Here is a 245,724-nt window from a genome sequence, read left to right as displayed (position 1 = left end):
GAGGCACTCAGTGGTGATGCCCACAATGCTCTTTCTTTGCCTAGGAAGGGCTCCAGGATCCTAGGAAATCCCAAAGGGCTGCTGCTGGGTTCAAAAGCAGATGAATGGAGACAACTGTGAGCATAGAGTGGGCTCCTGTTGCACACACCTGGAATCCCAGCAGGAGGCAGGAAGATCAGGAGTTCGAGGTCATGCTTTGCTAAGTAGCAAGCTGAGGCCAGACTTGAACTATAGCGAACTTGTGTCAAAACATGGGAAGGCTTAGGTGACAGTCCTATAGGTAAAGCCTTCTGCAAGCATGAGGGCTGTAGTTGGGCTCTCCAGAACAACACATGTGAGTGGGTACAGCCAGACTGGGACAGGCAGTGGCTGGGGCTAGACTGGCCAGGCAGGCAGCTCTGGAGACAGTGGTGGGGAACAAGAGAGGTCACTAGCCATGGACCTCACACCTCCACACTCATGCACGCACACATGAACCTGCACACGTGACCAAAAGTACAGTGATGAACGTGCTCACAGAAAACCCGATTCCTGTGAGGCGGGGCTCCTGGTGAACTGCTGAAGCTTTCTGGAAGCTGTGTTAACACTGCAGTTTTCTTGGGCTTTCTTCTTGGGGAGGGGCTCTAGGAGGGTGGGGCACCTGTGAGCTGCAGACAATCCTACAGGGGGTCTAGGCCCGCTGTGCCTTGCCCCTGGAGCTATAGTGAGGCAGCTAGATGCTAACTGGCTGGGCCATCCTGCTGGTGACTGTCAGGTGCTGTTTTGGCTACTGTGCACCAGGGTGTTTCCCTGGGTTGTGGCCACCCTGAGAGGAATAGAGGGCCAGGCTTCCGGTGCTGGAGAACGCCAAGAGCTCAGTGCAGAGAGAACAAAACAAGTGAATGACAATAACAAATGTAAAAAACAAACCAACAAAAGCCAGCCCCTTTGCTATGTGATGGACTGGAGGAAAAAGAATGAAGACAGGCCCACTGTAATGGAATCTCAAAGAACTTTCCACACACCAAGAACATGTGGAAGCCAAAGAAGAGACGGAAGTCCAGGGTGGTGGACAGCACAAAAAGCCACAGTTGAAATCCTGAAGGTGCCATGAGGGAATGGGGAGTGGGCTGGCAAGGAAGCCTGGGCCTGAGACAGCTCAGGCAGGCAGGGGAAATCTTGGGGACATGAGAAGTTCTTGGCTCTGGAATCAGAGAAGGTTTTTGCAGAGAGAAGCTAGAATTTCAGCATAATTAACAACCACTTGTTAATTCTCCCCTCCCAGGCAGGAGCCTAGTCACCAGCAATGTCAGCAGAAATCCCATCTAGAGGAATTCTAGCCCCCCACCCCCCACCCTGCCAGCGCGCACACACACACACACACACACAGACACACACACTCACCTAGTGGCTCCTGGTTTCAGCTTATCAGACTATGACTTCATCCATGGCATCTCTGGAGACAGCTCTTACATGGCTCCTACCCAGGTTTCTTAGCAACCTTTTGAGATATCTTAGGAGTCTCCAAAAGGCTATATATGCTGTAAAGACAACAGTGTACCCTCAGAGAAGCCATCCAGTGAGTCCCTCTGACATTTCCTATGTTCTTGGGAGCAGGCCCCTCCTACTTGGGTGTGCCTTTCCTCTGAACAAATGCTGCTTTTCTTAACCCTATTTAAAATGTCTTTAATGAAACCACTAACCCTGTTGACTAAATTGGCTAATACTCTTTTTAGGGTCAAAGCTCTGAGCCCCTATTGGTCTGAGTCAAAGTCTCTTAAGTCTTCAGGCACTCCTCAGGCCAGAGGGTGGGAGCATGGAACTGTCTCACCCACTGTCCACTAAGAAGCCTAGGCCCTTAGAGGGCTGTTCCAACAGTGTCCAGTGTCTGAAGACAGAAGGAGCAGACACTGGAAGACCCAGACCTGGTCAGTAAGGACATCTAAATTAATAAGAAGGCTCTCACGCAGAGATCCTCCAAGGTTCTTCTTTACCTATGCTCCTCAGCTCTTCCTTCCTTCACTGACCACCCAGGAAGCCCTGCCCACATCCAGGGTTACCTCACTGTGGGACAGATGGGAGCCTGCACACTAGATAGTCCTGTGATGAGGGCAGACTCGGCAGTTAGGGCGCACTGGGGAAGACAGGGGGCTTCTGTTACCTTAGAAATGCCTACTACAACCCCCCCACATCTGTCAAGCCTGCCAGGACCCAGCTGTGCCTGCAGAGAAGTTTTGCTCAAATGAGAGAACTTCACTATCTGCACCACAAATATTAGTTTCCTCCCAGAAAAGAGGCAGAGTTGCTCTCTCACCTACAAATAAAAGGCAATTTTCTCCGAGAGGGAAAAACAAAAACAAAACAAAAACAAACAAAACACCAGGGAAACAAGGCAAGGCAAAGGTGTCTGGCTTTACTGTAAGGTAAACAATAGCGTTCAATAGCAGGTGTTGAATACCTAATAGCCTGAGGACGGCAAGAGTGCCATAAGCACACAGAACACACACACGCACACACACTCACACACAAGCACACTAAGGACCAGGTCCACCACGCGGTAGGTACTCAGCGGAGGCTTACTGACTTCAGGAAGGGTGAGTGTGGGTGAAAAGACTGTAATGGCTCAGAAGCATGCATCACACAAAAGAGGCAAAGAGTTAGGAATGTGCTGTTTATAAACTTTTTATTTAAAAAATAAAATTATAAACAAAATACAGAAAAATATTGACACCTGTGTAACATTAAAATGACTTTTCATCTTTAGGGTAATTTGCTGTTTTGAGAGAATAAAATCCTATGTTTTATAAGGACATTTTGTTGGGCAAAGGAGGAATTTGCTATCTATCTCATTAGTAGTGGGCACTTGGCATAGGTAAGACTTAATACATACATTCAACACTTCACAGCATAGTCTACACCAACAGTGCACCTCACCAATCCCTAAGATTATTGAGTGCAATCTATCATTAGAAAATAATCCTGTTCTTCCTAGGTCAACTGTATTTTCACTACTTAAATGCATTCCACAGCACTCTCTCCCCAGTTGGAGCCAAGCCTCGTCTAGACAATTAAATATGAAGCAACGGCCGGTCGTGAGGTGCCCCTCCCTCCTTCATGAGGACAGCCAGTCCTGAGGCATCCTCCACTCCTGGGTGCGGACACCTCCGAGGGAGTTCCTGAGAGCACTCAGGCAATTCTGCAGACCCACACCACAGAATCTTCCTTTTAAAAGATGTTAGTTGAAACACATTACCCATCCAGCTAACAGAGTCCTCATTTCAAGCAAAAGACGCTGAGAAATCTGCACAGTAATTTTCTGAAAACACACAGAAGTTCCCTCCATTTTCAAATCAACTATGGACTCCTTAGCAATTTGGATTCCTGCTTGGTTTTCAAAGCCACGGGAGCTTCCTACCCTAGACTCTTGATAAGCGTCCATTTCATTTTTAATTATAATTTTATTAAAAATCAACACAAATTACAAATAACTCCCATAACTGAAGGTACCAGAATCCATGGGGCCTGTCTGTGTAGACTGGACAAACAAACTGTCAAGATGAGAAATTCTCAAGTCTCCCAGATGCGCACACAAACTAAGCAGCCGCACCCCTGCCCCTCAGTACCCCACCCCACGCGGGCCTTCTGGGCTGAGCAGACGGTGACACACAATGGAGACACACGAATTTCACTCGGTTGAGCCAGTTGAGCCGCTGTCTTCAAGTTGTAACTTCTCCGGTACATGAGGGCTGGCAGTTGGCAGCAGGCTGCTGAGATGACATGACCTCTAAGTCGGAGTCACGAACAAACACCACCGCGTCCCCACTGACATTTATGAGACACTGTGCCTGTGGAAACAGCAGACAGAAGCTCAGACGCATGCAACTGAGGGGACCACATGCCTGCTGTACACAGCTCTGGGAGAAAAGCGAATCCTACAGAGCCAGTCAAGCACAGGGTTAAAAACGATCTAGCAAGAGTGGAGAAAAGAAATCCAGAAAGCCCAGGCATCCATGACAAAATAGTTAAGCCTGCTATTAATCAGAGACCTATAAGGTGACAATAAGAGGCCATGTCTTATGATTGGAAGGTGGTGAAAGCTGGATATTACTAAAGCAACAAATCCCATGTTCTGGAGAAGAGCGATCTGTCAGTGTCTTTCAGAGCAGAGTCTGCACTCCGCAATCACCAGAAAGTCTGCACTTCCCCTAGAGAAAAGTGGACATGATTTTTTACTGCATCATATTTATAAAAGAAAAATACCCAAAACAATAGAAATACTATCTAGAAGAAAGGGAAAATATAGATTAGTTACGCTTGAAATACTAAACAGAAGTGAACATTATATAAAATCCTGGCAATATGACTGTGCCAGGCAGGCTCCATGCTGGAGACAGAAGTGTGGCGTGGAGAAGCAGGAGCACAAGGGCTTCCCTGACACAAAGCAAGGCAGAGCTGAGTCATCTCAGGAAACGCGCACTTTCCACAGCGTAAGACCCTGAGACACTGCAACCCTTAGAGGACAGGGCCTCCCATCTCTGTAACTCTGTCAGTTTCCCTGTAGTATTTTGGTAGAATTAAATAAGTGGTCTGTCCTGTGGTATGTTCTCCACCATCGGGGCAGGTCAAAAATGCTTAACTAGGGGCGACAACTGGTCAACCTGAGTGTGGTTATTGAAGCAGTCAGTAAGCATGCTGGAAGCATCCTCACTCAAAGCCCTAACAAGCCGCTTCTGTGGAAAGGAACAGAGGTGGGTGGCCAGAGGCATCCTCAGACGTCCTCACAGTGGCGGGCTGTTGTCTCACCTGGTTCTTACTGGGGTTCTCCATGAAGACACACTGCTTCATGATGTAGGACACAACAGCATTCCCGCCCAGCGCTGCCACGTGAGCTCGGACCATGGCAAACACTTCAGCAATGAAAGCGTGGAGAAAACCACTGACTCCGCCTTCCTGCAGACAACGTCACACAGGACACACAGAAATGTCAGAGGACACAGCGGATGGACATTCCAGGTTACCTCAATGTAAAGACAGCCATTTACATTTTCTTCAGAGTGAAGGTTTGTCTTTTTCATTAACAAGCACACTTTTACTAAACACATCTGGGTACGGACTTTGAAGGACTTTCATTAGAGCTCAGGGCATTGTGATTTGCCTTTGACTAGCTCTTATCACACAACTGCGTTTTATGAACACAGACCTCATGCTGCTGGCAAGTGCACTGTACGAATCTGCACACTGCTGCTGCTTCAGCACCAGCACCATCATCCTGATTTTGCACAGGGCCAAACGTGAACCTCAGGACTCCGCTGAGCCGGGCCTACACGTGTGTACTACCATGCAGCTCACTGGTGGTACTTGCTGCACCCGTCTTCCACATTACATGCTAATAATAATTCAGCATTGCAGAAAGAAGCATCGCATACATTGCTAAGAAACAGAGGAGTTCTGTGGGGTAACGACTTGAATTCACAAATGAACAAAACAGAAACGAAAAGCCAGTCAATAGCTTAAATGCTTTTCAGTTTAACTTTCCTATCCATTCTACTAGAGGTTAAGGATGACCAAAATGGAAATTTCTGAATTAAACTGAAGTAAGAGAACTTGAAGTCTACTGGTAGACTTCTACTGGTAGAAGCAAAGTTATTTTCTTAAGAACATCTTTAAAAAAAACAAGTTTATGTGCATGGGTGTTCTGTCTGCATTTCTGTCTGTGTACCACATACATGTTTGGTGCCCAGAGAGGAGAGAAGGCGGCACTGGATCCCCTGGAAATGGAATTGTGGATGGCAGTGAGCTGTGGTCTCCCTTCCCCCAGCCTGGAACCTGCTGGCTCAAGGGTGGAGTTTCCTGCTCATTCGTTCTGCCACGCCCACTGCTGGACCCTGTCGCTTTGCTGCTTGGAGCCACACACGTGTTCATCCTGCTACTGGACCCCAAGTTACTTTGTGGGAAATCGGGTTCCCTCCCCCTTCCTTTATAACTGGATGTCGAAACTAGTAAAAGGGGGGCTTTGAACATGAATTCGTCTTGGCCTCGTTCTTTCTCCCTCCCCATCTAGCTTCCTCTCTTTTCAGCTCGAGCCACCATCCTCAGTTGAACCGTTCACGTTGCGGACTGCCGGTCGGGCCGCAACAGTGAGCCACCATGTAGGTGCTAGAAACTGAGCCTGGGTCCCGTGAAGAGCAGCCAGTGCTCTAACTGCTGAGCTACCTTCCCATCTCCAGGACATCTGTTTATAAATCTAAGCAGAACTCCCAGATAGTGATCCTGTGAACTATCTCTGTTGAAACGGGAATGAGATCAGCCATCTCAGCTCCACGGCACAGTGCAGCTCTGTGCGCACCACAGTCACCCTCTGCTGATGAAGTCAGAGACTGGAGTATGGTATATGCAGAGGGAGGGTTCTAGGAGGCATAACTGACTGTAAGAAGGATCTCCCAGCCAATGACACACATGGACACTGCGCCTTAAGTTAACAGTGCAGGTCTCTGTTGCGGTGAAATCAACCACGGAGCAACACGGCAGCAGTGAATGATGCAACAGCATCGAAGAGTAAGGAAAGAAATGGTGGACGCAGTGTGGCCCGCAGCTTGTGTACAGACCCCACTGTCAAGGAGGCTGAGAAGACAGGATCCTGTGTATGAGACCGGCCTAAGCAACACAGCACCGCCATCCCACAGCAGGAACTTAAAGGAGTACTACTAGGAGCAACTAGAGAACAACAGAAAGACAATGCACATTTGAAACAAACCCATTCTATCAACCTGAAGCGGACTCTAATTCTCCCTTAGAGGCTCCGAGACATCCTCCACATAAACACAGAGTACAGATAAAATAGATTATCTTAGGAGGAAGAACCCACCTAAGTAATTGTCCTGTCAGACCTCATCATGCATTTGCACAAAGACAGCCGGGCCTGCACTGTGCCAGGCAGGCTCCATGCTGGAGACAGAAGTGTGGTGTGGAGAAGCAGGAGCACAGGGGCTTCCTTCCCTGACACAAAGCAAGGCAGAGCTGAGTCATCTCAGGAAACGCACACTTTCCACAGCGTAAGGCCCTGAGACACTGCAAGCCTTAGAGGCCATCTCTGTAACTCTGTGGGAACACTAAAGTGTTCAGTAGCCGTGACTCAGGGGTACAACACCATTTCCTTTCTACTTAGGTTAAATTCCCATGTTACAAATGGCACAAGAGAGTGGCCCTGATTTTGAAATGTAATCACAATCCTATAAATGTCATACCCACTGTGTGACAACGTCCGATGTACAGTAAGAAGCAGCAGGACAGTTCCTGTGCACTGTCGAGAGGGAGAACAGGAAACCTCATTCTTCTCCCAAAGGGAAGAAACCATAAAGCCAAAACAAGGTTACATCTAGACCATATACCTACTATAAAAATCATTATTTCTATTAAAAACCGCTACTCAAACATATCTCAAAAGGACCCAAACCAGCAAGGCGTTGGTGGCGCACGCCTTTAATCCCAGCACTGGGGAGGCAGAGGCAGGAGGATTTCTGAGTTCGAGGCCAGTCTGGTCTACAAAGTGAGTTCCAGGACAGCCAGGGCTACACAGAGAAACCCTGTCTTGAGACCCCCCTCCCCCCCCCAAAAAAAAAAACCCAAACCACCTTCTTGGAAACCTGCGAGTGTCCTGGTAGTGTTTTTACACTAAAGTTAAGTGTTTTACAACAAGGATCTACAACTTCTACAAACAAATGGGCTTAAATCAGATACAACTCTTGTAAAGTGCGTTACTGTATGAAATTTGGTAAGTTTACAAAAATCTACCCAGGTAAGTTACAAATCTGAAAGTAAATCATGAGCGTCCATGGCATTCCGAGGAACACATAACTGAAACCTTGCTTCTGGCATTAATTCTTTCAAAAACAACCTTCCGTTTCGTAAGTTACCTCGCGGAGAGAAGTGGTTTCTCTAATGAAAAACATGTTAATGATGCCAAGGTACTTGGTTATCTTTGCTCCAGGGATGAAAGAAAGCGGCGTCATCTTAACAACCCCAACTGTGGGACTTGCACAAGGTGGAGCAGAGCGATTCCGGAAATTTCCATCACCCATGGGACTTGCTTTTTCAACAGTCACAGCTAAAATTGGAGAAAGAGAAGGACACATTAAGAACAGACACTGCAAACTGATAATCCCTTAAGGCTTCCAAACAGAGGTGATAACATTCAGCTGTCTGTGAGGCTAAGCCATGTCATGAGAGAAAAGAAATTATCATGCATCACATGCAATCGAGAGAGAGAGAGAGAGAGAGAGAGAGAGACATGAGGAGGTGCTGGAATGGAATCTTTGGGAAGGAAAATGGCATTCCTGCAAAGGAAGATGTCGATGCGGTGCAGCGAGACACACAATGATGGCACAGAGTGAGACAGGAGAGCGCCAGAGCAGGAGGAGCTGCTGTAGGAACAAGTTATCCAGGAGAGTGTCAAAGTTGTGACATTCCAGTACAGTTCCACCTTGGTCGGAACACTCCAGCACTGTAGGCTTGCAGGCAGCCTAGGTAACATCAGATGTAATACAGTCCTGTTTGTCTTTCCCAAACTTTTTTGATTAAACAGCCATGTAACTTAAAGCTTAGCAGTCGATCGTGGCTGTCTAAAAGATGCTTTGGGAAGCTAACAGTAAAATAGTTCCCACCAGTTATGAAGTAACTGCAATCAGCCAGAAACACAAACCTGTGTTTCTAACCTCACAACAGCCACATGGTCACACCCTCCCTGCCACCTCAGGAGGAAACCAAGGTCACCTGCTTATTAATTTAGCACCTCTAGGACTAAAAAAAAAAAAAAAAAATGATTCTGATGTAACTCCTGCATTCTTTCCTTTAAAATGTGGTTTTTTTCCTTTTTAATATGAACTCACTCAAATATGGTTTCCTCAAAATCTGCCGTAACACAGGTTATAAAACATCTCTCTCTGGCTTAGCAGTAAGACAGATACACTGTCTACTTTTTCCCTGTACATACTTGGTCCCTGTCCCTCAGAATTCAGAAGCTGACAGCCTTGCTGTCAGCAGTTCACTGGGTCCTGAAGAGTGTCTCTTCAACAAGAAAGCTGGCCGAGTCCTCCTAGACAGGGATGTAATATGCATCTGTGTACTTTCATAAAAAGTAAAATTTAAAAGACCATTCTACAGCTAAAAGTAGCCACCGAAAGGCTCTGTGACAGCTCCTCACACATGACCAAGCACCTGCAGCTCCCACACTCAAACACAGGACTGATCAGCAGTGTCGTTACTAGGCAGTAAGGTCTAGCCTTCAGCACTGCGAAGTCAGGGTAACGATTTTCAGGTCATCAGAACGTGGTAGAAACATCCGCCTACTTGTCTTAATTGATCCGCGCCTTATGGTCTGAGCTTTCAGTTTAATGAGCTCTATCCAGCTGCTGCATCTGTCTGCAAAGGAACTGTAATCAACTGACGTTGCTGGAAACACAGACAGAAAACAAAAGAAAACAAAGAAAAAATATGGATGATGTGTCGTACTCGCCACAATGCTGCTCTGATGACGTAACTTAACTTCACTGTAGCTCACAGACAGGAGGTGGTGCACAGTCAAGCTTTAGACAGCCAAGTGATCAAACCCAGTGAGGGTTGGCAGAGCGCTGGGCACGGAGTCTGGGACAAGTACAGCCCAGCTGATGCAGAGCAGAGGACTCAGCCTGCTCAGTTGTTCCCACTCTCCTCACTATAAGAATTTAGTTACTTCTATTTGATTTTAATTTATTTAATTTATATTAATTTATTTATTTAATTTTCAATTCATAATCAACCCATTATGAGCAAACCCATTCCCTACTTTTAGCTGAAATTCAAAACTGAAAAATAATAAAGTATTGAAAGTGTTTGAAGGGGAAAAACCAAAGAGAAAAAAAAAGAAAGAGAACCCCCCCCCCCCGACCTGTCTCTTACTAAAGTGTCCATCAATAACCCAACTCGGGAAACAGCAAGAAACCCGAGGGGCACTGCCGTCTACGGTCCGCTTCCAGGTCTGACTCCTGGTCGCAAGGCCTCTGACAAGAAGGAGGGGGGCAGCTAGCACCCCTTCTGCCAACAGTAACATTTACATTGCTGCTGATGGTAAAAGGCTAAAGAACAAAACCTTTAGAAACTCAAACACGTTTACATAGTAAAAAGTAGCAATAACAAAGTAATACCTTTGAATTTGTAAAACATTCTAAATACAACAAAGCCTTCCCTGGGCTCTACTCCGCTGTCCAGTGCATCCCTACACTCTAACGGCATGTCTCCTCATCTAGAACCTCACACCTTACAGTGACTGTGTGCTTAGGCAGACAAACTCACCTCTCTGTGCAGCTGGGATACCTGAGTTAGAGTTCGCACTCTCCAGGTGTTCTAATAAGACAATACAGACAACATTAGCTCGGATGCGAGGACAAGCCAGCACCTCTTCTCTGCTGCTTGTTAATATCTTCCGTAAACCAGAAGAATAGAACAAGTAAGTCTTTATGGCTTCATTACAAAAGCAAACCAAGCACAAGTATTAGGATATAAACTGGCAGTTCCTTTATATGAAAACAGCCCCGTTAATAAATACTATGCCAAGATGATTGCTTGTTACAACACAAAGTGAGTTTCTGGAGAAATTACAAACAGTAGCATGCTAATAGAGCCCTGGCGCGAGGTAAGAAGACAGCGTCCGCGTGCTGGGGAGGGCAATGTTTTCAGGGAGGAGTGAGAGCTTGTACCTGGGAACATCGCACAGCAGGAAACCAGCCACACACACCAACACCACTGCCTAGCTGCGACCCTCCTCCCCTCCAACTTAAGGTCACCCTCGGACTTATCAACAACTCCCTCTAGTGGTAGCAAACCTTTGTGACACTTAAATGATTGGCATCTCCAGAGAGATGGCTAGGAATCCCACCCTTCCGAGCAGCCTTGGGGGTAGCACCCAGAGGTTGTCCTGGGGTCTTAGGTATTTGCTGTGTATATGTAAAATATTGTGAAAAGGTGAAAGAAAGTACTGCTAAAGCTTATCTACTTTTGTTCTTCACGCTCAGCCGGGCGTGGTGGCGCACGCCTTTAATCCCAGCACTTGGGAGGCAGAGGCAGGCAGATTTCTGAGTTCGAGGCCAGCCTGGTTTACAGAGTGAGTTCCAGGACAGCCAGGGCTATACAGAGAAACCTTGTCTCGAAAAACCAAACAAGCAAACAAACAAACTGCAGTGTTCTTCACGCTCTCTCTGTACGAGCATATTTGTATTTTTGTTTCAAGGAATTATAAAACTGAAAGAAAAAGAATAGCTCATTAGAAACACTGAAAATATTTGGGGCATCCAATTTTTTTAAAAGTATCAATTAAGCAAATACATTGTCCATCTCTAATGTATTGGTCGTTTGGTAATATTTTCAAATTTATAAAATTTAATTACTCAAAATATGACTTGTTCAGAACATTCTCATCAGTGGGGCAGCCCTTGCATGTGGCAGCTAACATGGAGAGTGTGCAGCAGTTGCAGTCCTCCGAATGTGGAGTTGCTTAAGGACTGCAGGCCATAGGATGACTGGGACGGTCACAAACATGTAAACATTGATCATAATGTCCACGGACGGCATATCTAACAGGGTGCGGTCTTCCTGATTCAGCAGACTGAGGGATATAGCAAGTCTAGAAGGAGGTGGGAATCCAGGAAGAAGCCAGACCGCTCCTGACATACATTCAGCAGCTTAAAAGTCTCTAGAGACTGCACAGGACAGGAAGTGGCTCAACACATACATGAACAACCGGCCTACTTGAGACTTAGAGGTCCCCATGTTTCTCTGGAGTCCTTGCTGAGGAGGGCAAACTCCATGAGTATTCATTACAGAGCGTATACTTGAGCTGGGTGTCATGACAAACATCTGTAACTCAGAATGTACAGATGGTTCAAGGCTGACTGAAATAACCAAGAGGCAGGGAACGATAGCTTCGTGGTAGGCTGCCTGCCTAGTGTGCACAGGCTCTAAGACTTGAGCTCCACTCAGAGGAACAAAAGAGAGAATGTAGAATTCAGATTAGGCCTCTTGTGAACGCCTCCCATCCCCCAAGGATCAAGAAGGAATGACTCAAATTTTAAAAACCACTAAAAAGAAATTCTCTTCTGTAACTCTGTAATGTTGTATCTGATTTAATGGCAACTGTGCCATTATACCCTAAACTGTGCCAAATGGAAAAGACATGGTACAAAGCAATATAAAAATGTTTGTGTTCATAAAGAAGACAATTAGGAGCCAAGCACTGAGGTTCACACTGTAAACCCAGCCTTTGGAAGAAGGCAGAAGGAGGGTCAGGAATTTAAAGTCATCCTCAGCTATGCAGTGAGTCTGTTCAGTCTGGGCTACATAAGATCCTGTCTCAACAAAGGGAACGGGAAGAGTTACAGCAGTGCTGAGAGCCCATGGTGGGATGGAACTGGTAGGAGATGAAGCTATAATGTACATCAGAGCTTAAATTTACAAGGTGTTAAGGCATTAGAACGTTGAAGAACTAAACAGTCGTTTGGCCAATGATGCTATGAATGTACAAAATGAGTTAATTTTAAGAAAATGTTTCTAACCATTAAAAAAAAAAAAGATCCTGTCTCAAAAAACCATAAACAAACAAATAAATAAAAAATTAATAAATATTCCATTTTTTTCTATGTAGCTAGTAAGAATATGTGCTCTTTTTTTTAAAAAGATTTATTTATTTATTTATTTATTTAATGTAATACACTGTAGCTGTCTTCAGAAGTACCAGAAGAGGGCATCAGATCTTATTATGGGTGGTTGTGAGCCACTATGTGGTTGCTGGGAGGGTGCTCTTCCCCACTGAGCCAAGTGTGTGCTCTTGAGAAGGGAGATGAAGGAAGAAGGAAGAAGGAGACTCTATTTTAGACTACATGATCTTTATACTGTGTGAATTTCTCTCTTTCCCCCTATTTTTTTTTATAAAGGGGGAGGAGTTCTTTGTTCCCTGACTTCGATAGCTTTGAATCACAGCCATTCTTCAGCGTTCACAGAGCCTCTTGAATGCACTGTTATCACTCACACTTGCTCTGATCTGAACTCTTCTCTTGCAGAGATGCTCAAGGTCAGCTGGTATGGAACAAGTGAACTCTGCCACTTCAGTCCAGTTTGTACACCTTAGACACAGAAGTCCTCAGACTTCCTGGCTCCTTCTCAACATAGTTTGGTTTCCCAGGTAACAGACCCTCAAACAAGAAGGCACTACAACTGTATGCAGTCTGGCTTGTTGACACACTGGTAACTCTAACAGTAAAGCAATCAGCAATCCCCAGGTCAATAGTAACCCAACACAACAGCTTTCATTACTTCTTACAAGCACCGTCCAAGGTCTGCTGGGGAGCTAGTGCTGAATTCTACGCCATGCGCACGTCTATGTGCAGGAGTGAGACAAACACTGCCCATGCAGATGAGAGCCCCACTCCATCTGCAAAGGGCTGTTATCAAGACACACAGCAGTCCACGCTTTTACAGTTTCTGTGTATGTGTGTGTACGTGTGTGTGTGTACGTGTGCATGTGCCCACATGAGCAGTTAAAGGTCAGCCTACACAGAGCAAGCTTCCTTCTTCCGTCATAGGAGACTAGGAATCTAACTGGACAAAGCTAGTAAGCTTACAGTTAGTTAGCTGACTCTAGCAACACTTAGCAAACAAGCCGCACATCCCCAAGTGTGGAGACTAAAACAAACGCAGGTTAAGAACGGGCTAGCAGCATGAGTATGTTAGTGACCAACACAGCAGCAGCACAGTGGCAACAAGTCTCCCCCTCCTTTCATGTGCTTCTACAGTTCTTCTCAAGCGTCTGATAGCCAATGAGATACACCTGTCAGCTGTAGCTATAACCTGGATGCTTAGCTCCTCCGAGGTACATACTAACATACTCCAGGGAAATTGGTACCACTGTAAAGGGTCAGTTTGGTTTCCCACACATTACAACCCAGAAAGGCCCTTCCAAGTTGATAGATCTTCAGTGTAGGTCTACCTTCCCAGCCTCCAGAACTCTGAGGCATTAAGTTTCTATTCTTTCTAAATCACCATTTTCTGGTGAGTATGACACACTAGACAAAGGCTGCTGTAACACAAATCACTAACTCCTGTGACTTTTTACTTCTATCATTACAAGTTATCAATCATCTTTGCTTATTTATCAATCATCTTTGCTCTAATTTTTTTTTTTTTTTTTTTTTGGCTTTTTCAAGACAGGGTTTCTCTGTATAGCCCTGGCTGTCCTGGAACTCACTCTGTAAACCAGGCCAGCCTCGAACTCAGAAATCTGCCTACCTCTGCCTCCCAAGTGCTGAGATTAAAGGCATGCGCCATCACCGCCCGGCTTGCTCTAAATTTCTTAAAGTGAATGTATTTTTAAAGTTATTGTCTTAAAAATTCCTACAAATAATATTCTTTTGTAGAATAAAAAGAATGGCTGGGCGTGGTGGCGCATGCCTTTGGTCCCAGCACTTGGGAGGCAGAGGCAGGCGGATTTCCACAGAGTGAGTTCCAGGACAGCCAGGGCTACACAGAGAAACCCTGTCTCAAAAACCAAAAGAAAAACAAAAACAAAAACAAAACAAACAAAAAAATCCAGAGTCTTTAATTTTTATTATTTTACTATTTAAATACTCAAAGTTTTAAGTTACTATTATCACAACTGAGTTTCACTGTCTTTCAGGCATTTTTATCAACATAATAAATGATTGAATATACCTATATCTATAAAAAGTGGCTTACTGACGAAGTTAATGATGAATCTAAAGATGATAGAAACCTCCTCAGATGTGGATGAGCTGATGAAGAAATCGCCATAGGAGCTGTAAATTATGAAGGTATAAAGACAGAAGGAGAAGCTTCCATGTGAAGAGCTTTTTATCATGGGAAATTAAAAGTAAGGCATCGGCACTGTAGAGCTCGATCCGCTTCCTCCTCCCAGAGCCTGTACAGCCTAGGTCTTTTTCCTTGCTTTGCACTCTGCCTTTTCAGCAGCTCACGGACCTCAAGCTGCCCTGAGGACAGAGGGAAGGAAAACCTCCCCACCTCTGCTTCTCCGCTGACTACAGCCCTCCCTTCCACCCATCTCTTGGATGAGCTACAGACACCTGGACCTCTCTTTACATTTGTTTCATTCCTTCATTCGTTTGCTTGTTTTGGAGAGAGGGTCTCACACTAAGGAGTTCTGGGATCACAGCTCGCACACCTCTCTCTAGTCTCTCATTCTCATTCTCTGCCCGACAGCACCCTCCCCTGCCAGCACTCTGACCATCCAAACTACGTGAAGCCTACCCACAAGCCTACTGTACTGCTGTCACCACTGGGGTCACAATGTGAATGAACACGTACAATGTGTAAAGAGCAAACACAGCAGACGTCTGAGAGACTGTTACTATATAAAGTATCTATAGCATATAAGAGCTACTACATACAGTAAGAATTCAGAAACATGCCTCATTTGTTGGAAAAATAAAAGCTAATGCTTACAGATTTTCATGCTGCCTGCCGTAGTCAGTGGCTGGTTAAATCGAGTGCCCCTGCCAGGGTCAGCAACTGCACTGAGCAGGTGACTGAGGGAGAACCAAGCAGCATGAAGCCGGGAGCAGGAGGGAATGGAAGGGCCCTGGTCCATCCTTACAACCAGTAAGACTATGTCGTCCTATGAACTTACTGACAGTATTAAACAGTCAAGATCAGAATAAAACTGCCACTCTGTAATAGATTAGACTTTACCATATGTGAGATATATTTAAAGTAGCATGTGGTTCATAATTGTTTAAGTCCATCACCTCACCATAACTAATATTCCAGATATATATCTTCAGATTTCTAAAGCGGTATTAAGCTTTTACAAACATTAAAGCAGAAAATTATTGATTTCATCTACATTCTATGAGAAAATTTTCATTTAAAACTTTTTACCCCAAATATCTTCACTTAGACTGTATATTTTTACTATATTTAATCTCTGCATTTTTTATATGCATCATTTAAAAAAGTATATTAAAAACAACAACAACAAATATAGTACTAGCCATAAACATGAGGCTAAACCATTATGAAAGTAGTGTAAAACCTGTGCTACTACCCATGCCTTCTTACAGCACAGCCTAGGAAACACGTCATGGTGATTCCACATCATGTATGTTCCTCCTAAGGCCTGTGTGCAAATCCTGACAACCTTTAAGAAGTAACTTAAATCAACAGCTAGTAATACTTCAAAGCAAACAAATCATGGTAACTATCTAGGTGACACTGAGTGAATCAGAAATCTAAGACAAACCAATAAACGTGTTCCCTTGAAAAACGGGGAACTAGGATAGACGCATGTAATGAAAGCAGTACATGACACTGACCCTTGTTGGTAATAACCAGTCAGTCAGTCAATAGGTAAATAACAACAAAAGGTTAATCTAAAAGCAAAGTGCAACTGTTTATAAACACGTTATGCCTGGCTCTTCAGACTATTCTTTTTTTTTTTTTTTTTTGAGTACATGACTGTTAATTAGAAGTCAATGCTTGCCAGGCGTGGTGGCGCACGCCTTTAATCCCAGCACTTGGGAGGCAGGCGGATTTCTGAGTTCGAGGCCAGCCTGGTCTACAAAGTGAGTGCCAGGACAGCCAGGGCTACACAGAGAAACCCAGTCTCGAAAAACCAAAAAAAAAAAAAAAAAAAAAAAGAAGTCAATGCTTACAACAGTCTGCCTGCTCAGCTGGTCACCTCAGCAAAACCACACAAGTGAGACCCCCACCCAGAAGTCCTCCCAACCCTCCTGGCTTCCTCTCCCAAACTCCTCTTCACTGCTAACCTTAGATTTTCACACCCTTTCTAAACACTCCAATCACGTTATAAGAGCACTGCTCTAGTCTTCAAACCTTTCACAACCCACCTTACCCTCAATCCTTGCAAGTTACCTTAAAATAACTTTAAAGCCCGTGTCCTCCTGAAAGGATGAGAGAAGTAAAGACAATGTACGCACACAACACAAGCCAGAACTTGGACAACTACGGGTGAGAGGCACAAGTACAGTGTGCACTGCTGGTTTTCTCGTAACAGGCAAGCACAGTTTTTGCGTGGATCACTGGGTGGCACACATTTTAGTATGTTTTATATATTAGTAGACACGATGGTTCGGATTTTAGGACGGCAGTGAAGGTGGTATGGTGTCAATGTTTCTCTAACTCTGGAAACGCTTTCTTAAGTAAGACCTAGAGCCAAGGCTTTAACCTACAGAGTGAACCCCTCACTCCGCACCCTTTGTCAGCCACTCCCATGCTGGGGTTGCTCGAAAGGACTCAGAACTTAGAGAGGAATCTGACTGGCTGCTTTACCTCACTGGAGGGTTCTTGGAAAACCTGGTAATTATGAAAGCTCTCTGAACTGGACAAGAGTTCAACCTTTCATTTACATTTTAACTACTACAAACATGTTCACAATCACAAAACATAGAAACACGCAAATGTTTAAAACTTAAAGACTAAGAGGAAGAGTAAAACTCGAGACTGTAGACCTGTGAAGCCAGGGCTGACAGAGGTCTGTCGTCAGCCAGCAGGCTTTCCTCCACCTCAGGCCTCTCTGCTGCCTGACATCAGCAGGAAGCACTTGAAGCAGGACACATGTAAGGCTCCCAGCCAGATGCTCCTCCTCCTCTTGCTCTTCAGTTCACACAATGCACAGTGCATTTCACACAGGGACCGATCGACCACACAAGCAGTAGTTGTAACTGGCTTCAACATTTGGAAGTGTCACGATGGATAAGGCAAACTTACAAATGTCATGCTAATCTTCTGCAAGTCCAATTAGTAGAGACTATGTGGCTAAAATCCAGCTAAAATACATCCCGATTCCAAACATATTCTGTTAAGTTAGCAGCAGACTTTAACCCTTTGCTGGCCAGGTTTCACAGATGGTTCCTCATGCAGAGGGAAGACAAATGATCCCTGAAAATCTGGGGGATCTAAGGAACTCAGCGAAGTTTTTTTTTTTTAAAGACTTACTTTTATTTTGTGTGTACAAGTGTTCTGCATGCACATATTTCTGTTCAGAGTATGTGTGCCTGATAACTAAAGAGGCCAGGTCCCCTGAGACTGACTATAGACAGTTGTGAGCTGCCATGTGGGTGCTGGGAACTAAAGGCGATCCAACTGGCAAGTGTTAGCCTCTGAGCCAGCGTCAAGGGACGCTAAGGTTTCCTGTACCACTCTAAATTGGATTGAAGTTGGTGACACAAGAAAAGATATGCAGTTACCAGTTGAGAATTCCAACATGGCTTATCTCTTCAAATCTATGGACTCTGAGATAAACATACATCCCTGAATGGACAGATAGACCGTGCAATGGCTGAGTTAGTGAACACACACACACATACATTCTGCTTTACATATAATTTGTTACCAAATAAAAATACTTATAGAACAATTTCAATTGTTATGAAATATAATGATTATAGTAACTAATTTGATATTAAATAACAAATGAATTATTTCTCAATTAAAAACTTTAGAAAAAATACAAACTATATTTACTGAATAGGTAATGTAAGATTAGACAGAATAGTTTTAAGAAATCAAAATAAAATTTATACTAAAACAAAGAGAAACAGAAAAAAGCAGTCCTCCCATTCTTTTCTGTAGATTGTAGAACTTAAAGAGTTTTCTCATTAGGGGGAGATTATTTTGTATTTTAAAAGCTATCTGTTACTTATAAAAGCACTGCCCTTCACTGCAGCCACTGTGTACAGGATGTAAGCACCAGTGGCCAGTGGCGTCCCAAGCCTTTAACCCAGCACTCGGGAGGCAGAGGCAGTTCAAATCCAACCTGGTCTTCAGAGGGGCTCTAGGAACCCCAGGGCTGCACAGAGAAACTCTGTCTCAGGGGTTAAAAGGATGGAAGCACATTCCTGTCTAATCTCTGCATCCCCCTGGAGACTCTATGAAAATCTAAATAAAAACCTCTACTAGAAGAAAATTTACCAGATAAAACACCAAATACACTATACATAAATATATACACTGGGAAATTAAAGGTAAAACTTTTGTTAAAACTGAAATATAAGAATGGAACATAAGAAAAATGAACCGTCACTGTTTGCAAAGTAAAGTAAGAACAACACACAATGATGGGATGAAGGGCAGACTTCTCAGACTGACTGAAGAAACAGGGGAGAGACCGCCATGCCACCCAGACTCCCAGGGGACCAACCTTTAGCTGCTGGGAAAGGATGAGGAGGCAGTGAGTCTGAGCAGAGCTCCAGCGGGAACTGCAGCAGTTCTTCATTATCTGTGGAGGCTAAGAGGCAGATGCACAGCAGTTACCTAGCAACCACCTCTGGTCCAGCTTTAACCCTAGCCTATTGCTGGGCCAGTGCTGGAGAATGCCTTTAATCCCAGCACTTGGGAGAGACAAAGGCAGGCAAATTTTTGAGTTCGAGTCCAGCCTGGTCTACAGAGTGTGTTCCAGGACACCCAGGACTACACAGAGAAGTCCTATCTCAAACAAACAAAACAAAACAAACAAACAAACAAAAAACCATACCCTAGCCTACCATAGGTGAAGCTGTAACAGGCAAATGGGAACTTTACTTGCTAGACTTCAAAGTTTACCTCTTTGTAGTGACTTTTCAATGTGGGGTTTTGTGGTCTGTAAGGCCTGGTTTTTATCAAAAGTTATTGCAACCGCTGTGACTGTAACCTACAATTAGGAAAACAATTATGATTAGCAAAATAATCAGTGATAAAATTCAATTTCTTACAATCTTCTTTTAGCACCAAGGGACGACCTGTATCAACTGACTGGCTCTTCCTTCCTGATTAAGATTCTCAACCAGAATTCTATGTAAATTCAGACATGCAACATGTACATCAAATCTAGACTTTTCTGAATGTGCCTTCTCTAAAAGACCAGGTCTGTAAAGGGGACTGGTAAAGTCATGCACACTGGGCCCCATTCTGTGTACAATGTGCTCACTTGGAGCACCCCTGCAGATTACCAGCAGCAAGACAAATGAAATACAGAGCCTGATGCAAGCTAAGATACACCTTCAGCTAGTCTGCGTTAAGACACTGTGTGAAGTTACTGACTATGGAAACATTAAGCTAAAACAGATCCCAAAGGGCTAGACCCCTCTTCTACAAATCAGTGGCACCTTCATTACCTGGATTAACTCATCTTCAGGCAGAGACACTGTAAAGTTCACATGGCAGAGGCAGCAGGGGGTCATGGAGCGAAGTTTGAAGTACAGGCTCTGCAGAGAGGAGAGGAGAGGACTGATGACGTCACTCTTCACTGCACACTAATGAACTCGTGGTTAGCTGTCCAGAGACAGTACACCAAAAGAAGGTAAAACCCAAGAATGGAGAGCTAAACCGCCCCACCCCTTCAGAGTGCAGTGTCAGCAACTGGGTGACAGTAAGGTTTAGGTGTTTATAGAATATGGTCACATAAACACAGAGGACATGAAGTAAGAGGTGGGACAATCTTGGAAGACAAGTGACCGAGGGATCCCAGTCACTGCATACCACCGCAATTAGCTAATACAACTTTATACAACCCACCACTCTGAGCAAAACACACACACCAATAAAAGTTTAAAGTCTGTCAACAACTCAGGCTCTTAAAAACATTCTACAGATGTACTAGATTTTTATGAAAGTTAAGCTACTAAGTTAAACAGCTTCTTTCCTAATGCTGTCTTAGAAGAGCAAGAGTAAGCGAGTGCCCCGTGTGGCACAGGTGGCGGCAGGCCCCTACCTTGAGCAAGCTCTCACACAGGCCGTTGAAGCTCTTGTTGAGAGCTTGGTTGGTCAAGTTGAGGCTGCTTAGTCTGGTCACTCTTACTGACGTGAACATCTAAGTGCAGGAGAAAGAGCAACACCACAGCTTATTGTTTTTTCCCCCAAAGTCTAATAATTGATAGAACTGGCAAATAATGAATAACTTTTCTTTTTTCTTTTTGGTTTTTTGAGACAGGGTTTCTCTGTGTAGCCCTGGCTGTCCTGGAACTCACTCTGTAGACCAGGCTGGCCTTGAACTCAGAAATCGCCTGCCTCTGCTTCCCAAGTGCTGGGATTAAAAGGTGTTCGCCGCCACCCCCCCCCCCCAAATAATGAATAAGTACGGAAATTAAAAAGAACAGTGTTTGTAATTGCTATTGGGGGTCAAAAAGAATTGGTATTTAAGTAAAACTTATAATGTATATGCATTTGCTTCAATCTGATAAAAGTTTACCTGTATTTCTGATGTCCAATTATTTATGCCAGGCATAATTTCTGTATTACAACTATAAAAACCTGCCAAAACAAATTATAATTAAGATAAGATAATTTACTGATTTTGAATTTTTGAAATAATATTTCTCAACTATAAAGTTTAAATATAAAATTTTCATTTCTTTTGACTACATACTGAGTTCAACACAGCTGAGATCCATGAGACCCCATTTCCAAAACATAAATGAAATAACTAACTAACGAGAAAGCTAGTCCCCTGACAATAGGAACCAGAACACCGACGCACACTATCTCAAAGCCAGCTTGCTGCATACCTGAAGGGGGCGGGGCATCAGTAAGAAGGGAGTGCACGTCTTCCATGGCATCCGTGTCATCGATCTAGAGACAGAAAGATAAGACTACTGTGTAACCATCAATCCAAATGCGGAAGCTGTCCTGATACCTAAAAATTATTTTCATTCTCTGAAAAGCTCAAGGTTTAAGAACTAGAAAATGCAGAGCCATTTCCCCTGCTAATGCATTTAACATGGGGGCTGGAGTGGTGTCTCAGGGCTAAGAGTGCTCTGCTGCTCTTCTGAGGACCAGAGTTTGGTTCACAGCCCCCAAACTGAGACTCACAATGCTTTGAAACTGCAGCCTGAATGGATACAGTGCCCCGGGTGGCGGCTGGAGTAAGATCAGCCCCGTAGGATCATGGATCCTACACCTGATCTCCAGGTGGAAGAACTGTTTGCAAAGGATCTGGAGGCACTGCCTTGTCTGAGGAGCTGTGTCATTTGGCGTAGGCTTGGAGGTTTCTAGCTCTTTCTCTCTGCCTCCTACCTACAGATGAGGGTGAAAGCTCTCACCTACTACATCAGCACACCTACCTGCCTGCTCTCACGTTCCCTGTCAGGATGCTCATGGACTCTACCCCTCTGCAATTGTAAGCATCAATAAACTCTTTTCTTCTACAAGTTGCCTTGGTCATGATACCTCTTCATAACAAAAGTAGCTGAGATACCCTCTTCTTGATTCTGCAGACACCCGCACACATATGCTCATATATACACAGAGACACACACATATAAACAAATAAAAATGTAAAACAAAAATTCTAGCATCAGCAAATTTCACCATAGTAACAACTTCAAATACCGCTAGGTAAAACCTTTTATACATTAAAGTATACTGACACAATTATGCAGACTTTTCAAAAATGTTTATAAAAATACTCTACATATAATATAAACAAGCCTAAACAAAGCCAGGGTTCGTACATACAGCATCCTACAGCCATGCTTACCTGCATTTCAGCTTTGCTGCCCAGTCATGGCCGCACCTCAAGCCACCACTCCCCAAACACGACACAAGCAGAGTCACCGGTGTTCCCCATTTGTCTCCTCTCTCACTGAATCTGTCCCCTGCCCCCATCTTCTGCCCTCAATGGAAGTACTTTTCTTTTGTGTTTCTACCCAGTCAGGATCCCATCACCTAATTTATCAGTTATACTCTGGATCAAACTCCAGGGATGATCAGCCACCTGGAGAGCTTGTTAAGACACTTTTAGGGCCCAGCTTGACATTGCCTTCCCTAGATGTGAAGTGGAGTCCTAACAAGCCCAATTCTTACAGGCTCCAGGAAGCACTGATGTTACTGCTAGCTGTGCTAGCCACACAGCCCAGAGCCAACTGCCTGCCTGAAGCACACTGCTTCTCCACTGACCTCCCTTTTCTCCCATCCTACAGTGTAAAGCAATGGAAAACAGGCCCTCGTCTGGGGTTCTGCACATGAAAACCCATCTCAGGAGGCAGAGGGAGCTCAGCAGTGCAGAGCACACACTGCTCTGGCAGAGGACCCAGCTGAGAGCTCCCAGTGCCCACACTCGGTGGCTCGACAAATGCCTGTAACCCCAGCAGTGGGGATCTGGATCTCTCTGGCCACATGGACAACCTGCATAAACTCACACATGTATACAAACATATGAGTAAATCTTTAAATAAAAAAAACAAACACATAAAACTAAAAATCCCTCTCGTCCCACTCAACTGCATGTCTGATGGGCGATTCCCTTAGCAGTTACCCACGTTTCAGACTTTCCTCTAGAATCCCATTCCAACACAATTCTACTACCAGCTTCTAGAGTCACTGGGTTCAAAGCCGCAGATCTCCTCAACAACGTTCTTCTCACAATGTGCCTGTATCATTCCCTTGTCTCTCAGGGGTGGGTGGAGGACACTGTTCCTCTCCTAAGCTACTCTTAGGGGTCGGTGGGGGACACTGCTCTGAGAACAGTGAGCTGCTGGGCACCATGCCACAGAGACTCCTCAGGAAAGGAGTTTAACTGTTCAAGACTGTCAACACCATCTCATGCATGCAGCAAGGACACACTGTACTCAGCACTCAGTGGGATTATTACAAAGTGCATACAGCAATATCTATCAAATGCAGTCATAAAAAAGTAAAGACAATTATACTGTGTTAAAAACAGTACATTAGTCTGGGCATTGTGTCACATAGCTATAATCCCTGCTTGAACCACACTGTTTAAGATCTCAGTGGGTTCAAGGCCAGCCTGGTCTACAAAGCAAGTTCCACAGAGAAACTCTGTCTTGAAAAACCAAATAGATAGGTATGTATGTATGTATGTAGGTAGGTAGGTAGTAGGTAGGTGGGTGGGTGGGTAGGTAGGTAGGTAGATAGAGAAAGAAAGAAAGAAAGAAAGAAAGAAAGAAAGAAAGAAAGAAAGAAAGAAAGAAAGAAAGAAAGAGAGAGAGAAAGAGAGAAAGAGAGAAAGAGAGAAAGAGAGAAAGAGAGAAAGAGAGAGAGAAAGAAAGAAAGAAAGAAAGAAAGAAAGAAAGAAAGAAAGAAAGAAAGAAAGAAAGAGATAAAATAAAACCAGTACATTTTATATTTAAAGTCACCTAGGCTTACAAAAAGAACTCCAAATGGTAAACTACTGCAGGCTGAGTGTCTTGTCCCTGGAGTGCTTCAGACTCTGATGTCTACAAAGCTGTTAGAAGCTGAGCACTCCTACTCCTTAACTCCTACTCCTAAAATGCTTCAAAACCACAACTTTAAAAGTGAGCTTTCTAATGTTCTTTAGGGGTCTCTTAGAGTCCAAGCTGGCCTTGAACTCAGCATACAGTGAGGAATACTTCCTCTGGAGCACCAGGATCAAAGGCTTAAACACCTTGTCCAGTTGACACGGTGCTGGGATCCTGTACAAGGCTTCATGAACATTAGGTAAGCACTTTACCAAATGAGCTACAGTCTCAGCCCCCAAATTTGTCATTTCTGGGCAATTCAGATTTTACACTTTTGATGAGTGTCAGGGCTTCATTGCTATTATGAGACACTATGGCCAAGGCAACTCTTATAAAGGCAAACATTTAATTAGGATGGCTTATAGTTTCAGAGGTTCATGACTACCATCATGGTGGGAAGCATGGCAGTCCTAGTGCTGGAAGAGCCAAGAGTTCTACATTTTGATCCAAAGGCAGCCATGAGTAGACTCTCTTCCCCACTGGGCGGAGCTTGAGTATAGAGACTTCAAAGTCCACAGTGGCAACACTTCCTCCAACAAGGCTATCTTCCTATTAGTGCCACTCTCTATGGGCTAAACATTCAAACACAAGAGTCTACAGAAGCCAAGCCTATTCACACCATCACAGTGAAGGTTGCTCAGCTTGCATATTAACGATTATTTTATCCAGGTGGCTTCAGGACTACTTACATCACAGCAACAGTTACCAAGTGCCGCTATGGTCAAACACGTGAATGTCTACGATTTCCCTGGTAGCTCTAACACAGTACAAGTTGTCACATCAGTTTAGAACCCAATTATAAGATATTTACTGCCGGGCGTGGTGGCGCACGCCTTTAAATCCCAGCACTCGGGAGGCAGAGGCAGGCGGATTTCTGAGTTCGAGGCCAGCCTGGTCTACAAAGTGAGTTCCAGGACAGCCAGAGCTATACAGAGAAACCCTGTCTCGAAAAAAAAAAAAAAAAAAAAAAAAAGATATTTACCTTCTCAGACATTTAGAACATGATTTCAATGCAGTATTACCTCTAAAACAAAAGCATCTTTTTTCCCATGTGAAAGATCTAACTCTGTAACTTCATCAGAACTTTCCGATTGTGATCTTAAAAGTCTGGAGCGCTGTCTGGGCTCTGGGATGGGTGATCCTATCATCTCTTCAGATACCTCCTGAAAGAAATGCAATTACAGACACTGAATTCTTCAGTTTGCTTTTAAGGTTTTATATTAACATGCAGCTTCCTGGTGAGAAAAAAAAAATCCACGAGATACATTCACTGAACTCTAAAGTTTCATTTTTCAGGTCACAGAAGATACAGATGTTTTCTTTTATCTACAAAAGCAGGCTAACTGCCCAGGGTGTAACAAGGTCAAGGTGATATGTAGTGCACAGACAGGGAGCTACAGTGAGGTGGGAACCTCCCCACCCAGGCACATGTACGCCTACACACTATCTAGATGTGTGCCTCTAAAGCACCTTAAAGTACGATTGGCTACAAAGATGGAAAGCGCCTCCAGAAGAGGGCACTAGTCTTTCAGATCCTTGCTTTTCCAGTAGCAACCCTTCAAGGCTCTATGATAGTTAAATGTGAAGAGTAAGAAATGTGTGTGCATATGACAAGATAATACATACATTTAAAAATGCATGTACAGGCTGTACAATTCACTTGCTAAATAATCTTCAACAGCAACCAAACTGATCTTCTACAAACAGTGTCCAGATGTGTGTGTTTTAAACAGTTAGCCTGGGCCACGGTGTGAGCACAACAGGCAGAGCCTGCTGCTGTTCCAGAAACCTCCTTTACAAGGTTCTAAGAGAGGTTTTCCAAAATGGTGTTAAATGCTCACTGCTAGCATGTGCCTAAGAAGAAAAGACACCTGTAGAGTTCTTTCTAGAACAAGAAACATGGCTGTAATAGAGCTTTTCTCTACAGGTTGCAATGAGCAAGAGAAAAAAAATTCTGAGTGTGTAATATCCCACAAAAGTCAAGCATGTGAACACATGCGCATGCGCACACACACACACACACACACACACACACACACACACACACACACACACAGACACATGCACATGTGAGAAGTTAAGACCTGAAAGGAGACCTGCCCTGTGTACACTGGAAGAGAGGAGGCCTCATCAAAAAGGAGACATTTAAGCAAGGACAGTAAGGAGGTGAAGAATGCCCATGTCCAGAGGAAGACACCCTCCAAGTCCCTCCCTGCAGCCAGCTGCCGGTGCCTTCACTGTGCAGGCCTCAGTCACTCACCGGGGGGTTGATCTCATACAGTTCTTTGTTTTTTGCAATGGTGTCATTTATTTTCTTCTGCATGTGGGAGATGTGCTGTTCATAGGAGCCATCATTAGGGGTCTTCCCAGCAATCTGGATTCCACCGGGTGTTGGTAAGGCTGCTAAGTAGACTCCTGTGGCCGACTTGTAAAAATAACAGGGCTATCATCAGACAAAATACCAAACAACAATGGCTTTAAGTTCTATGTCTAGGAATGTGCACTTGCTTTGCACAAGAGACACATGGCTAGGCCATGTCTGCAAGAACATACAAAACCACTCTGCTAACAGGGTTGATGTACTCGGGGAGGCTCCTGAGTAGATGGTGACAGCTCTGAAGGTGACAGCTCTGTGACAGCTCTGAAGGGGGCTCTCTAACTACATAACTACATAACTGCATAACCAGCTATGCCTTTTAAATCTTTACCTCATACTTATCCAGGAAATAAAAGAAGAAAGATAAAGGCTGAATTCTGAGCGACTTGCCCAGGAGACTGTGACCTTCCAGGCGGGCCAAGCCTCAGCGCGAGCGCCAGGCCTGTCTGGGTCACAGTATGAGACCGTGTTTCAGAATGCCTAGAATCCATATATAAACCAACTTGGAATCAGACTCTCTTAACAACAGGAAAGTTACTACAGCAGCTTTGCCACCAATGAGCAGGCAGTCTGCCTATAGAAGGGCTACCTCGGAGAACAGCTGCGATCAAGTATGGAAAGGGCGTGGTAAGGAACCACGAGGCAGTCTGCTCTGTACATCTAATTCACCCACCTCACTCCATGGCCACCCACACAAACAACTTACTTTACACACTTATTTTACCATTTAACCCAGTAACAATTTCTCATTTTAAATCAGTCAGTATACACTATCAATATTGGAAAATTATGGGAAAGATAAAACAAGACAAAATCTGTGTGTGTGTGCGTGTGTGTAAGCTACCACAAGCAGAACAAACTGTAAGAAACCTAAGCATAAAGGTGAGGTGGCAGCACATGCCTGTAATCCAGCTCTCCCAGAGCTAGAACCAGGAGGGTCAGAAATGCAAGACCAGCCTCGGTCACATAACAAGCTCAAGACTAGCCTGGGCTACACGAAACTCTATCTCAAAAAGAGCAAAAACAGGGCTGGCAAAATGGCAAGTAAAGGCCCCTCTGCAAAGCTTGATGAGTTGGGTTCCATCCATGAGACCCTACATGGAGAAAGGAGAGAAGTGACTCCCACAGCTGGTCTTTGGTCCCAACATGTGCACAACAGTATGTGCACCATGGTTTGTGCATGTCTACAAATAAATGCGAAACAATAATAAGAGAAAAAAGAAGCAGCATTCAAGTGGAGCTACGGGAATCAAGGGGCAGTAGTGCTTTCCATCTTGGATGTGAAACCCATCAACTGTCAAGTTTTTGACATTCTAAAATGACATCTGCACAATGGCTAAAACTGGCTCTTGGTAGCACTCTCCCAGAACTTCACTAGCAGAGCCACAATGTAGCTCCTCATGTCAACTACTGAGAAGCCCTGACAAGCCTTAGCATCAGCTAACACTTTGCTAACCACTGGCTGATGACTCACCAGCCTTGAACTGCAGAACCAGATGGACCTGGATTTGAAACCACTCTCAGCATATATGAGCCCATCTCTCTGGAATTACCCCATGGCAGCACTGTCTTCTGTCAGCTATCACAGAACCTAGCCTTCAGATTCTGAAATTCTGGTGTTCACAGAGCAGTGGCCCAGATAATGGCATCACTACGGGAGCATGAAACATGGAGCAGGCCTGAGGTTACATCAATGCCATGAACTAAGCAGCTCACCACTGTCAGCTAATTACCTCCTACATACAAAAATGTACAGCTGAGCATGGGGGTGCAGACTGCAAATCCAGTACACAGCAGGCGAAGGCAGAAGGATCATGACTTCAAGGCATGCACTCATTAGGAACAACCTTGCCTCAAAATCTAAAAAACTAAATAAAATTTACATACTTAGTCTAATAAAAAAGAAGAGATGAAACAGAAAACAATTTTGCATTTTAACTATAAATTTATATAGAGAAAAAGACTACAATGTCCATAGATTTTATAAATTAAATATCTCCTTAGGTGATAAAAAGATGACATAAGAAATACAAGTTGGCCGGGCGTGGTGGCACACGCCTTTAATCCCAGCACTTGGGAGGCAGAGGCAGGCGGATTTCTGAGTTCAAGGCCAGCCTGGTCTACAAAGTGAGTTCCAGGACAGCCAGGACTATACAGAGAAACCCTGTCTGGAAAAACCAAAAAAAAAAAAAAAAAAAGAAATACAATTTGAAATCTGCCAACACAGAGATGAAAATCGTGTAACTGTCAACAGCCCAATATATAATAATAGAGCCCAGATCAGTGGTCTCAGCTCTAGAAATGATAGACTGATTCTTTAAAACTACAGAAAGGCAAACCACTGGACTTATTTCCTAAAACTTCTCCAACTGTTAAAGTCTTGATGTCTGTTTCTTTAGCTAAGTCTTCTAGTTTTGTTAGCTTACTCTCTTGAGACAGGGTCTTGCTGTATAGCCCAGGCAGGCCTTGATCTCTGATCACTGCTTCAGAGCCTGGTGCAGGACGCTGAGGATGCACTACCACATCTGTTTATCGTCTCTTAACTAACCCTCTGAGTCCCACATAACACTCCCCAGCCTCGGAGTTGACAAAAGTCTCACCACTCACCGCTAAGCCCATCAGCATGGTCTCACCCACTGTTATCTGAATTCTCAGTCCAAACAAAGCATTCATTCCTTTGAGTTTGAGCTTGTTCATCAGTTGAGTGTGTACTTCATATTCCATAAACGGCAAGAGATTACTGATAGCTGTGGCATTGGCTTCGGCCTGTGCTTTCTTTTTTAATCGACATAACCTATAAAGGAGAATAATTCTGTAAGTGCACTGCATTCTTGGTACTGTCCTAAGAAATGTCCAGATTTGGATCTGGTTTACTGGGAGGGCTCTCATTAGGATGTTTGAGGTCTGATCTCCCAAGGGTCTGATCTCCAGCACTATTAAGAACAGACTCCCTCAAAGCATGCTTAGAAACACACAAGTCTCAGATTTGTTAGACTACAACCTGTTGCTCTGCCATTTCTGTCCCTCAGTGTATCTTTACTGGAAGTTCAAATAAGTAGAAACCAAAAACCTGAGAATCTCTAGAAATGCATTAATTGGTCAGAATCACTACACAATTAAAAATCTTTGGTTCCAGGGCTGGAGATGGCTCAGCAGTTAAGAGCATTGGCTGTTTTTCCAGAAACCAGAGTTCAAGTCAGAGTCCACACACGGCAGCTTACAATCACCTCTAACTCCAGTTCTAAGGGATCTGATGCCCTCTTTTGGACTCTGCAGGCATCAGTATGAACATGGTATACCTACATGCATACATACATACATGTAGGCAAAACACCACAGACATAACTATAGGATGGATGAACAGCAGAGAGACATGTTAGCTTAAGCACACAAATTATATGAGCACTGTTATGCAAGTGAAAGCTTTCAAAGAGAGCACAGATCAGCACAGCACACATACAACAGCCAGAAAGGCAGTGGTAAAGGCTGTCTTTACTGTGCACACAAAAAATACCTGCAGATAAAATGTTCCCAACATAAAAATAAATACATTTTCAGACAAACAAAAACAAATACTCATCACCAACAGATCATCAAAAAATTCTCAAGGATATATACTTCAGGGGAGGGGGAGGAGACCCCAAATGGAAGCAGAAGACAGAAGAAGAAAAACATTAAATAGAATAAAGTGTATTTCAGAACAAAGCTCAATGTAATAACTTTGGACTTAATCTGATGTGTACAAGAGGACAGTATCAACAATTCCCAAACAGGACATGAACAGGTGAGGGGAGCTATTGACATACAAAGACATGATCAGGAAGTGGGGGACTGCTGGTACAACTGGAACAACGTGAGGCCTATTGCTCATCATATTAGGGTGTGAAGCAGAGAGGTCTGCAACTCTGAAGCTCAGGAACAGGTTGTTACACAGATTTAGAAACATGAGACCCACAGGCATAAGCTCAGCACATACACCATGGGTTGACAGAGGGTCCAAACCCATGGCTCCCATTAAGATGACTCAACAAACTGAAGGGCATTAACTATGTTAAGATAAAGACTCAGGGTGCTGGAGAGACGGCTCATCCGTTAAGAGCACTAGTTGCTCTTCCAGAGGACCCAAGTTCAATTCCCTACATGGCACGCTGTCTGTAACTTCAATTCCAGAAGCTGACTCTCTCTTACAAACAGACATTCAGGCAAAATACCAAAGGCAGGTGAAAACAAAACAAGAGAGCTGGAAGGTGGAGGCAGCTGCCTTTAATCCCAGGACTCCGGAGGCAGAGGCAAACTACACAGAGAAACTTTGTCTTGAAAAAACAAAAACAAAAACAGACTGTGTGATACTAAAATCAAAAGAGTCTTAGGAGAAATGGACCAAGCGTGTCACTACTGATGAAGTTTCAAGGTGAAGACAGAAACATCCAAGGGGGGGGGCTGATGAGATGGTTCAGCGGGTAAGAGCACTGACTACTCTTCCAAAGGTCCTGAGTTCAAATCCCAGCAACCACATGGTGGCTCACAACCACCCATAATGAGATCTAACACCCTCTTCAGATAGTAGTGTCTGAAGACAGCTACAGTGTACTTACATATAATAAATAAATAAATTTAAAAAAAAGAAACATCCAAGGGACCAGGAAACCTGGCCGCTGTTGGTGAGCTAGACACTTCACGCTGTCTGCTGTATGCGTCACATCCAGGATGTCCTATCTAATGATAAACAGCTGAGTTTTGCATGGACGAAGCACTCTTCTTTAAAAGAAAACAAACCCGGGTGTGGTGGCGCACGTTTTTAGTCCCAGCAGAGACAGAGGCAGGTGGATTTCTGAGTTCGAGGCCAGCCTGGTCTACAAAGTGAGTTCCAGGACAGCCAGGGCTACACAGAGAAACCGTGTCTCAAAAAATCAAAAAAAAAAAAAAAAAAAAAAAAAAGAAAACAAAAACACAAAACCCACCCTGTTCCAGAATATTTTAGAGGTCTCTAAAGCAGATATTTAGCCATACTCCTAACTAGAAGACAAACTAAGTCATAAATAAACACATATACAACAGACTTGAAATGTTAAAACGATTCTGTGCATACAAACTTGAGTGTTATAGAGTGTGTTTTTACTGACAGCTATAGATGAGATAAATACAAGATAGAGTTGCCAAGTTGGTTCAGGATCAAACAAATAAGAAACAGTGTATATTGTTCAAGTCTATGTCTCGATACCTCATGGTTTCTCAAGGACACCAACTCAGCTGTCACAAACATACCTTGCCTGAATAAGACAACCTTTGCCAACCACCACTGCGTCTGTGGGCAAATCGATAGTTGTGAAGAGAACATCAGGGACTTTTTGCTTCCTGCAGTTATAGCAATATGTGAGATGAGCGGGAAACGGCATGTTCAGTTCATCATATGGTATATGGCAGAATCCGCAGCCCACCGGTAAATTCTCTTCAATCCTATATAAATATATTTTAAAAGTAAGAAGGCACTCTGATCAGGGTCCGATACCTAGTCAGGCTCAAGAAAAGATAAATAGCAAACAAAGTCATAGGGCATCTCTAAAATACTTAAGTCATTTAAAGAACATCTATTCCATATAGTGTATCTGTGCATAAACAATACACCTTATACCAGAGCAGTGTGCACTGACTGATAAATTACTAGCAACCATGAAATCAGTATCATTCCTCCTCTAAGGATCATCCGCCATTACACTGACAGAGCTGACTTCTGAGACAAAAATGGGGTTGGGAGGGGGTAATCATAGAAACAGATGGAGAGACAGCAAAGGTAACCTTTTCCTAATGGTTAATAAATACAAACACATACACACAGAAACAAAGAAACAAATCAACTCTTGGTTGTCCATAGGAACCAAACGGTAAGACAAGAAATGCTTTGGCTGCAAACCTCCCGACTCCCAACCAGCTTACGCAGTGCTAAGTGACATACAGGCTTCTGGAGGAGAAGGGGTTCCCAGTAAGAGCCCAGGTGAGCTGCAATAGCAAACTACCAGGCAAAACATGCGCACTGGTAAAATAGTGGACTGTCAGTCACCATCTGTTTTCTGGCTGGATTGCAGGCCCACTCCACAGCAGAGACCTCATACCTAGTGCTGTAAACTTGGTCTTTGCCTGCGCTGATCATAGGCCCTATTAGGAAACTTCCACTGTTGCTTGCTAAATAGTGTCAAGTTGGCTTCTAAATGCTTACATTTATAGCTACCCGTGGACTAATGCTGCTCTTAGCCTTTGTCAGAGAAGTTCCTCCCTGCAGTGGATGACGGTTAATGCACAGTCTCATGTGTGGTCACAGTGCAAAGAATAAGTAGCTGGACACTGAGTGTGAGCCCTAAATGAACATGTGTACCACCCCTCCTATGATCAAGGGACACTGCACAGTAAGGGTTGGTAAGAATGCTGAGGATGGGAGCCGGGCGTGGTGGCGCATGCCTTTAATCCCAGCACTCGGGAGGCAGAGGCAGGCGGATTTCTGAGTTCAAGGCCAGCCTGGACTACAAAGTGAGTTCCAGGACAGCCAGGGCTACACAGAGAAACCCTGTCTCGAAAAACCCAAAAAAAAAAAAAAAAAAAAAAGAATGCTGAGGATGGGAGCCTTGTCTTCTGTGAATGACACACACCCATGGACACACAAGATCCACACAGAGTAAGGACTACTGATATGCCACTGTGCCCAAGGGAAGAGCTCCCGACCCAGTCCTCCAGAGGCTACTGACACACTGACAACTAATGGCTCCTGAGGGAGGGAGAATAAATCTAGCCACTGATATGTCATCTTGCCCCAGCAGGTAACTTCCACTCCATGTTCACAGATGCAACCCTAATTAAATTCAGGATTTTGTTTCCCAAAAAGCCATAAAGCAGAAGGAAGAGCTGTTAGAGAAGAGCTTCAGTGGGAGCGAGAGGGTGAAGAGACAGTAGTGACAGGCAAAGTGACCAACATACATTAAACATATGTGTGGGATCACCAAAGAATCAAAAATAAGGAACTGGAAGAAAGTTGTAACATAAGATTAAAAAAAAAAAAAGTAAGTTAGAAGAAGGTATACATTGAAATTCCTTATCTCTAGTAACAATATTCCTGCAGGGCCTAAAAAACTTCTTCGTATGACATGGGTATTACAAATAAAGCAACAGTGAGCACCAACAACCACCCGTTCACTGCAAAGTGTTAGACTTGTTCAACAATGTGAACCCACACTAGGTACCTGACCTATCACAGCCTCTTCTATAAAACTGCAGTGACCATTTAGAAACGTCTGGCTTATGAGTGTTTTTGAAGATTAAGAAAACTAACTACAAGTAAATCTAGCCACCTTACAAATGTACTATCTACCTGACAGATGCAAATGCAGTCCCACTCAGCCTGCACCAGCCTGGAGAAGCACAGTAGCCACTGTGTAAATGAACCTCATTTTCTGTATCCATTCTTTTCTCATGGGACATCCAGGTTGTTTCCAGCTTCTGGCTATCACAAGTAAGGCCACTATGAACATAGTGGAACAGATGTCCCTGGGGCATGGTGGGGCATCTTTTGGGTATATTCTCAACAGTGGTATAGCTGGGTCTTCAGGTAGATCTATTTCCAATTTTCTGAGGAAACTCTTAGGTTGATTTCCAGAGTGGTTGTACCAGTTTGTAATCCCACCAGCAATGGAGGAGTGTTCCTCTTTCTCCACATCCTCTCCTGTGGCCTCCCTTCCCCCAGCCTGGAACCTGCTTGCTCAAGGGTGGAGCTACCTGCTCATTCGTCCTGCCACGCCTACTGCTGGACCCTGCCTTTGCTGCCTGGAGGCACACACGTGTTCGTCCTGCTACTGGACCCTGAGTTACTTGGCGGGAAATTGGGTTCCCTCCCCCTTCCTTTATAACTGAGTGTCTGAAAATAGTAAAATTGAGCTTTGATCAGAATGTTGTCTTAGCTCCATTCTTTCTTCCGCCCCGTCTAGATTCCTCTCTTTTCAGCTCGAACTGCCATTCTCAGTTGAACCGTTCGTGTTGTGGACTGCGGGCAGGCCGCAACACTCTCCAACATGTGTTGTCACCTGAGGTTTTGATCTTAGCCATTCTGACTCGCGTAAGGTGGAATCTCAGGGTCGTTTTGATTTGCATTTCTCCCATCACTAAGGACTTTGAACATTTCTTTAGGTGCTTCTCAGCCATTTGAGATTCCTCAGTTGTGAATTCTCAGATTAGTTCTACACCCCATTTTTTGATTGGGTTGTTTGGCTTTTTAGTGATTAACTTCTTTATATAACCTGGATATTAGCCCTCTATCGGATGTGGGGTTAGTAAAGATTTTTTCCCCCAATCTGTAGATTGCTGATTTGTCTTATTGACTACGTCCTTTGCCTTACAGAAGCTTTCCAGTTTCATGAGGTCCCATTTATCAATTGTTGATCTTAGAGCATGAGCCACTGGAGTTCTGTTTAGGAAATTTCCCCCTGTGCCAATGAGTTCAAGGCTCTTCCCACTTTCTCTTCTATTAGATTCAGTGTATCTGGTTTTATGTTGAGGTCTTTGATCCACTTGGACTTGAGCTTTGTACGAGGTGACAAATATGGATCTATTTTCATTCTTTTACATACAAACAGACAATTAGGCCAACACCATTTATTGAAGATGCTTTCTTTTTTCCATTGTATATTTTTGGCGTCTTTGTCAAAGATCAAGTGACTGTAAGTGTGTGGTTTTATTTCTGGGTTTTTAATTCTATTCCATTGATCAAAGTGTCTATCTCTGTACCAATACCATGCAGTTTTATCACTATTGCTCTATAGTAAAGCTTGAGGTCAGGGATGGTGGTTCCCCCAGCTATTCTTTTATTGTTATAATTGTTTTCGCAATTCTGCATTTTTTGCCTTTCCAGATGAATTTGAGAATTGCTCTTTGCATGTCTTTGAAGAATTGTGTTGGATTTTGATGGGGATTGCATTGAATCTATAGATTGCCTTTGGTAGGATGGCCATTTTTACTATGTTAATTCTGCCAATCCATGAGCATGGGAGTTCTCTCCATTTTAAGAGATCTTCTTCTATTTCTTTCTTGAAAGACTTGAAGTTATTGTCATACAGATCTTTCACTTGTTTAGTTAGAGTTACCCCAAGATATTTTATATTATTTGTGGCTATTATGAAGGGAGTTGTTTCCCTAATTTCTTTCTCAGCCTGTTTATCCTTTGTATAAAGGAAGGCTACTGATTTATTTGAGTTAATTTTATATCCAGCCACTTTGCTGAAGTTGTTTATCAGCTGGAGAAGTTCTGTGGTAGAATTTTTGGGGTCAATTATGTATAATATCATATCATCTGCAAATAGTGATACCTTTATTTTTTCCTTTACTAATTTGTATCCCCCTTGATATCTTTTTGTATGTACTCACTAATAAGTGGATATTACCCCCCCCCAAAGTACATAATACCCAAGATACAGTCCACAGAACTCAGAAAGGTCAACAAGTTGAAGTGCCCAAGTGAGGACGCCTCAGTCCCACTTGGGAGAGAAAAGAAAATCACAGGTGGGGAGGGAGGGAGGGAGGGAGGGAGGGAGGGAGGGAGGGAGGGAGGGAGGGATCTGGGAGGGAAAGGGAATGGGTTGGGGGAATTGGGTGAGGAAAAAGAGCTGAAGCCCTGAGGGCCAGCAGAAAGAATGGAAGCAGGCAACCTTGGGAGACAGGAGGTTGGGGGACCCTCTAGAATGCACCAGAGACCTGGGAGGTGACTCTCAGGACGCAAAGGGACCTTAGATGAAATGTCGGACAGTAGGGAGAGAGAATTTATAGAGGCCACCTCCAGCAGGAAGACAGGACATCAGTGAGGGGTGGGGTTGCCATCCCACAGTCACAACTCTGACTCATAAGTGTTCCTGTCTGAAAGAATTACAGGGATGGAAATGGAGAGGAGCCTGAGGAAAAGAAGGTCCAGCTCAAGGGGTGTCCCAAGGCCTGACACTATTACTGAGGCTATGGAGCACTCACAAAAAAGGATCATGACTGCCCTCTGAAAGAGCCAAGGAGCAGCTGAAAAAGTCAGATGTAGATATTTGTACCCAACCAATGGACAAAGCAGCTGACCCCTGTTGTTGAATTAGGAAAGACTGAAAGGAGCTGAGGAGAAGGGCGACCCTGCAGGACCATTAGTCTCACTTAATCTGGACCCCCAAGATCTCTCAAACACTGGACCATCTTTCAGGCAGCATACACCAGTTGATATGAGGCCCCCAACACACACAGAGTAGAGGACTTCCAGGCTGTGTTCATTCAGAGATGATGCACCTAACCCTCAAGAGAGTGGAGGCCCCAGGGAGTTTAGAGGTCAGGTGGGGTGGGGGTGGAGAGGAGGTATGGGATGTGGAACAGTCGGAGGGACCAGGGTGGGGTCAGGGGTGGGACTAAAATATGGAGTGTTAAAAAATTAATTAAAAACAAAAAAAGGGGGAGATTTGTGGTCAACTTAAGAGAGAGTAAAAGGCTGGGCAGTGGTGGCGCACGCCTTTAATCCCAGCACTTGGGAGGCAGAGGCAGGCGGATTTCTGAGTTTGATGCCAGCCTGGTCTACAAAGTGAGTTCCAGGACAGCCAGGGCTATACAGAGAAACCCAGTCTCGAAAAACCAAAAAAAAAAAAAAACAAAAAAAGAGAGAGAGAGAGAGAAGAAAAAGATAAATTAACAACAACAACAAAATACCCCACCAATGTATCTTAAATAAAAACAAATCATAGTTTTAAAAAAAGAAAATAAAAATATGTGTGTCTAAGATAAAGGGTCCAGGTTGATACAAATGAGCAAACTGTATTGGTTAGAGAAATGAGGTTATAACTGAGAGTAAAAGAAACTAGGTCCATTTTATGACAATTTATGACACTTACAAAAGGGAAAGGTATACCTGCAATTCTCCCGCTGTTAGTCCTGCCTGGGACTTGATGCTGTGTAGGACAGAGTCCCGCACGGCAGTCAGCGCAGGCCAGCTGACAGGAAGCAGGCATATAACCTTGCACTGCCAGGACAGTAGCCCACTCTCACCAACCGTACAGAAAACTACCTGACTCTGAGACTTCAGAAAGCCAGTCTCTCCCTCCTCAGTTTACAATAGCAAGCCATGACAACCTTTGTTCCAAACAGCCCTCCACAGTGCCTTCCTGCAGAAACCGAGGGTTCAGCACAGCTGCCGTGCCAGACGCTGATAAAATACAGACTTCTTCACTAGAAAAACAAAATAGCAACAACAACAAAACAAACAGGTTAGCATTCCCAACAATAAACCTTCAGGAAACACTAAATATCAAGAGTGATAAACTGAGTCCAAGTCAGACTATCCTACATGTTCGTTAGTATGCAAACACTACCCCTAAGCCTAGGCAGTAAACACAAGCTATGTGGGCATCAAATGCGGAGGCGAGAGCCGCTGCAAACTAGGACCTGAAAGAGAGAAACTGAACAGTAAGAGCTCCCGGAAATGTTAGGGTTCCAACTATAAATCTAGTAACAAGCTACCAAACTATTACTCTAAATATCTATAAAGTGTTACTAAAATTATTCTAAAAGCACAACTATGTAAGTAATCTATAGCGCTTTAGCATAATCTGCATTAGAATTACAAACATACCTAAAATAGTACCCAAAATATACTAAACAAAACTTAAAATGTATCACTCGCATGTGTGTGTATGAATCTTATTTTTAAAGGAATTCTTTAAAATTTTTCATGTCCGATTGCCTGTCTTGAAAGCAACAGTAATTAGGCAATCGATACAGCTGCTGGGCCTCACCCATAGCAACTGAGACAAGTGCAGCGGAGGAGAGAAGGGAGAACAAAAGGAGTAAGTGGACAGAAGCCAGACAGCAAGACACGATCAGCCATGTGACATTTGAACACAGGGCGCCAGGTTCAGGGCAGATGGGCTGTGGGCGCCTGAGGACCAAGCAGAGTTCAGGGCAGCATGTGCTTCAGAAACCTCTGTCAGTAACACTAGGAAGGACAGGCTGGAACAGGAAAACATTAGTGAAGACTTAAACGCAAACATGTTTGGAGTGCAGTAGCTTCTGCACATAAATCCAGACTACAGTAAATTCAATGGACTTAGAGGTCTTGTGCCCGTGATTCAGCTTTAAGTTCTCCAGGCTCGGTCCTTCCAGCACTCTCCACACGTGCACGCGCTCTCCGGGCTCCACACACGCATCTTCTCTGCACTGCTGTCATTCTCATCTACTCTCCATGATGCAAGCAAGCATCAGTCAGTCCATCACTGCACTTCTGAATGACAGTTCACTCACACTCCATTTCCACTAACATTCCCATCCTACTTCAGACTTCTGGTCCTCTGGGATCCTGAAGCATCCTAGAATATCTCAACAATAAAACTTACTATACATGTCACAGTTTTCCAACACAATATAAATTTCTCGGCAAGAATCATGTCTTAAACATCAAAGCCTTCAGACATAAAAGCCTGTGGCACTAACCCACTCACCAGGCAGGACTACCTGCCAGAGAATAAGGTAGAGCAGTTGTTAGTAGATGGTGTTTAATAAAAGGGGAAAGCTTACTATGGGGGCTGGAGAGATGGTTCAGTAGCTAAGAGCACTTTTTGCTCTTGCAGAGGACCCAGCTTCGATTCCCAGGACCCTCATGGTGGCTCACAAGCATCTATAATCCCAGCTCCAGGCCACCCAACAGGCACACGTGTTATATGTGTATGCATGCAGCTAAAACACGCCTTTACATAAATTATAAAAAAGTAACCTAAGCAAAACAAAAAGTCTATTTATTCTACAGTATGAGAATGGTTCAAATGTGTAACTCATGGTCTGGAACAATAAAAAGCACAAAACGATAAATAGCATAGCTCAGTGATTCTCATATTTCCTGTATGTTAATGACCTCTCTCTGACAGAATGAGCAGAGAGTCAGGTAGCATGCATTCTACTGTGCAAAGGTAGACAGCACAGGGTCTAATAGCCTCTGCATTCTAACAATTATCACCTTTCCAGAAGGGGATAGAGATGGGGTTCCAGGAAGATAAGATAACAAAACAAACCAAGAAAAACATATGGAGCTGGAGAGATGGCTCAGCCGTTAAGAGCACTGACTGCTCTTCCAAAAGACCTGAGTTCAGTTCCCAGCTCCCACATGGCAGCTCACAACTGTTTATAACTCCAGCTCCAGGGGATCCAGCCTCACAGACATAGAAGCATGCAAATCACCAATGCACATAAAATAAATAAATCTTAATTTTAAAAAAGAGAAAAATATATCTGCCTAAAATAATAGGGTCAAAACTGACATAAAGGAGCAAACTATGTTGGTAGGAAAGCAGTACGTCATACGTAATCTAAAAGTAAAATTTCATAGTGTCACATTTTTTTAAGTGAGTTCAATGGATCTACAAGTCTAAAATGTACTCAAAAGCTGTGTGGCAATAGAGGGCTTCATAACTACAAGGCCTTACTTATCCCAGAGGCTATAAGGAAGACAACAGACAAGGGTCTGTGGCAGAAGGATGACTGGGGGTGGGAAACCCTTGCAAAGAGCACAGTTCTGGGCACACAGGAGAGATGGTTCAGATGAAAGGTAGAAGGAATGAACCCTTTCGAAGGCTCTCCCTAACTTAGCTATTAGGAGGAGTATTGTTAGCAAAAGTAGTTCCATCCCAGCTTATAAATGTAGTGAGTATAGTGGCTTTGTGGCTAGGCCTGCTTGCTTCCTCCCTCCCTCCCTCTCTGCTGCTTCTTCTTTTCTTTTTAATACAGGGTCTATGTAGCTCTTGGCTGGCCGGGAATTCACTATGTTGACTAGGCTGGCCTGAACTCAGAGAAAGCTCTGCCCCCACAAGTGCTGGGATTAAGGATGGCTGAAGACAAACATTCGAGATATTTGGCAATTCATTTATAGAACACCAAGCACTCCATCTGAATATCCCACTGGAATGAGTCCCCAGACTCAACAACTGAAGTGCTACAAGCAAGGACTAGTAAGTGGGCATGATGACTATTACACACTCATCTGACCCTCCAAGCCCATAGCACAGCCTGTACAAATCATCCTGTTCACAGCTAGCCTGAGGCTCTCAAGTGGGCGGAGGTATCCTGAACTTGGTCTGATTTGCCCAACCCCCGTCTTGGCTTCCCTCTGTGCCTCTCTCCGTGGATCAGTATTGTATTGCTCCAGCTCACACAATCAGCCAAAGCAGTGTCAAGTGGAGAAATCCAAGTGGTCATTTACCAGATGCTGGTTGACTCGCTGTAGCCCACTACAGCATGGCAGCCTAAGGCTTTAGCATGTGACTTTATCTCTTGTCTGATTTCTGCCCACCATGCATCTCGAGTTTCTGGTTCATCTGAAAAATAAAGTTTAAGTCAGTTGACTACTTGACAGCATGTTACACATTAGTAGGAAATGTCTGCAGGAAGCTTGCCTCTGGGAGCTGAAGTGCTGCCCCACACTGTACACTTCCTGCTTTATTAGAGTGCTGATTTCATACAAGAATCAGGGCTCAGTACTGAAACTGTATTGCTAGGACAGACCACGCTGCTATACTAGCTCTACCACGTCAAGGGAAGTGCACACATTTAGCATAATGGCTTATGTTTTAGTCACTATAACCTAAAATGGAAACCTCAACTTCCCAGATTCCTACCATGTTTATTTGTTTGACTAATCTTGGGGACAGGATTTCCTCGAGCTGAGTCTATGTGGCTAAGGATGACTGTGACCTGATCCTTCTGCCTTCAGTTCTGAATGCTAGTTTACTGAAGAGTGAGATGTCGTTGCACCGTGGTCACATTCAAAACAGAGAGGACAAACTACGTTTCATCTCAAAGACTGAATACATTATGTATCCTATCCATAAATTGAATTTAAATACTGATTTTGTATTCTGTCACCTATCTTTATAATCTACTACATTCTGAGTTTTTCCCAAGGTAAGGATCCATCAATATTTATTATGACATTAAAACCTTTGTCATACTTTAATAAATATATAAGTTCTAGGGCATAGTAACAGGGTATAAAAGGACTAGCCAATCTAAAAAGAGGAAAAAATGGGAGAGGCAGAAAAAGAAAAAAATATATTTAAAGGGTTAACACAAATAATTTGGTTAATATAGAAGAGCAAATTTCAAACACAAAATTATAAACTCTATACATGGCCTATATCTTCAAAGGGTGGCTTATGGGCATGGTAACCCATGCCTGAAGTCCTGGGTACGTGTAAAACTGGCCCATGAGTTTTTAAACAGAGCCTGGTCATCAACAAACGTGGGTTCCTGTCTCACCTAACAAAGACTGTTTAGGGGCTAGATCTGAGCTAAGTGGCACGGCCACACTTAGAGGCACTGGGTTCATCCCATTGTTTGGCAATAACAGTGCTCAGGACTGCAGACCCGTATGGGGTCATGAGCAACTCGAGCATCCTTGTAAGGGGGCAGCATGAATGCAGGAGTGACCACACACCTCTCAATCACCTGCACTGAGCGAGGGAACAGCACTGCAAGCGAGACTACCTCCTCACGGGCAAAGGTGTTAGAAGCAAGACTGGTCTGTTACTTGCTTCCTTTGTGCTCAGTGTGGTTCGGGAGGACTCTGAATGCTGCATGTTTCCACACAAAAGGCACAGAAAGCCAAGCAAACACCACCTTCTATAGTTACACAGCAGTTATAGCCGAGTCAGCATCCTTCTGCAAAGTAAAGGAAGGAGAAGTCTACTCCCTAGGGGAGCAGTGAGGAGAGACAGTAAAGAAAGGCTAGGAAGCCTGCTAGAGCTCACACTGCTGTGATGGGCGTCTCCTCGTCGAGGAGGAGATGCCAAGGGGCAAGGAGCAGGTAAATGCCAGCCAGCCTGGGATCGGAGAAAGAGCTACCCTAGACCAGCTTCCTGCCGAGGAAAAGAAAGACCCACAGACTGATAGGAACTGAGGAAAGATGAAAACACAGGATCAAGAAGAAAGAACAGAAAAGGCTACATCCCATACTATGAGCATGCTAGTGGTCATTTGCACCTACAGCGAGCCCGAAGCTTGTTCGGATATTCCTGGCTGAAATGCCTAATTAAGAGCACAGACATACTTCAGAGCCCATAGACACTTTTGCTAATAAGACAGATGTGCCTTTTTTGTTATTTTCTTTGTTTGAGATAGGGTTTTGCCCGACTGGCCTCAAGCTCACTATGTAGATCAGGCTGCTGGAACTTGCAGCCTCCCCAGTGCTAATATTACAAGTGTGAGCCACCATGCCTGGCTGGACGTGCATGCTTATATGCCAGTTTAAACATCCAGGTAAATTCATCCTTTCCCAAAAGGAAATTGTAGGAAAGAACAAACTATTGCTTATGTAGTAAGCTTGTCTATTAAATTACAGTTCTACAAAACTAAGAATCACAAACAGAAATAACTTTCAGTCTAGACAGAAACTGTTGTACTGGACACTGTTTCAAATAAGTCTAACTTTTCGTAAAGTGATTAATGACTTTGCTATTTACTTTGTGAACTCTTTCCTAAAGCAATCACTGTGTGCCACGTTGAAAGTTTTCTCACAGTAGACTCACCTCACCTGTACCACAAGTAACATGTGGTAGATGCCCTGTTTTTAAAAATGGGTTTCATCGGCAGCAATCCACAACACCATTTTAAAAAATAATGAAGAAATGGAGGGAGCTACTGATTTTAAGCTTGAAATGTATTGATTTAGAAATGCCGAGCATACTCAAATGGAGAAACGTCATTCCCTTGAGGTACGTGTAACCACATAGAATACAGTTACTCCACATCAGACTTACCTTGATATAACATAAAACAACAGAGTTAAACCAAAGCCATGAAAGAATATGTGGCTGATTAAACCTTAGCGAGAGCAAGAGCGAGCTGACTGAGCACAGGTGCAGCATTCATACCCCTCAGGCAAGCTCACAAGCAGCCTTCATTCTGACACAGCCACACAAGTGCATGAGATGCCAGTAGTACTTAGCAAGGTATTGACGAGTGTAAGAAGCTAGTTACATGACATGGGCACCGAGGAAGCAGATGGCATGTGTCCACACTCTGGAAATGTTAAATTTGGTTTTGGCTAAAGCAAAAGCTAAGGAACAAAAGGTTTGCAAAGCAGATTTGGCAGACAGGAGCTAGGAACAGTGATGTTTTGGCGCATGCTCGGATCAGGTGACAGCACAGACTGAAAACTATGGCAGCTCACTGAAATGGTCACAGAAAGGAATGGCCCTAGAGTCTAGGTGAGAGCAAGGCAAGCGTACAGGAGGAACACTTCATCACTAGTCACTTCGGCAACCATGGCCACTAGACTGTAAGCAGGAGCAAGGGATCAAAGTTATTTAACTACAGAAAAATTCAGACTAATCAGTTTATTTAGTATTAAGAAAGATTCTATTTATTTTCAAAGCTACACTACAACATGCCAGAGATGGGCCACAGACTCAAAGAGTACTTATAATTAGCATGATCTTATTATCAATAAAAAAAAACCAGCAATATCACATTATTTAATCCCTAGGGTAGAACCTTTTAAAGTTTAAAAATTGCTAACTACATTTTAAAAGGAAACACATTACTGAACCTATTTATTTTATTTAAGGTACCAAAGCATAAATTTGAAGTTCTACCATACATTTACAAAAAGTAAAACAGAGGTTAGCTGAAAAATGAATAGAATTACCCATGTAATACATGGGTGCTATTAATCATTTTTGGAAAATACAGCTGAGATGTGTGCTCATTTAACAAGCACTCCAAAGGTGGTAAGAAAATGATTTCCACATTAAATACCGTGTTCTGATCATCTATACAATTATTTCTAATTTAAAAAAATATTTTAGAAAAAATTAAATTTTAATTATTATACAAATTATATTTCACACTATTTTAAAGCTTTTTTTCCCTATGGGTCAAACTTTTTATAGGTTACAGATCTCTGAACTTCTTTCTCCTTTTTGTAGTTAACATACACTGGGCTTTGCATTCAACACACCACTGGTGCTTAGCAATGTCCCCACTGTGGCTGTCACAAGACTCCACTTTTCTATTGTGGCTGTTTTAGAGCATGGTCACAGCTTGATATCTTGCCATCTTTTTGCTTCAGAAGTGTGGGTGAAACTACTACAGATTTTTAAATGCCAACGTATATCTCAGGAAGTAAAACATGATCATGGCAACACAAAATGCCTCTATTAGACTCTACCCTTAGGTGATTTGAGACAATTGCATGTTTGTAACTAAGACATACCCACCTACCCGAAGTGCTCAAAACTCAGTTCTGTTTTTGTTTACCCAACATAATTATTCTGTTTTTTGCTTGAATGGGGTTCAGCATGCAGCTCAAACTAACCCCAAACTCACAATCCTCCTGCCTCAGCTTCGAATGAGTCATGATTATGAGTACGAGCCATCAAATCCAGCTCAACCTAACTTAGAAATGGACAAGAAGAGAGAAAGGTGTTGGGCTGGGCCCCCGCAATCCTTTTGGATATGCTAATCTATCTGCTGAGGACACGGGAAGCTGCATTCGGGAACTCTGGAGAGTGACTCCCCTGGAGTAACAGAAATTGAAGAGTCCAGGTTCTACAGAGTCCACAGCCTCCACTGAGCAGGGATGAGAGCAGACCGAGAAAAAGTCCTCACGTGGAGGGAGGGACAGCAAGGACATCAAAGCCTGGATGTCAGGATGGCAGCTGGCTTACAAGTTATTCTGCATCTAACGGAATGCTGCTACTCTTCCAGACATATAATCCACTCTGTAACTCGACTTTCCTTATCCAGACGCCACACATGCCGCTGCTAGGACCACTGGCCTCATCACTTCCTGAAAACTTCCTGAAAAGAATCAAAAGCTATCTACATCCACGGTAATTCTCACCTGAGCATCAGTATCCCCCAGAAAAGAACAGCTGAGACCCTTGGCAGAAGTCACATTCCCAGGGAGCCTGCCTTCTGTGACTGACTAACAGAGTGTGAACAGGATGCCCACCTGGCTTCACAGTGCTCCTGGTGCCAGGGCAGTGTTCAACTCACATGAGTGTGCCAAAACCGTCACTGACAGATCAAGAGTGTTTTAGGGTTGTTACAACAAAATAAACAAAAGAGAATGAATAAAGTCAGATGTTATTTCCTGACACATCAGCTAGCTCACATTTTCTTTTCTTGGTTTTGATTTTAGACTGGGTCTCTCTACATAACCCTGGCTGTCCTGACCTTACTCTGTAGACCAGGCCTGCCTCTGCCTCCCAGTGCTGGAATTAAAGGCATGTGACCACTGCCCAGTTCTTCACATTTTCTTACAATTAAATATTTTGTAAAGTAATAATTTTATTTGTCAAGGTCTTAACTGAGTTTTTGCTCCCAAAATGAGCTTTCTAAAAAGCATAATAGTGATTAACAAAACCCAACATTTTCTAACTTCAAACCACTACAGGTTGCCTTATAACTCAAGTCTATTTATTATGATTTAAGAAGAAAAAGTATATGCCATAAAATTCAAGATTCATCTAAAATATTCTTAACACTTCAAAAATTCTCAAAACCAAAAACCAACAATCTAACTAATTTGGTTTTCCTTATTCTGGACATGACATTAAATCAAAAATCACCTGCCCTTTGCCTGAAAGTTGACAGGCAGCTGACAGGCCTGCTACATTCACCAGCAAACTCAGGTCTATCATCCACGGTTAAGTGTAAGTCCCAAAGCCAGGTCATGTAGGTTTTGATTGTGGTTTGGTTGTGTTTTCCTGACACCTTAAGGAAACCACTGGTTTGTTTTGTTCACTCACACAATAGGATTGGAGTCTCTCTCAAAGATCTGAGACTCAAATGACCTGCTTGCTACTGGAAAGCATCCAGATACGTTCAAGCCTCTTCAGCTTATCTCCAGCTCTGCGGAGAGGCAGTGTCTGCCAGGAAGACCCAAGGCATATTGTCACGATCTCATCACAGCCCTGGGTGTCACACAAAGAACAGTAACACTTCAGGCTCCTTTACAGATGCTCCTGATTTTCTCAAATTTTGTTCTCAGAACAGAAAAATGAGGAAACAAAAAGTAACATCACAATCAATTCTCAGATTCATGGGACGGATTCGCTTCTTCCTAGTGCATAAAAATGTCCCATCACTGTGGTTAACAGGGGACCAGATGGCTAAAACAAAAGCAATGGGCAGGAGGACTCAGTCACGGAACACTGTGGTCTATAAAGTAGCTATCCAACTAGCAGAGAAGCACTGTCTCAGACTACCTCACAAATACTAAAGGTTTGGGACGCACTAGAATATGCATTCATACAGCGTTAAGTGTTTTACTGAAAGATTAGAAACCTATGAAAATCTGATATACAGAGCCTTCAAACATTAGCTTAAGAATCAGAACAGACACCAACATGGTTGGTTAATCATGCCTGCTTCCACACTGTATACCATACAACATAGTAAAACATTTAATACTTTTTTACGGAAGTCTAGCACCTAACAAGTGTTTCTCATTCTGAATTCTGTGTGTGTGTGTGCGCGCGCGCATATGTTCCTAGATAACTATTATCAAATTGACTAAGGCTACATATTACTCACGGTGTCACAGAACACAAGAAATGAAGTATGTGCTAAACATAATATTAATGATTATTTTTCTTACTAATAAGGGTCAAATCTTTGTTTGCCTAGGTTCTTTTTTTTTTTTTAACTTTTGTGTTTAGGTGTTTGCCTGTATTTCTGGCTACCATGTGCATGCAGTACCTGTGAAGGCCAGCAGGCAGCACTGGATCCCCTGGAGTTGGAGTTAGAGACAGCTCTGAGCTGCCATGTGGGTGCTGGGAATTGAGCATGGGGCCTGTGGCAGAGCAGTCAGTGCTCATAACCACTGACTCATTCTCCAGCTCAAAGCACGGTCAATTCTTGACATTTTGATGTTATGGGACAGCAATGGCAGGATACTTCCAAATTCAGAGGATATGTAAAAATTATTTGAATATATTCACCAAACATATCGCATTTTCTTCAGAATTTTCGAGTCCGCCTTATTTCAGTCACAGGATGGCACTATGAGCACGTGCCACCCTCATCCTCTAGCTGTCCTGTAGCGTGTCGGGTTCACTGCTAACCCAGCCTCTGCCATCAGTCTCACTCCTCCTCCTCCCTCATCCTCAGCACATGGCTCCCTACCCACTTCTCTTCTGCACACTTCCCATCTGACATTACTTTCAGTGATGGCAAGATATACTGCTTCCTCAACCATGTCTATCCTGGCCAAACTGCTTGCCTGGGACAGTGCTCTTGTGTCTGGGGAATTGAACTTCTGCACTTTCCTTTTATAAAACATTTCTGTCACCTGGCCAACTACCACATCTACAAGTGGCTGATCTACAAGATTTTACTTCCTTAAGTTGTTAGTGACCAATCATTTTATGCACAACCTATTTTTCTACTTGCACCAAGCTAACCATGTACTGGAATACAGTCTTACTTTATAAAACAAATCTAATAGGGTATGTTTCATTTTTTACCAAAAAAAAAAAAAAAAAAAGCAGTACCTGGAACCCAATCCTTTTCACTTTAACAAATGTCAGCACAGTGGTAAGGCCCTGTCTTGAATACAAAGGCAGTTCCCCTAAAGACTCTGGAACTGAGACACTGACAAAGCCTCATCAGGAACACGACTCCCTCAGAGTCGGTCAAGGGACACCAGAGCTCAGAACTCTGACCGATGCTTACACACACTGTGAGCATTACTGAAAATGCTGAACCCTTTGGTGCTTTTGTTTTGCTATAAGATGTGCTGAGACAAGGGACTAAAAAAAAATCCTTTAAATATCCACTTTAGTGTTTAATTAAAATAGAAGTTTTAATTCCAAAAATAATTTTAGATATGTATATTAGTAGAAATATGCTTTTCAAAACAAGCTAACTGGCTTTACTAAAACACATCATCAGCTGTAAAGTTTTGGTTTGTTTCATGTTAATGGATAAAGACTATATTCAAGTTACTTATAAAGAAAAACTGGAAATCTCACGTGGAAAGAGGAAAGCTTATAGATATAGTTAATTGTCCTGAAAAAAAAACTGTCCTGCTATGAAATTTTGGAACATTTCTAGCATTATATATGAGAATGCTAGGAGTCCCGTTTCCTGGTCATTTATAAGACAGTAAATACTATTAAGTCTGACCGAGCAGTTTAAACGTGCTTTAAGGTTTATCAGGCTGGTTGTTTAATGTATTTAACAAATGCTGCTTAATGATAAAGCTAATGCCTGTATCACTTACCAGATATGAAAACACTGGCCAAATGCATAAATAGAATTTAATTATATTCTGAAAGTTAGTCACATAAGCGAAGTCATTCATAATTTATGGTATGGTTTTGATTCATTTAGCGCATGCATTTCCATGCAAATTACAAGCTGTGACATAACTATCACAGAATGATCTAGTTAATCTATAATGTCTCTAAAACCTCACTGAGCTGCCATAATTTCTGTCAGCATATGTAATACTGAATGACCATTAAAATACCTGAATTGAAACTATTCCAGTCTAGCAGTTTGTAAGATCTTGTGTTACCCATAATTCCGACAAAGGCTGAGTTCAAAACAGCAAATTAGTTGATCAGTTTTAGGTGCAGAATAGTAGGAATCAAACAAACAAACAAAAGAAAACTACAGACAAGAACACAATTGACACCAGCACTTGACAGGAACTGGAAGACAGAGACAGCAGAGTTAATAAGGAATAGAGACAGAGGCAGGAAGAGCAGCTACAGTAGCCTCGCATTAACTCCTCTGGCTATTTGGTCATTATATGCTTGAACCACTCCTGTCTCTCCCTGTTCATGCTTCTGTTGTCCTGGGATTTAGCAAAGAAAGAAGTGCTAAGAACTCTGAAATAATCACCAGTAGTTAGAACTAGTGGCAATGGTTTGAAAGTAAGAATGTCTCTTTTTTCTGCTGAAAACAAAATTAAAATGTTTCATATTCACTAGTCGAGAGATAGCTGCTGGGAACCAGGGCCATGTATGTATTCTGAGCATCGTCAAGTCTCTCTCAGCACAGCAGCAGTGCTGGCTCCCAGTGCTCTGAGGTTGTCCAGGTACTCCTAGCGGTAATATCCAGCTTTGTTCACCAGGAAAAGTACTCAAGGGACTTGGAGAAGCTGTTAAGCATTTTAGTGCCTAATTTATACACAAAAGAATCCAAAAAGCACTTATTTAAATCAAAATAAGATATTAGAGCCACCGAATGTCCACTTGGTAAGTATTTGACTGAAAATAAGGCAAACTAAAAGTGCAACTCCACAGCATTTCTAAGTGTTTACATATAAACTACTGTACGCTCGCCCTGGGGAAGATACAGTAACAGCAACTGAGGCTCGCTCGCTCTGCAGGACAGACAGCGCCTCTGAAAGGGAGGAGGACCTGGCGAGCTGCTGCTTACAGCACACAACCCATTCTGTGAGCTCCCTCTGTCTGGGCTCTTAGGTTGTTGTATGGCTGGAATGAACTGGGAAGTAGAAGAAACTCTCCAAGGGAAGAGTTTGTAAAAATTAAGAACATTTTTAGATATTTATCCCCATTTAAAGCTAATTTAAACATGTTTATTTGTCTGCCCAGGCTCTAAGGTTTATCTATTTGGAAGTACCAAAAAGAAAGAGGACATCCCTTAAATACATTTCTAGAACTACTTCGTACAGTGTCCTATCAGCAGGCGCCCTCAGAACTTGAGTCACTCATCCATAGAAAGCACGGGGCCTCAGGCTTCGCTGACCAGTCTCCCTTACCCAGCTCCTACAGGAATTGAATGAGCTACCCAGCAGCACTCAAACTGCGCTGTAAGTGCGACAGAGTGTACAAATACAATAAGGAAAATGAGAGCTTAAACTAACCATAAAAATAAAGGAATGGGGAAAATAAACCAAATCAAAACAAAATACTGGAGCTGAAATTATCTATTTGCTCACTGTAGAGCTAAATAAACATGACTAGCATGGACTTTCTCAAGTCTCATTTGCAGTCACAAGAACTCCATTCTGATTCTCAAGTCAAATCGAGTCACAGAGCACTGATGAAACTTGAATGTGAAAATGAGTAATACTCTGGTATACTTAAAAGCACTGTTGGCAACGTTTTCCATGCAATATTCCAGAGCAGCCTTTTCTTCTTTTCCTGCATGTCACAAAGAAGCTGCTGGAAGTGATGAATTAAAGTCTTCCAAAATATACAAAAGTACAAATGTCAGTATCGCTTCAGGTTCATGGTGCTTCAGCAAACATCACGAGAGATGACTCCAAAGGGAGCTACCACTACTGAGCATGCTTGCTATAGACTGAAAAACTCACCCAAGAATTTCTTCCACTTTTCTTCAAATGTATTTGTTTGCATGCATTCTATGTACCGGTGTTAGCCTGCATGTGTTTTTTTGGAGATATTGGAGATACTGGAGATACAGACAGTTGTGAGCTGCCATGTGGGTGCTGGGAACTGAACCCAGGCCCTCTGGAAGAACCGTCAGTGTTCTTAACCACTAAGCTATCTCTTCAGCTCCCACATCTAAGTATTTGTAATCCAAGACCCAAAAAGTGCCAGGACTCAGCTGCCTGCCTTCTATGTCACTCTGTGCTTTAAAGACACACGCTAGCTCTCCCTTTTTTGGTCATATGAACAAGCAAAAAACATTAATGGCCTAATACAATGTCCATGATTTTACACACAGTAAAATCCCTCATCTCCCTAAACAAATATAACAGCTAACTCAAACATTAATGATCCCCTCAAAAGAACAGCTCAATCAAAATAAATCAAATGCGTTCATTTGTTGTACATTAAAAATTAACTAACGTGTACTTTAGTTTACCTCTAATTGTGATTACTGAAAATATCTCAGAGTAACTTATCTCAGTTTATAATCTATTTTTATCTCTCTTTTCCAGTTAAATTTGTTTTCAATATTAATAAAATAAATCAACTTTTACAATCATACCTTAAATAAAGGCAGTAAAATAAAACTTTTTAAAGAACATACCAGGGTTGTGGATCCGATCTAAAAGCTTCACAGAGCGTGCACTGACAACACCACCGACGTGCACAAGAAGTCCAGGGGGGAAGGCCGTCAAGGTGAGGAAGGGGAACTCCTGGTGAAGACAAGAGACAGCACAGAGATGGCCAGGTGCACAGTAGAAGGCTCTGCTCATGCAGATCCCATCTTAGGAAATACATGGCCTGAAATACATACACTAGACCTGCAGTTTCATTCAAATTTCTCAGACATTCACAGATCTGAATCTGTTTCCGTACATGCTCAGTGGAATTCAAAATCAGCTGCTTTATCTGTTCTGACTGAGGAACATATTGAAGAGTTCCCAGCTGAGATATTTAGAACACACTCCTCTCTTCTCAAATTCCTATTCAACACCATTTCCCAGTAAGGTACACAATTGGACAACCTAGCAACCCATTTGCATTTCTCAGTATAGTTGCCTCTCACACATACAGGCAATACAGGTTACTGGTATATATTCCCGAGGTCAGCATGTAACAAGAGACCTAAAGAAATGGAGCACAGGCCATGGAGTGAAAAGATAGGCAGTGTGGCGGGGTAAGAACGAGAAAAGGAAACATCTAGGTGAAGTGTGAGCCAATGACTGTGTGGAGAGAGGCAAAAAGCAGCATATCTGTGCGTGAAGCAAGAGAGAGACGTGCATGGTCAGAGTGAGGGACGCAGCGTGACCCTGCAGGTTCTTCCAAGCTGTGGCCCCTTCTGCCATGGAATGACACAAAGAACCCAAAAGAAAACTTAAGATAGGAACTCACTGGAAACACCAGGAGGAGTGGGGAATGTCTATAGTTGCCCTAACACCGGCCATTTGCAGTGGACAACGTGGATGCAGGAAGGAGTGACTGCTAGCTGACCTGCCTGGCTGTGAGATAAATGGAACTCTCCTAACCGGAAGTCACTCACCAATGGCCCCAGCTACTTTCACCATAAGGAGAGCTCTCTGAGGATGGCAAGTGCTATGGCTCATGTACTGCATCCCAAGCATCTCCACAGGGGATGCTCACACAGGGGTAAGATAGTTACACATACTAAAATGCTTGTCATTTTAAGAATTTGTCATTATTGCATTTTCTAGGCTATAGCAGCTTAAATGAAACAAATAAAAGGAAAGAGCTATTGCTAAAAGCAGGCACATAAAGAAGCAGCAAGACCACTGGCTGGCTGCTTAAAGCAGGGATACACACACAGCTGAAGCACAGTTGTAAGGCAGATCAATTTGCAGTCACCAGCACAGAGGAGAGGCCTGCATCCTCAGGAAGCATGAAGTTAAAGTTCACATGGTGTGTGCATATGCGTCCATACATTAAACCTGGTCAGAACTCAGAAGTGACCTTTACCTTAATAAAGGCAAGAACAGATAAACTGTTTAAGAAGAGTCAAAAGCCTGTCCACAGAAACTGTTTCTATGTGACCTAGACTAAACATGGATGGAAATCAACAGCATCACAGCAGCCAGAGGTGACCTACAGCACTACTGTGCTGCTGCTTCTAAACACAGGGAAACTAACTGCATGGAAGAGTGGCACAGACGTGAAACCATGACAGCCACACAGTAGGTTTTACATTAGTATACACAAACCTGTAGTTCTCAACACCTTTGCTGCTGATCCTATGAAGATCTTCTAGTAACGTATCTCCAATGTAGTAACATGTCCAAGATTTAAACTGTTTAAAAGCACGTTAGAGACCAGCAGGAGGGCCTTGCAGGTGAAGGTGCCTGCTGCCAAGCCTGACAACCTGAATGAATTCCACTGACCTGCACAGTGGAAGAAGAGCCACTCCTTTGAGTCATCCTCTGGCCTCCATACGCACACCAAAAAATCCCTACATGTTCTCATCTAGCTGACACCCCTAGCCTCAAATCCTCAGATAATATTATGTGAAGATACAACAAAGAGTAACCACAAAAACAAAGAAAGAATAAAGACCATAGGTGTGAGCAGAGGGGTGGAGATAATAGGAAGTGAGAAATGGAAAAACCAGGGAACTGACTCCAACTGTAAAAGAATGAAGGTCAGAACACATGCAGAAGGAAAGAGGAAAATCACACCAGGCTACCAGGGCTGGCTGACAGACCTACACGGAGTCATAGTCTATACTTAAAGTTAAAAGTAATACAGATAAGTGTATATATGTATACATACACACAGTTTAAAGATGTTAAAGCATTTGGCCTGACAGTGCTCCCCTACGAGAAGCATAGACTAACAAAACCCCCAGTACCAGACATGAAAAACCTTTCGCATGGTTGGCCAGGGCAGTCCAAGTGACTCCAAAAGCAATCTAAACTATTGATGTAGACCTTGGTTGCCTCTCAACGAAGGGCCTCTATTACTGAGGACCCCACACACTTACAACTCCACATTCGGATGATTTGAGCTGCAATCTGAAAGCCTCTTTTTTTCCTGCAATCTAATCTCCACAGTACCAGAAAACATTATGCAAGATGCAAAGAGGGATGAAATTAAACAGTCTTACTTAGCTGTGACACCTATGACCCATAACAATGAACAGCACACAAGATATCCTAAAGGCCCTCCATGTGACACTCACATGGCTGTGGTAACCAACAGCTGTCTAAATGGGCTTAAAGCCCACTCACAGGAGGAAATCATATCTGAATCAACACTTCCCACGCAGTGAGGCCACATTATTAGCCAGCACAGTTCCTCAATTACAAATGAATCCATATACACACAGGTAAGTGCAGCTACCACTCCTCGGCAACGAAGCCTCTCTTTACAGCCAATGGAGCCCATCCCAGAAAACCACAACTGGACATGGAGGGATCATGGGGAGCCCAACCCCAAAAGAAACATCTACATCACAGCTCCTGCATCTATGACACAGAGAACCTCTAAGGAAAGGAGACAGAAAACCTGTAAGAGCCCAACAAGTCTGCTGAAACATTCTCTCCTAGAAATGGCAACATAAACAAGCCAGAACAATAGCAACATCAGTGGACAAGCCAACACAGAAGGGGTAAGATTTTATGGGGTCCTGCTCCTAGACAAAGAATTACAAGCAACTACAAAGACTTAGCTTCTCTCAGGAATAAGCCAACTTATTGGTTGTCCAACCCAGAGTAGTCAACCCTGAAACCATATGCATACAAATAACAAAAACAAACCTAGCAGGTTGTACTTACATATTATTCCATATATGTACATGGACTAATAACTTTTAAAAAGAGGCTATCACCTTGAGTGTGGGTAGACATGGTAAGAGCTGGGAGAAGGAAGGAAGGGAGTAAAAGTGATGACATTCTATTTCAATTTAAAACATATTTAACACACACAACTTTTACATGGGCATTGTAATCCCAGCATTTGTAAGGCTGAGGCAATATGATCATGAGATCAGGGCTAGCCTGAACTACATAGTGATCTATGTTAGCCCGGTTTCAAATTAGATACCATCTCAAAGAAAAAACCAAAAACAAACAAAACAAAATAAAATCCACCAATTTTATCAAACCCAATCCAAAATAAGTTTACTATTTTCTCTATGAAATGGCTGTAAAGGTCTGTAGCACACAGAAAAGTCCCAGCACTGAACAGAGCCACATTTCCAGTACACACTCAATTCATCAATCAATCAGATTAAAAGTGTGAAAAGACAAAGAGAAAACTATTCTGGCCCAAAACGTGGTAAATAGACACCCGCACCCTACTCAGACCCTCTTCTCCATAGCTCTAATCTTTGGCTCTGTCTGCTTTTCATCCATGAAGACTGGTGCTGTCAGAAAGGTAAGTGTAGCTGAAACCCAGGTATAAAATAAAGAATGGGGCAGAGCATGGGGCTGGGGCCCAGCTCAGTGGGAAGATGGTTTCCTAGCAACAAGACCTAACAAGACTTTTGGGTCAATCCCACACACTTGGGGAAAACAAGGCCTGGGTAGAGCTCAACTTATTCCTCTGCTTCAGCTCTGCTTGCTCTACCCTTGTCCCAAAGGGGCGTGTGTGTGTGTGTGTGTGTGTGTGTGTGTGTGTGTGTGTATACATATCTACTTGCAGCGTAAGAAAACAATCTTCCTGTCTGCAGTCACAGAATCAAACAAGCTGCAGAAGGAGGCGAACCTTTGATGGGGTTCACTGTGTCTCACCTTTGTTCTCTCCCAAGTGCTGGTGCAAAATGAACACACAAAATAAAACTCTCTAAGTGCTTAAAGCTTCCAAAGCAGACATAAAAAAGCTTGGAGCTCTGTCTGAAGCCCAGGACAGGACACATGGAACCATGCACAGCGTCAGCAGGAAAGAGCATGACTCTCAAAGTACAAGGTCAGAAAATGCCAGCAACAGTTGTTAAAAGCTTAAATAAAACTCAAGAGAACAAGATAGAAAAGCTTCTAGCACAGACCAGGCTCTTGCACGTTTAGAAACATACCCGCCTTCTACAGAACCTATGAGGCGATCCTCCCTTTGCAAGGACGGTTATAAAGAGAGAGAGAGAAATCATCCAAAAACCAGACTCAGTTTCCCACCAACAAATTAAATAAACATTATACATGATCATTAAATAAACATATTATAGTCGGGCAGTGGTGGCGCACAGCTTTAATCCCAGCACTTGGGAGGCAGAGGCAGGTGGATTTCTGAGTTCAAGGCCAGTCTGGTCTACAGAGTGAGTTCCAGGACAGCCAGGGCTACACAGAGAAACCCTGCCTCGAAAAACCAAAAACAAAAGAAAACCAAAACCAAAAACCATATTATGCTAGACAGTCACGCTTAACTTTAATCTACTAAGAACGGAATCTGGGTCTGATATCTAATAAACAGGCCAGAGACAAAAGTGACGTCAAAAGTCAGTGTCGCCGGGCGGTGGTGGCGCACGCCTTTAATCCCAGCACTCGGGAGGCAGAGGCAGGCGGATTTCTGAGTTCGAGGCCAGCCTGGTCTACAGAGTGAGTTCCAGGACAGCCAGGGCTACACAGAGAAACCCTGTCTCGAAAAAACCAAAAAAAAAAAAAAAAAAGTCAGTGTCAGCGCACTACAGCGCCGGTTTAAGAGAGCATCACTGAGATGATTTTCTGCAAAAAGACTAATCGTTTTCTTCTCTATATTGTACCTTCAATGAGAACGAGAGATGATTTCAGTATTCAATGGATATTCTCAGGAGAAATATTTTAAATCAAAGATTGGAGAAATTAAAATTCAATCTAAGGCCGGGCGTGGTGGCGCACGCCTTTAATCCCAGCACTCGGGAGGCAGAGGCAGGCGGATTTCTGAGTTCGAGGCCAGCCTGGTCTACAAAGTGAGTTCCAGGACAGCCAGGACTATACAGAGAAACCCTGTCTCAAAAAAAAAAACAAAAAACAAAAAACAAAAAAAAAAAAAATTCAATCTAAGTATTTTAAATTAAGAACCTCCACAAAACAGAAAAGTTAAGAAATTTTCCTAAGTAAAAAAGTAAATATTGGTGAATAAACGACTCTGATATCTTAAATACATTTGAACTTTAAAACTGCAACATTATAGATAATGATCAAAAACCCCTTTCAGAAGCTTTTAAGCAGCCAGGAAGGAGCTCAGGCATACAAAACCACAGAGACAGAAAAGAATGGAAAGTGGACTCTTACCCGCTGTTCCAACGCCGACTGGGTCTGTTGCCGTAAAAGAGCTTTAAAGGGCCCCCCTTCTTTTCCAGCACTCCCACTGCCCATTCCTACAGGACATCAGCACGTAAGTAACAAGCATGTGAGTAGAAACCGACAAGCTCAACTGCACTCATCTTCACAGACAGTGTCAAATACAAAAAATCAGCCACATATTGAACATATTTTGATATGGTAAGTAGCACATGCATTTTATTCTACTATATTAAAACTTTCTTTAAAGTAAGATATCAAAGTTATGGTCACAGCTAGTTTTACAATCAATTTATTCTAATAAGAATATTAAAATAAGGCAACAATTCTTTGACAATATTCAATATTTATAAGTTGATAATTTTAATAAAAATAACCAAAAGAATAACTGACTATGCTAACAATTTAAACACAGCAAAATATCTGGTAAAATATGGGAAGAAACACACTAACTGCTCATGTCAAAACTACAGGAAAGCTAACGAGCAAATCAGCCTTCAGAAAGAAGCTTACTCTCTGCTGATGCCCGCCCGCCCGCCCGCCCGCCCTCCTCTGAACATGGAGTGTGCTCATTAACAAAAGCCAACACACATGTGTCAGCACACCACAGACGTACATAGTCATGGATGAAAGAATTCTATGTCCTCACTCTTAGATGTATTTTAAGGCTAATACTACATTTTCCCTAGCATTTGTTGTCGTTGTTGTTTTGATCACAAGTATGGCCCACGATCTATGGAGATGGGATGGCTCACACTAGCTCTCAAAGCTAAAGATGCATCCAGTCAAGTTCACTGCAGTGCCTTAGCAAGGAGTTAATCCATGTTTACAGTTTTAGCTGTTCTCCTCGGATAAGGAAACAAGGGTTAGCATGTGTGGAGTCCCATTCTGTTCTCTGAAAACAAGTTTTTCTTACAGTAATCTTAAGGGTTTTAGAGACTACACAATGCTAACTGGAAATAAAACTAAGATCTTTATATGAAGCGTATTAAAAATCACAAAATAAAAGGTAAGTTTGCAGTGATAAATAAAGTACCAGAAAACATAGCAGAATAACTTGATTAATGGAACGGAAAGAAAATAAATGTGTAATAAAAGAATAGCACCAAAATGAGACTTAAACTGGTTCAAACAGAGTAATTTTCTCATGTAGTCTTCTGGTTTAGCAACAGGATGGCACAGGTCTGACGTGGATGGAGCAGGTATGGAGAGAGGGGAGCAGAGCATCTACAGGGACACTGAGGGAGACCTCGGTCCTGAGAGTTACAGCAAACATCCACAGCCCCATCCTGACACATAATCTTTGTTAAACAGAAAACTCGGTGACTACTGATAATAGCCATCAAGTAAGCTCCAGTGACTTATGTGTGGTTCTGACTAACTGCCAGTGAAATCACTCACAGACACACAAAGCACACAGTCATTCTCTATGGCATAAAATAACATGTTTTCAGAGATGATTTAAAACAAAGGGATTATTCAAAAAAAAAGCTGACATAATGTGATCCTACCAGAAGCAGCCAGGAACAGCTCTTCACTGAAAGAAACACTTTTCCTCAGAACGGGGCTGACAAGGCTAGAGTGATGAGGGGTAAGGCTAGATTCCGAGAGGAGGCGGGACTTAAGGTGAAAGGAACCACAAGAGAGGGGGGTGGAGCTGGGACACAGGTAGATCCCAGGCCCCTGTGGGTAAGGTGCTGTGGAGGAAAGTAGCAAAGATGTAGATTCAGAAGATGATCAGAAATGCAGGAGAAGGAATGCAGTGAGAGCAAACATAACAATCAAATGGATTCAAATGCAGACAAACCCACACTGAGCGAGCCAGAGCTCAGGTACCCACCCGCCAGAGCCCTAGCCAACATGCAAACCAAGGACACCTTCCAAATGAACAAAGCCCTTCAAACTCTGCAGGCACTGAAAAACTTTAAATTATTAGCAAGACTTTATGCATTCCATCACTTTTGACTGACTTCTTCAAATACTTAAATTGCCCACCAATTGATTTTGGTTGGTTGGTTGGCTGACTGTATTTAAGAACATGTATGGCTGAAAACCACCACTTTCCATATGGTAAGAAACTTGTGGCTTCAATCCAAAACACTGATTTAAAGTAGTAAGTTTTGGTACCTTAAAATGTTACTAGCTATGATACTGCATATCTCTGTGCTGATGGGATACTCATTTAAAAAATAATCATAGAGTAATGTATTATGAATTCCAAATAGCTAGGTTTTTACTCTCCAGTTTTGATGTATACATTAATCCTTTCACCTTATCTCTAAAATGTCTCATACTTTAATGTGCTCATAGCACTATTTACAGATATTTGCACATAAAGGTCAAATACCCTGTGTATTGTAAGAAATATATACAGTTACCCTGCCTAAGAAAGTAAAATCTACCCATATCAAGTGTGTAAATCTCTGCTACACACCTATTACAGCATTCAAAAATTCCACTCCTATTAGTTGAGAAATTGGGGAAAATATTTTTAAAATCTCATTTTTTAAAATGTTATAAATTAGATTCTAATAAAGTAAAAAAAAAAAAAATTAAGAAAACTAGCCAAAAAAATCCATTATAAACAGAAAAAGAACTTTCTGAGGCCACCCTTTATTCTGCTCTATTTCTGACTTCTCAGTTTATAAATAGTAAGCCAATCGTAATCAACTTCTACTATTTCTCAGAAGCCTGACAGAGACAGAAAAGGATGCTCACTGAATCTCAGCTCACACAACATAACTGAGAGGTGGCAAGCCCCTCCTGACCATGCAAGGGTGGCGAGGGTCTCAACAAGTTACTAAGGTGGGAAAACAAAACAAAACAAAACAAAGCAATCAGAGTCAGCTTACAGGTACGTAAATGAGGTTTTAAGAACCAGTACTACAGAAATCCTTGCTAGCACAGCTGATGCCAGTCAGAAAGCTTCCATTGCTTATGATTGTACAATCTTTAGGTTTGTCCTTTTGTAAGAATTAAGAAACAAAAAAGCCAAAAAAAAAAAAAAGCCAAAAAACCCCCACTTTCTAAACGTTATCTGTGGTATGACAAGAACATAATCAGTGAGCATTATTGAAAAGCAGCTTAGAACCCAGTGAGCAGACCAAAGCCTCACAGCTCCGGTCACATCTCCTTGTTTATAGGAGCACACCCAGAGTCCCAGCTATACTGGGACTGAGCCTGCTCCGGCTCACAAAGCAGAGACCAGCCTCAGCAACTTAATAAGATCTGGTCTCTAAGTACCCAGGAGCTGAGGAGAAGGCTGGCTGAGGTGGAGTGCTTGTCCAGTAAGCACCATGAGCTGGGTTTCATCTCCAGCCTACAGAAAAGAGCAGAGGAGAAGATCCCACCCCAAGCCTATCTTGTTCTCGGTGGCATGAACATTAAGGCTAGTCTCTTACTCCTTTTTTTTAGGTTTTTTTTTTTTAATTTCATCGCAATTTCAATGGTTCAATTTTTATGGCACAAAGACAGTTAAAATGCCACATTCCAAAGCATCCATTACTATAAAATGCTTTTTTTTTTTTTTTTTTTTTTTTTTTGGTTTTTCAAGACAGGGTTTCTCTGGCTGTCCTGGAACTCACTTTGTAGACCAGGCTGGCCTCGAACTCAGAAATCCACCTGCCTCTGCCTGGGATTAAAGGCGTGCACCACCAACCCGGCTTTCATATTTTTAATTGTTACTCATAATTATATACAGTACAGCTTCAGCATCTGTAGGGAATGGTGCTGAGGCCACCATGACCAGCACCGCAGGAACAAAATTCACAAATACAGAATGCAGTGTGCTCTGCAAATAGCCTTTGCATATCCTCCTCCTATTTTAAATCGTCTTTGTACTGCTTATAAGAGCTAACACAACGCACATGCTAACCCCAAAGCATCTCTCATGCGTTGTCATCTAGGCAAAATGGAAGCAGGCAAGTCTGCCTGCACTGGGGACAGAGACAACGCTTTCCCAAGGGTTTCTGGTCTGCAGTTGGCTTCTTAGGTTAAGACTGAGCACATACTTAAAAAATAAAGTAGCTGTCAGAATAAATTATGTTAGAGAGGTATGACAGGGATGGTAATAAAAAGCACAGAAATGGGTGTTTATAGTGTTTATTCTGTGATCAAATTTATTTTTAAAAAAGGAAGAAATTAAGTTTATAATAAATAAGATTTTGTTTTGATTGTTTTCAAAAAATCTGGATCCATTTTATAAATTCTTCTAACACTAAAATAAAACATTAAAGGTTATTAAAGATGATAAATTCAAAATAATACAAATAAAAACAGTTTTAGTCAATCTGACAGGAAAACTATTTCTAGTACTTAAAGTACTAAAAATAGTAAATCTTTACATTTTCAATCTTTCTTTAAAATTTTATTTAAGAGCTGGAGAGATGGCTCAGCGGTTAAGAACACTGACTGCTCTTCTGAATGTCCTGAGTTCAAATCCCAGCAACCACATGGTGACTCACAACCATACATAATGAGAGCTGATGCCCTTTTCTGGGGTGTCTGAAGACAGCTACCGTGTACTTACATATAATAAATAAATAAATCGTAAAAAAATTTTTTGTTTAAATAAATTGAATTCTCTCATAGAAGCCAATTTAATATTTTATCAACTTCTTATCAAAAAACATTAACAAAAACCCAGAAACCATTCACAATGCAAAAAGAAAGGGATAGTTATAAATTTAATAAATTGAAAAATATTCACAGATGAGAAAATTTAAACTGCAGTTTCAACCTGGAGAGCAAAAGTAAAGAGCAAAGCCAAGCAGACTGATCCCACAAACTTCATATCAAGAATGACAGTTAAAATGTCACTCTCCAAGTAAAATAATTCTTCTATAAAAAATCATTCTAATAACTGAAATGATCAGTATTATATTACCTTTTAAGTTAGCATGTAAACAACAAATGTAACAAATAGATATGACCAATATCATTTCCTCTTTGATTTTTTTTTCTGTTTTCTAGTTAAATTCACTAACTAACTAACACTGAACTAACCTTCAGCCAAAAAGCAGATGAGCAGAAGCCTACACTACTACATAGCCACTCCAGTGCTGAACTATCCCATAATAAAGAACTAAAGGCTGAAATGGAAATGAATAAGAAAGAAATTAGTCATATGCTTAAGAGAAATTATGGTTCAAAACTGCAATTTGGTTGCAGACTTCTAGAGTTACTATGCAAATGTTTTATTTTAAAATGGCATTCCTCTTTACTTCAACATGAAATGAAGAATGTCACTGTCCAAACAAAACTCTCAACTTAATATTGACAATAATTAAATCAATTAAAATGTCACTCTCCAAACAAAATAGTGTCTCTACAAAAAAAATTAACTTTAGTAACTGAAATGATCAGCGTTCACATTAAATGCAGAAACAGGAGGAAAGGTTTGGATGTGCGGCTAACAAGGAACAGAAACAAGTTCTTACGAGGAAACACAAAAGGTGGGTGGGAGCGCCTTACCAGTCTTGGGTGTCAAACTCAAATCTGTGTCAGAAGAAGAGGACTGCCGACTGTAGGACTTGGAAGGTGAAAAGGAATAAGTTTGGTTTTTCAGAGGGGTTGAGGGTCCTGATGAGTGAGTATTGGGGTTGGGATCCTCATTGAAGGGAATCCTGCCAGAAGAAGGTGGAGACATATTAAGCAATCATGTGCCACAGGGCTTGACAATTGGCAGCATGACCCAAACATCAGGAAGAACTGGGGTGGGGCCAGCAGTCATCTCTTAAGTGTGGAGCTGGGAACCAGGCCAACGACAAAGAATGCTGTCTAACCATTCATCATTCTCCGGATAAATGTTATCTGCGTTGAAACAGTTCATAAGCCAAGTGGGAGAGCAAAGAAGCATGAAATGGTAGACTAATGGGGATTAAAAATATATATATATATTAAAAGGAGAAACAAAACAAATAAATAATGACAAAATATTTCAAATAAATGTTTTTGTAAGTTACAAATGAAAATGATGGCCACAAATGGTGTGTGGAAATATCTGTAACTATCTCCATATTTACACACACATAAGTATCTCTGAAAGAAAAACTGTTTCCTTATCCTATAGCATCAGCGTGCTACAGCTAAAAACACAGCGAAGAGAACAATAAGTAGAACTTTGGAAACACTGCATTTGATGCAAACAGTTGCTTACCTGTTTTTCCCATAGCCCTCTTCCACAGAATCAAACAGACCCTATCATCTCAAAACCCTGCAGACTTGGTACATAAAAGAAAATAAACAAACCAAAGTGGTGGTGTCTACTTCACTTTGAAGTGTATTAATTTCTATTCTAAACACCACAGAACTGTTCATAAGAATACAGTTGGAGGGCTCTCTGAATGCAATACACAATCGTGGGGCTCTGACAGGATCTGTAGAGAGACTCTAGAAGCTGAAAAACACCTTCACATGCACAATCAGAGCCTTTTTGTCAGCTTAACAGAAGTCCGTCATTGGAGCTGGATTAGAAGTAAGAAGGGAAGAAGGCAAAGACTAAGGTGCCTGCCTACACTACCTGCCTGCCTGCCTCTGCAGCCACTGAGCCTGTGGCCTGCCTCTCCCCAGCTCTGGCGTCTGAGCAGTCTCGTACCAGTATAGATGAGAGTGGGAACAGACACAGAGAAGTTCTGAGTGAGTCGTGAGCCAGTAGCAGTGTGAATTGGGCTGTTGTGAGTCGAGCGGCATCCATGGCTTGGAGGATGAACCAGCGGAGACCTGAAGGAATTTGTGGTCAAAGTGGAAGAAAAGAAAACAATACATACAACAGATTGCAAAAAGCTATGTTAAAATTATTTCAAAGGAGCTTTTTGTTAAGGAAGAAAACTTATTTTTTAATCCCTAGCATGCAAAAAGTTGAAATTAAGAGAACAGAACAGCTAATAATTAATGTATTAAGATATATAATTTTAAAGAATCAAATTAGTAAATCAACAACTGTCAATAAGAAAAACAGCAAGCATAATTGTCAATGGAGCTAAGAAAGACGACTAAGACTTGATGTTTAAGGGTTTTTTGGGTTTTTTTAACATACTTGCTTTCATTTTCAGCAGAACAGGACTTCCTCCTGTATTTATGGAGGGGTCACCCACAAGAGTGCAAGCTCAAGTACAGAGTTGCCGTGGTCTTTGAAACCAAGATGCAAGCTGCTTACACCATCCATGTCTGCTATCTCTCTAAGAAGCAAGTTTAGTAGTTTCTTAGGTAATTAGAAACATGAGAACTCTAAGCAGGAAGAGAAAATGAGGGATGTGAGTGTGTAGGACCAGGTATAGCTCAGCCTCTAACAGACGGCAGAGACTGCATCCATGCAGGCTAATGTAGCACCAGACTGCAAGAGAACACAGCTTCAAACTCAGGCAGGACAGATGCTCTGCTGCTGTGGGTAACATAAATCTAAAACGTGCTTAGGATGAACTGACACATTAAATCTCTTAGGGTAGTCTGCTTTTATACAGACAGTTGAGTGAATGGCGTTCTTCTCTCTGCTAAAGTGAGGAAGGGGCTTCGAATTCCTCAACTTGGTTGTTCTGTGCACACAAGAGCTCACACTTTCGTCCTTTAGAAAGCACCTTGTGTCCAGAGCAGTGAGAAATCACATGAAATGCAAGTTTCCATTGAGAGCTCATGAGGAAAATCAAAGGGATTTGTTTTGCTACACAACAGCTAAGAAAGAGAGAGAAGAAACTTACAGAGCGCATACATGTCACTAATGCAGGTAAAATATTACAAACACTGCAAAATTTCCAAATAGGATATCAAATAAAAGTTCAAATATACTGGACCACTACCATGATGTATTCTAAGTTCAACCAGTCTCCTTGTATGAAAGTTTGTCTCAAAATAACACATTTCCAGTGTTTAATCCATCCTAATCATTTATTCATTGAGATAACCTACTAAATCCAAGCTGTTTCCTTTTGCCAAATTCGAACCTAAATGCAATAACCAACGATGACATCAGTTATAATAAGATAAATCATAATTAATGTTAAAATGCCTCATAAACTGATTCCTTTGTAACAAATACAGGACAGCCAGTTGAAACAGAGCAGCCTACAACCGTAAGGGTTCCCTACAATAGCCTACATTGTAAGATGGCTTCCCAATACCCTAATAATGCAAGGTAGACAGTTCGCTCTACAATTTACAATTTAAAGTAAATGTCTGTGATGGAAAAGAAGAAACACACTCCCACCAGGGCTTACTAAAGGTTCCTCGTGAATGCACATGAGACAACTATTGTTCCTGTCTTCCTAAGGTCTGTGAAGTAAACCACTTTCTTTTCACTCAAAACCTCAGTGTACAGATTACTTCAGACATGAACCTGCAAAAGCCCAGGTTCCTGATGTACAGGTAAAACCAGATAGTGGCAATCGATAGACTCAGGCCATGTGTGCCTGTGTGGGGGTGTGTGTGTGCATGTGAGAGAGGGAGGGAGAGGGAGGCAAGGAGGGAGGGGGAGGGGGAGAGAGAGGGGGGGAGAGAGAGAGAGAGAGAGAGAGAGAGAGAGAGAGAGAGTGTAAATGTGCGTGTGGAGTGTATTTAGAGGCAGAATCTTACCAAGTAGCCCCGACTGGCCTCCAACTTAAAAGCATCCTGCCTCTCAGCCTCCCAAATATTGAGACCACAGGCATGTACTGTGGTAGTTGACTTCAAGAAAAAAGTCTTTAATAAAATTTGCCATGGAAAAGGGGGTAGTATCTGAATCTATATGCAACCTAATTCTATAAGTATGAGCTAAAAGTTTATGTTTTTAGGACAAATTTTATATTTATGCATTTTATTACAGTATTATGATATTTTATTATAGGATTGTGATATACATCTAGAACCTCATGTATGTTAGGCAAATATTTTACACATCCCATCTAGGACACATTTTTAATGGAACATAAAGCAAACAGAGGATACAACTTTTTAATTAATTTCACTTGTAAGTACATTACCCTATAAAACTGGCTACTACTATGCTAAATTTTTTGAGCAGAATTTGATCTAAATAACTAAAGACCACCGAAGGAGGCTGAACAAATATATGTTCAAGATAAGGAAAATTTCCTTTTGCAATAAGATAATAGAAAAAAACCTTTCTTGAGATTTGCAATTGTTTCCATTTCCTTTACCCTGACTACTGCTGAACCAGGAAATGGGTTAGAATCTACAGAATTCTGACCCCCTGATAATCTAAACTAGGAAAAAGCCAACAGATGGCAGGCTGAGGCTGAGGCTGAGCCCGCACCATCTGCTCTATAAATGAAGCACTCCCTAGTCTGTGTACTGCAGATGCTATGACGGCAGAGCTCCATGGCAGCAGCATCAAAGGTTACAGCATCTATCTGGCCTACCCGAGCACATAACTCCCCAAGCCTCAACCTACGACCACTTCTACATCACTGGTCCTTACGGAAGAACTAATCACGGCTAGCCTGGAACCTCACTTGCACAGAGTTCCAATTACATAGAGCAGTCAGCATCTCGGATCCCCGACAAGACTTTCAACACAGTTATTGCAACAGGAACAAACCATCGTCCCACCACCCTCCAGTGACAGTTCAAAAGAGCACTTAGCTGAATCCTTGAGAACAGGGGCATCTCCCACCTCAGACTTCAGAGGATTTCAGTAGACTTCACTAGCTGAGCACTTCTAACCTAACAACCCCAACATCTAAATGCTCTGAAGCCCAAGGCTCTTGAGACCTGGTACTGTTTTTCCAGTTTTAGAGTAATCCAGACTTAGTATTTTCTGATTAGGCATGGACAAGCTGTCCCCTACCAACCACACTCTGAACCTTCCTTTGAAACAAGTGGAAACCACAGGCCAGGTCCATCACAGAGACAAGCCTAACTAGGTATACTGGCTACTTTTATGTCAACTTGACACATGCTATTCAGAAAAATGCCTCCTCCATAAGATCTGGCTGTAGGCAAGCCTATAGGACTTTTTATTAATCAGTGAGGATGGAAAAGCCATTTTGGGTGGTGCCATCCATCCCTGGGCTGATAAGACTGGGTTCTATAAGAAAGCACGATGAGCAGGCCATGAGGAGCAGGCCAGGAGGCAGCACCCCTCCATGGCCTCTGCATCAGCTCCTGCCCTGAGGTTCCTACTCTGCTAGAGTTCCTGTCCTGACTTCCTTCAATGATGAACAGTGATGCAGAAGTGTAAGTCAAATCACCCTTTCTGCCCCGAGTTCCTTTGGTCATGGTGTTTCACAGCCATAGTAACCTCGACTAGTTGTACTGAGCACACAGCCTTCACACAATCTATAATTCTAAATGTCCTTAGGTCATGGACTGGGAACTCTTTTGAAGGTATTTCTTACACTTGTTGTTGTTGTTTTGGTTTTGGGGTTTGTTTGGGGGTTTTTTTGGTCTGGTACTAGGTGGGAAGGGGCTTTCTGGATTTTGTTTTGTTTTGTTTAGGGTGTGTGTGTGTGTGTGTGTGAGAGAGAGAGAGAGAGAGAGACAGAGACAGAGACAGAGACAGAGACAGAGACTAAACGCCAGTGTCTAAAATTTACTACCTAGTCTTTCAGAGAAAAGTTTGTTTAAATGTGCACAGTGCTGAGCACCTCCGTCCCAGCTCTTGTAAAGCTAAAGATAGTTTAGAGCCAAGAATTCTGGATCAAGGTTTTATTTTTATGAACTGCCTGCACGTGGCAGACCCTGGAGCCTGAGAACCGTATACAGGGCAACCTGCAGTCCTCTTTACACATCGCCAAGAGTAAATATAGTGACAGTTAGGTGTCTCCTAGAGAGGAAGGCAAGTTCCACACCGGACATAAATATTCATTTTTATGCTTTAGATAGATGACGTCTAAAGACCTGAAATATTTAAGAAAGATCACACAAGTAAAACTGTATGTTGAACACTGCTACCAGAAGGTGAGAGCAAACGGAGCTTGAGGTAAAAGACAGAAAGCTCCTGGGAAGCTGCTCACTGCCGCTCATGGACTCATACTTACTCCTTCAGTTCTCTGGATGGGGAGCTGCATGCAGGAAGGAATGCTGCTGGGCTACTCAGTTTATCCAGAGTGCATGCCGTTCCTATGGCTCGGACCACTAACCCAGACTCGCCCTCCAGATCAAAGCACTGCAAGTACCCAACAACTGCATTTCCTCTCATCTCGAGGACTTTCAAGCCAATCTTTCTCTGTAATTCACCTACAGAAAGAAGGGGACTCATTAGTAACTTCATACCTCTGTATTAGATACAGAAAAGGAAGGATATAATAGCAATATAAAAACAAGAGTTTAAAAATCACAGCTTCTCGGGATTTGATGAGGCTCCTCGCTGGGGAGGTAAGATGATACTGGCTACAAGCTGAAGCATGGTGAGTAAACGCTCACTCATCCAGCCATCCATGCGCCTCAGTGAGAAACAGTGTGAGTTCTGCACTGTATGCCAGCACTCTTCACGTCAAAGGTGTTAGACAGCTGGATGAACAAGGAAGACATGCTCCACATTCAGGGAATGGAGAGACAATTCAATGACCCAAGTTCTGCTGTGCAAGCATGAGGACCTGATTTCAGTGTGTGTGTGTGTGTGTGTGTGTGTGTGTGTGTGTGTGTGTATACAAACTCCCAGCAGCAGAGTCCTCTGGCCAATTGATGAGCTCCAGGTTCAGTGAGAGACTCTGCCTCTAAAACATGAAGTGGAAGGTGATCAAGAAAACAAAGGAACAGATGTTAAGCTCTGGCCCACACATACCACAGGTGCACATATACACTCGCACAAACAGAGCAAGTTCCACATCTTCTGGCACATATCTACTGCTAGTCAGGCAAGTGGCAGAGAAGGTCAGAAGGCTACATAGTCAGTTCTCAAGAAAGGGCTCTGCACAGGGAACATGTGAGCAAAGATACACGGCTTGCCTAAGCTGCGATTCCAAACGATGCGAAGGGGGAAACTACAACTGCTGCTCTGAGCTCCTTCCAATCTACACAATTCACCCCTTACATTAGACCACCTAGAACACAATGTGCTTTTGCTATCCAGTTAAGAGACATTTCAAGGGGCCAGGCGAACAGCTCAGTCAGAAAAGTGTCTACAGTACAATGAAGACCTGACACGTGCTCAATTACCAGAAACGACGGTTTTGGTTTTGTTTTGTTTTTTTTTTGTTTTTTGTTTTTTTTTAAGATTTATTTATTTATTATATGTAAGTACACTGTAGCTGTCCTCAGACACTCCAGAAGAGGGCGTCATATCTTGTTACAGATGGTTGTGAGCCACCATGTGGTTGCTGGGATTTGAACTCCGGACCTTCGGAAGAGCAGTCGGGTGCTCTTACCCACTGAGCCATCTCACCAGCCCGGTTTTGGTTTTTTTCACAAGTGGCTCACATTTGTAATCAGAACACTGAGGAATGGATTCCTGGAGATCAACTAGCCGGTCAAACTACTCTGGTGAGTTCCAGACCAGAGCAAAACCATGTTTTAAAAAGGGAAAAAAAAAGGGATTTTCCTTTTTTGTTTTTCTTTTAACAGACAGTGATTGAGGAACACCTGAGGTTGTTCTCTGGCCTCCACAACAACACACACACCTATGTGCTCACCTGTTCACACACACAGACACACACATCTGATTTAGATCTCTACGTGTTAAAAGTGTTCAACAGCTTAATGGGAGAGTGCTGGGGTAAGGAATCAACACTTAAAATTCGCAAGCTTTGTTGCAAATGCCAAGGACCATGTGAAAGGAAAGTGAAGAGTTTAAGACTGAATCAATCAGCAGTACAGGTGCCTTACTGGAATACCTGACATTAAGGAGATGAGTCTCTGCCTGGCTTCATTCGATGCCCTTGGTGTGCGGATGCGATCAATCCACTGATACTCGGGATCCTCATTGACCACAAGTTCTTCTACAAATCCATGGATTACCACAGCTCTGTAGCACTTTGGAATAGATGTTGCTGTTAAAATAAATTAGTTATTATCCATTAATAAATCACAAAGCCAAACTTAAATCTTTAAAACATATACATATAAACAAATGAAGAAAAAGTATCCATCCAGCTTTTATTTTTTAATTTTTTTAATGCAAAAAATATCTACTACAAAACCTCAATGCAATTATGAGTTCTCAGAGAACCTGTTAGATCTGTTTTATCCTAAAAATAATTTCCTGTCATCAGACCTCTCACTTTTCTCACATAAGAATAACAAATGTAAACTGTACTTTCATGATTCAGAGAATAGCTAGACATTAAATAGAAAATCAAAATATCACAGTATCACATGAATCTATACAAGTTAAAAATAAATTTAACCCCCAGAACTCATGTCTCTAGCTGCATATGTAGCAGAACATGGCCTAGTCAGCCATCATTGGGAAGAGAGGCCCCCTGGTCTTGCAAACTTTATATGCCCCAGTACAAGGGAACGCCAGGGCCAAGAAGTAGGAGTGGGTAGGTAGGGGAGCAGGGGGCGGAGGAGAGAAGTATAGGGCATTTTCAGGATAGCATTTGAAATGTAAATGAAGAAAATACCTAATAAAAAATTGGAAAAAGAAAAAAAAAAAAAAAAAGAAAAGAAATATCAGGAAGTGCCTCACTTGGGTTGGAGGCTCTTCATTTTAAAATGCCCGTAGTAAAAAAGAGAAAAACAGTAAAAAATAAATTTAAGTCTATGGAAACAAAATGAACATTTGCTAGCCAATGCAAACACAAAGGCAGAGTGTCTTTCCATCTCACCCTGCAGTCCCTCCGTGAACATGCTGACGAGTCCCTCAGACCTGCTGTTCCTCGAAGCATCCCTAGCCAGACAGCCAACTAGTAGAGTAGTTACAGTACTCAGTAGTGTAGACAGTACACAGATGCACTTGAGAATCACTGAAATTCATCCCAGGCTCTCGGGAAATGTATTCGCACGCTGATGATGACTGCTTGGGAAAGCTCCACCCACTAACAGAGCAGAGCTACACACACTACTGTCTGGGGTCTCACGGGTGTAGGTGCACTGGTCCACAGTGCTGTCCCTCACTCAGCATTCTATACGACAGCAAAATGCCTCAGGGGGTTCCTAACAAAAATTTCTAAGAACCTGTAAAAACTAGACAAAATAAACAGTCATAGCTACAGAAATTTAACATTTTTTCTCTTATATCAAAACCAAACTTTTTCAACTAATCCTTCTATTAGTTTTCCATATTTAAAAATGACTAATTTTTTCTGTTAAACAAGGCAATGTATTTACTTACTGCAAAAGAATTTAACTCCACATGAAGACTGTCTGAACCTGTTTGAATCATTGAAGAGGTCTACTTTAACCACAACATTGATTTCTCCACGGATACCTTCAGATTCAAAAGAAAATCAAGTTTCTAAGTTGAGAAAATGTACAATGAAATCGTGACACAAACAGATACAACTACTGCTCCTCAGGTAACGTCCAGTCATAAATGCACGGTTCGCTGTGTTCCTGGGTAGTCTCACTCCCAGTAGGTCCCTCGGTACACTAACTAAGGTTGAGTGTGAGGCAGCCGAGAGAAGCACTGTGTCCACAATTACCTACTGGCTCATCTATGAGAGCCACGACTACCTGAGGCACGAAGTCCCACTTTAAGGGACTGCAGTGGTGGAAGGACTTGGTGAGCCCCAGGACATGACCCAGTGAGCTAATTCCTACAGTAGCACCGTCCTCATTTTAAAGAAGAAATCAGTATGTAAATAAGGTTTACGAACTTACATAGCACTGGTAACTAACAAAAGGAAGGGCAAGAATAAAAGTCAGCTCTCAGTGTCACCAAGGATACACTGCTTGCCCGCCACGTGGACTCTGATTTCACATGAGAGGTTTATCCATGGACTTTCAGAACACACTGCAATAAAAACAAACAGCCCAGCCCTGCTGCTGAACATTCACTGACTGCCTTTACTCGACTGTCTCAACTGTCTTCATTTCTTAACAATGTTTTTTTTTTTTTGGTTTTCGAGACAGGGTTTCTCTGTGTAGCTCTGGCTGTCCTGGAACTCACTTTGTAGACCAGGCTGGCCTCGAACTCAGAAATCCACCTGCCTCTGCCTCCAGAGTGCTGGGTTTAAAGGCGTGCACCACCCCACCCTGCTTTCTTAACAATTTCTAAGGAAAGCCTCTAGATTTACTAAAAGAAGAAGAGAGATTTCAAACACAGAGCCCCTACTAAGCCAATTATAATCAACCTTTAATGTTAAATGTTGGGAAACTATTTCATGCACATAGCTGTTCACTGCTTCATCTGGGTCCATGACTAGTTCCTTAGCATCACTGACTGGCTAATAAATTCCAGGCGTTTCCTGTGTCCACCTCTCCAGCTCTGGTATCACAGAAGATGCCATGTTCACACACGGCTGCTAGGGATCAGAATTCACACGTTTTCCACTTAGATTAGCAAGTATCAGAGTTTTTTGGTCATAGAACCCCTTTACATTCAAAAGATTACTGAGAATTTCAAGGAATTTTTATAGATTTTTATAAATTTTACCAATATGTATCATAATAAAATTAAGGTTGCCAATTTTAAAAAATTTAATCATTGCTTTCTTTACTCATAAAAAATGAGCTTGAACTTTTTATAAAAATAGCTATTTTCTAAAACAATTTTTGTAAATCTCTGTCTCACTTCTGCTCTACATGTTGTAACTCCTCTAAACTCGTGAGGAACTGAATAGAACCATGAATAACATGAACACTATTAAGAAAATAGCTCTCAACTCACAAAACCCACAACAGCAGTGCAGGGATTCACGTGTTCCTAGACTACAGGCTAGCCTCCAACTCACAGTCTTTCTACTTAGCCTCCCAAATATTGGGACTAAAAGCACATTCCATCATCTCTGGATAAGGATCTAGCTTTAAATAACAAAATTAGAAAACAAATTTTAAAAATATAGCCTACCAATACATCGTTATTCTGCCTTTACTTTTTCTTTTCTTCCTTTCGTCAGTGCTAGAAACCATCCCAGAGTATAATGCTGGCTAGGAAATGCTCCAACAGAGCCACCCCACCTCGAGACAGCTTTTAAATGACACATCGCCTTTGTCTGCCACATGGGAGTCAGCAGGCAGTTTAACTGCTCAGAGAGATGGTGATTCTCTCAGCAACATTTGGTTACTTGTCTATTTTTCAAGATGTGTTTTAGAAATATGATGTTAAAAAGAACAGTGCAGGACAAATGTCCTTCAGGTAAACAGCGAAGACCAAGCTGCACTTCATTTCCTTCCAGCATCGCTTCTTACCATGTATGGTGTCATAAATTGGGAACCACCCTGAGATGACTGTGGCAGCTTCACTATACAGTAAAGGGTCGATGTCAATGTACACCTTGCCGATAGCATCGTTTGCACTGTAAGTATCGTGGTCAAGAACTGTGATCTGCAGAGGTTCATCCTGTAAATCTTCATCATCCACCTAAAAGCACACCTCAAGTTAAATCTTCACCCTTTGAAACCTGAAGCATCACAAAGCTATGCACTACCAAACCATGAGGGGTTAGGGATGGTCTTTAAGGGCAGAGGGAAGATTAGCAAACACAAGCGTGGTAACTGGGCCAAGCACAAAAGTCAGTGGCAGAGCACGTGTAGCACACAGCAAGCACAAGGATGCAATTCCAGAATGGCAAGAAGAACTTCCTCAGAAATGTGTGTGTGTGTGAGTGTGTGCAGCTGTGTGTGTGTGTGTGCAGCTGTGTGTGTGTGTGTGTGTGTGTGTGCAGCTGTGTGTGTGTGTGCAGCTGTGTGTGAGTGTGCAGCTGTGGTGAGTGTGTGCAGCTGTGTGTGTGTGTGTGTGCAGCTGTGTGTGAGTGTGTGCAGCTGTGTGTGTGTGTGTGTGTGTGCAGCTGTGTGTGTGTGCAGCTGTGTGTGTGTGTGTGCAGCTGTGTGTGTGTGTATGTGCAGCTGTGTGTGTGAGTGTGTGCAGCTGTGAGAGAGAGAGAGAGAGAGAGAGAGAGAGAGTACGCGCACCTGTGCCCATGTGTAAAAGAAACTGGGGAAGGGGCGGATAGGGTCTTTCTGTGAAGCCTAGGCCGTCCTGGTACTCAATAGGTAGACCAAGATGGGCTCTAGCTCAGCTTCCCCTGTGGTAGGATTAAAGACGTGCCAACATGCTTAGCTTCTGAGAAATAGTTTAAACGTTTAGATATTATCAACTGCATAACAATATGCCCCATTAAAAAGATTACACCTCCCAGGCTCTCTTGCAAGTAGTAAGTTATAAGTGCAACTAGTACCAGAGCTTGGTAACGAGGGGACCTCTTAAAGGGACCCATCCCACGGGAACCTTGGAGAGAAGGAAGAGCAGCTTCTACGACGGAGTCCCTTTGTAGAAAGCTCAGACCAGCGAAGCTACTCAGAAGTGGTTCTTTGGAGACACATGGGCACATCCCACAAGGAGATCATTAGGAATGGTAGCTACTGTCTGCCATGCCAATGTCACAAGTGGATCCTTTATTGGCTGTGAGCTGAGCCACAAATATAGTAGCAGCTTGTTTTATTCTATTATTTGAAACAGGGTTTCATTGTAGTTCTGGCTGCGCTAGAACTTGTCTGCAGATCAGGCTGGCCTCGAACTCACAGAGATCCTCTTGTCTCTGCCTCCCAAGCACTGGGATTAAAGGCATGTGCTAGAACTGCCCAGCTTAGCAGCTTTTCAACTTGCAGTTTTGTTTCCTTAGTATATGTGGTGTTTGAATAAGGATGGCACTGCTTCTCCGGCCTTTTGGCTAAGATCAAGCTTTGAATAAGGATGGCTCCCATATATTTGAATGCTTAGTCATCAGGGGAAGGCACTATTGAAAAGGATTAAGAGGTGTGGCCATTTTAGAGGAAGTGGGAGTGTATCATGGGGAGGGGGTGGTAGTGGGGGGGGTTGGGTTCTGAGATTTCAAAAGTCCATGCCAGGTGCAGTCTGGCTGAGCCTGCCCCTCCCCTACCCCTCTCTCTGCTTGTGGATCTGGATGTAGCTCTCCACTACTTTTCCAGAATCATGGCTGCTATGATAATAATGGACTAAGACTCTGAAACTGTAAGCAAGCCCCCAGTTAAATGCTTCTTTTTAATAAGTTTTGCCTTGGTCATAGTGTCCCTTCACAGAAATAGAACAGTGACTAAGACAGAAGTTGGTACCAGGGGAAGGGTATTGCTGTGATGGGCCTGACCATGCTGCTTATTGGAAGAATGTAGACTTTGAGGCTTTGGATTAGGAAAGCAGCTGAACACTTTAAGTGGAATGGGCCATGCTAGTATGAGCAAGGAAGACAGAGGTTCTGAGAGCAATGTAAATTATGATGGCCTAGCTCAAGAGGTTTCAGAGAAAAATATTAGTAAGTAATCTAGAGACCACTCTTGCGATATTTTGGCAAAGAATGTGGCTGCTTTCTGCCCTTGTTGGAAAAAATCTGTCGGGGCTAAATTGAGGATCAATAGCATTGGCAGAAGAGATTTCAAGACAGTCTAGTACTGACTCTGTCCTGTGGTTCTTAGAGATCATTCTTATACATATCTATAATAAAAGGAGCAAGCTAAACAAGGAAAAAAGTTATGGCTTGAGGAGGAAAGGAGCACCAGGACGTGTAATGGTGCCAAATTCACTGCACAGAGAAATAAAAAGTTTAAACAAAGCCAGACAGTGGTAGTGCATGTCTTTAATCTCTACACCAGGAGGCAGAGGCAGGCAGATCTAGACTAAGCCAGTCTAGTCTACAGAGTAAATTCCAGGACTGCCAAGACTACACAGAGAAACTCTTTTAGGGGTTGGGAGGAGTGAAAGGAAGACTGATGCTAAATGGAGTAATGAGTGGTGACCTCAACTCAGCTTCCAATGTGTGAAAAGTAATTCAGACAAGCTTAAGGAGTGAAGGTAAGCTGACGAGGATGCATTTGAAGGAGGGAACCGTGTTCTAGCCCTAGCAAGCAGAACTTGGTAGCTTTGACCATGTGATTCAGGTTTTAAAGTCAGGGAAACAAGAGGTGCTAAGGCCAGGTATATATGGGGTGTCCTCCCATGAAGGCCTAGAGAGGCCAGAACATGAAGTTGCATAGGTGAAGCCTAGATTATGGTAAAGACCCCTAAGATGTTAGAGGTGCCAAAGTCTGTTAAGGTTTGGTCTTTGTTTTTATTGTAATGCTAAATATTGGCCCCCAAGGCCTGCTTGCCTCCATGGACAAGAAAGTCTGAACATACACAAGTAATGCTATATAAACTTGTCCCCCAAGCTATTCCTGATTGGTGAATGATGATGCCTACAGCCTATAGCTGGGCAGAAGGGAGATGGGGGCTGGGAGGTGGGGGTGGTTAAGGTCCTTAGGTTCCCAGACTTGAGGTCTGAGGAGACCACAAGAAGAGGGAAGAAGGTGAAGAAGAAAGAAGAAAGAAGCTGCCATGGGGTAAGAATCTTCAAGTGCTAGCCATGTGGGCTTGCTGAGTGGAGTTAAGAGCAGCCCAGATGAAACACGGCAGGTTATATAAAAGGATTACTGGCTGGGAAAGAGACACAGTAGCACAGAGTATAACTAGCTGCCCAGCTCTTGTGATTAAAGCTTATTGTAAATATACAGGTTGTGTGTGTCTTTTATCTGGGAACTGAATGGTCAAAGACGGGGTAAAAACCCTGAATTAGGATTAAAAATATTCAACAACAAGAGTTGTGGGATACCTGCCTAGGAGAGCTATAGACGAGGTGTGGACCCAGCAGTCAACAAAGCTGCGAGCTGAGATCACATGGAGATGTAGAGTTTGGAGTGTGCCCAGCTGGTTTTGGTACTGCGTTAGTCCAGTATTTGCTCACAGTGTGCCCTTTCCACACTCTTGGAATGACGATGCATAATCTGTGCATTGTAAGTTAGAGTATATGATATGCCTTTTGATTTTACCAGGTAACAGTTAATAGACTGCCATGAGTTCCAAAAGAGACTTCGAACTCTGAACTCTGCATGTTTAAAGAGTGTTAAGGCTGTAACTTTTGAGACTGGACTGAATACATTTTTGCATTGATATGGCTACAAGCCTATGGGGGCTCAGGAGTAGAAGGTGGTATTTTGAATAAGAATGGCCCCCAGTGTCCCATATATTTGAATACTTAATCACTAGGGAGTGGTACTGTTTGTATTGATCACCAAAGTTAGGAAATATAAGCTTGCTGAAGGGAGTATGTCACTGGGGTTGGGCTTTAAGGTTTCAAGCCCATGCCAGGTGTGGTTCATCTCTCTCTGCTTGTGGAAAGAGATGTAGTCCCAGCACCATATCTGCTCCTATCATGATGATAATAGACTAAACCTCTGAAACTGTAAGTTAACCCTGAATTAAATGCTTTAAGTGTTGCCTTAGTCAGGGTATCTTTTCACAGCAACAACACAGTGACTAAGACAGCATGCCTATACCACTCATGCCTGTATATTACCTGAAGAACACAAGTGTCTCAAAATGCCAACATTCAAACCAATCTAATGCCTAACTGATTTAAGAGTAACACCCAGCTTCGCTACTGCCACACAAGACTTTCCTGTATGAAAACAGAATTACAGCTACCCCGATGTGCCTCTGAAAAGATACACACTGAGGAAAATGAAGCTCAAAATATGTAGCATGAGTGCAGACATGGGTAAATTAGCAAGTACCAGGAATAGGACTTCCATTTTCTCCAATCAGACCTTGGCATTTCACAGCATCCTGACTCTTGCAAATACATTCTCAGGCACCAAAGGAGAGATCATAATCCTGCCACTGACCAGGAGCAAAGCAGTGGGATTTCCTTCCTTCTGTGGCTGCTCGGAAGGCTCTCAGCAAAACCACAGTGCCTTTCAGACCAGCCAACCGTCTGCTGCCCTTCATTCTCTTTCCTTCAGGGACAAAGGCGCCACCCACCCTTTACCCAGTCTACACCCTGACTGCAAAGGCAGGCTCAGATGAGGAAGACAGGGGGTCATTCTCTGCACTACGTAAGGACCACGACAAAACCGTGTGTAAGTAAGAGCTTCACCAACCTGTCCCCAAATCTTACAATAGCAGAGCTGGACATGTCAGAGACTGAGACAATCCATTTAAATGTAAACAGGTACACAAAGAAAAAAGGCAGACACTACCAGGAGAGAGCTAGGCACAAGAAGAAACTAACGTTTTTACAGCAAGCTAGAAGAACTCACCAAAGGCATAAAAGAGAGAATGGCTTAAGATAGAGAGTACTCCACACAGCCATGCAACACCCATGCTGCCTCAAAAGCATCCCCACTGGACAGGAGACAAAGTGCAGATGGAGAAAGAAGGCAGACAGCAGACATGGATAAGAGAGTAAGAAGCGCCTCCTCTGAGCCTTGGAGAAGATCAACCCCTCTCAACTCCTCTCAACCCTGTCTACCTTCTCCTTCCATCTCGGAACCTGACACTGAGCCAGACTCTTCTCTACCAGAGCCTTAACTCCTGCCCCACCTTCACTCACCCTTAACCCTCTATCAGCCAGACACCACCAGAGACTCACATCTACTCACAATAATCCACAGCAACCACAGCTAATGAGAACCAATCCCTAGTCCTGGTGCATATCTCACATACAGCCTCTTCTTTTCACTTTTAAAAGATTTTGTGAGGATGTGACATGTGGGTGTAGGCATGGGCATGTGTGTATATGTGTGTTCATGTGTGTGTGTTTGTGTGTATGTGAGATGTCTTGTGTGTGAAATGTGTGTTTGTATGGTATATGTGTGTTTGTGTTGTATATGTGTTTATATACACATGCATATATGAATACATGTACCCATAGAGGCCAGAAAATTACACTGGATCCTCAGAAATTCTCTAAGCAGTTGTGAGCTGCTGCCCACATGAAAGTCAGATACCGAATGCTTCTCTGAAAAATCAGCCAGTTATCCTAACCACTGAGCCATCTCTCTAGCACCTGGTTGACTTGTAAACTAAAAAGAGAGTCTTAGCTCTCATCAATGGAGAAATAAGTCTCTTAACAAATGAAAAGTAAACACCTAAGTTACTACATGCACAAGAAAGAAATTAGCCAGCCTCTTATATCATAGCATTAAAGAATCTGATTCAAAATTAATCAATGACCTATAGATTAGAGCTAAACCATGATATTCTCAGAAGAAAACACAGGAAGGGGATTTGTAATACCAAAAGCATAAACAACAACATAAATCTGTATATACCAAAATTCATTAAAAAAAAAAAAATCTGCCAGGCGTGGTGGCGCACGCCTTTAATCCCAGCACTTGGGAGGCAGAGGCAGGTGGATTTCTGAGTTTGAGGCCAGCCTGGTCTACAGAGTGAGTTCCAGGACAGCCAGGGCTACACAGAGAAACCCTGGCTCAGCGGTTAAGAGCCCTGACTGCTGACTTCTTTTCCAGAGGTTCTAAGTTCAAATCTCAGCAACCACATGGTGACTCACAACCATCTGTAATAGGATCTGATGCACTCTTCCAGTGTGTCTGAAGACAGCAACAGTGTACTCATATAAAATAAATAAATAAACAAATCTTTTAAGAAAGAAAGAAAGAAAGAAAGAAAGAAAGAAAGAAAGAAAGAAAGAAAGAAACCAGTCAGTGATGGCACATGGCTTTAGTCCCAGTACTCAGAAGGGCAGATCTTCAAGTTCAATGGCAGTCTGATCTAGAGAGTGAATTTCAGGACAGCCAGGGCTATACAAAGAAATCCAGTCTTGACAAAAAAATAAATAAAATAAAATAAAGAAAGTAAAACCTACTGAGGATCATAAAGTATCTACAAGTGGTATATGATAAGAATAAATATTAAAAATACATATAAAGACCTAAGCTCAATCCCTAGCAAAATATGAACATATATGTAAATATATATACACACATAAATAATTTCTATAATTCAACAACAAAAAGATAAATAATTAAATTTAAAAATAAAGTCCAGGGGCTGGAGAGAGGCTCAGTGATTAAGAGCACTGGCTGCCTTTCCAGAGGACACAGACTTAGCTCTCAAGCCACCATGCACATACATGGTGCTCATACACACAGGCAGGCAAAACACCCATATACATAAAAAAATGAATGAATGAATGAATGAATGGATGGATGAGTAAAATTTAAAGACAAGAAGTCTATCATCTCCGAACAGAAGTTCAAGGCCATCCTCGGATGCATGGTGAGTTACAGCCTATGTAAATTCAGAGAAACAAAGATCAAAAGCTACCACGGTCAATACAAAGAAGGGGATGGAAATTATGGCTCAACGAATAGTTTCTGTTTAGGGTAATAAAGTTTTGGAAATAGTAGTAATGTTTGCAAAACACTGTAAATGTACCTAATGCTACAGAGGTGTACCTGAAATGAAACTGCAAGAATGAACGAGCGGCAAGGGAGGCTGAGGCAGAAGGGTCTTAACTCAAGGCCTGCATGGAATTGAAAATGCACAAGTGGTGGGAAGCAGGCCTGGGATCAGATGCCTATAACCCAGCACTTGCAAAGCAGGAACAGGAGGACCAAGAGTTCAGGGTCAACTTCAGCTCCACTATAGCCACAAAGTAGTTTAAAAAGACAACACTGTGTTTGTTTCCAAGTCTGTGCATTGTGCTTCAGGTCTGGTATATGCTAGAGCCCAAAGAAAACGGGAACCTAATGTCTATGAGGACACCATTTTTCATCAGCATCAGCATAGATTTTAACTATGATGTAATGCTTCAAAACCAATCCGCCCACACGACCAGAGGAGGAAATGGCTCCCAGGCATACAAACTAGCTCCTTATCCTTCTCAGGAAAAGGGGTCACCCCCAAACCAACAGCTTACCTCAAATTTAAACCACTCCGAGTTCCACTGAGGATTCAGTGACTTGAGATACACATCTGTCTTAAAGGTTGTATTACCAAATTTTACCTGAAAAAAAAAAAAATAGAAGAAACTATTCAAATATATCAAAAATAGTTAAAAATGCTAGGCTGGGAGCGGTGGCTCACGCCTTTAATTCTAGCACTCAGAAGAGAAGTCAGATCTCTAAATTTGAAGCCAGTCTGGTCTGCATAGCAAGAGATTACCTAAAAAGGGGGGGTGAGGTGGAAGGATAGGTACTGGGCTAATAAATGCTAATGGCAGCTAAGCAAAGTGAGGATTAATAAAATAAGGGGAAAAGACAAATATCCTAAAAGAAGGAAGAAGGGTTGATCTGCCCAGGTAAGCAAGTAGGATACGAGGCACAGGGATGACCTACTGGTCTACCTGAGCAACTCCATAGGGAACAGAGAGCATGCATCATTACATCAGCACTGAGGGAGGAGTCGGTATGTCCGCTTGAAGGAGAACAGCTACAACAAAATCAGAAGGTAAAGACGGCATAGGCTGCTCATCTAAGCAATCATGATAAATAGGACACTGAGAAAGGCATTTGCCAAATAAAGAACTCATGTCCCAATCTGTCACAATTAGTCAGGTCGGAGAGGTAGCATGGGCCTATGATTCCAGTACTTAGAAGGCTGAGGCAGGAGGGTTGCCAAGAGTTTGAAGCCAGCCTGCCCTACAGAGTAAATTCCAGGTTCACCCAAAAAAAAAAAAAATTCTATCAACACAGTGGTCATGATTTTCACCTAGGTCTGCCACCTTTACCAACAGTACAGAACACAAAGTCAAGGCTGCTTTACACAAAATGGCAAGGCTACTTTAAGTGAAGAGTCAGCAACTTTCAAGAAAAGAAAGTAATTCTAGCCGGGCAGTAGTGGTGCACGCCTTTAATCCCAGCACTTGGGAGGCAGAGGCAGGCGGATTTCTGAGTTCGAGGCCAGCCTGGTCTACAGAGTGAGTTCCAGGACAGCCAGGGCTACGCAGAGAAACCCTGTCTCAAAAAACCAAAAAAAAGAAATTAATTCTAAATAAAACCAAACATATTACTAACTAATAAATTTCATTAAAAGAAACATCTTGAATCTACAATCTTATATAATACCAAATATAAACCTGAAATTTCTTCAACCAAGGTGGTTACAGGTGTTGATGCAACAAGCTATCAAATGAAATTAGCATATTTCAAGAAAGAAAAAGCCTAGCAAACAAACATGAATTTTAAAAGTTGGCATTTTCTATAACCACTAGTATCCTGGCACTTCAACGCACTTCTAAGAAAAGCTTAAAAGAGCATTAACACACCCAAGCTCAAAGACTTCTTAATTCTTATTTACAGCTATGAAGAGGCAACTTCTATTTAACTTAAGTAACAAAATACATTTTAACAGCATAAATAGTTCATCTGACAATCTTTAATACTGGTTAAAAGCATTCAAGTGTTTTCTAACTAATGGAAGCATTTTAAAACCATGTGTATAAAAGTCAGGCTGGAGAGATGGTTCATCAGTTAAGAGCACTGACTGCTCTTCCAGAGGTCCCGAGTTCCATTCCCAGCCCTATGGCCATCTATAAAGAAATGGGATGTCCTCTTCTGCCATGTAGGTGTACTCCTACATTTTAAAAGAATTAATAAATTAAAACTTAAATATTAAAAAAGAATACAGCCCATGGCTTTTCTTTGTGGCTAGGACTGCAGGTGCAGCTGCCACTCAGCTTCAAGGGCACCTTCAGTTTTCTGCTCACCACAGGGTACAAAGGCCTGGTCCAATCAGGACACCTTAGAAATCAAGGAACAGAAGTTCTTCTAAGTATTTTACATACATTGTTGTTTAATTTACCTAAAATTTTACATATATTTGAGGTAAAATGTTTATTAGAATTACAAAACTACTCAAAAGCCAAATATATTGAAGGGTTCTGACTCAGGGCAAAGAGAGCTCACAGTGTATTAATTTTAAGTTATGCTCACAGCCCTCTTTTTTCCACAACAGTAGTGAATGACATGGGCACAGTAAAGAAACCAAAATAGTCACTCCGGGCGGAAAGGGCAAAGTTTATTCCAACCGTCAAGGCTGTGTGTCTGTCTCTAGGGAAGCAGAGAGAGGCAGTGCAGAAAACATTGCCAGAGCGTTAAGGGATCAAGCACCTGGAAGAAGGGGACTCTGTAACCTGGGGACTTGCTGAATAGACCTCCTGGGGACTTGCTGAATAGACCCTGAAGGGATCTAGAAGCCAGCAAAGCCCTTGATAAGATAGACACCAAATCAAAGGCTGACGGTCAAACCAGAGGGCCCTTTGCCACAGATAAGAACGCTTCCTTATAGCAGGTAAGAGCTATTTCCCCGTCCCTGAGTGGCTGCTGGCTTTTATCTAAATGCCACACTTGGGGGAAAAGGGATTTCTTGGGACTAGACAAGTGGTAGTGCTGATAATTTATCTTTTCTCTTTGTCAACTGTCAACTCAAGATAACTTAAAGATTTAAAATCCCCACATTTCAATAAACAGACCAAAGTGGAAAAATATTGGACCACACATGGCCACTATGTGTGACCCCCTCTAGTGAAAACCACAGTTCCTTAAGTCTTGTTTACTTCAAAGAAGATTTTATTACTCAGCCATTAAATGAACATCTTACAACTTCCTTTAGAGCAGCAGGATTTTAACTGAAAGTCCCACAGTGAGGTAGAGCATTTTCTACTCAAGTTACTTAACTTGTTCAAATCTGCTTTTTCCTCTAAAAACAAGTTTATCAGGACATTTCATGATTATGCATTATCCATGAAAATACCTGGTATGATAAAAAATACTGATTAAATATTTATTTGCTCTCCTTGTTCCCTCAGACTCGTGGATACACAGAAAAGGACAGCACAGTTTAGCCAATTTGTAGCATGAACACTAATATGAAGATCTATTTATTAAAACTCCTTGTCTTATTCATCCTAGAGATTCCTGCAGAAAGAACATTTTGGTTTTGTCTGTACTGGTGTTTAGGCCAAGGGCCTTGCACACTTCACAAGAGTAACCATCCTTACAACCTGGTCTTCACATCATAGAAGAGAAATTCCTTCAGCAACACAGCGTGGACCTTGATCTGTTAGTCAAGCAAATGTGGTTAGATCACAGAATCACTGTAAAATCTTAAGTGCAGTGTGGAAAATGAATCACAAGTCTGACTACATGAGATTCCTCCTCAGAGCCACAGTGACAGAAGAAAGTCCTCCTGACCTCCACGTGTGTACCATGGCACACATATACCTGCACAAGCAAACAATCTTTCTAATTATAAATTAAATGCATTTTACAATGAAATAACTATGAATAAACTACACTGATATGATCCGTAACCTGGTTTATATTTATGTGGTAGCATGATTTAAAGCCAGTTGTAATATTTTTTAATTTTAATTTACATTTTAATGTAAACAAGGTATTCTATTTTTTAAATCTTTTCTCCTAATTCAAGAGCAATTATCAGTGACTATTTTTTTTGAGCAGTGGGAATCAAATCTTTATTTTAAAATTTCTTAGTGTTCTGATATATTTTATTAATCATTTTATTCATTTACATTTTCAATGCTACCCCCTTCACAGCCCCCCCCCCCAATCCCATTCCCTGTCTCTTTTGCCTCTATGAGGGTACTCCTCCACCCAATCATCCACTCCCGCCCACTGCTCTAGCATCCCCCTATGCTGGGCAGTGACTACTTCTATAAGTCTTTATATATAGCACTGACTAACTTTTAAAACTCATGTTATCAATGTACATGAGATTTAAATAATAAAGACAGTTGGCAACCCTCTCTGGGAATAGACATAAATGCCTCTGAGTGCACTCTATTAGACAAGTGATGGGAAACTCCAGGCACGCCGGACAGCAGTCTAGAGTACAGGAGCACACAGACCACTACAAACTATAGCTCAGGGGGCTGACAAAGGAACAAGCTGAGAAGGCTGCTAAAAAGACCCTTGCCCCAAGTTCCAGACTGCTCAACAACCTGAACCCTTTTACCAAGCGGGATTCACTTCCTAAACATTTTAACACCAACCCTCCTTTCAATAACATATGCTCTATCCCTGGCTTTGCCATCACCAAGGTGGTCCTACTCTTGTGAAAAAGACTTTTTCTATGTCCCTGTAGCCATTTAACTATCCTCCAGCGACAGCATCACGAGTTCTCATAACCTGCCAGGCATGACAGTGCACTTTGTCACTGTCACTGGCAAGGCTGGAGGGTGTGGCGGGAAGGAGGTAGGTTTCTCATTAGGAGCTGGAGGCCTAGGCTCCCTGAGGCCCCTCTCCCAGCAGCTTCTGTTACTTACAGTCCACATCACAGAGCTTATCTCTTTAATGTAATCCTTCATTAGCCTCCGTTTCCTGCTAATTTCCGCCCTCCTGCAGGATTATTCTTATTAGACTATTCTATGTCCTAGAATCGCATTTCCTTAATTGCTAAAAGCTATGTGACAAGGACCACAGACTCTCTCCTCTCTCCCGGCACCTTGGCCGCTTAGCTTAGGCCACTTTCTCACTCAAGCATCCCAATCCTCTCTAAGTCCCTAAGTGAGACTTCAACTTCACAAACAAGCTCAGTGACACTTTCCATGCTGACCCAGCCAGTCACTTCCATGTCTTCATTTCTTCCCTCTCAGGGCTACTTGAACACTTGAGGGTTGGGGCTGGAGAGATGGCTCTGGTTAAAAACCCCAGTTCTTGCAGAGGACCTGAGTTTGCTCCCTAGGACCTACACGGCAGCTAACAGCTACCCTCAATTCCAGGTCCAGAGGGCTCCATGCTAAACAGCTACCCTCAGTTCCAGGTCCAGAGGGCTCCATGTTCACTTCTTAGCCCCTTGGGCACCAGTCGAGCACGTGGTGCACATGTATACATGCAGGCAAAGCACTGTACACATCAAATAAGACAAATTATTTTCAAAGACTGAGGGTTTCCTCTTTGTAGAAGCTTCCTCTCCAACCTACTAAGACATTTGATATTTTCCTTATTTTTCGCATACCCATAACAGTTTCCTTCCCCTTATCCTCCTACTCAAATAACTTTTTTTGAGACAAGAGTCTGACTATGAAACTCTAGCTGGCACAGGATTCCCTACATCCACCTGGCTCTGCTTCTGGGGAGTAAAGATGTGCATCGCCACACCCCATCTTTGAATGTCCTCTTTTTTTTGTTTTTTGTTTTTTGTTTTTCGAGACAAGGTTTCTCTGTATAGCCCTGGCTGTCCTGGAACTCACTTTGTAGACCAGGCTGGCCTCGAACTCAGAAATCCGCCTGCCTCTGCCTCCCGAGTGCTGGGATTAAAGACGTGAGCCACCACGCCCAGCCCGAATGTCCTCTTAATGTCAAGTTTTTTCAAGGATATATCCCACTGTACTAACAATTTAGAGAACAGAGTCAGCCCCTAACTGAGTGTTAGAAATGTCTCTCTCGGCCCATTGGACTTGCCAACTTTATATGCCCCAGTACAGGGGAATGCCAGGGCCAAGGGGTGGGGGTGGGTGGGTGGGGGACTGGGGGGGGGGAGTGTATTGGGGACTTTTTGGATAGCATTGGAAATGTAATTGAGGAAAATACCTAATAAAAATAAATAAATAAATCCTTTTTTTAAAAAAAAAAAAAAGAACACTAAATGCACCAGGCACTCGGGAGGCAGAGGCAGGAGGATTTCTGAGTTCAAGGCCAGCCTGGTCTACAGAGTGAGTTCCAGGACACCCAGGGCTACACAGAGAAACCTTGTCTCAAAAAAAAAAAAAAAAAAAAAAAAAAAAAGAGAACACTAAATGCTGTTGCAGAGGATTTGGATTGGATTCCTACACATACAGACAAGAAAACACCTATGCATATACAAAATAATAAAATAGAAATAAGCTTTTAAAATTAAAAAAAAAAAAGAAATGTCTCTCTCTATTTCAAACACTAGTTAACTGACTTCTTTCTTTATATGTATGCCTGTGTGTGTGCCTGGCCCCTATGAAGGTCAGAGGATACTTTTGGAAGCCAATCCTCTCCTTCAACCATACGAGACTAGGGACTGAACTCAGGTTGCCTGGCAACAAGCATCTTTACCTACTGAACCATCTCACCAGCCGTGAGTTTGAGAAGTTTCTAGCCATGTTTGGAGGCTGTACATAAGAAGATCCAGAAATACTAGGTAGCCTGCAATTCGAAATTCCCAACACTGATTCCCACCTTGTCATGGCTTTTGAATAGACAATAGTGACATGACTGATGAGGCAACACAAGTCTGTAAATCCCACCACTTAGAGATTAGGAGAATTCAAAGCCAGCCTGGGCTACATAGCAAGACTCTGTCTCAAAGGAAATATACCTAGACTCTAAGACAGTTTTACAGATAAAAGTTTTGTAATAAGGTGTATATGTGAGTGTGCGTGTGTGCATGCGTGTGTGCATGTGTGTGCACACACACATGGATATCTGCATACCTCATGCAATGTCTAGTGTCTGTGGAGACCAAAGAAGGTGTCGATTCCCTGGAACTGGACTTACAGACCATGGTGAATGGACTTATTAGTGCCAGGAATTGACCCAGGGTCGTCTGGAAGATCATTCACTGCTCTTAACCACTGAGCCACTTCTCCAGCCCTTGTGATAGGTTTTAACAGCCTTATAATTTTCACAATCCACAGCTATTGCCAGGCATGATTGGATGGTTTGGAAGAGAATGACCATAATAGGCTTCTATATTTGAATGCTTAGTCCCAGCTGTTAGAACTGTTTTGGAAGGAGTTAGAAGAGTATGTCACTGGGTGTGTCATCACTGTAGTCAGTCTCTCTCTGCCTGGTGCTTGCAGATCAGATGGGAGCTCTCAGCAAATGCTCCATTACCATGTCTTCCTACCTGCTGCCAGCTTCCCTACCACGATGACCATGGACTCACCCTCTGAAAATGGAAGTCACAATAAACAGTTTCTGCTATAAGTTGCCTTGGTCATGGTATATCTTCACAGCAACAGAAAAGTAACTTAGACACACAGGCAGACATCTATAATCCCGACCCTTCAGAGACAGAAACAGGAAAGCCTCAAATTTGAGGCACAGGACTACACAGTGACAGACTATCTAAAACAACAACAACAAACTACAACCATCACGGTAACTGAGCTGAGCACTGCCTTTGCTTGCTCCAGGGAGCAGCAAGATGCTGAGCGTTGGTCTTTTGCTGTGTACTGTAACGCTAAATACTGGTCTCCAAGCCTGATGCCCACAGGGAAGAAGGAATCCCCACAGACAATGTGGCCTTGCTCCTTAATTTAAGAATATTTATTAAATAAGATGTTCACAGCCTATAGCTGGGCAGGAGACAGGCAGGGGTTTTGGCTCCTGGGCTTGGAGTCTGAGGACAGACTACAAGGAGAGGGTGAGGAAGAAAAAGATGGAGAGAGAATATTTCCATGCCATGGGGTAAGAATCTTGAATCATGGCCATGAGGGCTGGCCAGTTTTAATTAAAAACAGCCCAAATGAAACATAGCAAGTCATATCGTGGAGTTATTTGGCAGGGAAGTAGACATAACAGCTTAGAGGGTAGGTATGGTTTAAAGTGCTGATTAAGGCTTATTATAAATATAAAGGTTGTAGGTCTTATCTGAGAACTGAACGATCAATGGTGGGATAAAAAGCCCCAAGTGAGATTAAATATTTTCTACAACAGCTTATTTTAGAAAAGCAGATGGCCAGTAGCACTGAAGATCTGCAATGACAAAACTCAGAACTACACAACTGTCTTCCCATGGGAAATTCTTACCCACAGGAGACGTCCCATTCCACACCAATCTTCTCACCGTCTACCTCACTCGATCATTGCCCCAAATGTGGTTCAGACTACTCTCCCTTCCCTTCACTAAAAGACATCCACCTGCCTGCTCCTACACTCCTGTGACACACACACCAGTCTCCTCCAGCTTCCCTTCTGCCTCCTCAGCCTTTTACACAGACACAGGCTATAGGCTCTCAGTAGCTAATGCCTCTCATCCAACAGGTGTTTGCTTGACACTGACCTCACAACCTAAAAGTGATGATACATTTTCTAGTGTATTCTTTCATGGCACCCATAACAATTTTTTCCTAATTTGCATTATATACTTCGTAAGTTCTGTACTTTTAAAATGTCTTAGTCACCAAAATAAAAGTTCCTTAAAATCAGAAACCAAATTCATCTTGTTCATCATCATACATACATCAACTAAACCAGAATAGCACAGGGCCTAGCAAACAACCATCATTCAAACATAACATTCAGCACCCTGTCTAGAGAGGCGGGAATGCTGTAATAGAAGAGACTGCTGCTAAGCTGTGGAGATTTACAAGGTAGATCATCGTAGGCACCTTATTTCTGCCCCTAGGACTCCACTGCCTAACCTGTAAGATGGGGATATGGCTCCTAGCAGCTTTGCTGTAAAGACTAAGGATTCAGAAGTACAAAACACAAATATCTCAATAACGAAGCTCAATACATATTAGCTATTAATATCAGCTGTGTGCATTACTCTCCAGGCTGCCTGAAAGGCAGTACAACTTCAGTTATCCTCAGATCTCTGTTGACATCTGGCCCAAGAGCAAACTGTTTTGGTTTGGTTGTTGTTTTTTTTTTTTTTTTTTTTTTGGGGGGGGGGTGTTTGTTTGTTTTTTCAATAAAAGATGAAGTTGAACTCAACAAATGCCATAAAAATAAATAAAATAAAAAACAGAGTGGGGCTGGAGAGATGGCTCAGTGGTTAAGAGCACCGACTGCTCTTCCGAAGGTCCTGAGTTCAAATCCCAGCAACCACATGGTGGCTCACAACCATCCGTAATGAGATCGGATGCCCTCTTCTGGTGCATCTGAAGACAGCTACAGTGTACTTAGATATAATAATAAATCTTTTTAAAAAAAAATAGAGTGAATTGCAGTTAATTAGGTTCTAGAACGTTTAAGAATATATTGAGTAGAAATATACCGTCATATGTCTTTGAACCCTCAGCATTAATAGCCCAAATGATTATTGCTCTAATGGTCTGCTTCATTATGTCAACTTTTATTACCATTTCTCCTTGGCTTCTTTCAGGTTGTGAGTTATTAACTTCCGGACAGTAGGCCTGTGCTAATTTGCATGACTTTTAAACTAATCATTAGACTTAAAAAGCAATTTTGCAATTGAAACCCATGGCACTTAATTGACTTCCTACCTCGAGGCAATAAATTACCCTGAAACAACAGCTCACCTCCCTACCAGTCTACACAAGGGCAGCTTTAGTGCTGCTGTTGTGTGTGACTTGCACTGATGATTCAGACGGTGTTGGGGTACGGGTTGGATGTAGTCGCACCGTGGGGCTGTGGGTGTCCCCAGAGGGCTGGCTGCGTGGACTTGCTGCAGCAATGGCCCTTAACCTCCTAACCGCAAACGAGGTCGTGGCGAGCGTCTCCGCTGCCACGCCTCGGACCGGCAGGTGGTCGGACCGACGCCCTGACCACGCGAGCTTGGCAGCGGGACGTGTCCGGGACCGATGGCCACATCTCACGGGCTGGGGGCGGGCGGGCATCCCTCCATGGAGCCGGGGACCGCGGGAAGGGCAGGGCTCGGCGCCCCGTGCTCTGGGGGGCAGGACCAGGAACCAACCTCCACGAAGGCATCCGTCAGGTCACTGGCACGGTCCATCACCGGCAAATGGCGACCGGCCACAATTTTCACCTTCAGCTTCCCCGGCATCACGGCGGCTTCGGCCTCTCCTAGGATTCCTGCAGAAACAAACAAGCGAGTCTGCGCCGAGCGAGCAAGCGAGCGAGCGAGCGAGCGAGCGCGCGCCCCGGGGGGTGGGGGGAGCCGCGGGGACGCGCGCGGAGGGACGTCGGGGGCGCGCGCCAACTGACAGCGGAGGGCGCGCGCGCCGCACTCACGCTCTGAGCAGGAACCGAGTCGTCCCGCGCGGCCGCCGAGGCCTCATTCCGGAGAAGCAGCCGGAGGAAGGGCGCCGGCCAGCCGTGCTGCCCTACCCCTGACGTGCGGCAGAGAGCCGCCAAGTCCAGTCAGCATCCCGCAGAGCAGGCACCGCGCCCACCCGCCTTTCTCCTCCCACCTTCCAAAAATGGCGGCTCGAGGGGCGGGAGCGATCGATCTCTCGGTGCTCTGCCCTTCGGCGGGGCCGATTTGAATTCGCCGGGCCAGGAGAGAGGGGCGGGGCTGAGCTGGAGAGCAGGGGAACCGGTCGAGCCCTGCATCATCCACCAGCCTCAGGTCGGATAGGTGCAGGAGGACACGCTCCAGCGCTCTGGGCACCCTGCGCTGGTGACAACCCAGCCGCGCTTCATTTTGCTGGCCCTTGGACAGACTGCTGCTGCTAAGCATGCTAGAGGAGTCTACTTTTAGTGTTTCCTGAGACGGCCACCAGGAAGGGGTACTGATGCGAGTAGTGGTTTTCTATGAATTTCAGTAAGAATCCTCTGGTTAGAGCCAGGTGTGGGGACGCACACCTGTCAACCCAGAACTTGGAAAGTGGAGGCAGGAGGATTGCCTCGAGTTCTTAGGCAGCCTGGACAACAGACGAAAAGTATGGCTCAAAAAAGAAAGAAAGCCGGGCGTGGTGGCGCATGCCTTTAATCCCAGCACTTGGGAGGCAGAGGCAAGCGGATTTCTGAGTTCGAGGCCAGCCTGGTCTACAAAGTGAGTTCCAGGACAGCCAGGGCTACACAGAGAAACCCTGTCTTGAACCCCCCCCAAAAAAAAAAAGAAAGAAAAAGAAAAAAGGAAAAGAGACAAAAAATTACACACACCTCAGTGAAAATAAGTATTATTTCTTCAAAGACTTATTTCAGTCACAGGCAATTGTACTGTGTACTGGGTTATAGATGGCACTTCACACTTCCTTATGTCAGTGTGAACTTTGTGTGTCAGTGTGAACTTTGTTTTTTGAGGCAACATCTTGCCTGCTGGCCTCTCTCCTTGGTATGCAGCCCAGTCTGGCTTTGAATGTGGCAGTCTACCTGGTGCATTGTCACAAGTGCTAGGGTGATGGGTTTGTGCCTGCACATCCAGCTCTCTGAGTATTAAGCATTCCCAAGCCTAAAGGAAAGGTCTACAGTGCTGGCTAAAAGTCAGCAAATAACGACCCTCCAGCGGGACATGTAGTCAGTGTGAGAAGTGAGTCTCACTAGGTCTCTGTAAATTGACCCCACTCTAGATACATCATGAGCCTGCCAAAGTGGGGTATTAGATACTGCTTCAGACTATCAGAAAATGATTGGGGTTGAAGCACACACACAGGATAGAACAAGAGCACTTCCTACACTATGGTAAACCCAGCATTACCAATACACTCCGTAGCAAATACTGAAATCAACACTGAAAATGCCAGTGGAAAAAAAAATCACAGCACTGAATTTATCAGGAATGGAAAATTCCTAAATGAAGATATCAGCATGATCTTTTTAACTTCAAAAATACTAAAACCGGATAGAAAAATTACTTGAAGCAATAATGAACCAGAAACGCATTTTCAAAAAGAATCCTCCTGAGAAAGGAATTTTGCCCATGGGCAAAACTGAATTCTTCCAAAGAAAATGGCCTGCTCAAAAGAAGAAAAAGAATAAATAAAAGATACATTGTTGCATACTGTTTGGACTAGAGAAATTTCCATCCTTGTTTTTTATTTATTTATTGATTGATTTTATTTAATTATTGATTGATTTTATTTATTTATTTATTATTTATTTATTTAATGAACCATTTTTTAAATGAAATCTATATGTAAGATTGCTCTTTCTACACCTTCTCAACTGTTTCCTCATCCTGTAGTCTTTGGCAGTAGTCTTTGCAGTTTTTGGTCTGATGATAAACTCCTTGATGAAGTAAATGCCCACACAGACATGTGGGCCGCTGGCCTTTTCTGCTGTCAATTGTGGATGACATTTCCTGTAAACCTGGACTGTCTTGCCAATTAGCTGACCTTTTAAATGTCCTCACACAACCTGAACTTCATCCTTTTGGATACACAGAGATCAAGCCCCTGCCTCAGATCTTTGGAAAGTAGGCTAGGGACGTTGAAATCCCTTTCCTGTCGCTCCAGTTAGAAAATGGTGACATGTGTCTTTAATTCCCAGCCCCAGAAAGTCAGAGGAAGGTAGATCTCTGAGTTCAAAGCCACTCTTGTCTACATTGCAAGTTCCATTTAGGTCAGAGTTACACAGTGAGAAACAGTCTGTCCCTGCAGCTCCCTCCCCACCAGAAAAGAAATTTACAAAAGTCCTTCAGTTTGACAGTCACCCACTAGCAATGGTGCCCAAAGACCAGAGGTGCCTTATTATTTGGATGGCGGGATTGAGATAGTTTTTCTAAGGAAAATTATTGCCTTGTTACCAATTCCTCTTTTAAAATATAAATGCAAAGACTGGAAGAGGGACTGCTGAAACTTCAGGCCCAACCTGGGCTACAGAGTGAGACTCTGTCTCAGAAAAGAAGAAAGCAAGAGTCTGGGGATGTAGCTCAATGACCAAGCACTTGCTTAGCACAGGAGCCTTTGGGTTCAATCTGGAGAACCACAAACAACAACAACAAACCAAAAAGAGATACAGGAAAATGCAAGAAAACTGAGGCTGAGCAGTAATTTTTAATGGGACATAATTCACAGAGTTACAAGGGGTTGTGATGTAGAAAATATTTGCAAATTGTACAATTAGAGGTTAGCAGGCTCAGCCTCCTAATTAGTGGACCTCCTAATGAAGCGCTTGTGCATACCTGCTGCCCGAGGCATCAGCAACAGGAGATTATAATTAAGATGCTTCCTGAAGACTTTCAGTGGAGTTAAGCCTGGCTTCAGCTTAACCGGTTCCTAGTAATTGGACTCGTTTGTTTTAATTAATGCTGGGAACCGTGCTTACTTTCCTGACAAATAAATCATGAGATGACCCCCGATTAGCATCTTCGGCTTCATAGGCTGCCTTTCTTCTTGCAGATTAGTTTTGAAATAAGAGCTAGTATGTACTGCCTGTTTCCTGCATGCTAGACACCACATTCAGAACTGGATCGCTTTTCCTGTTTCACTAAAATCCCGTGAGGAAAGCCAGCCCTGCTGAGCTTTGCTTTTATTGTTGGTTTCTTTGTTTCTGTTGTCTTAACTTTGTTTTGTGATAATAAGGAATCCATATGCATTCAATCGACATCATACCTCAGATTATGAATTTTGCTCCTTTCCAGGGTAAGAAGTTCCTCTAGACAGGACCGATGGCATGCATCTGTGATCCCAGCACTCGAGAAGTGGAGGCTGGAAGAGGCTAGGTCATCCTTAGCTACACAGGGAGTTTGAAGCCAATCTGAGCTACATGAGACCCTGTCTCAAAACACAAGGAGCATTCCTCTTCTCCCAGCTTTGTCTGGGATGCCCAGAACGTCTTCCTGCTCTTTCCACCTGTCTCTAGTTAAGTGATTCCCATCCATGCCTCAGATTCCAACCAAGACATCGGTTCCTAAAGTCTGTGAACCCCCAAAGTAGACTGCTTTGCCTTGTGGTATAGCGCAATAAGTAGCCAAAGTGATCCCTTCTGCTGCTATGTGCCTCCTCGTGGCCAAATACAGTTGGCGGGTGTTTCTTCCCACCTGCTAATAATACAAGCTCCATGACGTCAGCGTTGTCTGCCTCCACATACTACTACTGCACCCCTGGCTCATGATACAAGCAGGTATTTTATCACACATTTATTATGAGGGGAAAATGGCATGCCCTGCACATGGCCTTGTGATGGAGATAGGCATAATGACACATTCCTGTCATCGTGACACTCAGAACAAGAAAGCAGAAAGATTACAGCTAGGCTAAGGACAGCTTTGGCTACACAGTAAACACCAAGCTAGCCAGGTCTACATACCCCAACACCCAGCCTTAAAAAGAAGGGGGTGGGATTTGGATATGTATGTATCCAATAATTCTAGGGATTAACAAATAGACAATCCACTGCATTAAAATCTTGACTCTGTCATTTAGTAACCATGAAACGGGTGAGTCCCTTACCCCTTTCTGTAGGATAGGACTGGGGTTAAGAGCACTTGCTCTTCCTGCAGAGGACCTGGGTTGGGTTCCCCCTGCACCCATATTGTGGCTTGCAGCCATCTAGCACTCTAATCCCAGGTGTTGTGTCGCCCTCTTCTGGCCTCTATGAGTATTTCATACACGAGGTGCACACAAATATCTGCAGACAAAATGCTCAAACACATAAAATAGACCTAAAAAAATATATTTTTTAACTTAAAAACAACCCTTGAGAGCTAGAGTGGGGAAAAAATGGGTAATGCAAAGCTAGGGAGAAAAGAGAGGTGTAAGAAGTGACTTCCAGTTGTGGTCTCAATAGGAAATGCTCCACAGGCTCGGGTAGTCATAGCAACCCAGGTGTCAACTGTGTCATCCTCAGATGGCAATGCTCTGCCAGGCAGCAGCAGCTTTACAATGGGAGGAAGAAGGGACAGGGACATGCTTTTGAAGAATGTGTGTGGTCCCCTTCCTTTCTTCCCTGGCCCGCGCTCGCTCGCCCCTGTCTACGATGAGGTAATGGGCCTCCTCCACCACGGGGTCTCCTGGCAGGGTATTCAAGCCAAGCAGATGAGTGAGGCCCAGAGACCATGCTCCGAAGCCATGAACTAAGTTTTTCTGCTCAAGTTGTTTGTGTTCGATGTTTGTCACAGTGTCACCAAAAACTGACATACTTCATAGTAACGTACCACAGCTGTGGATTTACATATTCACTCCCATATGTTTATTATTTGTAGGTATTACTCTGTTACTCAGAGCCCACATAAACAAAATAGCTGTAGCTTCCTGAAACAGATTTTTTGTTGTTGTTATAAAGTAACCGATCGATTTTTTAAAAAAGATTTTTTAAATGTTTTTCTCTATATTCAAGGTTTGATTTTTATTCACTTGTTTATTTATTTATTTGGACAGGTCTCTCTCTGTGTAGTCCTTGTGTCCTGGAACTCACTATGTAGAGCAGCCTGGCGTTGAACTTACAGAGATCCAATTGCCTTCTCCTCCAAACTGCTGAGACTACAGGCATGTGACACCATGCCTGGCCCTTCTTTGTTTATTTTTAATTATGTATATGTGTGCATGCCTGTGTGGGAATATGTGCACGTGAGGTGCTGACAGAGGCCAAAAGACAGTGCTGGATGCTTGTCACTGGGGCCTCACCTGGTTCTGAGCCATTACATGGGTGTTAGGAAAAAAACTCCAATCCTCTCCAAGAGCAGAAAGTGCTCATAAGCACTGAGCCGTTTCCCTAGCCCCTGAAATCTATTTCCTCCATAGTAAGAAAGCTTAGGCCAAGTTCTATTTTTTTTTTTTTTTTTTTACGATTTATTTATTATTATGTCTAAGTAGCTGCACCAGAAGAGGGCGTGAGATCTAATTACAGGTGGGTTTGTATAAGCCATCATGTGGTTGCTGGGATTTGAACTCGGGACCTTCGGAAGAGCAGTAAGTGCTCTTACCTGTTGAGCCATCTCGCCAGCCCCAAGTTCTATTTTCTAATGACATATTTCTATTAGTAAAATTTGATGTTTACAAGTTCTGTCTATTATGAGCAGCGTCATCGAATGAATGAATTTGAAAATGAAAGAGAGGCTTCATCCAGATGGATATTTTTCAGTGTGTTGTTTGACCAACCTTTGACCCCTTCAAATATACTCACTTCATCTTGTTTTTATGTTTTTTTTTTAAGACAGGATTTCAATATGTAGTTCATGGTGGCTCTACATTCATGATATGACCCAAATTAGTCTAGACTCATGATCTTTGTGCCTCAGCCTCACAAGAGCTGAGATCACTGGTGCGCACTAATATGCCCAGGTGAGTCGTCACTTTTCAAGACCTTTTAGGACTTTCTGGTCTTAGGACTCCACCTTCCCAGAGCACTGCTGGGTGTGCTGAGATGTCTCCTCCCTCCTGACCACAAGGCAGATCGAGCAGAAGGCTTGTGAGTTTAAAAATAGGCCCCTCGGTTTTATATTTTAAGAAACTAGGTTAACATGGAAATTTGTCTGTTTTGTGAATACTCCCCCTCTTTCCTTCCTGTAATATATAAACAATATCTAATTTTAACATTCTATTTCAGTTGTCATATTTTCTGCAAGTACAAAAATCTGGAGGCAAAAAAGATGAGTGTAATTGTATCTTGAAGGAAAACACACACAAGAGAAAAACTGGTGATCGGTATTGCTACTGTTCTTACTGCTGCCAGAGATTTAAGTGGGCTCAGGGTTTGATATCTTTCTCTAGGAAAAAACAAAACTAGGCACAATTAGTTCACTGTTGATCTTGTTTCCCCTACGTTAAGGTAACCCTATTCAAAGTTGACCCAAAATCTTACTGCCCCTGTTATGCTTGGCCCAGAGAATGGAACTATTTGGAGGTGTGGCCTTGTTGGAGTAGGTGTGTCACTGTGGGCATGGGCTTAAGACCCTTGTCCTAGCTCCCTGGTTTGTCAGTTGCACAGCCTCCTGTCCCTTTGTTTTGCTGCCTGATGCTGAAGGTGTCTTCAAACAGAACTTGCTTTCTCATTGTTGACCCAGAATCTGCACAGAGTCACTCCTTGCCTATGGGAAAACTCTGCTCATCGAAGTCCATTATGACCACATAGCCTCTGGGTGGGGGGGTGGGGGGGGGAGGAGGGATTCAAGACAGAATCTAAGAAGGCAGTGGGGGTAGGGGACCTCTAGTAAGGTCGCTGTGTTTTACGGTGACCGTCATGTGAGCTTTCAGGATAAACTGGAAACTGAAAACAAAAAGCAAAGTTAGTGCAAACGCAACTGGGAAGGCTGAGAAGAAATCACGGAGCTATCTTGTCCTCCGTGAAAATCAAACGGAGTTAAGCAGCGGCGGAGTGGTAAGAATGAGACAGTCGGAAAGCCAAGATGACTAGCCCAAGGCTGGCAACGTGGTTCAGTGGGCAGAGCGCTTGCCTGGCATATACGAAGCTCTGGAATTGGTCCCTGGTGCCACATAAACTGGATGCGTTGGTGCGCACCGGTAATTGCCACCCTCAGGAGGTACTGGCAGGAGGATCTGGAGTTCAAGGTAATCCTGTCTACACAGGAATCTCAAGGCCAAACTGAGCTACAGGCGGTCCTATTGACCCGCAGAAAGACAACAGAGCAGGGAGGCCTGCTTTGAACGCTTTGAACACATAGGGTTCCCTGAAGTTATCCAACCCTTCTGACTTGTCCTGACCACTTCAACACATAGAAGGTGAAACTCCGTGATGATGCTTCTGTGGGCTGGTTTGTCAGTTGCACAGCCTCCTGTCCCTTTGTTTTGCTGCCTGATGCTGAAGGTGTCTTCAAACAGAACTTGCTTTCTCATTGTTGACCCAGAATCTGCACAGAGTCACTCCTTGCCTATGGGAAAACTCTGCTCATCGAAGTCCACTATGACCACATAGCCTCTGGGCTCAGTGCAATATGGGAGACTCCCTTCTCTGGCAGGGTTTCTCCTTCTCAGACCTTCTCTTGGTTCTAAGCCTCCATACTCCCCTCTGCCCCAGCAAGTAGCCTCAATTAGTTTATAAGTGAAAAGGTCAGCTCAGGAACTTTGGGAAGGTCAAGGAACACTCGCCCCTCCGGAAGGGAGAGGCTAATTAGCATTTTTCAGACAACAGGGCAGGAACCGACCTGCGGGTGGGAACACATTCCGCAGGACCGACTGTTGCCCACCTTCAGACAAGGGAAGTCCTTGTCGCCTCATTCCCTAAAGACCAATCAGTTTAAAGGGTGCACTGTTCCGCCAATCATTGTGCTTAGTTGCCAATGCTCTAGTCTGCCCCTGGAAACCACATAAAAACTTGCATATGAAAACCCCAGTGCCTGGGAACCATAAGTTCCTCTTGCTTTTTGCATCAATTCCGGGCTCCGCGTGGTTCACTCTGGGGTTTCCCTGATAAGCAAAGGGATCAATTTCCTTTCTCCTGACAAAACCTTTTCAGTCAGCACCTGAGATTCCAGAAATGCTTCCCCATGCTAATGAGGTACGCCAGGTACCCTTAGCCCCCAGCCAATGCTCTTTGCCCATCCAGGATGTTCCTGCCCTCTGTCCCCCCCAAACTTTATAAGCCTTCAATCATCTAAGTTAAGTTATCTGCTTAAGGCAGATAACTGAATTGCTGATGATCCACGAGAGCAGGGAGACCCACTCGTGCCTTGCAAGGTTACCTTCTCCAACCATGGGGCCTAAAAGGGTATCCAGTAGAGTTCTTCCTTTGCAATTTATTCAGGGTCTAGACTAAAACAAAATAACAAAAACACCTCCTCACCCCCTCAGTTCTTGTTATAATACGGTTTAGATTTATTCTTATGTGTATGTTTTGCCTGCCTGTATGTATGTGCATCGTGTGTGTGCAATGCCCACAGAGGCCAGAGAACATCAGGTCCCCTGGAACTGTAGTTCTAGGTACTTGTGAGCCACCACGTGGGGATTGGAAACAAAACCCAGGTTTTCCACAACAAGAGTAGAATGCACTTTTCTTTGATATTTAAAAGAGGGTTTGTAGTTTAGGCGAACCTGACCTTGAGCTCCTGATCCCGGTTTTTTTTTGTTTTGTTTTTGTTTTTCCTTCCAAGTCCTAGGACTACAGGTGTACACCATAATAATTATTTTTAATGTGTTGGTTGTTTTGTTTTGTTTTTCCGCAGAGAAGGGGATTAAATCCAAACCCTGACAGGCTGGGTAGGTGCTCTGTCTACCCTGTCCCGAGATGGCTTGCATTTTCTCTCTCCCTCTTCTTCCTTCCTTCCTTCCTTCCTTCCTTCCTTCCTTCCTTCCTTCCTTCCATTTCTGATTAAAAAAATGGGTTTTACTGTGATATTTTCATACACACACACACACACACACACACACCTACATGGATATCAGTCACTATACTTCATCTTGCCTTCTCCCCAGCCCTTCACCCATATCCCATTCCCCCACGTTCATGGTGTCCTCTCTTCCTCTAAAGAGTTTCCTGTCACCTACATCCATCACTCTACCTATTCTCTCCCATGCCACTCTTTAAACCTCCTCCTCGTTCATATTCCCTTCAATATCTTCACATATGCATAATTTAAAATATTCCACATATGAGAAAAATATGCAACATTCGTCTGGCTGGCTGGCTTTTACTTTTTCTTTTGGCATCGCTGTGGATAAAACCCAGGTCCTTGCACACGCTGGACAAACCCTCTGCCACTGAGCTACATTACTGTCCTGAGCGCTTCTCACAGCAGAAACGCAATGGAACCAAGGACTTACCACAGCACTCTCGCCACCCTGCCCAGGGCCTACTCAGCCCAAGAGAAGAGCAGCACGGTGGCTTTCATAGTCACACGGCAGTGGCCGGAGTCACAGAAATCCTGTCTAAAGGAAATAGGCATCTTGCTCCTTGGGCTATTTTTGCAATCAGTCGCTTTTTAGTGGTTACAAAAGTCACACTGTTGATGCTTAAAATATTTACTCTCTGCCTAATCTGATGGAAAGTTTGAAAAGAAAAAAAAAAGCTTAGCATTTCCATTCTGAATCAGGCACAAATCCCAAAATAGGAATAAGCAGCTGACCTGCTAGGTGAAGCGCCAGCACTGCCCCACGCGCTGAGCGGAGCTGGCTAGGGCTTCCTCGCCTCCCATAGCACGATTATGAGATTCCTCACCCAAGAATCTCTCAGCTCCTCAAGTTTCCAATTTTATTCTGTCTCCAATTTGTGCTTTTTTTTTCTAATAAGAAAGAAATGTATATATTTTGCCATAGTCAGACTACAGCTCTGACCCCACATTATTTCTTAGTAGAAAACTACTAGGTCTCTGACATGTAACATCAATATGTAATGTGCCTCCAACACTTGGATGTCTTAATATTTATCTATTTATTTATATGTGTATGGGTTGCTACACATACTTATGTCTGTACACCATGCACACACAGTGCCCGTGAGGACCAGAAGACAGCATCAGACTCCCTGGAACTGGAACAACAAACGCTTGTGAACTACCATGGAACTCAGGCTGGTACAGCAGAAGCTGTGCCTGGTAAGCCTTGTCCCACAGCTGTAACATTGTAACAACTGCACCTTCCTCGTTTGCTTCTCTTATGGCCTAACCGAATAGTTTTTCTTTCTTTTTTTTTTTTTGCTTTTTGTTGTTGCTGCTTGTTTTTTGATTGTTTGGTTTTGTTTTTTGAGACAGACTTTTTGTGCGTACATGTGTAGCCCCGGCTGTCCTAGAACTCACTCTGTAAACCAGGTTAGCCTTGAACCCAGAGATCTGCCTGCCCCTCCAGAGTGCTGGGATTAAAGGCGTGCTCCACCACCACCTGGCTACTGAATGTTTTCCAAATCATTCCACTCTGCTTTTGGTTTCTGATTTCCACTGCAAACTCATCTAAACGGAGCCAACATAGTCCCTACTAAAGCCTAAATGCTATGCGGTCTTGTAATTTCTTCTGCCAAATTAATTGCTCTGTCACTTTAAAATTCAATGCCAACGAAGTCTTAGGACATGAACAAAATGCAGACAATCTTGTTTCCGCAGGTGCCGTGAGCATCCTCTAGTCCATTTCCTGATGGAGTCCGATGGAGTCCCTGTTCCTGTCTGACATTTGTGAGCCTGGCTTTCATTGTACCCCACTGGCATTCGGGCACCCCTGGAATCACTCAGTAAGATGATCTGAAAACGTTATAGGGTATCTCTAGTTTATAGCGAGAAACATTTTCAAATCCTTCTCACAAGCCAGTCCCAAGGACCTAAAAGGCACGAGTTCAGGTTTAGTCTGGCCATTTCTTTTTTTTTGTTTTGTTTTGTTTTGTTTTTGCTTTTTATTTAATTTTTTTTCTTTTTAGTCTGGCCATTTCTCAATGCTGATGAAGTTTTCTTCATGATGGCCCAATTCCCAAGAAAAACAAGAGAAAAGGCACTTGACATCTGGCTCTGTTCTCCATACACACACACACACATATACACCTGTGCACACACACTTGTATGCATGTGCACCTATACACACCTGTGCATATACACCTATACACACACGTGTGCATATCTAGCTATATACACACCTGTGCATATGCACCTACACACATACAACACCATACAGACACAGAACGTAAATCGTTCTTGAAGAATGCATACAGATACTGTAGTGCCAAACAGAAGGTCTGGGGGAAAGAAGTCCCAGAAGAAAGTGCAAGGCCTGTCTGATTTTGTAGTTTTGTTGTTGTTGTTGTTTATTTTGGCTTTTGAGACAGGGTTTCTCCATGTAGCCCTGACTGTCCTAGAACTCACTCTATAGACAAGGCTGGTTTCAAACTCCGACATGCCTACCTCTGTCTCCCAAGTAATGAGATTAACTATAACAGTTTTCAGCCTGTGGGTCTTATATCTACAGATATCCTGTCACACGTCAGATATTCTGCTTATTAGATATTTACATTATGACTCCTATCAATAGCAAAATTACAGGTATAAAGGAGCAATGAAATATTTTATGGTGGGGGGTCACAACAACATGAGGAACTGTATTAAAGGGTCATAATGTCTGGCAATGGTGGCACACGCCTTTAATCCCAGCACTTAGGAGGCAGGAGCAGGAGGATTTCTGAGTTCGAGGCCAGCCTGGTCTACAGAGTGAGTTCCAGGACAGCCAGGGCTACACAGAGAAACCCTGTCTCAAAAAAAAAAAAAAAAAGACAGGTGAGAATCTCAGCATTAGGGAGGTTGTCTAGTGAATTAGAGGCATAAACTATCACCACCTGGCTCCAACAGTCTATTGTAAACCTGCCCCAGCCTTTGAGACAAAAATCTTACTTTTCTTTATCAATGGCTGTCAGATCAATTGTGGAGTTGGAGCAGTCTCCAAAGAGTTAGTGAGAAAACTGCAGTGGTGTCTGGGTAACTGGCTCCTAGTGGGCAACACGCCCTTTGTAGGTAAATGGCCTAGAGGCTGCAGACAGGCTGTTCCCGATAGATCAAAAAAGCCAAAAGAGCAGAGAGTTTCCCACACACGCATGCCCTCACAAAGGACCTGTATTGTAAGAGGACTCAGCTTTCTCTAGAATATAATATGATCAACATTTGGGTTTTGATTTCTGTTCTGAAGACTGTGTACTGCTCTTGCAGAGGACTGATGCTCAAGCACCCACATCTGGTGCCTCGCAACAGCCAGTAACTCCAGTGCCCTCCTCGGGCACTGGATACTGCGCTCATAGCGACACAAAGACATATGCATATATATATATATATTTAAAATAAAAATAAATCTTTTATATACATATAAATTATCTATAATATATTATCTATAACATGTGTATGTATATACACACATACACACATATATATACATACATATATATATATATATATATATATGTGGGCAGTCCACTCTAATCTCACTTTGGGGTGCTTTGCTTTGTTTTGCTAAATACGCTTCTGCTTAAACTGTCCTTAAACCTCTCCTCTGAATTCTTTCCTTTGAGAAGACAAGAGCAACGTAACCACTGCATCAGAAACATCAATGACCCAAGAGACCAACGACCTCCTCATGTGTGTCTCGAGCCTCTAGCACAGGATAAGTGCGTGCGGGCCTCCCAGATGCCGTCACTAAAAGTGTGGAGTTGGCGCCCAAGTTCACATTCCATCCACGCAGCAGCTGGAAGAGACAGAAGCCCTCCTTCCTATTTGCCTTTCAACTACACTTTGAAAAGCTTTTCAACATTGCTCTCATCATGACATTCCTGTTATCTTCAAATCCCTGATGGGAGAGCATCTTGCAAAATGATAGTACATACATCTTTACTTCATAGTTTTAGGTTTAAAGGAATTTTTTTTTTTTTTTTTTTTGCTATTGCGTACCTGCTGATTAGTTAACTAGGTGACTTCGTCAGCAAGTAGGGCAATCTGCCCAGGGATACATAACTTGGATTCGTTGTTTTAATCACGTGCAGAACTCCAGAGTTATGAGCTTATAGAGGCTTGTACCAGGGTTCAGAGAAAAGCCACTGGTCCTTGGCAGTGTGTTGTAGCAAGGAAGGAAGATACCCACATCCCTGGAACACAGATAGGACTACTGAGACCAACGCATGGAGCTGTAAGGCAAAGCCCACAGCTTTGTGGAGACACCAAAACACTGGACATGCCAGGAACATGGGAAGTCTGCTGGGAAAAGCTACAAATACAAAATGAACCCAGCCTAGAAGAGGCCATTATTCACACTGTGCTATGGTCATACGCAACATGCATGTAGGCTGTTTTTTACTTCAAGGAAATGACAGCAACGAGTTTGCCTTGATTCTCAGAAGATGCTTAGGCTCTTGAACAGTCTTGAGCCTAAGACTGTGGGGGAAACTTCCAAAATTGAGCTGTTAATGTTTAACTGTGAAGTGTCCTGCTCATCTATTTATATATTTAGACAATATGTCGTCTGAATGTCCACACTCACCTCTTTGAATACTTGGTTTCCAGCAGGGAGTGGCCGCTCTCCAAGCCCACTACTATATCTACTCTGCTATTGAGGACTGTTTTTTTTTTTTTTTTTTTTGGTTTTTTCGAGACAGGGTTTCTCTGTATAGCTCTGGCTGTCCTGAAACTCACTTTGTAGACCAGGCTGACCTCGAATTCAGAAATCCGCCTGCCTCTGCCTCCCAAGTGCTGGGATTAAAGGCGTGCGCCACCACGCCCGGCAAGGACTGTTCTTAATAAACTGTGTGACAAAAACCTTCCTCCATCTTCCTTCCTTCCTTCCTTCTTTCCTTCCTTCCATCCTTCTCCTTCCTTCCTTCCATCCTTCCTTCCATCTTTCTTCCATCCTTCTCCTTCCTTCTCCCATCCTTCTTCCTTCCTCCCTCCCTCCCTCCCTCTCTCCCTTCCTTTCCTCTGGCCTTTTGTCAGCTCTTTGGTCACAGCAATGCAATCAGTTCAGACAAACAAGCAAGATTAGCAGGGCGTGGTGGCACACGCCTTTAATCCCAGCACTTGGGAGGCAGAGGCAGGCGGATTTCTGAGTTCGAGGCCAGCCTGGTCTACAAAGTGAGTTCCAGGACAGCCAGGGCTATACAGAGAAACCCTGTCTCAAAAAACAAAAAAAAAAAACAAAAAAAAAACCAAGCAAGATTAAAGGAATGTAGAGAAAAGACATGTCCTGGGAACAAGACAGGGAACAAAGTAAAGTAAGGTGGACATTGAAGACTGTGACACTAACAGCTTAAGTTAGCCATGGTGATGAATATTGCAGAAAGAAAACTAAGACTAAGAAAGAGGCTAATATAGGAAACAGAATAGATAGATAGATAGATAGATAGATAGATAGACACACATATAAGTGTGTATAGATATATATGTATATATATTTGTGTTTGTATATAATTTATATTTTATATATATATATGTAATTTATTCTTATATCATTTCATTGGAGACTTGCTGACACTTTCAGAGGTTTAGTGCTTTCATCATGGTGGGAACATGCCATCACCCATGACTCATGGCACTAGAGCCTGTGCTGAGAGCTACATGGGATCCACAGGCCAAAAGAGAAAGAACTGGGCCTAGCATGGGCTGTTGAAACCTTAAAGCTCACCCCAGTGACTTACTTCCTCCAACAAAACCACACTTTCTTTTCTTTCTTTTTTTTTTTTTTTCGAGACAGGGTTTCTCTGTGTAGCGCTGGCTGTCCTGGAACTCACTTTGTAGACCAGGCTAGCCTTGAACTCAGAAATCCACCTGCCTCTGCCTCCCAAGTGCTGGGATTAAAGGCCCCGCTAAGACCACATTTTCTAATCCTTCTCAATAGTAGTGCCACTTCTGATAACTCAGCATTCAAAGATATGAACCTATGGGGGTGGGGGGCTATTCTTATTAAAACTAGCACACTGATTCCCAGAGAACCCAGACTTAGTCCCATGACACCATCTTCCGGACTCCAAGGGCAAATGAACTCACTTGAGCACTTGTGCACTCACACACACACACACACACACACACACCAAAACAAAATCTTTTTGTAAAGAATCAGAAAGAAGAGGAGGAAGGGAAATGTCTCCCCCATGCACAACCCCAGCTTTCGTGTTCCTCCTTCCTTTTCCTCTTTAGTCTCCCACTTCCTTGACAGAAGGAAAAGGGACCTTAAAGGACCTAAATCCTAAGGGCATCGGAGTATAACTTGAGAACTGGTGTTCAAAAGGGAAGTAGTGTGGTTTGACTTTGAAATGACTGCAGGAGGTTCCCACGTTTAAGCACTTGATCTCCAGCTGGTGGCACTGTATTGAATCTCTGCAGGAAGTAACTCATGGAGGCAGGCCTTGAGGTGTCACAGCCTGATCCCCACTTCCTTTCATCCCTACCCAGCTCTCTGAGGGCAGATGCAATACCAGCAGCCAGCCTCCCCCTCCTGCTGTGATGTCTCCCTCAAGTTGGAAGGACAATACACCAAATTAAACCCTTTCCCCCTTAAATGTCTTCTCTCAGACATTCAGACACTGGAAGAAGAAAAGTGAAGAGGGAGGCAGCGAAAGCTAACAAACGCCGTCCATCCATCCATCCATCTATCCATCCATCCATCTGTGTGAGACATTGCTGGATCTCTCTCCTGTGTCCTGGACCATCCACAGGCTCTCTGCTTCCGTGCTCAGTGTTCTAATCTGGTTCACGCCTCAAACTCTAACCTCATCTCTATCGCTGACAGCCTGGTTCCTTTTTTTCTTGGCAAAGACTTTGACCTGTACATAAACTGCACGAGGCATCTCATACCGGAAACGCTTTGTTGCTGTCTGAAGTTCATGCCCTCCAAGTCAGGGCTTTCATCTCCCTGGCCTGGCTGAAGTCACTCCCAGCACAACAGTTCTCTGAACTCAGTAGGGCTCTGTGGCCCTCAGCCCTCTTCAGGAAGCTTATCAGTCACTCTGGCCTTCCCTGCCACCCTGCCTAGACTGTGTCACAAGGACACACCACTTCCGCCACAGCTTGCCATTGCTCCCTTTCCACCTCTGTTCCATTATCACTTTATCTATTTGTGTGTGTGTGTGGCAAGAGCACAACTCAGAGCTCAGAGTACAGTTTTCTCTTTCAAACATGGGTTCAGGGAGTGGACCCAGGCTCTCAGGTTTCTCCGCAAGCCTTTTCTTTCTGAATCATCCAACGGGTCCTTCTGTTGCACATCATCTGACACATCCCTAGCTCTATGGTGACTACCACAAACACAGTGCTTTGGCTTTTTGTCTTAGGCTCCGCCCTACAGTTACCTGACACTGCTTGCCTCTCCCACTCTCATCTCTTCTTTTGCTCCCTTCCCCCCTTTCCCCTCAGTCTCTTCTCCTTTTCTCTCCTCCCCTCTCCCCAAGTGCTCAGGCCAGCCTCTAATCCGTTTTTCTCTGTCTCTCTGTCTGTCTGTCTCTGTCTCTACTACCCCTTCAACTCCCCTCCCCCTGTCCTAAATAAACTCTATTTTATACTATGCCACAGTGTGGCTGCTACCCCAGGAGGAAGGGATGCCTTAGTGTGGTCCAGCAAAGGCTCCCCCTTCCCCCACACCTTATGGGTCCACCACCAAACATATCCCTGTCTGTCGCCTCCTATTCTGACCAGCAGAAAAGAGCGACAACACTACGTTCTTCTCAAAGCAGTTTATTCAGGAACCTTTCAATATCATGCATGAATCTCTCTCCAGGAATAGTCTCTTGTGTATCTCTCCGCCCCCAATCACAATCCCTTATATAACCCCTCCACCACGCCCCATCAGCCCAGTCCATTGGCCAGAATCATCATCATGGTGCACCTGCGCAGTTCTCACGATGGGCGTGGCTTATTTTCAGGTGCATGAGGACGTCAGGTGCAAGTCATAAGACTTGGCTGCAGTCCCGGGCGCCATCTTGGGACTGCTGCCACACCCGCTCCTCACACCTGTCTTCTTTTTCTTTTCTTTTCTTTTCTTTTTTTGGTTTTTCGAGACAGGGTTTCTCTGTATAGCCCTGGCTGTCCTGGCACTCACTTTGTAGACCAGGCTGGCCTCGAACTCAGAAATCCGCCTGCCTCTGCCTCCCGAGTGCTGGGATTAAAGGCGTGCGCCACCACGCCCGGCCGACACCTTCTCTTCTAATCTGCCACATAACCTGGGCTAGAGGTCCCCAAACTATGAGGCACACTAGCGAAATTTACCCTCTACCTATTTTTGTATAATCCACAAGACAAGAATTGTTTTGATATTTTCTTTTGCTGTTGTTTGTTTGAGACCTGGTTTCACTGTGTAGCCCTGGCTGTCCTGGAACTCACTGTGTAAACCAGACAGGCCTCGAACCCACAGAGATTCTCTCGTTTCTGCCTCCTGAGTGCTGGGATTAGAGGTGTGCACTCTCATGCCTTGCAGTTTTGGTGTTTTTCAAACAATAAAAGGAAAAGATATTTTGTGAAAAATGAAAATTACATTGGCCGGGCGTGGTGGCGCACGCTTCAGAAATGGGGATCATGACGTCTGGGGCAGGGAGCTACTCAGCCTCACACAGGAAGTAACCAACGGAGGAGCTTGGAGTTGTCTTGGCAGTGGAAACCCAGAAGATTCTACAAGATACCAAGGAAGGGGATGGTGGAACTTTAACACTTGGTATTTTGGCGGTGAAATGAAAGGTTATTGGGGGCTGGAGATCTGATTCAGAGGGGAAACATTGGCCTCGCATCAGATGCAAAACCATGGGTTCCATCTCTAGCCAGCCTCTTTCCTGATTGCCTAGTGTTTAAGATCCAATGCTCTCAACCCCAGAAAAACATGCGCATGCACACACACACACACACACACACACACGCACAGTCTCAACATCAGGGGCAAAAGGGAGGAAATCATAGCATCTGTATGAGTTTATCACATAGGATGAAACAATATTCATGACGGTCTAAGGGTGTGTGCTTACTCTTCATGAGTGTTACTAAAATTGGGTCAGAGAAAAGCCAGTGTCTGAGAGATGAGTGTCGGAGAAAGCAGTAGACTGGCAACCTGGGAAGGAAACCATTGTCTCCGCTGCCACCCTCGCCTTTGGGAATGTAAGTATTTACGTGAGGATAATGTCAAATGCCACAAGGAGGTCAGAGTTTTCCAAAAGTTTGAGTGAGGCTGTCTGGTCTTGACATATGGCCTCAATGTGTAGCAAATTTATCACGATGGTGTTCTCCTGACTTCAGGGCAGCACATCTTAGGTCATGTTTATGATCCATAGTTTGCTTCTAGAATCATCTCAGAAAAACAAGCCCATAGGAATTCGGGCTAAAGGCCATGCCCTCCCTGGGACTGTTGAGAAGGTGAAGTGTCTCCTGGGGGCTTTGTCTGAACTTCAGGTGTCCAGCTGCGGGCACGGTGCTGAGACGTTGAGGACCATTTAGGAGATGGAGCCTAGCTGGAGGAAGTGTGAAAGCAAGCTTTCAGGGTTTTATCTTGCTTTGCTTTGAGCCAGAAGCTTCTGTGCTCCCTGGTCATCACTATGCGTGAAGAAATTGCTGCCTGCTCCCATTGCCTTGTTCTGAACTCTCTGTCGTGCCTCCCCACCACAACCTGCTGCTCCCTGTAAAGTCTAAGCAGCACAAAAAGAAAAAAAAAAAGAAAAAGAAATGATGGAAAAAAGGGAGGGAGGAAGGAAGAAAGGGAGGGAGGGAGGAAGGAAGGAAGGGGAGGGAGGGAGAAACGAATAAAGGGAGGGAGGAAAAGAAGGAGGGAAGGAAGAAGGAAGGAAGGGAGGGAGGAAGGAAGGAAGGGAGGGAGGGAGGGAGGAAGGAAGGAAGGAAGGAAGGAAGGAAGGAAGGAAGGAAGGAAGGAAGGGGAAGAAAGAGAGAGGGAGGAGGGGAGGGAGGAGGGAAGGGGAGGAGAGGAAGGAAACAGTAAAAGACCCCCCCCCCCCAAGTTGGTTTTGTGGGAAGGTATGTCTTTTGTCACAGTAATGGAAATGACTGCGAAGGTGGATTCAGCTACAACCTCCCAGCCACACGCATCTGAGAATAGTTATAAACACAGCCCAACACACACACACAAAAAATCTTAATTCACTTAGAGCACTGAATTTTTTGCAAGTTTTCCTCGTAGGTCAACTGCATGGTGCTAGAACACGAATGATATGGAAGCTGTTACGTTTCTGTGTCAAAAAAAAACTGGACACACTGGCTTGCAGATCTTCAGCTATAAACTGTCTGATGGAGCGATGGCACAAGCAGCTACTCCCAGCTCTCAAGAGGCTGAGGTAAGGATCCCAGGGAGTTAGAGGCATGCCTGGTCTACACCATAAGCAAGCTCTTGTCTTAAAAAATGTTTGTAAGGCACAATATGAACTATCTAGCTCATAACAGAAATAAATGCCTGTGTTTCTGTGCCTTCTCTGTACCAACCCCTGAATCAGTTAACATCTGCCGAAGAGAAGCCCATCAGTTATGTGGACTGGTACTTGGTTCATGGAAAGTCGCCATGACCAGGAAAGCTCTAATTTCCCTGGCCCCTGCCCTCAGCCTCCCACGGTTTCACTCCCTGAGCCTCTGCATGCCTCACCTCCTCCCCACCTCCCCAGATGCCTCCCTCCTACTTCAAAGTGAAAATAGAAGCTGAGAGTTGCTGAGAGATTGGCATGCCCTAAGTTTCCTGCGGCTGTGCCCACCTCCACACCTGCCTACCATTGCCTTCTTTCCTTCTTTAATATCCATTGCTTCTGAGCTGGGGATTCTTCTGCCTGGGAAGCCAGACCTTTGGCCTCTGCCGTGATGGTTAATTTTGTGTGCCAATGCGTCTGGGTTGAGGGAAGCCCAGATAGCAAATACAGGATGATTTGAGGGTGTTTTTGAGAAGGTGCTCTGGGAGCCATTAGCATGAACATCAGTAGACTGAGCAAAGAAGACCCACCCTTGCCAACGTGGGCAGGTGCCAGCCAATTCTCTGAGGGCAAAGGAGGAACTCAAAAGCAGAGGGAAGCAAGGTGACTAACTGCCTCCTCTGAAACAGGGCATCCCCTTCTCCCCTGGAAGGTCAAAGCCTGGTTGGACCCTTCAGATCGCCACTAACTTGTTGATTGGTGAAGTAGCAATGAAAGTGGCTCAATAGAGTCAGGCTCTGCTCAGAGGGGCCTGAACCAGCCTGAGGACCTGAGTCTGATTCAGAACCCACAAAGGCAGAAAGGAGAGAACTGACCCCACAGAGTTACCCACTGACCACACATGCGCACTGTGGCACACGCATACCCCTCCCCCCCACAACGATAGGAGTGGAGTGTGGGCTTTTATTCTAAGCTAGACAGAAAGGTGAGATGTCTATGTGTGTTCAAAATTAGCACACCCTACAGAATTCCGAATATTATGGTCTTCTCTAAACGTGCCACTTCTTCTATCTTTACCACCTCATCTAAGGTGCTCATCATCTTCCTACTTCAGAAAACAAGACAAAACAAAAGCCCTCTAAGCCATTCTTTCGTTTAAAAAAATATTATTTGTGTGTGTGTGCATATCTGTGTGTGTGTGCATGTGCGTGTGTGTTTGTGTGTGTGTGTTCTTCTAGTCCCTTTCATCTTGTCTCACAGGCTCCTCTGAACATATGTCATTGTGTTGGATGACTGGCTGTGGATGTGACAAATATCTGAGGGAACAATGTAGGACATGTTGGTAAACCAAGAGCCATCCACATTCTATAAGCAGGTGCTCCCCAGTCAGTCCTCAGTGACTCAGCACCAGCTACCAAAGCGACACATTTCCACTGCTGTCATGAGCTGTATATTATGTTATAATATGTATATAACATATTTATAACATGTTATAAATAATATGTATACTATGTTATAGAAAGCTCACACCTTCACAACTGTCTTAGTTAGGGTTTTACTGCTGTGAACAGATACCATGACCAAGGCAACTCTTCTAAGGACAACATTAAATTAGGGATGGCAGGTTCAGTCCATTATAATCAAGATGGGAACATGGTAGCATCCAGGCAGGCATGGTACTGGAGGAGCTGAGAGTTCAATATCTTGTTCTGAAGGCAAACAGGGGAAGACTGGCTTCCAGGCAGCTAGGACAAAGGTCTTAAAGCCCATGCCCACATTGACTCACTTCCTCCAACAAGGCCACACCAAATAGTGCCACTTCCTGGGCCAAACCACCACAACAGGCCTACCCTCTTTTTCCATACTCACAGAGAGATGGCCTTTTGTATACCCACCCCCACCAATAAATATTTGGCATGGGGTCTGTTGCATGGTGCGATCATTGCTTGGCTCTCTGATAAATGAAAAAAAAAAATCTAATAATGGTGCCATGCTACTCTGTCAGATATCCTGGTGCCTTTGTCCCCCTTTCAGGGTCTGAGCTGCACTGGGACCCTACTGTTTATCTCCAGTTTACCTGCAGCAGAGTCTCTGGTAACCTTGGAGGTGGAGATACCCACTCCACTGCAGACCCTTTCCCTTTGGCAAGGCTTTATTTTTTTGAGCTTCGATTTTTATCTTTTGGTTGCAAACATCCTATTACTGAGCACCAAGATTCCCTGACCCCCATGAAGTGTGGTAGAAACTCACTGAACGGCTTGTGTCTTCCTTGTTTGGTCCTTTTTGAGTCCTGAGAACATCCTGATAGGAACAGTTTCATCCATAGCTTCAGCTACACACACACACACACACACACACACACACACACACACACACACACCATGCCTCTTCTAAAATCTCCAGCCTTTCCACCTGGCACTTGACCTGAAGGGCCCCCAGTTAATTTTCTTTTACACTAAAATCTGGCCTCAATGTCCCTTTGATAATGTGGCCAACTAGCAGCAGCCTAGATTCCAACAGTCTTCGGGACATTTATAAATACTGCGAGTAACTGAGGGGAAAAGAGGAGATTCTCCATTTCCTATTTCTATTTCCTCTGCTCCAAGCTCTGTTTGTTTTGTCCGGTCTCCCCTACACGCTGTACAAATGTCCCATCTCTAAGTTACAGTTGTCAGGTCTGAAAGTTTGTTACAAGGTGAGAGCCAGGAGCTGGACCTAGCAGGAGGTTGGAGAAAGCAAACCAGCGCAGACCAGCAGCAGCTGGCACTGGAGCCCAGGCCCTTCCTGACTGTTGGTGAATCTCTCCGTCCCTGCAGCATCCACTCCCAACCAAGCCACTCATCTGACTCTTTTTTTTTTTTGGAGGACAATTTTTTTTTTTTTTTTTTTTTTTTGGTTTTTCGAGACAGGGTTTCTCTGTATAGCCCTGGCTGTCCTGGAACTCACTTTGTAGACCAGGCTGGCCTCGAACTCAGAAATCCGCCCGCCTCTGCCTCCCGAGTGCTGGGATTAAAGGCGTGCGCCACCACGCCCGGCTGACAGTTTTTTTTAAAATTAGGTATTTTCTTCATTTACATTTCAAATGCTATCCCAAAAGTCCCCCTTACCCTCCCCCCCCCACTCCCCTACCCACCCACTTCCCACTCCCACTTCTTGGCCCTGGCGTTCCCCTCTACTGAGGCATATAAAGTTTGCAAGACCAAGGGGCCTCTCTTCCCAATGATGGCCGACTAGTCCATCTTCTTTAACCCTAACCCCAACCCTGACCCTGATCCTGACTCTCTCTTTTTTTTTTTTTTTTTTTTTTTAGATTTATTTATTTATTATATGTAAGTACACTGTAGCTGTCTTCAGACACTCCAGAAGAGGGCGCCAGATCTCATTACGGATGGTTGTTAGCCACCATGTGGTTGCTGGGATTTGAACTCTGGACCTTTGGAAGAGCAGTCGGGTGCTCTTACCCACTGAGCCATCTCTCCAGCCCCCCTGACTCTCTTAAAGTATGTACAGATCATCAGTTTCTGCTGGCTTCTGCCACCCACAACATACGAGTCCAGATTCTGGAGCCGACTCTAGAATTCTCCAGCTGCAGCCTCCCTCCACCTGCTTTCTAACAGAGTACCATAGTCAGGAGGCAGCTGAACATATGCCTTCGTCTCTTGTCAGGCCTTATGGGGTATTGACTTTGGCTACATGAGTGTCATAGAGTTACTTCACTGCCTGTTTGATCTGGTGCTTGCTGGCCCTGACATTCACAGTGAGCACAAGGGTGCTGTTGTCTGCTGTCTTCTTTACAGTTGACTTGGTGGTCATTGGGAATTTGATGACAGCATAGTGGTCAAGCTTGTTTCTCCTGGGTGCACTCTTTTAAGAGTACTTGGGATGCCTCTGGAGCGGCAGGATCTTGGGCTGCCTGAACGTGGGTGACTATGTGGATCTTCTTTTTGTGTCTGTGGACATTCAAGCACTGCCTTCCTCTCTTCCTATCAAGGCCTTCACTTTGGCTTTGGTTTGGGGACGAGGCTGGAGCTTCCTTCTTTGCTTTCAGCGCCATCTTTTCTACCTTCTACTCTTAAAAATCTTTTATTGCAGGCTGGAGAGATGGCTCAGTGGTTAAGAGCTCTGACTGCTCTTTCAGAGGTACTGATTTCAAATCCCGCAACCACATGGTGACTCACAGCCATCTGTAATGAGATCTGATGACCTCTTCTGGTGTGTCTGAAGACAGCTACAGTGTAGTTACATATAATAAATGAATAAATCTTTGGACTGGAGCAAACAGGGCCAGAGGAAGAGCTGGAGAGATGGCTCAGTGGTTAAGATCACTGACTGTTCTTCCAGAGGTCCTGAGTTCAAATCCCAGCAAAACCACATGGTGACTTACAACCATCTGTAATGAGATCAGATGTCCTGTTTTTTTTTTTTTTTTTTTGAAAAAAAAAAAGTGTTTTATTGTCTTTATTTCTCTGTACTCTTCTCTCAAAAAAAAATCTCTTGATATTATACTACAAATTCTATCTGAAGACTTGTAAATTCATTGGATATGGTTTAAAATCTATAAAATCTGTAACAAAAATTGGCTTTAAACTTGTACCTAAAGGCTAATAATTAATAACCTATACACAGGTCATTTTAATTTGCTGTAGCATATTATATATGATTCAACTCTTGTTTAGGATATATGTACATGTGTTTACAGCTTGGATTCAACTCTATATGTTTATGTATGTAACTGGAGTTCAACTCTGTGTGTATGTGTAACTTGGATTCAACTTTATATGTGTGTATGTGTGTATATGACTTGGATTCAACTCTCATTTAAAAAATAACTAGACATACTAGGAAAACAGATGTTTTTAAATAGCAACCATGTGCTTCTCCTCCATCTTGGCTAATGACCTCATCAAGATGTAAGCAGCACAGGGCTGGCAGCCATTTTTACTAAGATGAAAGGGCACATGCCATGTGACTTAACCAACCATGTGGCACAGAACAACAATTGTAAAAGTTCTGAGTCCTAATGAGATCTCGATGTATAATTGTAATTCTTTTATAGACTAAGGAAACAAGTCTCCAAAATATTTGGACTGGTATGGATTTTTCATGATGATAAGAATTTAAGGTAATATTTGCTTAGACATACTCTACATATGGTTCAATTCTGGCTTAGAATACATTGCATATGATGATGAAACTGTAAGGTTATAATAATCTACTCAGATTAACAAAAGCTGGTTTAAGATGGATGTCTAACTATGTCTTCGCTGTTAGAAAATTTAGGTAAGTAACAGCACAGAGTTGATAAATAGGGTGTATTTCATAAATAAGGGTTATAAATTTCAACTCAGTTCACAGTAATATTTGTCTGGCTTCTTTCTTTCTGCTCACTTTGTTAAAATTTAGCTCTTTGGATAAACTGAGTCATACAAGAAAGTGTAATATTCTGTAATGGTGTATTATAAAAGGAAAGCTTACTGCACTTATGGTTTATTTTTTATGATAAAGGATATTCAATTAAATCTTCAACTCAAACTTTAAAACTCAAACTTAACAGGGATAAATCTGTAAAAAAAAAAAAAAAATCCCAATCTTATAAAAACACTAACTTACTGTAAACCATTAAAGATAACTAAGACATACAAGTTAATGGTCATGTTATAAATTGCCAAATTCTTATGTGTTCAGAACTATACTTGGTAGTTTTGCTAAATCTAATGTAGTTAATTACAGGAATAAGCTTTATTTGATCTTCTGTTTTCAAAGATAAGCCTAAAACGAGTAGCCAGAAACTTTAGATATAACAGATGATGGTCTCCTCAGAGACCTACTGAGTATGGCATGTAAAATGTTTAGTGGAAGCCGGGCGTGGTGGCACTCGCCTTTAATCCCAGCACTTGGGAGGCAGAGGCAGGCAGATTTCTGAGTTCGAGGCCAGCCTGGTCTACAGAGTGAGTTCCAGGACAGCCAGGGCTATACAGAGAAACCCTGTCTCGAAAAAAAAACAAAGAAAAAAACAAACAAAACAAACAAACAAACAAACAAAGATATATAAATGCAAGTTATAAAGGTCTAAGAAAGTGTTTTAAGGTATGTGGATGCAATTTGTAAAGGATAAGAATGTGATTTAAAGTGTATGTAAAGATGAAAATTGTTTCAGATTTCTTTCCCTCTCTATGCAATTATTATATTAAGACTTCAAAGGTTCAGAATTTCAACATTAATCAATAGAGTTCTGATGAGCTATACGTCTAGCTCTGGCAAGCGGTGACTACGTTCCTCATAGTCATGAGCTCCAGGTTTTACATTTGTTTAGGTTGTCTTCTAAGAATAGACTTAAAAATGTTCTCACTGTGCCGTCCAATCTATATACCCAGCCCTCTGGAAAAAGTGTTCATGTTTTAACCCAGAATCGTTGTCGGGTTCCCAAGCTTCTACTGTCACTCAAAGATACGACGAGTCTACTGGCTTTTCTACAATGTGGATTTCGGTACAGATTACAGTGGTAATGCTAACAGATCTAAAACTAATCTCTTTTTGTAAACTTAAACATTTTTCTTGTAAGCTTCAGAAAATCAACTTGGATATACCTCTCACAGGTCAAACAGACTCCAGAAAAGTACCCCTGTCAACCAGCAGCCTTTTCCCTGCCGCCTGCCTATTCCTGAGGGTAGGAGCTCTCCCTCTACCCTGGTCTTCTGACTCCCCTCACACAACTGTCAGGACTATGGGCCAGGAAATTTCAAATGTGCACCCAAGATAAAACCTTTACTCTGAACCCCTTAACTTATCCTTCTTCCAGTAACTCAGCAGGTCCAGGTGTTTCCTCAAAACTTCTATCCAGGACAGCTTCAGAGCAGTAAGCCTCAAGCAGTCTAAAGGCCACGGCGTCCCCACTCTTGCCTCACCAGTTACCCTTCCTGTTTCCTCGCCTTATATAATAAATAAGAGGTAGAAAGGTTGGTAAACCAAAGCCACCCACATTCTAGAACCAAGTGCTCCCCTCGATTGTCTTCAGTGACTCGGCACCAAGGCATTACCAGCGGCCACTGTCACCACAAGTCACATACACTTTAAAAAGCTCATGTCTTTGCAGCCTGCCCCTGAGCAGTACTCCATGAAAGCCACTGACCCACAAAAGCCGTCAAAGCCGCAGCAGGCTCCTCCTTCCTACCTCAGCCTATAGCAGCCACAGTAAAATGTCCCTCAGGCCTGCTCAAAATGGCGGCCCCTGTCAAACTGGTAGCACCACAAAGTCTCCTCAGCCTTTGACCCCTACAGGAGCTGTCCATGGTGGCACACCACCTTTCCTACCTCACCCTACAGCTTTCGTAAAACACCACTGCAGGAGTTGTCCCACAGGAGCTGTCCACAGTGGCAGCACCTCCTCTCCAGCCCTCCCTACACCTCAGCAGCCCCACAGAGATGGTGCCTCAGCATGAGCCTGATGAGAAAAAAATCAGTCCCTGAGCTTCCCATAAAAAACCACCAATACCAATCCCTGAGCAGGGAACTTCCCACCAATCCCTGAGCTTCCCCGAGCTTGAGATCGCACAAATCTTCACTGGAAATCTCTGCCCTACAAAGCTCTGCCCCCTCAAAGGCCCTATATGAGTTCTGTCCCTTTGTCCAGTTCCCCACTGTCCACTCCCAGCCCTAGCTTCTCCCCTCTTTTCTTCTGGATTCTTCCCTTAATAAATCTCCTTTATGAGATTTACCGCTTGCAGTGACTCTCTCATTGGAGAAGCTGAGAGGAAGCAAAGAAGGGAAGAGGGGGTGGGGCTGAGGCTTCTGCTCCTCAGCTCAGCTTCGGGTTGCCTCCCCTGGGAGCTGCAACACCTCTGCTGAGGAGGCTTCCTCTCAGAGCTTTGTGGTTCTTTGGCTCTCTTATTTTAGGATGCCCTTCCTTTGGGACACTGTCCCACCTCAGAGCTGTGTGGTTCCTGGGTGCCCAAGTCCCAGGATACCCTTCAGTCTACGCAGAAGCACTTATACTGCCCCCACCCCCAATAAGCTGTGTCAGGTCTCTGATTTGATCTTTGCTGTATTCCTTGATTGCAGGGCAAAACTCTAACAGGGAGAGGAACTATATATCTCAGCCCATGACTTCAGAAGTTTTCCCATCGTCACAGGAAGGTGTGACAGCTCATATCACTCGGACAGGGTACAGGCAGAGAAGAAGCTGTAACGTCTGACTTCCTCTTTTGTAAACGTGACTTTTATTCACCCAGATGTAATTGTAGTCTTGGAAGCTTACAGCTGAATAAGCTCACTCTTTCTAAATCCTTTGAACTCTGGCTGGCTGGTTCACCTCAGCTATTCTGGTTCAAACTCTTTACTAAGCTGACTGCATCAAACCGGCTTCTCTCAGCTTCTGACTGAATTGCTCTGCTTGGCCTTAAGCTAACTGGCAATTCATTCTAATCTTCTGGTTCCTTTTTATTCTCTGGCTTCAACTGCCTTTGCTGACCTGCACTTCATAAACTGCACAAACTGAATGGAACTCAGGAATAAAATGAACCAAACACCGAGTCTCTCTCTCTCTCTCTCTCTCTCTCTCTCTCTCTCTCTCTCTGTGTGTGTGTGTGTGTGTGTGTGTGTGTGCTGTTCTTTTAAGCTGCCTCTCTTTCTGCACTGTTCTCATGAGAGTTGAGTGTATCCTACAACTGACTCACTCTGTCAAATCTCTCTCTGATTCATCACTTTGTCTGCCCCTCAATTAGATGTCACTGTCAAACATGGCTGCTTCCTTCTAAGTTTACCTTCATCATTTAGGATTAAAGCTGTGTCTGTATTCTAGCAGAACTCACAGACCTAGGAGGTGTTTGTGTTGTAATTATAAAAAGAGAAAGAGGTATAAGAATCTGTTCTATGGGGCTGTGGTGAGGTATAGGGGGAGGGGGCGCCTTGGTGGGTCCATGCCAAGGCATCCCTTCCCCCTAAGGGACCAGCCACATGACAGTAGAGTATAGAATAGAGTTTATTCAGGACATGGGGAGGGGAGTTAAGAGGGTGGTAGAGGCAGAGAGAGGGAGGGAGAGGGAGAGAGTAGAGAAATAGAGGCCAGCCATGATCATGTGGAGAGAGGGTGGAAGGGAATGGGGAAAGAAGGGGAACAAGGAGGGAAGAGGCAAGAGAGAGAGGGAGAGAGAGAGAGGGGGAGAGAGAGAGAGAGAGAGAGAGGAGGGGCCAAGCAGCTCCTTTTATAGTGGGCCAGGTAACTGTGGGGGTGGAGTCCAGACAGAATACCAACAGTTTGGATGTGATCACTTTCCAGAGCAGCCACATTGCTAGATTAGAGTCCCTCTACACCCTTGTTATTCCATCCAGGCCCCTCACTTCACAGGGAGTGCTACATTTCAGATGGAACTTCATCTCCTCTTTAATCATCGCTAGGTATGCGCTTAGCAACCTCCTAGGCCTACTCAAGTCACCCATCGATACTAACCATCACATCAACTTCCAAAATATCAACACATCATTATAGATTCAGAGCCCAGACTGGGACCATATCCTATTATCTGCCTTTAAAGTGGTCTAAGAAACAGCATGTTGTAGCTAGCTCACTGCAAGATCTTCCTAATGGATCGCCTGAACATTCCTTGGCTCTCTTGCTCTTGTTTTCCAGTGCAGCAATCAAAGCGATGGTTTTGAAAGGTCAGATCATGTCACTTCTTGGCACACAACTTCCTTTTCTGCTTCCTGTTTTCTTTCATAACCTTTCCATCTCACTTAGGATAAAAGCCAAAATTCATATCATAGTATGTTAATTATATATTGCTATATAAAAATCAAACTTCACAGAACACTGCTTTCAGACAGCATCTCTGTTATTTATTCATAATTCCACGAATCAGGGAGTCTGGGTTGAGCTCAGTTTTGAGATTCATGTACTTTTCTTGCCTGGAGCTACACATGTGCCTGAAGTCCCGGTGGCTTAACTGGAGCTAAGCTGTCTGACGGCTCACTTGTTTGGTGGTTAGATCTGGAGTTGGCTGAGCCACATAGCTACAGGATATGCAAACTAGCTTAGGCTTCCCTTGGCCTTCTCAAAAACAAAAACAGCACAATGGGCTCGGGAGATGATTCAGCAGTTAGGAACACTGCAGAGACAGTGTTCAGCACCTGCTCTAAGTAGCTTATAATTGCCTATAACTCCAGTGACAGATGCAACGCCCTCCATGGGTCTCTGCACTCATTCACGCACACCACACACACACACACACACACAAATAAAAAATAAAACATTTGTTTTAAATGACAAAGTAAATCACAGGCCAAGCCAGGAGTCAATGTGGGAGAGTCCTTTACACAAATATGGATCAGTGGTGCCCCAAGAGCAGAGCCCTTCCCATCCTGGCAGCATGCACTCAGAGGATATGCCAGTCACTGAGAAATTTGAGACAATACTAAAAACTCTTAAGAGATGACAAGATTTTTCATTAGCAATGTGATGATAAATTCTGAATACTTCTGAATAAAGGCACTGACGACATACGACTTCCTAAACGTTTCCTTATAAACTTGTTGGCTCGAGTTCTAACAAGTGCTATAGGTGCAGGTACCTTTTAATAATATCATACCTAGAAAAATTATGTGTGTGTGTGTGTGTGTGTGCTCTTGTGAGCCAGAGGAGGCAGATTCCTTGGAGCTTGAAGTACTGAGATTTGTGTGACTCTGATACGAGTATTAGACCAAAAGAAGAAGAAAAAAGGTTTATTTCTTGCTTTATGTGTAAGAACAGATTGAGGAAATTAAACATGACATCAGTAAGTATTATTCAGTAGTTGTCTAAATGACTCCCATTGCAAACATTTCCTTTTAGCAATATTCACAGTTATTAAGCAATTAGTTATAGCACAGCACACAGAAGATCAAAGTGCAATGGTTGTGTGGCTATTAAAGCCATTGAGTAAATAACCATGCTTTGTGCCTCTTCTATGGAGAAATATTTACCTTTTATTTTCTTTTATATCCTGCTAGCATGATTGTATAGAGGTTCAATACAAGACCATTTTCCACGGTGTTTCTTCTTGGCCATTACGATAACTGATTCTTCCTCATGGTTACTACTGAAAACCATTTGTCACCTGAAAGAGAGAGACGCATAACAAGAACGGAGCTCAACACAGAGCACAGCTATAGTCCCTGCTACCCAAGAGCAATCACTGGAAGCCAGGAGTTCAGAGAGGGGACAGGGAGAGGGAGAGGGGACAGGGAGAGGGAGAGGGTTTCTCTGTGTAGCCCTGGCTGTCCTGGAACTCACTCTGTAGACCAGGCTGGCCTTGAACTCAGAAATCCGCCTGCCTCTGCCTCTGTGTCCTCGCTGACTGGTCAGTGTGAGCTTTTCCCTCAGCTCTGTCTCTGATGCCAACAACTGTGGGCATGTCATCATGGACACACCCACGAGTGTGTTCATGTCTCTCAACTTATCAAACTGAGAGTCAGGATTTTTTTTTTTTTTTTTTTTGAGACAAGATGTCACTCTGTGCCAGGCGTGGTGGTGCACACCTTTAATCCCAGCACTTGGGAGGCAGAGGCAGGCAGATTTCTGAGTTCAAGGCCAGCCTGGTCTACAGAGTAAGTCCCAGGACAGCCAGGACTACACAGAGAAACCCTGTCTTGAAAAACCAAAAAAAAAAAAAAAAAAAGATGTCACTCTGCAATCCAGGTAACCTAAAAGAGTCAGTCACAGGGTAGAGGAGACACAGAGGTCCTGTACTCACAGTTAAATAAATAGCAGAACTTGGAATACTCAATGTGCGTGCGTGTTTTGCGCACACGCGCGCGCGCGCGCGCACACACACACACACACACACACACACACACACACACGGTATATCTGAATGTTGTTCCTTCAAAGGCAGAGAGATGCATAACCTGCTGTCCATCCAGAAGGCTGAGGGCTGACATGGTTAACTACCTGGTGACCTTGGCTCTATCTAAATGGCCAGAGACCACACCAGATTCTCCCCAGACCCTTACAGTAACCCTGTTTTTCTCAGTCAGTCTAGATACTGTCTTTATGGAAGGTGTCACATGGAGTCAATCTATAGAATCCATCTTTAGGAGGTGTCACCTGCACTTTAGAGTCTTGACATGATCCCGTCTGATCTTTGCTTAGCTTACTATGTGATTTATTGTGCACAGGGGATTGACTTGATTATCATCAGGAAAATTTTCCCCCAAAATTGTGCTGTGCTTAAATATGCCTAAAATAAACTCCTCAGGGTCAGACTCCAGGGTTTGAACTGAGCTACTTTCTTGCCTCAGGCAGGCTGTTACTCTGCTGGCCTTAGTGGTCACAGAGAACCACACTCTCACACATACACACAAGAGTATAGCTTGGCCTGACCTTGAATTTATGGCAATCCTCCCACCTCAGCCTCTGAAATGCAGCAATTACAGGCATTTGCCACCATGCCCAGCTGATAGTAAACGAACCACTGACCTCTGTATTTCCTTAAGAGCAGTGCAGACAGGAGCATATCTACACATGCTTGCTCTTGTCTACAATAACTATGGCAACTGTAGTGACAGCTCTGGCCACTGAAAATCTGCAGGACAGAAATCAGCCAAGTATGAGGACTTGGTTGTTGCTGTTTGCAGGAGCGGGTGCTGTAGACAGAACCCAGGGCTACACTCATGCTAGATAGACTATACTACTGAGCTATGTTCCAGTCCCACAGTCATTATTTATATTTACTTTGATTGGTTTTACAAAGGGTCCCGCCTGCAGTGTTTCCCGGCTAGTCTGGTACTCACAATATATCCCAGAATAGTATTTTGCATGTGCCAATCCTGAGACTCGAGGTGTGAGCCATGACACCCAGCTGTGTAGGTATTTTTAAAAGACCATGTACCAAAAGACAAAGAAAGACAAGCACAGATGCATCAAATCTTTTCATAGAGCACTTTGTGAACCGTAACTGTAAGTTAGACCCAAAGACGGCTTCAATTAAACTCTCATGAAAAGGGGAGCCGTGGCAGTCAAAATCTTGGCTCCATGAACACAAGAAGCAACTTCACAGTTAGTCAGGTTTTCACACTTGATCTTGGGCAAACTGAATGGGCATGATGCTCACTGCCCACATGCTCCTCCTGGCAAACGCTTCCAACAGAAAAGCAGGTACATTCAGCATCAGAGCTTTAGTTATTGTTTCTGGTTTTGCTACAGGTATCTCAGTGGCATGGTGTTCGCCTAAAAGACATGATGTCCAGAGTCTTGTCCTTCAGCACTGAATAAATAGAAATGAAAACTGGGTTAGCAGTAACGGTACATATCTTTAATCCCAGCGCTCGAGAAGCAGAGGCAAGTGGATCCCCGTAAATTCAAGGCCAGCCGGGAGTACATAAGAGTTTTGGGACAGCCGGGCGGGCGTGGTGGTGTACACCTTTAATCCCAGCACTCGGGAGGCAGAGGCAGGCAGATTTCTGAGTTCGAGGCCAGCCTGGTCTACAAAGTGAGTTCCAGGACAGCCAGGGCTACACAGAGAAACCCTGTCTCGAAAAACTAAAAAAAAAAAAAAAAGTTTTGGGGGACAGTTAGTACTCTACACACAGAAAGAGACCCTGTCTTGAAATATAGGCAGAACAGAAGGAAGGAAGGACAGAAGGAAGAAAAGAAGGAAGGGAGGGAGGGAAAGAAGAAAGTAGAGAAAGAAGGATGAAGGGAGGAAGGAAATGAGGAAAGGAGAGAAGAAGGGAGGAAAGAAGACAGACAGAAAGAGCAAGAAAGGAAGGAAGAGAGAGAGAGAAAGGAAGGAAGGAAGGAAAAAAGGAAGGAAGGAAGGAAGGAAGGAAGGGAGGGAGGGAGGGAGGGAGGGAGGGAGGGAGGAAGGAAGGGAGGGAGGGAGGGAGGGAGGAAGGAAGGAAGGAAGGAAGGAAGGAAGGAAGGAAGGAAGGAAGGAAGGAAGGAAGGAAGGAAGGAAGGAAGGAAGCTGGAAGGTACAAAAGAAAAAAGAAAGAAACCTGCTTACCTGCTTCATTTGCCCTCTGGATTGGAGTAGTTTGGGCTATCGTCTCTCGTGTGTGGCTTTTTGGTTGTTTTTGTTTTTTTCCTTCTGAAACACAGTCTATAGCCCTGGCTGTCCTACAACTGGCTCTGTAGACAAGGCTGGTCTTGAACTCACAACGATCTGCCTTCCTCTGCCTCCCGAGTGCTGGAATTAAAGGCATGTATCACCACCACCTAACTTGGCTCTTTGGGTTTTAAAGAGGCTTTGATTACTATGCTGTCTCATTTTCAAGTTCTCAAGCACAACTTACTTTAAAGTACTGAAGATATATGCTTGGGTAGATGGTTCCTCATTTGTGTTCTGAAATCCCACTGCAAACACTGGCCTCACTGCACACACTGGCCTCACTGCACACACTAGCCTTCACTACACACACTAGCCACTAGCACTGGCCTCACTGCAGGCACTGGCCTCACTGTAGGCAATGGCCTCACTGCACACATTGGCCTCACTGCACAAACTGGTCCTCACTGCACACAATGGCTCTCACTGCACACAATGGCTCTCACTGCAGGCACTGGCCTCACTGCAGGCACTGGCCTCATTGTAGGTACTTGGCCTCACTGTAGGCTCTGACCTCATTGCAAGCACTGGCCTCACTGCACACACTGGCCCTCAGTGCACACAATGGTCCTCACTTCACACAATGGCCCTCACTGAAGGTACTGTCCTTGCTGCAAGAGGCTGAGCAGTACTCTACTCTGAGTTCTTGGTTCCCCATTCCTCTTCTAATCCATTTCCACTTCTGTTGACTCAGCACAGTCCTTGTCAACATGCCGCAAGTCAGTGGGAAGTAGAGGAGGATGGAGGTCACAGTGGGGTTCAAGATCACAGTAGGAGGAACAAGGAGGATGAGAATTCCAGAGTCTGCCACTGCAGGGCAACCCATGGCAGATGATCCAAGAGGTGGGAATGGCTGTGGCAGTGGAGGTTGCGTATCTTCCTGCCTATGTCGTCAACACTGTTTGCAGCCACAGGGTTCATCAGGACCCAGGTCTGTTTGAGCGCATTACTTGGCTGCCTGATTGCCCTGTGCAGGACGCATCTCTCTTGCTCCTCTTCTAGACTGGCAGTGTCCAGCATGCTCTGGGCCTTTAGAACCATGCCCCCTGTTGTCCTAGAGACTTGACCAGAAGAGCTAGCCCGCTGATGGAGTTGTAGCTGTGGATTCTGCTGCTGCTGCTGGGCCTCCTGTGTGGTACCCCCTATATGAGGAAGGCTTAGCATCCTGAATCACAATAGGCACTCCACTCCCTCCAGGAGATTTGTATTCCCTGCAACTAACACCAGCCCTGTCTCCAGCTTCCCACCAGCTCTCAGCAACCTCTCATTATCCATCTTTCCACTTCCCTTCCTCCCCCTAGTCCAATGAGACTCTCAGATTGGATTATAAAGGCAGTTTATAACATACTGAGCAGGTCACATGACTTAGACATTAACAACAACAACAACAACAACAAAACATTAGCCAGGCAGTGGTGGCACACACCTGTGATCTCAGCACAGAGACAGGCTGATCTCTTTTGAGTTCAAGGCCAACCTGGTCTACATAATGAGATCAAGACAGCCAGAGTTACATAGTGAGACCCAATCAATCAATCAATCAATCAATAAGCATGCAAACAACTGAAGCGTGAGAGAGCAGTAAAGACCAAGACCATGTTAACGAATGCACACCTCTACACTGAGGCAGTTCCCTCATCCACCTCAGCTTATGTTATTTGCTTTAGGCTTGCAAGGAAAAGCAGAATTCATGTGACTAAACCATATCCTCATATTAACACTCCCACAAATGAGGTTTAACATAGCTAAGGAACACTCCAGCCTGGTGAGGTAACACATACCTGTGACACCAATACCCTGGATCCTCAAGCAGGAAGATTACCAGTTCAAAGCCAGCCTGACTCCTACTTCGTCTCAAATAATAACAAGATCCCTTAAGGAAACCAACCCTCTCAAGTATCTGTTTTATAAGGTTCCTAGTTGGTCACCAAGGTTCTTGCAGAACAAGGAAAGATATTTGAGGACCGGGGTTCTGTCTCAGCAAGCCACAGCCCTTCACCTATCCTTGGCCCTTGGTGTTAAGGTCGCGGTTATCAAGCACGGGAGTCATAGACTGCTCCAGAGTGGCGGTGTGTGTATTCTGTACTCATCTCCCGCAGAGAGCTGAACTTCCAGCAGCCTGGGAGTGACTCAGGCTCCTGCCTAAGGACACACTCTGGGACAGAGGTCGTTAATCTCAAGTTCATTGACCTTGGCTGAGAAAATCTTACATCCTCGTTTTAGAGAACACTTCCAGTTATGGTTTGGAGAGACGGTTCATCGGTCAAGAGTACACACACTGTACCAGGCGATGGTGGTGGCATAAACACTTAATCCCAGCACTCTGGGAGGCATCAGCAGGCAGATCTCTGAGATCAAGGCCAGCCTGATCTACAGATTGCTCTCTCTCTCTCTCTCACACAAACACACACACAACACACATACACACACACACACACACATACACAGAGAGAGAGAGAGAGAGAATTTGAATAAAAACAAAAATAAATTAGGATGGACATGGTGGTGGACATCTAAGCCTAGCACTCAGGCGGTATAGGCAGCAGACCTCTATGAGTTTGAGACCAGCCTTGTCTGCACAGCAAGTTCCAGACCAATCAAGCCTACACAGTGAGATGTCTCTCAAAAGAAGTTGGTTTTGTTTTGTTTTGTTTTGTTGATTAATTAAAAAGAAACCTCCAGCCAGGTGTGGCGGCACACTCCTTTAATCCCAGCACTTGGGAGGCAGAGGCAGGTGGATTTCTGAGTTCAAGGCCAGCCTGGTCTATAAAGTGAGTTCCAGAACAGCCAGGTCTATACAGAGAAACCCTGTCTCGGGAAAAAAAAAAAAAAAAAAAAAAAAACCAACAACAACAATAAAAAGAAACCTCCACCTTTTAAAAAAAAATTCTTTACTTGTGACTTCCATAACAAAGCAAAGCATAGTTGCTTTAGTTGGTGGCATGAACCTGGGAGAACGGAGCCTAAAAATGAGGTGGATGAAAGTCTCTGATAACTGCCTTTCTGAGGGTAATTCAGTAGTTAGTCAGCGTCGTGAGCAAAGTTCACTCAAGTGAAGTTGTATACAGTCACAATACTGTCACAAGGGCAAGGTCACATGAGTTGAGGCTGTACAGTCACGAGGACAACTCGCTCTTGGAAATGCCATTCTGAATGATAATGGGAAAGACTTGGGGTGGTCTGAAGCCAAACCTGTACTTCCTACACCCTGGAGGGCAAGAAAAGGCTGTGTCAGTACAAATCTGTGCTACGGAGGAGCAGAGGGGACAAGACCCTTGTCTTGCTTACTTGGAGCTTTCTCACAGACTCAGAAATCTCCTCACACGCCTCATGCATGGCCTGAGTTCTGACATAGCATTTAGTAGTGACCATGAATTTTCCACCCAGAGAATATTATAATTTTTTAAAAAATATCATTTATGGTCAAATCCTTCTTCAAAGGGATTATTAGATCCATTGCTACACTGAATTGTTTAAGGAAGTAAGAAATCTACTCAGGCCAGTGTGGTTGCTCGCAAATGTAATCCCAGCAGTTGGGAAACTGAGGCAGGGGACCCCCACAGTTCCTGCCAGCCTGGGTTATGGGAGAAGTGTCTAATTTCCTAATGGGCCTAGGTTCTTTTGGTCTTATGTTGAAATTCATGAGTCTTAAATATTTCTGGAATATTCTATGTGTTCTCCACGTAGGTAGGTACTAGTTCCCACAACACCGTCTCTTTTCTTCTGATGAAGGTGACAGTGGAGACTGTGGTAGTGAGCGTGTGTGATCTCCACTCTTCTGTTAGAGGCAGGAGGATCTGGGACTCAAGGTCACCTTCTGCTATACAGTGAGTCTGGGGTCAGCCTGGCCTCCATGAGATTTTCTCTCTCTGAATAAAGAGAAAGGAAAATTTAAAGGGCGATAAGTGAGCCGGGCAGTGGTAGCGCACACCTTTAGTTCCAGCACTTGGAGGCAGAGGCAGGTAGATTTCTGAGTTCGAGGCCAGCCTGGTCTACAGAGTGAGTTCCAGGACAGCCAGGGCTACACAGAGAAACCCTGTCTCAAAAAAACAAAAAAAACAAACAAAACAACAACAACAACAAAAGGTGATAAGTGAACAGCCAGGGGGAAACTAGTAAGTCTTAAGGAGTCCCAACTTCAAGTCTTCAAGCTCCTGTGTCCTGTGATGCTGAGGTCTGCTGTCTCTGAGAAGCCTCTTGAGAGATATTTTCGGAATTTTAATGGCTTCGGAGATTAATTTAGAGCCTATTACACCCTAGGCAAGCACTCCACCACGGAGCTACACACAGACCTATTTCTTTATGTATTTGTTTATTAAAATAAGCATGTTAAGTTGCCCAGGTAACTGCAAACTTGTGATCCTTCTGCCTTAGCAGGGGCTGTCTTGTGTCCCAACACTCCGATCTTTTTTTTTTTTTTTTTTTTTGGTTTTTCGAGGCAGGGTTTCTCTGTGTAGCCTTGGCTGTCCTGGAACTCACTTTGTAGACCAGGCTGGCCTCGAACTCAGAAATCCACCTGCCTCTGCCTCCCGAGTGCTGGGATTAAAGGCGTGCGCCACCACGCCCGGCTAACACTCCGATCTTTGAGGACTTAGGTTTAAATCTAGTTTGTGAGTATTCTGTGTGTGTGTCATGTGTGTACGTGTGTTATATGAACTAGTTGATGATTATTGCTAGTGTATGTGTGATGTAAGTGTGGTATATGAATGCATGGAGTAGAAGTCTGTTTGTCCTGCGTGTCTGTTCGGTGGAACAGTAAGCAGTTTCCCCAGAGCAGTGTCTCGGTGCTTCCCTGAAGCCCAGCGCAGGCCCAGCAATGCCGTGGGATGAGGGCAGCAAACTCCCTGAGTTTCGCCTCCCTGTTGGCTGTGCCCTGAGGTGGGCAGAACTCCGACCAACAGAGGTCAGCCGGCAACTTTGCGAGCTCCTTCCAAGGTGGGGTCTAGGAACCAAAATCACGTGATCCCTGAGCCACATCAACAGCGCGTCTTCGTGGATTGCTGCGGACGTGGCTATTATGGAGAGTAACTCAAGTCTCCAACCCTTGCCTTCTCCTAAGACACTGGAGATGGCACTGAATGTTTCAAGTTTCTGATTAAGGCCTGGGCTTTCTGACGACGATCCCCCATGCTGAGCCTCTAGGCGCCTACGCAGGAGTGGCCTCATTAAGAACAAGAGACACCTACTCCTAACCCTCCCAAATTCTTACGGTTTCATCTCTCTGGCAGGAACAGGGTCAGAGACAAAATGTCCCATCTTATTATAGATGGAGAAGGGAATATTCTGTTTTACTAAAGAACTTCAGTGAACAGGGAATCGGAGCATCCCACCCAGGCGGCTGAGGCAGGAGTGTAAGGAATTTTTTAGGTCAGCCTGAGCTACAAAGCAAGTCTGAGGTCATCCAGGGCTACAGAAGCAAGGCCTTGCATTAAAAGTAAATACTCAAATACATAAAATAAATGAATTAGCTTAATTTAAAAAAATTCTGAGCTCATTTAATTTTTAATGGAATTTTAATCTTAAAAAGTGGTTTGCAGAATAATTTGTATCACTTATAAAAGTTTAGAATAACACTATACAGAACTCATGTGTGTGTAAAACATTTATGCATACACACCGAGTGTAGGGCGGTGGTTTTCTTTGGGAAAGGAGGGGTTAAATGAATTGGGAAGGCTTAAACTCGTACTGGCAAAAATCCAGAGGCAAAATGACTGCAGATTCATCATTGTAAGGGCTGGCTTATGTGCATCTGGAATTGTATGCGGTTTTTAGTGGTCTTCCATATGCCTTGCTTGCTTCATGTTTACAATGTTAGAGATGGGGTAGAGAGACCTCAGTGGAGGAGTGCACACTGCTCTCACAGAGAACCTGAGTTTGAGTCCCAGCTGCCACGTGGGATGGCTCACAGCCACGGGTAATTCCAACTCCAGGGTGATCTGACACTTCTGCCCTATATAGGTAGGCACCTGCACACTTTCATACACACACACACACACACACACACAATTTAAAATAAAAATAATTAAAGATGTTTGCCTGTGTGACTAAGGTTCCCAGTGACTCCTGCCGACCCACGGAGCCTTGGGTACTCACACAGTCTCCTCTGATGTTGACATGGGGCTAGAGTTCATTATTGTATCTAAGGGCACCTGATATTGACAGGATTGCAGTTGGCTGGCATATATCAAAGGGCGTCTCTTCAGAAATTGCTTTCTTCTGGTTGCCGGGTGGGGCAGTAACAACCCAAGATTCATAATCAATTGTCCATGACTGTTGCTAAGCTGAGTAGAGCTAAAGAAAGCCAAGGGAAGCACACGTGGTCCAGGCCAAACTTTCAGTCTAATGCTCACCGACTGTGAACTGCGATTTAACCTTTCCAACAGTACAGGCTGATTGGAGAGGTCGTCAGTGCTCTGAAATAAGTTCCTTTTCATCTTATGTGCTTTAATGAAATAACAGAATAGAATATGGAAACTAGGGCCACTAGTACAGGTGCACAGAGGCAGTAACACATCCTTGTGAAGTGAGATCTCAAGAGAGAGAGGAACAGGCCAGCACCTGGCCAAACATACACACCCAACAGGCACTTTGTCACAGAGAGACAGAAAGAGAGACACACACAGACACACAAACACAAACACACAAGTACACACACATACAAACATACACACCCAAACAGGCACTTTGTCACAGAGAGACAGAAAGAGAGACACACACAGACACAAACACACAAGTACACACACATACAAACATACACACAAACACACACCACACACGGGCCATGAGCTGGGAGGACGATGGTGTGACCTAGTGAGTCAGAGGAATGAAAGAAACTGTCAGGATTGGGGTGTGCAAATCTCAGGCCATGGAGCAAAATATTTTTATTTAATTTTGTTGTGTATGTAACTAGAGCAGCAGATTCAATGTGAGATAGAGTTTTTGACGCACTAAGAAGGATATGAGCATCTTAGTTCTTTTCATATAGCCAAGCTGGGCTGTGGAGCAGAACTCTGGTGAGAGAGAGAGAGAGAGAGAGAGAGAGAGAGAGAGAGAGAGAGAGAAGGAGGGGGAGAGAGAGGAAGAGATAGAGCTAGAGCTAGAGCTAGAGCTAGAGATAGAGATAGAGATAGAGATAGAGATAGATAGAGAGATAGAGATAGAGGTAGAGGTAGAGATAGAGATAGAGATAGAGATAGAGATAGAGATAGAGATAGAGATAGAGATAGAGATAGAGATAGAGATAGAGATAGATAGAGAAAGCCAGGCAGTGGTGGCGCACAGCTTTAATCCCAGCACTTGGGAGGCAGAGGCAGGCAGATTTCTGAGTTTGAGGTCACCCTGATCTACAGAGTGAGTTCTGGGACAGCCAGGGCTACACAGAGAAACCCTGTCTTGAAAAACAAACAAACAAAAAAAAAACCCCAGAAAACAAACAAACAAACAAAAGAAATTGGTGGGGGATGGAGACCAGAGGGCTACAATGAAAGGAATGGAATGGGACAGTGGGGAAAAGGTGGTGACTAAGAGTAAAGCCTTATGAATTTGTCATAATGAGACATACTGCGTTGTATGCTGATTAAAACATTAATTTTCAAAAAGAAAAACAGATTTCATCTCATTATAAAAAATTCAGATATTTGCAAAAGTAGAGCCATTAGTATAAGGACTGTTCAAGTTTTAGAGATCATTTCAGTATTCTAGTTTCATCTTACTATCTTTTTCATTTTTTCATTTTTTTATTTTTTGGCTAAAAAGATCTAAACCCGAGACCTCATTCTGCCTATTTATAATTCTGATTTTTAATTGAGCTGTTGGTAGCTGGCTAACGAAGTGCAGAACATCCCAGGAACCACCCTGTGAGGTGCAAGGCACAGCAATTAATATTTCCTTTCTAATCAAAAAAAAAAAAAAAAAGCAGCAGGGTTCAAGTTATATCAATTATGTTTAGACGTTGAACGAAACTTTTAGATCAAAAACACGGAAGAAATTCTGAGTCTTTTTGAGCCCTGACTTTTCTCTCTTCCTTCCTCTCCGACCCCATGTGAGCAACTGCCTCTCAGCCCTCCCCGCCCTTGGTGTGGCCAGGGCAGAAGTTACTGTGTTAGCTCTGCAAGGGGCTGCCAGGGCTCCTGATCGTCATTAGCAGGAACTTTTCATCTTTGCGGTAACTTCCTGCCCTGCCTGTCTAGCTCAGGGACTTCTAGTCCTTCCCATGTTAGCAAAGCACTTCTGTTAAACTAGTACCGCGGTGTTTCTCCGTTTTTAAAAATAAATTTCGGAGCTGGGCACAGTGGCCGGTGCCTCTAAATACAACTTCTGGGGAGGATGGAGCACAAGAATCAAGTGCAGCACACTGTCCTGTGTCCCCCTGAGGTAAGGCATCACTCTTTTCTGTGGCAAGGGGTCTCCAAGGTGCTGATCAGTAATAGTCACACCCAGGAGCATCCAATGTACTCCAGCCATAGCCTCCTCTCGTCTCTTTCAAAACAAAAATATATTATTGGACAGGGCACAGTCGGACATGACTTCAGTCCTAACACTAGGGAAGCAGAGGCAGGCAGATCTCCGTAAATTCAAGGCCAGCCTCAGATTGTGTGCCACACTGGGCATAGCTTGATCATAGGAGACCTCAAAGAATGTCTGCACAATGACTTGCTTCCTCCAACAAGGCCACACCTCCCACTAGTGCCACTTCCTGTGGCCAAGCATTCAGACAGATGAGTTTATGAGGACCGTACCTATTCAAACGACCACACTGTTGTTTATCATGTTTCTTTGAGGCAGAGTCTCATGTAGTCCAGACTGGCTCACAGTGTAGTTGAAGCTATCCTTGAACACCTGATCTTCCTGTGCCTAACTCACGAGTGCTAAGATTACAAGCATGGAACATCACGTCTGGCTTACAAAAAACATTTCTTCATTTAGCTTTAGTTCCAGATTAAAAAAAAAAAAAAAAAAAAAAGACAAAATAAAATAAAATAAAATACCCAGGTTTAGTGAAAATATATATAATGGATATTTGCAAATTTTAGGTGGGAGCACATATAGTTTGATGTATTTAAATAAAAAACCAGTTTGGCAATACTGCTTGAATATGAAGCTTCAGTATTCAGAATTTAATAAGCTGTGTCGGATTTGGAATTGTAAGCAGGGACGATGGCTCAGGCCCAGACTCACAGCATTTAGAGGAGTAAGGTAGGTTGCCCATAGGTTCAAGCTCAGCCTAGGTACAAAGCCTGAGGAATGGTACTCGGGAGACTGAGATGGGAATCAAATCAAGACTTCAAAGGCAACTTTGGCTACATAGCAAGTTCAAGGCCAGCCTGAGCTACCTGAGACTCTGCCAAAAAAAAAAAAGAAAGAAAGAAAGAAAAAGAAAAGAAAAGAAAGAAGGAAGATACTTGTTAAGAAATGATTTCACAGCCGTGCGTGGTGGCGCACGCCTTTAATCCCAGCACTCGGGAGGCAGAGGCAGGTGGATTTCTGAGTTCGAGGCCAGCCTGGTCTACAAAGTGAGTTCCAGGACAGCCAGGGCTATAGAGAAACCCTGTCTCGAAAAACCAAAAAAAAAAAAAAAAAAAAAAAAAAAAGAAATGATTTCACATTCTGTTTTATTGTTCATAAACATCATAAAGCAAGATAAGCAATGAGTAGTGCCAGGGTAGCCCACACTTACAATCCTTGTACCTAAGAGGCAGGAAGCTTGCTGTGGGTTGGAAGCCAGTTTTCCAGGTTACCCAGGGCAGCAGAATACAAAACCATCCAAAACAAATGATGGAATGTGCCCCCCCCCAACCCCCCACAAGAGAGAAACCTCTGTCTACACCACCTCTGCCCCTCCCCTTCCTTCCACACAGGAGGGTGACTCTATGCTTACTCACCTCTGACATGGCACACCATGCACTTTAGGGGAAGTAGAAAGAGAAAGGCCAACTTGATTTGGAGGTCTTGAAACATTACAGAGGTAGCCTGGGTCTATCAGTAAAGAAATCCCTGTGTCAACTGATGTTTATCCATAGGCCTTGAAATGTCTTTAAAAAAGAATTTTGTCACCAGGTAGCGGTGGCATACACAGTTGATGCCCAACACTTAGGAAGCAAAGGCGGGTGGATCTCTGCAAATTCTGAGGCCAGCCTGGTCAACAGAACAGGTTCCAGGACAGCCAGGGTTACACAGAAAAACCCTGTCTTGAGGGAAAACGAGACAAAATAATTTTGTTGTTCAATTATACTCCTGTCAAACTGTTTCCCGTTCTCCCCAAGCATGTCCATCCATTGAAAATACCATTTTTGATACTAATGTAAGTTTCTAATTAATGAAATGTACTGTACTTGATGTAATATTCTCTTACATTATATCTAACTTCCTTATGCAAGACTCTTTCTATGATGAATTCACAAATACAGAATTAAACTGTCAAAAGTTTAAATGTCTTATGCTGTCAAAATAAAAAAAATTCTGGTTTGAATGTATGAACTTATACAGAGCCCCCACTAGGAATCTTTGGGAAGACTCATTGTCCATACCTTAATCAACGTGGAGCCCTAGAGTGATGGCGTAACCTGGAACCTCAGCTCTCAGGAGAATTAAGAGGTAGAGGCTGCCTGGTTGCAATCTACCACAACCGGGAGAGCACTGGGCATCTCACTTCCTAGGAGACTTGCCCTGGCATTGTTTTGATAACTTCTGACATGATTACCAAGCCACACACTGGATAAACTTTCCCATTCTCACAAGAAACTCAAACTAAATTGTATTTACCCATGAGAGAAATCTTTATAAATTATCTAGTTTTCCTCAGCTCTCTCTTCCTGCTTCCTTCCTTCCTGCCTGCCTGCCTGCCAGCTTGGCTAGCTTGCCTTCCTGCTTCTTGGCTGTCCTCTCTGTTTCTTTTGGTAAAAATGTTTCATATTTATTTTGGAAAATTTTTAAAGAGAACAAAAACAAGCCCTCTCCTGGCAATGATAACTGGAGTATGTCTCACAATGCAAAGAGAACTCAAGGATGCAAAAATAAGATCTAATCTGTTCTGTACCAAATGCTCTGGAAAGCTCGCTGGTAAAGACCCACAGTGACACCAGGTCTTTCACTAACGTGCTGGATTCTCATGATACCTCCTGTTTACTCTCAGAAATAACTGTGGTTGAAAGGGCAGCATTATACATTGTCTGAACACACACAACTGAAAATACTTGTGTATTATGTTGTAAATGTCTGACGGGAATGGAGTCACACTATTGCTTGATGCTGCTCAGATGAGCTGACCAAAAAAGTTTTCTCTCTTAGAACAGTGTACCACATCACGGTTTTTGGTGGCAACAGTTATTCTTCCAGTAGTTGTAAATTAATGTTGATTGTGTACTAGTGGTTAACTTATTATGATAGTTCCTGGAACATTCGGATACACTTAGTGTAGACTTTCTAGGTATCTTTATCCACAACGTTAAGGAAGTCTTATTCTTTTTCAAGAATTTAAATGACATTATAAAGTAATGACAGTGGTCGCAAAAGTATGATATGAACTAAATGAAGCAGAACTAATATTTTTGGAGGGGAATTTTTTGGCTTTGTTCTTTTTTTTTTTTTTTTTTTTTTTTTTTGGTTTTTCGAGACAGGGTTTCTCTGTGTAGCCCTGGCTGTCCTGGAACTCACTTTGTAGACCAGGCTGGCCTCGAACTCAGAAATCCGCCTGCCTCTGCCTCCCAAGTGCTGGGATTAAAGGCGTGTGCCACCACGCCCGGCTCGGCTTTGTTCTTTTTTTTTTTTTACTCTTTCACAACAGATTTTATTGGTTGAGGAGCAGAGTACAGACATTCCAATTCTTATTCACGTACCCAAAAAGAGCCATATACTGTGTTCACGTACCCAAACTCTGAAGTCACATTGTGTTCATGTGCACAAATGAAGAGCTACATATTGTTTTTCTTTGAACTTATTCCAGTGATGTTCCAGCCTCAAACTCAGCAAGTTCCCCCAAGACCTCTCTTAACAGCCAAATGCCTGTATTCCTCAGTTCCACCAATTCACAATGTTACGCCACACACAGAACAGACTCAGGATTTCCATCTTTCACAGCACATTATCACAACTGTTAGGAAAATGGACTGCCATGACCACAGACGTCACAGTTCTGACAGGGCAAGGGCCAAGGACTGGCTTTCTTACAAAATGGTTCTACTAGAAACACAGGACCAGATAGAACTGAAAATATTCCAGACACAAATGCACGACTGAGACGCCAAATTGCCATTTAGTATGCTTTGTATTATAGGATATAAAACTAGCCCCATCTACGGAATGTTATGGTGACCCCCGAGACAGTCACAGCCTCTCCTGATTCAGTATCCTGCTATTTTCTGGTTGTACCAAAAAATAAACAACCAGCAAATGATTTAACCTCTTAAAAAAACCATTTACACTTAAAAAATGGGATGAGGTGGGATCCCCTCACCTTTTAAAAATGTTTCTAGAGCTACTAAAAAACTCGCACTTACAAAATAGTTGATAAAAATATTCCTCTGGATTGTACAAGAAGGGAGGCGGGACCACTGACAGACGTGATGGATGCTTAGTCGGACTTCTTCTTCTTTCTCTTCTCTTCTTCAGAGGCGGGACTCTGGTTTTCCGTCTCTCCATTTTCTGCAGGCAGCTCTGTGGTTTGCTGGTCAGCCACGTCAGCCTGTTTGCCCTTCGCTCCCCTCTTCCCTTTTATCTGCACTTTTTTGTCTGATGCTTTATCCTTTCCCGCGGCCTTTTTCGGCTTCGCGTCCACCTTGGCAGGGGCGGGCTTGGCCGAGAGCCTCGTGGAGCGGCGCTTGGGCTCCGCCTTGGCCGCTCCATCCGCGCTAACCTTCCTCTTGGGCATCGTGGCGGCGCGGGGTGGGAGACGCGTGCGTCGTCGGATCTGTCACCGAGGAGCCGCACTGCCAAGCCGCCGCTGCCACCACCACACGAACTGCAGCGACCTCGGCTTTGTTCTTAAGGCAGAGTCCAGGCTGTCTTGGCCCTCACAGTGTAGCTCCGGCTGGTTTCAAGCTCACTGCAAATCTCCGAGACCTCAGACTCCCAGGTCCTGGGATTGCAAGTAGGAGCCACCATACCTGACTACTTCTCTTGATCTTTTACTGTAGATTATAATCACTAATTTTATATAAAAAGAAGTGGGGGTGGGAGGCAGGTGTTTGTGGTGCACACCTTCAGCCTCAGCACTCAGAAGGCAGAGACAGACAGATTATAGGACAGCCAGGGCCGCCCAGAGAAACCCTGTCTTGAAAACAAGCAAACAAACAAAAAAACTAACTAACTAACTAACTAAAAATAAGAGAAGCAGGGGGAACCTTTTAAAAATAAACAAAAAAACAAACCTGTCATGCAAAGGTAGGAAACGGTTATATAAGAAAAGGGTGTCACTCATAGATAGGATAAGAAAGGGGAAGAAAAACCGGGCGAGGTGGTGCACGCCTTTAATCCCAGCACTCAGGAGGCAGAGGCAGGCAGATTTCTGAGTTGGAGGCCAGCCTGGTCTACAGAGTGAGTTCCAGGACAGCCAGGGCTATGCAGAGAAACCCTGTCTCAAAACAACAACAACAACAAAAAACGGGGGGTGGGGAGAAAAAGACGTTTTGTGGGACATGCCTTTAACACCTTCCACCCTGCCCCCACAAGTTCAGCAGACAGTCAGGCAGAGCTCTGTGAATTCAAGGCAGAGTTTCGGGCCAGGCAGGGCTGTCTGTAGTTCTTTAATTGTAGTACAATTTAAGTATTTCTTTAAATTAACAGATACTTTTCTTTGTATTTTCTTTTTTACTGATGTACTCATACACTACGGGAGAAAAGATATACAAGACTGAAACACATGTCTACATTGTTGCCAAGTGGGTTAGCTTTTCCTCCCCCCCTCCCCCTTCTTGTCCTTGTTTTGTTTTGGTTTTGAGGCAGGATCTGCAGGGGCCTTGAACTCCTGATCCTCCTGTCTCCACCATCTTAAGTGCCTGAGCCAAGCTGGGTTTTTTTGGTTTGTTTGTTTTGTTTTTTAGCTTTTTCGAGACAGGGTTTCTCTGTGTAGCCCTGGCTGTCTTGGAACTCACTCTGTAGACCAAGCTGGCCTCGAACTCAGAAATCTGCCTGCCTCTGCCTCCCGGGTATTAAAGGCGTGCGCCACCACTGCCCGGCTTAATTTTTTTTTTTTTTTTGGCAAGCTGGGATTTTCATGTTAAAGAACTTATGAAAATATCACCTTTTTTTTGGAAAAAATTGTATCTAGACATTAAACCCTTTGCTCAGGTCAACAAACTTGTCGTTCTGAGGCAACCGCCACCTTAATGCCAATCTCATTGCCTTTTAAATGGACGTTTAGAATTCAGCAGCACACCACTGTTTCCGTGCGCATATTTGAGTGGGTGCCAAGTTGTTATAAGAAATGAATCACGAGACAAAGTTCAGCTGAAAGGTTTTGCACAAATTTGAAGTCCAAAGTTTGCGTGCGTGCCAAGACAAACACTGGAGGGACCGTCTCAGTGAATACAAGGCAGCTTACCATCAGGGTGCCTGAGAGGGCAAAAGAGTACCCACCTTCAAACACATTTGGGAGAGTCTACGCACAGGCACGCGATCGTGACTGCAGGAATACAAATAGTTAATGAGTTACTGGAAGAAGTTAAATGACCGTGTAGAATGGCCAGCCTCTGGTCATGTTCCACGGTCCAGCTTAGCATGACTCCGCTGGGAACTAAAGGTTGACTTGTAACTGTTCTCCAGTGAACTCCTCCACAATGAATGCATCCAAGCCTGCTGAGGACAGAATGGGCTTTAAAGAGAAGTATTGATGCTTTTTAACACTGTAACACAGTTACAATACCTGTGTTTGTGAGAGCAGTTTGGTGGACAATGAAGCTGATTATTAGTTCTGGTAAACTCTGTAATCTTATCCAGAAGGGTTGGTCTCCCGGCACATTCAGCCTGTATCTTCATCCACATCAGTGGCTTCAGTGGGACGCTAGCCAGTCCGTATGTACTTTCTGTATGTACTTTCTGCTTTTCCCTTAGGAGGAAGAGGCGATGTCTTGAATTTACAAACCCCTTTGTTTTTAGGTACATGCTTCGTTACCTACTGAGCTCTACCCACAGCCCATCTGCATCATATTTAAATGCCTACTATGTGCCAGGCATCTTGTTAGGCAGGGAGATTAAAGAAGAGAATAGACATACAACAAACAGGCACACACATTCAACATTACACTGGTCATATCAGTAGGCCTATACTTAAGTATCTCATTTTTTTTTTTTAAGATTTATTTATTATATGTAAGTACACTGTAGCTGTCTTTAGATACTCCAGAAGAGGGAGTCAGATCTTGTTACGGATGGTTGTGAGCCACCATGTGGTTGCTGGGATTTGAACTCGGGACCTTCGGAAGAGCAGTCGGGTGCTCTTACCCACTGAGCCATCTCACCAGCCCAAGTATCTCATTTTTGTATTTTATTTGTTTACTTTTTTTTTTTTTTTTTTAACGATAGTGAGAATTGAACCCAGGGCTTCTTAGTCATGAAGCTAGTGCATGACCACTGCCCTCCAACAAGCAGGCCTCTTTGTGAGCCTCACTAGTTGGCACCATCTGGCCTTGAACCAACTGTGTCAGTTTGACTGGGCTTGGTCTTTTCATCCTGCCTCTCTGCCCCCCTCAAACAGCTGGGAACCCAGACCTCTACTCCAGGCCTAGCTGGATGCCTTAGATGGTGAGTAGCATTAGTGTGTAGCTATTGAGCCTGTAAACTGTAAACTAACAATGATAATAATGATAATAATGACAATAATAGTAATAATAAAATAAAATTGAAGGGCTCTGAGTAGTTTTGCCAGAAAAGCACACATAAGTGGCTCCATAAGCAGGCTTTGCTCGATGGTATAGAGACAGAAAATGTCTTTTCCTAACTCAGATTCTGTTCTGCCTCGTCCCCACGGGCCACTTTTTAAGAACATCTTGGGTAAATCCCATGGATTTCCAATCGTATTGAGTTATTTAAAATTCAGCCTAGTTTGACCTACTTCTCTGCCCGCATGAGTGCGCCTCCCCCACGGGATGTTAGAGAGCTCGACGCCCCAGAGACTGAGAAGGATAGGATCCTTCCCTCCAGGCCAGAGATCTTGGCAGAAAAGTACCACAAGTTCTTGGTGAGCAGGAGGAGAATCTGATGGTGCTGCCCACGGATCCGTCCCCAGTTTTCCGGAAGTCATTAAGATTTCATCATCTGTCTCTGTCAGCCAAGCTCTCAATGGCATCTCTCCTGAGTGCACTCAGAATAAACATTTCACACTGTGGAGCAAGAGGCAGCCTGTTTATAACCCTATAACATTATTCATTAAAGACCGCTCGGGACCTAAGGTGTGGCTCAGGACAGGCTGTGTACTTAGCACACAAAGTCCAGGAGTCAATCCAGAGCACAAATATAAAAGTAAAATGTGTTTATGGATTAGTCAGGCTGCGTCAGACATTACGTTGTAGAGGTTGTGGGCTGTCAGATGGTCCAGAGAACAGAGACACTAAACCTGGTGACCTGAGTGCATTCTCCAGGACCCACATGGCAGAAGGTGGAACTTGACTCCTATAGGTTGTCCTCTGATTGCCACATGCATGCACACACACTGCACACACACACACACACACACACACACACAGAGTAAATGAATAACTAAATAAAATTTACACACAAAATAGGTAAATACATAAATGTATCAAAGATATAGGATTCATTTGGCTATGCTACTGTTTAGATTACACACAAAATAGGTAAATACATAAATGTATCAAAGATATAGGATTCATTTGGCTATGCTACTGTTTAGATTCTGGAGTGGGACCTCCCTCTGTTGCCCAAGCTAGCCTTGAACTCCTAGGCTCAAACAATCCTTTACATAGTTACAACTCCAGATAGGAGCTATATTCAGCTGACCCTATTGTTTAAAGTTAAAACATGTACTAGGTAGTACAAACAGTATTTTCTTTTTATTGATGGAAAAACAACCGGGTAGCAATCATGTATTGAGTAGGGGCTGTTTTATGGAGACACTGTGAAGGGAGTCACAGGGTCTGTTTAATTTAGGTGCGAAGGAGCCAGGCATGCAAATGGTTGTGGCTCCCCTTTACACCCTTGCTGAGCCGATGATCTCCAGTTCTGATTCATAACACCACTGAACATCGCAGCTGGGGCCTGGGGGCTTGGAGCCACGGTGTGCGTGTAGTCAATAATACTTATGTTCACTTGCAAAGTAGTTAAGAGAAGCTGGGCCAGATGCCAGCACTGGGGAGGTGACTGCTGGAGTTTCAGAAAGTCAAGGGTACACAGTGCGTTCCACAAACCCGGAGTCAACATTTCTCACGGAAAAAGGAGCGGCGACTAGAAAAGGTTTAAGAAGCTTCGCTTTCAGCCAAAGGAACCTAACAGACATGCGTAGCGTCCCGACAGGCATAGGCTTGCTTTCTTCAGTGCACACGGAGAATGTCCTTCAAGAGAGATCTTATACTCTGTGGCAAAGAAGGCTTCACAATTTTCAAAGGACTGAAACGGTGTCAGGTAGCCCCCTCATCACCGCAGCCGGCAACAGGAGGACTCTCAAATATACACAAACGTTTGAGAATTAACACACGAAGGAACAAACAGCCAGAGAAGAATTCAAAAATGTAATAAAACACGGAAACACAATCTATTGAACTGTACAGGACACAGCAGATGGATGCATGGTCACAGTGCCTGTGTCAATCAAACAGAAAAGATCTCAAATGTCTAAACAGGTTCGTGTCCGTGCTAGGGGTTGAGTTAGCAAGCTAATGTTACCCTTAAAGGAACTAGAAAAGGAAGGGAGGGAGGTCAGAGAGAGAAGGAAGGATAAAGAAGAGTGGTCGGAGCAGCTGTAAGGAAGCAGGCCGGAGGGAGGGCTCAGCATGCACTGTTCTTCCACAGGACCCGAGTTCAGGTCCCAGCATCTGAGTTCAATTTCCGGGAACCCATAGTAGAAGCAGAGAACTGACTCCTGAAAGCTGTCCTTTGACTTCCACACAAGCATGCACAATCACACTCACACATATCTTATACTCACACATATCTTACACACACACACACACACACACAAACACACACGAGCTACACATACTAAAATTTTTTAAAAAGAAGAAGAAATTTAGAAATAAAGCAATGACCCGAAAAGACATACCCTTAGCCTTGACTAAAGGAAAACAAACAAAAAACGAACAGGCAACATCTTCCCACAAGCAAATAAGACAAAACAAAACAAAAAAAACCTATCACATTTAAAATAATAATGGTACAAAAATACCAGCAAGCTAATGTCCAGCTTAGCAACACTCCATTTTGCTTGTATTCCTTTCACACCAGCAGTTTTCTACTTGAGACAGGACGTGATGGAGCCGAGAATGACCTTGAACTTCTGACCCTCCTGTCCCCAGCTCCTGTGTGCTAGGATGTCAAGAGTGAGCAGTCATACCTGGCTTATATGGTGCTATAGATGAACCCAAGACTTCATGCTCCCCAGACACTCTATCAACTCAGCTGTGTTCCCAGTCCCACACTTGCAATTTTCTAAGATTATTAATGTGTTGTTGTTGTTGTTTTTTTTAAATCTTTTTGATTCTTTTTTTTTTTTTTTCTGAGACAGGGTTTCTCTGTGTAGTCCTGGCTGTCCTGGAACTCACTCTGTAGTCCAGGCTTGCCTCGCTGATTCTTTTTATTAATATTATTATTTAGAAGAATAAACATTTACTTGCTCCAACTTTCAGCTCAGGGAACTCACTTTAGTTTTGAATGCTTGGTCAAAGAGTCTTTTGTTGCTGTTTTTCTTGTTCCTGTTTTGTGTGCAGCCTTGACTGGTCTGAAACTGGTTTTGTAAACCAGGCGTTCCTTGAACTCTCAAGATCTCCCTGCCTCTGCCCCATGAGCACTAGGATGAAAAGCTTTTGTTACCACACTTAGCCTGAGGAAAAAATTCTCCCTCTTGCTCCCCCAACCCCCTTCTTAACTACTTACCTGTTTTGTGATCTACTTAAGATATAAAGAGCATTGTAAAATTCAGGCTAACCATTGTGGCCCATGCATGTGTCAACAGCAACAACAACAACAACAAAAACAGCTTTCATCTCAAAGGAACAAAAGACATGGTTTATTCTGTAGCCACATATGAGCAACAATGACCCAGAAACATAGGTAACCCCAAATACCATGTTTCAAGGAAGCAGCAACTTCATGAAATGTTTTTTACAGTAACAGAACAAAGAAAAGCGTAAACCAAGGCATTTTAAAAATGCATTGGGGGCTGGTGAGATGGCTCAGTGGGTAAGAGCACCCGACTGCTCTTCCAAAGGTCCGAAGTTCAAATCCCAGCAACCACATGGTGGCTCACAACCACCCCTAATGAGATCTGATGCCCTCTTCTGGTGTGTCTGAAGACAGCTACAGTGTACTTACATATAATAAATAAATAAATAAATCTTAAAAAAAATTAAAAAAATAAAAATGCATTGGTAGATATATCAGATAAGGGGGAAATTTTGCTATTGGCCTTGGATGCTATCAGATAATATGAGTATGCCCTTTGATTGGTAGAAAAGTAAGCTTTTTTTACATTATTCAAAACTTTGCAAAAATCTGAAGTTTTTTTTTTTTTTTTTAAATCTGCTTATCAGTATGCTGTTTTGTGTTAGTTACGGGAAGTTACATCCGGTACAGCCGAGAAGCTATTTATCAGAGGAAAGATCACCGATCACCAGACAAATTGTAACCAGGCTCTGGACCTGCAACATTCCAACCTCTCCACACAGCGCGGTGGCTCTGATTGGCCCTTCAACTTTTGCAGACACAGCTGCTTTCTAGGAATGCCCTCCCACACCTGCTATCCCATTGCCCTGCTGACAAAGATCTGGCATCTTCGAGTACCATGCAAGCAGAGATTCAAAGTCAATGTATCAAAACATAATCACTTTTTCTGTATCTGGAGACACACATTTTTTTTTCCTTTGTTTGACAATAAATTAGGATGCTATGTTGTTTGGCTTTTTCCGCCTGTCTGTGTCTCCCTCTTATCTCTTGAATCCTGTTATTTATTTTTTCCACCTGATGATCTGAACACTGTCTACCTTTTATGTATTGCTTTCCAATATAAATAGTTTTGGGTCAAGAATATGTACAGTATTTCTGAGCATTGTCCCAGAGTTGTAGGAATAGGTAGAAATCCATGTTTGTTTGTTTGTAAAATAATTCATCCTTACGACATATTGTTGCGTGCCATCCACAATGGTCTGTTACATCTGGACAAGAGCTGCGGTTGGTCTTGTAATTAATAATACCTGCAAGTCTACAATGAATAGGGGCACCTACTGTTCATTGTCATTAAAAACGGAAGTCCCAGGATTTCGCTTAACTTTTTTAGTAATCCCCAGAGTTTCCACGGGTCTGTGGACTCTTCACTCGGCAAAGGATCCTTCCGCATCTACTCCGGTTGCCGGTGACTTTGCAGGCACTCTGATAAACCGCCAGCCTTGCCACTTCTCATTCTTCGCTATTGTACTCTTTTGGGTCGTGTTACTGGTGGCTTTAAAGTACAATGGGAAGAAAAGAAGAGTAACATGAGTGCATTTAGTGCATTACAAAGGGCCAGAAAAAGTAGGCCCTTGATACTGCCTTTCTGCCTGGGGTGTCATCTACTCCGATAGTATCGTGTAGAAGCTAGACCTTAGGTCTGGCTTTGGACTCCCTTTCCTGACCTAAGGCTTAGACATTGCGATGATCCCACTGGGCCGAGTGAAATATATCTTTACTACTGCCTGCTACATAGTAGTAACAGCAAAATACTGAAGCTAGCCACCATAAAGTATTTGGCAGAAGACAAAAGCTTAGTAAGTTCTGAAAACACGCTTCGGGAGCTGGGTATGTGGCTCAGTTGGAGGCTGCTTTTCTAGTATGGCTGAAAACCAGGGTTCAATTTTTAGCACCACGTAAACCACGTGTGACAGTTCACTCCTGTCATTCCAGTCCTCAGGAAGAAGAGGCAGGAGGATCAGAAATTCCCGACTACATAACACCAACTTTGATGTCCATGTGGGATAAATGAGACCTTGTCTAGAAGCAAACAAATGTGAGAGCCAAGTGTGGTGGCTCAAACCCATAATCCCAGTGCTCTGGGCTAAGGCAGAGTACGAATTTCAGAGCAGTCTGGGTTATTGTGAAGGTACCAGGCCAGCCAGGACCACATAGCAAGATTTGCCTCAAAACAACAACAAAACCGCAAACCCCAAATCAACCCCAAACCATACAAAAGCCAACCCCAAACCTGTTATTTAGCCAGACCATTATTCTAAGCTTTCACAATCAACCACTTGTGTATGTATATATGAGTGTGTGTGTGGGTACGCTTTGATGCTAAACAGGATCTGTCAACATAGTAACCAAGCACATAGCCTATCATCTGAATGAGGACCACCGGCTTGTGCTGGAAATTTTAACTCCTTCTTGTTATTGTTCTGCTGACCAGGAACGTGAGAAACAGCGGAAGTTTGCTCAGTTCTATGGCAGCACAATGTTCAAAGAGCCAGAGGGCAAAGCAGCTGCTTCCGGATCAAGGCGGAGCAGGGTCTGGGGCTCGAGACAGCAGCCCTCATTTGTGTGCTTAGCATCTTGGTGGGCATACAGATAGCGTCTATTCACCCCAGTAACAGGTACACACACACACACAGTTTCTCTGAAATCATTTTTTTTTTTTTGTTTTCAAAATATCAAAATGTTACCAAATCGTTGTTTTGAAGAATCAGGTAGGTCTATAAACAGCGCCTTGTGTTGTTGGGTCTGAAGTGATATATTTGCTATGGTTGTGCAGAACTAAGATGGAAATTGATCCCCCCCCCTTTTTTTGAACTTCTAATCACTTTTTGTTGTTGTTGTTGTTTATCGGTTTTTAGATTTTTACATCCCCCTCCCCCCCAGATCTGGTCTTGCATAACCCAACCTTGAGTTCACGATGTTGTTGAGAATGCTTACAAACTCCTGATGCCAATTTCTGGGGTTACAGAGTCTGTGTCATCAATGACAAGATCATATCTGTCATTTAAATGGCAACAATAAGAACTGCCAAACTAAATTTACCTAACTCTCTGGAAAACAATTTACAACACTGTTCTTGAATAACACACAACCTTTCCATGATATATATTTCCCTGATAATTTTAATTTAATTAATATGAAGACAAGTATTATCTTCATTAAGCCAAGTATAAAGATGTCTATTAACCCAGTTATTAGGAGGTTGAGAAAGGAGGAGTTGAGTTGGAAGTCAGCATGGGGACACAAAAACATTACCATTGTACCAATGAAATACCTGTATGTACTGGGACTGTGCAGCCTTACCATTCGTGACTTCTCAGTTTGATAAGATGGCCCGCCCTCTTTTCATTATTCGTGTAATTACCTTAGGGCCTGCGATGTAGTTCAGCAGTAGAGCACTTGCCTAATCTGTGTGGGATGTGCTGGTTAAGAAAAGGAAACGAGAAGAGAGGGGAAAAAATACAAGATATTTCTAAGTTTTCCCCTCAGCCTTGTTTTCCCCTCAGCCTGTAACTCAGTAGTAAAGCATGATCCTACTAGCATGCACAAAGCATGACTCTAGCATGTACAAAGCATGACTCTAGCATGTCTGAAGTATGATCCTAGCATGTGCAAAGCATGATCCCAGCATGTGCAAAGTACGATACTAGCTTGTGCAAAGCATGATCCCAGATGCCACACCACCTCCAGTAGGATCTGTGAGACAAGTTCCACAGACTGAGGCGATTGACCTCAAAAGGGGGAGGCCCCCTGGAACCGGTTGTGGAACTTTTCGCCGGAGAACCAATATTGAGCCGTAGTTCTCATGGCAATATATCTGTTTTGTTTTCTCTTATTCCTTTTCTTATTTACATGTTCCTAGTAGACTAGGCCAAGATTTTAAGCGAGAATAATGGGTAAGAAACCATCCCTAGAGATGGGGCCACTAACATGACCTTATCCCCAGGGAAACCAACGCTTCTTTACTTTTTAAATCATTTACAAAACTATGATGATAGATAAAACATTTCCCAACAATATAATTTCATATGGTTACACATGTGTCATTGGAGGTGGATTTTGGTATATGGTAAAGAAAGCCTTAATCAGACAGAATTAAAATAGTTTAAATTTACATATTGAAGATTTATAAAAAAAAAAAAAACAAACAAACCAGGCACTAGATGTTAAATAATAATTGACCATGGGACTAGAGAGTTAGTTCAGCAGCTAAGAGCACTGACTGTTAAAGATTTATTAACCTGCTCCTGGAAATATGCTACTAGTCTTGGACAACAGTCCCCCACTGAATACATTCTTTTAGAATTGTTATATTTTGATGGTTTATAATGATGTTGCCGGTTCTGCTTGTGATTCACTGAACACATAGTTTCAGAGTTGTAATGCTTGGATGATTTTTGTGCTTTACTGTGCCAAAATGACTTTTGTTGGTATTTGTGATTGTTTCACTGGATATAGTTTCTAAGAGATGTAATGTTGGGTTTTTTAATGTATAAAATCCCCTGCTTGAGAGCTGCAGAATACACTCAGATTCAAACTGCCTCTGCGTTTGTTTCTGTTTGTCACCACCGAATCCTTACCAACTTACCGTCGAGGACCCCTCATTCCAGGGACCCCCATACCCGACTGGAGTGGCCCGTGGCACCCAGCAAGTACAAAGCATGATCCTAGCATGTGAAGAGCCCCAGCTTTAGTTCCTACACAGAACAAGGGGTTGGAGAGAGAGCTCAGCGGTTAGAGCATTTGCTGCTCTTTCCGGGGACCTATCGGTTCTTAGCATCCAGACAGCAGCTCACAACCAACTGTAAATTCAGTTCCAGATCCCACACCCTACTTCTCACCTTCGTGGGTACCAGGCACACACATGGAGACATACGTACATGTAAAATGCCTATACATATAAACTAAAAATGAATAAATCTGAAGCACAAAAACAGAAAGTTTACCCCTTATATCCCCGCCCCCATATATTTAATTTGTTGTTATTGCTTTATTTGGTTTGGTTGTTGAGACACGGTCTAATGTGGCCAAAGCTTTCTCCTGCTGCTGCTTCCCAAGTGCTGGGATTGCAGACAGATATCGGCTCACGTAGCCTCCTGTGGATTTTATATAATATAGTTGGGGAGACAGTTTACTCGTCTCTGTTCCGTCAAATCCCCAGTTGTAATACACAGACACTGCCTAGGGTCAAGGAGGGGATAGTGGAAAACCGTAGGCTCTCTGCTCTTAGAGGGCGATCTGGTAGAATTAGATTTCTCCTCGGGACCGGGAAAGAGGCAAGACAGGACCTGCACCGTCAGCCCAGCCCCACAGAGCAGCAGTATTAACTCTTATGACTGTGCGCTCAGAAGTCATTCACAGGGTCTGCCTCAGGGTTGGGTTTGCAGACTGTAGGCAGCCACTTGCCTCGGGCGATCTTCTCCTGGTTCAGCAGAGCAGGTGCAGCCTTGTTCAGCTAAGGCTTCTTTCCTTCTTCTTCTTCTTCTTCTTCTTTTTTTTTTTTTCCTTCACACTGAATGCTTGGTATTGCAGATGTTCTGAATTCTGAGTTTTCATATAACGTTACATTGACAAACCTTATTTTTCTGTTAGGTGTATAGGAGTGGTATTAAGCATTTTTTTTCACCCTTAAAATTAAATTTGGTGGGGTTGCATACAAAGAAATGGGTATCGTTCCAGAATCTTCGTGCACATGTGTTATTTCATGGTGTTTTAGCTTGTTCCCCTCCCCCACTCTCTCCATTCCCCTCCCCCACTGTCCATCCGGCTTGCCCATGAGTCCCATTCCTTCTTTCTTTCCTTACACACACACACACACACACACACACACACACACACATGAGAGAGAGAGAGAGAGAGAGAGAGAGAGAGAGAGAGCATAGAGAGTATGTCTTTCTCTTTCTGACTGGTTTGGTTTAACACAATGATTTCCAGTTCATTTTCCTACAAATATCACAATTTCTCTTTTTCATTAAAGCTAAGCAAAATGGGTTGTGTATGTCACTTTCTTTCTTTCTTTCTTCCTTTCTTTCTTTCTTTCTTTCTTTCTTTCTTTCTTTCTTTCTTTCTTTCTTTCTTTCTTTCTTTCTTTCTTCTTTCTAGACAGGGCCTCACTATGTAGCTCTGGCTGTCCTGGAACTCACTCTGTAGACAGGTTGTGCCTTGAACTCAGAGATCCTACATTTGTCTTTCTAGGCTGGCTCACTTCTTAGCCCTAAGACTAGCTCAGCAACAAACACGAGCGCGTGAGCACCTCTGTGGCATGCTGATTCAGAGTCCTCTGGGTAATAACCAATTAAACATGTTTTCAATTGGGTAGATGATCCAGCTGTTAGACATGCTTGTATAATTTGATTGCACAGAACATTTTCTTCAGTAGATACTTTCTGTTGTTACTCTGGGAATGAAATCGAACTCTGTTATAATTAAAATATTTATCACTTGAACCTCTGGGTTTGTTCTCAGTCATGCGTTCGCTCCCTTACACAGAATGCTCATTACATAACACGTTATAAATACTCTCCTTCATCATTTATGTATGGCATAATTGTTATGACTTAACAGCGCGATGTGGTTATCACAGAGCAGATTTTTAAAGGTGTTTTATCATGTGTAAAAGAAAGAAATGGAGGCCAGCAATATGGCTCAGCGGTCACAGGCACTCCAGGCTTTATGAAGGGAATTTCATCCCTAGGATTAACACGGGAGGAGAAGAGGGCAGACTTCTACAAGTTGTCCTCTGCTTTGGATACTCTTCTCCTCAGAAAAATAAATACAATGTAATAAAACAGTGAACTGTAAAATAATGTCAAAAAAAAAGTAACAAAGGAAAAATAAAATTCAGTGTAAGAAATGAGGCCAAGATGCCTCGGCTGCACCTGAGTTTGCCCCGAGACCACTATCACCATCACCATCACCACCACCATCACCATCACCATCACCACCACCACCACTACCACCATCACCACCACTACCACCACCACCATGACATCACCACTGTCACCACTCATCAGGAAAGGAAATAAACAGAAGTGTGTGTGCTACAGGTGAGCTGCGATAAGTCTTATGTTGGGGAATCAGTCCTTGAAGTGAGAGAGTGAGCTTTCAAGGAACAGTCGAGGAGGCAGGTGAATTCCAAGAATGGGAAGACCCATACATACGGGAAGCGACTGGCACAAACTGGATGCTTCCTGATAACGTTTGTCTTGACAACTGCTGTACATCCTTTCGGTGTTTGTCACATGGTGCTACAGTTTTACTGACCCACTGGAAAGAAGACTAGATCCAGGATAACAGATGAGCTGGCCATCAAAAGCATTCATCATAGTCTGTGGAGATTTGATGACGGAATCCCTGATAGAGGCTGCTCTTACAGTGGGCTGGCAGAGTGTCAAGTCCTTACTAGCATGGCTTACAGTTGATTGGCATCATTTATGTCACCACTGCTATTTTAAGCCCTGGACATGTGGCAGTAGATAAGATAAACTGTACCTTTTCCTCCTAGGGCCAACTTTCTAGTACAAAAGATGAACCCAGAAGAGGTGAAACACTCCCTGATCATTGACAACTCGTTTGGTCATGCAAATAATAAAACCCCCCAAAGCGAACCAAGTCTGATGGGAGGCAGAGGCAGGATGGTCACATGCTCCTACCAGAATTTGGCGGTTTTAGTCTTCTCAGTTTTAGCCGAATCTCAACGTTATTTAAAGTTACAGTCCTTAATGACTTAGGTTGTTGCATGTGTTCTCAATGGATGCTGGCTTTGCTGTGTATCTTCTTGGTAAGTGCTATGCTCCTTTGAATATTCTAAGGATGAGTTTTTCCTGGCATGTTATCACATGGTTTTAATCTCAGCATTTAGGAGTGCAGAGGCAGGTGGGTTTCTGTGAATTCCATATTAGCTTGGTCTACCTAATAAATTCCAGGCCAGTTAGGGCTGCATAGTTAGAATTCTTTTTCAGACTGAGAGGGCCAGAGGGGGTGAGGGACAGAGAGTGGGGCGTGGGTTTGTTTTAATCACAGCACGCAGGAGGCAGAGGTAGGTAGATCTCTGTGAGTTCAAGGCAAGTTTCAGGTCGGCAATGGGATGCCTAAAAAGATTCTTATTTTTTTTATTTTTTATTTTTTTTTGGTTTTTTCAAGACAGGGTTTCTCTGTCTGTATAGCCCTGGCTGTCCTGGAACTCACTTTGTAGACCAGGCTGGCCTCGAACTCAGAAATCCGCCTGCCTCTGCCTCCCGAGTGCTGGGATTAAAGGCGTGCGCCACCACGCCCGGCTAAGATTCTTATTTTTTAAAAAAGGAAAAAGCACTAGTATTTTTGTTTGTTTGTTTGTTTGTTTGTTTAGATACAGGCTCTCGTATTCCTTCCATTGAATCCCCGACTGATCGTCTGCAGTTCCTCCCGAGTGCCAGGGTTACACTGTGCCTGATCTTTTACATGTTTTCTTAAAATTTTACTTTTAATTTAAATTGAATTTGGTGTTAGTTGTTTAGTTATATTCCATATAATTCTTTAAAACGTAACGATTTAGTAAGGAGATGCTACTACTCAAAACGTAGAAGTATTAGTGTGTTCTGTTATTTTAGTCTCAATTATATAGAATACATAATCTAGTGTTTCCTGTAATAATCTCCCGTGGGGGGGGGTGGGTGTGTGTGTGTGTGGGGGGTGGGTGTGTGTGGGTGCGCTCAGGGTACTGAAAGTAGGGCATTCTATAGTGGTTTTTTTTTTTTTTGTTTGTTTGTTTTTTTTTTTGAGTTTTTCAATACAGGGTTTCTCTGTGTAGCCCTGGCTGTCCTGGAACTCACTCTGTAGACCAAGCTGGCCTCGAACTCAGAAATCTGCCCGCCTCTGCCTCCAAAGTGCTAGGATTAAAGGCATGCGCCACCACTGTCGGGCTACATAGTGGTTTTTAAAAACACATACCCAAGTCTGGAAAATGTTCAATAAACGTACAATGTTGCAAAACTGAAGGAGTGGATTTCCCACTTTTTAGTGTAGGAAGTTTATCATTATCTCAGACTTATTTGTGACTTACAAAGGTATGTAGGCTCATTCTGAACAAGGAGAACACAAATGTGTGCTAATTTGACCATTCACAAATTATTCACTTGTACTGAGCCCCAGGGAGGCCAGAAGTCAAGGTGAAAGTCACTTCCATTGTCTCCGTCATAAAAAGGAAAGCACAAGGGCGGACCAAAAACTTGTAGATGATCCGCTTGCCAGTATTTCTCTAACAAGCAGAGAGCAGAGCCTTTTTGATACGGAGGTTTCATGTAGCCATGCGAGTCCCAGGACACGCTGTGATTTAGCATGACAGATCTATTTTTCTTTCCTTCCAATTCCCTCCTAGTCTCTACCTTATATAACCGGCTTTGAATAATTCTCAGCAACGTCAACTATCTGACCCTTAAAATGAGTGTTGCAGTCGTCTATTATCGGTCGGCTGATGACTAAGTAAGGCAAACCTGGAACTCACAATGTAGCCCGGCTGGTTTGGAACTCGTGGCAATCCTGCCTTAGGCACCTGAGAACTAGGACAGGTATATGTCATCACACCACTGTCACCGGTTTACTCTCACTTTACGTAAAGTTTGCCCCAAATACTGTGATTCCTATGTACCGCCAAAGGGAATCGGGTTGCTGAACCAAGCAAGCATGTAGTTCTGTGCACACAGCTTCAGGAACAAGGCGAGCAAATTAATCCAGCTTGGCCGGTTGAGGCCAAACTCACAGCTTAAATTTAGGGTTATTTCAGGACGTGCCTTCTGCGGCCCGTAAGAACGTCAGCCCTAAGTAAGCAGAGCCCACGACCCTAGTGATCTAGAAAGGTGACGCTTCCCTGACTCCTGACAGGGCTGGGTAGCACACCACAGCTCATCGGTAGAGTTCGAAAGGGCTCGGCCAAGCTCGACAGTGCTCGGGCAGAACTCGGCAGAATTCGGTAGGGCTCCGGCAGCGCTCCGGCAAGGCTCGTTAGAGCCCCGGCAGGGCTCGGCAAAGCTCGACAGTGCTCCGGCAGGGCTCGGCAGTGTTCGGCAAGGCTCGTAAGCGCTCCGGCAGGGCTCGGCAGCGCTCGGACTCCTTCGGGTGCAGGAGCCCAGCCAACCCCACAGTAGCGGAGTGCCTGGCGCTGCGCGCTCCCCGAGACCCCGATCCCCAAGAGCCCCGAGGCCCGCCCATTGTGCCGCGGGGTTCGCCACCCCGCCAGCCGCCTGACGCAGCCGAGGCTCCGCCCCCGGCGTGACGCTAGCGTCAGGCCAGTCCCGGCATGCTTCGCGGCCGCCCGCGGTCTAGCGCACTGAGGCATCTTCCCGAGAGCGGCCGTGCCTCCGCGTCTCTGCACTGCGCACCCCGTCCGGCCGCCCGGTCGCCCCCGCCGCCCGCCCGTGCGTCCGAGCGGCCGCAGCCCTCCGCCGAGGGCGCCCCGGGACGGAAGGGTCCAGCAGCCTGCCGGCGCCCGCCGCGCTCGTGGTCGCCGTCGCCGTGGTCGTCGTGGTCGTGTCCGCCGTCGCCTGGGCCATGGCCAATTACATCCACGTCCCGCCCGGCTCGCCCGAGGTGCCGAAGCTCGACGTGACGGTGCAGGACCAGGAGGAGCAGCGCTGCCGCGACGGCGCCCTGAGCCTGCTGCGGCACCTGCGGCCGCACTGGGACCCGCGGGAGGTGACCCTGCAGGTGAGGCCGGCCGGGCACCGGGTTTCCTTCCCGAAGCCGCCGCGTCAGCGACGCCTGCCCGGCCCCCGGAGAGGCTCCCGGGGATGGCTGCCGCGGCCCTCGTCATGCCTCTCCTCGCAGACCCCGCAGCCCGTCCGCCTCCCGCGGTCCTCTCCGCTGCCCTCCCTCCCCTGCGCTTCCCTCCCATCCCTGCCTCATCCAGCCCGGGATCTTCCCACATCCCCATCGCTGAGCCGCGGGAGAACAACTCCTTTCCAAAGCCGAATGACCGGGGACCTGCTGCTGCCCACGCCAGGATGCTAGGGAACGCTATGCCGTGCGTTATAGGAAGGCTTGAATTGGAAGGTTTCTAAATTTGTAAAGTCTTAGAAGAATTAATGCTCAGGGTTGGAGTGAGCAGTGGCCTGGCAATTTTTTCGAGAGTCAGTGGTTTTAAAGACAAAAATTCTCAGAAGAATACCCTTACTCCCGAAAAGCTAGGATTAAAAAAAAAAAAAGGCACTTGCAAGTTATGATCCGCCATACCCACAATTTATCTGGTGTAATTGGTTATAGTTTTTTCGGTGCACAGCTTTAGGAATTACTTAGATGAATTTCCTTTTTCCTTGCAAACAAACAAGCCAAATTAGTAAATTTTTAACGGTTTGGGCTTGTTTTAGATTTGAGCAGTAATTTGTATTATCCAAGACGTCTGTTATTTTGATGACTCCAATACATTGTGGGATTTATACAGGATTTATTGATTTAAGTTTTTTGCTAATTTTTTTAGTATAATTAAAACATGAGTAGTGTCTAGGCCCCAGAGCAGTTCCTGACACTTGGGGGCTTTTATGAGTTTTAGTTTCGATTCTTGTTAGAAGTGTTCTGAGCAGCTGAAAGAGACCCATATGTTTTGGGGAAGAAACTTGTTAGACAAAAGACTTTGACATTTAAAGGCTTGCCTGTTGGCCAAGTATATAGGAAACAGTCGATTCAAAATGATTTTTATGTATAACTTGGAAGATTATTGAATTTCCTTTAAGGAAGTGCTTTTCAAATGGAAGCATGTCTGTTTGTGTATTTTTTGCAGTGCTGGGAAAGGCAGCTCTGGATCCTAGACCAGTGCTCTACCTCTGTATGTAGTCCTCATGTTAGACTGTTACTATAGTGTATTCACTTGCTTGTTTGAGAGGGTTTTAAAATTTAATAAAATCTATTTCTGGAAAATATCTTACTAATTAAAGGCAGTTCTGCTTCCTGGTAAACTGCAGTGCCGGTAACTCATATTGTTTTTTAGCAGTGACTTTTCAAGTTTGAAGCTTGGAATTTCCTTTCATTTATTTGTGTGTAGAAAGTGGTAATAGCTGTTGAGTGAAGTGCTGTCTGCTGGACTGGGTTGAAGTCATTGTTGCCTAGGAAATACTAGGTAGGTGCTCTCTCTCTCTTACCTCCTGTGAAATTTAGTGAAGGAAAGCCAGGGTATATGTAAAGAAGGACTTAAAGCTATTTTGATTGTTGTATAGGAGATGAGGGTAAATCATGATATATATATTTTTAGATTTATATATATATATAAATTTATATATATATATATATTTTTTTTTTTTTCTTTTTCGAGGCAAGGTGGCTAGATCCCTCACTCAACTGGCACCCTGTTGTGGTGGGGTTGCAGGTTTTTGCCACCATTCCTGTCCTATGCTGTGACGATGAACTGTAACCCTTGGGTTCATAATCTGAACTTATAATATGTATATTTAACAGAGATATTACTCACTTCTAGAATCAATAATTAGAAATTCATCCCCTCCTTGTGCAAGCAGAACTCTTGGATCAGAAGCAGAGCCATCAGTAAGTCAAGGCTAGGGTTCTTTATTCTGCCCCAGCTCCTAGAGGGACTTACACATGCTAGGACACTGCAAACCAGTGATGCCTTGGGGCCTTGTTTAGTAATTCCAATTTTGTCATTATTTGTATTCTTTTGAGACAAGGTCTCACTGTAGCTCCATCTGGTTTGGAGCTGGCTCTGTAGACCAGGCTGGCCTCTTGAGCCTTGGGCTTTAAGACTTTTGTCACTGTGGCCTGCTTGTTTAGTGTTCCTTAATGGTTATAGTTAGTTCCTTTTAAAATTTTATTTCTTGAACTGTAAAAGATAATACTACTACTTCCTTTCTGAAAGGGAATCATGTATCCTATAGCGAAAAGAGAAATGTAACTTCATGTCAGCTGGTATCAAGAATAGCCTGTTTTTTAAGGTATTCTCTTCCCCCTCCCCCTTTGTATGAGGCTCTGGAAATGCAAGCTTGAGCATAGAGCATGCTAAGCAAGCTTTCTACTCCAAACACTCACTGTTTTTTTTCCCTCCCCCAGACTAACTCTTTTCTTGGCTGTATGTAGTAGAGGCAGGATGATCAGGAGTTCAAGGGTTATTCTTGACTTTACATAAGGAGTTCCAGGCCAGCAGGAAAAATATATTAAAAATGTATTCTTATATAACATATTTTAGAAGATTTTGTGACCATCCTTATCTTTCCTGGTAGTTACTCCTATAATATCAACATGTGGGATGTGAGAAAAATAGAAATAGGCCCAAAACAAAGAGATTTGATGGTTCCCTAAAAGATAGTCTCTTCTTAGAACTACCAGCTTGGGAAGTTGGGCCTCAATTTGGATAGAGCTGGCCTTTCAAGTAAAAACACTATAGGGCGGGGTTTCAGAGGTTAGATTTCTGAGTAGGTACGGTAGTTCTAAGACAAGACTCGCTAAATGCTTTCTGTTTCATGCTGCCTTGTTTTTAAAATCCCTTCCACCCCATATTTTCCTTTGAGGGAGACAGGCAAGAACTGTAAATGGGTATTGCATTTGGTAAAGCTGAGTATGTGTGTATGAGTGTGTGAGTGTGAGTGTGAGTGTGAGTGGCAGATCTAAGAGGACTACCTTAGGAATACTGCCCTTTGACCTAGAAAGGCTCTGTGTGTGTGTGTGTGTGTGTGTGTGTGTGTGTGTGTGTGTGTGTGAGAGAGAGAGAGAGAGAGAGAGAGAGAGAGAGAGAGAGAGAGAGAGAGGATTGAGAGGATTGAGGCATGAAGGCCACGCCTGTGCAAGGCTAATTCTGAACTGCCATGGCTCAGAAAAAAGAGCACTTTGAGCGCCTGAACACACTTGCATTTCCTTCCGTGGGTGCTGCAGCTTTAGAGACTGACAGACACCTTTGCTATGCAGCACTTCCTCCTTCTGAGTGGGGTGTTTCTGAGGCATCTACAGTTCAGGGATAGTTGTCAGGACCAAAGACACTGAATTGTTTTCCCTTCCTGTTGCCTTTTTTTTAGACATCCCTGCCTCAGTCTCTATGGCAGGGGGATTTCAAGTTTATAAGTACAGTGCCTAGACAAAATCCTTTTCCCTTTGAAAAAGCTAACTCAGTTTCTTGAATATTTCAGTGGGTCGCTTTAGGACTGCCCCGTGCATCAGCGTTTGAGCAAGACTTTAATTAACTGACATGCCACTCTGTAAATTCTTCCTTAGCTTGGGGTCTACAATAGATAATGATATAATGGCAAAGCTTGCTAGGCTGGGAAGACCGTATTTTTGTTACAGATGATGTAAAGTTAACTTCAGAGGCAGAAACCAGGAACGCCTTGAGCAGGTGGACTCTTCCAGCCCAGGGTTCAGTGAGGGGTCTGCTTTAATACATCCATATGCTGGAGTTTAACCATGGGCTTCCACACACACAGTTGCATTATGCCTGCACATGCATGTACCCTCACACAGAAGAATGTAAGTTTGTGCACCGGTCTTCCCATTAAACCCCAACCCCACTCTCCTGAGTCTGCTCCAGAGGATCCCAGGAAGCTTGCTTGGACATTGGTAGCTTATGTCTGTTGTCTGTTCAGTATTTTCAGTAGCCGACTTGAGCATGGGGGTTGGGTCTTCATTAGCTTTGTCTTACTGCTCAAGTTTCATTCTTTTTCTTTTTGAGACAGTCTCACTCACTGTAGCCTAGGCTAGGTTGGAACTTACAGGCAGTCCTTCCACCCTAGCCTTCCAAATGTTGGTATGACATGTGTGAGCTACAGAATGTGCCTCGTGGTCAAATTTGTCCTCCTTTCTTTTCCCTTCCCTTCCTTTCCTTCCCTTCCCTTTCCTTTTCTTTCTGAGACAGGGTTACTTTGTATAGCCTAGGCTGCCCTATAATGAGCTCGGTAGACCAGGCTGGCCTTGAACTCAAGAGATCCACTTGCCTCTGCCTTCCATATGCTAGGATTAAGTGTCACCACTGTCCAGCTCTGGTCAGTTTCTTAGCCTTTCTAAGCTTCATTCTCTATAGCTATAAAATGGATCCAATAAACAGTTCCTTACCCCTCTGAGGCTTGTGAGGGTGAAATAAATGCTAGCTCATGACAGTTTCGCTGCTGAGCACAGGCTGTATAGGGCCTGAATCAGAAACATCTGCTCTTGAAAGTCCCGCCCTAGACAAATCAGAATATGGAACGGTTTTGAATGACTGCTCAGATTTTTTTCACATGCAGAGATGGAACAAAAACACTTTAGAAGTGTACTACTCCTGTAAGACAGATGAGTGCATTTCCCCAGTGCTGGTGAGCTCTACTGGCAGTGCTCTTACACCCAAGCCCCATCCCCAGCTTTCCTCGTCCACATTTCTGGATGGTTTTGAAATCTCCCTGCTTTTTAAGCATTAGCTAAGTTCATAATTCTACCAGATAAAGACGACTTCCTTGCGGGCTCCACTTAGACGCTGTTCTTCAACTTTGTTTCTCTGCTGTCACTTAAGCCTACTTGTCTCTTTCCTGTTCCTGTCTTAGATGTCTTAGAAGAAAAGTTCACAAGGATGGGAGAGATTATGTGATGTTTTACACCTGCCAAAAACAGCAGTGTTTGATTGCTTTCAGACTTTTTAAAAACTATCCGTGTATTTTACTGTGATGTACTGGTTTAACTGTGGTCTAAAGTAGAGACTTAAATTGTAGTGACTTTTCAGATACCAACACTTTTGTGATTTGACGTAAGCAAACCGTTTTCTCTCCTTTGGGCTATCACTGTTGAAGTGGGAAGAGGATGGCTTTGAAATCATTTTTTTGTGTGTGTGTTTTTTAAAGACAGGTTTCTCTGGGTAGCCCTGTCTTGGACTCAGGCTGGCCTTGAACTCTGAACTCAGACTCAGAGTAGAGACACACACCTTTTTTAATCCCAGCACTTGGGTGGCAGATCTCTGATTTCAAGGTCTACAGAGTAAGTTCCAGGTTCCAGGGCAGCAAGAGCTACACAGAGATACCCTATGTGGAAAAAAACAACACAAAAAAATAAAATACCAGCCGGGCGTGGTGGCGCACGCCTTTAATCCCAGCACTCGGGAGGCAGAGGCAGGCGGATTTCTGAGTTCGAGGCCAGCCTGGTCTACAAAGTGAGTTCCAGGACAGCCAGGGCTATACAGAGAAACCCTGTCTCGAAAAACCAAAAAAAAAAAAAAAAAAAGTAAAATACCAGAGTGGGGCGTGCCCCAGGTCACCCTGTCCCTAGTCCATGCATGTTTCTGAGTGCACGAGTGAAGTGTTTATCAGAGTAGGAAGTTCCTCTGCCCATCTCTTGAGAATGTTAGCTGAATAGAAAACTATTTACATGTTGATAAGTTTTCCCTTCCCAGCTCTTTGAGAAGCTGGCATTATCTGTCTGCATCCTGGTGTAGGTGCTCCTCAGATCTCACGTATCATTAGAAGCTTCACACGACACTAGGGCCTGGGCCCCTTACCATGCATGGCTGTGGATGGATTGTGTCTAAGAGTTGTCAAACCCTGGAGTCGGACCTTGGGAGGGGGGGAATTTCCTGGTGATAATCAAGTCAATCCTGTGTGCACAATAAATCATATAGTAAGCTAAGCAAAGATCAGACAGGATCATGTCAAGACTCTAAAGTGCAGGTGATACCTCCTAAAGATGGATTCTATAGATTGACTCCATGTGACACCTTCCATAAAGACAGTATCTAGACTAACTGAGAAAAACAGGGTTACTGTAATGGTCTGGGGAGAATCTGGTTTGGTCTCTGGCCATTTAGATAGAGCCAAGGTCACCAGGCAGTTAACCATGTCAGCCCTCAGCCTTCTGGATGGACAATAGACACAATAGAGGCAAGCAGATTTCTGAGTTTGAGGCCAGCCTGGTCTACAGAGTAAGGTACAGGACAGCCAGGGCTACACAGAGAAACCGTCTTGAAAAAACAAAAACCCAAACCAAAAACAAACAAAAAAAACCAGAGAGAGAGAGAGAGAGAGACAGACAGATATACACACATACATGAGGGCTGGGGAGATGGCTCAGCAGATACAACTCAGATAAAGCTTGCTGCTGTGTGTGAAGGCTGGAGTGTTGACTTCCCAGTACTATAGACATGTTGAGTGTATTTGTAGGCCTGGTTGTAATGCCAGCACTCAGAAGCTTAGAGATGCATTCCTGGGGCAAGCCAGCCAGCTGGGGTCAGCTGAGAGATGTTTGGTAAGGAAAAGGAGTGGCTGAGGAGGCCTATTGATCTTGGGTCTCTCTGTGTGTGCCTGCATACTTGTGGATACTCACATGTGTGCCACACATGCCCAAAAAAGAAATACATCTGGAAACTTTAGATTCTACATGTCTTTAACAGTAAGCTTAGCACATGGTGGTACTTTCCTGTCGGGTTAGCTCTCAGGAAGTTGAGAGGTTGCTAGAGTTCAGGAGGCCAAGGCCTGCCTAGGCAACACAGCAAGATTCCTTCTCAAAAAAAAGTGGGAGAGAAATTCATGAACTAGTTGTAGTTGTGGGCAAGAATAATTCCAGCAACTTAGCTTTATTTACTTTCTGGTCTTAACCTTGCCCTCCCTCTAGTGGTGGCCACAGTAGTAGCATCTCTCTCCTTCCTCCCTTTCACAAAATGAATTGTTGTGGATTGGTCTTATTTTTGAGGACAGCATGGTCTATAGTGAGTTCCAGGATAGCCAGGCCTATGTAAGGGGAACCTGTCTCAAAAAAACTGCAGCTATGTAATTTTATGTTTTATGACTGGTCGTATGTAGCCCAGGCTGCCCTTGAGCGTAAGCTCCACTTGCCTCTGTCTCCCACGTACCTGGGTTTCCAGTGTTTGATCATAGTTTGTCCTGGCACTGACTGACTTCTCCTGTAACCCCGTTGAAGCTGTTTCCCTGTTCTGATAGTTAAAGCTGTTCTAGCAGACTGCTTGTCTGTATGTTTGTGTGATTTGGATGAGTTTTCTCCGTATTTCCATAGGGTAAGTGCTTACTGGAATAGAGAGATAGTAAACTGTATCAGCCTTCTCTGGAGAAGGATGTTGTTTATACAATGGCTGCTAGGTCTGTAAATCCAGAGATGGTACCATGGAACTCAGCTGTGGCTTCATAGTGCAGTCTCGAAGCAGAATTTCTTCAGGAATGCTTATTTTTGTTTTGTGACCCTTTGGCTAGTTAGATGAGATCACCTGTGTTATGTAGAATAATAAGACAACTAGTGTGTACTCTCCCCATGAGCAGACGCTTCTCATGGTGATAGTTAAAAAACAACTGAGCTTTGGTCCTTATAGCTGCGTGCACAGCTCAGCCACCTCGCTTAGGGTGCTGCATTAGGGTGCATAGAAGCCAGTTCTATTCATTTTACCACCCAGCTGCTAGTCCTTGGAATGAGCTTGCAGCATAGTGTTTGTCACAGCTGTCAAGGACTCTTCATAGTGAGTTCTGGGTTCTCTAGTATCCCAGCCATAACTGGCTTGTATGAAAATGTCCTAACTTTGCCCTCAAAATAACCCACAAAATAAGTTACTGTGTACATACATAATACACATGTACATACATACATACATACATACGTGTGTATGTACACACACACAAATATTATCTTACCTTGTAGTCTTAGTTTGTAGTCCAAGCTAGCCTATAACCCATTATGTAGCTTAGGCTGGCCTCAGACTCTTGTCACTTCCACTCTCCTAATGACTTAGAAAAGAGGCAGCTCCTCTCTCCTTGCTTGCCTGGTCCCTGGTTTGCCGACTTCCTGCCTGCCCTTAGTAGTCGTCTTGGTTAGCAGGGAGCTGTCACCCAAGTGCACGCTTTGTCTTCTGTGATAGGTCTGAGATCAGCAGCCCCAGGTCTTGTTTGGCTCAGTCTGCCTCCATTCTTTGTTCTTGCTCGGCCACCATCTTTCTTTTGTGGTAGTGTGCCTCACTGCCAAGGAGTCAGGTGCTCTCTCCCCGTCTTGCACAGTGTTGTAGATAGAGTTACCCAACTCTGCTGCAGTCGGCCCGGCCACTGCCGGACTCTGCTCACCTTGACTGCAGGCTAGCAGTCGGCAGTATTCAGACACACAACCTCAGTGCGCTGGGAGTCAGCACTTTCTGTCTTGTCATTTTCGACAGGAAATGAACGACTTGGGCTTGTGTTGCTGACCTAAAAATTTGAGACATAGCATCCATGAGGTGTTGAGTGGATTCTGTTACTCTGTGCCTTCAGATAAATACGACATCTTTACCAGTGGCATGGTTTTCTCGTCTTAAAAATGGATAACTTCCTAGGTTGAGTCCAGAACCACAGTCTATTGAGATAGTGAAAAATCTGTCAGGCGGGAGCAAAGCTTCAGTCCTTCGTTGGATCCTCTCGGATGTCTGTGGGGATGTTTCAGGCTCCTTGTACGTTAAAGGGCTTGCATGTAACTAGCCTGTGGACATCCTCTCCTACAATTTAGGTAACCTAGGTAACCCATGGTTCTACATCCTCTCCTACAATTTAGGTAACCTAGGTAACCCACAGTTAGTACAGTAGGGAATGATGCCCAGTAGTCTATGCTGTGCAGGCAAGCTTTCTTTTCCTCGGATATTTTTGATCCAGGGTTGTTTGAGGCCACAGATATGTAACCCACAGATGCAGATGGCTCGTTCTCTGTGTATAAATTAAATACAAGTGCATATGTTTGTGTATATATGTATTTTCCTTCTTTAAAATCTCCCAGGCCGCTCCTAAGTAAGGTGTGGCTGGAGATATGGTTCAGTGGTTAAGAGCTCTGACTGCTCTTCCAGAGGACCTGGGTTCCATTCCTGGCACCCACATGGCAGCTCACAACCATCTGCAAGTACAGTTCCAGGACATCTGGTGTCTTCTGCAGGTACTAGGCACATACATGGTGCACAGACATACATGTAGGCAGAACACTTATGAAAGAGCTAACAAGAAAGCCAGACTGAGCTGGGCATGATGTCATGTCTGTATCTCAGTGCTGAGGAAGTGGAGGCGGCAGGATTAAGTTCAGGGTCATCTTGAGCTTCATCATGCAAGCTAGCCTGGGCTACATTAGACCCTTCTTAACAGGCAGTCTTAGTATAGTCAGTGTATTCATGTTTTGTTATTGGGGTATATGTATTGAATTTGAAAACTTAAACATTAAATCAGCTTTTCATTTCTGGAGAAAATAAAATTTAGCTGAGATAACATATTTTGTTATGTTTCTGTATTGATTATTCATAATTTAAGATTTTAACTTTTGTGTTTTCACAAAAGTTAAGTTTTACTTTTGTGTTTTGTATGAGACAGAGTCAGCACAGGTCAGTGTCCAGCTCATTCTTGCGTCCTCTTGCTTTAGCTCTGACTGAGTGACCGTCTCGGGCCGTCACACCCATCCTATATTTGTGTTCATAGGAGACCTTGTCGTGTTTTCCCTTCATGACATCTTGTTGAGCTTTAGGAGCGGCCTGGGAGATGCTGCTTTTTCTGTTGGAAGCAGTGAGACCCGTGTGCGTCACTGTTGTCGCCTGCTCGACTGCCCGCTCTTCCTCAGTTCTTCCTTTTTCTTAGCATCTGCATTTTGACTCTCTGTTTCTGCCTTTCTTTCCTTTCTATTCACCATATATAGAGCCTGAGCTGCTCTTGAGCTTGGGATTCCTCCTGCTTTAGCTTTACAGGCACCCACAGCTGCCGTGTTGAGCTCTCTCTCTCTCTCTCTCTCTCTCTCTCTCTCTCTCTGTATGTCTGTGTAGTGTTGAATCTAGGCACTATCTGCATATTAGACATATCGTATACCACTAACTCAATGCCTCACTTGTAGTTACTTGTCCTTTCCTAATGAACGAAACTTACATATCTTAATTTCACTTACGTATCCCTCACTGTGTATTGACAAAGGCAATCTCTTGTGGAGTCTTCTTGCCCTTTCCCATAGAGTTGGCCGTGGATCTGACATAGTTACAGAGATCTCTCAGCCTGTGCTGAACTTTTATTGTATGTGGTAATCACACCATTTCAGAATCAGTCCTTGCTTGCTTCTTTGTTTTGTCTAAGCATGTATGTTATATGTCCCCTTCCAACTTCTAGGGGGACAGATACAACAACCTCTGTCTTCTGTTGGGAGGTGACAGGCGCTAGAAGGTCCCGCTCAGCGTGAGGGCTGACAGCCCCTGTGGAAGCTCCAGTCGCTCCGTGTGTTCTCTGACTTAAGTATTGTCCACTCAGTGCCTGATTGCTCAGTGTGCTTGTGCTGATCCTAATCCCAGGTTACGGCGGACTGACGATGGAGGACACGTGCACTTGATGGACAGCCTGTTAGTGCAGCTCATTCTGACACTCCTCTGTCCCCGCCCCTTTCCTTTCTTTTCCAAGATAGGGTTTGTAGTCTAGGCTGGCCTCAAACTGAGTGATGGGATTAAAGGCAACTACCCCACGGCTGTGACCCGATGTCTACCCTCATAGACAGTTTAGATGTGCAGTGGATTAATTTCTAATTGATTTGGTCATTTCTAAAGAAGTTAAACGTTGTAGTAAAAATAACAGTTCACGTTCTCTGCCAGTCACAGGACCTGAGGTGTGTGTGTATACTGTGTTGTCATGTGGCTTTCCAACTGTTTGAGAATGTGCTCTTGAATGTTAAGCTTGGGGCATTACTGAGTGAGACCTGTGTAATCAAGCCAGTCAGTTGGTAAGCTCTTGAGCTTTGGAGAGGAGGAGGTGTGTCCAGGTGGATATGGTGTATAATGTGTGAGTGTTGTTGATTGCCTACATGTAATCATTTTTCTCTACTTTTTGAAAATGACGGCGTGAGTGGTATGCCCATTCTCAGCCATGATTAGGGTATTTGTTCTTCCTGGTTGTGCTACATATATAGTTAAAGATATTGGCATCTACAGATTTAGATGGTAAACCTTGGCCTGGGATTGTCTGACCAGTCTTAGTAATGTCGTGCATGGATGTGCTCCCCTTGCAGGTGGCAGCACCAGCTTCCTGTGGACCTAGCAAGCACTAGTTTCCCTCATAGTCAGGGTTTTAAGTGGATTGTTGTATTCTTCTGCATTTAATCTATTACATAGATTGTTGCCCTTTCAAACTTTTCTTCTGCAGGGTGTTGTCGGGTAGGTGGTAGGTAGAGCTTGAGACAGTTACTCTGTCTTGAGCTCACTATGTAGTGCAGGCTAACCTTGAACTCAGGCTCCTTTTGAGTGCTGTTGTTACAGTGTGAGTCATGACATCTGGCCTTTCTCAGACTTCTCTGTTCCAATTCTTTTGTGTGTATTTGTGGCCATGGACATGCTGTGACCGTCAGCAGAGGTCAGTGAACACTCTCCTTTCTCTGCTCCCTCCCCTCCCCCCACTTGAAGCCCAGTGTCAGGTGTGCTGCTGGGTGCTTTTACCCTCTGTGCTATGTCAGTGAATAGAGCTAATCCTTTAAAAAGCTTCTGAGCCCTGTGTGTTCTTTGCCCTCCTTGGTCTTATTGCCATGCATTCATATCGGGCTAGTCTGTCTTCCCTAAGTGGACTCACTCACTCCTCAGGTGCCTTCCCCAGTGGTGCTGGGGGTCAAACAAGATTTGTCTGCTGAGGAAGTGCACTATTTCTGAGGGTTCTCCAAAAGGGCCATTGACAGTCAAAAGTAGGTATGTTTCCGCTTTGGAGACTGAGCCCCAAGTCTGGGGTATACTAACCATGTACACTAAGCTATACCCAAACTTGTGGTGTTTCCAGTTACCATTTTACTCACGTTATCTTTAATCCCGGCCTTAGAAAGTCTAGTAGCATTTCTCTTTCTTTTCTTTTCCTCTGGCAGCTGTTCACAGATGGGATCACAAACAAGCTCATCGCCTGCTATGTGGGTGACACCATGGAAGATGTAGTTCTGGTGAGGATTTACGGCAACAAGACTGAACTGTTAGTCGACCGAGATGAGGAAGTGAAAAGTTTCCGCGTGCTGCAGGCTCACGGCTGTGCACCTCAGCTCTACTGCACCTTTAATAACGGACTGTGCTATGAGTTTATCCAGGGCGAAGCTTTGGACCCGCAGCATGTCTGCAACCCAGCCATTTTCAGGTAAATTTATAAAGTTTTTCTTTTGAAAAAGAATGCTATGCACACTAAAGAAATATTAATAAATTAAAAAATTACACATTTAATTTTCATGTATGGAGGGGAGAAAGGAGAGGAGGGAGAAGGAGAGGGGGCAGCTAGAGGTGGGAGGGAAGGGAGGATGTATCGAGAGAGACAGGAGAGAGATAGAGATAGAGAGAGAGACGAGACAGGTGTATGAGTTTGAGTGTTTTTTACCACAGCACATTGTTTGTGGTTAGTGGAAAACTTGCTTGCGTGAGTTTTCTTCTTCCCTGTGGGTTTCTGGAACCAAATTCAGGCCATCAGAATTGCATAGCAAGCAGTTTACCTGCTGTAACATTTAGCTGGCTTCTTAGACACTTTTTAACAGCTGAGTATAATAGTTTGCCATCAGCCGGGCGTGGTGGCGCACACCTTTAATCCTAGCACTCGGGAGGCAGAGGCAGGCGGATTTCTGAGATCAGCCTCAGCTACAAAGTGAGTTCCAGGACAGCCAGGGCTACACAGAGAAACCCCGTCTCAAAAAAACAACAAAACAAAACAAACCAAAAATAGTTTGCAATCCCAGCAGGGATCTGTTCAAGGCCATCCTTAGCTACCTAGTTGGGTGCCAGCCTGGACTACATGAGACCCTGTGTCCCTCGCAAGAAGGAAAGTGTTTGAACACCAGCAGACTTTTTAGTGTTTGATCCATGTATACCAACATCTCCTAAGTTAGAAGTTGAAACATTTTAGAATATAAAGACTGCTAAGTGGACTTGTTTTAGTGGTTGGTGTGGTGACATTAGCAGACATGGTTCACTCGAGAGAACGAGAGTGGGCATGGGAGATAATGTCTGTGGAAGAGCTTTACCATGGAACCTTCCTGAGAGGAGTCCTGGGTTGTACCTTAACATTTTTTGAGTGAAAACTAATGAGAAATGAAACATGTCATATCATTTGCCTGTGCTGAAATTCTGTTAAACACTATATACAAAGTTTGTTTTTCTAATGAGGAAGGATCTCATGGAGCTAGGCTGACCTCAAACTTACTGTAACTGAGGGTGACCTGGAACTTGCGATCCTCCTGCCTTTATCTTTGAGTGCTGGGATGCAGGTGTGTGCTACCCTGGTCTGTCTTTGTTTTTGAGACAGGGTCTCATAACGCAGTCCTGGCTGGCGTGGACCTGGCTGAGTAGATCAGGGTATTCTTAAGTGCGGTACCTGCAGTGCACACAGCTTCTGCTGCAATCACTCCTTGTTCCCCATGCAGATCCCACGCGGCCTTCCTTTATTCTGCACCAGGACTGTTGAGTTGTCTTCAGTTCCTCACACTGAAGTGGGTGGCGTGTCAGTCAGGAGTTTGCAGTCAGGAGAGTTTTACTTTCCAAACATAACAGTTGGAACTGGACATAGGGAGTTTATGGTTTCTACTTTGCTGATACTAGCAGGATGTTGTGGAACCGGGGGGTCGGGGGGGGGCATGGTGAAATGGTAAATTAGACGTCTTGTGGCTTTCATTCAGAGTATACTATTAAAGCCGCCTTGCCACCTTTTTGAGTTGTGGACATTGGGCATAGAGCCAGGCCACTCACCTTTACTGAGGTATGGGAATTTGCTGCCTCGGTTTCCTCATTTAAAAAATAGGAATAATATTAAGTTTACCAGTGCAGAAACACAGGCTGAATTTCTGTCATCTAAAATGCTTCAGGCTGGAAATGCTGCTCTAGGTAATTTTGGCTGTGGAGTATTTGCACATTCATAATGTGCTGCTGTCTTTGGTTTGAGGCCAAGTTTCAACACAGAATCCATGTATGTTGGGCTATGTACCTAGAGCAGGGCCTGAGTGCAGTTGTATACAGGGTTTTCAAGGTGTCACATAGTCAGCACTGGAATTTACTATCTGTGTCCTTTTTCTAAGGATGCTCAACTTGTATGTGTAGGAAGTTTAGAAAAGTGTTAAGTAATGTGTGTAAACTTCTGTAATATTTTTCTTATGTCTTCTTACATGTTAGCCAGACTGCAGTTGTAACAACTTGGATACTAAGAAGCTATTAATGCTATTTTGGCCAATTGTCATAGATAAGTGGCTGCCTCTGATATGCTTTTGGAAGCATGCTCTTCTAAGTTTTTAGCTGAGTGTGGTATGTATGTGGAGTTAGTTCTACTTGGGAAGTGGAAGGCAGGAGGCTAACCTTGGCTATGTGAGGTTTTTTTTGTTTTTTTTTTTTGTTCCCTGTAAAGTAGCTGGGAGGAGACTCGGTGGGTACAGTGCTGTTGCACAGCTGAGCACCAGAGTTTGCATTCCCAGAACCACTCAAATCCAGGATGCTGCGCACACCTGTCACCCCACTCCTGGGGGGCGGAAGGTGAGACAGTTGGCTTCTTGGGGATCTCAAAAACAAACAAAAGTCATCAAAGGAGATATTCCTGTTGTTACCTTCTGGCCTACACATTCATGGCAGGCACGTGACCCGTACATACGACCCCTCTCCCCAGTTTACAAAACATTCAGATTTACACCAAACTAGATGTAGGGACATACATGCCTTTTGATCCCAGCCACGCAGAAGGCTGAGGAGGAGTGTTACTGGAGACTAGGAATTTGAGGCTTGGGGGCTCAAAAATAGCACGGTCCCGCAGACACTGGGCACTGAGCCCCCTCTCTTGGTTAGGACGGCAAGTGCTCTTGGACCTGTCCAGTGCTCAGAATGCTTCCCGACTGACAAACCTAACTTAAATTAGGTGACACAAGGTGATCAGAAGTTCAGGGTCATCCTCTGCTACTCAGTCCAAGGCTAGCCTAGAGTATTTGATCTCAAGAAAATCAGGCAAGAGTAATTGTAGAAACTTAAAAGTGTTTATTTAATCACAACTTTATGAACTTGATTCTCTGTGTCTTAGTTTGAGTTGTTCTCAAGTGTTTTTGTGTGTTAGGGTCACCAGGGAAGCTTTTACATCTTCTCACTCGTTAGCTAGACCCCAGGCAAGCCCATTCAATCAGCTTTTGGGGGATGGTAAATTGTTTGTAGCAATGCTACAACTGGGGAGGGGATAGCTTTTTTCTTCTGGGATCATAGTTACAGTAGTGATAAACTGTGGCCAGGATGGGATGCTGAGTGGTCAGAAATTCTTGAGTAGTCGCATCAGGAGTCAAGGATGTTGTGGCCATAGCAAGCAGCTGTGAGGTGCAGCCGCTGTGTGAGGTGGAGGAATCTGGAAAGGTTTGCAGGAAGCAGCTAACTTGACCTGGCAGAGTTACTGTCAAAATGGAGCTTAGAAGGAAACACCGCAGAAAGGCAGGGAAGACAGTTGAGGAACCTGGCTAACAGTGACACAGTGAGAATCTTTTTTAAATAGACTACGTATTTATCCTTAATTTAAAATTTTGTTTTCAACAGGCTAATAGCTCGTCAACTTGCTAAAATCCATGCTATTCATGCGCACAATGGCTGGATCCCCAAGTCTAACCTATGGCTAAAGATGGGAAAATACTTCTCTCTCATTCCCACCGGATTTGCTGATGAAAACATTAATAAAAGGTAAATTACTTAGGTTATTTGCATGGCTTTGCCCTTAATATGTACTGAAAGATAGTGCTTGTATAAAATCTGGTCTGCATTCCTCTCTGTATTAAAGTGAACAAAGCTATTGACTGTGGCTCTCAGATGACACTACAGAAACAGTCTCCTTTCTCCTCATCCACTCTGACCCTGAAGAAAAGTCCCTAGCACAATAAAGGGGGGTGGAGTTGCTACAGACACGAAGTATCCATTTAGACGAAATTATAAAGAATACCAGGAGAGGGCACAGCGGTACCAATTATGGTAAAGGTCTAGAGGGGTAGAGGTGTGGGTATGGATGTCCCATGTAAGAATTTAGGCCATCTTAATTTACTGTGTTTATTTAAATGGTAGATTACTAGGGTGAAAATTTACCTTCTTTCACATTGGCTACCAAGTTCAGACTGCATGTGTTGGTTCATGTTTTATTATATGGGATTTTTTTATAGATCAGTCTTAGAATCTAAATCTTGAATATTATTAGTAGTATAAACATGGAACATTTTATTAGGTTTCTATGTAAAGTGTGTTAAGGCTTTTACTTTGTGTAGGAATTTTGTTTCCAGAACAACAGAAGCAAGCATGATTTAGAAGTGTTGACAGTGTGCTTACCCACACGTATGCACACACACCCAGAATCTTTTTAAGCTCGTGCACACACACAGAAAGAATATTGTAAGTGGTCTGGGAAGCAGCAGACTGTGGGTCCAGCCTGGCCCGGTTACCAGTTCATTTCCCTGTCATGTCCCCTTGGCAAGTGCTCAGGCCCATTGTGTCATCTGTGTAAAGGGACCAGACTACTGTAGGTTATTAGCTGAGTTTGTTGGTGGTCTCCCCATGTAGATAATTTGTGTGGAGGGTAAAGGGTACCTTGATAGACTTTGGATGAAGAACCAAGAGGCCAGGCAGCTCTTTGGGAAGGAGTGACTAGCAGTCCGTGCCTGGAGGGCATGTGGCAAGCTGGAGGAGGTCGCCCATTCTGTGCCATTTTATTTTCTATTAAAATTTATGCAAATAGATAACCTACATCTATACTTTTGGGTTCCTCCTTTTTCCCAGGCACCCTTCTATTAACCCTCGTGCTTAAAATCTATGCTAGTAATTTTTTTTTTTTTAAAAGAAACTTTCTCCTGAGGCAAGCCATAGCTTTGTTGTTGAGATGAAGTGGGTAATTTGAGTGAGTCATCTCCATCTTTGAGTGAGTCATCTCCATCTTAGAGTGTGTCATCTCCATCTTTGAGTGTGTCATCTCCACCTTAGACGGTGCTCTAGGGTTTTCTGAAGACAACTCATTTCACCTTTCCTTGCTTAAAATAACTAATTTCAGTCTGTAACTTTAAATAATATACTCTAGCCAGTTAGTGAGTTCTTTGTGTCTCAGTCCCCTCGACTGTATAGAGTGGCAGTTAGCATCAGGTGTTGAGAGCGATGCACCACAGCTGCTGACTGCTTATTCTGTCCCTCTCAGTTTTGAGGTATCAGCTTTTAGTTTCTGCTCTACAGTTCAACTGTCTTATGTTTAAGTTGATTATGAAGGTTTTCTTTATTCAGGTTTTGGAACACTTTGATTTATTGTTGAATTCAGGAATATGGGCTTATTCAATAGAAAGCCTTTGAGGTAGAATTTTAACTTTAAACTTGAAAGAAGAGTCAATTAGATAAACAAGTCTTCTTTTACAATGGAAAGGTTCCTGAGTGAGATCCCAAGCCCTCAGCTTCTGCAGGAGGAGATGACTTGGATGAAAGAGGTTCTCTCAAGCCTGGGCTCACCTGTGGTCCTTTGCCATAACGACCTGTTGTGTAAGAATATAATCTACAACGAGAAACAAGGTAGGTATTTGACCTTAGCAGTAAGTAATTTGATTGATTGCTCATATGCTCTTTTTAATGGTCCCTCGTCTTTGTATCAGTAAACAAGGAGTGAAACATACACAAAGACTTTTGCTTGAGGTTATAAAAATCATGGTAATTGCTATTAGGGATATACATATACATATATACATATATATATATATAGACACACACACACATGAATACATATATGGATAAAGTGTCTAAATTGTTAAAAGTAGTTGGTTCTTGACTTTTTAAGTGTATAATGATAATTATGTATGTGTGTGTATATATATATGTATATACATATACATAAATATACACATATAAATATATTTTTAAAAGCTGTTTGGCTACTTGTGATTTTGAAAGCATGTCTGCTGTAATGGGGAGTGTGGGAAATGAACAGATTTGCTACTGCACTGCTGGATCTGCGCTGTGGGCTTAGCAGCATTCAGTATCGCCAGGCTTTCTAATTCCTGTGTGTGTGCTGATACTCTAGGGAGAGACTCAAATGTAGCCTACTGCCTTTGTTCATATTTATAGCAAATGAAGTAGTAATAAGATAGCTTTGGTAAATAGACTTAAACTATTCTGAGATAGAAGTTGATACTTTGGTGTAACTTTGTGTGACTGCTCATATCTTGATGCGTTGTGTTCATATGTAAGAGTCACTGGTTGCATTATTAGGTCATTGGGTAAAGGGCTTTGAGGTTTGGTTGCTAAACAGTAAACACCTGCAGATTTTAAATTGAAATTTGAAAGTACCATTTGTGTTAATAATTAATAATTGAGAAGTGCTTGAAACCGGAGCCGCTGCTTTTCAGAGAAGGCCCATTCCGGAAGTAGTTATTTTGTGAAGACTGTATTTTAAATTAAAAAAAAAAAGTGTTCTTATGTATATACTAAAACCAACAAATTATTATTGTTGTAGTCATAAATGTATTAAATTTCCTATTAGTGATTTTATATCCAGAGTTGGGACTGTTCTAATAAAATAATTGTTAATAATTATTGCTAATTTTAGCCTGAAACCCAACTAAAGAGGCACTGTCAAGGATGGTGCGACCTTAAGCTATATTTTCAAAGACATTCATTTTTCATATTTGATATTTTAATGTGGATGAGAGATTGTTTAAAAAAACAAAACGCTGCACTAAAGGCTGTGTTTTGAATTGTTTTAATTTTTGTGTGGAATCACTTCATTTTAAACTTGAGGTATACCCTAGAGCATTAAGCCTTTGACAGTGTTCTTTAAGGAGCTACTGTCCACAGATTATACATGGTTGTTACAGTACGAGAGTGGTGACCAGATCTCAATGCCATATGAGGCAGACACATTAGCTGTGCCTAACAGGTCTGCTGGTGTTAAGTTCATTGCAAGACCGAGTAACACATTTGTGTAATGGAGTTTCATGGAAGGGACTTCATCTTACATTGAAGTGGACACTCAGCTTTATCTTTAACTGCACGTTAAAGGGAATTTGTTACTTCCTTTGGAATATAGGTTTAATTATCATTTATATTTTACTTTTTTGCATATTCATTTCATAGAACAAACTTGTTTATAAAACTAAAAATAAGGGACCAAAAAAATCAGATTACTTTGTCATAGGTACTTTTCATTAAACATTTGTCAGTCTCAGCTCTTGATGATTTACATGTAAATCAAAGAGAAGAATTAGGTTTTAATTTGGTGTTAGAGGTCAAAATCCCTCTCCATGTCTCTCTGTCCCTTTCCTTCCTGTAAGAGTTCTTGTTGTATTGCTTGCTCCTTGTCTTTGTGGGCATTTTGAGTGTTAGTAAGGAAAGACTCGTTATGTTTTCTCTTCATCAGTCAGTAGTTTTGTGTTTACTAGAAAGGCTAATTAATTAGATCTTGGATTTCTATGTTAATAGGTGATACATAAGTTCTAAGACACTGTAGTTAGTGTTCAGGTAAAACCTAAAATTCAAGAACGCCTGGCCTGACATTCTTTGGTGTGATTTCAGGTGAGGAGCTAGTAGCTTTGAGACAATGAAAGCATGTGACCTATTTGAATCTGTAGTTACAAGAAGAAGATAACCACATTTTAGTCCAACAAGTTGATAAGCTTAATGCATTTGGTTAGGAGCATTGCTTTGACACTGCAGAGGTGATTTTAGAAAAGGCAATATGGGAGCCAGGTGTGTGTAGGTACATCTTGTATCCCAGCACATAGGAGGCAGAGGCGGGCAGATGTAGTCTACTTAGTTCCAGGACATCTAGAGCTACATACTGAGACCCCCATCTCAAGTGGGGGCTGAGGAAATCACAAAAGGGGGCTGGAGAGCTGGCTCAGCCTTTAAAGGCAAGGCTCTTAAGCACCGCAGCAGCAAAGGCAAATGGGCTGCACCTGTTTCAGCTGGCCCTTCCTTTACTGTAGCCTGTGAGAGCTGAGCTTTTCCTTCCTTTACTGTAGCCTGTGAGAGCTGAGCTTTACTTTCCTTACTGTAGCCTGTGAGAGCTGAGCTTTTCCTTCCTTTACTGTAGCCTGTGAGAGCTGAGCTTTACTTTCCTTACTGTAGCCTGTGAGAGCTGAGCTTTACTTTCCTTACTGTAGCCTGTGAGAGCTGAGCTTTTCCTTCCTTTACTGTAGCCTGTGAAAGCTGAGCTTTTTGAAGGAGGTTAACTTGTACTTAGAATAATGGATTAAAATTTGCATTTTATTTACATACACATTTGATCTGTTATCTTAAAGTTATCCTCTTGACCTCCCTATTTTCTGCTTATCTTGTGAGATATAAGTAGATGAAGTGAGTGGGCTGGGCCTGAATATCATCAAGCTGTCTTTGTTCTTTCTCAGAAGTATAAGTTTGAAGCTCACTTAATACATTTGTGCAGTATCCTCTTCCAGTGACTGCATACATTTTAAAGCAATGTGATGAACTGGCTTTGGCATTAATATACATACATAGTTTGCCAGTCATTATTATGCTGTTAATAGTATACGTTTTATAAAATGCTATCAGGATCTGGGGAGTGGTGATGCACACCTTTAATCCTAGTGCTTGGGAGGCCGAGGCACGAGGATCACAGTATGTTCCAGGACAGCCAGAGCTACTAGGAGGAACAAATGAAACAAACAAGCCCAAAACAAAAACCCAAAGCAACAACAAAAGAATTAGCACAAGAATGCAGGCGTTCCTTAGCTGCTGTCAATCCATTCCTGACTGTATGAAGGGACAGCTGACCTCAAAGTGGGGTCAGTGCACAGTGATGAGCTAAAATTGTAAAAATAAAACAAAAAAATAAAAAAAAATAAAGCAGCCTTTCTTCCTACAGAGCAAGACAGCATGCAGTTGTCTGTCAGTCATTTGTTAATATCACAAGGCTTAGAGTGGGGAACTCGGAATGATTTCCAGTTCGTAGTATTCTATTCGGATATTAGCTAATTCTTCAGTTGGGGACATGTCAGAAGCCATTGATGAAGTTTTCAAGATTGCGAGCTTGTCTCTACTTTTGTTAGAAGGTTCTTTGCTTTGACAATGACTTTAGTTAATTTGTTTCTTACCCTCATCCCAGTTTATTCATAAGAGCCCACTGTATAAGTCTTACTATAACTTTAAATTTAAGGGATGTCAATCATTGTTCATTTTCTATTCAGTAAAACACAAGAAGTTGATTGGTTGGCATTTAGGCAAAACAAAAGCAGAAGAAAATGAAGACCTTTTATTGGAATGGTTTTAGTTTTGTACATGGTAGGTAGGAAAGTCTGTACTACTGTCCTCTGATTGATTGGCTCTAAACAAGAGCCCTTCTACTCTCACTAACGCAGAACTTGTTATTTTAGTGATGCAGAAGATTTTTCCCATGGGTTTTATTTTAACATTTAATACAAATTTGACTTGTTAGGAGGTTTATAGAGATTTCTTAGTCCCTTCTTGCTTGGCTGAGACAGATCTGGCCTCAGTGAAGCTGTCCTTGTGGTACTGCAGATGTAGCTCAGTTGGTAACTGCTGACCTAGTATATACAAAGCCTTGGGTGCCATCCTCAGCGTTGAGTAAATGGGTGTGCCGGTACTGTAATCCCTGTACTTGGAAGGTAGAAACAAAGAGGACAGGGAATTCAGGGTCATTCTTGGGTAGGTTTTAGGCTCTTCCCCCCCCCCCCCCCAGTCCCTATTAAAGAAATAACAGAAACAAACAGAATCTTGTCTTCGAAACATTCCTGATGAAACAAGCAGAAATAGGTACCTAATCATATAAACAGTTTGCTTATAAAAATCAATATATTCATACACATATATACCTTTGCTTACCTGCTTGGAGTACCACCATACCTTTAAAATAAAAGCCATGTTTATAGAGTATTGAGTTTAAATATCTACAAATACAGATATAGACCTAACTCTTTCTAACCATGCACCTGGTACCTAGAGTCTCTCCAATTGACAAAGTTTGTGCTCTATCCCACCTCACCTGCTCATTCATCAGTCTGTCTTACTTTCTTACTTTATCTTCACTGAGTTACAGACCTGCGTGGTTTCCATCCCCAAGTTCTTTACAGTGTAGTGTGTTTAGAGCTCAGCGTGCACTGAAGTGTACTGTGTCAGTCTTAGCATAGCAAGCTGGGAGTGGTGATGTGGAATAGCATTGCAGCCATTGGGAAACTGAAGTGTAGGATATCTGTTGCCTGAGAAATTCAAGGTAACCTAGGTAACATAGTGGAAACCTGCCTTTAAAAACAAGTTTTAAGCATGCTACTTGGAGAATTTGATAGGTGTCTGCCCCTATAAGCTGAAGGCCCTTAAGTACAGAACAGTTCTACCATCCTGGAGAGAGCCTCCTCCTGTTCTTGAGAAGAGTACACTAATCCTGAATTGATTTACTCTAGACTACTGTGTGTGAGAGTGAGCGTCCAGCAGGACTCTAGCCAGATGCAATGGTGCATGTCTGTAATCCTAGCTCGCAGGAGACTGAGGCATGATGTGCTGTCTATGTAGTGAGTGACAGGGCAGCCAGGGCTACAGAGCAAGACCCTGTTTTAAAACCCAACAAACAGTCCCCTGTGTTTCTTAGTTATTAAGGAGCACTGACTGAGATTGCTGGATGTTTGTTTTCAGTGTTTATTTTTACTGCCTGACAGTGTCACAGTTTCTGGTGTACGGCGCTCCTTCCTTCTCCAGTATTCTCTTGTGCTGAGCCCTTTCTTCCCAGCATCCCTCTCTTCTCTTTCTGTGTGTACCTGTGTGTGACCCACTGGTTTTCATGAGTTGTTTGCATGAGCCTTTTCAGACGCATGCGTTAGGCCCACCGTATTTTAGTCATACCTGGGTGAGAATGTTAAATGCCATGTTTCCCCTTTGTAGAAATGCTCTTGCAGCCCTTCCTCTCCTGTCACTGTGCTTGTGTTCTGTGTAGCAGATCCTCCATTTCTCTCCTAGCATTTGATTACTTCCCATGTGCCACGGGGGCTCTTCTGTCCCTCCCCAGGCTCGGGCACACATAGCTGTTGCCAGTCCCTGCTCTTACAGTGAGAGTGATGTGTGCTGGCCTGGCCTGGAGGTGGGTATTTCCTCGCTCACATCCTCTTGCCATGCTCTGTGTAAGACAGGCAGCATTTTCTGCAGAATTCCTGTGAGCTTTCCTCACTGCTGTTTCTCCATGTCTAAGAGCTGAGCAGGTTGAAGAGCTGGGCTGGAAAGGGTCCGGCTCTCAAATAGGTGACTTTTCTTTTCATTTGTAGTAAGAGAAGGTCAAGACATGTGTCTTGTTTTAATTATATAGCCTTGTTTAGTTTGTTTTTGGCTTTAAAGTGCTTTAATAAATGGAAGACTAGTTTTCTTGCATTGAGATTTGACCAGTTTAACTGGATTTTTCCTACAGTGGTGAGGGCTTCAAACCGTAGTAAATATCAAAAATATTTTTGAAAATTCAAATTCACCCATTATTTGCTTTGTGTTGTGTGTCACTGGTGCAATTATTTAAAGATAATAAAAATCAATGCTAGCCTTTAAGCTAATCATTTTTTTTAAAGGTTAAGGATGCCCTGAGAATCTGGATGATCTAGAAGCCCCTCCTTGGGAAGTGAGTGTGCACATAAGATTCTAGGGTGTATTTTCATTATCTGTTCACCTTTGAGACCTCAAGGAGAAATTCTTGTCTTTAGGAATTATTTATTAAGAGTAATGGACATTATTAATACTGGGAAATATTTTAAAAAATTAAACTCACTGGGAAAAGAAATAACATGTTCTGTTGCTAGGAGAATATTTTCCAATGCTGTAATTTGATTTTTCTGGCACCCTAAAGATCATAAGGCCTCTTTAATTTTACGTTTGTTGCAGAATCTTAAATTTAAGGTTGAGTTCCACTTTGTAATAAATTGAAAAAGAATAGTTAATGCAGATTTTTTAAAAAATTTCTTTCCTTTAAAGCTTTGTGTCTTGTACAATGTGAGTTTGCCAAATTTTCTTCATCTGCTACAGCTTAGGTATGCCATTGCTGCTGCCATGTGGCGGCGCCCCGTGCTTCTTAAACGCACTGACTGGAGCTTTGTCGCCTCACTTGTTCACATGCACGGAGCCTGGTAACAGCCCCATCTGTATTTTGTTAGCTTCATTTTCTTATCTTTAGATTTCATTATAAACTCAACATAGCTTTTAAACATAAAGGCCAGTGTTAATGAGTTAACGCTACTACAAAAGTCACTGCTAAAACTTTTCATGTTGAAACAGATTTTAACTTTTCTTAAAATGATTTATGTTTTAGTTAAATTATGTGTATAAGCGGGACTGTTTTTACCTGCTATTTTAACTGTATTTGCCAAATTCTAAATATACTTTTGAAAATGGAAGCTTTTATTTATGTTGCAAAAGTAAGCTTCGGGACTGGGCTGTGTATTTTTATTGGCACTTAACTATTAAAATGAGCTCTACAAGAAGTTGTGCTTAAAGAGCCAAAGTCATCAACAGCTGCACGTAAAAGTCACCTGTTAGGTGTTCGGGTGCTTCAATTATGGACATGGTAAATGTTGTATTCTGTTCTTTGAATGCTCGTGGAGGCATAGGTATGTTCTGGATCATTCTATTTAGTTTTGCTTGTTGACAATTTCCTAGAGAATACTCCTAGTATTCTTTTTTAAGAATAACATTTTTCTCTTCAGAAACGCTCATTGTAAAGAAGTTTTAAAAGAAAGGGAAGAAAAGTTTAAAGGAAAGTCACTAGTCTACCACTGCAATAAATGAGATGAACATTTTGTTTTGGTTTATTTCAATTCACCTTTGCCCTATATTCTCTTTTCTTAGACATATTTTAATAAATTGCAACACAGTATACTAGCTGATTCAATATCCATTTTGTAACTTTATCTTTTAGACTCCTAATTTTGAAAGCTGTTGAGTGCTTTGTCTCAGTCCAGGGCTTGTCGTGAGACTTTGTCCGCAGCTTGTCACTGCCAGCCTTGTCCGGATGCCCTTGTGTTGCTCGCTGAAATCCTCCAGTGATGGGTGCTTGTCAAGCAGTCGTAGGCTTGCAGCAGCCACAGGGATTGCAGTGATTTATTCTTAGGAACATTTAAGGTCCCTTACCATTCACTGTAACAAGATGTGTCCAGTTTTACAAACTGGAATATACTTTGATCATTGCTCCTTTCCCCAATACAGTGTTTAGGGTCAACCCCAGGCCTGGTGCCTGCTAGGCCTGCTAGGCCGCATCCCAGCCCAGGCTGCTCCCAGCTCCTGGCCTGCCGTCCTTACACAGTTTTAGAATGGAATCCAGTTGCTCTCTAAAGAGCTTCACATTTACCACAGCAGCTCCTGGTCATAAGCTCTTGTCTTTCTTGGTGGATTAACTATAACTAAGCTCATATACTTCTGGATTAAATATCCAGATCTCTATTAAGACAGTAAAATTAAGACACTGCTTTCTTTGAGAAACGCCCCTGTAACTGCAGCACACGGCTTACAGGACAGGATGACCACATTGTTGTTACACAATCTCTCAGCCTGACCAACTTGAGACGGACTCTCGCAGCCATGGCCACTCTGTGTCCACTGCAGCTGGAGTTCCATGGGGCACACACGTCCTTGGTGTGCACAGTGACATACATTAGTTTTTAAAAAAATCAGTATCACTTCTGTGTTTTATCATAGAATACATTCAACTTACATATTTACATGTAATCCCACGGTAATGAGCACTTAAACATTAAACATTTCTAAGTAACAGTAATCACTTGTAAAAGGTGGACAGAGTTGTCTTCACACACACAACACACACACACACACACACACACACACAGAGCGAGAGAGAGAGAGAGACAGACACACACACACAGAGCGAGAGAGAGACAGACAGACACACACACACACACACAGAGACAGAGAGAGAGAGACAGACAGACAGACACACACACACAGAGCGAGAGCGAGAGAGAGAGAGAGAGAGAGAGAGAGAGAGAGATACACACATACATTTGAATGGAATTTTAATTTAACTCACGTAATGCCCCTAAGACATGGAAACCGCAGTTGTGAGGTTGAACCTTTACAAACTTAAGACTTTGATAGCAACTCACTTCTCAACACTGGTGATAGCATCACATTGGTCACCACGTTTACTGTCAGAAGCACAGAATTCATGGTTTCCGAGTTTGTTTCCTACGTTAGCTAAGCTTGCTAGTGTGTAGTTTGTCATAGGCGATGTCTTGTTAAGATAGGCTGTTAACGATTCACAGTTATTTCTAATATGAGTTTTTAAGTTATTGATGCCCCCATGTGGTGAAAAACGTATCTTTCCTCTGTTAGAACTTGGAAATGACTATATTTTCGTTTTAATAAAAGTGGATAATAATGTTTTTGAAATGCTGTTGATCAAGGGACATAATTTGAATTTTGTAAAGCTCATTGCCATAAAATTCACAGCCTCCCCTGTGTTGTCTCAGAAGTGCATGTAACCAAGCACGCCATTGAGACAAAAGAGACATAAATGAGACTGAGTTACAGAGAGCATAGGGCTTTTCTGATCATGTATGTGATGTCTTATTTGCTTTGTTTCTGTGTCTCACATAGGTGACGTACAGTTCATTGATTATGAGTATTCTGGATACAACTACTTGGCATATGATATTGGAAATCATTTCAATGAATTTGCAGGTAAGATCCATGCTTCACTGTTGCGGTCGTCTGCCAACACTGACACTCTAGAGCCGTTCAGGGCCGAGTCCCTGGGCAGGAGCAGCATGTGCTGCCCACTACTTGACCCTCTGGCTTTGTTTACTTGTTCCTGGAGAAGAGAGCCTTTGCCTTATTGCCATCAGAAAATACTGCACTAGAGGGGGAGAATCTTGGAGAATTATGGCGTGTGACCTGGGTTTTGATCCCGTGCAGGCCTTTGCTCTGTGTGCCCATCGCAGGTATCTCTAGCACAACAAGCCACATGGTTCTTGAAATGCTTTTTAACAAGACACACACATTTTTTTATGGTTTTGTTTTGATTGCTACAGATTTCATCTTAATGCTGCATCCCTCTCTTCTGCTCCATGTGCACATCCAAATACTACCTAACAGGTGTTAAGACCATAACAGCTTCCTCCTTCATAGCAAGAACAGCATGCATGTCATGAAGGGTGAACTCAGCCTACACAAACTCATTGCTGCCTATGAGTTAACGCCAGTTTAAATTTGATTGCTATTTAAAAGCTGAGCATTTTTACCTCTTGAATTTCATTTTACAATTACTTCTAAAACTTGAGATTTTTAAAATGTAAGTGGAATATATAATTAACACTATATTTAGGATTTTCTTTTTTGTTTGTTTGTTTTTTGTTTTTTTTTTTGAGACAGGGTTTCTCTGTATAGCCCTGGCTGTCCTGGAACTCACTTTGTAGACCAGGCTGGCCTCGAACTCAGAAATCCACTTGCCTCTGCCTCCCAAGTGCTGGGATTAAAGCATGTGCCACCATTGCCCGGCTTAGGATTTTCTTAAAAGTAAAGATCAGAAAATAATTTGGGTGTTTTATTCCTAGTTAGGATATTGTATCACTGAACTTAGGCTTGTAGCAGATTCCCGTCTTTTTATATTTATATAATTGGGGTCTAGGCTAATAAATGAAGTTGGTGGAAGTTTTGATTCTAGTTACTTAGTTCTATCAAATTTACCACACATATATGATACATATGCGTGCACCACAGCCCATGCGTGTGCAGGAATGAGTCTGTGTAGATAAGAGTTCACCCTTTTGTGTCGTCCACAATGGTCTTAGACCTTCTGTGGGAAAAGCTGAATTAACACCTGAATGTTGGAATACAAGGGAGGAAGGGAGCATTAAGATGAGATTGCTATCTGTAAGATAGCAATCTCTGGAAGGAGAAGCAAAAGCTGTAACATGAAAGAGCCAGGTTTGGAATATTTATGAAGAACCCCAAGTGTCAGGCAAGAGTAGCAGAAACATGTAGGGTTGGTCATCAGACTGTGGTCATGGCCCACCTTTCTTTCTTCTCTTCTTCATCACCCCTTCCTTTGGAAAAGATGGAAGTAGAAAATGGCAGAGTTGGGGATATATGGGCATACAGCTGGACATGGTGTTTGTTTTCCTTTGTGGGGTGGACCTAGGAGGACTAGACATGGAGAGTGTTGTAGTGCACTGCGTGAAACTGCCAAATAATCAATAAAAATACGTTTATCCTGTGTGTTATCAAAAGCTGTTAGGATGTGGTGCTCTTGGCTCTGCTCTCCCTTTACTGCTTGAAAATCATCAGAGGCACTCACTCCCATGTAGACGGGGCTTCTGCTGAGGACTGCTCAGTGGAAGCAGTGACGTCACCAGCTTCCTACGATGAGCAGCAGCTCGTCAGAGTGCAGGTCCACTGTGGAATAGAAAAGGAATCGCCAGCAGGAGTGAGAGGCTGCATGGCTTCTCTGTGGGAAACGTGGTGGCAGTACATAAGCACGTGCAGGGTGTTTCTCAGGCGGCTGTTTCTCCTCAGGTGTCAGCGATGTAGACTATAGTCTCTATCCTGATCGAGAGCTCCAGGGCCAGTGGCTGCGCTCTTACCTTGAAGCTTACAAGGAGTATAAGGGCTTTGGCAGTGATGTCACTGAGAAGGAAGTGGAGACACTCTTCATCCAAGTCAATCAGTTTGCGTTGGTAAGTCTACATGAAGTCAGCGAGACGCTCTGAGTGTCGCTAACCAGCTGCTCGTCACCTGGCAAACCAAGTTTTAGTTTGTAAATTTTGTTGAAAATAGTGAAGAATGTGGTTGCTTACAGTTTGCCTCGTTAATTTCCTTGTTTTAAGGACACAATTTGTTGTTGCTTTACCCACTTATATATCTGTACCTGAGTTTACTTTGAAAATATTTAGTTATCTTCTGAGAATATTGTCGTTCATTAGCACAGCTTACAGCTGATGTGTTAAGACATTACTGAGTATTAGGTCAGTTCTTTCAGCTACTTTATACATTTCAAATATGATTTTATGAAATTGGCTTTGGGAGCATTGGCCATCTTTTCAGATATCCTACAGTGATGGCCCACAACTAGACTGTTGATGTTCTTAGGTTCAGGCACTGATTCTCCAGAGACCCTGGCAGCGCAGTGCACGTGAGTGGCCGTGTAGATGTGACAGCTGCTGTCTGATGTCGCATGGTCGAGCTGCTGGGCACAGTACTCACTTCCAGAAAGAAGTGGACTTAACAGACTTCATGCAGCATTCACATGCTGTAGATTCTAGGATTGTATCTGAACACAGTCCATTAGCCAGATGCTAGGTGCTTACTGCTGCTCTAGCTTAGGAATATTGGAAGTAAAGTTCTTCAGAATGCTTGTAATTTAGAATGACCGGATGACTTGTCTTGTCTTGTCTTGTCTTGTCTTTTCTTTTCTTTTCTTTTCTTTTCTTTTCTTTTCTTTTCTTTTCTTTTCTTTTCTTTTCTTTTCTTGTAAAAGTTAACACCCATCTTTACAATTTTTAGTGAAGTATAATTACGAATAAACTTAAATGTGACTTAAGGGGAAAACCTCACAGTGGTATAGGCTTACAGTACCAGCTATTGGGAAGCAGACACAGATCTATCTAGATCTTAACGCCAGCCTGGCCACACAGCAAGGAAAACCAGCCTAGACTATATGAGACCCTATTTCAAACAAGTAAACCAAGCTTACTGCAAACAAGCATCCTGACCTCAGTGTATGACTCGAGCCCATAGCCTTGTCATAGCCTTGTGTGTCAGGCCTCGGGGGCTGCGGTTGCAGGTGTACTTGGCCATGCTGGCTCTCGCAGACAGTCACACGTGTCACTTTTATGAGGACGGCAGAGATGGCGCAGCAAGCACGCTGACTTGTAACCATGAGGACCTGTGTTTAGCCCCCCAACATCTACGTAAAAGTGGGCATGACAGACCTGTCGTTCCAGTCCTAGCTGAGTGGCCTTCTGACCAGCCAACCAGTTCAGTTGGTCAGATAGCTCCTGTCTCAACAAATGGCTCAGCAGATAAAGTGCTAGCTGTGTAAACAGTAGGATCCACAGCGCCCAGTGTAAAGAGCTAGGTAGGTATGATAGCCCTCCTCTAAGTTCAGTGCAGGGATTCCCAGAACAGCCTGAGTAGCTAGGCTAGTTCAGCTCTGGGTCAAGAGAGAGACCCTGCCTCTGTGTATAAGGTGGAGAGAGAACAGGGAAGATGCCCTTTCATACACATGCACCTCTGATACATATCCCTACATACAAGCATTCACATAGACACACATGCAAAAATATAGGGTGGAACGTGATAGTGTGTCCATGTGCACACAGGTGCATACGGCCCCACATCATTTATGCACTCTGATAGAAAAAGATAAAGAGCATCAAAGTAAACAGTGCTGTGTGTGTGTGTGTGTGTACCACATGTGGGATTCTGAGAACAACTTGGAGGTGTGAGTGTTCTCACCACCATGTGAGGATCAGGCATTGAACCTGTGTCCTTAGGCTTCATGGCAAAACGTTTATTCACTGAGCCATCTCACTGGCTGAAGAACTGTTCTATTAATATTACCCCTTTAGCATTTTCTTTAAGTTTAAGTGCAGTTTTCTAGTATATAGTACGTTCACTATATTCTGAGGTCTGATACCAACTTCTGGTTGTTCATAAATAAAATTAGTTAGTTGTTGAATCTCTCTTCTCTTATCACAGTTCTACTGATCTCTTATGTGACGTCTGTCCATTTCATTTCTGGAAATGTCTTGTTGCATTGGGGCTTGCTTTCTGTTTGCAGAAACTGTGGTAGGATTTTTACACAGGTGTGCACAGGCATGTGCAGGTGCAAGCTCCAATTCCCTTTACGACTCTCTGCTAGCTGCTGTTTAACTAGTTTGCTCTCCTTAAAGTAACTCTGTTTTCCTCTTGTGGAGCACTGAGGTGTTTGAGTGAATGAGTAATTCCCCCACTCTTTTCCCATTAAGGTCTTTGTCCAGCTTTTTTGTCAAGGCTACACTTCCTAATAGTGCCATTCCCCGTGGGACACACAGTTACACAAATGAGTCTATGGGAGCCAAGCCTATTCAAACCACCACAGTGGCCAAACCCAAGAATAAGGTTGACCTTCAGAGTAAGGCTAGAAACAACCGTCTTAAGATTTTAAATGTATTTTGAAGTACTGTACTTAACGTTAGTAATCCACCTGTAGAATATATAAGATTTTTTTTATCCTAAGGGTGAGGGAAGTAGAAATCAATACCAATGCTTCATTTGGGCCTGGTAGGACTTTACGGTATTTTGACTCTCCCTCTCCCTCTCCCTCTCCCTCTCCCTCTCCCTCTCCCTCTCCCTCTCCCTCTCCCTCTCCCTCTCCCTCTCCCTCTCCCTCTCCCTCTCCCTCTCCCTCTCCCTCTCCCTCTCCCTCTCCCTCTCCCTCTCCCTCTCCCTCTCCCTCTCCCTCTCCCTCTCCCTCTCCCTCTCCCTCTCCCTCTCCCTCTCCCTCTCCCTCTCCCTCTCCCTCTCCCTCTCCCTCTCCCTCTCCCTCTCCCTCTCCCTCTCCCTCTCCCTCTCCCTCTCCCTCTCCCTCTCCCTCTCCCTCTCCCTCTCCCTCTCCCTCTCCCTCTCCCTCTCCCTCTCCCTCTCCCTCTCCCTCTCCCTCTCCCTCTCCCTCTCCCTCTCCCTCTCCCTCTCCCTCTCCCTCTCCCTCTCCCTCTCCCTCTCCCTCTCCCTCTCCCTCTCCCTCTCCCTCTCCCTCTCCCTCTCCCTCTCCCTCTCCCTCTCCCTCTCCCTCTCCCTCTCCCTCTCCCTCCTCCTCTCCTCACCTCTCCTCTCCTCACCTCACCTCCCTCTACAACTCGGACTCTCCTAGAATTGCCCAGGCTCAGTTGTAATTTGTACTAATCCTCTTGCCTCAACCTCTTAAGTTTTAATTTGATTTTAAACTTTAATCTTTTTTTAGTTTAGATTTATTTATTTTATGTGTATTTGCATTTTGCCTGTATATATACATGTGTGCCATGTCCGCCAGCAGAGGACATCAGAACACCTGGAACTATATAGATAAAGATATGGATTGTAAGCTAATATGTGGGTGCTTGGAACCTAACTTGTCCTTTGAACAAGAACAACAAATAGTTTTGTTTTTTGTTTTTGTATTTGTCTTTTGTTTTGGCTTTCTAGGCAGAGTTTCTCTGTAGCTATGGCTACTCTGTAGACCCGACTTGCCTTAAACTCACAGAGATCTATGCAGCCATAACAAATTTTCTTAACACCAAACCATTCTCCCAGCCCCAATTAAGAAGACATTATTATTGTGTAGGGCTCCATAAGGCCATCCATGTGCGTCTACAGTGTCACTGGAGCATGCCCCTCCTACCCCATGCTCATCTCCCTTTCTCCACCATCCTCCCATCAGCCCCTTTGTTCTGTAACAGTGTTGGTCTTTATCCGTTTATACCTAGAAGTCTAGGACATGACAAATGAGAGAAACACAGTATTTGTCTTTGTGAGGTTGGCTTAACACAGTTAACATGACAGATGTCATCCTTTGTGACTGCAGAGATTCCACTGATGCCTTATTTGTCCCTTCCTGTTATTGGACAGCTAGGCTGGCTCGTAACCTGATGGCTGTGTAGTGCAGCAGTCAGCAGGAAACGTCCTTGTTATATAGAACATGGCATATATGGTAAATATCGAAGTAGTGTGCATAGCTAGGTCGTACAGTAGATCTGTTTATATCTTTCTGAGAAGTCTCCATGTTGATTTCCATACTGGCTGGGTAATTTGCAGTCCAGTTAGTAATGCTGAAGGGATTTAATCCGACTGCATGCTCTCAGCATTTACTGACTTTTGTCTTTTTGATAATTGCATTCTGATACTAGTGAGAATCTCTAATGTGTTTATTTGCACTTCTCTATGGCTGTTGATGTCCACAAGCACTGAAATTGGAGGAGAGATCTCCATAGACTTTACAACATGCCTTGCTAACACCACACACTGAAACAATTTTTACATGCATTTATTTACTTTGTGTGGGCGTGAGATGCTCATGCCACAGGATTGGTGGGTGGGGTCAGAGGAGGACCTAGGAGAATTCTTTCTCTTCTTCTGCCATGTGGGCTCTGGAGACTGAAAGCTTGCCGGGTTTGACTGGTGGAGGCCACTTCGGTTACCTTCTGAGCAGTCTCCTGGCGCTTCTGTTGCCTTTGCCTTGGAGGATATAACAGAGGAGGAAATGTTTTTAACATTAATTTTTTTCTAGAGCATCTCTAGTAAAAGTAGAGTGTTTCTGGGGAAGTGGAAGTTTGATTTTGTTGCCAGCATTAAAAATACCATGTATGTGAAAGTTTTGCTTGAATGTAGGTGTGCATACCACTTGTATGCCTGGTGCCCAGAGGCAGGTAGAAGTGATCAGATCCCCTGGGACTAGAGTTACAGATGGCTGTAAGCTACTGTGTGGGTGCCATGTAGGTACTGGGAATCCTATCTGAGTCCTCTGGAAGAGCAGCCCCCCTGTTACCAGAATTTTTAAAAAACTACTTAAGATTTTTGATTTATCATTAGTGTGTGTATGTGTATGCACATGTGTACCAGAGGTCAGGACAACTTCTGAGAGTAGGCTTTTCCTTCCAGTGCCTGGGGTCCAACTCGGAGCTCTTGTCTTTGTTGAACTATCTTGCTGTTGACCTGTGTTAGCTGAATTTTAAAATAATGTGTCTAAGTGAAAATTAATTGTGGGCCAGTGAAATGGCCTAATGGCCAGAGTAAAATTCTGGAAATTTGTGTGGTGGAAGGAGAAAATGAGTCCTCTTTCTTCCACATATGTGCTCGCTTTCTCTCTCTCTCTCTCTCTCTCTCTCTCTCTCTCTCTCTCTCTCTCTCTCAATAAATGTAAAAAAAAGTATGTGTGTGTGTGGGGGGGAGTCTGGAGAGATGAATTGGGTCCTAGCCCCGAGCATGGTGGCACACAGCAATCTACAACTCCTATTCCGGGTGATGTAAAACACTTTTCTGGGCACTGGGCATGCACCTAGTGCACATAGATACATGGAAGCAATCAAACTTGTAAACTAAATCACATTAATTTTAAGTTCTAGGATGCAGTTTTCACGGATACACTTGTTCGTCACTGTTGTAATTAGTGTGTATGATGAGCCATTACAACAGGTGGAGGGTGTGACCTAATTCTTGTGTCTGTGTGTTATGTGGAATACTGAATCTGCTTTGGACAAAGGTTACAGAAACTACTAGACTTCAGTTTGCAAGTCATTCTGACTTTGTCACTTGTCAGTAGGGACAGAGTCATCAGTGTTGACCCTGTAATTACTTGTATGCTTTAATGTGGCCATGTTGTGTAAAAATTAACAGAAGAAAAAAGATATTTTGAGTGCTAGAAAGTAGAGAAAAAAGGAAGTACCCTACATGTATAACATGTATATAAATAACAATTTTGTATCATGTACAAAGTATGTTTCCATAATTATTGCTCTTTCTTCTCTTGAAGGCTTCTCATTTCTTTTGGGGACTCTGGGCTTTGATACAAGCTAAGTACTCCACGATCGAGTTCGACTTCCTTGGGTAAGATGATGCTAACTGAGGTACTGTCTCTGCGAGGTTGAGCTATAGACGGGACAGGGAGACCCGCCTGTCACTGTTTGCAGCTTTGTGAAAGCCACATGCACTTACATGCTCGGCATGGGGAGTGTCCAGCAGGGGCAGCAGCAGGTGAAGCATGCACACTGGCAGTTCCACCTTTGTGCAGTCAGCTAGGGCAGCTCTGACTCTGCCTTGTTCTTTCCCCACTAGGTATGCGGTTGTCCGTTTTAACCAGTACTTTAAAATGAAGCCCGAGGTCACAGCACTAAAAATGCCCGAGTAAAGAAGAGGCCTCGCTGTTCTCCAGGAGCTGAGCGACGTTTGTGGATGTTTCTGAGAAATTCCAAAAGCCAATATTTGTTAAAACTCATTTAATTTGGTTATCTTGCTTTAAGGATTATGCCTCTAAACAACCAACCTATTTTTAAATAGAATGATGTTGAGATACGCTTACTGCTGTCAGTGTGTGGCGGGCTAAAGAGTTGACCATCAGCAGGGAGAGTGAGGAGTGGGACTTTAGCCTGTGGCAGTACAGCCATGTTACATGTGAATTATTTATTACAGATTTGACATGACTGACTACTTTGATCTTTCATTTGTTGGTTCAGTGTATGCAATGAGAATATTGTGGAAATCTTTAAAAGGTTTTGTTGATAGATTTAATTTCAGAAAAACATTCTTGTTGTTCAGTGTAACCTTTGTAAAATGAATCATTTACTCTCAACCTTGGCAGTCACTGCCTCAGTACTAACTTAGGGTATTTTAGAGAAGTGCCCATTGAGGGGGGAGTAAGGCAGTTACTGTCTCCTGGGGTATACTTTTTTGAATTGGAAATTGGAAATCATTTCTTTTTGGGGAGTACAACTTAGAATTAAATTGTCTCTACATAGCCTGACAATATAAAATATATTTACTGTATAAGCCTGGAATATAACAATTTAATGTTAAAATCTGTTATTAAGTCATGTTTTCAAATACTACATACAGTCATTTAAGGTCATTGTCCCCAGTTTTAGAATTTACCTATCAAATTGTTTCTAACCAAAAGTTTTGTTTTACTTAAGATACTCTGTTTTTGTTCATTAAGTAATAGCTGGTATTGTTAGTATTTGAAACAAACATACAGAGTTCATCATACTTGGAAGCAAGGAATATCATTTAGATGCTTTTGATTCAGATCCATCCCTTCCTTAAGTTGGTTTTGTGTCTATAGAGTCAGCAAATGACTAGTTACACGTGTAATCCCAGAGTAGTGTTGTTGAGGCAGTTACAGAATCAGTAAGGAGCATGTAGCCAGGTCATTGAGCTTGGATACTTACAATCTAACAAATAAGGAAATGTGAATTAGACAGTAGTTGTGGTAGGAGGACTTGTTTTGATTTATCTTGGTTTTGTCAGTCTAGTTTTTATTTTGTGTAGGTGTAGGAGGGAGGCAACTATTTCATGAAAGGAAGTTAGGTCTTTGAGGTAGACAAGAAGGCTTTAATCTTTGAAGACTGCTCTGCGGGTTGAGCAGTCAGGGGTAACTTGACTTAGATTAGTCAGGCAGGCTTTGCACTTTGGTCACATAAGTGCTTATGTACAGAGTTGGCTCCATGGATCTGCATATGCACTACAGATCTATTCTAAGATTGTCTGGTGTTCCACATGACTTATGTTCTCAGCCAAGTGCTTTCAAATACTTGGATTGTCTCAAGGTGTTCAAACCTAATAAAGTAGAAACATGCCATTTGAAATGGTAAATTCTAGCCACATATATACACTCTTAAATACGTGTCTCTAACAGTGTTAGACCTGGATTCGGTTTCTACCTCCCCAGTGCTGTAATGTTCATGTTTGTTTTTATGAACCACGTTACTGTAAGATCATTACAATTTTGCCGACTTCCTTGAATGGAAACAAATAATGACAAGCTCGTTACAATGTTCAAGCAAACCTGAAAAAAGAAAAAGCAACTGGCTTAGTGGAATTTTCATTCATGGTTGAAACATTGTCGTAGGATGATAAAAATGTGAGCCTCCTGATTCTTTTCTTTCCTCCTTAAAATCTGAGAGTATGTGTCATGTGGAAACCCTGGAGAAGACAGTGTTTGCTAGTCTGTTCCTGTTCGAGAGAATGCTTTGAATGGAGGCTCACTGTGCTGCTGCAGCTGCGAGACTGCGGCTGGCTGCAGCTGCTGCGGCTGCTGCTGGTGCTGGTGGACTGCAAAGCAGCCAGCGGAAATGTGACAGACTCCTGTGGCGTGAGTGCAATGACAGCAAGGCTTCCTTGTTCATCCTGCTAGCACGTAAGAGATCGTGGAGAGAGACCAGCCACGGAAACTCTTGCCCCATTCCTTGGCCAGATTTGGGTGCTCTGATGCACCCGCTTCTCATACAGCTTTTGGGGATCATGGTGTAGACTATCAAGAGGATTCAAAATGTCTTTCTTTGTATTGACCATGTAAGGGATTCTAAAGAGGGTGTATTGGGACTGTTCTGAAGAGCATCCCTCTAAAATGTGTCCTGTGGCTTGCTAGATATCAGTTGCCTTCTTTTGTTCAGCTAAGGAACTTGAATGCCTTACCTAATCACTCAACTGGTAGTAAGCTCGTTTTGTAAATGTGAAAGTGGATGTTAGAAGTGGCATTCATGGATGTTCAATGTAATCAATAGACTGTAGTGGCCTGGATGCTTTCACAAGCAAAATTCCACATTTCTGCCCTCCACCCCCATCCTGTTTCCCTGGCACACTGTATGATCTTCAACCTGACCAGTGATATTTGATACCTTTCCTCTCCCTCTGTGCTACCACCATTTCTGGAAATGAGATGTGGTGGCCCTGTCTTGCTGTTGACATGATCTGCCTGAGATGAACATGAGCACAACCCTCATCAGCTAGGTCTGCTGGAGTGTAAATAGGACGGTGTAAATAAGCTGCTGCAATTAGTGTGAGTGTTGTCTTGCCTAAAGAGTGTGTAGTTCTGCATTTTCCTTTGTAGAAGTTTCTCTGTCACTAAATGATCCAGCCTGTTGTCATTAGGCTGGGAACCGAGCAGTAAGATAGCAGGAACTGGAAGAAAGGTTTAATGGTTTAGTTACCGTTGGGATTTATTTATTTAGCCTCTCAGTGCCTAATAAGACTTTTCTCCATTTTTTACTTGGCTATTAATTTTTGGTAGGTTAGATTCTGGGAAGCAGTATATTTATAGAGCTCATCTTTGAGTCACAATGTGAAACTAAAGGAAACTAAAAATATAATTTGTTTGTAAACTGAAGTGTGGTCCCCTTTTCTATTTTCAGAGTTTGTTGACACTTTCTACAAAAACTTGAAATTCAATGTGAATGTAAATCTCATCCATACGAGACACAGGGCAAATGACATCGCTTAGGTTTGTCAGGGCTCTTCTCTGGAGTGGCTCAGTATGGGCCAACTCGTTTCCTCTCCCTGACCCCCAGATGTTTATTTTAACTTTGTGTTGCTAACAAAAAAGAATTCCCCCAAACACTCGAAAGAAAAGTTAGAATATTTGAAAAGTACTCAGTTGTTTCTGTGTCCCGCAGAAGCCCCTGTGTCTCCTGGTGACCTCAGACTGACTTATAAAGGGCAGTAGGATCAGGTGGGATTTTACTTTTTTTCTCTCTAACTTGCTTTTAAGCATTTTATCCTGCATTCCAGAGTACTGTAGACTTAAGTATTCCCTGTTAACTTGTCACCTGTCACCATGCTTTGTCCTGGAGTTGTCCTCGTGGCAGCAGCTTCTGCTACCTCACAGGGAAGGTGCGTGCAGGTGGAGAGCCTCCTCACAGGAGTCTGGCTTCAACGGCTGCTGATTTTCCTCTGTCAGACTCTAGGCTGGCCTTTACTGTGAAGCTGAGCTGCATCCTCTGGCCTGTTCCTGGTCTGAGAAGAGTAGGTGGTGAGCCGCCTTTCCCCACAGTGACAGCAGTGTTCAGTCTTGGGTTTGACAAATGCTATCAGCTGCTCCAGACAAAACATCCCCATTTCTGGAATTTCAGTCCATATTTCTGTAAACGAAAATACTGAAGGCTTTGCATTACTTTGAATTCTTGAAGGCTAAATTCAGTGACATGTTACAGAATGAGTTAGATTGGGTTTAGCAGTTTTTAATGCTGAAAATTTTCATTTTTGGCTCAGTTTGATATGGGAAGAAACCCCAAAGTATTTGGATTAGAAACAAATAGTGATGCTTGATTGATAAGCACTTTAACTCCTGTGTTGGCCGCAGCTTCTCTCCTGGACTGTAGACTATGGTACCACCAACTTATCTTTGTCCATTGTGCATTGTATGGCGTATGCACTTGCAAAAATCCTCTTTAAAATAGTTATAATTTTATCTTTTGGTTGTCTTACCCATGGTGGTCCTTTAGGTCCTGTCAAGTAAGGTTTAATAAAACACTAGATAGTTATAGAACCGAGAACACCACATTGTCTTTCGACTAGTTTGTGAAGGTGGAGCAGGAAAGCCTATCCGATTGGAATTGCAGGCTTCCTAGCTGGAAACTCTTGAGAGCTAGGTTGAAACCCTGCAGAGCGGTGGAGGGCGGGGAGTGCCTGTTCTCCACCCCTGCACTGTGGCGTGCTGCTGTTTGTTGTAGGTAGCGACATACTGAGTGTTCCTTGTTAGTGATCTGCAGTCGTCCTCTGTATTTACATGTACTAAAGTAACTGTAAACTAATGAACTTGTAAGAACTTTTCTGTATTTAGGAGCTTTTGTACAGCAAGGTCAGATGTCCTGATTGAAAGAAGACAACATGGTATTACCTATATGCAAGGGAAAAGCTGAAGTGGGGAGTTGTCTTTGCATTAGCTGTCTGCTGAATCGGGAAGCTATGGCGTAGGATCTTAAATTTGTGTTTCTCAAATGTGAATTGTAGTCTACTGCTGCTTTGTATAGACTGTAAGTGCTATGGATAGTCTCAGCACTGACCGTGGAGTGATACCTCGCAGTGAGCGCAGCCTTTGTCCTAGCTTCCCTGACACTCAGCAGCGTCTGCGTGCTGGAGAACTTGCTTATCTGTCTGCTAGCACAGATACTTCCTGCTTTTTCCTTTGTTGTTACATATTTTTGTGTTTGAAATTTAATTTTTACTACTGTTAATTTAAGTAAAATTTGTTCCATGTATAAATTGGCATTGCCAGTGAAAATCAACAGCCTCATTCATGACGCTGCTGAAGTGAAGTACATTTGTGTTCTGTGTTCATGAACTTGCAATGAAGCCGTGTTTCTTTTACGATAAAGTGCGGCTTAGGCTTTATTTCTGTAGGCTTTCTACCATTGATTAAATGAAGGAATGTATCTTTTTGAAGAGATTTATATTCTGTAAATAAACATTGGTTGTAACAATAAAGTTGAGTTCTAACTATAATGTGTCCATGTGGTTCATACTCAATTAAGACTCACTCTTGTAGAATGAATATATGGAAGTACATGACTTGAAAGGGTTGGAGCCGAGTTGTAGAACATTTGCCTTGCCTAGCAAGGGCAGTCAGTGTCTTAGGTTTGATCCCTAAAACAAGAGAAGAAACAAAAGTTTTCCAGAGTTAGTAATGAGGGCTGGAGTTCCGTCTTCTTAGGAGAGGAGTCACCCAGTAGTCATGACGACTGAAAATTGTATCCCAACATCCACAGAGCAAGCTCTCCACTCACCTCTAACCCCAGCTCGAGGGGCACGGGCACAAATGATCATTGAGGCTTGCTGGCTCCCAGCCTAACCAAGAAAATATGAGCCCAGGTTGAAGCATGCTAGGACTCAAAAGAGATCCACCTGCCTCTGCTTCCTGAGTGCTAGGATTAAAGACATCCTCTACCCTATTAGGCCGATTGCATTTCAGCCACATAGAAAAAGAGGACAGGAAATGGGGCAAGGACTTGGTGACATGACATACTTCCAGCAAGGGTTCACCTCCTCAGCACCCTCTCCACATAGCCCCCAGCAGGCTCAAGGAAGGCTTCAGAGCCACGAGCCTGCCAAGGAACACCGCTCATGCAGACTGCCACATTCACTCTGGTTTTGCATTATGCTGTGAAAACATTTGAAAATCTGTATTCTGCCAACTGAGCCACACCTCCCAGGCTCTAGATGTTCGCTTCTTGTGCTTCTCATCACCCCTATCAGGCTAACTCTTCCCAAACTCCAGGAGATTTCTCCTTGAGAAAGTCTGCTTAGCTAATTGTGCATCTGTGGCCTTTCCCATACTTCACTGCACTGCCCCACAGACACTTCTTGTCAGCATACTCAACTCCTCTCCTTCCTGTCCTTTGCTTTAGGAATCTGTCTCAAGGTGAACACTATTTCTCTAGTCTCACAACGTTGTAGTGTACTATGGGTACATGATGAGCTTTCACTTCCCACACGAAAGTCAAAAGGTAGAGAAACATTTTCCAAGAAAACACTAGGCGGGCGGTGGTGGCGCACGCCTTTAATTCCAGCACTTGGGAGGCAGAGGCAGGCGGATTTCTGAGTTCCAGGACAGCCAGGTCTACAAAGTGAGTTCCAGGACAGCCAGGGCTATACAGAGAAACCCTGTCTACAAAAACAAAAAAGATTTATAAAAAAGAAGAAGAAGAAAACACTAGGAAGGTAGGATTTGTTATTTCAGGAAAGCTATACCTCTGGGCAAAAATGATGAGGTTATCTTGTCTGAGTCCGTGTGTTGCTTACAAGGAGAAAACCTAAAGTTGAAATGAATTGAAGTCTACCATGTACTTCCCCGCCATCTTGATTGGCTTCGGTTTTGTTTAAGCCGCAATTGAGAGACGGAAATATAATTTGTAGTTCGTTTCTCAGAGGTGCCCAGAATTCAGTATTCTTAGACTCTGGTAACCCAACATTTCCGAAGGCCTACTAGCTGTGCGTGTGCATGTGCGTGTGTGAGATGGATGCAGGTTGGTGTGTGTACCGCTATAACAGTAGGGGGGGTCAGAAGACACTTGTGTAGAGTCAGTTCTTTTTTTTTTTTTTTTTTGGTTTTTCGAGACAGGGTTTCTCTGTATAGCCCCGGCTGTCCTGGAACTCACTTTGTAGACCAGGCTGGCCTCGAACTCAGAAATCCGCCTGCCTCTGCCTCCCGAGTGCTGGGATTAAAGGCGTGCGCCACCACGCCCGGCGAGTCAGTTCTTTACATAGTGTAATATTTTGATGAGAATGCAGCCCCTTCAAAGGTTTGAATAATTGGTCCTTGTGGCATTGTTTAGGTATGTTTAGGAGCTATGGCCTTGCTGGAAGGTGGGCTTTGATGTTTAGGAAGCACATTATTCTCTGCTTGCTCTTGACTTGTTGGTTCATGGTTCCAGATGTCAGCTCCTCAGATTCCTGCTTCAGAAGCCAGGCCTTCTTTGCCACTGGCACCACCCACCCAAATAAATTCTCTTCCAGCCTTTGTCTGGTCATGGTGCTTCATTGCAGCAAGGAACTGTGCACATGGTTTACAGATATTAAGATAGTCAAGGAGCAGAGACAAATGGTTGTGATCCGCTCTTTTCCTTTTTGTAACCAGGATTCCATCCTAGGGAATGGTGCCGCCCATGGTGACTGGGTCTTCCCAACTTAATCTAATCAAGATAATTCCCCATAGATACACCCAGAGGTGATTCTAGATCTCACAAAGTTGACAGTTGAGGCTAACAGCATACAACTGCTTTTGACACAGTGGGTATTTTTCTAGAATAATATAAATTCTGCATAAGACTATGAATCAATATCACACACCCATCTCTACTAAGATCTCTCTAGTTGGTTTTCGCAACTATTTGTACTGTGAATCTTAATAGCTGAAAAATTAATTCTTTTTATAAAAACACTATATTTAGTAGTTAGTTGATGAATACTGTTTCAATCTTCACACCACACAGAAGATGCTAATTCAAACTGCTCTCTTTCCCTCGTTTTGTAACACTAAAAATTTAAAATGTTATTGTGCTCCTTGCATATTTCTTCTTGCATGGTGGCAGAAGGCTGTTGTTTTGTTGCTGATGTCCCTAACAAAAGCTAAAAGCTATCTTATTCAAAGATTTATGAGTTTCGACTTTGAAATCTGACAGAACTGAACAAGAAGGAAAATGCTAAGTTCTTGACTGTGTTTGCTGGTGCCCACTTCCTTATCAAAGCAGAATCCTGTTGTCTTCAGTTGTTCCAAGTGTTGTTCCAAGTGTTGACAGCACTGTTCCGTTTATCTTTTGGAATAAAAATGAAACATTAGGACAGGGTGTTGGGCAAATATCCAAAGTCTGAAGACATCACTATGGCCATCTGTCTACACATCCGGGTTGATCCAGCTCTGGCCGTATTCTCCCTCCTACCTCACTAAACACTTTTAAGACGTCCCAACTGGAGGCCTCTGTACTTCTGTTTCCCTCCTGTGACCTCCAGTAGGGATCCTGGACTCCCATGTCACCTTGGGTTCTCCTGCCAGCATCCCTAACAAGTGACCTCTCATCAGAGTTTCTCTCACCACCATCTAGGAAACAGATTTGGATGTCCATCTGTCCACTCCTGTGATGGCAGCTGACCTGCTAATGACATGTTTTTTTCCTTCCTTCCTTCCTTCCTTCCTTCCTTCCTTCCTTCCTTCCTTCCTTCCTCCCTTTTCCTTTTCCTTTTTCCCTTCCCTTCCCCTTCCCTTTCCTTCTTTCTTTTCCTTTTTCTTCGAGACAGAGTCTTATTATGTAGCTTTGACTGCCCTGGAACTCTCTCTGTAGACCAGGCTAGGCTGGCCTCAAACTCACAGAAATCTATCTGCCTCTGCCTTCCAAGTGCTGGGATTATTAAAAGCTTACACCACCACGATTGGCTGTTATTTATTGGAGCAGTGCTGGGGGTCAAATCCAGAACTATGCACATGCTGAGCAAATGCTCCACCATCAAGCTTTATCTCCAGCCCAACTCATTCTTCTTTCACTCCATCCTTTTTTTTAACCCCTTATTTCTCATGAGCAACCATTTTATAGTGTTTTATAATATGCAAAATCAAAAAGGCCTTATGCATGAAGCGTATATACTTACAGATGAGTAGCCAGGGAATGTGGGTATTTATTCTCCCCCTCAAAGATTTATGTGTGTGGCGGTTTGAGTAAGAATGGCCCCCATAGACCATGTATTTGAAGGCTTAGTCATTAGGGAGTGGCCCTGCTTGAGAAGGATTCGGAGGTGTGGCTTTTGTTGCAGTGGGTGTGGCCAGTCTTTTGCAGCTCTATACTAAAAGGAGCCATTGGGCAAGGAAAAATACAAAATGTGTGGCTTGAGGAGGAAAAAAGGAACGTCAGGAAGAGCAGAATCCTGTGCTCTAGGAGGTAAAACACTTAAAGAAAAGCCTGGCGCTAAATGGAATGAAAGGGAGTAGTGACCTCAGGAAAACACCCATCAGCTCCATTTCCAACTCAAGAGAAGCTTAGGGAGTGAGGGAAACCATGGAAACAGAAAGCTGATGAGGATGCTTTTGAACGAGGGAGCCATGTTCCAGCCCCAGCAAGCAGAACTTGGTGGCTTCAGCCATGTGGTTCTGGGCTTTAGAGTCAGGGATACGAGAAAGGGATTGTGGAACCTCCCTCTGTGACTAAGGAAACCACTGAGTCCAGGCATGGCTCTGGTAAGCCCTCCATGCCCTCTGCCTTGCTAAACCATAGTTTTCATTCCTAAAGCCACCGAGGTCTGTTCCCTTATCTGGCCACTTCCTTCCCCTGAGGATGACTACTAAGGTCCAGCAGTCAAAACCGCACTTTTGGCTCATCTAATTCACTTGTCTAATCAGAATTAAGCACCTCATCCTATCACAGGGTTTCCCCTTTTACCTTTGTAAACTGCCATTTGCCTATGGTCCACGTCTGTCTCCTCTATCTAAAGGCAGTCCTAATTTAGACAGATTCCCCTATTCCCCACTCTCCCTTGTACCCTTCCCATTCTTCCTAGCTCACGATGTCCTGCCTTTGTCTCTTGTTCCTTGCCTTTTGTCTTTCTGGGGTAATTTTTTTTTTTTTTTCTGAGAACTTGTCCTTGGGATATCTTGTGCCAAATGCCAGTTCTTTCAGTGTCCCTTCATGGTGGCTCACAGAGGCCATTGCATGCATGAAGCTGGGAAGGATAAGGAAGCCTGGATTGTATTAGAGACTTCAATATGTTGCAGTCATGGGATAGATGCTGAGGAGCGCTTGTAAGAGGGCGTGGAAGCATCCCAAGGGAGAGGAGTGTGTTGCGGTCAACAAAATGGAAAGGGGCTGCAAACCAAAGTGCATCTCCATAAGACGTGGGGATGTAGTTTAGAGTTTGCTCTGCTGGTTTTAGCTCTTTTTTTTTTTTTTTAAAAGATTTATTTATTTATTATATGTAAGTACACTGTAGCTGTCTTCAGACACACCAGAAGAGGGAGTCAGATCTCATTACAGATGGTTGTGAGCCACCATGTGGTTGCTGGGATTTGAACTCTGGACCTTCGGGAGAGCAGTCGGGTGCTCTTACCCACTGAGCCATCTCTCCAGCCCTGGTTTTAGCTCTTGCTTTGGTCCAGTATTTCCTCCTTTTTAGAATGGTCACGTATATCCTGTACCACTGTATGTTGGAAGTATGTGGTTTGTCCCCCCCCCCTCCCCCACCTCACCAGACACAATGTTTCATTTTATAGCTTTGGCTGCCCTGGAACTAGCTCTGTAGACCAGGCTGGCCTCAAAGTTACAGAGATCTGCTTCTACCTCTCAAGTGCTGGAATTAAAGGTGTGCATCACCACTGCCCAGTGTGGTCTGCTTTTTGATTTTGATTTTATAGGGGCTTACAGTTAAGAGATTTCTGTGAGTTTCAGAAGAGGCTTTGGATTTTTAAATAGTGTTGAGACGGATTGACTATGGAGACTTCTGAAGTTGGACTAAATGCCTTTTTGCATTATAATGAAAAAATGAAACATAAAAACATAAAAACTAGGCCTTTAGGCCCAGGCTTAAGAATGTGACCTTTGTGACTCAATGTTCCAAGGCATGCTAACCATAAAACAGATAGCGAAATTCCTCCACCCACCTGCTTCCTGGGTTCTGGATGTGTTAGTTCAAAGAAAGTCACCCTGACCCACCCTGACCGTTGCTGGAACCCATGATGCAAATGTGCTATTGTTAGATACTCTTAGAAACTGTCTTGACTTTGCACTTCCTTGGGACTCTTAACTGGTATTTTTGGTATTTTCCAACAACACCCTCCCCACCCCCTTGAGTTGTGGTTTCTTCCTTTAAATAACCCCTTACGCCTACCCCTACGTGGTGTACAACTGTGGGTCCCAGAGCGCTCTTAGAATAAAAGTCCTCTTGCAGTTTGCATCAAGACTGTTTCTCATGAGTGATTTGGGGTGTCGCCTCTCCTGAGTCAGAATGTGAGGGAGACCTCACATTGTGGTTCTTTCAATAATATGACTATAAGCCCAAGGGAGACAGGAATGTGGTGTTTTGAATAAGGCTGGCCTCCATCTACTCACACATTTGAATGCTTGGTCATTAGGGAGTGGCTCTATTAGGAGGTGTGGCCTTGGAGTAGGTGTGGCCTTGTTGGAGGATGTGTGTCACTGGGTAGGTGTGCTTTGAGGTTTCAAAAGCTTGAGCTAGGAGCAGTGTCTCTCTCTTCCTTCTGCCTACATGTCTGCCTGTGTGCTGTCATGTTCCCCACCATGATGATAATGGACTAAACGTCTGAAACTGTGAGCAAGCACCTAATTAAGTGCTTTCTCTTGTAAGGGTTGCCTTGGTCACAGTCTCTCTTCTCAGCAAAAGAACACTGACAACAACAATGTGTATAGGTGTTTCCCTACCTGCCTGCCGATGTATCACATGTATATCACATGCATGCAGTGCCCCGAGAGGCCAGAAGAGGATGTTGGCTCCTCTAGAACTGGAGTTATAGATGTTCCTGAGCCACCATGTAGGTGCTGGGATTACACCCAGGTCCTCTGCAATGGCAGCATGTGCTTTTTAAAAACTGAGCCCTCTCTCCGTCCCCTTGCTCTCCTTTTTAGTTTGCCTAACATATTATTTTTATTCATTTCATTCTCTCCCCTTTTTTATTTTTCATTTTTCTAAGCATGATATTTTCTGTTTGTTTGTTTGTTTGTTTTTCGAGAAAGGCTTTCTCTGTATAGCCCTGGCTGTCCTGGAACTCACTTTGTAGTCCAGGCTGGTCTCGAACTCAGAAATCTGCCTACCTCTGCCTCCCGAGTTCTGGGATTAAAGGCATGCGCCACCATGCTTGGCTTTCTAAGCATGATATTTTAAAGATTGGGGTTTATATAGTACTATATATGTAGCTCAGTTGGCAGAATGCCTGTCTAGCATGTACCAAGCTGTGGATTCAGTTCCTAACACTGAATATAATGGATATTGTGGCACATGTCTGTAATCCTAGCACCTCTCATGTGGAGCCAGGAGGATAATAACAAACGAGTTTGTTGAGCCAGTACTTCAAGGTTGGGCTGTAAGATGGTCTAGCCGGTGAAGGTGCTTGCTGCTAAGCCTGAGGATCTGGGTTCAATCCCTGGAACCCACATGGTAGAAGGAAAGAACTGGCCTCCACAGTTGCCCTTTGATGGACACATGCGCATCATGGCATGTGTCCCCTCCCCCCCTCTATGCTGAATAAATAATTAAAAATAGAAATGAAATAAGACCTTTATTCTTGATTACACCATGAGTGCCTGAGGTACCCAAGATCCTGTACCAGATTATTAATTAAACTAGAAAGGAAATGAGAACTCAGTAAAGAGTGTGTGTTCGGAAACACACAGGCTTATTGCCAGGAAGACCTCCCAGAATGTGCTTTCCTGGTAAGGGGCCAGGAAAGGTGGCAAACTGGCTCCCAGTTGGCGTTCCCAGGAAGCAGTTTGCTGATGACGCCCTTACCCCAGCCCCCTGAGAGTTTTTCTACTTAGGGATGTTCCTGGTACCCAATCAGTAGCAATGTTTGCTGCCATCTAAGCTTATTTAAAAGGCAGGAAGTGCCAACCGGAGGGGACATGCAATGTGGATTCCCTGTGCTTTTTGCATGGATGGTCTTCAGAATTCTCCAGGTCACTGCGGTCAGGGGCCCCGGGCGGCCCAGGAGCAAAGGTTAGGAGAACAGTCTCACCCAGGATAAGTACAGATAGCGCCTTTCCCTCCTGCCTCTCCTCTCCTCTCGGAGTAATTTCCAGTCAGACATTGATCTGAGAACTCGACGCCCAGGCACTTAGGACCAATTGGTTTAACCTTTGTAGAGCTCCACAGGCCTTTCTGTTAAGAGGCTGTGCTTTTAGAACCTAGGCCAGCTTCTTGAATTCTCTTTTATGGCCTCTAGAACCCAGCCTCCTTTCTTAATAACATATTTATATTTCTCCTTTATTAAAGACAATACCTGTTCACTATAGCAAAATAAGAGTATAGAGAAATCGGAGGTGAAATTGTTGCCCTATGTAAATGTCATACATGTGCATTTCAAGTTTTCACTGTGCACAAGCATCTGTGTATTAGTGTGTGTCTGTGTATTGGCGATAGTGAATAGAAATAAACTCAAAAACTAGAAATGGACCACAGTTATTCCATATTAGCATTTTTTCTTTTTAAAGTTTTTTTTTAATTAAATCTGTATGTGAATGAGTATGTGTGTTATTATGTGTGCGTTTTTGAGAGCGTGTTTGTGCTCTTCCCCCAGGCTTGAGCAAGGTAAACAGACCTTAATCTGTTTGTCTTCTTAACCACAGTCTGCCTTCCCCCCCTACCTAGCCCACCTAGGGTGGAGTCTTCTGACCGAGGTGGAAGTTTCCTGCTGGAGCAGGCTGCCCGCTGAGCTTGCTTGTCCAGCCGAAACAAAGGATGGGTCTTTGGGTTCCCCCCATATAAACGCAGAGCTGAAAATTAAACGTTGAGCCTTGATCAGAAAAACCTTTATCTTGGCTTCATTATCCTCTCACCGGCCCACCCTTTGTCATTCCCAGCCTCCCTTCCAGGTGTACCCAGTTCTCCGTGGCTGCTGGACAGCCACATGTGTTCATCCATGGAAGCCAGAGGCTTGGAACGCTCCAGGCGCTGATCATGAGCTGCCTGCTCCGGGTACTGGGAACAGAACTTGGTTCCTCTGCGAGGGTATTATATCCTCATCACTGAGTCATCTCTCCAGCCCCTACCTTTTCCTTTTTAAAAGGATAACTTTCAAACCGGAAGTGGCGGCGCACGCCTTTAATCCCAGCACTGGGCAGACAGAGGCAGGCGGATTTCTGAGTTCGAGGCCAGCCTGGTCTACAAAGTGAGTTCCAGGACAGCCAGGGCTACACAGAGAAACCCTGTCTCGAAAAAAAAAAAATTAAATAAATAAAAGGATACCTTTCAGTCTTCTTTTTTCTTCCATTTCTTCCCTGCCTTCCTTCCTCCCCTCCCCTTCCCCCCTTCTTTCTCCAGAGTGCTCAGATGTGAAGGTTTTGCACACCCTAAGTAGGTGATCTGGGCCACAGAGCCCTGGGTGTTCCCACCTTTGACTTCCCTGGTGGGTAGCTGCTTAAGTTCTGCTCTGGATCACCCCAGCTCATGGTGCTTACTCTGGACATCTTAGATGCTTAGTCTCCCCAAGCCATGTCACCACGACTGTGACACACAGTCTCCCATCTAAACCTCTGTGCACATGGATATTTTCAGTTTTGCTCCTAATGTGCACAATTTGATGAACTTCTTGAGTCATCGTCTCAGGTCTCACATTGAGGCCACCCTCAAGCTTGCTATGTAGCTGGGACGAAATCAAACTCTTGTTCTTGCTGCCTCCATTCTCTGGCACTGCTGGGATTAAGGGAGTGCACGGTCACATCTGGTTCATACTGGTTAATTGTCATTAAAGATATTTATTTGTCAGAGAGGGCATTTTGTTTCCTTCTTGAAAGTCTGATCACTGGTGTGTGAGTGTGTGTGTGTGTCTGAGTGTGTGTGGTGTGAGTTTTTATGTGTGTGTGCAGTGTGAGTTTGTGTGTGTGAGTGTGTGTGTGGTGTGAGTTTTTATGTGTGTGTGCAGTGTGAGTTTGTGTGTGTGAGTGTGTGTATGGTGTGAGTTTTTATGTGTGTGTGCAGTGTGAGTTTGTGTGTGTGAGTGTGTGTGTGGTGTGAGTTTTTATGTGTGTGTGCAGTGTGAGTTTGTGTGTGTGAGTGTGTGTGTAAGTGTGTGTGTGGTGTGAGTTTGTGTGTGTGAGTGTATGTGTAAGTGTGTGTGTGGTGTGAGCTTGTGTGTGTGAGTGCATGTGTAAGTATGTGTGTGGTGTGAGTTTGTGTGTGTGAGTGTATGTGTAAGTGTGTGTGTGTCCCAGAGTCTTTCATGTTAAGGAAGCACTTACCTGCTGGGCCGCATCCACAGACCTTGGAAAGTGATTTACAGAAAAGCAGGAACTCTCTGTAATGGGCCTCAGGTGATATCCACTGACATTCTTAGCCTTTGGTTTCTGGAAGCTAGTGGGCTGTTTCATGTTCGAAAAGGATAATTGTAAGGATATTGGGTCAAACACAGAGGTGGGCAGGCAATGAATGCCTTTTAAGGGGCTAAAGCTAGCTCGCGTCCGGTTCACACCGACTCCAGACCGGCAGCATTTCACGCCTTTCCACCACGGAAGCTCTGGTCGCTCGCTGCCTTGCATCTAGCACAGGTGCGGTTTAGTTTTTCTGGAATTTCTGTACAGAGGAAATAATTCGGTAACAGAGCCGAAGGCCAATCAGGCTTGTGACAAGCGGGTATGATTAAAAACCAAAGTGTCATCCGAATTTATACAAAGCAAGCAAGGGTTTGTTCACGGAATCCTGAAATGCCAAGTTAGGCGCTAACAAAGTAGGAACTTGGGATCATAAAGATCAGTAAATATTGACACGCAGGACAAGACGCAGAGATGAACTTTGATTGGGAGAGTCAAAGGAGTTTATGCCACAGATTAGACTCCCCATACCCATTCCCCCCTTCACCGCCCTCCACCCCAGACTGAAGCTCAGCCCTGCTCTGAGCTCAGGGTGTCTAGGATATGCGTACATCCAGCCAGCTACAGGTAAAATCTTCCTCACGTGAGTACTCAGGGGCAATACCCAAACAGACCACAAGGTGGTGATATAATGTCACAAGTCTGTCTTGGAATCTTGCTTTCATTGCGTGGATGCAGCCTCTGTTGTTATTTAAGATCTTTCTGACTCGGTTTTTGTCTTTTTAAAAAAAATTTTGTGCCTTTCAAAATGTTTTCTCCTTTTAAATTTCTCCTAAGCTGTCCATTAAAACTATCATGATTTTTACACTATTCACTAAATAGGAATTCATTAAAATTTTAAATCCAGTACAATTGAGACCTGTGTGAAAGTGCAGAGATTTTTATTAGCAAAAGGAATCTTTCCAAGACTGTCACTCAGCTCCAGAGTCCCCAGCTCCCCCAGCTCCTGGCAGCACTGTGTCCCTGCCCTCACACTCCTCCGTACCCATCTCTTATTCATGAAGACGACACGCTCCAGCATAACTACAATGCCAGCATTATTCCTAAAACATTATCAATTCCTTAATATTACAAACTCAACATTCAAAGTTCCAGTGGCTCATAAGTAAAAAAAAAATTATAATTTGATCTTTGAAATTAGCATCTAAATAAAGCCTATATATTGCGATGGATCAATTTTCATTATTATTGTTATTGTTATTATTGAAATAAGGCTTCACTACATAGCCCAGCTGGCCTCAAACTCCTATGACTCTCCCGACTCAGCCTCCTGAACACTGACTGGGGTTACAAATATGTGCTATGATCACACCAACTACCTTTTAAAAATTATTTTTAAGCATTATTTTAAAATATTTTTAACAATGCTTTGAGAATTTTGTACTTTGTGACTTGGTTCACCTGCCTCCCCAGTTCCTCCTGGATGCACCGCCCCAGTTTTGCATCCTTATTTTTTTCTTTTAATCTGTTGAGTACAATTGCTACTGCCTACATACTCGGGTGTGTGGTCACCTACTAGAGTGTGACCAGTCTGCCAGGGGCCACACACTTAAGAAGGCTAAAGCTGCCTTTCTTCAAACTATCGCGCTGGGACTTTGTCTTAGTAGAGCTTGTTCAGCCCCTGTCCCTCCCTTCTCCCCTCCCTCCCTCGTCTGTCTGTCTTTCTGTTTGCAGTTTATTTGTTGAGAGAACTAAGTTATTTTTCTGTAGTTTTCCATAGTCTAGATTTTTTTTTTCCTGATTGCTGTCAACTCTTAAAACGGGTAGTGAAACATTTGGTAATTTTCTAAATAAAGTTTAAGACGAAAGTAAGCACTTGCTTTCTTTGTTCCTATTGCTGGGTTTCTGAACAGTCCAGGAAAAACAAAACAACAAAACAAAACAAAACAAAACAACCCACCATTCCGATACCTGTTTACAGCGAGTCCCATCAGACTCCATGTGAAGCCGACAGCTGACGGCCACTGCAGATCAAAATGTCAGAAAAACAAAAATTCCAACGCATCTTACTTTTCCTCGTTTCCAATGCCTCCCCCTGATCCTTAAACCCCAGTCTCATGCCAGCCTCTCTAGAATCCGGCCAACGCTCCAGAACCCTTTTGCCTTGTATATGTGAACTAAGTTAGACATATTAGCTGTCCCCTCGGGCGGCCCCCTCTCTGATCTCCTAGGTTTGCTCCATTCGTTCTGTGAGGCCATGTCCTGGGAGGTGGTGCACACATCGATGAATGCTTGGTCACACTAGGGGATGTTCCGGGAAGCCCAAGAGGTCCAGGCCAGCCTGGCTACGCCACAAGGTGCTGCCTCGGAAAACAAAAACAAAGCCATACCTCATGGCGCTTCTGTTATGGTGATGGTAAATAAATTACAAAGTGATTGGTGCTAAGGTTTGGATACACATCGTCCCCATAGGCTCTTTGTTGAATGCTTCCTCTCTAGCCGCACACTTTTGGGCCTGGGCACACTTTTGGGCCTGGTCCTGTAGGAGGAAGTGCGTCACTGGGGCTGGCCCTGTTTCTGGTCCCCCCCTTTTTTCCCTCTGCTTCCTGCTAAGGCTGCTGAAGCCACTGGACCTCTGCAGGGCAGCCCCACCTGAGGCTTGAGGCTGTGGAAGCTTTCAGCTTCAGCCAACAGCTAATACGAAGGACTTGGGGGACCGTTTGCTGTTTATCATGTTGACTTTGTGTCCCCCTGTGCTCTGTTGTTGACTCAGATTAGGGTCTCCCTGTAAACTGTCTCTCTTCTTCTGGCCTCCAAGCAGGTGCTTCTGCCGTGTTCTGCTCCTGTCTGTCACTCACACTCCCGCATGGCTAGTATTCCTAAAAACCCGGCAAAAATCAGCTTTCACTGCACAGTGCAAAAGCAACGGGCTCCTTTTATCAACAGTAACACCTAGACTTCTGAGCCTTTAACCCTTTCTGCCTCCTGGCCCTCCCTTCCCCTCTCAGCCTGGATTGCTAGCGCGCCAAATTCCTGGGCTTTCTCGCGCATGCCCTCCTCTGTCTCCTCCTTGATTGGCCCACTCCTTCGTTCTGTGTACTTACGTGTATGATGTGTGAGCACAGGTACATGTGTTCCAAAGCACAGGCAGTCAGAAGACAGAAGCCTTGAGGATTAGTCATTGCCGTTCACCTAACGAGGTAAACTCTCTCTTGTTCACTGCGGCACGCATCAGGCTAGCTGGCCTTCAGCTTCTGGGTACTCTCTGTCCTCCCCTCCTATCACCGAGCAGCACCACTACATCGGACTCCACGCGGGCACGAGGATTTGAACTGGGGCCCTCAGGCTGTGCAGCAAGTGTTTTGGTTATCGCGCCACCACCCAGCTGTTTGCATGACCCCTTCCTACTGCATTTCAGTAAATGGCCTAACCATCCTCTCCATGAGAGTCACTCTTGGTGCCCCTACTCGGGTGACACTTTCTTCCATCCTCTTGCCCACTTAGCCCCACAACTCCTGTGAGGGCCTGCCACTCAGCTACTAGCTCTGCAAGGGCTTTTAATATCTCTGACTTGGAACTGAAGTCCAGATGTGGCCACCTGCCCCTGGGACTCACCCAGGCCTTCACTGGTGGTGAAGGAGAAAGAGGTTTCTGAAGGAGCCCAGCTCAGCATCTGGGAGCCCAGGGCATAACTTATGACCTTGTTACTCACTGGTTTGAGGCAAGGTGTCCTTCCAGTTTTTCAGGTTTCAATGAATACCGGTAACTGAGTGCATCTCCCAGTTGTAACTATTGACATCAATAGGGGAATTAATCACGTCACATGGTAACCTAGTAAAGACACAACCTTTACTAGAGGCTGGTAAGACTGGGGCATCTGTACAGCCCTCGGTTATGACTGTCAGTTAGTGGTTACATCATAAGCTAGTAGATCCCAGAGGATGATGAAGCTGCTCCTTTGCCAGTTTGAAGAATTTGAAGGGACAGTTTCATAATTCATAAAGTAATTACGGGAATCTGGAGCCCCCTGATAGGGCGCATGCTGTTTCATTCCTCCATCTGGGTCTAACCTGCGCCTCTGCGTGGGTAGTGAGTCGAGGTGGCACTTTGCTGAGAATATCACTACACCTGCTCTGAGCCCAGGAACAATTTGTTTTTTTTGGGGGGGGGGGCAGAAGATCCAAGGGGACCATTATCTCACTCAGCTGCTGTTTCCGACCCACGCAGGAGCGGGCTCACAGCATGCATCTCCCAGGAAGGGACGGGAAAATGTCAAGGGTTGCACTGGGGAGGCGCTGGAACGTTCTGTGTGAAAGTGGCTATTTGGATGAAATGCCTCAGAGGCCCTAAGATAGCACCAGAGGCTATAAATAGAGAGGGGAGAGAGGAGGCAGGACTGTGCGCCTCCAGATGATGGGCGTCTACAAGCCGTGCCATGAAAGCGGTGCAGGGGCCTTGCGATGAAAACACTGACCAAAGTCCTTCTTTTCCCCAGAGCAGCACCACAGAAAAAGCCATGACCGATTTCTTCTGGATTTCAGGTCTTATTTTATGCCTGCCACAGATTCTCCTTAGAAATGCTTTTTTAGGGCTGGGGAGATGGCTCAGCAGGTAAGAGCACCAACTGCTCTTTTGAAGGTCCTGAGTTCAAATCCCAGCAACCACATGGTGGCTCACAACCACCCATAATGAGAACTGACACCTTCTTCTGGTGTGTTGGAAGTCAGCTGTAGTGTACTTATATATGATAATAAATAAATCTTTGGGCTGGAGTGAGCAGGGATGACTGGGGCGAGTGGGGTTGACCAGAGCAAGCAGAGGTCCTAAATACAATTCCCAACAACGACATGAAGGCTCACAACCATCTGTACAGCTAGTGTACTCATATACATAAAAAATGCTTCTTAAAAAATATAAAACAGGGATGCAGAACATGTCTCAGCCTGTGAAGTACGTGCTTTCAACGCCCTAGGACCTGAGTTCGAATCATGGGAACCCCCATAAAAGGCAGAGCATGGCAGCATGTGCGTGTAACCCCAGGGCTGTGGAGGCAGAGACAGGTGGGTCCCTGAGGCTTACTGACCAGGCAACCTAATTATTGTTTTACACATACATGTATCGCATGTACCAACACAAAGAGCCAAGCCTATGAACTCAGCACAGAAGAGCTCCGACACACTTCCATGGGAAAAAGAATTCCCACGGGATGCCCTCACTGTTCACTGGGAATGCTTCATCTGTACAGAGATCACGGGGAGTGTGTTTTCTTACTTTGATCAGTGGCTGACTTATGCCACCGTGTAGGGGAAGTGTCTGACAGCGTCCTCCCCAGACCTTAGGTACCGGCCATTAATCACGGCAGTTGCTGTCACCCACTGGTGTTTGGCCTAACAGGATCTTCGAAAGGTTAATCTTCCAGAGTTCCTTGGGATTTGTAAGGCAGTATTCTGAAAACCTAGTTTTAATTTTGATAAATGAATTTAGCAAGTGGTTAGTCCCAGAAAAGGTTCAAGATTTACAAGTCAGTCAAGAGATGAAGGTAGCAATTTATTATACTTGTGGGCTGCTCTAGTCACCCCGAAGCCCTTTGACGAATCAAATGAGCAGTAATCGTAGTAATCGGATGCCCCAGCTAGAGAGAAATTGATCTCTAACCTTGTTCCCTCTCAGCTTTTATCGAGGAACCTTTTTGGGTAAAGGCAGCAGTGTGCGAGTCACTCGCAGTTCTGAGCTCCCCGGTTCTGCCTAAGATAGCACGACGTTAGTTCTCCTGAACAACGAACGGTCCCACAGACACAAGACAACCACGTCGTGTGGGTTTTAGAGAAAGAAAGCCCTGGCATTCTGTCCTAATGGGAGGACACAGTTTGAAGGCACGGGGTGGCTTTCCCATGAAGTTCAGCCTGTTTTGCATTTTGATTCCTGCTGTGTCTTAACTATTTTGCCTGTGTGTAGCTGGGTGTCAAAGCACTCGACTGTAACCCCACCTTTTGGGACATAGAGCCAGGGGGACATTAGGAGTGCAAGATCATCCTCCAGTACCTAGTGAGTTCAAGGCTGGCCTGGGCTACATAAGACCCCATGTCTCAACAGAAACAAAACGAAACCAGGAAGAGAGAAGTCCCATGAGTATAGCATGGCTGGCTGACGTGAAGGCTTAGGTTATCTGCTTTCTGACTTTAGTTTTTTTCTGGGCTTACAGCAGATGTTCAGTAATAAGTTTTCAAGTTAGAAGGTTTCTGAGAGCATGCCACAGTAGTCTATGGGCTATTTTATTCAGATTTTTGGGTGTGTGCCTTCTCTTTTTTCTTGCTGTGCTCCCTTTGCTTGTCTTTAGTTCCTTTGTATCCCAAGTGTGTATTGTTTAGTTTAATCAGTTCGGAACGTTTTTCACGTGCTTAGAACCTGTATTGTGGTGCCCTGGCTTATTGTTGGCTCGGTATGACATCTCCAGATCTGTGTGCTCACACCTCATGCGTTTTCACACTTTATAGGATTTGCTTCTCACAGATAACACAAAGCTTCAGTTGAGAGTGGTCTTCATACATAACCGTGGCCAGCCATTATTATTATTATTATTATTATTATTATTATTGTTGTTGTTGTTGTTATTTTAGTTGAAAGCATTTCATTTTGTTATTTATTTGTATGTATGCTTGTGGGTGCTCACAGAGGCCAGGGCTCTGTCACTGGGTCCCCTGGGGCTGAAGTTACAGGCTTTTGTGAGTTGCTGGTCATGGTGCTGGAAACTGAACTCTCACCCACTAAGCCGTCTCTCCAGCCCATAGCATTATTTTTTAAATGTATGTATATTTATTTATGTGTATATGTCCATATGTGTATATGGACAATTTACCCAACAACACAGTCTCCACACATTCTTTGTTAAGGGATATGTATATATGAAAACTCAACTATTTTTAGCTATTTTGAAAGCTCAGAATTGAACTTTAAAAAAAAGACTTATTTATTTTTATTGTACGTGAATGTATGTGTGGGCACACACACGTATGTGTGTGTGCCACACAGGCATTGGCACGGAGGACAGAAGAGTGTGTTGGATCCTGGAACTGCAGTCACAGGTGGTTTTGAGCCTCTGTGTGGTGCCGAGAACTGAGCCCAGGTCCTCTGCAAGAGGTGCTCTTGAGTTTGCACACGCTACATCATGTATGTGGAGGTCAGAGGATAGCTCTCTGAAGTCATCTTTCTCCTACCATGCAGAACTTGGGGACTGAACCCAGCCCACCAGTCTCAGAGGTAAATACCTTTAAAAGCTGTTCCACCTTGTCCTCTCTGGTCTGGTGAATTACGACAGAGCTGAGAGGTTCTGTTAGCCTAGTGACACTGCCTCTGCACTGTTTTGTGAGTCCTGTCCTAGAGCAGAGCTTGTACCCAGGAGGACTGCCTAAGACACTATCTAAACACCAGTCACTGGATCATCTGCACACGCAGCTCCACTTTTCTCCATTACTTTAGCATCTACCTCTGATGGCAAGAAATTTAGAAAGGGCTTGAGAGATGGCTCAGCAGCGAAGATTGTGTACTGTTCTTGCAGACGTGAGCACACACATCGAGTGTCTTACCACTGCCTGTGACTTCAGCTCTAGGGGAACGAGTGCCCTCTTCTGGTCTCCACAGACACTGCATGCACACACACACACACACACACACACACACACACACACACACACACGCACACGCACACGAACATGCACACGCACGAATTGCACACACACTTGAATTTTTTTAAAAACCAAATCTTTAGAAAGGAAAACCACATCGATTTAAACGAAGAAAAGATTAGAGCACCAGTTAGAATCATGGAAGCGGCACGCCACATCCTAGTGCTCCATTAGCCTTCGTCTCTTGATTGCGCTTTCTCTTGTTCTTGATTTAATTTCACGTTATTTCTTCCTGTGGAGCAGTAGCTCTATATTATATGTTATGTCAGGCTATATTCACACCATCCAGCCTGGGTGTGCAGCAGACCCTGATGTTTGTTTGTATGCACTATGATAATATGCACAATGGAACAATTTACCCAACAACACAGTCTCCACACATTCTTTGTTTAAGGGATGTGTGTATATGAAAAGTCAACTATTTTTAGCTATTTTGAAAGCTCAAAATTGAACTTTAAGAATGATTTATTTATTTTTATTGTATGTGTATGTATGTGTGGGCATGCATGTATGTATGTGTGTGTAGCACACAGGCATCGGCACGGAGGACAGAAGAGTGTGTTGGATCCTGGAACTGCAGTCACAGGTGGTTTTAGTCTCCGTGTGGTGCTGAGAACTGGGCCCAGGTCCTCTGCAAGAGCAGTCAGTGCTGTTAACGAACACATCATCTCTCCAGCCCTTGGAGTTATGATTCTATAGGCTCAAGGAACACTGCTGTGAAGTGTGTGAGCGTGCAGTTTCTCTAGGATGTATGCTTAGGGGATGGGCTTGCTGTATGTCTTGGTTTCTTTTCCTTTGGCTACAGTGACGTGTCCTGACAGAAGCAACTTAAGGGAGAAAAGGCCTACTTTAGTCACAGTTCAAGGTACCGCATCTTGTGGTGGAGAAGCCAAGGCAGGAGGAGCCTGAAGCCCGGCCGGTCACTCTGCATCCACCCTCAGGAAGCAGAGGAATGAATGGAAGTAAGTGGTAAGATGTAGATCTTAGTCAGGATCCCCTGCTCAGGAAGCGGTCACACCCACAGTTAAGATGGTCTTCCCATAGCGGCTAATGTGATGAAAATCAGCCCTCACCTAGGGCTGGAGAGATGGTTCATAGGCTAAAGGCATTTTTCTTGCTTTTGTAGAGGTTTTGTTGCCAGGACCCACATGGCAGCTTACAATCTTCTGTAACTCCAGTTCCAGAGGACCCGGCATTTTCTGCCCTCTGTGGGATCTGTACACAGTGCATAGAGGTACATCAGGCAAAGCACCCATGCAGGCGAAACAGAGAAGAAAGTCCCCAGATGTGTTCAGAGGTTCATCTCTCACGTATCTTAACACTTTCATCAAGTTGACAGTTACTACTCGCTGTCGCCTGGGCTTACCAAGGGTGTGCCTGATTCTTCCATTTGCAGCTCTGTGCTGCTTTCTAAACTGACTGTATCAAATTAGGCTCCCACTGTCTGAAAATTCCGGGTGCTTTTCACTCCTGCCGGAACACAACACTGGTTTCCTTTCTGGTCTCTATGAAATGGAATCCTGTTGTGGTTTTAATTTGCATTTTACCTATAATTCATGGGTAATTTATGGATACAGACGAATCCTGTGTGTGCTTCAGTTTCTGAGAGAAACCCCATGTGTCTCATGCTCATTTTTTCCTATAAGGTTGGATTTTTGGGGTGTCAGGAATTTATAAGCAAATTTTGTAAACTATAGGTTTAATCTTTTCTTGGTTCTCTGTGTTGGAAACAACTCCTTCCTGAATGGGATACTATTTACTCTTTTGTTCTTTTTTTAAAAAGATGAAGATTTATTTATCGATTTTATTCAATGTAAGTACACTCACTGTAGCTGCCTTCAGACACCCCAGAAGAGAGAATCAGATCAGATCTCATGGTGGATGGTTGTGAGTGAGCCACCATGTGGTTGCCGGGATTTGAACTCAGGACCTCTGGGAGTGCAGTCGGTGCTCTTAACCTCTGAGCCATCTCTCCAGCCCCCTATTTTACTCTTTTGATGATGTCTTTTGGATGCAGAGCAGTGCTTTATTTTAGTGTCATAGTAACGATGACTTTTACTTTAGGGCTTATGCTTTTTTTGTGTCATATTAAGAAATCTTACAACTTTGTAAAGATGGTTAAGGCTCCCTCCCAACCTCCCCCCACCCCCCCACCCCCCAGTCACGGGGATTGAATTTAGGGCCTGTGCATAGCAAGCAGGTGCACTTACCACTGAGCCACACCTCCAGCCCTGTTGGCTTTGATGATAGGCAGCTGATTGGGGTAACGTGGAATTTCCATGTAGTTTTTTAATATATGCATTTTTCCTGATATCTACCAGTTACATTTTAACATTTTGGCTTTGATATTTTATACTTTTCAACATGGATAACAAGGCAGGTGGATTTCTGTGTTCGAGGCCAGCCTAGTCTACAGAGTGAGTTCCAGGACAGCCAGGGCTACACAGAGAAACCTTGTCTCAAAAAAAAAAAACCAATTTTTTTTCTTATGTACTTTTGAAAACCTGTCCTTTCCCCTTCGATCTACGATGTCAGATCAGACATAAGCCCGGTTTCCCAGATGTCTATTGCTTCCATGTTCTTAGTACATCTTCTTAATTATTACAGTACTTGTTTCACGTTTCTTCACGTGATGCACACTGTCTGCCTTACTTTACTTGCAGTAAGAGTCCCTCTTGGTTTCTATTATGGCCAATCGAAAAATGGGACCGTGAAGAGAGTTTGAAAGATTCTGTACGGCAGACAGACAACCCTGAGCTCCGCACTTTAACTGCTCTGCTGAACAACTGTCTATTCATTCATCTATCTACACACGTTTCTGGAAAATTAGCCTTTGGCTTCCCAGGAAACCCTTGTTGGACTTCAGTTAAAGTTCACTCGAATTTATAAACAAGTTAGGAATAATGATTGCTATAGTAGACACAGGTTGATATAATCAATGGCTGTGATAAACATTGCTTATCTAACTTACATTCTTCTTGATAGAGATCTTCAAAGCATTTGTTAGATTTATTTACGTATTGCTTCAAAGGACATGTAATTTTATTTTATGTATAGGAATATCTCCATGTATGTATACACACCATATGCATATGCTGCGCTCACAAAGGCAAAGGAGAACACCAGGTCCCCTGGAGCTAGAGTTACAGATGGCTGTGAGCAGCCATGTGGGTGCTGGGAACTGAGCCTGAGTTTCCTGCTAGAGCAGCCTGTGCCCTTAACTGACTGCTGGGTCATCCTTTTAACCCCTTATTTTTTACTTTGTGTGTGTAGTATGAGTGTGTGTGCTCGCGTGTGCGTGTGTGTGCATGCCTGTTTACATGTATGGGTGCATACATTTGGAGGTCAGAGGTTGATGGTGGGCTGTCTTCCTTAGGTGCTCTCTGCCTTATGTTTTGGGGCAAGGTCTCTCTCACTTGAATCCAAAGCTTGCCAATGCCCTACTCCAGTTAGAACGCCAGCTTCTCTGGCCAGGATCCAGTCTCCGCCTCCTGAGTGCTGAGTGACTGGAGGTCTAGGGCTTCGGAAGTCTGGTTCCACGCATGCACTTCTCCTGCTCAGCCATCTCCTGGTCTGTTCGGTTTCTTTTGCTCCTATTTTACTGACTCTGTTATCTTCTAGATATGTCGTGACATCAGACATTTTAAAAACTCTTGTTTCTTGCTTTAAAATAAGCACTTTGGAAAAGGCTCCCTTAGTTGATGTGTGTTGCTGGTGTATTTCGGGGGAGCCATAGGTCTTTCATTAGCAAACTTGACGTTTGCTTTGAAGCAGATTCTGACTTTCTGCTCTTCTGGATATTTATTTGGGGTTTGAAACACTGAGCCCCGAGGAGCTTAAAGATGGGAATAGCATCGCTCATAGCTTTGCATTCAGCCACAGTTCCCTACATTGATACGGAGTAAGCACCCAGTAAACACCGGCTGAGCAAGGCCAAGGCTGTCTTCTTAAATATGTCTCTAATTGTAGGAGCTGATAGTTCATTGTGACACAAGTCACTGTCAGCCTGATGACTTTGCACATCCAGCAGCTGACATATTATTATTTGAGTCAGCCCATAGTTTCCATTTGGTTATTTGGTTATTTCAGACAGTAAACACCAACATGGTAGCATGTGTGTGTGTGTGTGTCTGTGTGTGTGTGTCTGTGTGTGACTATGTGTGTATGTGACTGTATGTATGAGTGCATACATGTGCTCTGTGGGGAGGTGTGCATGCATTTTTGTACATTTTTAGTCCTTTTTTTTTTTTATTTTTATTTTTTTGGTTTTTCGAGACAGGGTTTCTCTGTATAGCCCTGGCTGTCCTGGCACTCACTTTGTAGACCAGGAGTGCTGGGATTAAAGGCGTGCGCCACCACGCCCGGCTTATTTTTAGTCCTTTTAGTCATTCAGAATTTTTGTGAGTTCTTTTTAGAACTATTTTTTCCCCAAATAAAATGTCTAATTTGTAGCTGTGACAATAGTAAGAGCTGAGGTATCTAAATTAAGACCAAAAGGTACCATAAGGACAATGGAATATTTGGAAATTTATTTCGGTTTCAATGAAGCATAGGAAGTCTGTCTGTATCTTTGGCCCACGTCTTAGTCAGCTGTTGCGGAAACTCAGGGGCTTGCCTGGGGCGGTAAGTCGTCTCCTCGCTCCCAGGGCGGCTTGCCTGGGGCCGTAAGTCTCCTAGCTCCCAGGGCTGCATGTTTCTGGGGACAAACCTGCTTTAGGATATCGGTTGGTTTGTTAGCCTTGGTGCCAAGCTTCAGTGGCTTTTAGTTAAATGACACAGCTTACAAATTTGTAAAACAAACCCAAAGGAAAAGAATCAGATCATAGAATAGTACTGGCACTTCCTCTCCGTCTCATTCCATGAATCTTCAGGAGTCACGGGATCAGGCCCAAGGTCAGAGAGCAGAAGAAAATGTATTGGCTCATCACACTGCAGGGCAGCTTACATTCTGGAGACAGACAGAACTGTACGTGAGCCAGGCGTGTCACCTCACGTCTGCCTCTCATCTTTATATCAGTCTTCCAAAGACTGGAATGGGAGGGTGGCTGTGAGTTTGAAGCCAGCCTCTACTACACACTGAAGAATCAGTGCCAGGCCAATCGGGACAACAGGTTGAGATCCTGCCCTCTAGACCCAAAGAACAATCAGACCTAAAGACAACAATGTAATCTGCTACAGGCTTCAGTGATGCTCATATAATCGGCTGGAGAGCTAAGTCTAGTTACTAGTTACTGTTCCTATTGCTATAGAAGCTGTTGAGTCTGTTGACACTTAGAATCCTTGCTGTAACTCACTCTCTGGATTTTGCTTTCCAGTTTTCCATGGAAGATTTGTGCCCTCCTCTTATTCCCTATTTCTTTCCTAGTAAAGTATAAATAATAAGAATTTTGGTTTATGTTTCCAAGTATCGGCTTTCATTTGCAACCCTTTTCTGGTATTCTTACGATTGTAATGTTTTTTACGTTTAGTAGTCTCAGAGTCTTTAAATGACTGTGAAATCCAACCTGGTGGAAGTCACTCAGTTGTCTGTTTGCTCTTCTGAGCTTGCCCTGGGTGAGGGTTATCTTGTGTTGAAGATTGCTGTTCATCCAAACAGGCGATTTGACTTCAGATCTAATTACTGCAGGAGCAATTGTGCCTTGGCCAAGGAGACCCTCCAGCCTGCCCAGATGTCAGTATTGGAGCCAGCTGAACGCAGGCCCTGCTCCCAACCTCTGATGGAAGTCGACCTTCACATGGCTCCAATTTCAGCCATTTCAAGCATGAGAGCTAGAGTTTGGTTTCCCAGAACCCACATAAAAAAGGCAAGTGTGGTGACGTGTGTTTTCACAGCCTCAGCTCTGAGGAGGCAGAGGCAGGAGGAGCCCTGGGGCCCTGCCCAGTGTAGGAGGAAGTGGGAACTGAAGAGCTACCCAACTGAGTCCTTCTGCATTCGGTGTGGCATTTGAAATTCTCCTTTGCAAGTAGACTCAGAATTCTATGATTGTCAGAAGCACGTGGAAAGATTTTTTAAAAAAATATCTGTTTGCTTATTATTAACAAAGTAACTAGTTAATCTATGTGTGGCCAGGTGCATGCCCCAGCCTCAGTGCAGTCAATGTACATGTAGCAGACAGAGGATACCTTGTGGCAGTCTGTTCCCTCCAACTTTGTGAACTCTGGGTTCACAGTTTTGGTGGCAAGCCTCTTTACCTGCTGAGCCATCTCACTGGCTCTGGAAAGATTTTTTTTTTTTTTTAAAGACTGTAGAGGTCTGTCCTCCACCTTAGACTCATTGACTGTAAATCTTGGGAAGACCCGGGAAGAACCTTTTAAGTCTTCCAATTGACTGTGATCTATCAGGTCTTGGCTTTTGGAGGGATGAGTGGGCTTCTCCGGGAGTGGTGAATCTGGGTGAAGTTACTGTTCTAAATAGACCGTGTGTTTGGTGAAAGGCACAACTCGAGCGGGTGTTATCCTCTCCCCTCTCATCTTTGAGCATCCAGATTGCTGTTTCCAACCACTGGACGCTGTGAGTGTTTCCTGGATTGGTCTGCTGTATCGGGTCTTTACTTCTGTTCTAGTGGCTTCTTGGCCATCTGGTAATTGTGTTGATGGGAGCCAAAATGGAAAACAGAGGGCACTATTAGCTCAAACTCCAGAACATAACAGTTGTCTGACTTTCCACCAACCCTGCCAACACTAGGCCAATGACAATATTGTTTCTAACCCGCGTGCATCCCCCAGGCCAAGTTGGAAACTTGTTCCTTGCAGCAACAGGAACAAGTCTGCCACACTGATGGACAAGATTCAGAAAGTTCAGAATTAAGGATCTGGTCCAAGAGTTTTATCAGCATCAAGAAATCCTCTCCATCAGGCCTGGGGTAGGATGACGAGCATTCCCGTCTTCTTTGTCTAGTTCCCTGGAGCTTTTTGAAAATTGTTGAAAAAGGACCAAATGGAATGGACCAAACTGCTGTATTAGTGTTCCGTTAGCCAGCAAGCTAATTATTATTTTTTTTTTTCTGACAAATGTCTGTGAGGAGGGTGTTACAGCATCCTGATTTATGGCTACTTCACTTTGCAAGTCATATGCTCAGTTAGAAGAGCACAAATAGAAGGATATTTTAAATGCCAAAAAAAAAAGAAATGCTAAACTTTATTTCAGAGCGATTTTATTTTTGTCCTTGGATTAGAAGCACTAATGTGTTTTGTTTTTTTTTTTTCCCTTGACAATTGTACAGTGGTGCAGACCTCTCAGCTGGCATGGGTGCTGTATGCTCAAAGCAGGCCACATTTATCTGCATTTGGATGAGATGAGAACTTTTAGACCACTCTCCCTCTGTAGCAAATTAAAGTGGAGGGCGGAAGGAGGAAGGAGCAGGGTTTCATTGTGAGTCAGTCTCCGTAGGTTCCCTGGTCTTAGAGGAGATAGTTGGTCTGTTCGAGTGGTGAGGGTGGGTGTAGAAATTATCTCTTGTCACTGCAGGACAGACAGGGGGAAGGAAGGATCTGGGGCTCTCCTCGGGGCAGGACCATGGTCCCCAATCTGGCGTGCTCTGTTCAACCGGCCACCTGGACAGATGAGACCTATCTTATTTATTTATTCAAAAAGATTTATTACTTATTTTTACTTTTTGTGTTTTGTCTACATGTATATCAGTGTACCATGTTTATACCTGGTGCCCACAGAGGCCAGAAGAGGGCATCTGAATTGCAGCCACGGATGGCTGGCTGTGAGCTGCGGTCCGGAGTTCTCTGCAAGAGCAGCCAGTGCTCTAACCACTGAACCGTCTCATTGGACCCTGGGTTACTGATTTTTGAAGTTACTGATTATACTTTCACGTCTACTTACTCTAGGCACTTTTTTTCCCTCTAAAAGAAAAATATGAGGAAGAAATGACCAGATATTTGGAGGTTTCTTTTTTCCTTTATTTTTTCCCCCTCCTTTCTCTAACCCACCTTCGCAATAACTATTCCATAACTTATGATGGGTTAACTTCCTGATACGTAGAAAATATCTTAGGTCAAAATACATTTGATAAACCCCATTAATCAAGCGTCGCGATTGAGCCACAGAACAGTGAGTTTAACCCCCCCCACAATGGTCCCGTGAACAGTGGGAGCTGAGGCTCTTACCACCGCTCAGTCTCTCGAAAAGCATCTTGGAGAATATCAAACCCCGAAGGACCGTGTCCTTCTGTATCCTTCCGGCAGGAGTTAAAACAGTCATAAGGGAAGCTGCTGTAACCTGCAAAAGGGCGACTGTGCCTCTGTCAGAAAAGTCCTTCAAACCAGCTAAGTGAGCTGCGTGTGGTGGCTCACACAGGGAGTCCACCGGGTAGGGAGAGATTTTATGAATTTAGTGATTCTAGGTTACAGAGTAAGACCGAGTCTCAGCCCCTCCCTCCAAACAAAACAAAGCAAACAGCAAAGCAAAAGGTTCTCAAGTGAGTCCTCGCCGACTGCGTGGCAGGAACCAGGAGTCGGAGCTGCTTCTGCTCCTGTTTGGTCCTCGGCTGCTGCTGGCAGATTTTTGCTCGTCTCACTGTCTCAACTTCTACACAGATATGCACGGAGCGAAAGCTCTCATACACACATTTAAAATAAGGGCTAAATCAGTTATTATTAATTTTCAATGTTTAAAAAATTTAATGTTAGAAGAATCACTATGCTAAGTGAAAGAGGCAAGTTATAAAGGACAGATTGTATGGATCTGTTTTTACTGAGCCCTGAGCAGGAAGGTAGCTGAGTTTTACAGAAAGTGAATCCCGTGTTGCCTGGCACCTGTGTAAGGGAGCCGGTCGGTCAGAGGACAAACAGCATGAGGATGTTTTGGGGTGATGCATATATTCATCAGCTTGAACATGGGTTTATACAACTATCAACATTTATCTGTACATGCATGTTTGTATATGCCTGAAACACATTTAAAGGAAATCTATAAAATCAGAAAAGGAAAAAAATATGAGAAGCAGGTAACATAGGAGTCACGTTGATTATTTATAATATATATATTGTATAACGTGAATATTTACAGGTTCATGGTCACTTTCCATGATCAAATATATTTTTATGTACCAGAGACTGAAAGTGTAGAATCGAATGTGAATCTCCACCACTTCAGAGCTACAGTGCTCCACCTGTATGGAAGGAAGTTCATGAAGACGTAGAGATTTATTGTGCTTTGAGCAGGTCTGGTTATTGTGTTGTGTGATTTTTTTATTAAAATCTAAAAGTTCTTTATAATAAAGTTTTAATAAGTTAAAAAATATGTCTATTTAAAAACACATTTTTGAGACTGGGTATATCCCACAGTGCAGGCTGGAGTTGAACCTCAGTGTAGCTGAAGAGGACTTTGCACTTCTGATGGCCCTGGCTTCCCTTCCTGAGTGCTGATTAGTCACAACTACGCAGTGCTGGGGACAGAACCCATGGCTCTACCAACTGCGCACGTCACCACCACCTATATTATATTCTTAAAAAAACGCCAAATGCACTGAAGACTTTGAACTGCACATTAAAGAACGGCTATTATCTACTTCAGAGGAATAGTCCCGCATGCCGGAGAGTGCTGTGTCCATGTGGCTTGGGAAGGCCTGGTGCAGGGAGGATGGAGGGGAGGATGTCAGGGTGACACTTTGGCAAAGGCAGCTGATTTAAATGACCGTTCTCATCGTGACATTTGTAAAATGGCTGAGATAATATTTCACTGGGCAGGTGAGGTACAGACAGTTGACGAGGTATATCTTGTTGGGATCTTTGAAACAGAAGTTATTTCAATTTCTCCCCACTCCCTCCGTCTTACTGTTACCACTCCCTGGAAATGTCTTCCCATTTTGCTTCGGTTGGCATCTTTTCCATCGAAAGCTAAAATGTGTTGAGTCGGCAGATTTGACTGACTTTCTGAAGCCCCTGGTGGCGTGGAGCCGACAAAGTCTTAACTCTTTTTGGCCAGAAACTGAAGCTGAGGGAATTGTCAATTTCAAGTTGCTCTTGGAACTACAGTGGCATTTCCCCACGCTTGGTCTTGCAGGGGCAGCAGATTGAAAGAAGAGAGAGAGTCCATGTTTATGTCCAAGCTGAAGAGCTGAGGAAAAAAATTAGCAACTGTGAGCTTTAGGGGAGGGCAGAAATGCATTTCTTGACAGATGGGGGTATGAGGGTTTCCTAGAACTGTCTACTTAAGGTGAGGCAGTTTAGCAGTCTGTACATCCTACCCATGACACACCTGAGTGGTTGCTTCAGAGAGACAGTATCAATCTGTCTGTAAGACCCAATGTGGACATTATCAGCGAGCACCAAGATTAAAGTGTGAGGTTAGACAGGAGAGGGTGGGGGGCATCTGCAAACATGATTTCTCAATGACCTCTCACCTCCCCGCAGGCTGGAAGACAGTTTTAAGCTGGTAAACTTTTAATAATGGACTCTAGGCAAGGAAAGGCCTGGACTTGACAGTTTCTGTAGTTGGCACATTTTTCACCATAGCCAACTTCAAGCCTCCACATATTGTCAACTGGCTCATAAAATTTCTGGAGATTGGCTTTGAGAAGCCCATGCGAGCAAGCCAGCACAATCCGGGATCCAGCAAATTGGGGAGACAGAGCCATTAGGTGAGGTGGCCACTCTCCATATCTTCCCCTTGACCTACTTAACCCAGGACTTGCAGGGTATGAAGTTGGAGTTCATCAAGGCCTGGAGGTCTCTGAACATGCAGAGATGGGGATGAGGCTGTTTCCAAAGATCAACGAATGCGTCGTCTGGTGTGGTGTTCCCCTCCCCTCCGTTGTTGGCTCTCGGTGTACCATTCACACTGTGAGCTCCCCCATTCACACTGTGAGCTCCCTATTCACACTGTGAGCTCCCTATTCACACTGTGAGCTCCCCCATTCACACTGTGAGCTCCCCCATTCACACCGTGAGCTCCCCCAAGGATGAGCTCACTTATCTGGGGTACAGCTCCTGGGATGGAGGGAGGCTGTTTGCTTCTGAACTGCAGTGGACTCTGTAGTTTTTGAGGAAAAAAGAAAAAACCAACAAAAACCAAAAAAACAAAACCCAGAACCCTTTTCTCCCGAACCCTTTCCCAAGCACAGCTTGACTTCCTTGGGGTCTGGGAATGTTCTGGAAAATTGGGAAAAGATCATCCCAATGATTTAAGTGTCATAATAGCATAGGGATTGTCATAGCATGGATGGAGGGAAGGATTTGTCTCACAGAGGATGAGTCTGGGTGACTACATATATTCCCAGGAGTTACACATGTAGGTGGGTTTTTTTTTTTTTGGAAACATTTTTCTGAGCCTGGACTGTAATCACTTTACTTATGCACATAAAATAAATTTGTACCACTTAACGGTGCATAGAATATTATAACCGTGCAGGTGCAGTGTGAGCTACAAAAACGGTTATTCTGTTTTGTCGAGGATGTAACAGAGAGTTATATAATGTTGTTTCCGGGTTATCTCCTGGCAGGGAAAAAAGAGTTTCATCAACAGAGAGAGAGCCTAATAGTGGTGATGTTACATACTTAGAGTGACTTGTAGTCTGTGAGAAAATACAGACTTGCTCTTCACTCTAGAATGTCAAATATAAGCAAAAAACGTTTCTCTTAGACACAAATGTTTACTGCGAGTAGCAGCACATTTGTAGACCTGTCATTCTAACATCTGGTGCGACTGTATTTAAGTATTTCCGTAACGAAATAGTATTCACCTATTCAGTAGGCAAATGCGCCAGGAGACTAGAATTAGCTGTATCTGCCTGTCCTCATCACACTCCTCCATCAAGCAAGCGTTGGTGGGTCCTTCCCCCATCCTCCCCACCCACTCCTTACAGCAGTGTGGCTGAGGGCGCGCTCTCCTGCCTGGACTAATCCAGCAAAGCTCTCACCGTGCAGCCTTCTCACTCCATCCGTTTTCCACAGAAGCCCCAGAGTTGGAAATGTTATTTCCTTGGCGAAAACCTCACTGGTTTGTGGTAACGACAGGAGGGGGTCACCACTGAGTCCCACTTGCTTCCAGCCACGTCTCAGTGACTGCGGCAGGGCAGCATCTTTGCAGCCACCATACTTCTCCTTGGACTGGCCACCCACCCTACTACTGTCTTTGTTAAGGAATCTAATTCCACACTCCCACTTGGCTGTAGAATTTTATTCATTATGACTCCCTCAAGTTCCTGTTGCAAACGTTCCTGACGTACAAGATTTCAAATAATCCTATAGACTCATCTTTACTATAATGCTTTGTGGGCCCTCTTAGGACACTACTGTCATTGTAGATCCCTACTTTCTTTACCACCCCAGCCTCCTGAGAAGACTGAGTGTGGAGGGGAGACGTCATGTTCCTTGGCCTTGACAGGAGCCCAGTGTTTCTTGTCAGCTTTTCACAAGCTGTCCCAGGCTAGGGGACGAGGTTATTGGCTGAGGAGGTTACTGGGCTCCTGGGAGGATGCTGCATTTAGATCTATGCCTGGCTTTTCTCTGAATGGCAGAAGTATCCGTTGTTCATCAGGACTTACGAGCTGGGAGTCGAGGGTATGTGAGCTATTTCTGAATTTCCACTTTAACATTAAGACTCACGACAGAGCCGGGTTAATCCCAGCACTCGGGAGGCAGAGGCAGTCGGATTTCTGAGTTCAAGGCCAGCCTGGTCTACAAAGTGAGTTCCAGGACAGCCAGGGCTATGCAGAGAAACCCTGTCTTGAACCCCACCCCTCCAAAAAGACTCATGACAGTTGAAATACATGTTGGCCACAGCTGAGAGAAAAGCTCAAGTCACCACGTTGCTGTCATGGCAAAGCTCGGAGAGACTGTCTTGCCAGAACTCTAGTAAGAGACACCACTCACCAGGTGGCTACTGGGAGCTGACTACCGAGTGCAGGGCCCAGGAAAAGCCCCACGCCTGGGAGGCATCGGGTTCTGTGCTTTATTTACTATTTGCTTACTTTGTATTGTGATGTAACGTGTGCGTGCGAGTGTGCGCACACCCGTGTGTATTTGTGTGTGTGTGTGCAAATGTATATGTGTGTGTGCGAGCAGAGGTCATGGAGGATTGTCCTCAGTCGCCTCTATTGCCCCCTGCTGTATTCTTCAGAGACAGCATCTCTCACCGAGCCTGGAGCTAGGCTGGCAGTCAGCAAGCCCCAGCAGTCAGTCTCTCTCTGGTCTCCACAGCCTCAAGCCCTGAAGATACAGGCATGCACGGCCACACCCAACTTTTATGAGTGCTGGGTGCTGAACTAAGCTCTGTTCTTACTGTGTGCTTACTGACCCTCGTGGAGTCATCTCTCCAGCTGCGATGTTATATTTTTATCAACCTTCCTTCCCTGTCTCTTGCTTACTCCCTCCTTCTTCTCCTTGGTCTGTCCCCCCATCTGACCCTCTGTCCATCCATCCATTCATCCACTCACCCACCTAACTTTAGATGGTGTTTCATTATGGAGTCCAGACTGGCCTCAAATATATGGAAAGGGATGAGAATAAGAACAGTTCTAAACACGACCCATTTGTGTCCTTTGCCGTTTTAAAGACTGTTCCACACCAGGTGTGGCGCATTTCCATTTCTGTTTTTAGGAAAGACCAACGTGTTGCCCCGTCTCCTGCTAAGACCAGCATCAGCTTCTTTGAAACATTCAATCTCTTTTTGGTACATTAAAATAATTAAACATTGTGTCCATATTTCTAGCTAACACAATAATACACTTTGAACTCGAAGTCCTAGTAAATTGGCTTCATTTTTAGAGCTCGGGTGCAAATATTAGCTAATTTCATTCCCCCAATACAGCCTGGCACGTGTGACTTCACACGTGATGAAATCACACTATAAATCAGAGATGTTCAGTGATGCCCTCGAGACCACACAGCCGACTTGAGCACGGCCGAGACTAATTCTTCACCTTCTTGAAACTGCCCCAGTCCTCTCCCACCATATCCCCCTTTAAAATATAAATGTATTGAATAAGTCTATTTCAGCGCCTTATGAGAATTTAAAAGCTGGAAGCTGAGGGTGTGTGTAAGCTATTTCTGACTTTCCACTTTAAAAATGAGACAACGCACGACAGTTGCAGTGCCTGTTGGCCACAGCTCAGAACTGTGGATGAGGTTTTATTATGTTTAAATTCTTGCATAATTAAATAAACAGCAGCCCATAGGAAGCACAATGTAAATGTCTTACATTTAAATGACGCGGGCTATATAAAACACTATTGTGAAATGCACGAGTAATGATTAAAGGCTTTGGGACGTACATATAGAGTAATTTCCTCAGTGTTTAAAAGGTCACCAGAAAGAAAAAAAAAGTGACAAATATGCCTGCTTTAAGCTTTTTTTTTTTTGCCACTTTAAAAATGTCACAGTGAGTGAAAGGCGAAGCCGCCCAGTAGCAGATGAATTGAGTATTGACAGCTGCGCTCGTGCTAGCTCTGTATGGCAGAACCCAAGGGAGCAAAACAAACCGCATTCAGGGTTCCATATTGTTTTTTTTAATCTTACGTAACGAGACCTTAACTTAGATTTTATTTGAGGTCGATCAGGAAGGTGATTTGCTAGACAAACCTATGCAAGTGCAGGAAAGCTAGGTACGCAATAGAGGACATTTTAATCATGCACTAAATGTAAAATTATCCCGACAACAAATGTGATATTTTATAGTGTCCATATGGTATTGCATATGCAGCCTGTAATATACAACTGGTATCTGGTAACATATGATATAGACACCAAGCATGCGCTACAGGCTCGGGATCCTGTGATTACACACGCACACGCAGGCATGGAACATTCCCGTTTTGTTTTGTGTTGAATGTGCGTTTAACCTCTGTACCCGTGGATTCAGGCTCTGGAGAGGTCAGGCTGCTTCTGGAGGTGGGTTAGATTCCTTCTGGCTAGAACAGCTCGTCTTCCACAAGCCTGGGAGATTTGTGGTGTTGAGTGGCCAGGTGTTCTACACCCACAAATACGGCCTTAAAAGATTAGAAAGAGGTTTATTGATGCGAAAGTACAGATAACATAGTTGCCCCACATCGAGGGTAGGTCTCATAGACCACACTGTCTTGGATACTTATAATTCAGGCACTGGGGGACTTGAACTCTGAAAGTCCCAGGGTTACCAGCTGGACTGCAGTGGAGAGAGGGGCTGGAACAGGGGGCTCTTGCCTCTTGTGCTACTTTAATTTTGCCATCTTCCTACAGATGGACCCAGCTGGTGTTCCCCCCCCTTCCCCCCCAGTAACATCTCCCAGACAGGCTCACAATCAGTGCTCTGTCCTAATTATGGACAAATCTCTCAGGAGTCTGTCTCCCACTGGGCTGCTGCAAACGCCCTTCCTTTTATCTTTACAACATGCCTCCTACCTTTACCTAGATAGCGCTCAGAAAAGAATTTAACGAACACTGACAGTCACATCTACACCTAAAATGAATACTTTACCAAGTTTTCTTAGGACCATGAGGCAGTTTGTTGTACTTAAAAAAAATCTTTAAAAATTCCATGTGTTTGTTTGTTTGCATGTATGTGTTTATTGTGCACACCTGTGCCACGGTATGGCATACTTGAAATCAGTGGACAACTTCAGGGAGTTGGTTTTCTCCTTTTACCTCGTGGTTCCCTGGAATTGAACTTGCGTCATAAAGCTTGACCACAGACACTATTTTCTGCGGAGTCATGTGTCCAGCTCTTGTGGTATTTTGGTAACAAATAAATGGAATCTGAACTGTTAATTTTTTTTATTGTCAACTTGATTTGATTTAATAACACCCGTGCATTAGTGAAGCACGGCCCAGGGTGTCAGTGAAGATGTCTCTAGAGAGGCGTAGCTGAGGGAAGATGATCTACCCTGGACGTTGAGGGCCACCATCCCGAGGGCTGAATGATAAGGAGAAAGCTTACTGAGCGAGCATTCAGTTCAACTTTCAATCATTGCTTCCTGCTTCCAGAGCCCCTCAGACCTGAGCTTCCTGCTTCCAGAGCCGCTCAGACCTGATCAAGCTCCCTCACCGACAGCTGCTGGAGACTCTCCCACTAGGTCCTCCCTCATGATCTGAATTCCCTGAACCAAGAGTTAACGTAAACCCTCCCACTTCCACTGTTCCTGGTCAATGTTTGGTCAGCATGAAGAATATCAGATACAAAGTTTGTCTGTGTCCCTCCCTGCTCAACTTTAGTACTCTACTGTTTTCATAATTGAGCTGACTCTGGCAACTGTAAGCCCCCCAAAATAGTTTGCCTGTCATTAGAATTTCTGTTCAGCACATTAAAAAATAAGTCCAAGAAAGAATTACCAAGCATACTGTTAGGCTGTATAGTTAAAATCCATTTAAGTAGCAGTGATAGGGCTGACGGAAATACCTGGACTCTGGAGTTCATTTTTTTCACCTTGAAAACATCTTTAGAGTGTGACATCATGAGAATGAGAGAGAGAGAGAGAGAGAGAGAGAGAGAGAGAGAGAGAGAGAGAGAGAGAGAGAGAGATTGCATTAACAAATTACTTTTTTGTATAATTAGAGCACACATAAATTTTGGAAGCCAATGCTGTCATTTTTTATTTTTAAACTATATCTTGTGATGGATGCCATCACACCTGGAAACAGTTTTATAAATAAAAAAAAATAAATTGCACGAAATTATATCCGAAGATGCTAATGAGTGTCAGCAATTCTTAAAGAAGAGATGATTTTCTTAGTTCTCAATATGTGTGTATGTGCTAACTCAATGTCTTATTTTCCATAGTTAATTTCACAGGAGTTTGAGTATGTGGGAATGCTATCAATTCTTTCTGACTTCTGGTTATTTTTATTATTTTCCAATAATGCCTCCAACCCAGCGTTATCTCTCCCTAGAGTCTATAGGGAGCATAAACTTGAGTAAATACACGTGATGCTAAAACAAACATAAAACTAAAATCTTGGGCTAGAGAGAAGGCTCAGTGACTAAAAGTGTTTGTTCCTCTTGCACAGGGTTCATGTTTGGTTGCCAGCACTCAGGTGGGGTTGTTCACAACCACCAGTAGCCCCAGCCGTACAGAGGAACATCTCCGGCCTCCGTGAGTACCAGTGAGCCTCCCGTAAAGCTATGAACCTAGTTAACTCGAACTTAAACCCCATCAACTTACTGAAAAATAAATGTAAAACTTCTCATAAAGCTCTGCAAACCTATCAAGGTTTAAAAGACACCTTTTAAAACCGACCAGAGCGCAAACTGCGTTTTTAACTCATTTTTTCTTCCCCAAAGAATTAATGAAGTTTTCAAATTAAATCAAAGAAATACATAATTACTTTCCTTATGACACAATTGTAAATCGGAGACTGGCTTGGGGTTTTGTCTAGGTTATGGTTCCCACTGTGGACAGGTGGGCCACCACACTTACCTGTCCAGCCATCCTGACGCCATGTTTATTTTCGTATTGTATGGAATATTTCATTTGGGAAAAAATAATGACTACGCTGTGAATTGTCTAAAATGATGCCATCAGAGTCAATATCCACTTTTGAACCATCCTCTTAGTACTCAGGCTAATTATTCATTACCCTCCTTTCCTGTAGGAATCCAGTCTACAATTTTGCTCTTTATGTTTCTCTCCATCAGTCTGGGATGCTCCATCGAGAAATCAGACAGCTGTAAATAAATATCTGCCAGTGTCCTATTCGGTTGATCTTGCCAATGGGTTGACTAAAGAACTCTCCCTTGCTGAAAAGGATTAAAAGGTAAACGTTTATGTGGCTGAATATATGATGGGCAAGAGGTCAAGTGAACCCACTGAGACCTGCGTGTGTGCTGAGATTAGCCAGAGTGAGCTAACCTTGACCTCCCTGGAAGCCGGTGATAGAGAACATGCCGGTCAAAGGGAGTCTAGGAAGAGTGGACTGTAATTCTGAATTAGCGTTTGGCTGGGACACCAGAATCAATACTTCTCTTTTAGATAAAATTACTAAGGGACTGATAATGATCCAAAGAAGCCTGACCAAGAGCCAGGCTTAGTGTGCATTTATTACTCACTAAAACCCTGACTGCATAAAATCAGTAAGTGAGCTATTCTTTCCTTAATTGGCTTGGCCTGACAATCGCGAGGGCCATTTGGATCCTATATATATGCAGTCCGTTGATTCTTTCTCATGGTTTGAAAGTTCCAGACTGCCCTTTTCCACTCTGGTGTCTGTAAGCACATGGGCGAAATGTGCCCGAGGAGACTTTACTTGCTGAGATTATTTTCAGGTGACCCAAGTCACACCTGCGACTAGTCAGAGTTCTGGGAGCCACATGAAGTGCTCAGTGATCAGAAAACTGTGGTTTTTAGAGGCCATCAGGGATGCCTGCGAGAACAGCTTAAGTTGTGAGAAAAGTCTAAGTGCTAGGGGAAATTTAGCACATCAGGTAATACCTTTTTATGCGGTAGCCTGGGGGTGTGAAGTTCCACAAATGGAAAAGAATTCAACGGTAGTCACCTTTTACCATTTCCGGATTCACCTCTGAAGTCTAATTTGGATGTATTTTACCTCCGACTTCAGAGGTGCAGATAAGGTGTAACTGCCTGGGAGCACTTTCCGTCACCCCGGGAGCACTTTCCGTCACCCTGGGAGCACTTTCGTCACATCTCCATCTCAGAAATCCCTTCTTATTCTCCGTATCTTCTCGTAACTGGCAACACAGTTTCAGAATTCATTATGAAAAACATCCTTGCTCCAATTTGTTTGTATCTAATTGTTTTCCAAGAAGAAATGGCCATTGATTTTTGGTTGTACAAATAAAGGCTCTATGAAATTTGTCCTCTGAAACTTCCCAGAGTTAGGAGGAAATTTAAAATTATATTTTAAAAGATGAAATTTCTGAGATATGCCCCTTCGATGCATTTTTAACCCATACTTTGACACTACATATCCTTTGGATGTATACCATGCACATAGGATACTGTACTTGTTACATGGTCCCTGCGGAGACAAAATGCCCGTCAAAAAAGCAGCTTGAGAGGGCAAGGTTCATAGTAAGCCATGGAAAGAAGGGATCCTTCTGGCTGGGAAGCCATGGAGGCAGAGTGTGAGGCAGCTGGTCACCTCGCATCTTCAGTCAGGAAGCAGAGAGGGAGGAGAGAAGTGCATGAGTACAGCTCAATTTCTCCTCTTTGTTTGGCCTATGTATGGAATGGTATTGACCACATTTGGCACGGATCGTCGTCCTCTTCAGTGATAAACCTTTTTTTGGAAACACTCTAAGAGATACACCTATAGGTGGGTTTCCACAGTCGACAATGAAAGGTAAGCATTGCAAATGTAATCAGTCAGTCAATCGATCAGTTGATTGATCCATTGATCTTTCTTCCTACATATGTAACATAATAAATTCATAGTACTCAAATCACCATTGCCCTTGAAAAGAAAGGAAGAACTGAATTGGGAAAGGATAATAGGGGAAACATCTATATGTTACTTCAAAAAAAATATGAGGCGGGGCATGCACCGCTGTTCGCTCCAGCCAAGAAACAAGTCGGCCATGAAGCCGCACTACAGCTTTTAAAGATACAGGAAAGATAACCTGTGGAACCCAGGTTGGATGATTCACCGAATTTTAATCCCGCTCTCACCAGCAGCAACGCCAAGTCGCTGGAGGTGTGTGCCAACTTCATGGGGCACAAAGGAAGAGGTCTTCTATGAAGCACTAGTGCGCATGCCTGGCAAAGCGCTCAGCGTCACTACACGGAAAACACCTCGTGGAGAAGGTTTTAGAAGTGGGGTCCTTTCCGGAAGAGCATCCACAAGCCATTCATCGGTTCATATAGTCCTTCTGAGATTGCTAAACAGGTTACTGCTGTCAGTACTGAGCAGGAGTGAAGGCTGAAGTCAGTGATGAAGATGCCCAAGTCAACTGGTTTAATAAGTTGACTTAATCAGAAAAAAGAAAAAGAAAAAAATTATATGTATATGTGTATTCACATACGGGTTTGTACATGTCTGTGCGGTAGCCACGAAGGCCAGAAAAGGGTGACAGATCCCCTAGAGATGGCGTCACTGGCAGTAAGCAACTGGTGTGGGTGATGGACACTGAATCTCTCAACTGTGGAGACATCTCTTTGGCTCCTATAATGAAGGGTTTTCTCGGTTGAAGAAAAATCTTACTATGGTAAAAATACCAGTACTGATTAAAGTCGCACAGTAGGTTCAGATGTTTATAACATTTGTGGTGGGGTACTAGCCTCTGAGCCGCCACCTTCATCAGATCACCTGTGTCTTGTTGCAAATGAACATGGTGGCAGCTGGGGCTTTTTGCCTTCCCTCATAGGAGGAGAGGTGGGGAGGGAGGGTCCTGGGACCTTTACCTGAGCGTCTAGGCACTCCTTCCGACCAGTTGGATGCAATTCTGCCCTAATGCCTAGGGGAGGGGCTAGAGGATATAGGAGGGGAAGGGCTTGAGATGGTATTGCATACACTCAGTCTTCAGGAGGAGGCATCCCCTCTGGGTGCAGAACTTCCGCCGTGGCTGCTTGCTCAGGATAAACTGGTGGAGCCATGACTCCTTTTGTCATTGGGACCACAGGAGGAGGGGTAAATGTTGTTTACATCACCCCGCGAAAGAAATGTTTATTGTATTTTACTGTATTTTCAACAAAATTTCAGGGAAACGTTTTATTGACACAAGGTAGCTACTGTAGCTTGGTCTTGCCTGGAAGTCACTATGTAACAGGTTCTGGCATTGATACAGCGATCTTCCAGCCTCAGCTTCCCGAGTACTGGGATCGCAGGCAGGGACCTCTGTGCCTGAACTATAGGAAGGAAGATGGTTTAGTGTTTCAGTCCTGGCGAGCTCTTTCTTAGCCTTGTTTCCTTTGACTTCTTACATTCTCGTCCTTCATTCTTCACCTAAGGAAAAGAATTACTTTGGCATGTTTAAAGAATGTTGAAAATCTCCTTTAGATTTTTTTGAGAGGAAAAAAAAAATCCCTGCTAACTCATGTGATGGTTTGTATATGCTCCACCCAAGGAGTGGTGCTATTAGAAGGTGTGGTGCTATTGGAGTAGGTATAGCCTTGTTGGAATAGGTGTGGCCTTGTTGAGGTAGGTGTGTCAGTTTGTCGGTTCCTCAGAAAATTGGACATAGTATTACCTGGGGACCCAGTTGTACCAATTCTGGGCATATACTCAGAAAATGCTCCAACATGTAATAAGGACACATGCTCCACTATGCTCATAGCAGCCTTGTTTATAATAGCCAGGAGCTGGAAAGAACCCAGATGTCCTTAAACAGAGGAGTAGATAGAGATATTGTGGTATATTTACACAGTGGAGTACTACTCAGCTATTAAAAAATGATGAATTCATGAAATCCTTAGGCAAATGGATAGAACTAGAAAATATCATCCTGAGTGAGGTAACCCAATCACAAAAGAAGTCACAGTCACTTGATATGCACTCACTGATAAGTGGATATTAGCCCCAAAGCTCCGAATACCCAAGATACAATTCACAGACCACATGAAGCTCAAGAAGAAGGAAGAGCAAAGTGTGGGTTCTTGGTCCTTCTTAGAAGGGGGAGCAAAATAATTACAGGAACAAATATGGTGGTAAAGTGTAGAGCAGAGACTGAAGGAAAGGATACTCAGAGACTGTCCCATGTGGGAATTCATCCCATATACAGTTACCAAACCCAGATACTTGTGGATGCCAAGAAGTGCATGCTGAAAGGAGCCTGAGATGGCTGTCTCCCGAAAGGCCTTGCCAGAGCCTTACAAATACAGAGACGGATGCTCACAGCCAACCATTGGACTGAGTGCTGGGTCACCAATAGAGGAATTAGAGAAAGGACTGAAGGAGTTGCAGGGGATTGCAACTCCACAGGAAGAACAACAATATCAACCAACCAGTCCCCAAAGAGCTCCTAGGGACTAAACCACCAACAAAGGAGTACACATGGCTCCAGCTGCATATGTAGCAGAGAATGGCCTTGTTATGCATCAATGGGAGGAGAGGTCCTTAGTCTTATGAAGGCTAGATAGATGTCCCAGTGTAGGGGAACTGAGGGAGGGAAGTGGGAGTGGTGGGTGAAGGAACACCCTCATAGAAGCAGGGGGAGAGAGGGTGGGATGGGGGTTCCCAGCAGGGGAACCTAATAGACATTATACCCCTCCATCAGCTCCTTATAAAAGGGGAACACCCAATTGTACAATCACCCAATGACTGGATCTCAGCCTGGGGTCTTCCAGCATTTGTCCCTGACAGTGTTGGCTTAGAGTTGGTCACGGTCATCCCTGGATTTTACATGGGTCCTTGTACTTATGTAGCAAGCACTTCTCCCACGAAGCCACACTCTCCCAAGCCAACCCCATAATAGAAAGTTTGAGTCTTGCCTTTCATCTTCTACCACTAATGCTGTCCCCCTTCCTAACCCATGTGCTTGGACACTTGGTTCCTAGACACTTGTTTCCTAGCCGCCCTAGACATGGCGGCTTTTGAAGACTGTGAAACCTTTAGGAGGTGGGGGTTGGCTGAAGGAAGCAGGTTGCTGGGGCGTGGACTGATACTTATGGGCCAGACATGCTCTAGACCCAGTCTTTCTCAGCTTCCAACCGTTACTCCTTTAAATTGCTTCTTGTTAGAGGTTTGATCATAGCAACAGGAGGAGTACCTAATACTAGGTCATATTATGGAATTTTCTTGTTTCAGTTTTTTTTTTTTGTGTGTGTGTGTGGGGGGGTGAGGGGTGAGGGGAGGGCAAGAAGTCATCAAATGTGTCTATTAAATCCATCTAAGCCTTCTTAATTTTTAGAGGTTCCCAAAGGGTTTGTCTAAACTCCACAGTGACATCACAGGATGCGAATACCAAGGATCCAAACACTCTGATAAACTCACAGAAAGTCTTGGGTATGTGAGTCCTGAGCTGGAGGCTTCAGGGGAGTTGGTGCCAGTGCTCAAGGGACTTACCATCCTTGGCTGATGTGACCGGGTCTCCTGCTCAGGATCACACGATATGGCGAACCTGACTTTGCCCTGGGGAATCAGTGGTAGCTCTCTTTGTTTGAAGGTTGCTTTCAAAATTGTGCGTGCTCACAAGTGCCCTCATGACTGTATCCAGCCATCCCCGTGTTCCTAAACCTGCACAAAAGTATCCTCACCCACAGACTAAGTGGGGTTTCGGTGCTCTGACCTCTGTGCTGCAGGCAGTGCTGGTTTTGACTGGCACTGTCTATCCCAGGACTTTGGGTTGTCCCCATGCTGAGCTAGCAGGTCACCTCAGTTTTGAGAAGAGTATTTAGCTGCTGACTCAGCATCCCCCTTTTCGGTGCAAAGTGCAGTGGCTTCTGGTCAGTCTTCCAATGGATTTTAGGATGTTTAGTGACTTATAAAAGATCATTTAATCCTACACTTCTAGGCTGTGCCTCGGGAAATCATTGCCTCTATGAAATTGTCCAAGGCGAACTTGGTAAACCTCTGAAGGCACAGAAGAACCGTTCAGAGAGGAGCCTACACATCTCTGTCTACAGCTACAGCGTCATATGCTACCCCTCAGAAACGGACGTTTTAATGATTTCATCCTGTCAAGAATCGCATATTTCAAAACATTAGAAAGTTGACTTGCACAAGTGTAAAATAAGCATGGATCAGGTAAGTCACCTGGGTCTCTGTTGACTAAAGTCTTTAAGGTAGCATGCACATCAGAGCTTGGCTCAACAGTTTAGTCAAACTAAGTATACCATGGTGAAGGTTAGCCAGACTATGGGCAGACCTACACGCAAACGCTGCAGTATGACATTGAAAGCTGCCAGAGGTTTCTCTGTTGGTTTACTTTCAAGTTTTGGATAAATTTTTCCTTAATAATGTCCTTCAGTTATACATAACTTTCAATTTTTTGAAAGCTTCCATTCTAGCCTAGGTTAACCTGGAACTTACTATATAGCCCAGGCTGGCCTTGAACTCACAGTGTTTTTTTCTGTTCATTACGTCCGAGTCCCACCCCCAAATTCTGGGCTTACAGGCAAGACTCACCACCCAGCTAAAGACTATTCCTGATTGCTAAAAGCCTAGAATATGCTCAGATGTCTGTGGTATAGTCAATGGCAGTACTTCATCTATCTGAAGAGGACTCTGAGAATTTTTATAAAGAATTAAAGTACAAAGTGTTACATATGCGGATTATCTTAGGTTGATAAATACTCAATATTGACACGAACCAACACATTATCCTGTATCTCATAAGTGTGTGCAAATATTATGTCGACCAAAACAGGCTAGCGAGGTGGCTCACAGGTCAGGAGCAATGGCTATTTTTTTGGAGGACCCAGGTTTGATTCCCAGCATCCACATGGATAGTTCACAACCATCTGTAACTCCAGTCCTAGGATATGTGACACACTCTGCTGGCTCCCATGGGCACAGGCACATCAAGTGACACACAGACATTCATACAGGCAAAACATCCATACACACATAAAATAAAAGCAACAACAACAACAACAACAACAACAAAAACAGGTTCCGAAGAAGTGGCTTAGGGGTTAAAAGCACTTACTACTATTGCAAAAGGTCTTGGGTCTGCTTCTCAGTACCCATGTCAAGTAGTTCACAACCATATGTAACTCTCCAACGCCCTCTTTTGGACTCTGCAGGCACTGGACTCACATACACACACAATTAAAGTCAGTCATAGAAAGATACTACATTTTGACCCTGTGCCTTCTCATTACTGGATCAAGGTGTAAGGTGAATGAATTGACCTATTGGCATGTAGTGAGCAAATACATAAGACCCATGCTGGTGAGGTCTTCTGAAGCTAATCCTTGTTAGCCTCTAGGTTTCTCCCTTCATACACTTAAGTACTGCCATATTGTCTCACAGGTTCACCCCCTGCTCTTCTTCCAACCTCTGCTCCCTTCAGGCTGGATTGCTTTTAAAGTCTTTTACGTTGCCAGTTCTGTTTGTTCTCTAAAATAGTTCAGCACATAAAATAGAGACAGATATCCATTTTTAAATATTTACTCTCTGTCTGTCTGTCTGTCTCTGTCTGTCTGTCTGTCTGTCTGTCTCTGTGTGTGTGTATGTATAGAGGTGAGAAGACAACTTTTAGGACTCGTTTCTCTCCTTTTACAACGCCATCCTGGGGACCGAGCTCAGGTTGTCAGCTTTGGTGGCGAGTGCCTTTACTGGCTGAGCCAACTTGCCTGCCCTAAAAAAAAAGCTATTCTTCATGAGATACAGATTTCCTATGTCCTGGGTAGATGACAGGATATATAAGGGTATCTTTTTATTCTCTTATTTCTTAAGATCAGATTAATTACTGTAAATGAGGAGTTTTCCATCCTAACGCAAGGATGTCCTTAGCCCTGTGCTGGTGTGACAGCATGGAGTCCAGCTCCCTCTGCAGGCCTTCTGCTTGCTGTTTACAGGAGTGTGTTCTGCCTCTTAACTTCCTGTCCAGTGCATGACAGGCAGGTGTTCAGGAGCAGAGCTGATCTCGTTGGCTTTCTGTAGCTGCATACAGCTTCCCGAAATCATTAAGCTTCACTCTCCACAAGCGAGACACTTTATTTTTAAAACGAGGGTTGTTATTTGTGTTCGTGTATCTCTTTTTCTTGCATATGCTTTTCTCTTTGTCATATTGTCCAAGAACAGCGTGAACCACTCTGTGTCTGATCAAAGAAACCACCTTCTACCAATCAGGGGACATTTTGGGTAGGAAATTGGGAACTATCTGTCACATATCAAAAAGCAAACCCAAACCCCTGCGCCATCTCTCTACCCACACGCCCTTCTACATTCTTAAAGCAGCACAAATTATGTGTCCATCACAGTCCAGAGCCTCTCTATGGTGGGTAGGTGCTCATCAAGGTGATATGGCACTCAGCCTCTGTCTCCAGCTACTTGGGAAACTGAGGTGGGGGCATCACTTGAGCCGAGGAGATCACAGCCAGTCTCAGTGTGGTGGTTTGAAAGAGAATGGCCTCCATAGGTTAAGAAGTGCTTCATATTCACACACTAAAAGAAAAATACAACATTCATTTCTGCTATGAACTAGAGACACCTAGAAAACCTGTAGCTCCAATTCTTTACCTACGGAGGTTTCAAATGAATAAAATCGCAACCATTCATCAGACCCAAATACAAAGACTTTTCTTCATGCCTAAGGGCATGGATTTTTTCCTAAGTGGTTTAAACTCACAAATATAGACAAGCAAACAATCAAACTGTCAACTAATCCAGATTACCTGTTGTCTCGCACCCAGAAAACCAGAGGTCCCATTATATTGATAGCAATCACTAAACGTACATTCTATCAAACTAAACATCTAACGTTAGTGCTCCCATATACTCTTATTGCACTTAATAAAGAAAGCACGAGATGTTCCTCTCAGAAAATAAAAGCAGGTTCTAGCCATTGGCTCTCGCAAGGAAGAACCTCAGAAGATATTCAAACATACTTTTAAAAGTCATGACTCTCATAAATTGTATCAACAGTTAAGAACACTTTCTCCTCTTGTAGAGGATCTAGGTTCAGTTCCTGGCATCCACAGCGGGAAGCTCCCAACCTCAATTCAACCTCTAGGGGATCCAATGCCCTCTTCTGGTCTCTAATGTAGTAAGAACAATGTAAGTGTATCCCTGACTAGCTTACAAATAAATGAGACTCAGACTATGGTTATTTTATTTGGCTTTGACAATTACTGGGGCGTCACCCCTAATCTACTCTTCTAACTACAGGCCTGGCTACCTCCCCAGCAGTGCACCCCAGATACTTGCTGTTTCTCATGGCTGTGTGCTCATGGTTCATCTCCCATCATGGTGGCTTCCTCCTCCTCCTTTCTCTTTCCTCCTGATCTCTCTTTCTCCAACCAGGTCACTCCTCAGCCACCTACCTCTAATCTCTCCAGTAGCCAACTTTTTTTTTTAAAGATGTATTTATTTTATGTATGTGAGTACCTGTAGCTGTTTTTAGACACACCAGAAGAGGGCACTGGATCCCATTACAGATGGTTGTGAGCCACGATGTAGTTGCTGGAAACTGAACTCAGGATCTCTGGCAGAGCAGTTAGTGCTCTTAACCGTCGAGCCATCTCTCCATTCCGGCTGTATTTAACCAACTTTATTTAACCAAAAAATTTAAATCAAGGAACAAGTTTTGTACGATGGAAGCTTGTAAACAGGAGAAGGCCCAGACCTTTAGGAATGGAATTTAGCATCACAACACACAGTGACAGACCAAACCTCAACAGTTTAATGGTATTGCATGCATGTGCATGTCCATGACACACATACACACACAGACACACACACATAGACACACACACAGAGACACACAGAGATACACCAATACAGACACATACACACAGGCATAGACACACAGAACACACACATACACACACAGAGACATAGACACACAGACACACACAGACACACACATACACACAGACACACATGCTTAAATATAAAATAATCTAAAACAAAATAAAAAAATCTTGGTAGGGCCAATGAGAAGCAGACACATCTTATAGAGAAATAAAATCTTTAAGATTTAGAATATATTTTTTCATTAGAGAAAAAGAATTTCTATGGATGGAAACCATATTTTAAAACAAAAATACAGAAGCTGATCTGTATCTTCACAGCGTTTAAGGATGCGATGAACATTAATAATTCAAAAGAGATATTTTCTTCGAAGAAAACAAGTAAACCTTGCACAAACCTCTTTAACAACGTTCCAATATGATGCTAAAAATAATAATGATCTTTCCCCCATATCCAAGTTTTTAGCATTTTTCCTAATTATTTTAAACACAAAGGTTTGAATGTCATTCTTACACTATACTCTGTTGCATTAAAAAAATCTGTTACTAACTTGATTTGAAAAGAAATCCCCAAGTTTGCCTGGCATTTAATTTCTTATTCCTTATGTGGGTAAATGGAGATCCACTGTCCATTTCTTACAGTTTAGAGTTTTGGTGGTGATTTTTAAAAAACATCCACTTTTCCCCTTATTTTGTTCCTTGCCTTAAGGGGTACAGGTGGCTTTCCTTCTCGTGTGTGTGACCTGACAAGACAGCAGGCCAAGGGCTTACAAGGCTTCTTGTTCTCTTCCAGTGACCTGTTCTGTGAGAAGCTACAGTCACGTTGTCAGGACACTCAAGCTTCCCAAGAGAAGACCAGAGGCCTTTAGCCCCTAGGCACATATTCGGGTCACTTGAGGCCAAAGTTCTAGCTAAATGTGCAAGTCTTCCTTGGAAATCCCTGAGCGACCGTAAGCCACATCACTCAGCAAGGCGTTTTTGAATCCCTCAGTCACAGAAATGATGTAGTAAGAAATATTCATTTAAACTACCAAATTTTGAAGCAGATTCTAGTATAGCAATGTTCTCATTCATCCGTGTATGTATCCAAGCTGACCCTGGGTGCTATATAGATAGTCCAGGGTGACCTTGAATTTTCGTTTCTCCTGCATTGCCCTCCTGAGCGCTGTGATTACGGGCATCGACCATTGCACTGGGTTTTATGTGGTGCTAGATCGGGCAAGCACTCACTACCAACCGAGCTGTGTCTCCAGCCTTCATTTTGTATTTCTTGAGACAAGGTCCCATTTCATAGTGTAGGCTGCTCTGGAACTCATTGTGTAGTCCAGGCTGGCCTCCAGTGACTGGTAAGCCCATGCCTCTGCCTCCGGAGGGGTTACAGGTGTGAACCACTGCACCCCGGTTGAGATAGGAACTGCTACTTAATGCATACTCTTAAATTTTCCTCTTCTTTGAGAGTTAGGAAAGTAGAATTTTGTCCCCAACGTAACTGAATCAATTTCTGTCGCACTAGAAACAGGAGGGCTTGTAACATATTGTGCCATCTGTCCACTGCTTGGTTTTCAGGGGACCCTGCATATGGCGCCTCCTGGTTCTCACCTGCTAACTGAACATCATTCAAAAGGTGATTATGAAGGACTTCGGGGTCCACAGAAATGGGATGTTTATGTTTGTAGAAATACATTCTGAAAAAAAAATTCTTGAAGTTTGATTTAAATGTCCCAAGAGTGAAAAAAACAAATGTCTAATCGGTGTAAGGAAAAGGACAGATGATTTCTGACAAAATGACGGGGTCGGAATGTGGAGCCACTCCCCACAGTCTAACCCTTGAGAAAGGCTCAAGCCCCTGAATTAGTGAAATGAGTGCAGAGAAGGGGCTGCGAGGAACTGAGCTCTGCTTCTCTGGAAGAGCTGCAAACGCTCCCAGCAGCTGAGCTATCACTACAGCCCAATATAGACATTTTATCCAAATGTAAAAAACACAGCTACTAATGATAGCAATGTTGAATGTTTTAGATAAAATACATTTAATCAAGTGTGTATTGGCAGGGTTTATGAATCTCCAAGAGATGGTGACAATAGTTTAAGGTTAAAATTTATTATTATTATTATTATTACTATTATTATTTTAGGTCTCTCAAGTGCCTGGTGTCCTTGAAAGACAGAGAGGATCTGTTTGGATCCATTGGATCTTTTGGAACTAAAATTACAGATGGTTGCGAGTCACCACACAGGTGCTGGATAGTATCCAGTCATCTAGAAGAGTAACCATTGCTCTTAACTGCTGATCTGTCTCTCTAGCCCTCCTAGTTTTTAAGGCATATGACCATATATGTTCATTTTGACATGGACTATGGTTTTATAAGAGTAGTGATCCAAGGAACAATGTTGATGTACTCCAGCCTAGATTCCTTAGATTGCGTGGTCATTTTATTTGTTTGTTTGTTTTTGGATTTATTGGTTGATTGATTGGATTTTGGAGACAAGGTTTCTCTGTGTAATACTGTTTGTCCTGGAACTTGCTTTGTGAATCAGGCTGCCTTCAAACTCAGAGCCACCAGCTTCTGCCTCTTGAGTGGTGAAATTAAAGGCATGGCTCTCCATGCCTGACTCCCTTAGGTTGCTTTTTATTCAAGAAAACGTAGCTCTCTCTGTCCACATAAGGTCCCTGGGATCAAGGTATCCGCACACTTATGAATCATAGTACTACGAACTAGTATATATTTTTCTTGGGTTTTTCTTCCTTTTGTTAGGAAAGGATTTCACTGTGTATTTATTTATTTCCAGCTAGCCTGGGTCTTGCTGTGTAGTTCAGGCTAGCCTCTAATTTAGAGCAATCTAGCTTCTTTAAGTATGTGAACTGCAGGTATGAGCACCATAGCAGCTCATCCGGCAGAAGAGGTCCCATCCTCTTACCTCTGCCATTGCTGTCAGATGAAACATGGGCCCAGCATCAGCTTGGATATAAATTATCTCTAGAACTGCCCCTCCTCCCAAGGCAAGGTTGCTCAGCAACCTGAGGAGGGCCCCAAAACCTTTAGGTTTCTTGTCTTGCACTAGGCTGGAGTTCCTGTCTTTGAGGCAGAACAAGTGTTTCAGGATAAGGCACTCCCTAGAGTAGAACTGGATTAAATAAAGGCTGTCACCATGTCAGGTAAGAAAAAGAGAGTTTCTCAGAAGGAAGGAAGACATGCCCCAGAGCAGGGGCGTCCCAGAGAGTAAGACACACACGCGTAAGTGTGGGTACTGGCTCTTCAAGGGACAATCAGCTCATTGTTTCTGATGTTTATGGTGGTCATATAGAACATCTTAGTAGATTTTGGGTTGCCAGGAAACCTGAATGGGATCTCCCTGGTTCTGAAGTCCAGCACTCAGGGCTACGATCCCTAAGGTAAAGTCTAGTTCATAGGATCCTGGGAGATAGAATATATCACTGTAATCAAAGTTAACAGTTTTAGCTGAGATTCTTAGATGAAGCCTGCGGAAAGGAGCGAAGCCCTGTCCAAGTCTAGACAGGCAGCTCTTAAGCTGGGTCCATTTAGCATCTATCTATACATTAACATATCTGTACGTGAGAGGAGTGTTAACTCTATGTTGGCTGGCTTCACAGCAGATGTTGTTGACTGGGTGAGGGACTTCCTTCTCTCCCCATGACCCACACTTTTCATGTGTTTCTCTTCTGACTCATGCTACCCACCCGCATGCCCTCTGAGTTGGTTAACTTTTCCATGTACTTTGTAGGGAATGCCTCCTCGGCTCGCTGATGCTGCAAAGCACAGCTTCTCTCCCATGTGTCTCAGCCACAGGATAGTGCTTGGTCTTAAAGCCTCTTTCTGACATTGGGGCCTCATTCTGGAGTCTGGGTAGGTGACAGGACCTTACCTGGATTTCTGCTCACGGATCAATTTCTTCTTTTTGTGCCTTCCAGTTCAACAATGGCGGGCCATGCATTAGAAATAATTGGTTCTGGAAGCTTCCAAGTCTCTATGCCCCCCCACCCCCTGGATTCCTTGCCACTGGGCCTGTGGTTCCTATAGACCCAGTGCAGACAGTCAGCCTGACTCAACATGGAATCTACCTCTCTTTGGACAAGTGCCCAGCCTCTCACTGCAGGAGCCCCTGCTGCAGATTGGAGTCATGTCGGGGCTGTGGCAGTCTGGTGCTGGGCAAAGCTCTCTCTCATATTATACTCCAACCACTCTATTGTTTCCACCTGCAGTTTATCTTGCAAGTAAGAAAATGGTTTATGGTTATTATTTTGCCATCTCACAACTGTAAGCGAGTATATATTATTATTCATGTGATTCCTTTTTCTTGTTTTTTGGAACAAGGTCTCACATAGCCCAGGCTAGACTGGAACTTACTGTATTTTCAACTATTTTACCCCCACTTCCCAGGTGTTATGATTACCGGTTTATACCACCATGCCCAGCAAAAGTGATTTTTTTTTTCCGAAAACCATCTCTTTAAAAAAAATGTTGAATAGAATAAGAAAGATATAGTTCTGGGTAAGGAACCCTAACGTGGAAAAGAACAAATAAGCAAGGGGCTGAGAAGCAGACAGCTGGGCCAAGCTGGAGTAATGATGTTTTATTTTGCATTATCTCTAGAGTGAACTGTGTGAGGTAGAGCATTAGGAAGAAGTCAGAATAACTCAACTCAACATGATATTGACTAAAACAGGTAGAAGAAGAAACAGCGAATTCCTTTATTGATAACATTTTGCTAATTATTTAAGCTGTAGCTACAACTGTTCTGTGGAAACCTAACTATTAGACTAGGCAGGGTGGAGGGCACTGAAAGAGATTTTCTTCATAACTTGCCAAAGAAAATTTCATCTAAGATTTTTTTTTTATGGGAGCATAATCCAGTCTCATATGAATGAAGTCTTAGGACTAGATATTCCATGTCTGTGGAATTGTGTCTCAGCTCTGAGATCCGCGGCTTAGCTCTCAGGGGGCTGATGTTACGTGATAAAAATCAAGGATCTGTATAACATTAAAAGGCTAGACTAAGGTCAGGAGCCTCATATGAAGTTCTGCACTGCCCAGTCTTAGCAGCTCTTATGGTGCCAGAAGTATTCGGAAGACCAAGAAAGAACTACATGTTTTAATTAAATAACACATGGCAGAAAGCACAAGATACCAGCTTGGGTTTATCAGGCAGAACAGGAGCGCTCCTTGTGCTAAACAGACAGGCACCAAGGAAAAGAGAGAACCCGAGAGACGAGGCTAAAAAAGCTTGGGAGCTATTTAATTCATCCTAGGACAAAATCTAACGCTCCCCAGCGACGCGAGTGGAGCCGCATTTAAGAAAGGCAGCCTGGTGTAGAATAATGATGGAGTAAGTAAATGACATGGAACTATGACTGATTCTAAACCCAACTGGAAAATCGAGAAAGAGAACCAAGTGCCGTGCAGAATGACAACTTGACAATACCCTGGAGCAGCGGGCCACATCTTGACACAGTTACCCGTCCCTGTCCCTGTGCCGGGGGCGGGCATTGGTGTCTGGGCTCTCTGTTGGAACAGTGTGGCTTTGTGGCCCATTTTCCCACCCCTTTGTCCCTTACTTAGACTGGCTGGCTTTTGCGGCTCTTCTGCAGTATCTTAGCAGCCCCATACCGGGTAGACAGAACCTGGAGGTCGGCTGTGTTCATATGTCTTTCTAATTGAAGACAAGATTAAAAAAAAAAAAAAAAGGAATTACTAATGCCAAAGCCATTTATGAAATTCTACAACAGGGAAAAGCCCCCGAAAAAGAAACAGATTCCTAAACCTAGGCGAGGTGTCAAAATTTAAGATTATTTTATCCTCCTGTATGCAGAGTCGCAGGAAAAAAAAAAAAAAAACAACAAAAAAACAAAACAGCGGGCGGTCGAAGCACATCAATCAGAGGAGACAGCACATTCTAGACTGGGAATATAATTAAGTAGAAGATATAAAAATAGGATTTCCCAACCTGGCAAGTGGAAACATAAACCAACTGGCAGAGGAAGGGTGAGAGGAGGGTCCCACTCCCATGGAGTAACTATGGAGAACAGAGAGCAAACAGGAAATAGACAGCAACCGGTGAAGGGGTAGAGGGCGGGAGGGAACCGGAAACCCATTAAGTGTGAGGGAGGGATGAATGTGCCAAGACCTGATTTTAGCCTCCATTTTAGCGGATTTGGGAGTGAAGATACTGCCACGTTTTGTGAAATACTGATATACCATCCTGTGGAGAACTGATTTGACACATTTAGCCGCAAACTGAGTTAGTCTCTTTGCTCAACAGAAAACAAAGCGCAGTCACATCTTGAAAACAAACATTTTTTACTTTACCGGCACCGTGGGTCAGGAATGGGAATAAGTCGTTCTCCAGTCAGAGGCAGGAGACCGCAATACAGGGCCTGCTTCTAAAGGCACCTGTGGTCCACACTGAGGAGCGCTTTATTGATGGGACTAATTGGATCGCGTTTCCTCCCTCCCTTACTCAAAACTCATTAGACAAAAGAATAAAGCTAG

The 245,724-nt window shown here is 43.6% G+C and overlaps 2 protein-coding genes, 1 long non-coding RNA gene and 1 pseudogene across 22 annotated transcripts; 2 read left to right on the top strand and 2 right to left on the bottom strand.

Annotated features, from left to right (window-relative positions):
* Positions 1-2,654: 2,654 nt before the first annotated feature.
* On the bottom strand, positions 2,655-91,172 carry C2cd5 (C2 calcium dependent domain containing 5). 20 transcript variants are annotated; one of them, XM_085839795.1, is made up of 30 exons: positions 90,965-91,172; positions 90,687-90,805; positions 81,010-81,096; positions 73,487-73,658; positions 71,469-71,564; positions 70,027-70,182; positions 68,233-68,431; positions 62,735-62,886; positions 58,774-58,959; positions 57,254-57,339; positions 56,062-56,094; positions 51,643-51,751; positions 49,142-49,207; positions 40,865-40,979; positions 37,750-37,845; positions 31,891-32,082; positions 29,233-29,419; positions 26,509-26,673; positions 25,271-25,411; positions 21,537-21,600; positions 21,221-21,282; positions 20,744-20,842; positions 20,148-20,237; positions 19,597-19,684; positions 19,196-19,282; positions 10,306-10,356; positions 9,325-9,426; positions 7,893-8,083; positions 4,783-4,929; positions 2,655-3,824 (listed from the first exon to the last, which is right to left on the bottom strand). In XM_085839795.1, the coding sequence occupies exons 2-30, from the start codon at positions 90,774-90,776 to the stop codon at positions 3,696-3,698; spliced, it is 3,438 nt and encodes a 1,145-aa protein (XP_085695921.1). In that variant the 5' UTR covers positions 90,777-90,805; positions 90,965-91,172; the 3' UTR covers positions 2,655-3,695. The 20 variants fall into 20 exon arrangements, with proteins under 20 accessions (XP_085695921.1, XP_029334303.1, XP_029334302.1 ...); XM_029478443.2 differs by lacking the exons at positions 58,774-58,959; positions 62,735-62,886 and adding an exon at positions 63,858-63,982; XM_029478442.2 differs by lacking the exon at positions 58,774-58,959.
* Positions 91,173-97,747: 6,575 nt separating this feature from the next.
* On the top strand, positions 97,748-103,834 carry LOC110297071 (uncharacterized). Its single transcript, XR_015047483.1, has 4 exons — positions 97,748-98,124; positions 100,999-101,102; positions 101,604-101,728; positions 103,544-103,834. It is a non-coding gene; the product is annotated as an uncharacterized LOC110297071 (long non-coding RNA).
* A 32,323-nt stretch (positions 103,835-136,157) lies between these two features.
* LOC147003768 (non-histone chromosomal protein HMG-14 pseudogene) lies at positions 136,158-137,394 on the bottom strand (annotated as a pseudogene).
* Positions 137,395-153,771: 16,377 nt separating this feature from the next.
* On the top strand, positions 153,772-194,284 carry Etnk1 (ethanolamine kinase 1). The gene is made up of 8 exons (XM_021165074.3): positions 153,772-154,194; positions 166,252-166,511; positions 169,910-170,050; positions 171,759-171,901; positions 180,938-181,021; positions 182,855-183,015; positions 188,826-188,899; positions 189,128-194,284. Exons 1-8 carry the CDS (start codon positions 154,039-154,041, stop codon positions 189,198-189,200), a joined length of 1,092 nt encoding a protein of 363 aa, XP_021020733.2. The 5' UTR covers positions 153,772-154,038; the 3' UTR covers positions 189,201-194,284.
* Positions 194,285-245,724: the final 51,440 nt, after the last annotated feature.

The sequence above is a fragment of the Mus caroli genome, unplaced genomic scaffold (assembly GCF_978045245.1).
Source record: "Mus caroli unplaced genomic scaffold, Mus_caroli_1 scaffold_7, whole genome shotgun sequence".
NCBI classification, from domain to species: Eukaryota; Metazoa; Chordata; class Mammalia; order Rodentia; family Muridae; genus Mus; species Mus caroli.
This window is presented reverse-complemented; position numbering and strand designations above follow the sequence as displayed.

Coding starts and splice junctions, on each gene's coding strand:
- C2cd5 (XM_085839795.1), bottom strand. CDS start 90,776: ATGCCGGGGAAGCTGAAGGTGAAAATTGTGGCCGGTCGCCATTTGCCG. Junction 29,420..31,890: donor GGTTGTCTTATTCAGGCAAG/GTATGTTTGTGA, acceptor TCTCCTTTATAG/GTTATGTCGATTAAAAAAGA. Junction 21,601..25,270: donor AAGATGCTTTTGTTTTAGAG/GTAATACTGCAT, acceptor TTCTGTCTCTAG/ATCGATGACACGGATGCCAT.
- Etnk1 (XM_021165074.3), top strand. CDS start 154,039: ATGGCCAATTACATCCACGTCCCGCCCGGCTCGCCCGAGGTGCCGAAG. Junction 170,051..171,758: donor GATGAAAACATTAATAAAAG/GTAAATTACTTA, acceptor TACAATGGAAAG/GTTCCTGAGTGAGATCCCAA. Junction 188,900..189,127: donor ATCGAGTTCGACTTCCTTGG/GTAAGATGATGC, acceptor TTTCCCCACTAG/GTATGCGGTTGTCCGTTTTA.